At 38.6% G+C, this 216,389-nt stretch overlaps 1 protein-coding gene across 5 annotated transcripts; it reads right to left on the bottom strand.

The window, feature by feature from the left end:
• Positions 1-13,716: 13,716 nt before the first annotated feature.
• On the bottom strand, positions 13,717-203,720 carry COL21A1 (collagen type XXI alpha 1 chain). 5 transcript variants are annotated; one of them, XM_080389898.1, is made up of 30 exons: positions 159,700-203,720; positions 136,618-136,750; positions 129,794-129,913; positions 127,315-127,866; positions 123,128-123,296; positions 122,752-122,968; positions 120,496-120,669; positions 117,789-117,866; positions 113,976-114,059; positions 111,580-111,642; positions 101,250-101,303; positions 100,284-100,337; positions 97,635-97,688; positions 96,752-96,805; positions 95,117-95,170; positions 94,985-95,038; positions 91,203-91,256; positions 72,692-72,736; positions 72,257-72,310; positions 63,706-63,759; positions 62,379-62,432; positions 61,790-61,861; positions 56,903-56,938; positions 56,160-56,204; positions 54,026-54,058; positions 50,253-50,399; positions 50,101-50,155; positions 49,582-49,782; positions 48,006-48,083; positions 13,717-47,301 (listed from the first exon to the last, which is right to left on the bottom strand). In XM_080389898.1, the coding sequence occupies exons 3-30, from the start codon at positions 129,879-129,881 to the stop codon at positions 47,114-47,116; spliced, it is 2,865 nt and encodes a 954-aa protein (XP_080246024.1). In that variant the 5' UTR covers positions 129,882-129,913; positions 136,618-136,750; positions 159,700-203,720; the 3' UTR covers positions 13,717-47,113. The 5 variants fall into 5 exon arrangements, with proteins under 5 accessions (XP_080246024.1, XP_080246023.1, XP_080246021.1 ...); XM_080389897.1 differs by having other exon boundaries at positions 129,794-136,750; positions 159,700-183,235; positions 184,212-203,720; XM_080389895.1 differs by having other exon boundaries at positions 129,794-136,750.
• Between the last annotated feature and the right edge of the window lie 12,669 nt (positions 203,721-216,389).

Genomic DNA, 216,389 nt, shown 5'->3' with positions numbered 1-216,389 from the left:
TTCCCATAGTCAATCAATAAAGGAAATTACAGCTTAAATCCACAACTGTGGCACAGAGAAAGGCCAACAAACACTAGATTCAGGAGCCCTCAATTCAGCAGAGAAGAGGTCGTTCTGATCTGCATCAGAATATGAAAAAAAACCCACAGTTCAGGCCTATCCAAACCAGACATTTTACCCTCAAGCCACCAACTAGGTAGGCGTTACTTCTCTGAAAGCCCTCACTGACATCCGAAGTGGGCCAGATCCTGGCCACAAGGACTCACCTTCAGGATCAAGGTGTAACGTACCCTGGTGTCACAGTAACAGCCATGAGGAAGGGGTTTGTGTGGTGGGTTGGCCCAGCTGTCAGCTAAGCTCTCACACAGCCACTTGCTCATTCTCTTCTCACCAGTGGGACCAGGGAGAAAACGGGATAAATGGGAGAGAGAAAGTTCATGGGTTGAGATGAAAATGGGGAGATCACTTAACAGGCACTGTCACGGGCAAAACAGATTCAACCTGAAGAACTTGATATATTATCAATTAAAATCAACACTTCTCCACCCCCACATGTGGTCTCTACTTCTCTCCTTGCCTCCAGTCACTTCCCTCCTTGCTTTTGCCACAGATCATGCTCAGCCCACTTGGTGAGGTGACAGGTGGCACAGGGGACGGGCGTCAGTGCATAGTGGTTCCTCTCTGCTGCTCCTTCCTTCTCTCGCTTTTCCTGTGCTCCAGCTTGTGTCCTCCATGGGCTGCAGCCCCTCTGGGGGTGTGCCTGCTCTGCCATGGGGCACCTCCTATTTCTCTGACCTTGATGTTCCCTCTGTTGTTCCTTTCTTGGCTCACTCTGCCTCCTCCTCTCCCACTATGTGTCCCCCAGTGGTTTTGCCCTTTCTTACAGAGGCTTTCCCTGAAGCCCCACCACGGCCCTGGGGCTGGTCATGCCCTGTGGGGGTGGGCTGGAGACGGCTGGAACTGGCTGGAACCGGCCCGGGGCAGCCCCGGCCGCCCCTCACAGGGCCCTGCAGCCCCCGCCAGCACAGGGTGCCTGCACCCCGTACAGCTTGGAGGCCAGAGTAGCTGATTAACATTAATCTAGGTTTTAATGAGTTGTTTTTTATAATATTGGAAGCAACAGTAAAGGAAATCTTACATCCTGCACTGGAAGATTATTTACAATAGTAGAACTAAAATTCATACTAGAGTAAGGTTAATCACACATGTGTTTGTTGCATTATTTGTTTTTCCTCCACGGGAACCCTAGTAACTAAAAGCAACAGAGAAATATTTATTTACTGTTGCTGCCTGGCTCAAACCCACCTTTTATCAAGTGACACAATGGTCTAAACATTTACACTAAATCTAGCAAACAAATGTAAAAAACAACAAAATCAAATATGCTCATTGAAGTGGGTGATAAAATATCTGTCTTGAGTGTGAAAGCAGTATCCAGCCCTCGCCCCCATGGCCATCTTGAGAACTCTCTAATCCTGAAACATCACAAGAAAAACTCCTGAAACTCCCATTTCTGAACTTCTGTCTTTACATTCCTGTCTATGCCACAGATGCTCCAGGAGCAATCCTGTTTCAGGTGGCCAGGTAGGGCTGGGGGGCAAGCGGATTCACGGGATGCACACAGAAGATGGCTTTGGTTAGCATCAAAAGCTAGCAGTTAACATTCGGATGAGGATTAGTCAACTGCCCCGCATGCCAAATGGAAAGAAGAGAGCTCTATATTCACATCTGAACTTCACATCATATATTTCTATTAACAGAAAATGAGCAGGAGAAAAAGGAAGGGGCGGCCAAAGTTGCATTAGCTTAGGTCTCCAAGCTGCTGTCCTCTCAAGTCACACAGGAAGGTATGCTTTCCACTAAGGAGCTTCTCAAGCAATTTACAGTTACTGTCATTTACAGATGTAACATTATAGAAAACACCCAATTTGTTAGTGGAGCTCAAACCTACAGACTTGTTCAGAGCATACTTGCAGCCAAAGGTCAGCGCAGAAATCTGGGAGATTCTTCTGGTGTGTGAATACCTGCTACAGCTGGTACAGCTCATGCTTGATTTAGAGCAGAGACTCAATTGCCAATCTTCCACAACCTCAGTGAGTGTTTACTATTATTTGCTATTTTTCACTGGCTGAAAAAAAAAACCCTAGAAATTAGCTACCTAAGCAGCTGGCCTGAATTAGGATTTTAGCTCCAGAAGAAGAAATATAGATGAGGAGAGATCTAGGTCTGGCACAAGCACAGCTGATTAGGACAGCACTGCAATATTAAAGTTCTTTAAAAACATAGACCAAGATGAGTTTACAGCTAACTCTACTAGCAAAACACAAAAGGGAATCCAATTTTAGCATTAAGTCTGCAGAAAAAAACCATATTATTTTCTTTTAATATTATCTGACTCAGATTCTTTTGTTTGGATGAAAATCCAAACACAAATAAACTGAACTACTTTGCCATTCAAGGCTGATTGTGAAACTTTGACAGAGAAGCAGAAATAGCCATTATTCACAGGTAACGTAATGATGTGGGTAGATTAAAAACATTTTCCCCCTTGAAACTATGTAGGAGCAAAGTAATTACCAAAAAAAAAAAAAAAAAAAAAAAGTCTGAAAAGAATAAAACCAACTAGTTTATTCCAAGATCTGGAATTTTTTTCGATTTATGCAACCAAATTCTGGATGGACGCGTGACTTCAATTTTCTGCTGAGGCCATTGTTCTATATAAGTGTTGCAATCATGTCTGATACACTGTGAAACTTCATAATATAAATTATAAATGTATAACATAAATTTTAAGATTTATTACAATTGACCAACCGGAAAAGGGTAGAAACAGAAAGCAAGACTTCATGGCTTCCAGCCCTAGCCTCTGCCACAGATGAAAAGGCAGTTCAGTGCGAAAACAAAATGCATCGGTTTATCCCTTGATTAACTTGCTATGATTGCATGGATATATTGGAAAAACACAGATTACTGTCTTGTTTAAAAATTATAATGTGATCACAGAATTAGAGATAATGTTGCAAATCATCCTGATGAGGAAGCAGGAATAAAGGTCTACACTTGATCTTGAAGCTGACTTTGGTTTTTTTTGATTGTTTTGCCTAATCAGACAGCTTTAGCATGTTCTTACTTACATTTATAATTAAACAACCCTAGAATTTGTAGCATGTTTTGGGTTTTTTTTTTTCCTTATTTTTCTGACTCACGATCAATCAGGTGCAAAGCATAGTTTAATAGGGATAAGATAAAGCTGTCACAGTGAGATGGGGATCTAGGAATTTTTTCTTCTTTCATTACGAGGCATGAATGTTCACTGTCTTCCCACACTTGTGCAACCATATCTCTATATTCTCATAGACAGCAGGCAATAGCTTCCCTTGAAGTATTCATTATTCCAAAACAGAATGTAGAAAAATCAAAGTGACTCTAGCTTTCTGCAGCTTGTACCAAAATGTTTCTCTGTGATGAAAATTACTGTCTTTTTTAAGGGTCAGCTTTCTACTGTGAGTTTCAACCTGACTGCAGCAAAAAACTTCAGGACAAAAAATGGGAGGGGTTTTAAAATGCAATTCACTAGAAGTTTACTTTAGACAACAATTTTTTTTGTAAAGGGATTGCAATAACTATTTAGTAGGTTTTTTTTATTTGTGCAGTGCTTACTCTAGCATACATGTAATAAATAGTAATAACTACTATAAGCAATAGCATAGACCGGCCTTTAAGCTCCACAAGTCATACTGAACAAGAGCTGGTCACAACTGTATTTTTAATTACATTCTCTTTTTAATTACCATTTAATCAAACAAATGTCTTTTATAATACTGCCCACATCCTCTTAAGCAATCAGTGCATTTTTTTATATATATACAACCTTACCAAAAAGGTCACAACAAAAGTAAGCCATTAAGTTATCACAGATAAGCCTGGAAGTAATTATGTAAAGCCAAACAAATCCTGACAGATGAATTAAACAAATCAAAGTTCATTGTTAGAAGGACTAGAGCTTGACCCAGTAACCTCATGTGTTTGTTCCTCAGATTCCATGAGAAGAGAAAAAGAGTTTCTCAGAAACCCAAGATAAGAAAGATTAGTATTTAACATGTTTATTAGCATGGCAGTCCTTCGTGACCAAGGCGACTTAGATCCCATTGTACTAGACATTGTAGAGGCACAGAGCAGCAAGTATACTGCCATTGCCAGAAAGTCACTCTACTAGTTTACCTAAAATTTACCCAAACTAGAAATCCTCTATTAAAAAAAAAAAAAAGGCAACTTTGAAAAACTTAATTAGAATAATTTCAAAAATTCTTTACACAGAAGTTCAGAACCAAAATTAAATTTGAAATAAGGACTGCTCCATTTCTCATCAGACTGAATGTAATTGGGGGTAGGGTGTAGACTGGGTTGCAGGCAGCGGTGTGGCTTTTTGTTTGCTTTTAAGACACTTTAGTTTTTTGTTTACACTTCAGAAAAATGTATGCATTTAGCAAGCCATCTTTTCCCCCCCCTAGGTTGCCTGTATTTTTAGCAGGAAAATCGTTGTATGATGCCTACCACATGACAAATGTAGTATTTGAGGAGCCAGTTTTACAGGCTTTCATAATACCATGATCACCGTTGATCAACCCTTACAAAAGGGCCAAAGACCTATTCTAAAGAGCTAATACAAACACAGAGTTGCTATGCCTGTCGTACTAATATAAGCACAATTTATTTTTGTAGCATTACATTCACTTTCCTCTCTTAGCTTAGAGATAAAATGAGATATTTGTCACACAGTGAACCAATAGCCCCTAAATGTAAGTAGTCCCTGTAACAGTTTAGATTTATTATTTCCATTGTGTGAACTCACAAATGTTCAGAAAACCTTTACAACACACTTGCATTGAAAGGTACAGTAGGTTTTAGTTCATTGGGGTCAATAGGTTGATTCCTGGCAGTTACTGTCACATGATGGGAGATTTTCTGCTCAAGATCGTTAGACTTGAAATAGTAAAGACAGAGATTCAAAATTTTGTACACCAGATGGCAATATATTCCTAAAAATGGCTGAATTAACTGTTTCATGGAGATCATTGCTGTTTATTTCAGAGTACTGTACTGATGAACCTGTCACTGGAAATGAGACCAACTGATCTCATTTCCAACGAGAAGATACTGATCCAACTGCTCTGATGAACCAATCTGGCTCTCCACCTGAAACTCTGAAAGACCTTCTTTTCAACAGGGTAGGATTTCAACTTCCATTTTTAAAGGTCAATTTTCAGTATTATATACTCCCATTGCTTATGTAAAATTTCAGATTTATGTGAGTAGTTGTGTTGTGGGCACTTTTTTCAGACTCTCTAAAACAGTCTAATGAAAAGGATGGTCAGAACAAAAAAATGTAGTAAAAAAGCAAGTTCAGCTGCAAGTCAGCAAGTCTACATCGGTTCATCCAATAACAGTCAACCCTGTAATCTCTAAAAAGTCAAAGAAAGGAGCCTAGCAACATTCAACAGAAGAATTAGTCAAGGCACATGTGAAACCCTAAAAATCTTCTTCTATGTAAAAAAAAGAAAAAGTCTTGAATGTATTTCTTCAACTTTTCTTCTCAGCAGTAACAGAGCTAACAGCTAAACCACACTGACATAAACTTTGTGTGGTGATCGTGTGTTTTACAATCCTAGAAATAGAAACTTAAGCCTAAAAATAATCTAAGTGTTTATAATACCTCCAATATAACTAAAACTGTTTCTCACAGAAATTCCTTTCTTCATCTCAATGCAGCCTTGTTTTAGCCTTGTTCTTCCAGTGCAGAAGAAAAGTGAAACGCATCTTCAATCATAGTAATGAGAACTACACTGTTCCCCATGGAGACAAATCCAAACAAATGTTTGTTCCAGCAGCTGAAGTTTCACCATCTCCAGACACAGACATTCCCTTACAGTTCATGTGATCTTTGTCTCTCAGTAGCAGGGATATATGTGTCATCACATATTCAGCATGGATCCAAACTTTCTTCCAGGGTTTTGATCAGATCTCAGCTTTCTACAGTGATAGCTGGGAAGTTTCCTAACGTCTCCTCCAAAGGCTCCATCTTAGTCACACAGCTGGAAGCCAGTAAAAATTCTGCTTATCACAACAGCTCTCAGTGCTATTGCAGGTTCCTGTCTGCCACCTTTTATCAGCTCCAAACAGAGCTAGACTGTAGCCCCACTTGCCACAGATTTGAAACCTGCCCCATATCAGAGTCCCATTCCAGAAGAAAACAGAATTTCTGCTTTTTCCTTAGGGGATCACTGCTCAGTGCATCTTGTGTCCCAAGTGTCATCCTGAGTCATAGCACATTCCACGCTTTCATTGAAGAAATGCAGGTCTTATTTTCTTCCTAATTTATACACAAGTAGTACTGGTTTTACTTCTACATCTGCTTCCTGCAGGATGCATTGCTCTCTGGTTATTTCAAGTCCACCTAAAAATACACCTTTTCTACAAAGAAAGCCTTTGCAGGACACAGTGTCCGAAAATTCTTTATCTACTTAAGAATGCAATAGAAAACAGTAGGCCACATTTATTTGTCTTAACTTTTGAAACCAAAATCATGAGTGTGTGCTTGAATTTAGGAGCAGAGTATCTCTGTACTCTATGGAACAAGATAGGAAAGGCCTCCTGAAGCTCTCTGAAGATTTTACGTGATACGAATTTCCTTCTGAAACTGCTTCACTTGTAATCGGTGTCTCTTACTTATCTAAGAGTGTATACTTACCTCTTTTACAAAACCCCCAAGAAATATGTAGAACCCAAAAGTAAATAGTCATGGCTATAGAGAGGAAAAAATAAATAAATCAGGTAGTTAAATCCATTGCAGAGAACTGTGAACCTTTCACTCACTTGGAAGAACATATAATGAAAAACCACCTCTAGCACCACAAAAAGTCCAGAAAATTAAAATCTCACCAGCAACTGAAGTGCCTAGCTATTTACAGTTAGTTTGAAAGTGTCTAAATATAGAAAAGACAAGCTATATGAGTGATGGTTTTGATTCAGTGGCTGATCTCCTTCCCAAAGCAGTACATACACGGAGCTGTACACCACCTGTTTTGGTTAACTGCCTATTTTGTTTCAGGGTGCCCGCACAGTTTACAAGCTGTCTTGCTCCTGACATGCCTTTAGGTGCTGCTGAACCAAACCCCCTTACTCCTCAGGAGCCTTTTGGCAGAGTACAAGTCAGTCGAGGGATGCTGCAACAGGTTGCAAGGGTGGGATCTCAGCAGTTCTTTCTCTCTACGTGAAATAGTTCTAGGTCACGTTAAACTACAGCAAATAAAATAACGGCAAAAAAAATCTGCTAAGAATGAAAAGTACCTTTCAGAATGCATCAGGTACCCTTCAAATGTAAGTATTTTGAGACTAAACTAAGGCAGTATTGATTATGTCTGTAAACTCATGTTCCTTTCAAAAATAGCCCATTCCAAGGGTCCATTCCATACCAGGAACTACTGTTAAGGTCATGATGAACTTATCTTAGGTCATGACGCATTTGTAGGAGCAACAATTTACAAAAAACCAAACCAAACCAAACAAAAGAAACCCACAAAACAACACACATACCTTTAAAATTAAAAGCTATACACAAATATATTCACTATTTAAAAACAAAACAAAAAAAACCCAAACCCCCAAACAAAATCTTATATTTTCAAAAGCATGTTCTTTTTCCTCAATTTTTAACATATATTAACAAATATTATATTTGTTTTTTTCTTAATTTTTCTCTCTCAAAATATCATCTTGGGTTTCATTGATATGAGAAATTATATCTTGCAATTATTGGCCTAAAAATGCATTTATAAAATAAGTCCTATGCACCTGGACAGTGGAAACTAGATACTGTTTGCAGCTAATATATACATAGTTGTTGATATGGCTAGAAGTTTTAAGCCCATCCTGAACACTTACAAATATTTTCCAAGAACCCCCCTGTGTTATTCACCCTCTCTACTCTTCTTCATACTGGGATTTCTTGGTTTTTATTTAAAAGCTAAATATTTTTAAGTTGTTAGCTGTACATACCCTTCCTTCTATGCTGCAAAATTTTTAAGAGATTTTGGATACATTACAGGTTTTAGATGTGCAATCAGAAATCTACCAAGTCTTAAGGTAAGTGCAGCTTCTGTTTTCACAAATTAACAAGTTAAAATGTTCATAGATTTGATTTTAATGGGACAATATGCATTGTAGTATTTATTTATCATCATTTATTTATTTATCTTTAACCCAGCTCTAACTCCTATGCCCTTATATACTGGTAGCAGTCCAAAATAACATTTGATCACTTACATAAAAGAGCCAGAGCCCAAACCAATGATGTTTTCCTCTAATTCTGCAACATTTCTGACCTGATAATTTTTTTGATATAGCCTGGGGGTCCTCAAACTTTGTAAGCAGGGGGCCGACGTGTGGATGATGTGGCAGGCAGTCATCTGCGGCTGCTTGGTTTCCCCCCCAACCCACGGTGGGGGCGGCGGGGGGACGGCGGGGGCGGGGGGGTTCTGTAAATATCGGGGGACGGATTGAGGACCCTGGGGGGCTGTATCTGGCCCACAGGCCATAGTTTGAGGACCCCTGATCTAGCCCTAACAGGTATAGCCAATGCTACAAGTATATTGACATGAAAATAATGCATAGCATGCAGTATATTTTGATTACGCCTATCTTTTGCAGCTGTTGGTAGGGCATTCCTGAGTCTTAATCTAACCCACTGACATACTTGTAACGGTCTGACCATGAAGGGAGAGAGCTTAACTTCAACAGCAAAACCTGCCTGGGAACCTGCTTTAAAATGCTGGCAGCTGATTAAAATGCTCAGCTGTGCCTGCATAGATAGGGTCACATTTTAATCGCATGAGGATTTTTAATAGTTTGACCATCTCTTTTGAAGTACTGAGGAATAACTGAAGAAATTGCTGAATGAAATTCAGAAAGCTAAGATTGACAGGTTTATACTTGCTGTAACATTATTCCTTTTTGAATTTCACTTTTTACCCTCAGGCTTCCCCCATTTAACTCTTCTCAGTGAGTAGGCTTTTTCAAAAATAGCAAAATACTCTGGCAAATAAACTTGTGGGTTGCCATTATTACAGTGGCTCATGGCTCAGGTAAACTCTGTGAATAACCAATGCATAGAATCATAAAGTAACCTGATTTTCAGAAATTTTGGGCAGTTACCCACTCCTCCCACTGCAAGTTGATCCTTTTAAGGATCTGAAACCAGTTATGAAATGTTATTAGTCACTCTTGAGAATATGGGCCTTTTTTACCAGGTCCTCCCAAATGGCAACTCTGTAGAACAGGTAGAACCAGCCCATATCTTCATTTTATAATAGATGGTAATCGGGTAACTATTTTGTACCAAAGAAATCACCATCATCTGCAATTTACTGCAGCTTATAGTAATCAGATACAGTCTGAAAAAAAAAAAAACACTGTTTATTAAAATACATTATTTTAATACTAGAGTGAAATTTTTTACCACGAGGTAAATGAACAGACCTCTGCATGCAGTGACAATTCTGGAAAATGGCACTCAGCAATTTCCATTTAGATCAAACAATGTAACATTTCCTAATCAAGTAACAAGGTTTTATTTATTTCAGAAATCAGATATTCAAGAAAAATGATGTTATATATTTAACACTAAAAAAGCCTTTTACTTTCCCAGTAAATTTTAGAAAATTATTTGAAGACTACACTGTACCACACCATGAGCTGTAGCTCATCTATCCTTATTCCTCTGGCCACTGTGTTTTAAAGGAGATTTGTAAACACAATTCTAGAGCCCCTGGTATAAGCCAGGCTGTAAACAACTGACTTTATTGTTGAATGTTTTACCAACAAGTAAATTGCTAGTCTCCTTTGAAGCAAAAGAAGAAAACATTTCACTGGAAATGATTTTGCATGTGGAATTTAAGTTAAATGGTACTGACTGAAGTTATTGCACTCTGACCTCCTAAGTTTGCATAAATCACAGCAATAGGTTCAGGTGCTTGAAAAACATCTAGAAGGAAGTGAAATTCCTCATTAACTGAATCCCACAATCCGTGTGAATGCTGTAATTTCCCTCCCTTTTATTTCTATGCTATTCTGAGTTCCCTTAGCACCTGCAAAAGAGTTCACAACACTCCCCTGAAGTGAGACTTGCAGGGAGGAAATTCACATTACCAAACTTCAAGCAAATAGCTTTGTTTTGCTAACATATGTATACAGCCAACAGAGAGAAACAGGAACCTCCAAAGGGTAATTCTGAATAGAAAAAAATGGATTACCTCCTATAATAAGTGTCTCCCTTTGGCATAGGAGTCAAATTTAAGCTTCTCTTTGAATATTTTTTTCTCTTATGGTTTCCTATATGTGGGAATACAGAGACTGACCCCTGCCTTAGGGATATGCTTACAATTTGACATCACAGAATGAGCCATATGTCCCCCCTCAAAACATATGCTAGTAATAGAGACTATATTGCATTTTCATGACTTCGGCTCAAGATATTTTCACTGGTTAGCAATCACAGTCTTCTTCACCACCATGTAAAGCAATATCTCATTTTCCTTTACAAGTAAGAAAAGTGACCCTCATCTACTGCCACAATAACATTAGGTTTTGAATCTTTCTCTTAAATATGTGTAGAATTGCTCTGCAAATGTAAGCTTAAACAACAAAAAAACTTGTTATCATCCAATTATCTCAAGGTGGTACAGGAAAAAAACCCACTGAAAAACTGTATTTGTCCTAATTTGGGGGGGATATTGCTGACATGAGTAAGAGGATCTAGCTGGTCACATTTTTTCCTACATTTCAGGCACTGATTTGTTTATTAATGTTGGGTTACATTTCCCTATATCCTTATATTGCTGCATAAGTAAAAAGTCTAAGTTCTAAGCAATCAGCAATTCCAATTAGATGAGCTTATCTGGGAAAAGTTTTATTACAAAAAAAACCATTGTTAGTAACAGAAGTATTGATCCTGATGCCTGGGGGTATGGTTTGACAATGACATCCCAAGATACAGCTGCTAGTTCTGAGCTCTTGGCCAGAAAAAAAAATGACCCTGAAGTCTGTGACACATTAAGTACACCATGTGGGTTGTTTCTGTGTTGCAAACACAAGTGTTTAGTGCATAATATATTAACTGTACATTGTTAAACAGAGCAATGGAAACTTGCATCTAACCATGTATGGTAAATTAGAGTTTATGTTTCGGTGCCTTTGCAAAGTAAGGGAAGAGGAAGAGCCTACAATAAACACTTGTCCACTTTGTTAAACATCATCAATAAATGACCCAACAGTGCAGTTCCGATTTAAGGGTATAATGTTCTTACATATAGTCTCACGACAGAACAAAGTCAAATAAACTAGGGGCCACTACACACTTCTCTTGTCTCCTGTCACTCTTGTCACTGATGTCCACATATAACCACATTGGCCTACTGCTGGGAACACCTATTGTCCAGGGTGTGATTGCTTCCCAGTGCAGTGAAGAAATCAGTGTTATCACTCAGCAGAGAATGTACTTTGCCCATAACAAGTATTTAAGAACCAACCAAAGGAAGTACTTTTTCACACAACACGTAATTACATTTTGGAACTCATTGCCACAGGATGTTGTAAAGGCCAAAAGCATAAATGGAGTTAAAGAAGAGATTAGACAAATTCATGAAGAAAGAGTCCACCAGTGGCTATTAAAATATGATGGTCCAGATGCTGCATCTAGCTCAGGAAATCCCTAAGCCATTGATTGCCAAAAACTGAAGAGAAAGGAAGGGACATATAACAGCAAGATAAGGCTCAGTACTGTGTTATTCTTTTGTCTGGATATATTTTTGAGGGGAGAAGTCAATCTTCTATGATATACTGGCAGTCCTACCCACAAACGTTTGATCTCAAGGTGACCAAAAGTTAACGAAATTTGACAAAGAACTCATGAAGTTGGTGGAAATAGGCAGGTCAACAAAAGACAGATTTTTTTTAAATGCCTCAAAGCTGCAGCACCAGCTCAGCTTTTATTAAATATCTACCCAAGACACAAATATATGGGAGATCCAATTGCATTAAAACTCTGTTTGCAAAGCTATGTGCTATTATAATTCATAAATACTGTATAACCTATTAAAAAAATTGCAACTGAATGAAAGCTGTAACGAAGCATGTAATGAATACTTAACAGTCAACACAGATTTAAGGTCATATAACCCTAAATAATCCAAAACCCAGAGTCAATCCAGCTGCTGCGATGCAATCAATACATGCCATGAAATAAAGCAAGAAGAAAAAACACCCTTAAAAACAATAAGAAACAAAATTGTTTACATTTGATAGTCAAAATGTACATTTTGTGTTACTATATTGTGTTACTATTCATTTGCAGTCACATGCCATAAAGTCACATCTGCCCCAAATGTTCTACTCCCTCTCTTTGAACTCCTTGGGAATATTTTCTTGTTCTTTTTAAAAGAGTGTAAAAATGGACTCAGACAACTAATTCAAGATTTGTGTTGTTTCTTGCCAAGATTTCCTTCCAGATTATTAAAAGGGACTCAAAATTTAACTAAACAAAATAATAATGTTGGAAAAAAAATTAGTGATTAATTTGAAAAAAACTTGCTTCTTGGCAAAAAGGAAAGAAAACTAATAGGAGACAATGGCCATAACTGAAGTACTTTCTTATAGAAATAAGCATGTATGAATGTCAACACTGATTCCTTATAGTCAGCACACATGATATAAAATTGTATTAACCCTTTGTGTGTTACACAGTATATATGGCAGACCACTACAGACAAAACCATTTGAAAAAGTCAACACTGGTTCATGACTTAACCTTTTATCCAGAAAACATCTTCGTGGCATTCCTGAGAGAGCTAGGAAGTCTATAAAAGATAGAATAAAAATCTGTCTTGTTAGGAGTTATTGCCCATTGGGGAAACTCTAAACCCGAACACAAAACTTCAGTACAAAAAGCCTACAATGCTTGGCTGGGAAACAAGCATGCCTATAGGATTGCTTTTTGGATTGACTCTGACTTCAGTTTATTTATTTTCTGAATCCGAAAATTTCTAGCCAGTAATAGTCCAAAACCACAATTTCATCTTTTAATACTACATCAGAGGTGTTTTATATACCACCCAACTTACAGTACCTTATAAACAGAAATAAATCAATGAGAAAGCCCTGAAGACAAAACTTACTACAAATTTTTCAATCCTAAAGCTTTTGCTTGTAGTCTCACTGAGTTCAATAAGGGAGTTTATATGTTTAATTGCGAAGGCTCAGAACACCCTGGGGAAAATGAAGAGTGTATAATTGTTTATCACATACCATTTACATGTTGTGAGGTATTCCCAGCTGGCCACAAGGAAGTCTGCACTAGTTCATGGCTTCAGACACAGAGAGGTGAGGAGTCTGGATACAAACCTGACATTCAGGGAATACAGAATGCTAAAACTTGCTTGAGATGATAACTGGGGTGGGGTGGGGGTGGGGTGGGTGGGGAGTTGGTGGTTTGGTTTTGGTTGTTGTTTTTTGAGTTTTTTTGCAAAGTAAACGATTACATCTGCAGTTGTCTATGTCAGACAATCAACTTGTCAATACAAAGGAAACACTTTTCGTGAAAATGCAATGCTAAATCTATTTTAGGAAAATAACCCTTCCAGTGCCTGGAGGTCTCAGTGAGTGCACAAAGCAGACAGCTGCGATCTCATGCAAGTACCAGCTTCCCTGCACTTTTACACTGCAAAACTTACATCCCTGCCAGACTCAGAAGGAAATATTTGATTAAACCTCAAGTGTATTCACTCTTTAATATTCAGCAATGATAGGGCTTAGAGGAAACCACACATATGTCACAAAGATGAGTATCTGCAAAGACACTCCCCTATCACTTTATATTCATTTCAAAAGAATTTTTACTTAAAGTAAAAGCCCATCAATTTCCAGTTCTCCAGCAATCATATAACAGCCTGATGTAAGCCCATTGGAGTCTACTGGAGTCTTTCCAGCTGCTTTAATATGCCTGGGGATGAAATATATCAACTGAACTGCCTAGGTAGTAACACTAGGGCAGATTGCCTAGGACTCTAGATGAGCTTCCCATCAGTTTCCCACAGCTTTTCTCCCCAAGAAACTTCCTGATTAGGAAACAGCAGATTAGAAAATAGCAACAACTGTACTCTGCTGACTTTGGATGAGGCAATAAGGCTGTGACTACTGTGTGTACACTGTGAGCTGAAGGCTTCCTTTTGATAAGTCTTTGAAGGATAGCAGCTATAATTATTTTCCAGGGGCTTATGCTAAGACTGTAGATGAAGACATGGGAATAAAATATTTCAGTCAAAAAAAATATGGGGTTTAATCACATTTTATGGGATTCTTTTCCTCAAATAAGGCATATCTCTAAAATAAAGCAAAACATTTTCATTCATTTCACTAATAGAAATCGTTCAATTCACTTGTCCTCACATAGTCACCTAGTGCCATTTAGGATATGCTAAAGTCATTGTATGGTCTTGGAAACAGAGAGACTACTCTTCCTTTTGGAATAAATAATGCATTTAAAGAATTCTGAATTACAAAGAACAAATGTCAAGTAAAGTTTAAGTAAGTAACATTATCATAAATAGGTAATCTTATCATAAGTACCATTCATTTAATACTGACATTGCTGAGACACATGCTGGAGAAAAACTGGAACACTAGCCACCTGTACTTTCCAGCATATTAGTGCTGAACCTGAAAGATAATTTCAGCAGAGCTGATTTTGTAAACTATGTTCTAGAGAAGAGAAAACTTCTGTCATTGCTGGGTTTACCTAGCCACATATTAAATTTTACCCAAGTAGTCTCTATGCTCACATAAAACAGCAGTAATGCCTTCAATGATTACAGTACATTTTAGTTGCACCCTGAAGAAATCTTCCGGTAATTACTGAGGGCCCAGTTAAGGAAAAGGTATCTAATGTACAGTTTGGGTGTCAATATGTGAATAGAAGGTAAAGTCGTCACTACTAATGGGGAAAAAATGTAAATTACAAAATTTTTCAGCCTGATGGGATGCCATAGAAATATTCAAGTCTGTATGTGCCCCTGTGTGCACCTGTAAACCTCTTTCAAAATTTGCCTTAATAAGTTTAAATGCTATTGAATTTTAGGCTTCTAAAAGTTTATGTCCCTTTTATAAGGAAATCATTATTTAAAAATATTGTAATAGTTCATTTAAACTGTGCTTGAATTATCTTTTTTTTAGCTTTCATCTCAAAAATTGACTTTAAATAAATATTATAGAATATCGATTGAAATGATTTATTAATTATAATCCCAAAGCCTCAAAATCCAATTATATAACATATTTTCAAAGAAACAGACCTGTGATTATCTGTTTAAAATAAAGCTGCTGTTAGTATCACACGCTGTAATGCAGGGGTCCTCGAACTACAGCCCACAGGCTGGATATGGCCCCCCAGGGTCCTCAATCCGACCCCCGGTATGTACAGACCCCCCCACCCCCCCCGCCGGGGGTTGGGGGGGGGAAACCAAGCAGCCGCAGATGACTGCCTGCCACTTCATCTGCGCGCCGGCCCCCTGCTTAAAAGGTTTGAGGACCCCTGCTGTAATGATTCTTGCAAAAGCCACTGATCAACATCAATTTTACAATATCACTAAATAAATATTGCATCTACATCTCAGAAAACAACGCTTTTGCAGGCAACTTACAAAGCCAACTGAGAGATAAAGTTTGCATAAAAAAAATTCTTGAGACATTCCCATTGTCTTAGGTCTGTTTCCTAATTAAACTGTGCTGTCTTTTTGATCTTTGCAAACTGACTTAAACTGGCAGACAAGAATCGAGTTATCACTTACATCTATACTATCTTCATGATTCTTCATGTGTCCTTTGGACCAGCTGATGTCTTCTCTTTACACTAGCAGCACCCTTTAGTGTGTGCTGGCCCCAGCTCCAAAGGTCCCAGTGCCTGCTCACATCCAAGCCCCTCCATCTCACACAAGGCACATCACAGACTTTTACACAGACTACATTTCAGACTTCTGGGGTCTGTTTGTTATTTCAGAAAACTGTTTTCAGGACAAGCTGAAAACCTCCAGTGCAAAGTCACCCAGCAACATACTCATAGGTGACAATATTGCAAACTTCTGCAACTGCAGACCCTTGCTCAGATATAGGCCTTCAGTCAAACTCTCTTTTGCTGGTCTATGTGACCTCTCTCTGAGGGCGAAACATTTTAACATGCAAGAGGTAAACCATTCCAAATGTTGTGTGTGAGAGAACTACATGTTCCACTCCAAAATAGATCTCAGATGTTTTCTAGCATCTGTGCTACATTATTTCTAGATAATGTAGGAGGATCATGGAGCGATTCATACTGACAGGGTAGGTGTACAATACATATGTTTGCCCCTATAGACACAGAACAATTTAAGATCACAGTGTGATCTTATTAGGACATCAGTTCATCTCAGTTTGCCAGAAAACAGTTATACTGCAATGGATCCGTGAACCTTGTTAATTTTACAATGTAGAATGGAAGCAAATTACTCATTTCACTCTTTGCTTCATGGAAATAGGCAAAACCAGCTAGTACTTTTACTTAACCTAAGATTCTTTTTCTTTTTTTTTTTCCCCATAAGCATATGCATTTATCAGCTTCAGATTCCAGTTACATAGATCCATTCAAATAGGATATAAAACTAGAAAAACACAGAAATCCACCAGATTTTGGCTGACTCAAAATAAGTCTTAAATAAACATCGTCCCAAACTATAAATTATTCTAAGGTTTGAACCAAATCCAGTTTCCAGAGTACTTAAAACTTGGCCCCAGCTTGACGGAACAAGACCAAGAATCACCAAAAGATTGGCAAAACCTAGGGAACCTGGCCTGAGACTGTAACAAAAGCCAAAGCCCAGAGACGTTCACATTGACAAGTTGTCAGTGTGTTTTAATGCCACCGAGACAGTGACTGCCCCCGCACCATACTTGCTTTCTATAACCGACTGTAACTTGTATACAACTGGAAAATATTAATGGAAAAGGATTGCTGAATGTTATCATAAAATGTATTGTTTATTCAAAACAGAGTAAAAGCGTTCACATGATAAAAATAGGGTTTGTTGCAGTTGTGATTATTTTGGTTACAATTGAAAGTACCATTTTTGGAATGACAAGAAAACACAGCACATCTGGAATCTGAGTTAATTCTCTGTGTACAGCACTTTTAATAGAAGTTCTGGTTCTGTCAGTTCCCACAACTACTTCTGCACATGCCTCTGAGTGACAGCAAAGCCCAAAGCAGCTGCCTGCTGCAAATCAGGTGACTTGGACATGGAAATCTCGTCTTATGTAGGTGTGAATTGTGTTAATCAGGTGCTTGCATTACTAACCTATTAAGCAGGTCATGAAGACATAGTGTAGCTTTAGTAGTGACTGGGTCAGATGGTGTCTAGAGTATCTGGCAATTAAACGGCATTTTTTAATTCTTAGATTAGAAAGGAATCATAGATGAGCACACAGATTTTAGATGGATGAGAGAAAAGTAAAAATGACAGAGTAATTCCAGAGTGGAAATCTAACCAGAATCTCTGAAGTTAAAGTCATGCACTAATGGAAATGCCCTGGGTGGGGATATTTTGAGAAAAGTATATATATGTAAGCAGAGATTCACTTTAAAACAGCCCAGTAGTCAGAAGACTGGCTGGCCAAAAGTCCCACTAATTTAGAAAAGGGGTGGAGTCACAGTCATTTAGCATGAGTTATTATCATAAAGGGCATCATCATCTTCACCGTCCCATCATGACATGTTGCACAGCTTTGAACAAAGACAGGAAGTCAGTTTAACGCAAGAAGGGATGACATAGTGTCTTCAGTTTGCACAGAGATAAAAAAAAGGGAGATGTGCTAGAGGTCTATAAAAATATGAAATATGTGGAGAAACTGAATAGAGTTCACTGTTTTCCTTACTATAATAATCAGCGAGTACCCAATTTATTTGGCAGGCAGAAAGTTTAAAACAAACAAAGGAAGTCACTTTTCACACAGAATTAAATCTCATGCAAAATTAAATTGAGAACTCATTATCACAGGATGTTGTAGAGGTCAGAAGTCCAAAAGGTTCCAAAAGGCATTACAAAATTATCATGGAGAATAGATCCATCAGAGACTACATAGCATGACAGTCCAGATGAGAACCCACAGTTCAGAAAATGTTTATAATTGCTGATTGTCATAAACGAAGAACTCATTCCAGGGAAGTGAACAGGTAAAGCATACTCTGTTTCTTTTAGATTTGTATTAAGTGTTTGCTACTGGTCTCTGCAAGGCACAAAATAGCAGGCATGATGGGCAAATTATCTGATTCAGTATGGCATTACTTATGTTCTTGTCGGCTTGTTATTTAAATGAATGAAAAGTAAAAACTGCGTGATTGCCATTTTGACTTGGTAATGTTAAACATAAATTGAATTAGATAAAAGACAATACAAGATGTATAGTAATGATCAAGTGTTCCCTGGAGCACCATGACTAGAATAGTGAAGAGTTCCAGTTTTCCTCTTAGTTCCAGTTTTCCTGTTAGTTCAGCATTCAAATGGAAAAAGCTATGTTCCTTTAATGCTCCTCAAAAGCAGTAATGACCTTTGTACTTCTCTGCCTAATTCCACATAATCAGCTTCCAAAAGTATTGTCTGTATTTTTCTCTCTGGTAGTAAGGATCTGACAAGTTATCTATATCATTATGGATTGCATCATCCAAATAATTTTCTTTAAAAGCAAGTTTTACTCAAAGATGACATTTATGAAATACTGACACATTAGAGACCACCAAAAAAATCAAAGAAACAGACTTTGCTGTGTATTGCTAGTATTTCAACTACTATATTTATGTTTAGTATATTTATAATTACATGTTTAAAAAAGACAGTGTATGTGAACTTAGAGCACATCATGTCAAAATACAGCCCAAGGTTATAATTATGTGCCTTAGTAAGGAAATTTCCAGTTCTCCTTACCATGTTTACAGAAAGAAGTGTTACGCTTTAACATTAGGCAGAAAAGTAAGTTTCCATAGGCGATGACCGTAGCAAGTAACAAGATGCATTTTGGTAGCCAGCACATGTGGTCGTTCTATTAGCTTAGAGTTTTCAAGTACAGATCCCCAAAGATCAGCTGTGCACAGGAGCTGCTTAATTTTGTGTCAGCTACATGTACTTTTTTCCAACTCAGCAAACTACAAATAATTTGGCTAGAAATTAGACAGTTCCTGGCAATTCTAAGTGCTTGGAAGAACATATGCTAAGCAACTTTCTAGTTTGTTTTGCCCTCAACTTATTTGAACAAGAAAAAAAAAAAAAAGAGGAAAAGTAGGAAAGATTAGAATATGACAATAAAATAATCTTCAATGTGATAGCTAATAAACCAATTCTGATGAGTAAGGTTATTTACAAGTTTTGAGGACTTGGATGAATATAATGGTGTTCTGAGATCTCCTTTTAATTTTCATAGACTTATGACATTGCCTTGTTCCTTCATGGTTCATTTGGAATTTCCAAGATGGAACTACACTACAATGTAAATTCTTGCAAAATAGTTAGGATTCACTTTGGTTAATAATTAAAGGTATCAAAAGAAACCCAAAAATGTTTGCTGTCATGTCACCAGGAAATAGTTTTACTATTAGGAAACTAGCTATTGGTTTGGACAACGGTAGCTATTAGTTTCAGAAGTAAAGCTGAGTATCCACTATATTTTCATGTATTTCATGTCCTGATCTGACAACAACAAAGCTAAGGTAGAGGGGAACTAACTGTACAGAATTCAATGCAACCAAAAGCATAACTGGATCAACCAGCATCAAACATGAACATGCTCCAAATGAGTTTGTACAAGCTTACAAATTGTACATTTCTGGTGGATTGCATACCCCAAGGCTGTTTTGATGCACATTTTGTCCAGGAATGTGTGGTGTGTATGGAATCATTCTAGTTTATTTACTACTTGCCCAGGGCTAGGTTCCGTCTAGCCCTTCCTATTATCCTCTTCTCTCCCCTGCCTCAAGAATACCACAGCTAGGAAATTAGATTTGTATGAAGGAAGTGCACCCTGTAACAATGCAAAATGTCAATAAAGGGAACCTTTTCCAATCTGTCTCCATGACTTCTGCCTTGATTGGTGCACTGGTGATGAGTGGTTTTATAACAATAACTCAGCTTTTCTGTTCCTGCTCTTGTCTGTTGCTCCTGGGCATCTTCTCTGCTTTGGTTTCTCGTCCCTTCTACATCATGCCTTTAACATATCCAGTATTGCAGTCTCCATTAAATGACAGGAATCTGGATCTATAAAACATACATAAAAATATACCTTTTGGGTACAGAAGATTAATAGAAAGTAATAACTTCTGCCATCACATGAAATAGGAGGCATTGTCTGTAACTAGGCACTAATAAAAGTGCTGATCTTCTGGATTAGCAGCTTGATCTTTACTTCAAAGTTGGCCTTTCTTTGCCCTTTTTTGAGTAGAGAGAGCAGATGACTTCCAGAGGTCCTTTCTAATCTGAACTATTCTATATTTCTCTGTTCTGCAAAGAGATCCTAGCTACTAACATTCACTAAAACTCCAAAGGAGAGATCCTTTCATAACAACCTGTTATTTGTATGCATTTCCATAATCAGTGTCTTGTAGGAACATACTCTAGGCTCCAATGAGCATTTGCCTCTCTAAGCCACCTAAAGAACACCATGTTTTTTCCAAAGGAACGTGAAGAAGTAGCTGCAGAGGAGTTTCCTGGCAAAGTCACAGAACAGGAAAATGACAATCACAATAATATGCAAGGACAAAAATTATGCGTCCTCAATCTTTCATAGCAGGCATGTCCTTGACAGATCTTCCATTCCTTCTGTGAAAGCTGTGTGCAAACAGGGATTCAAATAATTATGAGCATGCACTGATCAGGATTTTTTTAAAGACTGGGTCTTAGATTCACTGAAAGTCAGGAAGGAAAAGAAAATGAAAAAGTCCATTACAAGAGCTGTTGTTAGCAGACACTCTCAAGAAGAGCAGGAACGTTTGAAAAGGAAGTGGGAAGGTTGAAACACGAGAAACAAATATTTCATGAAGAAGATGATCTAGAAGCATGAAAACTCAAAGTTACCTAGGGACTCTGAAGCTACTTCACCAAGAGAGAAAGAATGTGGCTGCTCCTTGGACAGGAGCTGCTTGCTTAGCCCCAGCAGCCAAGGCCAATAACAGATTGCTATATTGGTCCTAAATGTCCTAAGGACTCTGCTGCTTCTTTGTAGTGCTGCTCATACATTTCAAAGAGCAGCTCTTCTGGGACTCAGTGCTGAGGAAGCTGGAAGAATGGATCTGCTGACTTGCGAGTTATCAAAGTGCCACTGCAAAGGGCTCCAAACCCGCTACAGAAAAGCTGCCATGGTTCATCTGAATCACAGACTACACCACATTACTAACCCACATGTGCACGGATGGTTTCTTTGGGACTAAAAGTGAGCAGATCAGAAATGACTAGAGTCAGAGGCTCAGATGAGATTCTGCTCAATTCTTTCATGTGGATGAAAAAGCTAGACATGACTGACCTCTTTTGGATAGTACGATGTATACACATGCTTTCAGGATAGAAGGACAAAAGAAAAACAGCAAAGGAAACAGAAAATATACCCTGTTTATGTGCATACCTATTCTGGTAGCACTTTGTCTTCCTTTTCTATGCTGAAAAGAGACTGCTGCATAGAGATGGCATGACACCCAAAAAAGAAAGGAAAGAAACTTTTTGGATACAGTCATCTGAAAGTCATGAAGAAATTTGAGTCATTGAGGATTATCGTTTAAGGTGGCATGAGAACCAAGAAAAAAAAAAAAAAAAAGTGCTTTAACGAAAAACAGAAACACACATCGTGAGCCTGGACTTTGTGAAGCCCAGCCTGGACTTTATACCACACAGCACAAGGGGCTGCCTTCCCCATTAACAGCACCAGAGAGATTGAACATGTCTGAAGTATCAGAAAGTGCAAATCCTTGTCAAGAAGAAGATAAGCAACATGTGACTTTTAACCTCTCTAATATCCTGAGTGGACCACACGATCAGCAAAGACCTTTACACATTGCCTGGCCTCACAGGTGGGAACATGACAAAGATCCTGAAACTTTCTTTAAAGTCCTGCTGAAACTGAAAGACCTACCTTTTCACATGTCTGTCCTTGGAGAGGCTTTCATTGAAATTCCAGGTATCTTTTCAGAAGCCAAAAGAGTCACTTGTCAAGTTGCTAAACACCTTACATGGCTTCATCCTAAAGAAAAGTGTTAGCAAAACCTGTAAACCTTCGTATCATCAAAGTTATGACCTGATCTGAATAACAGATTTATTGGGTACAGCTTTCACAAAGATTTCACTGTTCAGAACTAAAATACAGTAAGGAGATGATTTAGATGTTACCTGTAAATCATGGCTATATGTAGGATTTAGGGTAGAGGGAAATAGTGGCCAGACTCTTGGTAAGGATAACAGTGGTTGTCCATAGACACCTAAAAGAGTAAGAAGTGGAAAAAAGCTTTTGTGAGGGCATTCAGTGTAAATATTCAAAGCACAAGAACTGGTACTAATGGGAACTCTAAAACAGAAAGGGGATATTAACACTGCTATACTAGTAAACTAATGATTTATTAACTTTTACAGTCAAACGAGTTAGCAAATTCCCCAGGCAGCAAGGTCAACCGGTATGGAGTTGGCTATCTGACAAAGTCGCTTGGCATCTAAACCATTGTGCCTACATCTTCAGGGCTTAGTGAGAAAGTCTTGAGTGTTTTCACTTCTGAACTGTACCTGGCAACTATTTGAGAGAAAATCAGTCATCATGTCAGGGAGTTTTCCAGAAATTCCCTGACACAAAATTATTCACTGGCAGAGCTTCTCTTTCTAGTACAGATTCAGCCAGAGAGAAGGATTCATCTCTCCTGTTTTTAATATACCTCCAATGTAGATGCTGTTCCCAACATAGTAACCCTTAGTATTCAGTAAATGAAAATAAACTTTTAGAAAGGATTTAATCAAGCCTAATTTGGACATTTACTTTAAAAAGAGAAAAAAATCACAGCCTATTTTTCTCTCCTGACCATGGATTACAAGTTCAGATAAAAATATCTGCAATGTTTATTTCTAGATATGGTCAGATGTATTTCACACAGAGGAGAATTGATTGAAGTGTAATGAGCAATTCTTGGATACAAAAAAGAATGATTGATCTCTTATATCAGATTCCTAAAACAGACAGAACCTCGGCAGAACCGAGTCAAGGATAAGAAGCTAGAAAGCAATTCTTGTTAGGGCAACCATGAAGTTACCAAGTCATCACTCGTGCTACTGTTTTCAGACTATTCTTGCAATTTAGCAATGCTAACGTGAATTGCAGTCATGTTTTCCTTAATCTGTGCCAGTTGGTTGCCTTCTGCAAACATCTTGTTTTCCTTCAGTGCCAAGTACAGGTCACACATGAAAATTTAGAAGGGCATTGTCCCCAGGGGAGGTTAGTTTCACCTCACCGACATGCCACCTTAAAATCCAGCTACCAGAAACATTTTGACTACAGGTCTTCGTACAGTTTTGTATCCACCCCAGAGCCAGCCATACTTCCTAATGCATACTTGTTCGTGACAAGTCCGCTGTGGGGCAGACCAAAATCCTACATAAGACAAGTTGCATCATAAATGCTGTTTCCTGCTTCCTGGAGTACTTGCTCTATCAAGGAAGGATATTGAAATTGTTTGAGAAGACGTTTTCTTGACAAGCAATGATTTGCATTTTAATCAATTTACTATTTTCTCAGAAAATAGGTCCCCCACAAAACTACTTTTCCTTCCATGTTAAATGTAATTTCTTTACCTTTTGCCATTTCTCAAGGGTTCCCTAGCCCTCCATGAGTTCCCCAAGAACAGGGCAATGATTCAGAAATGGCTTCACCTTGTTCCCTAAGTAAACTCTATAGTGTCATATCATGCTATAATAATTTATCTAAATATTCACTAGCCAACCTTTCTCCTTTCATGTCCCATATTCTTATTAACGTTCATGGTAATAAGAATCATAATAAAACATCTAGTTTTACTCGAACTTTCTATTAATCTAAGTTTTCTTTTTTGTCTCTGAATAATTTTAAATCTATTTGAATTGTCACCTTTCTGATTTTACACATGCACACTCATATCTCACACTTATGACCCTTTTTAGAGCATAGAAATACATCTTCTGCTGCTTTCAGTGGAATTTCTTCAACTTTGAAGTCATTGAAGAATACTTTATATTTCTTGTATCTTACTGTATTTCCCTTTTTCCCCTGCATCAGAATATTATTAGGCATATCTTCAAAGCCCAGAGAAAACTGCTTATATTTAGAGATAAAACTGACATGCCTTAAATATATTATTTAAGGTATTACATGCTGCACATTAAAATACAGAAGAAATATGAAAGGTTTATTGTTTAAAGATGTTCTCTGAGACGCAATGCATTTGACTTGGATGCTAACATTAATACTTTATTGTACATGTGGACTGTGTAACCCAGAAGTCTCAAAGTACTCCGAGGAGAAAATCTTGTTTACTATTTTCATGCTTTCAACAAGTTTCGAGGACTTAAAGCATGTTTTGGGGAGGAAATAGAAAAAATATGAAATTTCAAGCAAAACAAGTTACGACTATGTGACTGCCAAAATCAGAAAATCCATAAAAAATAACTGTGAAGTTTCCTGGGTAATTAACAGGGCAAAAATAAAAATGCAGCTACAGAAAAATGTAACAAGCACAATGTATATTCAGCATCCTTGTAGAATGGAAAAATCCCTCTCTTCTTCCCCCACACCTCCTTCCTTCTACTTTAACTTTCTTAAGGAGAACAATTAAACAGGAGGACTCATTAAAAAATATAAAATAAATGCTTAAAAAAAATTGCAGGTATGATGGAGACATTTGAAACACTAAGTTAGATCTTAGCAAAAGAAAAAACTATTTATAGAAAACTAGCAGAAAAAAATAAAAATACTTAAAGTAAGAGAACAGTTTAAATCATTAAATCAACATTCAACCAGATGGGAAAATATTAAAACTGTAAATATAACACCAGGGAAAGACAATCAAAAATTAATAAGAATGCAGATAAGGTTGATCATTAAATTGCCTGAAGATGAAAGCCACTATCCAGTAAGTGAAACACAATGTATGCGGGGAGGGGGAGGGGAGGGGAGGGGGAGGGGAGGAGGGGGGGGGGAGGGGGGGATTCTAAGCACAGATACAGGAAGGTGTGTGAATTTCTTACTTCTCAAAGACCTCAGAGTTATTTTGAATATATTTGTGAATATATTCAAAATATATTCACACTCAGCCACAGTCAAAAGTCAAATATAATTTGGAATTACTAAAATAAAAGAAGAAAATACATCAGAAAATGGTAAACATAATACAGAAAACATAAAACACTAGATCATGCCATGACATCATGCCTTTTGGGATGTCACACAAATAGGAAAAGCTCAGGGAGGAAGGCAAGAAGGATGATGTGGAAAGACTCCAGTACAAAAGACCATTAAGTAGATTAGTACCTGAAAAAGAGATCTCTGAGGAAGAACGTGGTAATGACCTACAAAATCATGAAGATTATGGAAAAGTTGAGCAATTTAACTCACAGAATTTAGAAAAGATAAGTTCAGTGAGGAATCCATATCCAGTCTGGAGGAGATCTGGAAGATGGATGAGGGAATGAAACAGCTGAGCAAGAAATCAGATACAAGTAAAACACTCTGCAGTTTCCATCATAGAAATTATGTGTTTCATTATTATATGTCTCCTGTTTTGCCAAAAAAAAAAAAGGGGGGGGGGGGGGGGGGGGAAGGGGGGGGGGGGAGTTGGAGGGAGAGAGAGAAAATAGCAACCCCATCCAACTACTAAACCCAACTGTTTTGTAGATTGATTTCATGTAGATTGTCTCATAATTAAATTATAAGTAATAATTAAGTATTTATCTATGTGATTTCTCGGCCAGTTTTTTGTGCTATCGTATTTAACAAAAATTTTTCCTGAAGCAGAAAATAAGTCTTTGGGCCTTCTAACTGCCTTTTTAAATATCTCCTGATTGAATACACATATGCATTTTATTTGTTTGATTGTAATGGGTTTATCTGCCTTGTTGGCTTTTTTCCTCCACCTTTTCTTTATCTTTTTTAAAAGCTTTGTTTGATTTTTCAGGAATGAAAAGACATACCAGGTTGTGAACCAGAGGAAACATAACAATTTAATAGTCCTTCAGAATGGAACCATAGGAGGAATTTTATAGCAGGACAGTTATAAACTTTGGGTGGAGGCTTTTGTCTTTTATATGTATAGTACTTCAGCTCATTGAGGCCCAGGCCCAGGGCTGGAACTGGCCAAACCCACAAAACTAATTGAATGTTTCAGCTGAAGCCCACAATCCTGAAATCCCCCTTAGCCAGCCCCTGCCTGCCGCAGGAGCAGCCCAGCCCCGGTGCTGCCGCACCTTCTCCCTTGAAGTGACCCAGGCATTCGGACAGTGGTGATACTGCTTCTTAAAAGCAGATGTGAAGCTGGTCTGCTGCTCAAGTTCAAGCCCTACCTTCACCGTCCTTGTGTGGGCATACCAAGAAGAAGGTTTTGACACAAAACTGCCTTGTTGGCCCTGCAGCAGCATCAGTGCCTGGCCCAGCTGCCTCCAAGCACCTCTGGTGCCCCTGTGAGAGCACATGCCCCCACAGCTCCCCACTCTGCCCCAGGATGGGGACAGAAACTCCCCGCCTTGACGACATGTGCTCTCAGGTCAGATTCTGGTTGTGTGTGGGGATAAGAAGGTAGCGTGCTCAGCCCAGAAGGACTCAGCAGGCTCCAGGGAGCAGGGCAGTAGCGGCAGAGGACATGTCAGGAGCCCTCTCGCACCAGCAAAGCAGAGAAACTCAGCAACTACTGCCATCAGGTCTTTTTTCAAAACCTGTTTCTGTACACAATGAACATTCAAACATGTGTAAACTTCTCTGGGAGCAAGAGTATGCTTTCCACTTTCCCACACACAACTCTGGGCAGCCCATAGCCTGGGCTGGACGGTAACGCTCTCCCTTCTGCTCCTTGCAACCCAATTGAACCCTTCAGTCTCAAGCAGGAACCATATTATCTCACCGATATTTTGGATGAATGATTTCAAAACTAGCCCACTTTACAGGAAAGGGAAATCACAATCATATTGGTATGCACGAAGAGAAAATCTTCACATGCCTAACTTCAGATGTGGCTAACAGGATGGATGCTTTGTTCCTCTCCTCAGCACTGAGTGAGATGCCTCCAGGGCAGAATCCAAGGCTGATGCCTTCCTAAACCTATCCTTCTCAGCTCACTCTCAACAGATATTTACTAGTTCAGGAAATTCAGGTACCTCACCCAGGGCTCTGAAGGCAGCTGTAGAGGCCACTGGCTATTTTGGATCTGGCTCAGTTCCCTTCCACCCCTTAAACCACTTCATGTCAGCTCCCTGAGCAATCATACGCGCTCTCAGAACGGCGTGGTGAGTGAGTCCAGAGAATTTTCAGTGCTGCTGTTCTCCTGAGTGCTCGGTATCATGATGAGAGGAAGTTCCAGCCTTGTCTTCAGTCAGTCTGGAAGAAGTCTGTCTCCAAAATTAAAGCCAACCCCTGCTTTGTTTTAGTTAAAGCATCTGATTCACTAATTGAGGACTGAGATTTGTACATTTGCTCTCAGCATGAAAAGATCAATTCTTATTCTAAAGAATTAGGAAATACATGGTTATTGATTTGTGCCCTCCCCTAATTTGAAGAAAAAAGTTAGAAAACCAGCACAACAGCTTCATCCAGAAAGGCAAGTATCCTTACAGACCTGAACTTACCCTTTCCTTAATGAACAGACACTTGTTCTAATTAGAAACACGGGAACTATGCCTGCAGTATTCCTCTAGCTGTAACTCTGGAAACACTTGGAGCTCTGCTGCTTCTGAATAGCTTTTAGCCTATGCTTTTCCTCTCCAGACTCTGGTTTATTTTTTAATATGAAAGGATACACTCAGACCTCCTAAACAACATGGAATGATAAATTGCTACTGTGTTTCAGCTCACATGATTTTGCGTGCATTGATTGGATCATCTTGTGTTAAAGAAGGCTTCAAATGAGAAAGATACTGCAGAGAGAACTGCCGAGAGAACTTGGTCATTCATACCAGCACTGAATATATACTTTTTAGATCTGAATGAACATTGCTGAACCGCTCAGAAATGTTTGCACTTTAAATTAATGAGCTGCATGTGGTTTCTCTCCTGAATGAAATGAACACCTAGATAAAGCACAAACACAAAATACTGTCTTTGACTTCTGTGCAGGACTGAACTTCGATTATCATAAAGAGTTTGAGAAGTAAATTTCACAGCAAAGCACATAGTTCACTGAATATTCACAAAAAGGTGAACTTTTAATAGAGTTGAAGCTGAGCTATTCGTTCACTACCTCGAGCACAGTAAAGAGGAGACAGACATGAGGTCCATCTTGTCAAATAACATTTTTAGGCACTGTGTACAAGTGCTCTTCATGGTACCAAAGTCTCTTGAATTAAATGTTTTCTGAACATACTGTAGAACAGAATATCATGTGTTAGATTATGAAGAAATTTCTCCCACAATCAGATTGTGAGCACTGTTGGGAGAAGGGGAAAGATCTCACCTCTGTCTTGCATGGAAAATGGCTCTTTAGAAAGTTGTTCCTAGCTTTATGTAGGAATGTCATCAAACAAATTTGCAGCTCCTTCAGACAACTAAATCACTAATCACACTTACTTAACCATCCCATTTTTTTTCTTTTGCTGTGACTATTGGTCTGCAACATTAAGGCTAAGGCAGAATGAGAAAGTAAAAAAAGATGGCATTAAAATGTAGTACTAATGGCTGCATTCGAATGTTTTCCTTTGTTTTAGAAATGTGGTAAAGCAAATTCAGTCCTTTAGTTTTGAGTAACTTGTCAAACACAATGTCAGCAGTTTATGAACAAAATTCTTCACAAAATCCCAAAACCAGTGCTTCCAGGCAGAAAATGTATTTCCAATTTTCTGTTTCTAAGTTCTTTTTTTTAATTATTTTTTTGATTCTTTAGTTCTATCATACAAGATGTTATTTTTCTTTAAAAGTTAGCACGTAAGTATGGTAAGAAGTAAAAGATGGTTAAAGGTGGAGGCATTCCCAAAATTGTTTGTTTCTTTTGTATTCCCCAATTCAATACTTGTTTCAGAAACCTTGTCTGGAACCCCACTGAGGTCTGATGAATTTGTAGTTCTTTACCATTGAAATCCTGTTATTAAGCATCATGTGGCTTGGTTCACTAGGAATATGACAGTGACTGCTTTTTCCTCATAAAAGTTTGACTAATTTTGTCCCAGTTGTTGTTTCAAAGCAAAATTTGGGGAAAAAAACCCAAACAAAACCAATAATAATAATAATAAAAAAAACAAAAACCAAACAAACCAGTAAAAGTTTACATTAACAGTTAACAAATGAGTATGAGATCAGCTCCTCATGTCCTAGGTCACAATTATTACCTCTGTAAAAGTTGGAAGCATTTGAAAATGTTTCATTTTCAGAATTATTTATTTTTCTGTTACTAATCTAAGTAACCTCCATATTGACCAGAAGTTCAGGATGTTAGGTTTGTTGGTTTTTCTTTCTTTCCCTTTAGAAAAGGACCTTGGACTGAGCTGCACTGTCTAAATTGATATTTTGAAAACAAATATCTTTTCATGCAAAATATGATATCTCAGCTATATCTGTAATTAAACATTTTTACATAAAGAAAGGCCTATATATGGGTAGGATATAATTTGTTAGTGAAGACTACATTAATTTTACCCCAGCACAGAAGTTTGTAAGTTTGACAAAGCTGTTATTAAACACTGCTTCCTATGTACAGCTCTTGGCAATATTTATTCTGCTACTTAGAAAGCCACAAATAAGTAAAGCACTTACGTCTAGTTTGAAGCCTACAAGTACTTCCAGGTCTAATAGTCCCTAGGAGTTTACTCATCTACTTGCCTGTACACATGTGGTTCACCAACTCAGTGGTCTGACTGGTAAGCAATAATGAAAATAAGGAAAGGGAGCTGTCCTGGTTTCAGCTGGGACAGAGTTAATTTTCCTCTTAGTAGCTGGTGCAGTGCTGTGGTTTGGATTTGGTGAGAGAGCAATGCTGGCAGCACACGGATGGTTTTGGGTGTTGCTGGGTGATGTTTATACTAAGTCAAGGACTTTTCAGTTTCTCAGGCCCTGCCAGCGAGAGGGCTGGAGGGGCACGGGAATGGGGAGAGGACACAGCCAGGACAGCTGACCTGAATGAGCCGAAGGGGTATGCCATATCAAATGATGTCACGCTGAGTATATAAGCTGGGGGAAAAAGAAGGAAGGGGGAAACATTCGAAGTGATGTCATTTGTCTTCCCCAGTAACCGCTACGTGTGCTGGAGCCCGGCTTTCCTGGGGATGGCTGAACACCTGCCTGCCAGTGGGAAGCAGTGAATGAATTCCCTGTTTTGCTTTGCTTGAGTGTGTGGCTTTTGCTTTACCTATTAAACTGTCTTTATTCCAACTCATGAGTTTTCTCACTTTTACTCTTCTGATCATCTCGGCTACCCCACTGTGGGGAGAGTGAGTGAGCAGCTGCATGGTGCTTAGACGCCAGCCAGGGTTAAACCACAACAGAAGTAACTTCTGTGGGCTCACATATCTGAAATATCTCAGTGACAGAAGACCTTATTCCAGCTTCTCGCACAAGCTGCACACTGGCCAAGATTCAGGTATCGGCACGCCAGCCATATACCACACCCATACAGGCATTGTATGTGGGTAAGTGAATTGAGCCTCAGGTGGGTCATGGTTTACATGGCTCTCTGAATCTAAATGGATGTGAAAGACATCCTGGAGGCCGGGCTGGTGCACTCCACACACACAAGAATTGCAAAACCGAAGTTAAGGCTGACAGAGAAGACAGATCCACCAACCCTACTTGTAATGCAGATGTGAAAGTAGAGAAATCCTTCATTTAACTTGGAATTTCTGCCACAGTCTTAAGGCAAGTGACTCCAGAAAGACCCTGAAGAACTGGGGCAGGGGGAAAGTGAAGGAAATATCCCCTTGCTATTATATGTACAAGGCAAATTAGCAGAAAAGGTTGTCTGAAATCAATATGCCAAAGTGCACAAGCACATGTCTGTCTTTTGATGATCCACAATGGCAAACGAGATTGCTACCATCACTGATATGCTGGTACACCTCCTATAACTATAAAATAATTCCCATTAGTATATTTGCTATAAAAATGAATTTCCACTTGCCAACACCTAGTGCCTAGGGCTCTCAGGGCACTTTACCAGATGAAAAATTGTTTAAACATTTGTTTTAAGCATTTAGATGGAGGAACATTTTGTTATGTATGTATAAAGTTCTGCAGAATCCAATTTTTTTACTGGAAATTAAAATTTTACTTCTTCCAAACACAGTGTTTCTTTACTTGGCTTATGGGTACACCAGATAGAGTAAATATAAGGAATTGCTGAGAAAATGTTCTTCTCAATTTTGAAGAGTTTGGAACTGATGTTAAGATTTTCCTGCTTGACTTCCTTAAGTCAATGGTTCGTAAATACCGCTAATGCATACATTGCGTAATCTTGCAAGAAATAGATGTTCATATCACCTCCATCGATGTTTAACAGAGCACTCTCCAGACAGAATGAAAGTTTCTCCTTCCGAGGCATTTCAGAATTAGAAAACTACTAAGCTTGACCTATAGAATTCTCTAACCTGGAATCTCCACTCAGGTTATCTATCATTCCCATGGTAATAACCTCTCCTTTTGAGGAGCTTGACACAGTGACTTTTTAATTTGAGGATAAGAAAAGGAACCACCACCCCACTGTCTCTTAGATAATCCATATTATATGCAAGGCATCTGCATAACCAGAAATAACAGCATTTTAGGATTACACTCCTAAAGATTTTTTTTAAAAGCAGCAGAACTTAAGAATAGAATTGTGTGGAAAATGTTTTTAATTTCACAGAGATGTAATATTTCAAAACCAAATCGTTTCATTTTCAGGTTGACATGTTCACAAGTTGAAAGCACCAACCTTTGTCTACTGCAGCCTCATCAGTGCTACAGGAACTGGCATGGAGAAGCAGAGAAGACCTTGCACCAGCTGAATATCACCAGCCATTTCAACAACTTAATGAGAACTCGGTTCCCACACAGCTGGGAGTTGCTGGCACTCACACACACGCAGAGGAACACCACCGCTCTTCATTCAACTGGTGAAGACCTTCCCATTCAGTTTCCATTTTGACAACAGATCTTATTTGAACAAACAAACAAAAAAATGTTTCACTCAAAAATATTTGCCTACCTCTGTTGGGTGTTCACTTTGGTACAGCTGGGTTAACAAATATTAGTAGAAGAAATTCTACACATACAGAAAAAATGTGCAAGTTCTGGAGAAAAGCAGTAGAAGTATTTGTATATGTAACCACAGGACTTATTCAAAGAGCTACAAGGAATTAGTAGGAACATGACATACAGTCCTGGGTTTGTTGCAGGCATTTGTGGATCCATAAGCAGTGTTATCACAAGAACAGTTGTATATGTGGAGCTGGTGGCTGCCTTAGGGTCTTCTGCCTCACAGATGAAAAGCTGTTGTCATTCTCCATTTACTTTCCATTGCAGTTACCTGTGGTCAGATTATACCCAACTGCTTGTATGGTAACGTTGCCCTTTGATGTAAATATTTTTTCCCCTCCCTATTGTTTACCCCATCATATTTATAGAGGGCAACTACAGCCCTTTGCACAATCTGTTTTGTTACACTAGATAGGCAAGTCAAAGTCTTTAGATGTGAAGGGATAAAGAGACGTTTTATACATCACAATCCATTAAATGGCACCTAGTTACATCTTTAGCCAACTCTAACTTGTTTAATAAAAGAAACAGCCTCAATTTTTAAGCAGTAAAGGAAGGGATACACAGTAAAGGTTTTGAGCTGCTTCTGTATGCACAATCTAGGAAGACAGGCAAGAATTTTATTCCTGAGAGTAACTATTTTTACTACGAGATTTTTCCAGCTCTGGTAACAGCTGCAAAGTGGAAAGGAGCAGTGCTCCCAGAAAGGTGATTTCCCCTGTCAATACCTCAGAGATCCTTCCCACCACACAGTTAAAGATCCCCTACAACACTGGACGTGTGAATCCTTCTTGCTAGCAGATAAGTTCAGCACCTGCCACCTCTTCCAAGTAGTCCTCTCCCTCTCACGCAACTCAGCAACCCGATGAGTCACAGGGAGAACGATCAGTAGCAGTAATGGTATATGCATGCAGATCTCAACAGCCATGCCACAGCCTGCGCATCTTCAAGTAACTCATTCATACCTCAAGGCCCAAGGAGATACTTGGCTGTTGTACCTCCTATTCACAGGAGCATTGCAAGCACAGCAGCAGACTGAAAGGGAAGGAAAACATGGGTAAAGACACAGACAATACACAGCTTAAAGAAAGTGAGATTAAAAAAACCTCATTTGCAGATATAGGAAAAAACCAGAACAAGTAGAAGTACCTATCACATTAATGAAAAAATACATTGTAGGGATCCCATGAATGGGCAAGTTATATGTGTGCCAAAGTAGATAGGCCATGGGTGTGACCTGGGGGAGGAGAACAGAAGCGAAGAGAGAGAAGGCTGATAAAAACAATGAAAATTCTATGGATTACGCTTTGCAGGAGATCACCATACAGATACCATCTGGTTTTTAAATTGTAAAAAGAAAAAAAAAAACCCAACCCCAAATGTAAACTGTATCTCCATTTTCTTAGACATCACACTGTAACAGTATTAACTGTATAAAATTTATAATTTAAGTGGAGTTTGCCTCTCATTTTAACATTGTCCCTACTGCCTTCTACTCTGCTTAAAAGCTGAGTTAATCTCTGAAAGAGATGATCTAGGTATCAGTTCTTTTTTATCACAATGTTTCTTCTCTAATCATATTCCTATGCCACATGTAACTAGGAGAGGAGAGGAGAGGAGAAGGCTTTGGTTATTTCCTTCTCCAGTTGATTCTGGTCAGCAGGACATACACAAGATATTTTTTCCTGGCTAGATGGCTGCACAGCACTCCCACAGATAGACAGCCTATACTGTTCCAGCTGCATGTATACATAAAATACTCTATACAAAGTCCACAGGCAGGCAGAAAGACAGCCACCATTTATTAGCTGTAAGGTCTAAATATGTATATTTATTACAGACCATTTATTAGTCTGTAAGGTCAAGTAGTTTTCTAACAACTCCAGTGAAAACTAACTCTTCCACAAAGAGAACACTTGTTGAAGACAAACCTGTCATAAGCCAAGTATGCATCAAAATTCTCCATGCGTAGCCTTGTCTCAGAGTCGTTCTTTGTTTTCATAAGCTTTTAACATCCTGAAATGCTTTGTTCTGACACCTATTTACCAGTTTACTGCTTTCTCCCTTTTTCCACCATAGCCGTGAACTTAGTTCAGCTGCATTACATTCGACAGCAACACCCCTCAATCTGCTGGGAACTGATCTCTCACGATTCTCACCATGTGCAGGCTCGGTAGGGGCTCCAGCTCATGACAGATAGGAGCTGGAGCCTCCCTCCCAGGAGTCACCAGAACATTTACAGACATTATTGCACTCCCTTACCAAGCACAGCTCCAAGTAACTTGTCAGCTGATTACCAAGTATACATTAAATATTTGCTTACTCACTCTTCATCCAGTTTTTAATAACAGAACAATGGTCAGGGCTATGCTATCAACTTCTCAACCGGTAAAACTTACTATGATGATTCACTAGCGAGTTACTATCAAGCTTTTGCCAGTATGTACACAATGCAAAGGCTTCCTTAAAGCAGTGATGTACTTGTGAGGAAATATATTCATCTAACTTCTATGTCAAGCGTTCTAAAATTCACCTTCTCATGGCAGACCCTGCCCAAGTTTATCCACCAAAAAAGTGAATTTTCCTAATAATTATCTACTACATCTACCTGTTACAGATCACTGATAGTAACTTTTAATAGCTGTTTACTTTTGCCAGTTGGTACTTTGCAGGCACCACCAGCAGCTGCCTACATATGAGCTCAGAGGTATATATGCCTGTTGGTATATAGCAGGCGCTTCCAGCAAACACTACTGTGCACAGAAGGTCTGATTCATAAACTAGCAGCAATCTGCTCACAGTGACTGCTGTCAATGAATGCTGACCTCTGTGTTTCTGTTAGCTTGCCTAAGAGTGAACTGCCTTTGAGAAAGCTGCTGGATTCCGGGGTGTAACAGACACTCTGGTGCAGGGGCAAAAAAGAAAGTATGGGGGATTTTATGAATGTCAGTTCAGCCTCTTCCTCATGAAAGTAAACTAGTCTAGCACTCGCACATGGCTTTGGCTGTTCAGTACAAGATTTCTGTGACTACAACACGCAAAGCCAGATTCTTTTTCCTCAGTTCCAGGTTTGTTTTTTCTTTTTTTCCTAAGCAGCATTGTAAAGGGACTCATTGTGTATATATAAAAAAAAAACCTCTTTAAACTTTTATAACACGAACACTGCTAAGTACTAGCATTTTCTTGCCAATTTCCAGAGCAGGAGCTAGATAATATCAGGGTGGGACAGCTGTTATAATATCTTGAGTTCTCATCCAGAACTTTGGTCCTGACTGCCAGAGATTTCTGGGTCTCAGCACTGGCGCATTAGTCTTGAGCTTTCACTTCTGGGAGGTCCGTCAAGTCATATCAAGAGGGTGTTATATCCACAGTGTACTTTCTCATTTTTTTTTTTTTTTTTTTTTTTTGAGGAGGACAAAGAGAAGCACAACGCATTCAAAACATATTATGTTAGAATGGGTGAATAAAGTGAATGACCTTTTCTTTCTCCTTCATTTGCTACTGTGCTGCTTAAGCCAGTTTTTTTCTTCAGGCTTTCTCTTGTCTACATAAAGGTAACATTCACTCCCACATCAATAAGAGCTTCACATACCTTGAAGAATCATGCCCTTGCCAGAAGAGAGTTTTTTTTTCCCCTTCATCTCTTAGGCAGCATTATATTTTTCAACAGTTCAATAAAGTCACTTCTGTGAAACACAGTTTCTAGTCGTTATCACCTTTTTTGCATGATATTTAATATGTGATTTCAATGTGTCACGAAGATATCATGATTTTTTTTCATGCTTTAGAAAACGAAAAGCTGAAAACAACAAATGGAACACTCTGGATTTTATGAGGTTCCAACATGAGAAAGATACTTTTTGCAGGCAGTATGAACATACGGTGCCATAACAGTCACATGGCTGAACCTCCTGCTGAATTCTCACCCACCTTTTCCTTAAGTTGAAGAATACTATGTACTTTCACCAGTGACTAGAGGAAAGTTGTCAAGAAGTGTCAGAATATCAATACAGAGCACTTAAATAGTTCTTTAAGCCTATGGCAGACAACCAAGGAGCCTCCAGCCTGCCAATATACCTTCTGGAGAGCTAGCTGAGTGGCCAAACACCACTTCTGGAAAAACACCTTCTAACATTTGCATCTTTTGCCAAGAAAGGAAAGAATAACACAGAAACATACAATATACTGGAACATCACCAAAATGTTTCTTTGTTACCAAAATGCTCTTTATGCAAATATAGTAAATAATGAGAGGGATAAGATGCTTGTAAAGGAAAACTCAGGAATCAAATTAGTAATGATTTCCCCATTGTTAAACCCAGACTTGGATTCTCCAGGATACACAGATGATGTCCCTCTATGAGAAGATTTTGCTTATCAACCCAGAAATATTTTTTACATTAATTCAAGTTGTAAACATTTCAACAGCGTCTCAGAAGGCAATAGCTCTTAAAATGGTTTACTGTCTCTGCTGAATATGGATTAATAAGATGTATTTTGAGTTATCATGTGTGTTTTCCCCCTACAAGAAAATATTAGTCTCTTTTCACAGGGGTTTGATTCAGTCTGTGTGAACTATAATGACAGATCCCGATAGCATGCACTGCCAGGACATTCAGATGCACTGATAAGAAATTTCATTTTAATGCACCTTGAATTTTCTGAGAAATTAGATACTCCAGTTCTGAAATATGCATAGCTAACAATTCTCAGCTCCTCCTCCAAAAGACCAACCAGCCTTGGACTATACTGGCTACACCTGAAGCTCACAATGATGCCTTGGCTCTGAAGCAGTAGCAGGACTGTGATAGTTCAGTTCTTACAAGAAGACTAGATTTTATTCCTTTACTTTGTCATTTATAATTGGAAAACTATGATAGCTTTCAGTTAAACAAATGAAGTACTTAGAACCATACATATACACATATATATGTATAAAATATATACATATAAATACACACACACCATATATACATATATATATATAAACTCACCAAATAAATCTACACATGTGGAAGCCATCTGTGACATCTGGTCTTTTATTACATTTATGTATATGTATATATAGGCACATCACTCCGTATGTATTTACTCCAATCTCCCCTAAGCAGATCATGATTCTCAGAGGTGCAAATTGCTGAGCTCCATGTACCACTAAGATTTCATCAAGAAATTCAGTTTCCACAGTAATACTCTGTAACTCTGCATCTTTATGTCCAAGTACGGGCCTCAGTATCTAAGAGGCAACAGCAATCCAGTTTCAATGACCATAGTAAGGTGGTAAATTTAAAATCCATTGTACACACAGAGAGATACAAGTTGAAGCCATATTAAAAATCTAGTATAGTGAATTGTTGTTCCTCTACTGACACCAACAGGCACTAGACCAACCAGGGAGGATATTTTTTAGCTCAAGCTCACACAGCAAGATTCTACTAAAAAAAGTCCAGAAAATCTTTTTGCATTTTACCCTTAAAAAAAAAATGCTTAAAATTTAGAATAAGATCCAGTTTTAAAGATTACCATCAGGACAGTAAGTAAATTTTAGTTAACAGTTTCTTGTACTGTTTCCAGACAATATCTGGTTGTTAGATGGTAACATGTTTGACAGTGATTTTTGTTAACAGCTTCTGATTGCAGTTCAACACCCACAAGAAACTCATATAGTTGGCATGAAAAGTAAACTTTTCCTGTGGATTGTTAATCTGATAATACTCCAGTTTATACCATTTTTTTAACCTCTTATTTTAGGATTAGCTGAAGATCTGAGAAAAACGTTCATATTCTCAGTTAAAGGATTCAATCAAGATATGATCTTGAACATACCTACATGTACGTATATTCCCACTATATCAAATGAAGCCAGCAAATTAAATGATTGTGAAGTCAGCTCAATTCTGGCTTGATAAAATCTTACACGAAGCAATAATCTAAATCACAGGTTCCTAGGCTATAATGTATGCATTTCAACGGGATGCAAGCCACTTGCTAATAGTTTCTGGCTATTTAATCATATAGAACTAGGTTTTCAAAGTGTTTGTCTTCATTTAAAGAAACTACACTCTTATTACCTTTCAGAGGGACCTGCACAGGTTAGGTCGTTAGCATTTCCTCTGGAAAATTCCAACTTGGGAAAACCACATCCTTTTTGTAGAAATGTGACAGGTTTACAGACTCAAATTCAGAGCAAAATACCAAAGATACAGCAGTACTGAAGCTCAAAGCATCCAAACAGCTCAGCAGTTAAGGCCATCAAATAGATTCAGCTTCAAACATCCTCCTCCTACAGATCGTTTGAAGTTTGTTTAAACTTCAAAGTAAACAGTAAAGCTTCTTAATTACTTAGTTTTCAGTCAGTCTTTCTTACTATCTTAATATACAAAATGAAATAGCTCCAACATGAGACTTTGCTTTAAAGCTGTAACAAAGACATGCAGTAGCTGAGATTGCTCTCTTTGAGCAGCACCATATAGAAATACTCATAGCAGGCCAGACAGAGCTACCTTTGATACCAGAAGGAGTAGAGGAAAAGTAAAAGTCTCTTTCTTACTTGCATAGACAAAAAAACCCAAACAAACAAACAACAAAAAAAGACCAATGTTCCCTAGTTGCCTCCCAAGATAAGAACCAGAAGACTAAGCACCTATGGTTGTGTAGGAATACCAATGCACGCAGCCTGGGGAACAAACAGGAGAAATGGGAGCTCCGCTTCACTCCAGAAAGTTATGTTTTCTGGATGCTTATGAGAGTAACTGCAACATGGTGGGACAACTCACATGTCTGGAGGATCACAATGGGTGGCTATAAGCTGTTTCATAAAGACAGGCAAAGAAGAAAAGGAGAAGGAGTTGTGTAAGTACTCTTTCTGAAATCTGTGCAGGCTTCTCCTGCTTGCTCCTGAGCCCTGGATGTGGAGATAAAGAAAAAGCTTTGTTCATTGTCTGGGTGCCAGGTTGCAGAACAATTATGCCCCAAAACGTGGTGAGGAAACAACCAGCACTAAAGTGGCTCTCTGAGCTCATCTGCAAATCTGTTCTGTGCTCACCTGTCTGCAATGAGGGGCTGCCCAAAGCCTCCCACACTGAAGTACTGGGGAAGAGGAGGTCTCCTCAGGTGAGCCTGGAGGGAGCAAACAGCTTGGTGGGGAGTGAACTGGCTCAAAGGTGCTTTGCTGCACCGAGGCATATTCCAGGGCAGAATTGGGTGGATAAGTGGTTGTGTATAACTAGCACTTATGCGTGCAATAAAGGATCTCACTTGGGGTCTGTGCTTTCATATGCCACAAATGGCACCTGAACAGAGGCTTGAGGAAAGGAGAAAAAAAAACAAAAACCCAAGCTGGCAGCATAGCCCAGCTGAACCAGAGATGATGGATACATGAAGGTGGATATGTGAGTGCTCTCATCACCACCACAGGATGATAGATGAGTGGCTGGAACCATGGGACAGCCATTAATGTGGGAATAGAAAAATAAGGACAGAAAAATCATAATAATGTTTTGGATTGAAACAGCTGCAATTGCTTCTACCCACAGATTCTGCATTTTTGGGCAAAACCAAAGGAGTTGTCACATTCTGGTGAGTTGTCTGGGATTATAGTCTTTGGAAACAATCATTTCCTTAGTAATCATGTTTATCTTCTTGCAACAGTAGGATATCATGTGCAGTAGAGGCTGCATAGATTTCATTTACGTATTTGCAGCAAGGAGCAAGAGAAAAACCTGATTTTTTTCTGTGCTGTTTTGCAACTGTGACTAGATTGTAGATTTAAATGGCACTATGCATATTTTTTTTTTGACAAAGCCCTGAAAAGAGACTTGAGCTGTAGCACTTGAGAAAGAGTCTATTACGGTGCAGAAAGGAGGCTGTGCAAAAGGGAGCCATGGAATTATTCAGTGCATTCCCTGTCTGATACCAGGTAACCAGCTGTGTGAGAACAACTCCTGTATGTTGCTGTAAAAGAACTCAGATGCTCAGTTAAAGATTTTTGGAATCGGATGGGCATTTACTGTGAACTTGTACGCTGCCATTGCAGAAGGATATGTAATGACCCTATATGACTGTGAAGTGCTGTGTTGTATGATGCTTACCTCTAGGCAGTATACAGGTTGATAACAGAGTACTAGGACCAAGTTACTGCGCAGACAATGTATAATTTAATGAACATGAAAAATATAGACCGAGGGCCTCAGTGGATTCCTGCTCGGCTGGTTCAACCAGCTGATCACAGACCTCCTACCAATGATGAGCCAGACAAGCCAGAATAATGTGGATCTTTCTGTTGCTTCTTTCCTTGCACTTAGCCAGAATAATGTGGATATTCCTGCTGTTTCTTTCCTTACACCTCATGTTGCCCCTGCACAATCTTTAACCACATTGAATAAGTTAGGATGGGATATGAAAAATATTGATGAGTGGGTTTGTTATATTGCTAGGGTTTTGGGCTGTTTATTGTGTTTGATGAACCTGATATGAGCCATGATACAGAGGGCTGTCCATCAAGCTATGATGGTTCAGGTTTGCACAACCTTCGCCTTATTCTACTTAACAAACTAAAGAGGGTGAATTGTAAGGGCTCTTTCTGAAATCTGTGCAGGCTTTTCCTGCTCACTCCCAAGCCCTGGATGTGGAGATAAAGAAAAAGCTTTGTTCATTGTCAGGGTGCCAGGTTGCAGACTATGCCTTAGAATGTGGTGAGGAAAAAACTAGCACTAAAGTGGCTCTCTGAGCTCACCTGCAAATCTGTTCTGTGCTCACCTGTCTGCAATGAGGGGCTGCCCAAAGCCTCCCACAGCTTAAATCCTGATGTGGGAAGAAAAGACCTCCTCAGATGAGCCTGGAGGGAGTAACCAGCTTGGTGGGGTGTGAACTGGCTCCAAAGGTGCTTTGCTGCACAGAGGCATATTCCAGGGCAGAATTGGGTGGATAAGTGATTGTGTATAACCTGCACTTACGTATACAATAAAGGATCTCACCTGGGGTCCATGCCTTCATATGCCACAGAGTTGCACTCTATGTTAAGGAGAACCCTGAATACATAGAAGTCAAGTATGGTGATTGTGGAAGCCCTATCAAATGCCTCTGGGTCAACATCACAGGGGTGATCTCCAAGGGGAATCATACAGTAGACATCTCCTACCAACCTCCAAACCAAGTCAATAAGGCCAACAAAGAAGTATTTGGGTCACTTAAGCAAGCTTTGTGTTGTGTCAACAGAACCTGGTTCTTATAGGTGACTTCAGCTACACAGACATTTGTTGAAAGTACAATACAGCAGCTCACATGTCATCCATCAAGTTTCTGGAATGCGTAGAGGACTGCTTCCACATACAAATGTTAAATGAGCCAACCAGGAATGAGGGATTGCTGGAACTGCTGCTCACAAAGCAAGAAAATCTGCTTTGTAGTATCTCAGCTAGCGTTAGCCTTGGCTGCAGCGATCACAATATCGTGGAGATTGGGATCCTGCTGAGCACACTGAAGGTTAGTACTAGGACAAAGGTTATAAAACTTAGAAAAGCAAACTCCAGCTTTCTCAGAGCTCAGTTGGGAGGGATTTGGTGGGAAGCTTCTATGGAGCATAAAGGAGCCAGCAAGTGCTGTGAGGTTTTTTCTAGAATGCCATCTGGGAAGCACAAAGCCAGTTCTTCCCCTTTAAAGGGAAGGGAAGCAGGTAGAGCAAGAGATCCCACTGGCTTAACTGCAAGTTTCTGAGCCTACTCAATACCAAAAGAAAAGAGTACCAGAGATGGAAAAGCAGATGAATACCCATTGAGAACTACAAGGGCATTGCCAGGGCATGCTGAAATCCAGTGAAAAAAGCAAAAGCTCAGCTTAAATGGAAATTGGCCAGAGATGTAAAAAACTACAATAAAGGGTTCTTTGGGTGTGTAAATAACAAGCAAAACCAGAAGGAACGTACTGGTCCTCTGTTAGACAGGAGAGGTGAATTAGTCACTAACAATACTGAAAAGGCAGAGGGTTCTCAACACTTTCTTCACCTCTGTCTTTACCACTACTGTTGAGCCCCAGGCCTTGGGAACAAAAACCCAGGTTGATGCAAACAAAGACCTGTCAGTGAAGGAGTAGTTAGTATGTGATCTGTTACAGGAGCTTGGCCCCTACAGATCAACGGGCCCTGACAATATCCTCAAAATGTGTTAAGAGAGCTGGTGACATCATTGCAAGGCTGCTCCCCATAGTCTTCGAAAAGCCGTGGTGATCAGGAAACACCTCAGAAGAATGGAATAAGGCTAATGGCACCCCCATTTACCAGAAGAGCTGAAAGGAGGGTCCAGAAAATTGTAGGCTGATCAATCTTACTTCAGTCTCTGGGAAAGTTATGGAATGAATCTTCCTGGGAGCTATCCAAGTCAAATGAAGCACATGATTGGGAAAAGCCACTATGGATTTACCATAGGCGAATTGTGCTTGATAAACACAACTACCTTCTAGGACAAATTAACCTGCTCCGTTGATGTGGGGCGAGCAGCGGACATTGTCTACCTGGATTTCTCCAAGGCTTTCAATATGGTTTCCCACAGCCTCCTCCTAGAGAAACTGATGTGCTACAGCCTGGACAAGAGCTCTGGCGATGGGTGGGGAACTGGCTGGCCGGCAGTGCCCAGAGGGGGGTGGTGAACAGCTCCTTTTCAAACTGGCAGCTTGTCACAACTGGGGTCCCCGGGGATCGGTAGTGGGCCTAACACCGTTAAATATCTGCATAAGTTATTGGGTGGTGGGATCAAGTGCACCCAAATGAAGTTTGCCAATGATACCTGAGTGGGGAAGTGAGAGCCACCCTGCAGGAAGACCTGCACAGGCTGGAGGAGGGAGCTAACAAGAACCTTAAGAAGTTCAACAAAGACAGATGTAAGGTCTTGCACCTGGGAAAACATAATCCAGGAGTGCAGTGCAGGCTGGGGTCTACCTGACTGGCGAGCAGCTCTGTGGAAAGGGACCTGGGAGTCCTGGGGGACAACAAGCTCCATATGAGTGAACAGTGTGCTGCCGGGGCAAAGAGAGCAACAGGATGGTGGGTTGTGTCAACAAGGGCATCACCAGCAGAGATAAAGAAGTCAGTATCCCACCCTGCTCAGCACTTGCCAGGCCACACCTGGAATACCACGTTCAGTTTTGGTCCCTGCCATACAAAAAAGATGTGGACAGGCTGGAGAGGGTCCAGAGAAGGGGCCACAGAGATGATCCAAGGACTGGGAAGCCTGCCGCATGAGGAAAGGCTGAGGGAAATGGGTTTGTTGAACCTTGATAAAAGAAGGCTTAGGGGAGACCTTATCACCATGTTCAGTTTTTAAAGTGTGGCTGCAAAGAAGGTGGAAACTCCCTTTTTACAAGGAGTCACATGGAAGAGATGAGGGGTAATGGGTACAAGTTACTCCTGGGGAGACTCTGATTGGACACAAGAATAAATTTTTTCTCAATGGAAATACACATTTCCAATTAAGGGAACAATAAAATTAATATGAAAATAAGGTGGATAAGAGGTATTAAAATGAAAATATTGGCATAGGCAACTGGCTTTTGGATTAACAACACTGTTTTCTGTAGTAACCATGACAAAAAAAGCAGGAGCATGCTAATGAAGACTGGCTCAAAAAACCACAGAATCAGAGCAGAAGAATTTGTTTGAAGCTCATACAATAAAGAACTAAGAAGCACAGCTACTTAAAGTTGAGGTCCTCTCCACTCTGATTTGCCCTATCCTACAGGAGCTCATCAGCTACATGATTGGAAAAAGCCACTATGGAGTTACCATGGGTAAAAAATAGAAGAAGGAATATATCTGGATAATACTAATTCATCAGAGAAGACCTACATGACTAGTGCATAACTTACCCAAGAATTAAGAAGATGAGAAGCTGAACAGAGCTACACGCTTTGAATAAGTATCAGCACTACCAAGGTATGACTGAGGTTCCTTACCTAGAATTATGGACATATTTCTAGAATCCCCCTCAAAAAAGTGAAGCAGAGAACTGTAAGGATGAAGAGGGAGTGGAGAGCCTTTCAAAGAGGTGGAAAACAACAGGTTTGCTTGTCTAACCTTGCAGATGAAAGGCTGCCAGGGAACACTGGTTTTCTAAAAAACGCCAAAAGAAAAGGAGTACACAAGCCAAAGACAATGTTAGCATAAGAACAAAAGTATATAAAATGGCTATTAATAGATGCAAAGTGGAAATTACATATAGATCCTCAGAGTTATTCAGAAATGACCCTTTAGTAGGACTAATGGGGTGACAAAACCACCACTACTTTTAAAATTGAAGCTTGTGTGGATTTGATCAAATGAAATCATAACCTAAGCTACCAATCAGACTGGCTGATAAAGCAAGACTTTTTTCCTGTCAAATGCACTACATCAAAATTTTTCTTCCTTTTGATAAAACTGAAATGTTTGGCTGTAGGAGAAAATGTTTTGCCTAAATGAATGCAAAAAAAAAAAAAAAAAAAAAAGAGTGGAATATTAAAAGTGTCCAACTTTTCCACCATGCTTCTGGTATGAAAGAATATATGTGTCTTATTTTAAATTATAAAGTAAACAAATACTGGGTTTTTCTACAAGTAAGGAATGTTTGTTTGTATTTGCTGCAGCTCTTTTTTTTGTTTCTTTTTGCTTCCTGTGAGGCTTGCAGTCACACCATCATGTATCTTACTGAGAAAGAGGTCTTAAATGTGGATTTAAATTGGCATGCAATGTGGACAGCTCGGAAAGGTTCTGCAAACATGCTGGGATCCTGATTCCTTCCTGATCTAGCGCCATATTTCACTTCCAGCTCTCAAAAAATAAAAGTGTGAGACTGAATGCAACAAAATAAGAGGTTTCTAGATTCTTTCTTCCACATATTCTATCAATGCTTGTTCACATGAGCGAAGTCCTACAGTGTGTAGTGAAGAACACTCCTCTGGGGAGAAAACTTCATGCCTAGCTTCATTTCTCAGGTCCATGTCAGTTATCTTTCAAGAATTGTCTTGGAGGTTTTTAGACTAGGTTTTATGAGATGCTAATGATTGCAGTCCGCTATAACCAAGGCTGGGGTTTGGCTGAACTACTCAGTGCAAGCACCCTTCCGCAGGCCTCCGTGCTGGGTGGGCAGCAGCCACTGCACACAGTGCAGCTGGCTGCTCCAGCACACCCTGCCCCGCAGGCGGCGGGAGCCCAGTGGGAAAGTGCTGCTCCCAGGGATGGTGCTTTCTCCAGGAGAAATGGAAGGACATTGGGGGGAAAAAAGCACAGATGTAAGGTGGAACTATCCCTCCAGGTATTACAGGCATCACTCTTTTCTGCAACGCAAGACACAGGCGACTCTTGAGATCACTCATTAAACTACCACTAGTTCTTTACAAAATTTTATTATACCTTGAATGTCAAGCATATTACCCATCTCTGATAGTAGGACAACAGAAAACCAACACATTAGAAAAAGCCACTTATAAAGCATTGGTTAAGTTCAATACAAGACTCTGCCTTAATTTAAGAAACAGGTTTTAAGTTCTTATGGGAACTGTGCCTTTCTTCCTTATGCAAAAACAAGCAATACACTTCATTAGCAAAGCATACAATGAAAATTACACATAGCTTGCTTAAAATGAAAAAAGAAACAGCATAACAAACATTGCAGCTAGTCAGCCAGCAGTTAGACCTTTCTCCTTGTAAACCTGCTTCTTCAGTTTGACAACTGCAGTCCTTGGGGAGAAACAGCAAAGGGTATATAACTTAATTACACAGAACTGTTACAATGGGGTTGTGTAAACATTTTTTAATTTTTATTTTTGTCAGATCATAGCTGCAAGCCAGCTATACAAGTTTTTTCTTATTTTTTAAATGCTATTTTCATATAAGCTGAATTGCCCACATGGAACCTTTTGACCTTCTGTAGCTGACAGTACAACCTGCAATAAAACCTTGGCTCTTCTTGAACCAGTAGTCCTACCCTTGCATTTCACCTTGGTTTTAAGCAAAGAATCACAAGGCAAAAGAGGTCATATTATTTCCAGATTTTTCTCTTAATTTTATAGAAATCTGATATATGCTTTTGCTCACAGAACACTTGGAGCTATGACATATGAAATGTACACAAGCCAATGAGATTCACACACACGTGAAGTCAAAGCCAGCCACATTCTTTCAAAATCAAATATGGTATGTGTTGGCTGCATGTGAAAAATTTCACAGTAATTTATACCTGACCAATACCATTTAAGGCCTAATCCTGCTTCCAGTGGCATCTCCAGCAATTTTGCAGAAGACTTCAGTGGTAACAGGAGTATGATAGGACACTTAAATACTGAATGTTGTATATTACAGTTAATCTTATTCCTATTAAAACTGATGATCTCTAAAATCACTTCAGGTTCAATCGATGCAAGTTATAAAAAAATTATTGGAGTTTCTTTTCTAAAGGAATGTGTAACCTTTGGGATCGTTATTCATAATATCAGAGGTACTTGTGTTCCTGCTTATGGGATTATTGCTGGTCACCTTCCTGAGACTTGAAAGACCACAAAAGACAGGCACCATACCTATTCCTCTAAAGTACTGTATCACAAATTAGTAATTTGGTCCCTTTCTAAATGGATCTCTCCCCACAATTACACTAAAACATAGTGATGGGTCACAAATTCCAGGGGGTCCAACCGGTCCTGGCATTCCTGGACTGCCACGATCTCCATCTTTACCAGGCTGCCCACGCTCTCCAGGACGTCCTTCCTTACTCATACCAGGTGGACCTTCAGGACCTTAATGGCACACAAGCAATAAACAAATACATTACAGAGTGTTCTTAATGAAATGAAAACAAGAGCAAGTAAGGACACACAAACTCCCTGCTCTTTGGTGAAGTATGCAGATAAAACTTCATTTTCTGAAAAAGACACTTCTTGTCTCATACTGCGTGCATATTTATATAAACCACATGGTACCTTATTAAGATTAAAAGGAAATATAAAAAATCTACTTTAGTATATTGTTTTACTTTATCACATAAACAGGAACCACCATGGCATGAATCAGAGTCCTCCTCTTTCTATTCACTTCTCTTGCTTTGGATCAAGCCCTAATAGCTCTTCCAAAAGCCCAGCTTTGCGTTTTGCATGAATACGCTGCTGTTCAGAAAAATATTTTCCTTCACTAAGCAAGGCTTAAAAGTCACATGATTATATTAGGGCTCAGTTTTCAGTTAATGGTTGACTTGAAGATCTATCTATCAAGAAACAGCAGTCTCAGGTACCAATCTCTACAAGACCTGTCTTATAAAACAATGTATTATATGACATTTTACAAGGCATGCAAGAGACAGGCATTAGCCAGAAGACATACATGGTAATTAAGATGTGTAAAAACTATCTACATTTTTCCAAATTATATCAATATTCTTCCTAAACCACAGTTTTTTAGAAATTATTAGAATGTACTGAATCTGCATAGCTGAACCATCCCTCACCTGGAGGTCCTGGGGGGCCTTGGATGCCAGGAACCCCAATTCCTTGATTGCCTTTTGCACCATTTTTTCCTGGAAGTCCTGTGAATTAGCAAACATAAGTATATCTTTGCACACTAAGAAAAGAATATTTTCATCCAATGAATTAGGAATTCTACATCTGATAATATTTATTGAATAAAAAAATGTAATACTTCAAAAGCAAATAATGGCATGTAAAAGAAGCATTTCCTTGTAACCTGCACAGAGTAGCAGGATTCTAAATTATCCCCATTTTTACTGAATTAAGAGCTGATGTAGCACCTGTTAAGCAGACAGCTACTATGATTTGTGGGAATAGATGATGGACAATTAAGAAATTTACTGTCATTACCTTTCCATTGGCAAAGTTTTTAAGAAGTTCTATGAAGGAAGTGTAAGTATTCACCACAGTCCCCATTTAATACAGAATAATAGACAATCTTCCGCAACATATGGCAGAACTACATCTCTACCAAAGAAATACTGAGAGGGGCAAAGTATGTGCTCTCTTACACTAGTAAAACCCAATAAATTCAGTTTCTTCATAGAAACAAGTATCTATTTTTCCAGCTCTTACAGAATAGCTGGAACGGTTAATGTCCTCTCCAGAGTAAAATTGCACATTCTTCTATTGGAGATGAAATTATAAAAGCACTATAGACGAATCATCATTACATCCAGAACAGATTTGATGTGCTAGGTCACAGTCAGTAAGTCACAAAGAAAATAAATATTTACCAATCGTTTGCCTACCTACCTACCCCTGGCACATTACCAGTTACCTATATTTCATACAGCTTTCCTGATTATTTTGATGCTATAGTTAACGGGCACTGCTGGAAGTAATTACCAAATTGTGGACTTCACCCAGTCTCTTGGTCTAGTTCCAGACCATATATACATACTTAGGTGTGCAAATACATCACAGAAATCAGTTGGAATGCTTAGGTGGATGAGTTACCTGAAAGCATAAATCTTAGCTTGCCTAGAATGAAACCAGAATGTTTAAGAAAAGCATAAAAAAAGAAGCAAAAATCCTTACGAGATAAAAACAAAAGGAGAAAACCCTAGGAAATCAGAGGGAGTATAGAGGTTATCGCATGCCAAAAATAAGCCTAGAGGGTGGTAGATTGTAAATAGCCAGGGAATAAATACTGTTCTTCAAAAAAGCAGAAACAAAGTTTGGAAGAAAAGAAACCACAAAACATATAAATACATTGAAATCCAGGCCTAAGCATATTTGATCTAAAAAAAATAAATAATAAAATGCAGTTAAAAACATTTACATGAGACTAAGAACTCTCTAAAAAGATCAAACTGAAGTTTGACTACAGTAGAACTGAACACTAGCTGTCTTGCCGTGCTCCTGTATTTTCTCTTCTTCTGACATGGCTTCCTCATAAGCAGGGAAATATTCACATTGCACCGTGTCCCCAGTTACACTCTGAGATACAAACTCAGCGATTCCCTCACTCCACCTGCACTGATCCCATTCAAAACTGGAAGCAGAAAACGAAGCCATAAAAGCCATTAGCACCGTGACAAACGCACGCAGTACCTCTTGTCCCACGAGCCCCAGGGCGACCCGGGATGCCTGTCAGCCCCGGAATGCCATCATTTCCTGGTAAACCAGGAAACCCTCTTGGGCCTTCAGGGCCTCTTGGACCTGGTGGTCCTGGAAGTCCTGGGGAAGCGCTTTGGGATTGACAGTGGTTACAGTTTTGTAGCCTTCCACTCTGGAGGATGGCAGGCAACTGGGCTGGGAGAATTCAAACAAAAAATTGTTTAGAGTGTTATAACAATAAAATAGAAAAATATTGCCCCCTAGCCACTAATACAAAAACTAACAAAAAAAATATTATTTAGAGAATATTATAACCTTTAGGAAAGAAGTTGGTAAAGTATGGAACCTTTTTGATGAAAGAAATAAATAAACATGGAAATACATTTCCACACCTGTAGGTGATAAATCAGCAATATCAATCTCGCTTTCAAGAAAGCATCTTTATAACTATCAAGAAACTTCTTTAGCACTTTAAACAAGGAAAGAACAGTCTAAAGAGGCTTTCAAACTTACTTCTCAGTACATCTGAACACACCTGTCGAATAAATTCTTCTGAAAATTCTCGAGCCTGAATTGAACAGAGAACAATTAAAAGAACAGAGAACATGCATTTGTTTGGGGGTTTTAAAGTACCCAAAATGACAAGTTTGAGGTCCTATACATACAGGTTTTCCATCTGATCCAGGTGGTCCCGGGGGTCCTCTATCTCCTGGCTGACCTCTGAGACCAGGAGGTCCAACCAAACCCTGGATACCGGATTCTCCTTTTTGCCCACTGATGCCTCGAATGCCCGGATCTCCTTTCTCACCTTTCTGGAATGAAAACCAATGAAAAGCCAATTGTTTCTTCACAGCCAGTTTGGAAGCTGGGTAGCACCAAGTAAACATGTTCTGAGAAAATCTTCACTGATGATTTTCATAAAATGAATAGAAGTTGTCACTGAAAATTAACTTGATACTAATGAGGCCTATTTTACTAAAATATCCTGGAATTTTCAGGATTTCTTCTTTAGTAACTGTTTCCAGATACAATTATTTACCAAATATAATTAGAAATAAATTAGCTTTTTTTTTCTCTTTTAAACTTTAAGGACCCATTTTACTCATAATTAATAAAAAACAAAATAACCTTCCTTATTAAAATATGGAAGGAAAGGCTTTATTCACTTTTTTCAGGAGAATTTAATGATCTGTTACAGTACATTAAAACCCTTAGAAGGCTGGAAAAATTAGAAGTGAAATCCTGTCATCACTGAGGTTCGTAGCAAGCTTCTTATAATAATCAAGGCTTTTACCCTGTGTCTGTAGTGTAGAACACAAAGGAAAAAAATAGTTTGATTTCAGTTAAGATTTTTTTTTTTGGGGGGGGGGGATGGGGGGGGTCGTATGATTGATAAGAAGTGTATTCCATTTGTTTTACTGGAAATGGTTAAAACAATACTGGAAAATACTTTGACATATCTTCATCAAAGCAATGGTTCTTCTATGTATGGAATTATCTACTCCATTAGTTCATGTGGAACTTTTCCTATGCTGGAGCCAACAAAACATCACTACAATGTAATTTGGTGCGTGCCCAGGATTGAAGTATACTGTTTGCACCCTGATGAGCCTTTCCTTCCATTTTTGCACAGCTTCTGGATAATTTCACCAGTTGCTTCAAAATTTTCTTTCACTCTTTCCAACCGTTTTAGATGGAATTATGAAAACAGCAGAATTACTATATATGACAAAACTTACTGGAGAAAATAATGCAAGTTTAGGAAGCACTCAGGCATACAGTCTTCATAGACTTACACTGAATTTTAAAGTATGGTTATTTATATTACTTTTTATCATTTTATATACTACTTACCAAAACTCTTTACAGCAAAAAAATTCAAAGCTGTCTGGCTTGGTCTGAAGCAGTAACACTGCCCAGAGTTCTCCACATGAATTATTAGAGTAGCAACCTTCAAATTCAGTATTGGATTACTCAGTTTGATGCAGGGATTACTTGGTTGTATGCAGAGCGCCAGACACTAAAATGAGGCAGGTAGTTTTTCCTCTTTAAAAAGCCAGAGGAATTAGACAAAATGTGACAGATGTCTGTCAGGTGCCTAAGAGTACTGCTGGAAAGATGGTCCACCAGTAAGATGTCATGCGTGAACTGAACAGCAGTCCATACCCTCTTCCCACTTGAAAAGTTATACACTAATTCAGAACTGACTTTTTCCAAGGTTGTAATTGTATTTTATTTTCCCGATACTGTCAACTTGAATGTTGTAGACACTGAGAACTGATACTTAGTTACACCAGGTAGGCTTGTACTTGTTAATTTCTATTACATAATTACAAAAGTGGGGTTTTGTTTTTTTCATTTAATAGGGTCAGCAAAGCTCAGAGATAAATATACGGAGCGTGTGTAGCTGCCTGTGGCTATACTAGCAGCTCTGTGTGCTGGGATCTGAGAATCATGCTGTTTGTTCTCATAGCTAGAAGTTATTTGTTTCAGTTTTAATTACTTTTGCAGCTATGGGCTGTGTTTACTTGTGAGTTGATTTATTTGGACTAGATATTAAAGGGGCTAGAAAGCATTAAGAACCAGTGAAATATTGGGAAAATGGCATCTACTGTAGGAAAACATTACAGGCAAGAAGCCAGTATGAAAACACCAGGACAAAACTATGGAAGCATCAGCACAACTGCCTGCAGAACATGCCAAAAAGCAAATGAAACTGCTGAGGGAACATTTTCTGCTGTATATCTTGGTTTTGTAATGCTTAGCCACATCCCATGTGTGGCCTTGTTTGTAGACACTTGCTGTTGGAAAAGAAAATAATAAAAAAAAAAAAAAAAAGGAAGAGAGCTTAATAAGTGCTGAGAATTACAGACTGAAAGGATTTTTTCTTGAGGACATAGTCTAACAAAAGACAACATATTTTATAAAAATAGAAAATAAACTAATTTTATAGGTCTGATAAGTGAACACAATAACATCACTATATCTTAGCATATAACAAAAATATTATTAAAAGGATTTTCCAGAAGAAATATATGATGTCCATGATGTACAATATTTAAAAAGGCCAGTTCAATAGTGTATAAGGAAGCTTTTGCCAATTTTGGCAATGATTTAGCAAAACATCTATAAGCCAAACTGTAGATTTAAGTATTTCATAGAACCACAGCAGCATATAGGGTGATTTATATGCATAAATATGTAAAGTTATTTAATTATCAGAATTGAGCTTCCAACTAATATGTCCAGTTACTGATATGCAACAATACTTTCATGAAAAAGGGTTGAACAAAGAAATCTCTAGATAAAGTTGAAATATGTTAATGGGATGGTGTATACCCTGATTTAACAAAATATTGGGATAAAAAAATAGCTGACAAAGTTAATCTTTTAAATACCAATTTTTAAACTACATGCAACACAAAAATTAAAAGGTTTGGCCATAAAGGTATCTACGTTTGCCAAACACAGGGGAAAAAAAAAAAAAAAAAAAGACGGGACTTCTAAAAATATCAGAGTAACAAATGTGCAGCTTCTGACAGACCATAAGCAGTCCAAGCAGGCTTCCCTTTATGCCCAAGTTTCAGGCTGAGTTGAATTATTTCTGTATAAACTTAGTAGTAGAAAGAATTCTGCCTTGCATTTTCTGAGTCAGTCTCAAAGACAGAATTGTCTAACATTTTTTTTTTTTTTATAAAGGCTTCACTACATTCCTCTTCATTAGCTTTGAACTAAAGGCACACAAAGAAATCTTACTGGTGAATGTTAAAACACACAACAGTTCAGCTGTGGAAGTCCTTCCTACAAACTTTTATGGAAGCTGAAAGTACAGTGTATCAGCACAGTTCAAAAGGAATTAGGCAAATTCAAGATTGACATTAAATGTGAGGGTCTTGATCTCCAGCTTAAATGCCCCTTATTTCTTGACTGCCAAAAAAAGCGAAGGATTACAAGATCAAGGATCTTTTTTGTATATCCTGTTACATTTGTATCCTACCCTGCTATTACTGGCTGCTGCTGAACAACACAAAATTTTCTTATCAAGTATTCTGTATCTTTTCATTAATATATTTTTACTTTTCAATGAACTTAGAACCTCTAGATTTTCTTTATTTGCTCTCCAACCAGTTCCTTCCTTTGTTTTTTTTTTCTTTACTTTGGTTTGTTGTTTTTTTAAATTCTCTTAAAGTATATACTTGGCTTTAATCTTTTTTTTTTTTAATCTTTCATTTCATGAAATATATATTTTCCTATGTCCCTAACTAAAACCAATACTTCTTTCTCTTTTCTGATATTTCTTAAGTAACTTCTTTTCTGTTTCTTATAGAGATATGCGTAGAGAAATAAGACTATAAATACACATTTTACAGATCACATAATTTGCAGAAGCAGATGGAATAATTTTGTAATACTATACTTGCCATTACAAATTACTTACCTCTCCTCGTTCTCCACTCAATCCTTCTACTCCCTTCAGAAATTAATATGAAAAAAAAATTAAAAAAGCAAGTTGAGCCAAATTACTTGGAATCAAAAGTCAATATTTTTGACCTTTGTTTCCAATAATTAATTACAAATGTAAATATTTAAATATTCTCTGATTGCTAATTGTACAAAAAACCAAACTGCATATAAGGATGAAAATTGTGTATCACGGAGAATTAACACTTTAATAATACTTTTAATATATACTGAAAGGGTAAGTTGGGAATATATAATGAATATTAGAAACCTTAAATTTATTATAGACATATACACAAAACTGTATTCACTCTGCAAAAGACAAAAGACATAAAATTTTATGTTCTAGCAAAAGGAAACTCCTGATTCTACCTGTTTAATACTGTCTTACTAGACAGAAATCAAGTTCAGAACCTTTGAAATACAAATTCAGTTTGTAAGCCAGACCTTGCATGTTGGCAAATGGTTTCAGTTTCATTTCTGCCAAATGGTTCAATGGTTTTATAATGATTAAGTTCCATGGCAAGATGGCAGTTCAATGCTGCCTTTTTCGCTTTTTTGATGAACTTTTATGGGGTAGGAAATCTGTATTGTATCTTGAGAAGTCCTGGAGGCTTTAGAAACCTTGGAATGATTTAGTGCTGTCTACCATAAGTATCTGAATGACTGTTTTTTTGGTTGCTGACCAAACTAGATAAGCATAGCAAACAATTTTAGACCAAGCCTGTATTATTTCTTCAGCTTTCTCAAAAAAAAAAAAAAAAAAAAGCAACTGCAATTCAGTTGCATCATCCTATCTGAAAAAGAAGTATTTTCTTTCACTATCACTTTATTTTATTGTATGATTAAAATAATAAATATATGAAAATTTGTCCATTATTTGAAAAACAAACAAACAGAAAACATCAAAAAAACCAAAACAAAACCAAATCATAAAGTTTAATTCGTAAAATGTTAGAGTAAGGCATAACATTTGGTTAAAACCAATGACTGGCCTTCTAGTTTAAATTATTTCTTTTCAAAAATATCTGCTCAGCTCTACTACCAGACCCCTGCATGCCCCTGAGAGTGATAAAACTAGGCTAACATACAACCTAGATCTCCCGCCCGTGCTCCACTGGAATCAGCTCCTTCTGGCTAGACAGGCAGCTGTATTGGTGTCGTAATTCTGAAAAAAGCAACTGTGAGCTCCTTCCAAGTCTACTTTTAGATATGTACCTCTAACAAATACTTCTCTGTTTAGACACAACATAGATTATGACTTAACAAGTATTTATAAATACTAACAGTTATTTTCTGTGGTATAACAAGATAGCCAACTATGACACAATCGGAATACACTGGCCCAGAGTTAAAGAGAAACAACTGGATCTCACTGATTTGCAGCTGAAACAGGAAACATCTGTAATTTATGAGCACAGAATATGTCAATAAAGACCCCCAGTACAGTTTAGGAGGTAATGAACTACACGAAAGTGAAGCATGGTACATGCACAATCTTAACATCTCAAGTACCATTCTTATAACCTTTACAAAAAAGCCACTTTGTGCTGTTATCTGCATTTTATATTATGTATAATTGTTTCATGAAAATTTTCCATAATTAAGGATTTAATAAAACAATCCACAAAAACGTACTTCTGTACCGTTTCTCAATATATAGTATCCCAGAACCACAGAAACATGTAGGTTGGAAGGGACCTCCACAGGTTAAACTTCCTTTTCAGAACAGATCCAGCTAGAGCAGGCTGCTCAGTGCCCTGTCATGATCTCTGTGAGCAGCCTGCTCCAGTGTTTGATCACCCTAAGCGCAAAATGCTTTTCCCATATATCAGGTTGGGATTTTCTGCATTCAAATTTGTGTCCATTTCCTCTCATCCTTCCACTGTGCACAGCTGAGAAAAGTGTGGCTCCATCTTCTCTATATGTGTTGTATTTCTTATTTTAAAAATACTAAGGTTCTTTAAGAGGTACTTTATATAACTATATAATCATGTTATACATAAATATATTTCACCTGATGCAAATAACTATCCATGTTGATGGAAGTAATCTTAAGAAACAGATATGAATCATGGCTCTCTTGAACTAGGATCACTTTATAAAAGTACCTGTAAGCCTGGATTTCCTTGTCTTCCTTTTTCTCCTTTCAGTCCCTTCAAAAAAGCACATTTTCTTAAAATATACATTTATCTGGGAGATGTAATTAAGCTACTGAAAATAACACAAAGAGATAAACCCTAAAATCTCATCCCAAACCAGGCCAAATCAATCTGAAAAGTTATTCTACGAGAGTTCAGAGCAGAAACTGTGCAGAAGGATATAATTCCTACTCTGAACACAGGGGAATCAAGCTAGGATTTGAGTAGTGACATGATACTCCTCTTTTTCTTGTAAGTGTTACCATGACTTTTTGATAACAAGGAGGAAAATCCCACTTGTTATAATCTAGTAAGTAGGCAGAGGCCAGGTGGCATTACTTTGACTATGAGCATTTATGTGATCCCACAGTGCCTGGTGCAGGCAGGGACAGAAGCCATCCCTGGAAAGTGCTGGGTCATGTCCCAGTCCCCTAGGGCAGCAGCACAACCTACATCCCTGAGACCACGCCATTGCTAGGACCACACAGCTCTGCACCAAATGACAACAGCCTGCTCAGCCCCAGAAACACAGCCACAACTACGTCCTGGGCATACTGGGCAGTTTTCCTTGAAGAAGAGTTAGGGTGCACTGCTGCTAATTTTCAAGCAAACCTTCTGCGGAGCCCAGTCTTAAAAAAATCTCCTGAATTAACACCTAAGACTTGCATTAATAGTGTTGCCAGATGATCTCATTAGAAACAAAGTTGATATACCTGGATGCCACTTTCACCTTGGTTTCCTTTGTCCCCCTGTAAAAGAATTAAAGTCTCCATTGTAACATGATTAATCTCAAAGACATTTAGTCTGTCTTTTAATTCAACTCAGGAAATACAAGAGAAGGACCTTAATAGCTTTTATTTATACTGAATGAAAACAAATCACTTTATCTTCATGTACACAATCATTGAGAAAAGTACAGAAAGTTACATTAAGAAGTGAATCTGTCACAGAAAGAACTATCAAAAAGAAAAGCGGATACTTATCCAGCAAGTTAAAATTTAAAAAATGCAACATAATGAGATGGCAAATCCAGCAGGATTTTATCTACTCAGTGTATGGGAGTGGAGAAGATGTAGGTAGGTACTGGGGTATTTCTGATGAGTTAAAATTCTTCTGAATGCTAAGTATGCTTGCCTTCACCCACAGGGAACAGAGTATAATTTCTGTAACACTATAAACCCATTGAATGTAAATAAACATCTGTGGAGTGACTGGTAAATGGTACTTAAAAGACAAGTATCTAAATTTATCAAGTTGTTTGAACACCACCTAACTGACACTGAAGAAAAACAAGCAGCTCTTGAAAATGATTCAAGCACATTAATGACAGGGGTATAAAATATGTACTCCCAGAATGTGCCTATCTCTCTTTCTTGACTGAAAAGGAAACTTAAAGTTATAGGAGATGGCTCCTGCCCTAACTTTGACCTCTTAAATCAGTGTGACTGTTTAAATAGAAATGAATCAAAGTGTTGGGCCAAGAACATAGCAACTCATTAAACAAAAGACAGATCTGTGGGGGGTTGTGCAAGTCTGCATTTAATAAAGAGAAGAAAAAGGATGGATTTTTTTTTTATCTGTTTTGCCAGTTTTCTTGTAGGAGCCAAACGTGTGTGTTTGGTCATTTTTCAAAAAAGAGAATGTTTAATTAAATGCTAAACAGTAGTAAAGACGAGATTTTGACCATGGCAACTATTTGCCTGATAGAAAAACCCAGAACATAAAAGGTTATTTATGCCAGCTGTATTTGGTTATATTGTACTTGAATGTAAAATACACCGTTTGGTGTCAAGTTTTAAAATAAGTTATAGCTGAAAGGCTTCACTTTTACTGTTAGTTGCCCAAACTGCACTTTTTTTCCTGAATAGTTCAAAAATTTGTCGTACTTATAATTCCAGTTAACCAGCAATATATGTTCTGACTTGCATCTTCATATAAAATGAATAATGACAAAGCTTCTTCAGTTTAAAATTTAGAGAGGTTGCACACATTTTAACAAAATCTTCCTTCTTAAAATCAGTAGTCTCAGTACATGTACCTTACATGACCCATAGATATTGAAACAATATATGGTGATAATTAAACTAATTAAACTATTGTTATGACACTGATTCAACTCAAGTCACTCTTCCATTTGGCTTCAATACATTCTGAAAGCCTTAAGCCAGGAAATCTTTGTCCTTATGCTCTCTGGGAATCACTGTTTTGAAACTGGTCAGAAGACTGATTTTTCTACATCTTGTCTTGGAAAATGGAACTCAGGTTCCATCATCTCATTTAGCTAAGAGAATCTCATCTAAATTTGGATCATTCTCTAGCCTCCATCGACAGGGACTTGCTTCAGTTGTCTAAACATAGACCATTTAAGATGCTGTAGGCAACACAAGGCATCCCCATACATGTCTACTGACATCTGAAATACTCTAGCGTACCTAAGCCATCCATACATGGCTGGCATATATGACACTGGACATACAGGAAACCGGTGCCCTTCTGGAGCAGAAGGTGAAGTTTAGTAGAATTCCTCTCCATGGGGTTTTAATAAAACTTTAAATATACCACCACCCTTCTAACTTACTGCTTCTTTACCCTTCAACCTTTCTTTCCATAGTGAAGTACCTGATTCAACTCTATTTCTGTAATGTCGTTATTGGGTCTGGCTGAGATGGAGTTAACATTCCCCACGGCAGCCCCCACAGCGCTGTGCTTGTATCGGTAGCTAGAAAGGTGTTGGTAACACACCAGTGTTGTGGCTGCTGCTGAGCAGCGCTCGCACAGCACCAAGGCTGTTTCTCCAACATTCCCCCCCTCACCACCAGCAGGGTGGTGGTGGGCAAGATCCTGGGAGGGAACATAGCCAGGACAGCTGGCCCAAAGTGACCAAACAGATATTCCATACCATATGGTATCTGCTCAGCAATAAAAGGTAAGAGAAAGGAGAGGGGGGTTGCACTTAGTATTAAAACATTTGTCTTCCAGATCAACCGCTACGTATATTGAAGCCCTACTTCCCAGAAAGTGGTTAGACATCACCTGTTAATAGGAAGTAGAGAATAAATCTGTTGTTTTCCTTTGTTTCTGTGCATGGCTTTTGCTTTATTAAACTACCTTTTAATATTAACTCACAATTCTTTTTACCCATTTTCTCCCCTCTCTGTCCTGCTGAGGAGGCACTTGGTGGGCACCTGGTGTCAAGCCAAGGTCAGTTCCCACAGACTCCTTTAGATGAAGGGCTTCATCCTTCAGTGATCCTCTACATGGCTGGTAACACTGCACAGATGAATTTTGAGTTTTTACTGACTGTTTATTTCTATCTGACACCCTACCTGAGCTTCCTTTGCTTTTACAAGATTTCCTGTTTATTCTGAAATCTGTAATTTGAATATGTAATGGAGGAATTTTTGCCCTAGTTGGGACTTTAGTATTTCCCAGGAAACACTGCTAGATTTTCAACAGAAGTGTCAGATACATTACCTAAACACACTTAATTTATTTTTACATAATTTTTGCTATACATTTAAATTTTAAATTATTATTGAATCAGTTTAAATAAGATTTTAAATTTGATTTAACTTCATAATTTGTGTTAATTTAATTAAAGTAACACTACACTTTTAAACTTAAAATTTAAATTTAAATATTGAATTTGGGCTGATAGCAAATATAGCAACATTTTTAGTCTTGACAACTTGCTCCTTGACTAAATACCTAGTTTGAACAGTTGCAAGTAAAGCTTGTTAGTTATAATAAACTATATCCTAAGGAAACAAGTCTATCTGTTACATGACATCAGATCACATATATTGCTCCAAGGAAACAGTATAACAATTAAATAAGCTTTATACTTGTATATGCCAATGAAGAAACTCACTGCAAAAAAAAATATCGTCATGTTTTCCCATAAAAATACAATTAAAAACCGAAACATTATCTTACAAAGCAATGAAACATTTAAATTTTCAGGATGCACATATCATTGCTTTAAAAGTGCCCAGAATAAAGAAATCTTAATTAAAATTTAGACTAAAAATGTAATGGATACAAATCAGAGCTTTAATTATAATTAGAATTCTTTGATTTACAGCAATGGAAATAATTTTACTTTAACCACTTTCGAACCATGACAGCTGATAAGTGTTCAACCCTGAAATTCTCCTCAAATCATGTTATTGACGATTACAGTAAATGGTTTCTCCCCAGCTGTTTCAAATAAACATGTAGCATTTCCTTCACATAAATTTAACTAATAGCATATGTAAAATATAAATTCTTGGTCTTGCTCTGTTTCTTCATTAAGTTACACAGAAGAAAGGGGCTTGCTGTCCTGAAAAAACATCATCTAGAATACACAACTCTGTTAAGTCCTTTGCAGATACCCACAGGTTACAAAGAGTAATGATTTTCAGGTTCTCAAATCCCATTCTGTATTCAAACCATAGCTTATTTTTCCACAACAGACTCAGTTCACTCCAATGAATTCTGTGAGTTGTAGCAAGATAAAAATAAGTCAATATTTTAAAACAAGAAATATTCTAGGGGCTTTCCAGTTTCCAGTCAAATAAGAAGTTCTGTCTTATGGGCTGAGACAAAGCTGAGAGGTTTCAACCACACAGGAGACTTTTAGTAGAATGCTGTCATCTTATAGAAGAAAATCTCTAGGAAAGCATTTAATATAATGTTAGTTACAGCTTTAAGTTATGCAAAAAGCTGCGTTCTTCTATTTCAAAACATATCAAAGAACAATATTGCCTATAATCTTTTCAATCTGGGACTCCTTAAAGTCATGTGACTGTCAGAAAATCCTACATACCTTCACTTTAAAAATAAGGATGACTACCCTGGTAAGTCAAACACCAATATGAAATTTTACAGTGTGTTCACAAACAGTTCTTCAGCAACCACGTCTATAGCAGTGTTTGATAAACGTGAGCCTGCACTAAGAGATGCTGAGATCCTTGAAAGCAAGATCTTTATGAGAACTCAGTTTGCAAGAGGAATAAACATGGGTTCACCTGAAAGGAAGAAATAATTTTCAACCGGTACAGTAGAAGTAGGATCCATCTAACCTGACTTTTGCCATCTAAAATGTCAACGTTTAATTTAGCTGCCTAGGCTTCACTTACAGTCAAAGAAAGGTGTAGAGATGTGAATTAATGACTCCCCAGAATGCTCAGACTCTCTCAGCTAAATATGGAGAGAACCTGGACAGCTTGGTTAGATCAGGTAACTCTTAATGGCTGAGGCCAACTGAGCTGAATCTGTCCCCGCTGCCTAGGGTCAACTGCTCCACAAAAGACTTTGTACAACAGACTTTATAGATGCAGCACTTGCTATAAGATATAAGAGTAAGTAAATATAGAATCATGGATCATATCATTACACACTGCAATTCATAATGGAAATTTCATTAACACTTTTGTCTCAGTATTTTATGTTAAGTTTCTCCTTTTTGGCCATTCTCTCCTCCCTATGGAAAATGATTGTTTTTCTAAAGAATGGGCATTCCAAAATATACCAACTATTCTCTAATAATAATGATCACTTATGGGAAAAGCCCTTTTAAAAGATGCAATTAATGTAAAACTGGGGAAAATACTTACCTTTATACCCTGGGTACCAGGAATGCCTGGGTAGCCTGGTTCACCTGGAGCACCTGGTACTCCTAGTTCTCCCTGAGTAATACAATAGCTCTGTGTCAGTGATGTGCTGAAAAAACATATACTGCATTTTTCTCAAGGTCACATGATATGCTTTGGCTACGGCATTTTGAAATTTTATAACTGAGCATGACTGAAAAGCCTGGAGAATCTGTTAAGAGGTGTTAAACACAGAGAACACACAAAAGGAACTCCTAATTCTTAATCTCATTTTTCCAGTATCCATCTTCTTTAATTGCCCTTTAATACAGATGACGCTGATTTTTCAAAATTACACAAATAAAACTGTCTGAAGTAATGGCAATGTTTGCAGTTTTGAACTTCATGAACAGTTGATTTACACTGCTTAAAATCTGGTATAAAATTAGTAAAAATAAGCTATCAAATGGATTCTGATGCAATTTTATGTTAACTACCACTTTATTTTGAAACTGTCTTGTGACTAATCATGGAAAATCATGGAAAATCAGCAAATCATGGAAAAGTAAAGCAGTCCCTTCTTTAACTAGAATACCTCCAGATTCATATTTACCTTGGCTCCTGATGATCCTGGTTTCCCCTGTATTCCAGGTTCACCTTTATCACCCTATATAACAATATAAAAGTGTGACTGACATATCAGTATCTTTTGTCAGATGTTGTTTGACTAGCAAATGTAAACATACACCGCTGGGAAATCGGTCCTTATGGGAAACCTGAAGTTTCAATTTCTCTAAGGAAAGAATAGATACTGATGACAAAGTGTGATTTGCCAGCCTCTGCTCACTTGTCCCTTCCCCACTTGCCAAATATCCCTTGCCCAGTCACACCATGTTTGTGTGTACTGATTTCATATTTCCACCATCTTACTTAATAAAACTCTGAGACTCCTTCAACCCGTCTGAGCCAATATATTTATTTATGGTTTGTTTTTTATTGTAGCCTATGGAATTAGGCATATATTCAGCATGAGGATTTTCATTAAAATTTAAGAATTATTATTTCATGGTGCTCTTCTGTAGGAATGAGCTTATTAAGAATGATTCTGTAAGAATCAACTTATATTCAGAATGACAGATAAATATACAAAACAACAGCACTTTTCACAAAGGAAAATAAAGCTAATTAATTTTAAGTCATTTCATAGGTATTCAATCTTCTTGACCATAGCAAACATCAACACGTTAAAAAATGTTACCTTCAGCATACAATTTTAAATCAATAGATACGTAATTTTGAATATAAAATAATGTATGGGTGGAAAAGCAGTTAAATGTAAATACAAAGCTTGGGAAATGAATAAAATATTCCTAAATATTCTCTAGGACATACCATTGAGTGCTCACCGGCCAAAATTCCTCTTGGATTAAATTAAAAGGTTACACTAACAGATCTGGATTTTTAGTATCTATTTTAGTTTCTGAGAGCATGGGTCAAATTAATTCTTGCTGTAGCTGCAGTGTAATCAATAAAGTCACATCTGAAATATATTTGGCTCCTCGGGTGGAAAAAGCAGCACGTAACATTATTTAACACAATTAAAATATAAATAAATATAACATGGGCAGAAAGTTCTGATGTATACTAAGAATTATCTGGCTCCCAGCACTGCAGAACATTTTCCAGAACTGCAAAGCTGAAACAAAGTCTCATGACTATTTCTGCAATTGTTCCAAACCTCATGGGATGACAGGCACCATTTCCGGAGCTATATTACGCTCTATTAAGGCTGAACTATCATATAAGGTAATATAGGGAAAATGATACATCTACTCACCAATGTTCAATATATCAAAAAAATAGGTGCAAAATCCTGGCATTTTTTAATCCATAAAGCAGTCATTTAGCAAAACCACAAGGAAATAAACACAAACACTTACCTTAGGCCCAGGAGCTCCAGGCAGGCCAAATGAGCCTTCTGGTCCCATCAAACCCTATGTATTTGTGAAAAAGGCAGAGATATTTTTGTACTAAGCTAGAGAAATAATGGCTTCAGTATAGTGTATTAGCATTATTAGTATTATTAGTATCATATTTCTACAGTGAAATAAATAAGATAGGAAATATAATGTCTTCCATCACATTACTATACAGGCTGTAACTCTGATACAGCACAGTGGGTTATTTAGATCTTCTATGGCCAAAGGAAGGGCTACTGTGCAGTAGGAAAAAAAAGATGCAGGAAAAAAGCACAATGCTGACATGAAATGCTCCTGAGAGAAAAAAATCTGCAACTCAAAACCCCATCTGTGTGATCTAATCTTAAACTTATCTTTAATGTGTCCTTAGCTATAATTGAAAGTGACACAAGAGTTTCTCAGTTTCCATTTAGGTTTTCCAAAACCAGCAAAAGTATATGTGGCATTTCATAATTCTCTTCCTTCTTTCTGACTGTGTGTCCCTCAAAGGTTTCCATGCTTTGACTCCTTTTGCAAACTTTGTGGAGATTTATGGGGAGCGGTTAACTTTGAGGCCACATCTTTGCACCTTCTGCATAATCTTGAGGATCAAACTGTTCATTCAAGAATTCAATAGCTTCTGCCATTTCAGACCATGACACTTCAGCACATGTACAAAGCCAGATCACACAATTGCCAAAACAGTCCCTTGGTTTCCTCTCATGGAAATGTCTTGATAAAGGCATGTTTAGTTGTCTTTGTTCCACATCTTAAATAAGAGCTAAAGGCTGTTAAACCATCAAATGGCTGCTTTTCTTAATTTCTGTTTAAAGCTACTCTCAAGTATACATCAGAAAAAGATCTTTTTTCAAAAGTATACTTTCCAGGAAGGAATTCCCATTTATAGTATTTTCCACATCTGTTGTTAATATATGTCTTTCTCACCACTTCATCTCATTTCTCTTTGACTGTAGAACTGCATGCATCAATAAAAACAATATATAATTTTTGTTTTATTTGGACTTGCATATATACTCTGAAATCAGATCTGCTACAAGAATGTACTGAAGACAGAGCATAAAATAAAAGCATAATAATACAGAAAGTCAAACAACGAAATAAGGCCTGGAAATCTAACTTGTCAGAGATTAAGTTTTATCAATGATTCTAACTGGTAGTATTTTCAGAAACTACTGTCGTTGTTGTTATTTAATCTTTGCTTTCATATAGATAAAAATGACCACATTACATTTAGTACTAAATGTTAGGAACTATTCAGTTCCATGACGTTATCTCAGACCTCCTTCAAAAGTTTAATGTGATCAAAAATAAATGTATGTCTACTGTGATATTTTACACAGACTGTAATTCAGTTTTGCCAAAGAAAATTTATAACTTTCTTTTCTAAAACTAAAAGGATGGCTTTGTTTTTGCAAATACAAGAGAAAATTCAGAATATTTGGAACAAGAAGCAATTCTCTGTACCCAGGGTTTTCAGCATTTCACCAATTTTCTGGTATTTCACCTGTGTTTTACTGTTAACCAAGGCAAGCACAGATTAACAGGTTTCTTTCCTGCTGTGTTGTAAGAAACTACTGGTCACCAAAACTTTCCATCAATAAATGTAACAACTTGCTCTTTAAGCCACAGACGGAGGTCTATGAATACAAATACATGGTATCAGTCACAAAACTAAACCTTGAGTAACTTTGCTGCCAGTTTTCCTCAGCCTCAGACTTTTGCTGTTCAGTCAGTTGCACATGAAAATTCTTCTATTAAACTTCCATTTCTCTAAAATAGCTAATAATATCATATATTCTCTTTGCTGAACTTTGCTCTGCTTGTTGTTAGCTAGATAGAAAACCAGACAGCTTACCAAAGATGATGCAGTTAATCTGGTGTAATCTATTATTTGGTAAATAAAGGTTTACTGTACCCTATGACATTTTTTTCATAATTTTGGAACAGAAATTACTAATTCCTCTCCAGATGGAGTGGAGTTTCTGAGATCTGCTTCTACTCATAACGTAAGAGACAATGCATTCCCATTAACCATTTGCTTACGGCCTATGTTCAGCTTTGTTACAGCAAGAGTAAGAAAATATTAATTTGGTTTTGGAACCTAAACTTGGTTATATTAAGACTGTCTTAATTCACTTACACATCAGGTCTGCTTCTTCAATTTTTCTCTTTTTATTTACATAGCAAAATAAGGTTTTATTAATTTTCATTTAACTGTAATGCTTAATTCAATTTGGTTGGTTTAAATCAAATTTCATGTTATCTATTGACCTCCTCACTTCTGAAATACAACTCTCTTCATTATGTGATCTCTTTTGCATTCCTTGAGGGCTACCTTCCTTTTCCAAAAACAATTGTGAAATTATTTTCTTCTCCTTGGATTCTTGTTCTGTGCTCATTACTAGCACATTAATCAGTAGAGAAAAGTAAGCACAAGCTTTGGGAGGGATGGTGGGAAGGGATGAGAAATATGACTGGGGGATTTCTGGCTCCTTTCACATTGCCAGCTAAGCGTAGCCCTGTGTTTCAAGTCATGTAACATGCTGTGAGCCTACCCTCCACCAGCTCCACCCTAGATCCTTTCTAGTTTATGCCCACACCAGTCCTTGGATTGTAGAAGTGGTAATCATAAATCATCAGAAGTTCATCACAAATGTCCCTTATTCATTTTATCTTATACAAAGTGGAGATACTATGTGTACAGAAGAGCTTTTATTATTTTTTTTTAATCAGGTATGTGTACATATCCACATTGATATGCAAACATATACTAGAGAAGGCAAATCAGAACATAGGTTTAGTATAACTAAAGGTCAGGAATACATCTGCAGGAAAGGGAGAAATAAAATCCAGTTGTCCTGGCTTCCTTTCTTGCACTTTCATTATTAGTCCATATTTAACATATTTCATTTAAAAATTACAGGAAGATGACTACAAGAAAGGTGTACACTGCAAGAAGAAAACTTTCAGATGCAATATAGGAAAAGCTTGAGAACATAATCTGAAAACTATGGCATGTAAAATTAAAAGTAAAAGAACAATTCAAAGACAAAATGTAGCATTCCTCTCTCATTTTCCAGAGCTAACACTATTTACGTGGCAGATAAATTATAATAGATTACTGTTGTTGGCAATGTAATAGGGATAGTTATTACTGAAGAAGAACTTGTTACTAAGGAATTTTCCCAAGGTATTAATAGACTATCCACCAGCTTTCCATCTGTTTTTTCTGGAACAAACATATTCAGTGTGACTAATACAAGGAAAATCCCACTATCTTTTCTGGTTGAAATTCCCTAGTGCCATATAACGCATTCAAATATTCCATGCATCAATTTCCTACTTATTTTATCAGGTGACAAAAGATACATTAAATGAGTTGACAGGAAACATGAATAAATTATTTTCAAGTGTATCAAGTACCAGATGTTATTTATCTAAATATAATTTGAAGAAAACATGGTAGGTGAGTTACTGCAATAAATACGTACACTTTGGAATCCCACATGGCTTTATTATAGCTGACGTTACAGCTTTCCTGCCAGCATTTTGTTCAATTTTGCTCAGAAAGAAATGGAGAAAAAAAATTTCCATCAACAGGCACTAAAAATGATTAGAGGCACAGGTGAGAGACCAAATGTGCATGCATTACCTAGGAATAGGCACATCTGAACTTCCAGTTCAGGCAACGTTTCATCCAAATATGATCTAAACAACTGCAGTAACTGGCTGTCAAGGAAATTTATTCTTTCCAGAGAAGATCTTTAGGTGGCTGAAAAAGTCCTTTAAGATCATGAAAAGAAAACCAACCAGTGTACTTATTTTATACAAAAGGGCTTCTGGCAGGTGTAATGTAGTGGTCATGCCTGTGGTAGAGTCAGGCAAGGAAGAGCTGCTGGCTGGATGCAGGGTAGCTGCACATTGTGCAGGAAATTCTCAATGTATTGGGTGACAGAGTAGCCCAGAATTTGTAAAACCCAAAACCTGGTTTCAATCTTTCTCTCCAGGACCGCATTGATTTTAATTGATCATATATTTTGTTAAGGAACTATAAACATGGAAAAAGATGTAAGGTCTTAAATACATTTATAGACATTCATATGCCTATATATAATCTTTATTATCTGGAAACCAGAGTCAAGGTATTTTAAACCTAACTTTATTCAGAAAGCAAGACAGACACATAGCAAGCCTTGACTTACAGGGTATGTGATCATTCCTCCCTTTGGAGGTCTAAACAAATTGATTGGAGGTCTAAACTGACTGATTACAAATGAAGTCTAGCACCTGATTTAAGTGCAATTCAGATGCAAGAATAAATAGAAAGTTGGGAGTGGTCTGCAACAGATAAGTAAAGTTAGTCTACTATTCAGCCTTAAGCATTTGAAGTTCATCTACCTTCTGACTGGAGAGAAAAGGCAACCTTCACAGAAAAACTGAGAACAAATGGCCAGTGAAACCCAAGTCTTCCCACAATGGACATAACATTCTATTAAATCAGATTATCTCACCAAATAATCAACCAAAAAATCCCATACAAAATGACAAAATCCCAATAAATTTGGGGTAGAAAAAAATACAGACATACTTTCAGGGAGAGGATGGTGGGAAGTACAGAAACTGAAAGGATTTTAACTGAACTGATGCACATAATCAAAACTTCAACACTAAGACATAATAAAAACTAGCAAGGATAGAGAGGACTCATATTTAGATATGCCTTAGGCAAAGTCCAGGCTCCATTTAGCCAGGTAGGCTCATATTGTTCTTATTACCAGGAGAAACCGGAGAAGAACAGGCTCTTTCTAGAAATAAAGAGCCATCCAGCATTCACATGTGTTGTAACTGGAGCACACAGTCTTCTCTAAATCCTTTTTTGTCAGGTCTGCTGGGTGTGAGAAAAGCATGGGACTCCTAATCACCAACCTCAGAAAATCCATAAACCAAAACTGTCTCAGCTGGCCAGATGTAGGCAAAATCTGGTAAACTACATCTGACTTTGTCTTTTGGTGGTCCTCATATAGCCATGGAAAAGACATAAAGCATTACCTCTCTGTGACTTCAACGCAAATGTGTAGAACTCTAAAGGAGAGCAGACTGTATTTCCAGTTGAAAGAAAAAGAGATATAATTTTGGAACCCCATTCACTAAAATGACAACATGAACAAATTTTCCAGTCCTGATTCGATATTCTGAAGTGACTGAGAATGTCTGACATCATGTTCAAGACTCATATGTGACTCAGATATCTGACAATAACTGCTCTGTCTTCCATGAAAAGAAGAAAAACCCTTTCATTACTTTGCTTGGGGATGAAAACGATCATGTTTTCAGTCACTATTTGCCTATAGTGAGCTCTTAACCTGGGTTCCCCATAAATATACTCCTCCTAAATCTCTGAAATCCAATATGTCAATGTGTATTTTCTTTTTCTCTGGAGAAATAAAAGACTTCTGCTTTTGGGTACCCTTTCTGTCTTAGGAGGGAAACATGCACCAGTAACAATCTGGACAGAGAAGTGCCATACCCTGAGGAACATTCCATTCCAGCACTAGTATATGAATAACCCTTCGGATAGTAGTTATCTTCATACTCAGAAAGTTAATTTGGCATGCAGGAACATGTAGTTACACCAGACTGCATGAATCAAGACGTTCAGACATACCTGTTGCTAACCTCCATCTAAACAAGGATTGTCTTTAGAATGGGGAATGATACAGCGGGATGTAAGCCCCAAATAATTTTTATGCCACGTTCACCCTTATGTACTCTAGAAGATGTTAACCTTAACTAGGATTTTAGAGATATTCAGCAAGAAAGACAGAGGATCAAAGGGTCCACACGGAGATCCTTGGCATGCTCTTTCTTCCAAGGTTCCTGCCACCCACCAAAATGAGGCACAAGCTACCACAACAGCCTGGGTAAACGCCACTGGAGTCACTGAGAGCAGAAAAGAAAGGTCCCTTAAAAGACTATTCCTGTCCTGCAATGAGAGGTTGATACTGACAGTAAAATGGCCTTAGTGATGTGACAGTAGGCATCCTGATGACTGAGGAATGAACATCAAGCCCATTCTAGAGAGCTACTGCCTACTCTGTATTTGGCCTTGCAGATGTAAGTATGGATTTCTTTAAGTTCAGAATGAGTCATCTCCTTTTCTTCCACTTTTAACACTACAAAGTGGCATTCGAAACCCCTTTGTCTTTTGGAATGGATGAAATCCAGCCTAATGGCTGGATATCAAGAGGAAGTTCACTACTGATGAAGCATTTTCATAGGGAAAGATCCTGAAAAGAGATGGGGTAGATAAATTGAGAGAGACAATTTATGAAACTGAACAATACAATCTGTTAACAATTGCCAAAATCCAAGAACCTACAGCAACGTTCTCTCACCTGCTGTCAAAATAACAAGCTTAACACAATGGCAAGGGCAGCAGAGAAAACAGTTCACAGCTTTCATCCACAATTTGCACTCCTCAAATATGTCACTGGGCTGAAAACTTACATTTGCCATAGCCTCGTCTTTTGCTGCTGATAGGAGAAATATCACAACTTCTAACCATAGCTTCCCTATTTAGGAATAAAATGGTCAGCTCCAATTGTACCTACAATGCAGGCATCACTATCTAAGCTTCTCAGTCTCTTCTTCCATGTCATGAATGCCATCTGCTTATTTCTAATGATTTTTCTGAAGCTCTATCCAGACCATTTCCTTCTTGCTGCTACTCCAATCCCTCAGCTTTGTCCCAATAATTTCATCTACTACTTCCTTTTATTCTCCCATTTCAGGCAGAATTAATTAGAAAGGGAATTATTGCTCTGAGATTATTTTTTTTAAAAAAGTGTTTTTATGTTAGTCTCTTATTTATCAAAGCAATGCTATTAAAGCATTTGTAAGAATCTGATACTTGTTTCAAATCTTAGAAAACTCATCCCTGTTATCAAAATCAAACTAACAGACAGAGCTGGACTCAGTGAATATTTATCTTCAAAAATGGAGCAGTATCTTACAGTTCCCCATGTAATCATATTTATCCCAGTAGTAACGCTACAGAAATGCTGAAATTTCCCAATATTTTCACTGAACTCCTTTTTGGCTTCCTGAGAAACTGAAGTTCCTTCTGTTTGGACTGGGCATGGACAAGACTGTTACACGCACAATATATAGCGAATCTCAAGATGAGGCAACAAGGCAAGAAAAAAGCATGTGATCATCTTCCCATTGTTGTCACACATTAAAAAATTTGCAAATGCCATTTAGCTACAAATCAAGAAATATTATCTAATTTTTTCCCTAGCAAGTGTTACTAATTCTGTAGCCTGAATACAACTGCATAAAATCTCTTATACTACCATATGGCTGTATACACTAAGAATAAACAACAAATTTTTTAGAAGGTTAAAACTTTTTGGTCATGTAGCGCTCCACTGTGCATAGAGATAATAGCATCAGTCTTCATTCTGTACTTAATTCTCTACAGTATTTATTTTAATCTAGTAGTAATAGTATATATTGATCTGCTTGAGGTCAAATACAGGGTGCAACAGAAGTTCTTTAACTAAATGAAAAATCAGTGTAAACAGCTTATTTATGAATGCTAAGCCAATGTGTTTCTCAGGAAAGTCAGAAGCATTTTAGTGAAGAAGATAAAATATCTCATGCATTAAATGAAAATTGCAAAAAGGCATATTAACAGTGAGGATGATTAATAATGAGACCATCTAAACATTGCTGAACTTTTCAAAAGAAAAATAATATTTTTTTAAGGCAGCATTATACATCAATGTGAATATATATACACATACCTGATGAAATTCCTATTAATTAATGAAAGCTCTCTAGTTTTAAACAGCTGTCCATTTGCCTTTAAAATTTCTGGGTTTTAAAAGTCTATATATACTTGCGCCAACTTACAGAACAATTATTTTACTACTGTGATTTCTAAGGGATTATAAACAACACAGAAACCACCCTACTCGCACAGCCACAAAGATGTGGTAAGGTGGAGTGTCCAAAAAGAATCAATTATTTTTAGTTTTCTATATTCCAAAATAAAAATCTCTCTTTAAGTAGTTTGGGAATTCAGTAACCTCAGCTATTCTCAGAGTGTTTGTCAAAAGAGCACCACCACAAAAACAACCTGAAATTCATCTTCAGAAATCCATTGCATAGTGTGACAATATTTATGTCAGTCTTAGCTTTCAAAATAAATTTACATGAGTACTTTCAAAATTAATTCACAGTTAATTAATTCAGAGAGTAAATTCAGACTAACATATTTCCTGGATTTGTTCATCAAACATGCAGTCAGAAAATGATCAATTTTAAAAGAAAAGTGGGTATATAATATTTCAGGGGGAAATCAGAGATTAGATTCAGTCTGATCATCTTCGCCAGTCTGAAAATACTAGGTTGCTATTGTATTTGCCATTGCTTGTTTGCTTTTGAGAAGCAGAGAATGACAGTATCAGAATTATTTGTTCAAAATAACACCATTTTGCAAACTTACAGTATCCCCTGGTGACCCTTTTGCTCCTGGTTGACCCGGTGGTCCAATTTCACCCTATTTTTTACATAAAGAGAAGATTTCTGTGATTAATGTATGTGTAGTTAACAATTTAAATATTCTTTATTTTTATGTTGTTCAATATCTTAAATTAAGCAGATTTATTTATTTAGGATTATTTCTCAAAGTATTATGAAGTTAACTTTGTTACTTTTAAATTATTAATTCCTTCTGGAATATTGAAATTAAACCTAATGAGAGATTTTTGAACATGACTCAAAGAATTTGGAGCATGTCTCCATTCATTTGCAGCGTTATTTGATGTCCTGAATCCCCACTGTGAAAACTCTTCTCTGAGCACAGACTGAACCCTTACTTTGGAATGGGTGTATATATATACGTACAGGTTTTAACTGTGGTTTGAACTGTTAATAATACCTTTTGTCCTTTTGCTCCTTGATTTCCAGGGATTCCAGGAATTCCCTGAGGGGGGAAAAGAAAACCTTTTAAATACATGGAATAGTTTCTCCAGAAAATAATATATAACACACACACCCCCCCTTCATGTTCTCATAAATTTAGCATTTGCCATATGATTTGTGTTCAGAAATGGTCAGGAAATAGAAAATTAAAAAAAAAAAAAAAAAAAAAACCACAAGGAAACAAGAACTATTCGATCTGGGGATACAGTGAAACACTAATGTTCACTCACTCCCCAGTGCTTTCACGCCAGGAGTCCATGTCTGCTGCTGGGTAGGCTTACATACTCCCAGGTGCCCACCAAGGGCTTCAGTGCTTTACTGAAAACCCTGACACAGGGAAAGAAACCACTTTTCATTATCCGTAAGAATTTCCACATAAGTGAGAGCAAAAGTCCCGGTCAATAGAACTATGAGTATGACAAATTCTGTTTTCCTAAAATACAGCAACTGGAACAACACAAGAGAGAACTACAATTGTATTTGATGTATGCTAGCTTCCACCTCCATAAATACTTGAAGACCTCTTGTCATTTCCTCAGCATCATTGCACATTTAACTCTACAGTCTCCTCGGTTTTCATACAGTGATCAGTTAATTTAACACCATTCTATTTTAAAACAGAACTCCACATATACTTGAAACTGTAGTCTACATTCAGTTAATCTACTTTTTTCTCTCAAGTAAAACTACTCAAATTTATTGGACAGACACTGTTCTTGTACCCTGATTAATCTGCAGCAAGATTGTGGCTTACAGACTTTGCGTTTTCATCTAATATTGAAATAAATATGCTGCAGTGGAAACCAGAGCACTGTTCTAGACACCACCAAAACAAATGCATTCTGTGGGAAAAAAATTTAACATGAATATAACAACCAGGAATAACCTGATAGTTTCCATATGGATTACATCTGTGCAATGCTGGCTTGGAAAAGATAGTTCCATTGTTTTGCACTTTACACCCAGCTTCTAGTTAATAATGAGCCCATCAAGCAGAAACAGTTCATTGGCCAATGGCACATGAGTTAACAATTACATCTTGAGCATTTTACAGATCATCAAAATTCCAATGTACCTATCATTAAAAGAAGAGATCAAAGAATATAACAAAAAAAAACCTGGAACACAATGCTTCACTCTGAGACTTCTACTCACATTGTATAGCATAACTCTTCTTGCTAAACTTATGTCCAAAACCACCTTAGATCTTTTGCACAAAGAGATGGGAAACAGGGATATTTATTTATCATCACATTTAGGAAATTCCAGACCTGTCCATGAGTTCTCAGTATAATTATTTAACAGTTAATTTCTGTAGCAGTAAAATATAAAACTGAATTATAAAGACCTGTATCTGTAATACAAAACAGGATTTCACACATGCTGAAAAACCTCCCACTAGGCAGCAACCCTCTTGTACTGAAGGGAGATACCAAAGCCTTCCATGGTTACATTTCCATGCTATTTGCAGGGCTAAGAGAAGATGGTTTCACATAATTGTCCAACACAGCATTTACATCCAACACAACAATTCACCATTATATAAGCATGCCTAAATGAAGAAACAATATCCCACTGAGCTGTGTTGAACTTCCTTGGCTAAAAGAAATTGTCGATACATTTAACTTTACATCAGTGGCAAAGAAAGATAAAACTCAAACAATAATTGTAAAACTAAGTCATATTTCCTTTTTTTCAAATCTGTCTTTTCTTCTGATTAACTCTGCACTACTGAAGTACATGGAACTTGGGCTCTTACTTCAGTGGAAGCTGGTCCAGACCCTTAACATCCTCTTAGAGCTCATTGACATTCACTCAGCTAAGAAAGAATCTATCACTTATGCTGATGTGAGTGATTCCCAGAGTGGAAGATTTTCAGTTATTCTCCACACGTCAGTTGGCACAAGAGGAGAAGAATGAAGTGGCTAATTTGGTCATAAAGAATGAGTTTTTCCCATGGGATTTATTTTTATGTATAGCTTCCATGGTTCAGAAATTACAAAACCTAATTTCTGTAGGATCAGCTCCAGGACACCTAAAAAAATTAAATTTGGCTTCCTTCTCATTATCTATTCCCAATCTATTATTTCCTTTTACATGGATGATCTCTGGTTATGCCAATTAGAATTATTTGCACTTTCCCAAAAGACAAGGTTAAAAAGTAGTATAAATATCCCAAGTTTCTTCCCTAAATTCTAGGTCAAAAGTCAAACCAAGCTTTGGAAATGTGTCGTGTTCCTAAACAGAGCTTTCACATGCAGTACAAATCATCAGAATCTGACCTGTTTGTCCACTACGAGTAATAAGGCACTTTTAATAGGAAGTTATATTTAATAGGGTAACATAAAAGTAAACTATCAAAGAAACCTTACTCTAATTGTCAAAATTATCAAAAATGTATTCTTACTTTAAAGCATGAGGTGAAGCAACTAGTTTTACTCCCATTTGTATGACAAAAATGTAACTTTTGTGAAGAGTATATTGCAACTAAAGTTATCACAAATGTCTGTGTTTAATCAAAATTAATATGAAACAGATTCATCATGCAATTTTCTACCACTAAGGGAAACACAATGTTTGGAACTACTACAGATGGGAAAACTGCCACCCACTGGGAGTAATAGAATCAATGCTATGGAATAATTCATGAGTCACTGGCCTGTGGAAAAAAATTTCCTTCGGGGATGTCCTTTGCAAAGCTATCAAGCAACATTTTGTTCATATTAAATAAGAAAAAAAAATGTAATTATAGATTTTCTTTGTCTTTCTAGAAACTTGTTTTAAATGGTTTGTATTTATCATATATGCAGTTATAATGCCAATGAAAAAGGATTACATTTCTAGCCAGAACAGCTAAAAATCAAAGTATCTACTGTGCTTTAGTCATTTCTGTCTTTACATGTTGGACCTTCTTACATTTCTGAATCAGTTAATTTGTTCTCCTTCTTTTATATCAAATTTCATGTAAGGTTTATTAATCATTTCTTCATATTTAAAAATGAAGTTTATTGCAAGCCTTACCATTGCCTTAGTTCTTTCAGCATCATCAGTCTGACTTTCTCAATTACCTTTATTTCATTCAAATGTCTTCCTCCTTTCACTGAAAACTTCCTTTAAACAGGAAGTTTTCCCTAACACCATAAAAGCCTGTGATACTATTTTTTTATCCTTAATCAGAAAATACTATAATCACATGAAATTTAAGGCCAGCAAGATAGCCTAGTAAACCTAATTCCTTGGTTGAAAATCATGTCTAATCTAAAGAGTCTCAACTGCAGTTTTATTACACACTGCTGCACTTGTGCCTAAAAACTAATGTGATCATGTATCAGTCCAGCAGCTAACCAAGATTTGTTACGTATTGAGTCCCTGCTGTCTTTGCACTTTATTCAGCCTCCTTTGCCTGTTTAATCCCTTCTCTTTCACCCTGTGTTACATATGTGTACCTAGAAGCCTGTCAGCTTTCCAAGCTCTTGCTACAGACCTGGGGAGGCTTTGCAGAGTACCCCCAAGATCTAAAGTGACACTTAAATGCCATGTAGGTAACTCAAATTGCCTCTGGCGCCACTGAAGGTGCTGTGGAATAGCTGATCTACCCTTTGAAAAAGATGGTGGTGTGCTCTAAGTACTGTGTTGTATGTGCCAGATGTTGCAGTTGCGCTCATACATCTCAAATGGCTCTTGGAGTCAATGCTTAGGCAACCAAATCCCACGTCTCATTCTCTGGAGCAAAACTTATCTCTTTTTCTTTGCTTTTCTTGTTAGTATATGCCTGGTGTGATAGACCTCTATAGGCTCATATAGCAAAAGCTTCTGACGAAGTCTTCACATTGGCTAGGAATCACAAGACGTATAGGTGTGAATTAGGATATCCAAAGGTAAAGGGAGCTATGGCTATGCTTTTCTTGCAAGAAATAGCAATGCTCAGCCATGGGTCTCACCACTTCATCACAGAATGAAGCTCATCTGGGTATGTAATTAAATCCCCTGCTGCAGTCTTCCTCAGCTGCAGCCCCCACAGCTGGGACTCCAGAACACCCAAAAGCACGAATTTGTTTCTATTGTGATGATGAGCTTCAATGATGACACTTAGAAAATTCTGTATAACTATTCTTCTTTATCCCAGTTCTAGCAATTTAAATAAATCTTCCATTCTTTGATAATATCTGGCAGATATAATGGACTTAACTGTAAAAGGAACACGATTTCACAATCCCTGGAAAACCTTTCTTGTAGCTTTCATTAATCATAAAGTGTCTATTTTGTTTTGGATGATATTAAACAGCTGGATTTTTTTTCCATGCAGTTCCACAAAAAATCCATTAAGTAAATTGCCTGAGGCCTTATATACAGATCAACTAGGTGTAAGGATTTTTACTTCAGCCACAAGCTACATTTCTCAAAATATTTTTTCCCACTTTTCTAGCTAGTGTTACAGCTCATTTGTATCTCCCTCACATTTAACTTTACTCCTAAAATTAATATCTATTAGATTAATATATTCTTTATTTTCTGCTACTGTCTATAATATGCCCATCTCTTCGGTGCCTGGTAGGTCTTCGTTCTTCAGTACTGGCTGATAGCCCTAGTATGGAAAGTAGGAGTTTCTAGACTACAGATATAACAGATCAGAAAACTCTGCCTCTGGAAGATGCAAAATTATAGAGTATTTCCAAAAGCTTCTCTGTTATGAGCAAACACTATTGCAGTCAGTTTCCCAAGTAGATGGAGAGAACATGACTACAATTACCTTATTATCTTCTTTTCTTAGGGTAGGTATACAAAATTGCACTCTTTCAACATACTGCTTTAAACAGGCTCCTCACTGAATACAGTATATCTGGATTTTTTAACGTGTCAAACATTTGAGAAAAACTGTCTAGACAAATCACTACGGAAGAGTTTTTTCAAACTATCCACTCTTCTTTCAACATTAAGACAAAAATAATTGAAATAATATAACATTTTCCTCTAGTAAAAATTTTGATTTATAATAAAGCAATAAAGCAATAATTCCTGTTTAAAAAGTGAGACCTTCTGAAAAAATGAGAAAGTAGTAAAACATAAGATAAGCACAAACCCTTTAATTCAGAGGTCATCATCTGGGGGTGGGAAATCTACCAGCTTCTCTACTACTATTGTTGAATATTAGTAAATATTATAGTTTATTTTATGGCTTAAGATAGTATCTGCTTTTAGTTTATTTTTTTAATGAGGATGATCAGTGAGCATATTTTGCTGTGACTCCACCTTGTTTAAATTATATTAATTTAAAAAAACTCATCCATTGAGTAAGATTTAGACAGTTTTGTTAAGAGATGGTCACATTCTAGGCTGATGCACATTTACACAACAAAAATTCAAACTGTATCCCTAATGATTGCTTATAATTCAGGCAGTGACACAAGCCTCACAAAAGGCTCCCACCAAGGCACTGAGAAATTGTTATCAGAGTTTCAGTCTTAAAAAATCCATAGGCATTTTAAGAAGATTGCTAGAATGGTGCTAATTTTTACCCTACTCTTTCTTCAACAGGGTAACAGTTAATCAGGGTCAGCTGAAGGGTCGGGTTTAAAGCAGATAACTACAGACAAAAAGATGTTTTTTCTAGTATATAAGATTTTTCTGAATTATGTTTCAATCAAATGGCTCCTTCCACTCTGAAAAAACTGCAGTTCTGATTCTAGGAAGACACTAAAGGACATTACATGAATTACAGCAACAGAAGAAGATTCACAAAAGATATCTATCTACCCAGATGTTCCCATGATCCCTTTAAACACTCAAAAAAAATGACTGTTTATATATCCTTACTTGAAAAAGCATACTTGATGACACATGAGAGATTTACCAGAGGTATGTAAAAAGTACAAGTCAAGCCATAATTTGGATAAAAGTACAACAGTCAAGATACTTTTTAAAAGATTACAGCAAATCCTTGATAATCCTAATAGAATGAAAGATACAAACCAAATTTGGATAGTGGATAAAACTTTCTATTGGGGAAAATAGCAAAACATGTAAAAGAAATTCAATGAAGCTGCATCTGCCACTACAGAATAGTCGGAATTAATGACAAAGAAAAATACAAAGAAGCATTCCCACAGACATAATGAGCATCCACTTCACTAGAACAGCAACTTTAAATTAAATGCAAGACAAGATCTTTGTGGTTTTAAGACCAGAGTTTGCAAACTTTTTTTTTTTTTTTTTTTTTTTTTTGGCAAATGAGTTATTAAAAATAAAATACACATATGTTAAATGTGGAACACAGTGACCCCTGTTGCATTGCCAACAATACAGACATTGGAAAAGTGCAACTTGAAAGCTGGAAATACTAACAGGAAATGAAAACTGTGTATATCCTTCTACAGGCTGCAACTGGTGTCACTGTTTCTTGTAAATACCCTTCAAAATAATGCATCAGACTTGTCTGATCTTTGTGGATCCAAAGGTAGCCAGAGAAAGCTCGAGCCCCCAGCCCAGCAGGTGATACCATGATGCCTTTCCTCTGCCTGCCATGCCAGGCACCAGCCTTACAGACTGTGCAAACCAACATCTAATCTCTAAAGTCTAAAGAGTTTACACTGACTTCTAACAGCTGACAAACTGACCCATCTTTGACACACATAAACACACTGATATTTAAGCAGTTAAATGCTTTCAAAATGTTTTAATATTTATCCATTACTTAAATTACAGAGAAAAACTTGTGATGTGTCACACAATCTGAGTACCTTGCACATAAATAAGAGAGAGCAGGCTGAGGATGGCAGAGCTGCCTTGAAGGACACTGACAGCTGCTCTGCTCCTTGTACTCAACATGCCCAGCTGCCTGACGCTACAAAAATCGTAGTTCTGTTCACACAGGTCACATTGGTGTACAAGAATGCAATTTTCAGCCGTCCCCCTCTCCTGTAGTAAAAAGCCACTCAGTTAATTTAGCAGTGAGTAGGTTTAACAACAAATCATGCACTTTTTTCCATATGGTGCATACTGTGAAATTTGTTACAGGATGTAGCAAATGAAAACAGTAAAACTGTGTTCCAAAAAGGATTGTAAAATTGCTAGGGAATTAGTCCATTGCTGGCTATTAAGTAGGATAAACCAGCATTCATTTTTGGCTAAGGAAGTCCCAAAAGCTCTGACAGACAGAATTTGGCAGTAAATTACAGGCAAAAAAAATCATTTTCTACATACTCCTATCCATTGTCAGAGAAAAAGTTCTGTGATAACTCTTCTAGCCTGAGTCTGCTTGGCAATTCTTATCTGTTTAAGAAAAAGCTAAGAAATCTTGGTGCAGAGACTGGGATCAAGCCCTTCCAGAGTGAAAAGAAGGAAAATCACACCTTGACTCACAAAGCAATCACTTAGACTAAATTTAATTACTAAAACCAATTTACTAAAGCAAAAATTAATTTGCACAATAAGAGTCAAAGGTTGTTTCTTAAATGGTTTAATATTTCTGTAGTACCTTTCTTTATTCTTGGTCTTAGTGGATCTAATAACCTTGATTTTGCTGGTCCTGTAGTAATTTATTCCATATTGGTCCACTATGAGTAAAATGTGTCAAAATCCTAAAGTCAATCTTTTTTAACCTTGACCTAAGAACAGGATCCCATACACACTGCATTCCTTGTGCTTCATCAGCCCAGAGTACTATTGATTTGTGATACATAACTTTTTTAGAACAATGGCTAAGCACAAATATACAATATATTAACATTATCTATCTGAAAGATAAACAAATGCTGGTCATAACACACATAATAATGAAGACTTCCAATACAACATGATGTGGTACAAATGAAAAAATAAGTATTTTTGTCATATTCTTTTTTCATTTTGGGAAGGAGAGATCATGATATATTAATCTTAGCAGAAACATTAATTAAACCTTACAAATGGACTTAAATTCACTCTGATTAAATAGTTTCGGGTTTTGTTTCATTATGGATAGCAAGCCAGCTTGTATTCTGACAAGACTTTCCATATCTTCAATTCACTGTAATTTTAATACATAAAGATTATAAAAATGAAAACATTAATTGCTCCAAATTTCCCCAAATTTGGCAGCACTGTATCCACTTGAGTGCCTGAGCCTTGAGTATCAACTTCACAATTTCAGGCTTAAAGCTCTTTGTGGACAGGGACTGTCTTCATGGTTTTCTCAACAGAGATGAACCAACTACCTCAGTTACAAAACTATATCACAATATTGAGTATAAGCAATACTAACATGGTTTCTCTGATGAAAGAACCTTTAAGACTCATGAGTAGTGCAGGTCTCCCTTATTTAACTTTACTACATCTTTTCCTGTTTCTAAACTATGAAGTATGTGACAATCTATCTTAAGCAAAGAGCACGCTGTACAAGAATAACGCAGTGCTACTAATCATGAAGGACACATGGAAGAAGCACAACAAGAAACTAGTTACTCTGACAGTCCGGCTACCACCTGAACACAAAAATAACAAAGAAACCTCGCTTTGTTTGCTTGGTTTTTTCTTTCACATTTTGTGGAAGGTTTCAATTCAAATAACTTTAATTTAAAAATCTAAACTGTCTAAGCCAGTTAAAAGAAACAGGCAACTTCAGAAAAAAAACGACCCCTTCTGTTTGAGACAAGTATTTCATGATGGGATGAATAATCCTATGCAAATACTAATTTTGTATCAGAGAAGAACCATAACAGAGAGATAGACTAAATATGTCTACTTGACTATACAAGGTGAAAACCATTCTGGATAATTGTCAGAGTATAGACTGTAGATTAGATGCCCACATACAGTACTTGGTGCCCCAAAGGAGTTACAGCTAGGTTGCCTCATATCACTACCCTGACCACTGTTCTCAAGGAGGCTGTAACTCGGACCCTCTGAGGACACAGGTACAGCTCATCGTTTCTCTGGCTTGTCCCACATGTCGAAGAATGATGACTAGCAACAAAACTGGTTACCCTGGTACTACCCTGCTGAAGTTGGATCAGAAAGAGGAAAGGCAAATATCCTTTTGCTAGTCCTCTTTGTACTTGTGGTTAAGTAACTCGCCATAAACATGCTGAGAAGCACAGGATAGAACAGCAATATGTAAATGAAATAAACTGAAATAATAAATATTTATGGCTGCTACATTCTAAGTGTCTTCTCCATTGATAGCCTACTGCCTATATTTGGTTTCTAAGTATAGCAATCAGCTGAGGGAATCTGTTTGGTCTCCAGAGATAGTTACCTAAGCTGTAAATCAAAATGCAAATTTCTAGTGCTCATAGTGTATTAGAAAAGGAAGATAGAAATATAGGGGATGTGTTAAAGGCATTCAGATGTCTCTTCTTTTGATTATTCCCTGGTATGATCATTAACAGAGAAACAATTCATACCAAGAAGAGGGCACTTCCCCAGAAATCTGAAACACTATGTCCCTGTGTTCTGTAGAGCAACACTTTTTTGGTGTTTTTAGGAATTTGTCCTTGAGTCATACTACCAAGATTCAAATCTAATTTTATATTACTGTTGTATCGAAATGCAATGATACAAACCAGTGACAATCAATAACGTGTATGCCTAAAAATGAAATACGAAATTGCACACACAGTCAGCAATTGCATTGCGAACCATTAGCTCCCACAGCATTGCCCGTGACTACAGCAAATTACCAATGTACAGTTTAAAAAGCTTTGTCTGAATTTTGCATTTATACACCATAATTGTGGGGGGGTGTGGGGGGAACCTATAATTGCTCTGCTTTTATTCACAATAAATGATAATCTTAGAGCTAAAACTTTATTGTCTGACAAATATTTAAAGATTGAAAACATTTCCATTTTGCAGCACATGTTAAAACGATGCCAAAACATCCAGATCCATCTTGGTTTTCTGTAGCTGGCTTCTGAGATCAAACAAAATGAAAGACCATAGTAGTAGTGTTCACTGACTTGCCACTTAGGACAGGCATATTTTAATTACATATTCATGCATTTTGCAGTCAAACATAGTCTAACATACATGACACCGTGTGGTTGAAGACAGCTGCTGAGCAATAATCTTGAACACAAGTACTGTGAATTACAGATGAGAGCAATGCAAAAATTACATTCTTATTTATAATCCAGTAAACAAAATTAGTACGTTTTATGCCTTGTATTTTTTGCATAAAACCTACGGTCTAAATGACTGTTTATTGTTACAAAAAATATTTTTAATTCTATCAGCATAGATACTAGAAACTGAGGTATTTTATATACTACCTCTGCAATATGTGCGAGAGCAGAACATTAGCATAGACAAATACACAAATAATAAAGCTGGCATTGCTGCAAAATATTTGAACACAAAGAGAAAAGGGTATCTTGCCTATTATTTACTTGTAAATCCTCTGCCACAATCCACAAACGGGATCTTTACTCCAATGGCTGTCAAATATATTCTCCTTTACAAAAGAACTTTTTTCTTTTTTCTTTTTTTTCTCTTTTTTCCCAATAAACTGCAAAAATGCTACTTCAATGAATTCAAATACTTTCTCATATCGTACTTTGGTTAAAAGGTGATGCATATACAGCTAAATCAGGCCAAAATCATGTGATGATACTGCCACCCAATAGACACTGTTGGGTACTTTGGCCATCAGAAGTTCATCCAAATTTGGAAGTATTTCACTATGCATATATTTATTTTTCTGATCCTAGGCATAATGTTTTTGTTGAGGAATATACAAAATTAATTTTGTTAAAGATGTAATTTCTAACATGTTAGCTATATTACTGAAGGATTTGATGATGTCTTGCAGTGTTCCTTGAAAGCTGTGGGAGTTAAGAAGAAAACTGGGGGAAAAATAATGGACAAATGTTGCTGCTTCAAGATTAATCAGCACATGTGAAACGTTATTTACTGGAAGTATAAACACCAGCTTTCCTGGCACTAAAATGGCAGACGTCAGCCCAATACACAACATACACCAGTCCAACATTCTCTTCAAGCATTTTCTACTTCAGAAAATTTTTTCTTGGATGTATGAAACTAGCACACGAGTTCAGGAATGCCCTAAGTATTATTACTGACATCAGGTGGATCCAAAAGAATGCAAATGAGCCCTTTTTTAAGTATCACATGTCAAAGGGAGTGAATGTTAATCACTTAATGCATACCTATTTTATTCCAGTTCTATAGTAAAATTTTCAAGAACTTTAGTGGTTATTCTCAGCGGGGTGAATTAACCCGTTAAGCCTAGAAAGTATTAGATCAGATCAAATTACATTAAACACTCAAGGAAACACACACACACACACTATAGTTTTAATTCTTTAATCTTAGTCAGTTCAGCAACCAATCACATTTTTAACTGAGATGTGGGAGTAAAGAAACTTCTAATAAAGAATACAGGATCAATTTAAAGTTGTGTGGATTTGCCTGTTCAGGTCCTCAAAAATCTCCACCTCATTAAGTTCAGTAATTTTTTAGAATGTCTTTTTTTTTTTTCAGTCCAGGCAGTAACAAGTTAGCTAATATACTTTAATTGTATCTATATATCATTTGATCAAAATAACATAATACAACTCAAGGAAATGTTTCCGAATGATAATCAGTTACATTAAACTGACTTTTTCCCACTTAAAAATACATTAAAGGTCAAATTGTATAGCTATAATGGTCAAATACTGATAAACCATCTCTATAGAAAGGCCTACTGCAATATGAATACTAAGACAATCTAGTTTCTAGTAGTTATGTTTGTATGCGTGTGCATATTGCAGTCTCTGCTACTGATGTGAAGGTCTCCAGTCTCTGAAATGCATAAGCATTTAAATGGGCAAACATTTATATGTATTTTTGAGTACTATTACCATGAGACAGAATATCTGATGTGTATTGTATAAATCCATACTGCCAATTTGTTTCACTTAGTTTCATAGCAGATCTCTAGACTCCATCTTAGCCAAGCTTAGAACATGACAGCTGAAGGCTGAAGCTGCAGTATGAAGTGAATATGATCGTTCCCGCAGTGGGAAATACCACAAGTGGAACAATGTGTGTCACAGCTCTTACTCTACAGACAGTATAAGCTTATGCCAAAGCACTTCATCTGGGAATTAAAGCTCACTTTCAAGTACAGATAACTAAGAAGTATAATGCATAGAAGAAATTACACTCTTCACAAGAGTTTGTGGGTTTGTGTATAAACAGGACTAGTTCACTGGAATCACTTACAGAATACAACAAAATAAGCACTACCACTACAACTTCCTGCTTAAAAGATAGTTATGCAGTCTTTAACGAAGCTGCACCTTCAAGTGTTTGCTGCAGAACATTTATTTCAGAACCACACTGCTCTAACATATTTTTTAATTTATACAAGATGAACAAATTATTAAGAAACATTTTGACAAATTACAAGGATCTGGTTATTGTAATACAGCTCAGCAAGTCCACAGGGAGATTTCAAATTGCTCAGAGGTATTTCTATCACGATGTTTACAAACCAGATGCAGTGGAGGAGGAAGGCTGGTATGGAACTTCTATCACACATGAATTAGTAAGAAAAGTGCCAGCACAGCCGTAAAAAGGTCAATACAGCATACAAGCATAAAACAGACTACTACGAGTATTGTTTATAACTATTTATAGCAGATGCCAATCATGTCCATAGCAGGCTTACAACTACAGCTCCTTTCATAATTCCTTACATCTTTTAAGAAATTGCCTTTGTTAACATTGCATCTATAAAATAGTCTTAAATAAATAGCAGCAAGGTATGCCACCTATTCTCCACTTGATTTCCCAAAGTTATCTCATTGGAAATGGTAGTGACTGAAAAAATCCCAAAATAATACTTTTCTAAGTCTCTGTAGACAAAATAATAAAACAATATATACTATATAATTATAGAAAATTAATATAATTAATGTAATTGCATAGTGTGTGAAGACAGAAATAAAAAAAGTAGAAATCATGAGGGACAGACAGAAAGTGAGAATTAGATGGGAAAGAACTGTTAGTTTTACAACTTAGAAAAGCAGGAATTATTTTCCAAGTTCCATTAGGTCAGTGGGTCCAAGTTTATTACAGCATCCATTGTGGCCCCAGTCCAGACTGAATTCAATGGGAATCTTTCCATATGCTTTGGATCAGCCACTATGCTGTCATGCCTTATATCATTTTTGTCAACTGGGAATAACAGAGTAGTTCGTTCAGACTAGTCTGCCTGAAGTTCCAGAAGTCTTTAATTACCTGTTTATTTATAAGACCATTCTTATATTTATCTTCGTAACAGAAATTAACTCTGCTGAAAATGTAGTATGGAATGAATTTAGTTAACTTGTCAGTCAGAATGAAGAAGATAACGTAGGTTGCAAATAAAGTCTGTTAAAAATATATACACCTAAAGTGGACATAAAATTTGTAATTGACAGGAAAACCTGCATTCAGTCTAAAAAATATGGTTGAGCCTACAGCAAGCACTGTGTAATAAAGAATGATTATTGCAAGTCTTGTGCTGCCAAAGCTGTCATCTTCCTCTTCCTAAAGTGGGAACAAGACTAACAACATCTGTTATAGTAGCTACAGTAATCAGAAAGTCATCAGCAAGACTCTGCCCTTTCTACTCCAACAATTCAGAAATCAGAAGAAACAAAGAAACAATCACTAAAAAACTAATTCAACTAGCCAAACCTACTTGTAAAGAAATACGGATATATGGCATATGCCTACCAAAGTCTTACTGCATCAGCTGTTTTTGTCGAAAAAACCACCCCACCTGAATAACCATTTCACCTTATTCATAAATTTATTTACAGGCGAAAGCCAGAATTTTCAACAAATGAATCAGGCATTCTTTTGAGACCCACAAGACATGATTTGCAGACCAAATACTAGTCCTTACTTCTCTTATGACTGTATGGTGACACCTTTGAAAAGCAGGCCATCAGTATTCAGAGTTCAGCTGCTACTATCAAGGCATCTCAGATTAGTGGAAAAGAATTAATATTAGATTTGAAGCTAAGAGTTTTGATAAACTCACACCAACCAGTTTGCTGAGTCTCTTGATCACTTTTCTTTTAAAGAATGATGGGACTTAATTTGTTCTAAATATATTACTTAGAAAGAGAGTGTTATTTCATAGCAGTGCCTACTTTAAGGTAATATAAAACTTGAATGAGAATTTAGTACTCGGCAACATTTTCACAAGTATTAAACCCATACAACACACGATCTTTTGAGCACTGGAAATCCAACAGGATTTTTATGCTGAGAGATTAAAAATAGAAATACAACAATAATCAGACTAGGCGCGTTAAAAAATAAACTGAAAACCACACATTTTTCAGAGGATGCATTGATCTAGATCTGGCATTCCTGATGCAGTTATAAGAGATCAAAAGACAAACTGGAAGTGTATAACAGTGGGAATCAGGTCAGAAGCTGAAAGCCATGTTACGCTGTTATCACTGGCATAAATGAGGCCACATCTGAAGTCTTGTGATGTGACCTAAATATTAAGGACAACCTCTACCATTTTAAGTGTTTGCAGCTGTATTTCTGAAAAATGGGATTTCTGGAGAGTAAACATGAACAGTTGCAAACTTTTAGACATACTACCTGTGGCAGGACAGCATATGTTAGGCCTAGAAGAGTACTATAAGCATCCTGCCAGCTTCACCCACAAGCACTCACTTCAGAGTTCCCATCTGCATAACTGTAAACACAAGAAGTCGTCTAACACAGCTTCCACTGAAACCAAACTCTGACAAAATTCTACCTATGTTAAAAAGGACAGCCAGGTTGAAACTAAGCTCAAACAAATATTGATTTATTGTATCCTTGAGACAGTTACCCCCTCAAAAAACTGTATTTATCAAAACTGTCATCAGCAAGATAGATGACTAGTCATTAAACTGCTCAAGTGACAGCACGGCCTATTTTTGTCATCAGTAAAATGAGCCTGATTAGTGGCTTTATTAAATGCTATCTAAATTATTCTGTCCATACTGTCAAACTTTATTCTTACACAGAGTGGGTAGAATTGGATGGTCTGACTATTTAGGGAAGACAACCACATCAGTTGGAATTATTTACTTACCTTTATAACCTACTTTTTCCTGTTCATAAATTTGGGGATTAATAAGAGTAACAATATACCAGAAAGTATGTTGTCCAGAAAACAACCACACCTCCCAGAGGCTGGAGGCAAAGGGAGTTTAATTCAACTGGGCTCTTCATCCTAGACAGTTGCTGCTTCTTAGATGCTGTCTCAAGATGCATTCCTTTCGCAGCCATGCTCTCTTTATTTGCTAAAGCCAGAGGGATCATAAGATGGCTATTTCTAAAAAGACCAACCTACCAAATTAGGACATGCCTAATGCTATCGTGGCTGAATGGAAGAAATAAAGGATGTTTGCATGTATGTTTGTGTGGGTGGGGTATCCTTGCAACCTGCTGAGCAGTCCCAGGGCCACAGTTGCCTCTGGCTGGTTAATGATACAGTCACACAGTTTAAATAGTATTATCCAAGGCCTGTCTTGAGCTTAGCCAGCCTATTTGGTGATCACAGGGAGAGCACAGCAGAGTCCAGTCCCTCTCTTCCACATCACTGCCCTAACTACTAGGGTATCCCACCAGAGGAGATCACACTGAATTGCACAGAACAGGAGCAGAGAGGAGGTGTTTACACATTATACATCAAATACACATTGGAGGAACAACAGAAACAACAGAAGCAGTAAATTGCACAAGACATCCCTCACAGCCCCCACAATCCATCTCACTTTCCAGCAGATGGAAATCCAGTTACCCTCTACGTCAATAGGGGAGCCCACATATCCCATAGCTGAGGATAGCGTTCATTTTGCACAGCCGAAGTACGCTTTTACCACAAAGCTGCTGCACAGAAATGCCCTTTGCTCCTCCTCCAGGCTCTAAATAGATGGGAGCACCATGTCTGCACACACAGTCTGGTGCTACAACATTAATAGAGGTAGACAAGCAGGTATGACTAGGTGTTGTGGTTTCCAGCAACTAAGTACTACACAGCTATTCACTCACCCCCACCCCATCCCTGCCCAGTGGGGTGAAGAGGAGAATTAGAAAAAGGTAAAACCTGTCGAAAGAACAGTTTAATAATTGAAATAAAGTAAATAATAACAACAACAACAATCATTGTAATGAAGAGGAGAGGGAGAGACAGAAATAAAACCCAAGGGGAAAAAAAAGGTGATGCACAACACAATTGCTCACCATGCACTGACTGATATCCAGCTAGTCCCTGAGCAGTAATTGGCAGCTCCCAGCCAATTCCCCCCAGTCTATACACTGAGTGTAAGGTTCTAAGGTATGAAATATCCCTGTGGCTAGTTCAGATCAGCTGTCCTGGCTATGCTCCCTCCTGGCTTCTTGTGAACCTCCTCACAGGCAGAGCCCAGGAAACTGAAAAGTCCCTGACTTTGGGTATGCGCTACTTAGCAAAACTAGAACATCAGTGTGTTATCGACATTTTTCTCACACTAAATCCAAAACACAGCACTGTACCAGCTACTAAGAAGAAAAGTAATCCTATCCCAGCTGAACTCAGGACACTAGATGTCTGACACTTCCTACTGGTTACCTTGAGGCAATTTCCTGGTCAGCATGTAGACTTTCAGATCTTCAGAAGAATTTCCTCTGATTATAAACAAAGCATATAGTGCAGTCTGGTTTGCCCTTGTTAGGATTGTGTAAATCTTTTGTAGTTGTTTATATATTGGAAGTCTTCCTCTATATTATGTTGTGGTGATTTTAAAAGACTTAGTGATTTTAATGTCTTACATCTGCTACTTCATTTCTTTTTAAAGCAAAAGTATGGGACTTAAGTGATGGGTTTAAATTGCTGTTTAAGTTGTTATATTGTGAAGCATTTACATTAATTTTAAACAAAATTATATTTCTTTAGTAGGTACAGGTCAGACTTAACCAAAGCTATCAGATCAGAAAGACAGCTATTAAAGTATTAAATACTTAGTTTTCCCTAAGTCAGAAAGGCCCTCCCCTTGTTATTTTTTAGATTATTTTTTTAAGAAAATCACGACCAGCTAACATTTTTTCTAAAAATGAAAAGAGATAAAAAAAGGCTAGAGACAACAGAAGCAGTCTTTTTACTATCTCAACACATTTGTTATGGCATACTAATAATATACCAAAACCTTTTCACTTTTATTTTATGGTTTTTAATTAATATGCACTTTCAGCCTTTCTTACATATGAAGATACCATAGATCATAAAAGGTTAATACATCTCACAGTTATCTGCAGCAGAAAAAGAGGAAAAAATAAAGCCAAGTAAGGAATTATGTGCGTTCTTCACTTAAGCCAGCCAAGTAGGAAAAAAGTCTCTTGGGAGCGATTGTCCAGCTTTTTTCAGTCTAGTCACAAAGTTTTATGAGGTTTTGGTGAATATATAAAACACTTAAATGAAAAAGCTTGAGAACTTTTCAGCTGGGAGTGTTATTTCCATCTCCTAGATGTCAAAACTCTCTACCAAATTTCAGTACCACATAACACATACTGCCTCTCATTATATTCAATACCACAAAATTTTCAGAATTTATAAATCTGTACCTCCTTATCTTACAATTGAAAAGGTAATTCAAAATGTAATTCATCTGGAAGGCAGCATTCCACCAACTGAGCTCCATTTACTGATCTTGGCCTACAGAAGAATTACTGATGGTTTGAAGACAGCTGTCTCTCTCTCGGCACTCAAGGCTTTCAGCTGTTTCTACAGATATCTTGGCTCCTCTGCTTCAAGCAAAGTCTGGTGGCCTTCAAGAGCCAAACAAGGAAACAAGGAGGAGAAAGCCTAGCTATCACATATAAAAAGAAGGAAAAATCAGCTGCCCTGAGGAGTTGCCCAAACGTCAGTAGAGGAACAATGTCTTTGGGAACAGGCAAAGCAAAAATGCAGCAGCATGTACCCCAGCTAAGCAAGAAGAAGAGAGATACAGATAACATGGACAGTGTCACAAGATGCAAGGAATTAAAAGGCCAATAAAACTTGACAAAGGAGAGGGAGAGACAGTGAAAAATAAACCTTAAAAGCACAATTAACAAATATATGAAAAAACATATAACATTTGCAGAAATTAGAGTTAAAAACACCCAAAATCTTTCCTTATATAAGTAACTATCAATATTTAACCACACCATTCTAATAATAGGAAAGAAGTCAATAATAAGACCATTTTATAAAATATATACAAATTGGCATAGAACAGCAAAATAGTTAAGGTATCTTTGACTTTAAAGGCTTCTTTATTTCTTTTACTAAATCCAAATTTAAAGATGAACACCAGAAAATAAAAAAGCACTTTTTCAAAAATGTATGTATCAACCAATTCAAATCAACATGGATGAAACATGATGTACAGCATCTATTAACTAAAAAAACCCCACAAACCAAACAAATCAGTACATAAGGATATGTCAGCTATTTAATCACTTACGGGCTCTCCCCGATGTCCTTCTAGGCCTGGAGATCCAGGCTGTCCGGCTTCTCCCTTTAAAATAAAAAAGGCTGTTAAATACTTTATTATTAAAAAAAAAAATCTTCCTTAGGATAATAAAAATAATTATTACAAATAGTATATTATAAGTAAAATGTAAACCCAATAAAAATGATCAGGCTTCATCAACAAACATCTCTTAAAAACAGCCTCAAATACGTAAGTGTTGTCAATCTGATATTCCCTCATGCTGCATCCTACAGACAGCTGTCAGTTTGCAAAAGGAGAGACAATTGTCTTTTGAATCAGAATAGCAATTACTGGTTGAAAAAGCACATAAAACAGTAATAAATTGCTGTTGTCTAATTGTTAGTACAATAGTCTGAAAACTATTTCAAAGCACTTCAGAACACAGCAGTACCAGACGTGATCAAACCTTTATGTCCTTACTCAAAACATGTATGACAGTAAAAATATTGTGAAAAACTGAAAAATAATTCCAGAAATAAAAGCACATAAAACAAATTCAAAGATAATTGCATATATATATATATATATAAATAATATGGTAATAATTAACTTAAAATTACAAGAACTGGACTTGACATAACAATGGGTAGCATCTGGGTTTAAGCTATGCTTTTTTTCCACATTCTTTCCCAGAATGAATATTGTAAGAAAACAGGAAAGCTCCAGCAGAAATTTCCTTCAAAGACAGCCTGTTTGGTAAGGCTCTGAATTTGATTACAGACATAGAATAAAACATTGTTTTATAGCAAGCAGATGGTGACGTCAAGCTGACAAAATGTTTGAATGAAGACTATGGCTTCTGTTAACTACTATAACATAAAATTAATAAATCTAATGAGTATGTCATATTTCTGTACTATAATACTTAAGAAAATAGTCAAGAAAATGTCTTTCAGTTTAAATGTACACAGGTTCACACAACTAATATACCGAATTATCTGTATACTGTTTACAAGTATACAGATTACAAGTACAAAAAAAAAAAATACTCTCCAAATTCATGCTTTATTAACATAATACTTCACTTTAAAGGGCCACCAGTGACACTTAAAATTTTAAGTTAAACAACTGCAACTATTACTTGTCCATGTTATTAAATACCAGAGAGGAAAAAAATCTATTTTTTTTTTCTACTTTCTATAGCACCAGAAAAGGAATTTCTCCACCAACTCATCAGAGAGAGGGGAGGGGGGGTGGGGGTGGGGGAGGGGGGGGTGGGGGGGGTGGGGTGGGGGGGTGTGTGTGTTTTAATAAATTAATGTAGGCAACTAAGCTCCTATCACAGAAGTCAAGACAATTGATGGAGACTTGATTCAGCTGACCAGCCATCAGGAGCTCAATTTCATTGCCTACACACAGAGATTTGCTCATATTTCAGATACCCAAGGGTGTCTTGTTTGGATTCCTACTCCCACTCCAGAAAGGCATTTGCTTTCCATACAATCTATGACATATTTGTCAGCTCCCTTAGGATGCTTTGTACACTAATGCATCTCAAATGCACCAGACACTTTTATATACACAACTAAACTGGCGGTACCTACAAGTTTGCCTTGTTTGATCTGTACTACTCTCCAGGCTCCACTGGCATTACATTGACATTAATGGCAACATAAGTAGCTACTACATCCATAGACGCAAACTCAGCTGAGTGTTTTCAGAATGTCTGTTAAATTCTCTTTGCTTGATATATTGCAAATGTCAGTGATAAATGCTCTTGTAGATATATATTAATAATGACAATTTGTAGGCAGGTACCAATGAGATTTGAAGATCAAAATGGAATTAATCTAGCAGTAGTTAAAACTAAATCAAGTAACACATAAAGAATTCCTCCAGGATCATAAAAATAATCTGCTGACGGTTGCTGAAGGTAACTTCAGAAAAATGAGCAATAAGAAAATATTTTTTTCCATAATTAAGATTTACAACTTCTTTTGCTAACATATTTTAAGGGTGTAAACTTCAGGGCAGTTAAAAAAAAACAGTACACCAATTTGACATAAAATAAAGTTACACCATTACCTTTAAGCACAGTCTCATTTGGCCTTCCAAAGAGAACAAATAAACCAAGAAATATTCAGTTTACCTACATTAAAAGGTAAAATTTTATACATACTTTTAAAGGCTGTTATTTTAGATGAGTTTTCCTAATAAATTTTTCAATTGCTTAGTTATACATTGAAGTTGGGCAATTTTTAGAATAACAGTGCTGTAGTGTTGCATGTAAGTTTTAAGTTCCCCCTGTAATTTCAAATGAAGATACCTATGTGTGTTTTTCTACCTGAAGTTGTCTAGAGATATGTTAGGGATCTAAGATCCCATTACAGTGAACAGGGCCTTGATTCAGATACCTAATCACAAATGCCTGGTGCTGTCTGAGGTGCTCTAGGGCAGCCAAGGCTTTCACATTCAGCTGGCAGGTACCACCTACAGGAAACCTGTGTCCTTCTGAAATGGCACTTACAGGTCACCTGGGGTACCCAAAACCAGCAAATAGGACTGCAAACTTCTGAGTGATCTCGCAAAAGTTATAGCAGCTAACAGTCAGCAACTGAATTACTTTAGAGGCTCCATTTATTATATTTACTAAAAGCTTGATTCAGTTGTTGACACATGGATGTGTAGAGTTATTTGCTGCTGCAAATTAGGGTGAAAAATTCTTCACCATGAAGACAGTCAAGGATGGAACGAGCTGCCCAGTTGTGCAGCCTCCATCCTTGGAGGTTTCAAGACCCAGCTGAGCAACCTGGTATGGATTTAGTGCTGTCCTGTCTGTGAGATGCCCCAAAGTCCCCTCCAGCCTGAGTGAGGCTGGGATACTGCTGGATCCACCTTGTTGTCAGCTGCTGCCTGGAAGGGTTTAGGTCTCATAGGTCTTGTGTCATATCTCCTTGCTGCAGCAGGTGTTACAGATATGCCATGGTATCCCCAACTGCTCCAGACAAGCACAGTCACAAAATGGAAGACCCAGATCTCCAACAGCAGCAATAGGAATTCAGACAAATGCACTTAAAAGTACACTTGCATTTTTGGACACTGAAGCAACGTTAATCTTGAGCAGCCCTACAGAATTTATTATTATTGTTGTTGTTGTTAAAATATTATAGGAACAAAGCTGCTGTTAAAAAGCTTCTTTAGATCAATTCAACTGAACATTTATATCTCATATTAATATTTTTTTTTTCTGTGAACTTAAAACTCATACTGTTAAAGTCCATCTTTTCACAGATTAGAACAGTGCAAACATCTGGGTACACAAAAAATACCTGATCCTGTAGTCTTTTCTACAGTAGAAAGATACTTAGAACACTTGAAAAACTGTTCTAAATTAAATATAAAGGGCACTGCACCGTGAAGAGAAACATAAATATGAATGCAACACTGAAGATGTTTTCCCCTATCTTTCATCCAGCTCCCTTCAAAAGCAATAATAATAATTAGATTACTTTCTTCTTAACTTTCTGCAGCATATGCTTGTATATAAATCTCATTAACAGATTCACAGAGCTAAACACAAACAGGCTAAGGGACATGAAGTATAAACAATCTCTGATAATCACTAATACACTCTTAATAAAAGCTTTGCACCTATGCACAAACCAACAGAAGTCTGCCTATGGAGGGCAGTAAACTTTGGCGTTGCCCAGTAACACACATTATTTTAACCTCACAGAATAAAGTGGGTATATTTAGACCAATAGAAATGCTATTGAAGATTTTGCCAAGATATGAATATACATTGTACATACCTTGAAACCAGGACTTCCCGGTAATCCATCTTTCCCACTTCTGCCAGGGTCTCCCTGTGGGAACAGTTAACAGTCATCAGTAGGTGAATTAACAAGCAAAAGTTAAAGCTAAATTGTCTTTGCAAAACTTACGGATCGCCCAGGCATTCCTGGAAACCCCGTATCACCTTTCTCTCCTTTTGAACCCTGAGAAATACAGCAAACAAAAACTAAGTAGTGCTGCAAATTCAGTGTATTTAACCTATTAATCATGTATATTATTTCTTATTTTGAAAATGTATGGAAGATCTGTTTCTTTTTCAAATCAGGCAGTGGTCAATTAATAACTACACCCTGTTACAGAAACGTAAATGTGCTCTAAAATTACAGAAATGTGAAGACAGACCCTCTACCAAATTGCTTAAAACTCTAGACCAATAAATAGATGAAGAAAACATAAGGATACGTGAAAACTGTTAACATTGGATGACCAAAATATGCTCTCTGAAACACAAACATTTACATACAAGCACACCCTGCTTTATATAAATTACAGGTTAAAACAACATCTCTCTTCCAGGCCACTATCTGTCTCAATCCATTCGTGTGCTCCTCTCCTCACTCCCCGTACTTCTCTCCCTCTTCCCCTTTGGTTAAGTGGTTCATGTACATTTCTACGTATTAAAAAGCACAGGCTTCTTTTCAATATAAGTATTACATATACCCCATATTAAAAGCACAGACACATTTGCAAATAATATACGCATTTTGTATTCTGTTAAAATGAATTACATCGATCCATCAACAGAAGGATGAACAGAGTTCTCAGAATATCCAAATAAGCAGAGCATGAGATGAATGTTACTAGACATAAGTATATCCAGCAAACTTCAGTGGAAATTTTTCAGAGTTAGGACTGCAGAATTAAGCTCTTTGTGAATACACGTATTAAAAAAATATAAATAATATTGTACGAGGTGCAGGCACCCTGCACTGGCGGGGGCTGCAGGGCCCTGTGAGGGGTGGCCAGGGCTGCCCCGGGCCAGGCACAACCGGTTCCAGCCGGCTCCAACCAGCCCCCGCAGGGCTGGGTGGTGGCGCCTCGAGGGGAATGTATTTAAGAAAGGGCAAAACCATGACACAGGCAAAGTAAGGAGTGAGGGAAAAAGTGAGAAACACAGCCCTGCAGCCCCCCAGGTCAGTGCAGAAGGACAGGAGGAGGTGCCCCAGGTGCTGGAGCAGAGATTCTCCTGCAGCCCGTGGGGAGAACCATGGTGGAGCTGTGGTATCCGAGCTGCAGCCCTCAGGGGCCCACGCAGGAGCATGTTTATCCTGAAGGACTGCAGCCTGCGGGAAGGACCCATGCTGGAGCAGGGGAGAAGTGCGAGGAGGAAGGAGAGCAGAGAGGAACTGTTACGGGCTGGCCATCCCACCTTGCTGCCTGTTCCCCACCCCATGAAGGAGTGAAGTTGAGCCTGGGAAAAAGCAGGGTGGAGGGGAAGGTGTTTTAGTCTTTGTCCTTTGTTTCTCACTATCCAAACCTATTTTAGTTGGCAATAAATTTAACTTTTCCCCAAGTCAAGTCTGTTTTGCCTAAGACTGTAATCTGTAGGTGATCTCCCTGTCCTTATCTGGACCCACAAGCTTTTCCATCTTATTTTCTCCCCCATACTGTGGACGAGGGGGAATGAGAGAGTGGCTGGGAGGGCATGAGCTGGCCAGCCAAGGTCACTGCACAACAGATACCAATAATATTTTGCTTTATTTTATGATTATAAATTGACTTGCCTTTTTGCCATATATCCCTGGCACTCCTTGATCTCCTTTAGGACCCCTTTCTCCCTAGACAAAATGTGTGTGAATAAATTAATTTTTAAAATAGAAGTCGTTACGTACAGATATGTATACAAAGTGTACACGTATAGCAGACACCAAATGAGGAAGGCAAAGAGCTCCATCTGATATAAAAAAATATGCTCAAGACAGTAAATGCAAATCTTGAATATTCCAATCTCTCCTAGGGGAGAAGCCCAGAATGTCCAACACTGCTGATGAGACAATCCACACTTTGCAGGCTTAATGCTTCTATTTTCAATGGAGAAGGCACTTTCTTATCGCGTCAATATAGGTATGTACCTACATGAAAATTCAGCTCTTTCAAAAGTGCTGCACTCTTCTGAAGACCTTATTTGAAAAGTTTAAAACACAAATTTGGAAAAACTAAGAAGTAAATTCAGTTGTGTACTAACACAGAAGAGCAAAAGATATTGTTAATATTTTAGGAAACATACAAGTGGAATAAACTCATTGGGTTAGACCAGAACTATCCATCAAGATACTGTCACTTGAATGGCTTCAAGAAAATTATATATTTTTTGACATATTATTTGCCATGAAGAGGATTCTAAGTAGTAGTAAAATCAAAGTTCAAAGTTAATATAGAATCCCATAGAACAGAACAAAAACGTAAAAACCAGGCAGCTTCCATTGCTTAATATGTATGTAATGAAGTCCCATGGCCTATATCTTCCTTCAATTTCAGCATCACATCTATTCATTTTATGTAGTTTATCAAATGCACTGGCATAATATTGCATATAAACTTCTTTTCCCTCTAAACTATAGAGCAAGCTGAAACACGTGAGTATTGTAAGAAATATTTAATTGGAACCTTTGGTGCTGGCATCCCATGTAATCCAGGAAAACCAGGTAGTCCACGGTCACCCTAGAAGAGCAAACATATTTTAATTCCTTATATCTAAAACAGTAGTAATATACTATAATAAAACTCATATTTTCAATGATCAACAAATACTTGAAAGACATTTATACACCAACATATCAGCTACCTAACATCAGCATGCTGACTGATGAGTTTGTTGATCTTTAAAAAAGATTCAACATATAAAAGCAAAAAAATACACAATCACTAAATTTTTTAGAATACATTTTACTGTAATCTCTCAATAAGGCTTTATGGAGGTTCAAAAGTTGCAATTTAGCTCTGACAAGAGGAAAAAAAAACTTTGAAAGGAGCTTTTAAAATCTCTGTAGGACCTGTAATAATTCTACCATCCATTCCTAATTCCCAAAGAATAAGGAAATTCCCTAAATCTGCGAAGGCTTTGCTCCTACCTTTTACTGAAAAGATCAAAGACCTGCTGACCTTGTCAAATTTCTCACCAGCTTACTTTGGATGAGTGAAGTACTGAAAAATAAGGTATTAAGTACTTTTTCTAAACAAACAAAGTTAAACCAAAACACACTGATAAAACAACTCTGGCACTTTGACAAATGAGTTCTTATTTCAGTGGAAGAAAGAATCCACATCGGTAAAAGCAGTTAGCAATTAAAAGCAAAAGCCAAAACATCAGTTCTTTTTATTTTCCTCAGAGGTGTCAGATACCAGGAATTCAAAAACTTTTGCTATTGATACTCAAGTAATTTGTCTGACAATTTGTCTGCAAGCTCCCTTGAGCAACTACAACAAAAGGCTAAATTATAATTTTGTACTATCTGATTTGAAACAATAAAATCAAGATTGAGTTATTGTTTCAGTAGACGAGATCTACTTCACTCATGACAAAAAGCCTACCACCAAACACTTTTTGGACCATCATAGTATTTTCTCTCTGTCGATATCTAACTTTATATTGAGCAATATATTTCCATTTGTTTAATAAATTATATAATAAGTAATAAGTAATAAGTAATTCCTTTATATCAGTATTATTTAATAAGTAATATATTCTTTTTAAGTAAATTATGCTCAGGAAGTTAGGTCTTGGTACTCTCCAAGACAAAGGGTAAAAAAAACATGTCTCAGTTGTATTTATCAAAACCATTCATCTCTAATCAGATTTGGAGAGGTCTGTCACATATTCACAGAAGACAGGAACATGACCACAGTAATGACAGCTTGTGGGTTAATGCTATAAAAATATCTCTCAACAAATAAGTATTCAAAACAGGCAATGGAATGGGGTTCAAAAAATCAGCAAAACTTGTAAAATAAATTCATACATCCATCGCTCCTTGATGAAAAAAAATGCAGCCTCAATTTCTGCTCGTAAGCAGTGATTCAATTATTGGATACCCTAAAACATTTGGCAATGGAAACAGTTTTAAATTAGTTGCTACAGAAACATTACAAGTAATGGGATGAAATTAAGAGATGAAAATTTGGGCTGAATCATCAGGAAAATAATTCTAATTGCAAGACCTATTTTACAATGGAAGAAGTTTTAGAAAATGGTGGTGGAAGCCCTATTTTTTGGCACATTTTAAACAAGGCTGGACTGAGCATTAGGAAATATTCTGTCTGTCACAACCCTGCACTGCCAGGAGAATAGTTTTTCATCATCAGTATCTCACTTTCTGCACATGATCCAATATTGACTGATCAATTAGATTAACATCTAAGATCTATTAGATTAAGATGCCTAAAGCACAGAACACATAAGCACATTTTTGAGCTCTAATCATGTATTTGAGAATTCTGCTGAATAGTGATGAATTTAAGGACCTGCTTTTAATATTGGGAACTTGAAAAGAAGGAAATTCTACAGTAAAATCTATTTGTAAAACAAGTGTTTGTTTTACAGGAAAGGCTTTGAAGTTTTAATAACCCAAAACCAAAACACTTTTTTGTCACAATAAACTTAGAACTTTTCTAAACACAGGGCAAAGTTATGACAGAAGGGTGGACACAGATGTTTACAGATCAACTGGATCTGCCAACAGCCAATGGCTAGTTTATTCACTGTATGTATAGGAGATCCAGATTCAAGATTACCCTGATTACCAAAAGGGAATTATATACAAGCTTCCACATTTGTCTGGAGCTCCAAGCTACTAGCTACAACTCGGACAGAATTTTTCCACAAAAATCTTTGGTTTCAATTAGTCAGTGTTTTCTGATAAAAACTGCCATCCAAAAATTCCTACCTAGCTCATCCGGTTGCTCACTAAAGGGAAAAAGGTTGAAGAGACAGAAAGAAATCATTCTGGCAGGTGTCTGTATTATGCTTTCAGGTATGTATATTTAGATATGCTTTCCAAATATAAATTATTCAGTGCAATAAAGTTGTTACTGGCAGTGGTAAAGCATATATAAACTTTATTAAATAAAGCAGACCAGATTCAGAAATGAAGTAACATGCTAAATTTAGGATTCCTATTCTTCCTTTATTACCTTTTTAGTAAACAATTCTCACAGAAGCTTCATGTGAAAATATTGATACTATTAACTGTACAACCAAAAATGAGAAATGCTAAGAGTAAAATCTTCTTATCTATGACATTTATTATTTTTTTTTACCTTAGCCCCATTTTTCCCTGGCTCTCCCTTGATACCTGGTAAGCCACGTGGTCCCTAAGAGAGAAAAAATGAAAACCAGCTTAAATAGTAATACAATCTGATACAGAATGAGACATAGAAATGTAATACAATGTGACCTGGGGACTGATGAGTCAGCTGGCTGACCATAACATTTTAGTAACTGGATAGAAAACCAGAACCAAGCATAAAATATATTAACATGTACAAATAAGGCACACTACCATAACCCATGACTGGGAACAACAAAACAATTCTTTGCTTTAACCAAGGACCACCCCAGGAAAAAAGGACATCACACAGCCTGTACTAGTCCAGAGATATCCCCTTCCTTTCAAATGTCCATCAGACAAGCCTTCACATATGCCATGTTGCAGGCTCACTCTTCACCCCAGCATGCTCTCAGATATTTAATTCAACAAATTACTAAGTCCTCAACTATCCAGCCAGACTGGATAAAGCAAAATACAGCACTGGTTTCCAGTAACTGTCCCAGCAAGGGCTACTAAATTAATAAAGTGAAGACAGAAAAATAATTCTCCTCCATCAGTCTGGGATTTATCTGAAACCTACTTTTGGATGTGTGAATTGTAGGTAATCAATCACCATGACAAGATCACTGTTACTAATACATAGAAAAATGGAAGAAACTACTGTTTGGCTTCTGGATCAGGATGAAAATGTCTAAGCCCCAGGTGAATTCTGCTCCTACAGGCCTTACCTAGGAATGATTAGGTTTGGGAGTCTAATTGTCAGCCGAACTGCAAACCTCAAAGCCACGTGAGTTCCAAAGACATTCACCCAAGCATGGCCCCTGACTTCATGCCATCCACTAAGCCCTTTTCATTCCCCAGATCTCAACTCTCAGTGACAAACAATGGATATTGGGAGAGAGTTGGTGGGATTTGTCTCAGATTTTAAAATTCTAGGAATGAAACAGAAACTTACTTGAACCCCCGGAGTTCCTGGAATACCTGGAGTTCCTGCTGATCCCTGATATCCCTAAGGAAAAGAAACTAAGACTTGTGACTTTTCCTAAGTTACATTTACAAATTTCCAAACAGCTATTTAAGGAAAAAACAATCTTCCTGGTTACTAGAAAACTGTTGTCACATCTCTGTCATTTTAGGTAACAAATTTTAGTAACTGCTGTAAAAATCACACATTTGAGATTTAGATAGCAGCTTTCAGAAGCTTTCACCTCTGCATGTGAAGTTTGTGGCCACCAGACTTTATGCTAAAATCTGTTATTTTAGAATTGTTACATGAGAATGTAACAAATATATTGTTTTGTTCCCCACTGGGGAAAAAAAAAAACAAAACACAACAACAAATGAACCCATATACATAGACATTTTCTCTCTCTCTAAAGAAAAATAGCTCAAAGATGCCAGGACTTTTAAAGGCTTATTTCCAGTTACAGGAATAAGCTTTAACAAACAAGGCATGTTCTAATACATTATGCAGCTAGTTTTATAATATCTCTAAATAATAAAAATTCCATTCTCAATACTAAGCACTCCACTGTGAGCTCCAAGGTATATAACAGGCTATGCAAGTAAAAAAATAATTTGAATGACTGGAACTACGAAAAGAAATACTAAATAATTCATGAGTTGAAAAGAGAATTTCAGGAATGCTTTACTAGAAATCAACATTGGCAGAACAAGAGAACCTTTGCAGAACCCCAAATATATGCCTGAGGTGTTTTGGTAGATTGGATTCAATGAGTACAGCAAAGTTAGCCATTTTTAATGCAAAATTAAAAAGTGCTTTAGAGGAATCCTGTAACAGAGGCAAGTAACTGAAGAATAGGACTTTTACTTAGCTCCATTAAACCCAAGTCATTCCAATGGACAAAATGAGTTACAAAGAAGTTTGGGGTTGGTTTTTTTGAAAACATACAAAACAAGAAGAGAAACTGTCCTATAAAACTGTGAGGCTATTTGGCTCAGACCTTTTAACAGGCATCCCAAATTAAACTTGATAAATCCTATAAAATGGGCTATCCAATTTCAAATACCCAGAATTTGATCTTGATTTGAACTGAAAGGACTAATAATCCTATTTCTAAATGAGTTTCAGTCTTAAAAACTTAGGGCAAAATTTAATGAGGGGATTTTGACACTGGTAAAAAGGAGCTAATAAAACCTTTTCAATACAAGGAAGGCAATGTGTATATCTGATTTCTCCTTTCAATCAGTGAGAATTTCCTAACAGAGCTAAAATTATTTGCTGGGTTAGATACAAGAGAGTACTTGCTGTGCCCTCTTCTCAAAAGACATTTGAGCAGATGCCCGACGAGCCAGCTGGTAATGTTTAGTGTAGAAGTAAACAGAATTCTAGGTCTCTGTCATACATGGATCCTTTATCAAGCATTTCACTTTTAGTGCTCAAGGCAGTTCTAGCAATATCAGCTTTAACTGTAAATGGTGTAGCATTCCCAGATTGCTTATAGGCCTCCTGGGCAGCTGAAACAATTCACCAAGTCAAAAAATGCCTTTAAAAGTTTATCATTTTAGTTCTTCCCCATAAAAAGCAAAGTTTGTATGACTTCCTGCAGGATGTAATTCTATATCAATAAAACTTACTTTCATATTTTAGATGTCTGAAATGCAATTTCCCTTCCTTCTCCTTCTAACTGAGTAGGGGAAGCATTAGAGGAGGACAATTTCCTGGATGAACTGAATTTCAAAATTCACGAGATGAGTTCAGGATGACAAAAATATTTTCAGCTCACAAAACTGTATTTAGCTCAGAGCTAGATCCTGTAATGTGATTTCGAAGCAAATCAAATGCATTGACGTGTTTTTTTAATGGAAAGACAGAACACAGAAGATTCAAAAGGAAATTCACAGAAAGTCAGAAAAATGAGAATCACTGCCTGGTACAAATAACATAGCAATTGTTTGAACAAGTTTAAAACACCTTCTATAAATTATGAAAAACAGCCTTCATAAAAACTGAGCATGTATTTGTATCATTACTCCTTCTGCAGTATGGATCATCAATCTGCATCACATAATCATAGAATCATAGAATGGTTGGGGTTGGAAGGGACCTTAAAGGTTTTCTAGTTCTAACCCCCTGCCAGGGGCAGGGACACTTTCCACCAGACCAGGCTGCTCAGAGCCCCATCCAGCCTGGCCTTGAACACTTCCAGGGATGGGGCATCCACAGCTTCTCTGAGCAACCTGTGCCAGTGTCTCAGCATCCTCACAGTAAAGAATTTCTTCCTAATATCTAACCTAAATCTACCCTCTTTCAGCTTAAAATAATTCCCCCTTGTCCTATCACTACATGGCCTAGTAAAAAGTCCCTCTCCAGCTTTCTTGCAGGCCTCCTTTAGGTACTGTATGCTACCTCTATATACATAGTACCCTTATATCTATATTTATATATAATATTGTGTGTATATATATACAGTACCTTTAGGTATTATATGCAAACATATACAATTTTTTTTTGCACTAAAGTCAGCACAAGCCCTCTTTTCCTAACCTCAAAGCCCTCAATAAGAGTAGGTATGTGACATACATACATACACTCCAAGAACTGCTGTTGCAATAGCTGACATCTTATGTAAAAGGGACAGAAGAGAAAATTCCCTTTTCAATTGACACAGACAAGTTCAGGACTGACGGTTCACTTTCAAATAAGGTGAAAACGCTAATTTTGCCACCAAAAAGAATTTCTCACAAACTTTACAGAAGACACACAAATCCTGTAGAAAGTATTCTAGCTAACCCTGAGTTTGATACTGTTTTGAATCCAGTTGCCTAAACATAGGCAGCTCCTGCCTTTTGACATTTCCTAGATACCCACCCAGTGTATAGAAGGTAGCGCACAAAAATTTGGGAGGCATTCATCCTTTTGAAGCAGCAGCATGGGCTAGACAAAATACCTTACAGCATAGGAATCCTATACCTCTTGAAGTATATTAGTTCAATATCTGTTGACTAATATGGAAATTTAGACATCCAGTGTCTCTGTACACATGTAAGCACTAAATGTAGGTGTCTTAAACCCCACCTATAATGTTTCATGAATGTTGTCCATCAGCACTCCTCCACAGCGCTTTGTTTATATTCTCATTCATTATTTTACATCAGTGCAACTGAAATCAGGATTGTACAAAATCTCTCTCTCAATTTGTTGTGGGTGGGAACAGTACTGATAAATTTATAGTGCCTGAAAAATCTGTAAAGGCAAAGTGATAAGCAGAAAGATACTGAGATGCTTAGTTTTGTACCGGATAGCTGGGTATTTACAATAATCACAGATAAACTGTAACTTTGGAATTTAAGGAAAACAGCAATAATTTACAAATAATTCTAAGGGAAAATGTTGAACAGACTTCTCAGGCCAAATGACTTACATAAAGGACACAGACAAATTAGCTATACTGTCATTATCAGTGAATTAAGAGCCTTGCTGGAAAATGAATGTTAGTTTACCTGTAAGGAAAAAAAAATGTGCAAGAAGGACTTATGACAAGCATTAATTCCAAAGAACTTTTAGATGCAATAGCAGAGTAAACCTCAGAAGTATATCTTCAATGCACTTGCATGCCTAAAGGACAAAAGTTCAGACAGCATTCATAGGTGTATCACATCAGACAAACATAAAATAAAAATAAAAGTAAATAAAAGTACATACTGATAAGGCAATGACAACTGCAGTGCATGCTTCCTCATTGAAAAACTTTTGGAGTGACTGAACAACATAAATGTCAAAAGCACGACAACAGGACTACTTCGGAAAGACAAGGGAGAAGTAAACAAGCTCAATTTGGCTGAGAAATACGCAAGTATCAACAGTAATGGTCTAAAGATATTTAAGGACTGTAAACACTAAGTAAACAGAACTATTTAGAGTGATGTAGCTAACCATAATGGAATTCAACTGCAAAATAAGAATTTGACTTGGTGTTAAGAAAACCTCCTGACAGAGAGGTCTGCAGACCTCTTGTGGAAGTCTCTTGCAAGAATCTTTAGTACACCTAAAGCACAAACATCTAAAGCATTACAAGAGAAGTTTTCAAAACCTTTTCATAAAATATATTACATCTTAAAGGACAGAAATTCTCATAGCTATTCAGACATGTATCCACACCAACACTCAAATTCGCAGTAATGCTACGACCTCCCTCACCGTCAGTATCAGTAACTAAAAACCTGCAAGGTAACAGAAATGTTAGAAAGTACTTGAGGTTTTTGAATTCAGTGGTTTAGTCTTTCTCTGAGAAGTTGTTTATCACCTAATGTTTTTGCCTCAGGTCCTTCTTCCTCCTTTTCTTAAGATGCTTTTTTTCCCATCCCACTCCCACCTAACCTTCTCTAACACCTCACTATGCATGTACTCATCTCCCCCTGCTTTTCTTTTTCCTGCCCCTTTGGACATGTCCTCTCCAGCAGGTTTGTGTATAGCCTGTGCCTTACACCTTTCTCTGGAACTTTCTTGAGCAGTGGTAACTCCAGAGCTAGAACAAGTGTAATCTCCTCTCTCCTCCCTCTGTTAAATAGCAAGGCCCTGCAGAAGGACTTTTCATGACATCTGTTTCTGCAGGCTACCAAACTGTCTGCAGTGAAGCCCCTGCGTCTACACATACGAAAACATGAAAATGAAGGGCAGATACAGCATTAGATCACAAAGGTAACTAAATGCAGCTTTTACCCTCCAACATAGACTTGGGGATGACCCCTGATCAAAGATTTGTAATCACATGAGCATTATTATGGGAGAAGTACAGAAAAGAGTTTTTGTTGCCTGGTCTGTTGCCTTTTTTTTGCTTTGTTTTGTTTGGCTTGTTTAAGCCTTTCTCCATTTTTTTAACACTTCCTTCCACTGGCTACTCCATCATCTTCCAAGGCTTTCATAGCTCAGAGCCCCTAGCAATATATTTTAACAGAGCATGATGTTCTGGGCTCAAATACCACAGAGGGGAAAAAAAAATATCCATCAAGATTATTAAATACAAGGTCATGAATCCAGCTTTAAAAGTTCCAGAACCTCAGACTTCTGGGATACAGGATGATGTACCAAGGGAGTACAACTTCCTGCTTTCTGGTTAGATGGTCGTCCTTATCATCTGCCCTTAGCCACTGCTGAAGATAGTCATATGGTCTTCTGTCTAAAATGTTCAGCTGTATTCAACACAAGTCAGCATCAGGCATCGCCCTGATATCAAAGTAGGAGGTCTCACTGAAGCTATTACATGACTCCATTAGTCAGAACGGAGCAAACATACTTCCTCTAAGAATAACAAGGTCACAGTGTTTTTTTCTGGAATTGAGAGCAGCATTTTACAGCTGAATTATGAACTATGTCTTTGAAAGTTTCCTGAGAAAATTATCTGCAAAGTTCATATGAACTTAAGCCCCCAGGCAAACCACCCGATAGCACAGGTAATCCTATGTATACATGAAACTATTATCCATTTTTATTCCAAAAGTACTGTTGAAATAGCTGGCCATTGCCATTATACGAAGTTCATCATAAAAGATTCAGCCTTAAGTCGGTCACAAATTATTATTATACTCTAGGTAATATTACAGCTGTAATAACATTCTGTAGGGTTGGTTTTTTTAAGTAAATATTGGAATGATCAGAAATTACTTATTATGTGAGGTTTTTGATACCTTATGAACTCTGTATCTGGGTATATCAATAGAGACAGTCCCATCAGATTATTTTTAAACTGCTTATTTCTTGTGGACACTGTAAAGACAAGGCAAATGGTTCCAAACTTCCATGAATGAAACTAGATGGAATACTGGAAAATTGTCCAAATTTTCCAGCTGTGTGGTTCAAGGTTCAAAATTGACAAATAATTGTATTTTTAAATTTCTTTCAGCAGACCAATAACTTAACACCTCTGTTAGCCACAAGTGATCACCACACGGAGTCCGTTCATTTATTTTTCCTCTGAATTTGAGTTTTTCCCCAGTATGTGTAAAATGTCCTCTGGAATAAAAAATGGCTTTGTGATTGCACAGTCAGGCCAATGAGCATTCTCAGGGCCAGGAACCACTCCAGCTGCTTCGTTCTGATGACTAATGCCCAATAAAATGAGTTCCAGTTGAGATTCAAATACTATTTTTACCCTTGTACTTATTTACCAGTGCTATTTCTCCTGACAAGACAATTAAATCTTTTCAGGTCCCAAATGACATTTTTTATTGAAAAAAATGTTGGGTTTTTTTATTTTTCTTTATTATTATGCTTCTTTTGTGCTTTTCTTCAGTTACTTCACTTGCTTCTTTCTGTATGTAGCAGAGTATGGAAAATAAACAGAGGTGTCAATTAAAGGGAAAAAACAAAGAACCTATAAAGAAAGCTGTTTTTTAAAAAAAACAACAAAGGAATGATTGAAAATGAGTCATGTTTATATTCCCTTCCCCAAATATTACAGCAAACAATTTTACTGGGCAACACCAGATTAACAATTATTTTTGAGTAATACTGAAGATATTCATGGGAATTGTTTTGAATTTTTCTGCAATAAAAATAACTTTGCGTATTACAACAGTCCAGCTAGCCCACAACTAATAAACTAAACTTTCTTCAATGTTTTACTTTAAAAATCAGTTACACATATTAATATAAATGCATGCCTAAAACCTTTCTCAGAGGAAGAAACATTTTGTTGATCAGTTGTACTGTTCAAAGAAAATGAATACCAGATAGGCAAATTGGAATAACTTTAGAGAAGAACATAAAAATGTGTTTGGGAACAGAAAAGACTGACTTTCCAGGAAAAGCTTTTCATGCAAAATCCATTTGATTAAACACTGACTGCACAACTACCTGTAAGCCTATTGTGCTGCTTGAATTAAGAGCTTGCTTTTCAGAGTTCCCCACGGTATACAGCTAAAAGATTCATATGAGCAAAGTTATCTCAAATAAGGAAAACCACTGACAGCACAGAAAATATGCAAGTTTTGTTAGCAAATAAATAAATAAAATGAAAAGAAAAAGACAGAGACAGGAATCTGTTTCATGCATAGTGTATGTAAAGGGTCTCCAATTTTTTGTGGCTAAAAGCTAGCCTGGAAAGCACTCAATAATCCACTGTAAGGAACAATAATGTACTGGCCAGAGCTGCAGATGATCTAATAGGTTTGCAATTATATCCTTACAAAGAACAAGTGCAAAAAGCTACAGCTGATATTTAAAAAAAATTAGTCAGTTAATAAAGCTATAGGATTTAACTGTAAGCACTTCCAAGAACACATGAACTTCAATTCAGCAAAATGGTAAAATTTCTCCTTTAGCAAGGCTTTTCGATTCTTTTTGGATTGTCTGAGATACTTTTATTAATCTTTTTTGTGTTCAGACAATGCCCATCTACTATCTATGTATGTTATGACTCACTCTCAGGAAAAAACTGTTGCAGAAACAAAGTCTCAGGAACGAAGTTGCAGAAAGACTACAGTACCAATTTATTTTTCCTTCATGATTCACACTGTTACAAATTTCAGTACTGGAAAGATACATAACACTGAAGTAGAAATCTGTTAATAAAAGTATGAAAAAGTCATAACAAATTGTTTCTAAAACAATACTGTTGAAATTGACTGGACACTTTAGAAATAGTGTCTTAATCTATTTTCTAAAAGAGAGAATGGAAACTGACAGTTCCCTACCAATTTCCAGTCCATTCTGGCTTCTCTAAAGCTTACACAATATCACTTTATTTTTCAAAATATCAGAGTTATCTGGATTAAAGACAGCTCTGCTATGTTTATCCATACTGCAAGTCTACTTCTAGCAATTGGCATGGTCAAACTGTGATGGACAACTCCGGGTTGAGACAGTTTGTGTACCTTTGTATAGAACGGGCCTGCCCTTCAGAAGCTTAAGCACCATCAAAAATTAACTGAAAACTTATTCTGACTCGATCACACTTCCCTAGCTCAGAATCCACCTATTCCTATTTTAAAACTCTTATTTCCACCATTGTCTGGAACCAAAATCTATTTTATAGCACTGAATTTCCATTCAGATTGTTTTCTCTATTCCTAGTTCAAAAAAACTCCAAAGATAATAGCTATCAAGAGCTGCTTAAGACAAAAGCAAAAGGATAAAATTTTTTCTTATATCACAAAAGAAATGAGGATCTTTGCTTTTGGAACTAATGAAAAATTCCTGTACTCAGTGCTCTGCTGGGTCATCAGGGCTACCACGGCCAGGTCTTAATATCCCAAGTCCCACATTTTAAAGCTGCCATTTTCAATTGTTAGAAACAATTGCTTTTCTTGTTTTCAGTGCCAATTTTTCTTCTATCAAAGTAAATCTGCTTCCAAAAGGAATCACCACAGTTGATGCACACAAATGAATCATATGCTATCCCTACGAAAAGGCCAACGCACAACTAAGCAACATTTTGTAATGTGTGTAGCACAGAGCTTTCTCTTCGTAACCGGTAGTATTTATTACTGTTACAACACACGAACTTCCAAGTAAGTATCAATCTCACTGTTTCCATCTTTAGCTGACATAGAAATGAAATGTATTACTAGTATTAAAAATTATTAACAAAAATTGAACATTAGGTGTTTTTATAAAGCTATCCTTACTAGGATGCGTCTCTTCAGTAGGAGTAAGATTCTAGAGGTACTAAACTTAATAAGCAAGAGCAGATTTGGGAAAGACCTTTGATAAGTCACAATATCCTCATGAATCTTTCCATAGGACAGTAGATTACTAAAAAGGTGAAGTTGAAAGGTCCAGTCCAGCCCTTCTCTTAAGTCTCTCTAGTACGTCAAGTGTGGAACAAAGTGGTCCAAAATAACTTAATATCCTTCTAAGTCTTAACCAAACCCATATATTATTAGTTCCACAGTCCATAATCCAATGTTTCTTTCATAAACCATTTTGTCTTCTCTGCACTCATCCACCTGTATTTTCAAAAGTTTTGGGACACGTTCTTATATTTTTATTCTCAATAGTATTTGGGACTCCTCCCTAATTGTATTTCCTGTGATTTCAAGACATGATGCTTACCTCCTCTTCTGCTTCACCACGGAGACTTCAAAATAACACTACAACCTAGGTACTCAACCATAAAACTCAGTCCTCACAATAAGAATGAAAAACTACAATGAATTAATTTCCAGTATGTGCATGCACTTTATTTTCCTGCTTTTGGTATCCAAGCAGAGAAATAATCTTCTTTTCAGAAGCAGATTATTTGTAATGCTCCCAGCTGCCTTTTAACTTTTTTTTTCTTATTTTATTTTTAAATATAAATAAAACAGCTTCTAGTGAATAGTAAGAAACATCAGAGGCCACGTTCTTAGAAAGGAAACATGGGTGGTCGAGTCTCCCAGCTTTTGGCCTGCTCTCTCTTAACACAAGAGGCACAGGAACACCACCACTTTGGTGATACAGAGACTGCAGGCTGTTAACAAAACCTTGCTCAACAGATAAGCTTGGCCGTCAATATCTTAGAAGCTTCTAATTACATTCAAATTTGTAATATATTTTTTCAATGAAACCTTAAACTATTTTTATATATTTATTTGCTTTCATTACAATAAAAAATGTTAACCATGAAGGCCAGACAAGACATTGCCAAACCCGTCATTTTTATTTTAGGGATGTATATTATTAATATACTTTCTTTCAGTCTTTACCATCCATACTAATGAAATGCCAGATTAAAAAGTAAAATGTAGAGTAAGAGAAAAATGCAGGTATTTTTTATGATGTAATGATTAGGACTGCACAATATTTGTATATTTAACATTCTATACACATATCTACTTGTATATCTGTGTATATGTATATGTATTTTCTAGAACTATATATGCATATCTACTATTTGGTGGACTACTTGAGGCATCCTAAAAAGAAATTAAATTAACTGAGCTTAAACATGAGAAGCAATCCCTAAAACAAAATAGACAGAATTTTAGCTCCCTAAAGTGCTTTCTAATGCAAAAAGTTCTTAAGCAGTAAAGACTGAAGGTCAGAAGGTGGTAACTGATGCAAACTGATGCAAAGACCAACAGGAGCAGTCATAGCCTGCTTATTATTATTATATACATATAATAGTGCCTAACTCATGCTATCATATATACAATATTTTAGCTTGAAACAAAAATACTATGATTAACATATATGAACATTCAGATAGCACTTAAAGTGACATTCACATTTTCAAAGAATGGAGACAAAATCATCTAAATTTGAAAATCTGATCTCAGTAGTATGTGTTTTTTCTCCTGTTAGTTTTGCATTTACAATATATGACTAAGTTTTCAGTACTCACAGGCTTACCATCTGGACCAGGCTGACCAGGATAACCATGATTCCCAGGCTGCCCAGGGTCACCCTATAGAGAAGCAACATGTTAACACACAAAAGATATGAAAGAGCATTTTAATATTAGCACAGAGCAACCTTAAGCCTAAATACATTCCGTGAAACAGTGGCTGCAAGCCCAGCTACCTGCTATTGAGGAATAATTCCTATAACAAAAAAGAAATTATCTTGTAACTCCCTCCCCAGGAAAATTCTCCCCAACTTCTTGTGCAGAACTTGGAGAAGTGAGCCCACACTCAGTTACAGCACAAGTTTAACCCATCATCTCAAAAGCTTTCAAGCTTTTCAATACCTTAATCACAGAAAAAAAAAAAAAAAACAAAAAAAAAACAAAACAAACCTTTCTTTTCATCAAATAGATGAATAAAAACCTTTATGAAAACCTTCTTAACCTAGTAGTACTACTCTGAAGAAAACTCTCACCTGCTTTGGCTGAGTCTCCTTCTTAAAACAAAAGCACCAAAAAGGCAGGAGCCAGGATTAAAACCTACTAAATACTAAACTCCTCTCCACACACTTACTGCTGTTTAAAGAAGATATTATTTTAGATTTCTTCTTATAAGGCCTTTGCAATTATTCTGACAATTTCTGTTACAACTATAACATTGAAGGGAAAATTGGTTCCCTGGGCTTCATGTTTATGGTAAGAAAGCAGGAAATTAACTTCCTAATCAATATATCCTTACTACTGGATTTGATTTGAGCCCAGCAAAATCCTGTAAGACTTGATCTATAAAATCGTTTTACTTTTACAAGACCTTTAAGCAGGTACCACTTTCTTCAGCCTGAACCATCAACAGACCTGTGGGTCAGTTACAACTGCAGAATTGTTAATAAACTGGGAGGACATTAGGAGGGAAATAGGAAAATAGCTTTCAATGTGACTTTAAAAAAACATCTTTTCATATATCAACCATAGAAATGTGATGCTGAACTAAATGGGAAAAGATATAGGATAATATCTCTAGAAAAGCATAACTGTTATAATTTGCTAAATTAATAATAGGTTTATCCAGAATTATTATTGTCCAAATTAAGAAGTCCAGGTTTGAGATCTGAGTAAAAATAAATTTGTTTTCAAATATGCTATCTAAACAATGAAATTTTACACCTTTAACTTGAAAAGGCTAAAACATGTTACCTCTATTTTTAAATTGGTTTAATTTAATTAATTTTATTGTACTCCATTAATATCATAAACACACAAATTACATTTAAATTTATATGGTTCCGAAGCCAAATATTCAAAAATTAAGTAATACCATAACTAAGATAACCTATACAATCTTAACTTGGCTTCCTTTTCACTCTTTCTGCAATCTTTTGTGTTAGGCATCATCTTGTTACCTGTATTATTCAATTACCCCCAAACAAATATTATACTGCAATATAATGGAAAGACTGCACATGAAGCCAGGATCTAAATAAAATCCTGTAAGTCACCCTAATTCTGACATTTCATACTCTTTCATACTTTACAGGATATGGCTTTCCATTTTTACAAATTATAAATACTTTCTTCTCTTTTTTTTTTTCCTAATATGCTAAAGAGAAAAAAAAAAAGTAAAAAACCAGAAAAATTCTATTACATGAAATAATAATGATCTCCTACTTGTGGATTCCAATTCCCTGATTAGAAACCTTTACCATAGTAGCAAAAATGCCCTTTGACTTGAGGTAGCTGCAGCAGGCTGTTAACCCCTTATATGATGACAGTAGAGTTTTTTTAATCATCTGCTTAAAGAAAGACAAAAGGTTTGGGCTTTTCTTGTCTACCCTTATAAGGCAAGCTAGTAACTAGAAGCACTGCTCAGCACAATTACTGAGAAAGGTACTACGGCAAAACATTAGGGATTTGAGTCTGCCATATTTAGACATCTGAGACTCAAGTCTGCTTCTCATATTAATCTTTCACCAACACTGGGTGGAGGCCATCGGAACAGCTAAGGTGGAACTCTCCCCGTAAGCATCTTGTCCATTCTTTAACAAAAAAAAATAAAAAATTCTCCATTAAAAGACTTCCATTATCAAAGCAATTCACTCTCAAAAAATTAACAGTGCGAGATCATTTGCTGAAGAGTAGCAAGGAAACATAGTTTTATATCCATGAGCATTTTTCTCAAAAAAATAAAAGCTATTTTAGTGTCATTAGGAGTTGTGGCACCAAAATCTGGCCTTGAAGATCCTATCACTGTATTAATGCATCAGAAACCAGAACTAGGAAAACTTGTCTCCTACTTTTTTAATCTGCTTGACTATGACTGGACAACATAAGATCTGCAAAAAAAAGAAAAATGAAAAAAGGAAGTCGTACACACTCAATAAGACAGAATGGAAACTTACTTTGGGGCCTGGAGGTCCTTGCTTTCCTGGTGGGCAAATGCAGGGGGCAGGTGTTGAGCCAACATCACTAGGACCATTCATGCACTACCAAGAGTAAAACCAGCCATCAATGCACATGCCAAAAGCATTCAACAAACATCTCATAGCATTATATGAATCGGATTTTCCTTAGATTGCATAGGTCCTGGATTTCACACTCTTGTTGAGCTGGAACTTCTGCTTACCTGAATATTGCCCTCCAGCTACTTTGCATGCATGAGTTCATCATTTTACCCAGAAGAAAAATAAATAAAAAATTAAATACCAATACTGGGCTGATACATGAAACTATTTGCTTTTCCACAAATATTTTGTCATATAGTTTGATAATTTAAAATAATTTTAATATCATTTTAAATAATTTCAAATCTGGCAATATGCAAAACTCTTCTTAAAAACTAAATGATATTCACTATTTGAAGTGTGATCAATTATCAAATATAACTATTTAATTGAAGTTTGTGAAAAGAATGTAATAAATATTATGTTTAGTATAATAACCACAACTCATGGGCATGCTATCACGTGTAGCAAGCCTGAAAAGAACATAAAGCCCAAGCCTCCTACCTCCTGGGCATGTGTCCCAACTACGAAGCTACTTGAGGAAAGATGGGGCATGGCTGCTACCACCGACTCCTACAAGTCACTAGTCCTGACCCCCAGGGTGCCCATCCTGGAAAACCATCAGGTGTCATCTTCCAACCTGTGCTCTCTATACAAAGAGCTGTAAATACTAAATCTTGGCAGTCCACATCACCCTCTAGAGATATTTGGGTTTTTTCAGAGGCATTTACTTCTCACCATTGAGAACATATGAAAACCCAGCAATTTCTTAGAGCTATGGAAAAGGCCAAAACTTAAGAATCCAAGATACAAAAAAGCAGAATTTGTATTTATTATCTAAAACACTTTCTATAACATTTTATACATATTTCCTAAAATAATGCAGACTTTTTACAATGTTCTCCGAATGTAATTCTTTCTCAGGGTCAAATGACTGATCAAAACACAAATCCACATTTCCTTTGCAATGGTACCAAGTGGAGTTACAAGGATGGTTAGGGAAGCTATCGTATTAAGCCTTCAAACAAGCTCCTCCTTAGGGAGCTCCCATTAGCATGACGCAGGTAACAGGCACGTGACTGTGCATATCCCCATCCACTTTGCAACAGCAGCCAACCCTGCAAATAATAGTAATTGAATTGAAACGGGGGGTGGGGGTGGGGGTGGGTGGCGGAATCAGGCCTTTTATTCCAATAAATACGGGTTTTTCAGAAAACTGATTTTTAATTCGTCTATTGACTAGAGTTCAATTAATGGAAATCCAGCACTTTTACACTTAGCAAACCTCTGTCCACTTTTCAAAACAAAGTGTATACTCCCTAGAGTAATAAGAAATGTATATAAAGTCAAATACTACCTTAAACTGAGTTTGAGCAGTTTAGGATTGAGCCTACCTCTCCATTCTGAAACAAGATGAAACACAATTTAAGAATACAGCAATATTTGTAATAAGCAAAATCCATTCATTTGTAAATGTTTCACAAAAACCAATCATAAATTTAGGGCTGTAACTGTCAAGGAACTGTAATGAAAAACTTTTATTTTTTCTCAGACTTATGTGCAGCTGCTATCGATGAAGATGAATTTTTTGTTCATTTCTTTAAAGGTCTTTCAACAGCAGCTAGCAGTAGCAATTTTTAAAAGGCAATGACAAAACTAGAATTAATACTGAACAATCTAAATATTTACACACTAATGCTTAGATTTGTGTCAAACCTTTTGCCAGGAGTACTTCTCATAAAAAAAAATTCTCTGCTTACTCATTCATGTCAGAGAATGTACCAAAATATTTCTAAAATCTCTGATCCCCGCCTGAATCCAGCATCTGGGAAAACATACAGCAGCACAGAGGGAAGGCTGGCTTTTCTCACTTTCCTGTATGACTGCATTAGACTCTGCTGTCAATTCACTTGAGTTTTCCAGTATCTGCAACACCACAGAACAATCCATCCCCAAATATTTCAGCATACTAACGGTGAAATTGTCTGTCTTAATGGTTTAGTAGCCGCCATTAGCTAAGCACCATGTACAAGTTTTCTAACATACAGAGTCACCACAGACTTTGTACACAGTCTGTGGAGAGAGGCAGCTTCCTCTGTATTGAATTTCCATCTTAGGCAACCTCTAGAGGAGGTTGTCCTTCTCTATGGACCATAGAGGGAGCTTAAAATTACCATGCAGATAATTATCTCAGGAAAGGGGACTAATTCAGGCTGTAATTAGTACATATAGCACCTGCTTAGTGCAGGAGCTCTGACACAACCACACTCTTGACACAATACAACCACAAATCACATATTCCTACTTGGAGATCATCCAACGTTTTTATTTTCTGACAGAGTCCAGAATCACATGTGTAACATCCAAATTTAATTTATAACAGCAAGTGAAACTAAACTAGCAAAAAGCAATCTTTTTGCTAGGACTTCTTGCCAAATTGCAGACAACACAAGATACGATGGACTTTTTAGTGCTTGCTTTCTTTAAGCAATTTTTTTTTCATTTGTTTACTTTTCATATCCTCCTTCCAATTTGTAAAAAGCAAAAAGGTACGTGCTGCAGTTAAATAGCCAAATACTACATTTACTTCAGGCTTTAAAGCTAACTTTAAAAAGGTGTTCCTGACCCCATTAGTTCTTGACACACACAGTTAGATTTCAGAACAGCTAACAATCCAGCCACCTACTCATTGCTTAAATGAAAGCTGTGAGTTCTGAAAAAGCCTAATAAGGGTGCTGTCTGTAATGAACACGTTGGCCCCAAATAAACAGCAGAAAAACAGACTAGCTGGGCCTCTGTGCAAGTCTGATAAAAAATAAAATATCTGGATGTTGAAAATTCACAGGTTCTATTATCAAACTGGCAAAATGGTCCTAACACTAAAGCAAATCACAACATGAAGAATATGGCTTCACATAGTAAAGACGCTGTTGTCTGATTATCTTTAGCTCAGTTTGTTTCAGACACCAAAGGAGGATATTTTGAAGGAAACTGTATGTATAAAACAATCTCTTGCTTATATTTTGAGATGGGAGCTGAATGCTTTTAAAATCTGGCTCCAGCTGTGTGTCATGAATTGTTTCCAAATCTGTTTGCATGTGATTTACATTTCATTGCATAATTAACTGTAAGTAAGAGGGCAAAGAGAGGGTCAAAGGATCCCCATAAGCTTCCTAAATCATAAAATCCTGAACGGGATTATATTTTTGTCTTATCCGTAATATACTTAATGAAAACTTAGCAACATTTCAGTTAACAGGGCATTTAACACAGACATCGATATAGCTATATCTGATAGGAAAAGGCAATTTTAAAATATAGGGTTATGAATAAAAATTCCAGAGATTAAATGACCTGACATGTAGCAAGAAGTGTATCAGATAAGTTAAAAAGTAATATTTAAAGTATTTTACACAATTGTAACCTAGTAGTTTCATTAAATTGTAACAGAAGATCCTGAGATTCTTCTAGACCGCTGTCAAATTTCCACCATCAAATATCTAAACTAAAGCCAACTTTCAAAATATGTTAGTGCAAAAGTAAGGCTGATAACAGACAAGTTCTTGTAACTTGATACTGTACAGATAACAGCACTTGTTTGCACTAGCTGAATCAATGTACCATTAACTTATTTTAAGAGTTAAGTCAGCTTTAAACAGTCATTTGTAAAAAATGCCAAGTAGTCCTCAAAAGTTCATCTATCATACTCACAAATCCTGGGATCTCACAGACTGTTTCTCGATTATTTTGCTCCGGGTCACAGTAGATTCGCAGTTTTTGTATATCAAACTACAATTCAAAACATAAAATACTTTTTTTAGAGAAAGTGTTATTAGCCTGACATTGTTAATTTTAACTATACACTTCTTAAATTGCATCATCCACAAGTTCAAAAAAAAATGAACAAAACATTAAAAAGTGAGAGAAACTGGAAGCTCTGTGTGTCCACGATGGTTAACAACCAATTCTAGATGTAGAAATATTTTTAGTCAGGCTAATCATGATGATTAATATGTGCAACTAATTCAATTTAAAGAATCCAAGGTTTTCTTTTCTAAAATAAAAGAAATCACCACCCTTAATCCTTGACAACAAATCAAAACATGCACAGCACAAATTACACTGGCTGCCATTATCATTGGGAAACAAGTTACAACCGCACAGGCAAAACCAACCTTTTCCTTTTTACCTTAACAAAGTAAACTTCCTGCAAAGAAGTTTCTACACTGGCCTGTCGCTACTAGATGTAAGATTTGTAAGTTTTGGTGAAGCATTAGAAGGCATCCCCAACACTTGAAATAATTTGGTTTAGAGTTTAGCTGTATAACATAAAGCTTTAAGAAGCAACCAATGAAAACACTGGCACCAGGTAAGCAAAAGTTTGTGCCATTCTGCTCTGTTGTGATACTCTATAAAAATAAGACCACTGAAGTCAGTTTTTCTAGCATAAACTATCATGACTGCAAAGAGAAAAAAGGCCTGTAACACTTATTTGAAATCACAGACTATAAGTTGGACTAGTGGACTAGTTGGACTATATATAGTCAATACTATGCCTAGTAATACAAGCTTTCAAATTCAAAATGTCTACAATTCACAATTATGTGTGTACAGAATTTATCATCACTATACTGGAAAGCACTTCAGTCAGCAAGATCCTAATTAATTCAAGAACCCTTGCAAAATATCACCAGAAAACATCTGAATCAGAGCACAAAAAGATAATGAAAATTCACCAAAGAATCTCTGAAGAAGATTCTTGTATCATACTTTGTATCCAGCTCCAACTGATTTCTTTTAAGGATTTCACAATACCTTTTCACTGAAAGGCAGTATGCAATTTCATCAAAATATTTCTCTATAATCATAGTTTAAAGAGAAATGTCCTGGCAAAGTTTGACTCAGTGCTTTGCAGAATGCATCACCATCTGACTAAGTGGAGAAAGGCAACACTTTTCTTAGATTACAGAAATCATCTGGAAATATAAAATTGCAACCTGTGGCAGATTTTCTACTTTTGTTCTAGTCCACTATCAGAATAGAATCTTGTACAATCTGACATTCCTTAAATGTTTTCATCTCTATTTTAGACAACATGTCTTGCTACTAACATGGTTTAACTCAGAAACTGAATTACTGGGAACCTATAAATGTCCCATTTCTGCAGTGACTTAAGAGAAAAAACAAGGCACAACAACAATAAGCAAGCAACCCTCTAATCCTAGAATGCACAAAACTATAAAAATAGGATAATCCTGCACAGAGAAAATGCATGAGACGATTACAATTCTGCAATCTCTAGTTTCATTGCAGTAAGTGCTTGAAATACTATCAGAAATCTGTGGGAAACATTCAGTAGATTTTGCAAAGGGGCACTTCAGTATACAGACCATGTTGCAACCAGAAATGCTGAGTCACACACACACTGCCTCATCCAAGTTTCCATGTACACTTTTAGAATACGGTAATAGAACTGAAGCCTGGCTATAAATAGAATTCAGGAGTAACTAAGTAAAGACAACCGAAGAGAGTTAGCAAAGATGATGCAAAACACATTAATGTATTTTAGTAGGAGCAGTAAGAATAGTGAAATTAGAGTACAAAAAAAATATAGCTTTCAAAATAACTAAAAAGAATGTCTACTTATGTCATTCAGTATTTCTCAGTATTGTTGCCATTACTATCAGTTTAATTAGTAATGTCATTACCACATTGCTATAAAGATAAGGAAATAATCTATTCAGCCAACATCTGGAACAGTCAACATAATAGTCTTCACCACTGGTCTACTCAGCCTTTACCTGTACAGCCTGAGTTATAACCAGCTTTTTGGTGTCTGCAAAGAGCTGAATGCAGGACTTTAACATTCCTCAGAACAGAGAACCTTGGCACAGGGTTCTCAAGTGGGGGGGTTCCAGCACAGAAGAATCAAACTGTGGCAGTCTTGACTATGAAATATTTGCAGTACAACAGAAACAGAGTTGATACACCTTGCACTTTTCATGACAGCTAGTGATTAGAAAGAAACATTTTGTTCTCTCCCTCTTTTACCCCCATAACCGATACACAGATGGAAGGAAAGGAAATCATATGCAAGTCTCCAGCACGTAGGAAAACCCCTGCTTTGAGACAGTTTCCCAGATTTGGGTGACCACATTGCATCAGATTTGTGTTTCAGCAAAAATGAATGCCCCTTGAAATCAGTGACACCAATTAAGCATCCATCACACAGGATATATCAGTTGTGCTGTGTCCTCCTGAATACTTATGTTCCCTCAATTATTACAAAACTTTACACATATTAAAAATTAAAAACCTACAAATATTAAATGTTAGGGTAGTGTAAATTAAAAGATTAAGTTCAAGAAAACAGAAAGCACCAATGCAATGTTATCCTGCAGTATCAGCATATGCTTACCTGTACAGTTTCCTCCTTTCCAGAATACTTTCCTATTTGGGTTAGGCCACTGATGTAAATACCTAAAACAGGATGTAATGGCTTCGTTTCAATTTCTTGGTCATCTATATACAAAGTTACAAAGTCTTCAGTTACTAAGAGACGAATTTGATGCCAGCCTTCATCAAACAATGTCTAAGAAAATGGAAGAAAATATAATTGTTTAAAATAAATTGTCTTCAATTTAAATAACAATAAGACTAATTTCAACATTTAAACTGCTGTTAATGGCTGAGATGATCCAGGTCCCAGATTCTGTCATACAGAAAATTGTGAACTGTATAGGTAAAAAAGTATTTGCCAAGCAATATTAGAATTAAGAACATGGTATCTGGTAATAATTAATGCCTATTTCAGAATTATTTCATAACTCACACAGATTTTTTTCAGTCTATGATCTGCAACATGCTCAAACCTGTATTTGTTGAAAACATGAAGCCAGAGGCCTTTTTTTTAGCAGTGGTATGTCTCAAACACTTCAGATATTAAATCAAGGTGAAAAGAAATAGATACTTGAAAAGTCCTTCTACTTATTCTCTTACAAAAAAAAAATCTTAAAGACAACATGATACTGGCAGAAATAGTCACACTATTGCAATGAATAAAGCAAATATTACATTCATCATCTCACAAAACCTCAGGTTTCTAAAGCTTAAGATTTAGTTTCAACAAATGGCATAGTGCTACTAGTAATAGAAAATGAGAGATACCTTTAAAGAAGTATTGATCTCACCTACCTTAGAAATTAAATTCAACATGGGAAGAAATACCTTCTTCTTGAGCCTACCCATTAATTTCAAAAAAAATTCAGCTCTTTAGCCTAGACTAGACTAGATGCTTATCTTTTATACAGCTAAATCCCATACTAAATTAAATCGTTAAGGTTAATTAAATGAAAAAATTAATTAAAAGCAGTAGCATTTATAGTGTGTTTAGAGACATACAGATCTAAAAAGGTCATAAACCCTTGTAGTCCATAATAGCAATACAAGCATGAGAAACACAAAAGTAAAAAAAAGCAAAAGTCTTCTTTTCAAAGTGAAGTTCATGGATATCTGGGACTGCAGGAATAAGACTGATTCGCCACTATAGCTACCAGAAACAATTAAATACAAATTTTCAGATTTACTTGAAACTGAATTTTCTAGCTGCCTTTTTAAAAAGAAAAAAAATATTATTTCACCTTCAAATAAATATAAAAGTGCAGAGGAAATTTGGAAAGAAAAAGAAAAATTCTCTATCCAATAACAGAAGAATGAAAAACCTCTTTCTAGCAAAAGCTTAGTAGTTAAGACCTTCTTTCAGATAGGAGTCCTTCCTTCTCTGAGGATTTATATTTCAAATACCTTCAGCCTGATTTGGAGTAAGGTTTTGAATGCAGGCCACCACTTCCCAGAAAAGTTGAACCCACTTGGCCATTAAGTGCTCCAGCAATAAATCTTTCCCACTCTTTGTCTGCTGAAGCATCCCTCTTTGTTCACTTAAATAATACTGCAGTAGGTATGGGAATCTCTGGGCTGCATACTCCTATACTGCCCCAACTGCAAAAGTAGAGGCATTCAGCCTCCTTCCATCTGTCTCGCCTGCAACCGAGACAATCTCTCTTAGAAGAGCTGAATACTTCACTGGAAATTACTGAAGAAAGATTGAAAGGAAACCTTCAGGTTACACTAGAAGAAAATAAAAACGGTTTGCACAAAGAGGGGAATGCCTTCAATGAGAAAAATAAGTAGCTGAAAGGAATTTTTATTCAACAGAGAACTAGACAAATCCAAACTGAACTCTCAATTTCTAAGCTGCTATTTACTGTTCTGGAGAAGAAAGTAACTTCTTTCATTATGTATTTTCAAGGAATTTAGACACTTAACAAAAACTCTCTCTAAAAATGAACTGTTTTCATTCAAATTTTCCAGTCTCCATATCAAAGGCAGAAAATACTTTCCAGCACATATTAAGTCAAGATCTGTGTGAAAAAATGCCTCTGTGATCTTCACAATTACCTGCCAGAAACTACTGAGTAGAAAGCACCTGCAAAGCATTTACAGCAATGATCACTGTGGCCCTCTGGAAACATGGGTAAAGTACCCCCCCCCCATCTATTTTTAAATGCCTAAGTGGGCAAAAATAATATCATGAATTCTTAAAAAAAACACAAAGGACAAAGGAATAATGTGTACTTAAATGAGTATTCCAGCGTGATGATGACTTATTCCTTACCTTTACACGAGGTACAGCAAAAGTAATAACTTGTGTGCCATTTATTAAACTTGTTGTAGTGAATGATAATGTTTTCTCTTCTCCATTAATAGTGACTGCTATCTGTGGTCTCTTATCCAGACTTAGAATTCTCCACAAATCCCATGTCTTTTTTACTTTAAATCTTTGAGTGGAAACAAACACATAGGATGGAGGCAGACCTTCTGGAAACACATTCCTAAATAAGGGGAAAGAGGGGAAAATAAGGACTGTACTTGAACATTCATAAATCATACAAATCTTAAAATCTTAATATAAATCTTAAATAAGTCTCTCTCACTTTAAGCAAACAAAATAATCTTACTAAACTTACAAGTGTATTTATAAATTTAAATACCTTGTCAATTCCGACAGGTCAACACGTGAGGTTACTTCATAAGCTTTTGCATTGGTGGTTGGTATTTGAATTCTCTTTTTGACCTTTTTCTTCACACCTAATCCTACAAGAATGTCAAATCCTTTCTCATCTCGAGCTGCCACTGGAATTCTTGTTGGACAAACAGATTCTGCAAAGTAATAAATGCAAGCATAGTTCAAAATATGACTTAAAACTTTCAAAAAGTAACTTCTCACCTTCCTAATTTTTTGAAGCTGCCTTTCAAGAAATAATAGAATTGAGAACAGGCAGCTAAGTATAACAAGAGAAGTGACACGCAGAATCCTCAGACATGAAGCAAGAATACGGAGATGTATTTTACTGCAATTACATTCACAAACTATTTTGAATTGTCACTAACTGTAGTTAAAAGGTATTACAATATCTGAATAATAAAATATTTAATTTAATTTCTAAAATGATATGGTTTCGAAATGCTACAAAATTATAGAAGTTAATTTCCAAAGTGCCTTAACAATTTGGATTAATCCAGCATCCCTCCCAACTAGAAAATCGGGTTGAAAATGGACAAAGTAGAATTATCTACAATTTTTTCATCTTCTTTTGCTCAAAATGGACTCCGATCTATTTTGTGTTACACTGAAATCTGTTTGAACCTATTCTCACTGGACAAATATTGTGTGATATATTTTCTGTGGAAACTAAAGTTAGCTGAATGCTATCTCTGTTTAATGCTCTTTACACAAAACCAATACTAGGCAGTGGACCTAAATTGTCTCAAAAAAAAAAAAAAAAAGAAAAGAAAAAGAGATAGTAGAGTGAAATTTAACGCTAAAGCCAACATTGTAGTAGAGTAATAAATCAATGAAAAGAGAGCAAACAATTTTTTAGTTATTAAAATTATGGTAAATTATTTACAATAAATATATTTTCATCATTCATTTCCCATTGTTTCTTCAGAAAAGCATCAGTTCATAGAAAAGGAAGAGGTTAGCAATACCTTTCAAAGAAGAGATGGAGAGTTTGGGGTTGGAAAACTCGTGTTTCAGTGCCAGGGAATTACCAGTTCAAACATATAGACTGGCTTCTCTTTATAATATGAGCAATGCTGCACAGCTGGTCTTTCTAACTAACCCAAGGGGTCAGAAGCTACCCTGTTCTGGTGAGGGAGGTAGGATATAAAAACTCTAAGAAAATTCAGTTAAGTGCATGCACAAACTGTCTATGGTGGAAAAGGGCAATGCATCCTAAAGGGACATGCCACAGGTACTTGGAGCAGCAGCAAGAAGAAACATACATTCTTCTTAGTTTTCTTTTCCTCGCCACAGCAAAATGTCACCTGACTCCCAAATTTAAAATGTATTAAAAGTTATCCATCTGGTTCTACAAGAAAGAATTGCAAAAACTCTCTGTGTACATTTTGGAAACAAAAATGTCTACCTTCTGAATGCTCACCCCAAAAAAAACCACCAAAAAAGGAAATATAAAGTCCAACACAGCTTTCCTTCTCACTCATCTCAAAACACAGATGAAGAATTTAAGTCAACATACTTATGATATTAAGTAAGAGTAATAATTTTTTTTCAGGTTTCTTCACTGTTTTTTTATCATGGAAACATTTCTAAACTCATTTATTTCAAGGCTGAATAATGGTCATAATGCCATTAATACAGATTACAAGTAGTCATATACACTGACAAGAAAATGAATGCAAGAATCTCTGACCAGTTACAGTATTAGAAATTTGGTGTAAAATCAAAAGAAATAGTATTACTTTATGTGAGAGGGCCATTATTCTGGATCAATGCCAAAGTAACCATGCCAAACCAATATAATACAAATTAAGCATGCATAAAATTATGTATTAAGAAAATATTTTTTATTTCCAATGGCACATCACAGAATTACATAAAGACATTCCCAGTAAGGTAGTTCTTTTTTGGGCCTTCTGGATCATCTTCTTGCAGGACTATTTTGATAACTAACTAAGCCATTATACAGGATGCAGAAGTCAGTGGCAAAATTAAGAACTGTCTTCCATGGGAAATGGCGTTGTGTTTCCAGCCCATAGTACCAGTCACAGAAACTCTCTCGCCCTCTAGCCCATACCGAAAACTCGTTCCCTTTCAGTTTTTTAATATAGTTTTCAGATGGGCTTTTTTTTCTGTCCTGAAGCATGAAATAGCTTTTTGATTTTAAATGTCATTATCTAGCACAAAGGAACTTTTCTCAGCATCCTCCAGACATACTTTGAGGTCTGCGTTGAGTATTGTTTTTAAATGCATTCCTGACACACAATCTTCTCTGTATTTTTGCTAGAGAAAACGAATACTACAGGAACGTTCAGCTTCCAGAATAAATATTAAATATTCCTTAAATATTTGCAGATTCTTTTAGACACATTGTTCTTTCTGGATGACAGGCTCAGCAGGTTTTTTCACCTTGCCATACTCTGAAACAAACACTAGAGTTGCCAAACGGCACATGAGAGCCCTCCATCTGCAAGGCTGTAATAGCACTACTTGCTACACGAACCACCAAACCTCCGCCTACTTCTTCCAGAAAAGAAATACTGTCCCTATGCTTTTATATCTATGTTCATATAATAACATAGTTTAAAATGTTATATAGTTTATATCCATAAAGACAGGATAGCTTTCTTCTAGACATTAAAACTAAGACAGCCAAGAGAGAACTGCAAAATTTTCAGGCAATTTCACATGGTTGACCACAGCCAAATCATTACTGCTTTGCCCTCATGGAACTTCCTCCCCTGCAGTCAATGAATCTTAACAATATGTATAAATTAATCCACCACTCAGATCTAAAATTTCCAGTTTACTAGCCTTTCACTTCACCTGCTAAAGACATTGTGGCTAGAAATAAAGCTGCCAACTGGGTCTGATTGCTCTTTGAGAGAGGCATCTCAACACTAACACAAGAGAAGAGTGCATCGTAAGAGAGTGGAACCAAAGGGTCACTAAAATAAAGCAGTAAGTACACTTTTGTATACATAGGCAACATTTGCAGATTACTGCTATAAAAGTCATGTCAAATGTCACAGTTGAATTTTAAAGGATACTAGTTAATTCTGAAAGCAGAAAATCCATCTTGATGAAATATGATGTCACTTCTAAACTGTATTTAAAGAAAACATTGTATTTATTTGGGGAAATTTCTCCCTGTGTGAAGTTTTATTAAAGAATTTAGCTGCACTTAGCTGATTTAATTTTTGGACTGATCACCTTACTACATCAGGATTTATTATGATTTTCATAAGTGTATCAAGAAATACACACCATTATCTTCAACATAAGTATCACCATATTATTTCAATGGAGTCCATAGTCAAAGTGAGTGCAAATGAAAATTATTTTTCATTCTTACTAAGGGCAGAAATATGGTACAACTGAAATAGGACTTACATCAATTCCTGATAATAAAACATGTACAAAATAGCACTGAAAAACATTCACTGTATAATACAGTCCTTTTGAGTAATACGTTTTAGAAGCATTTTGCTATCTTTTGTATATATATGGGAAAGCCATTGCATTACAAAGTTATCGGAAAACTCAATGCAGTACTGCTGCTAGCACTGTAAAGATAAAAAGTCATTTTACAATGTTGGTCTTGGCTAACTCTTCTATAAAATCCTTCTAAAAAAGATTGTAACAAGATTGTCACAATTCCAGGCACTTTTGCCAAGAGTCTTTCTTCTGTGATTTTCAACACATAGTAGCGGAAGAACTCCTGTTTGTCATGACAGGCTGTCCTCTCAACTGTCATGAAGAAATGCTAGATTGTGGATGAGTAGCAGCCACACCTAGGAAAAGGATAAAGCAAACCCTAAATTCTCAGCGCCATGAGAATTGCTCAGCTATTTTAGGGTTTCTAAACTTCACCAACACACAAAAATTGGGGCTTACAGAAAAATAGTACATACAGAAATTAAACACACATTGTGTTAAAGCATCATACTTTTCCCAAATATACCTCTTTGTTTAACAGAGAAAATAACATTTTGGGAGTGATTTCCACAAAGAAGATGAAAATGAAAGAAGATCGGAGTGAAGATTATCTGATGCCTTAGGTTACATTATTCGTGCATTCTGCTTCTGAAATAAAGAAATTGGGTACTGAACTACATTTTGCACACCTGAAATATTTTATAATTAATTACTTACCTTCACAGAGTTTCTGCTTTATAACTTCTTTAATTCTTGATATTGCAATATAATCTTCAACATAAAATACATAAGTTGATGAAGGCTTGTTGGCAATAGCTTTAAGTTCATCCTCCTCAATTTCTGAGCCAACACCAATAGCAAACAAAGTGATTTTATTTTTTCTTGCTTCTGCTGCTACATCTTTGACTTCATCTTGAGACTTTCCATCAGTGAGAACAACTGCTATTTTTGTTAAAAATCTTGAAGATTTTGCAAAAAGATGGTCAAAGGCAAACTGAATAGCTCTTCCTGTTCTTGTATTTCCCCCCAAGTAGTGTATGGACTCCATTTCCCTGATGAGATTCTCAGTGGATTCATGAGTTCCAAGAGGTATTTCAAGTACAGGGTAATCGCTGTACTGGACAACTCCAACTTGAATAAATTTTGGCCCTATGTCAAAATTTCTTGTAATATTGACAAGCCAGCTTTTGATTATTTCGAAGTTTTCTGGGCCAACACTGTAAGAGCCATCTAAGATAAAAACTAAATCTGCTGGAGCAGTTCTGCAACCTAACAAAAAAAAAAAAAACAAAAGTCAAACAAATATTTTAATGAACCCTTCTACCTTTTTTCTTCCACCGGAAATAGTTTTCATATCAATTACTGTTAGCATTAGAATCTATACTGACAAATATATTTCATTTTTTAAAAAAATCGGCTGAGTTTTCCAGACAACACAAGATTGTGTTTGTAAGCCACACGATCCAACTTGGTATCTGAAAACGATACCACTTTCTGTTTTATACATTATTACCAGAAATTACTATTAAAAAATCTGGAATTCAGTTCCTTAGCTGGCAATCGCATTTCATACAATCAGCAAAGAGGAATATATTTTGGGTTTTTTTCCATATCTCTTTGTCTGCAAAAATGATAAACATAAAACCTCATTTTTGCTAGCAAAGCAAGTGCATTGCAGACAAAGGTTATAGTCTCGACACTCCAGAATTCAGCAGTAATAGCCAATCCTTTTGCAAATACATTTTGATTGACTTCTGACACTGCTGTATGGTACTTACAGAACAAGTTACTATAAAATCAATTGAATGTTGCTGGTACCATATTCTGATTTTAATAGAATCAAAATATTCAGTGAATTATCTCAACCTCCAGAATATAAGATCACGTAAGCATGCAACACATACAACGTAACTGCATAAGGACTTAGGTATGGATTCAGCTCTACTAGCTATAGTCACTTATAAATGGAGCTTTTAGACTAAATTCCCAACTACAGGCCATGGACTGACACAAGCATTTCTATAGGACAGTCCTATTAACCTTATATGCACATCCTCATATGGAGAGCATAACCCTCTAGAGGAGAGAATCACCTTCCATCGACTGTGAAAGGATCTCAGTTAGATAACTGACACATGAGATGGCCAAAACCAGCAAAGATTATTCTGATCCCACGGCACACAGGGTCATGGGGGTTGCTGCGTATTACTGTGCTTCCTGTTCTGTGGAAGGCTGCAGCTCCGCCACAGGAAGGAGGGCTCTACCTTGTCCTGCTATCTGCCTATGGACACTTCTGGTCAGGTCAGCATTTTTCCTTCCTTGAAAGCAAGTGCCCACAGTCTGTCTACTGGAGAGATGCTTTTGCAATGGTGGTGGTGGGGAAGAGAAAAGATAATTGGGAGAAGGAGCATGGAGCGAGCAAAGTGTGTCACTCTGTGGTCCACAGATATGAATCACGGAGTAATTTCGGTTGCAGGGGACTTTGAACATCATTGGACTCTGCTGAAAGCAGGTTCAGCTTACAGCAGGTAGACTGGAAAAAATATATCTTTCTAGAGACCAAAAAGAATTTTATGGAGTTTGTTGTTACATACTGAAAATTGCTAGATTGAGAGCAAAACTGGAGCGAAAAGACCTACCCTGAAAGTTATCATTGTGGCCAGGGGAAATTTTTCCACACACTTTTTATTCAGCCACTTTACCATTCAAAAAGGCACCCTGCTTTAACTTTTTCTTTACCATAAACCAGATTTAGAGTATAAAACTTGGTTTGATGGAGTTCGAGATGCTGTTTTGAAGAATATGCAAGAAGGTCTGCCCAAAACCTGGGGTTATCTCAGCTTCCTCTCATAGAACCTCTATTTTTCTTATTTAGTTTCTCACATAACATTAAGCTATTCAAAATATGACTTAGGAAGAAATGAAAATATAAATACGCAAGACACAAGTTTAAAGCTTTACAGTTCTATCTGCCCCCCTTGGGTATTTACAAGACACAAAAAGAAATTAAGTATTCCTTTCCTTAACGAGAAAAAAGATATTTAAGTTACTTATAATTTCCTGCATTTTCACCAGGAAAATTATACTGGAAAAAAATCACCATCAACAGAAGTGCATGTGGCCTGAAATTGGATACAATAAACTCAAGGCATGCTTTGAAGTTGCCCTTATCTGAAATATAAAAATTAAGACTTACTTGCTCTTGTTTCCCCATCTTCAGCTGAGATGTAATCATGAAGTAGCAGAATTAATAGCGTCTGAAAAAATTTTACAATCTGTGCCATGTGTATTCTATTTTCAAAGTCTTGAGATTAAACTAGATGGGGAAGAAATGAAAATACAGTGTTATATTACAAAACAAACCCAAGCTTCTGTGTTTTAAAACCTGTGCATGATGAACTTTGAATCAAATCTGCAAGCCCAGATGCGAGGCCAGCCTGCAATGGACCACAGACCCAAAAAATGTCAGTCAGGCACATAAGCTCAAAATTGAGATTCTAAACTCAGCAGCACCCACCACCTTTTCTATGGAAGCTCAGTTTTCAGTGAAGTATATTTATACATCGCTCCTGCTAAGTACATACATAAGTAGGTTGTATTCCCCATCCCAGTCACACTTGTCCAACCGCTATTCCACTCTGCAGCCATTATCCAAATACTTGACAGCTACTGTTCCAAAATATGGCAAGTGATTATGTATAAGATACTGGTGGGGAGACTCTGCTTCAGTCTCAACTCACGCACCTGTCTACTTCAGGGAGTCTGGGACACTTCCCACTCCTCTGTCCCAGGGCTGAGACTGTCACCAAGGGTCAGGGTCTCAGCGAGCCCCAGACCTCTCCCAGAAAAGCCAAGCCCTGCAGATTACATAATTATATGCATTTTCAATTTCTGATTTTTAACTCCGTTTGTCTCCTTTATTATCATGGTCTCTGAATTATGTCCCCTAAAGGGTCCTGAACCAAGTTTGCTTTGGTATCATGTTGGTGTCATAAATATTATTTACAAATTTACTTAAATTAAGCCATATTTATTACTTATGTTTATTGCAAAAAAAAAAGCATTATAATGGGACAAGATACATTTTTGGAGTACTGTATTAGAGATCCATTAATTTCAAGACTCTGAAAAAGAAAAAAACTATACTGAATCTCTTTTGTATTCTGTCTTCTTATCCTCCAGTGCAAAATGCAAATTTTCTAACTACATTTTATTCTCCATTACAAAACATGAACACCCTGACAGAAAAAGGGAGAATTAACTGCTGGTTTGAGTAAGTGCATGCACTGGTGACTGAGAACTGGCACAGGTTTCCCAGGGAGACTGTGGAGCCTCCATCCCTGGAGATACGCAGAAGCCTTGTGGACATAGACCTTGGCAACTGGCTTTAGGATTTGGACCAGATGACCTCCAGAGGTCCCTTTCAACCTCAACCATTTTGTGATCCTTTGACTTCTACTAAACTATGTGAAGTGGTACTTGTTCATCTAAGCAGAGGTTTCCTCAATCAAATGTAATGAATGTAACAGAGGACAAAATTTTACAATAATTTATATCTATCTTTGCATATTTTAACAGAAACTTTTTTCCCAATTGAGATATTTGGTTTGCATTCAGATCAACATTGTGTTTGTGCTGCCTAGTAACCGGCCAACCAACCTATTGCTTTTAAATTTTCCCATATTTATGGGAAGATCTGTAACCCATAAAAAAAAGCTAAATTCAGGACAAATTTTCAGTAGCAGTTCAGGGTCAATTCATTGCACTACCCTTCAACGTCACTGAATTAAGTATTTTACATCTAGCTACAAGACTAATTATTCGTCTTTACAGGCTTTGCTTTGTCAGTCATGTTAGTCTTTATCTATTACACGTTAGTTTATCTCTAACAGTCTTGCTGCTTTTTTCAGCCCATTTCCTGGAATTGAAATGCCTTCCTTGAATAAGGCCAAGACTCCTTTCCTTTTCATGTTTTTTTCTTCTAGTCATAAACCTTTACTTATGCCCACACCAAAACAGTCTACACACACAAAGGTCAAATATAAATGAAAATATTTATTACACAACAAAATTAAAATTTAATATATGGGGGTGGGTGGGTGAAAACTATGTGTATTTTTCCTTTTTATATTGCTAATCTTTAATTCTGAACTCTTCAGGGTAGACAAGGTGTCCACCATGCTACCACTAATAAGGTATTGGCACATGTTCTGAAACTTCTGTAGTGCTGGAAAATACTGTTCTCCAAAAATAACAGCAAAACACAATTCAGTATGCCTATTGCAAGTGTCTCTTAGGAGAATAAATAAGTAAATGGAAATAAGTAACCATTTCCTTTACCAAGACTAGTCAAGGGAGCAAACCAAAGAGATTGCCATTTAATCACTACAACATACTGAGCAGCAATCAAGCAGCCAGTAAACTGTTTATCTGCAACAAAATTCTACAGTAATTAAACACAGATCTTACTCTCAAAAGATGTATATACCTAGCGTAATGTGTTTAGGAAAAATGACGCGGGAAAAAGGGATTACAGAGTTGTGGGGTCAAGACAGTAACTAGAGAGGTAGCAATTTCAATGTCAGGTTTCTTTCTGGTAGATTCATTATCTGTATTTGCCAGACAGAAGATGTGCCACAAAATCAGTAACCTGATTCACCCTGGCTTTTCAGTCAGCTGCTTTGCTTTTTCCGCTGCTTATAAAGCACTCATTCCATTAAGACAAAAAAAAAACACAACCAAAAATATCTCCACAACCTCAAGAAATGCACAACAGTAAATTTCCAGGAAATGATACTCCTACCTAATATAATCTCTCAAATTTAATAGTGCAAAAATATAATTACATTATTAAATATCACTTCCAGATTACAAGTAATTGCAAGGTAACACCATACTTTATTATTATACTACCTTGTGTCAGAATGGGTGAGAAACGACATGAAGCACTTTGGAGTCTATGGGATAGGACGTAAGATGCACTGTTCCAATGATCCTACACAAATACTGGGATGTCAACTTCATTTAAATAGATTAAGTGGCAGTTTCTTGTCCCAGCCTTTTGAAAAAGGATCTGTTTAAACTATGAAATTAAGTGTGTAAGTAATAAGCACGTAATATCTGAAAAAATCTTACCATAGTAGAAGTGGATAATTTACACTGATTATTTCAGACTTGATGGTTTGCAAGATTCATCATTTCAGCCTTTTCCATGGCAAATGTTTACTGAAGGGTAAAACACATCTCTCACAAGGCCAAATTGAGCAATACCAAAAAAGAACATATGAAATTAAATCTATGTGGGAATTTAAATAGCAGGTAATTAAAGAAGGACAACGGCATTCTTTGAGAATATCAGAAGAATGTCAGCCTGTAACTGGAAAAGAAGACAGAGTACTGTACAGAGAGCTGACACACATCAGAAAACCACAATTCTGGCCCCAACAAACTATGAATTCCTATAGACTCCTCTCACCAACAGCCCCAAAAGAGAAAGGTTGAAAAAATTGATAAGGAATGGTTGTGAAAAAGACAACTGAGGAAAATATCACAACAGTACATTAACTAATTTTTGGTGTTTGTTATTGCTGTGGTTGTCTAAACGGTTATTTCTGTAAAATCCACAGAATTTATGTAAAAGGAAAATAAAACCCAAGCAACTTAGTGACTTCACTGTATCAGTCTTCACTAACAAGATTACAGGGACTGCTACCATTAACATCACACCTTTTTTTTTGAAAACAAAACAGCAGACTAAATCTACAAAATTATACTAACAACACTCTCCCTGCACAAAACTTGTATGTGCTGTATGCCGTAAGCACAGGCATTTCAGGTCAGGCAGGGACACAGGGATCCCGCTCTCTGGTGCAGCTCTCCTTTCACCAACCCCTGCAGAAACCATTACAGTCTTCCTTAAACTGCACCACCCCCTTTCACCTCTGCTCACCCTTCTGCTAACATTTATCCACTGGTACCTCCGGGGATGAGCTCCCCAGATCAGTAGGAATGACAGAAGCTACAGGGAAGAGGAAGATGCTGAGAGCTGGCTGGGTGGGAAGGGGAGAGCAGGATGCTGCAAGGAAGCCATGTGCCTCCAAGGAAGGAGGGGCTCAACAGAAACACTACCGACTTCACTGACTTCACCGTTGGAGAGGTACATGTGACAGCACTTACTGGCTGTCCTGCAGAGAGTGCAAGGAGCCTGGTTTAGGAGCCGAAGCAAAAGGTCGTCTCAAAACCACAGCAAAGAGGAGATGAGGGGTATTACAGGGGAACTATTAGTGAGGAAAGGAAAACTCACAGGATCATAGAATCATTTGGGTTGGAAGAGACCCTAAAGATCAACTAGTTCCAACTCCCCTGCCATGGGCAGGGACACCTTCCACTAGACCAGGTTGCTCACAGTCCCATCCATTCCCTGGGCAACCTGTTCCAGTGCCTTACCACACCCCTCACAGTAAAGAAATCATAGGGATATGCTATGCTGTCTGCACTCATACACCCAGCAGGGATGCGCTGTCCTCTGCATTTTTCAGTTTTGTGTTCTCCTATCATTAATTTGCATTCATCTCATCTATGCATATATTTTAAACAATGGCATACCCCTCACATGACCCCACTGATCAGCTGGCATCAAGCTGTCTTAAACCTCTGCAAAACAGGAGTCCAAACAGAAAAAAGGTAGAACAAGAAAGAAACATTTGCAAGTTCCTCCTGGCCCCAGCCCCACTGACCCAACCCGAGAGAACTGCCATTCACCATGCAGCCCTGGCCTCGCAGGAGGCGCATATCTAAATCCACTCTCACTCCACCAGTAAAAGAAATAATACTGGAAATACTGTCACAAGCTATCAGGCATCAGTGTGTGGGGGCACAGGAGGGAATTACAGGACAAGAATCATACATATCTCATTTCCATTCTTTACTACTGAATGCTACAGCAGTCTTCAGTGTACATCTTTAATCTTGAAAGACATTAAAGTAACAAAACTCACGTCAGAGCAAGATTTCTTTTGGTGAAAACCATGCTCCAACTTATATTTTTTAAAAAGAATCAGTAAAATAATTGGCAAAACAAGCTTATCTGATTTGCAGTATCAAATTGTATTCCCTCAATGGACCAATTTTTCCATATATTTATGAGTCCTTCTGCATTTCATTTACAGCAAAGCCTGAAAAATATGAGATACAGAACTTGAGAACTTCATTATAACAATAAAGCCAAATAACTATTTAGTAGTCCAAAATGGACTTATTAATAGAAACCAAAATTAAAAGGATAAACCCAAGACTTAAGCAACCATCCAATGAGGATTTCAGGAATTATGCAGTGTTCAATTTATCTGAAAGAAAATAATAATATAGCACTGGACTTTTAACAGTCAAAAGAGATGCCAAACCAACAACTCCAAAGACCAAACTGCTCAGTCTTGACGATATAGTAATTATAGCACAGGCAACAGAAATGTACTTGAAATTACAGAAAATATTTGCCCAAGTGCCTTGTTGCTACCATGGAGAGACCACTGTTAATATCAGCCCAGGACCTCCCCGTTGTCATCACCAAAAGCCAAAATTCATCACTGCTGATCATGTCCTTTCTATCTCCAGTTTTTTTAAGAGAAACAGAGAAAGCTGTCTCTGTAAGTTCTCACTGCTTTCTTCTCTGCCCTTGAGAGCTCTGCTGGCGTCTACAAGAAGTCAGGGTCCTTGTGCCAAACTTCTGCTGCTGGAGCTGCAGGATCTGGGTCTGATTGTGCAGGGAAGCACTAAGGGATAGTAAATCTGTCCCAGCACCACACAGGCAGAGGGACACGGGATTTATGCTGGCTCCTAATGACTGCATCTGCAAACAGTAGCCAGGGCTCAATGATCCTTATGGGTTGGGTCCCTTTTAACTTGAGATATTCTATAAATCTATGACATTATGTTAAGCTATGTGAAAAGTAAAATAAATAAAAACCCCAGAAAATAATATTTTAAATAAAACTTTTACACCCTGTATTTTTGCAAGTTAATTGTTGTGAGTAGTTTGTGGTTTTACCAGATGTAACCAGGAAAATAAATTTATCAAACTGCCTTCCCATCTCTCAGTTAAACCAAAACACTTTTAGTATACGGAAGGTCATTGAAGATAAATCCATACAGGGTTACTAAATAAATACACAGATGTTGCATCCAGCTTAAGTAAAGGGCTGCAGACTGACGGAGTATTAGTGGAGAAATAGCGTATGTGATACTGTATTTTTCAAGGCATTCCCCATGGCTATTTCATTTTTCCACCTTAAATGGGACAGTTCACTTCATGCACAGGCTTTGCAATTCTGGTGATGCACAGGGTGGCAGGAGCAAGGTTTTGGCTATCTCCCAACTCCACAAAACTGTTTAAATTAAAACTGCAAAAGCCTATCAGACATTAACTGATACAGGATACTGGGCTGGGTGGACCTTTAGTGTGACTCATTATGGCCATTCTTCTGCTTTTCGGTGTATGCTTTTTATCTTGTTCTTTTACATGTTACTGATAGCAAAGGGGATGTTTAGAATGAATGGAAACAGTCCCCTGGGGTAAAATGATCTATCTTGCACAGAGGGCTCCCAAACAGCTTACAAAAAGACCTCTACTCTGAGCGCCTAAGATGAAGAGTTGTAGAGTACACCACATACATTTTAGCACTTTTGAGACTTGTATCAAGACTCAGACAAGCTTCTGTGCATCTCACAGTAAATGAAAGGTAAAACCATAGCATGCTGCTAAGCATCAGCCCCTGAAACATGACCCACAGGGCAGCAGCGTAACACCCTGTTCTCCACCAAAGCAGAGTTATCAGAGTATTATTTCTTCACCAAAGGCAGGAGAGAAAGCAGGTACAATAAACCTTGGCTGCATCAGCCCATGCCCTATGTGTGCATGGTCAGAGACAGCTAAATCACAGTCTCTCCAATGCACATTCAGTTTTTGTGACATATAGGAAGAAAACTCAGCGAAGTTTGGAAATTGGTGACATAGTGACTCACCTTCATGCTGTATAATTTTAGGCAGCTTTATCCAATTGCACAGTTCCTGCAACATATTTCTTGCTTTCTTCTGGGTGCTGCAATTTTGCTGTGCAGCAGCATTTGCATGGACAGGGCCACTGAAAACCTCCGACTGTGATGGAAATTGAACAGTGGACATGTGGTACAGCCATTACTGAAACCAACAGCCTCTACTCCATTTTTGAATGAATTCAAGGCTGCCAGTGTGTTAGAGATGGCAAAGGCATGCAACTCCCAGAAGAGCTCTGCTACACAGAAGTGCACATAGGTTCAAATGACAGCACTTCTTATATGCATGCACAGCAGAAGAATTTCACATCAAAATTAAGTTTCCAGTACTTAGGAAACGTAGGTGCTTAAGCAGTTTGAGCAGTATTTCTACTTTGCATATAAGATGCCTAAAAGCATCACCTTCTATATCTCAAAGGTGGTTTACTGATGCTGCCTTTCTACATCCAGCTTTCAAGTGCCTAGATAAGTAGATAACTTTACTTTTCCCAGGAATACTGTCTGAAGAAACTTTCCATTTAGAGCAATTTGGAATCTTCCAGAATCAAAAATAGTTGCTCTGCAGTGCAGTTTTTTCACTATTCAAGCTGGGGAATGGAGAGAGAGGGAGAGAGATTTTCCTCTCTCTGAAAATCCTGGCTTCTTCGCTGCATGAAGATTTCTTGCTGAAGAACTACACTAAAGACATATACTGAAAGGAGGAATTCCTTCCTTCACTTCTTCCCATTCCAGTTACAGCCTAAGAAGGAAGCCGGGAAGGGTATGATCTTAACCTTTTCCAGCATTCCAAGAAAATAACGAGACTAAAAGTTACATATCTACTATCTTGCCTTCCAAGTATAAATTAACACTTCTCTCATATTACCTCACTGTATAAACATCTCTTAATTCAACTATAGATCATTAGGTTTGACCTACAAAGGAACAAATATTAAAACATTACAAAAATAATGATTGAAAGGACATAATGGAGAATCTTTGTATTTCCAAAACTTACGCAACACTACAGAAACTGTACAGCAAGAGAAAAGCAACCCTGAAAATCCTGATTTATTTGCATTAAATAATGTGGAAAAGTAATGCAATATTACATCACCTTTTTATATTTGTTCTCTCTGTTCTCAAAATTAATGGGTTTTGCAAATAAAATGTTAGGACAATTTATCCCTAACTCTACCTTATACTACCAGTTCTAAGCATCCAAAAAGTCTGTAAGGTTACTCCAAGTCAGTTACTTTTATTAAGTAATACAACTGAATCTGTATTTATTTCCACTTGGATTTCAGTACCATTCTGCATTCATGTTTTCCCCATATTGTTCCTCCTCATTTATTTTTCTTGGTGGGCCCAACTGATGAGGTGGTTATGCTTGCAAACATTTAAAAGAATAACAGCATTTCCTAGGAAGGGTGAGGCTGTGAACACATCATTAATTTAGTCTCAGTTTACACATACATGTACGTACATAAATGCAAGTTTGTATATAGATAGATAAAATCTCCTACAGCGATGAATACAATACTATTCCACATACTATTTCTATTTCTACATTGGAATGAACCATTTTGGCACAATCACCAGTATAATTACATTCATACCAGAAGTGTTCTACAACATTAAATGTATGATTACAGAGTAGTTCAGATGAGTTTTTATTAAGAGGGGTCAAGAAAGAAAATCATGTGTTTAAGTTACACATATTGCAAATTTCTTTTTTTACTTTTTTTTTATAGTTACTCCTAGTGCAACAAGAATGAAAAGTAGCTGTAAAATGGTTCCATTCTGGCTAAGCAGTATCTGTACCCAGCCTGTCTAAGAATACATGGCTAGACAAAGTACACAGTTTGAGACAGTTTATATCCTAACCCTGAAATCGAGCAGAAACATGGCCTGGACTCCCTAAAAAGAAAAGGCTAATGGGGCTTTTGCTTGGGCCCTCCTCCCCTCTGCTGTCTTTCTTTTTACAACAGTGGCAAGGGTAAGAGGCACAGCTTTGTTTCTCCTCCCTCTAAAAGTCTAAAAGCCTACCTGATAGGCAGACTGAAAAACAGATCTCCAGACAGAGCTGGAGAAACACATGAAAGAAGTGAGGAGAGATGCAGGCAAAGACCTATTGCAGTTGAATAAGAAGTATATCAAGTCCACAGCTGCAACAATGGGAGCTGTGCAGTGTCAACAGCAAAGTGACCTGGGTTAGCTGAAGGTGAATGTCCAAGCGCCTACAGAAAATAAATGAACATTGGAGACCTCAGAGAAACAGTAGCATCACATCTTGCTGGCACTTTCAGAAATAATCTCACCTGTCTCTGCATAGGTATCTGTGGTCCCTCAAGTATACACCAGCATGGTCTGTTCCTGCCACTCAAACTCCCCAAAATGGTTTTCTCTCCCAAAGCTCAGCGAAGGCATTAACAACTAACTACTTCGTTTATGTTTGATACTTCATTCCTTTGTGCCACAGCCACAGTTTAAATCCCTCATTAAAAATGTTTGACTTTACAAGTCAAAAAAAGCATTTCCCAAACAACTGACAAAGCAAACCATTTCAATGTTCACTCCAAGAGAGATTTCAGGGATGGGTAAGAAAAAAAAAAGATAAATGGACCAGTAGTTTAAATGAAACTATTCTGCAACGTGATTACAATTTGAATTGTAATATGAATATATTATATTCAATATAAGCAAAATAAGACCACGGGGATTAGGACTACATGGTAAGATTATACTCCATATTTACAGCTCTCATATATGTACTGTTCAAAGTATTATGCAGATTATATAAAGGAGCATAGTATTAAAGACATTATTACATTTTCAGCAGATTTCAAAAAGAAGGTTTTCTATCAACTGTATAAAGGCTTTATACTAACTCCAATGCTGTACTTCGAAAACCAAAGCAAGCAGTTGATATATAGTATAACCCAAGCAAGAAGATAAATGTTTCTGAAAGCAAAGAATCCTCTTAAGTGGGATGGGCTGACTGTTTATTTTTCATATGGTTCAGTGAAGCACAGCAAACCCACAGACTCCTCCAGTCTACGGCAGAAAAAGTTTGTATTCATGCTCCAATCTCTGAAGTCACAGAAGGCTTGTATTTTTAAATCCAATTTATTCTGGAACTTTGCACTTTGTTGGATTTATTCCCACTCCAAGAGGATGCTGTGCCAGGTGCCAGCAATTAGTTATTACAGATTAAAGAAAAAGAAGGCTTACCACAGCACTTGAGCTGCTGGACTGATACATGACTGATTGGAAAACAATATAGGATGGGCAACTTATGTAAGCAACCACAGTTGGCAGCTCAGCGTTCTGGCTGCAACAAATGAATCTGAGGTCTCCCTGGAAACCATGATTTCATCCCGTCTGTGAAAAGCCCATGCTGTAATTTCTCTCTTTATCAAGCAACTTGAGATTCCACAGAATTTTCTCTCCTTGGACAGACCCAAGGAAAACAAAACAGCTAATCAATGGGATAAAATCTGACACTTAAATTGTACAGTTGAAATTAGGTAATAGGATTCTGCATAAGAAACGTTTGAACCTATTCCCACAGGATATCCAAAAGTTCAAGTTTTGAGTGTGCACACATATATGTATCTACGTTACCAAACAGGGCAACAGAAAACAATTTAATACAAATGAATGCCTGGAGTAATAGTTTGGGAGATCCTTTTGTCTGAGCTAAAGAATGTAGACTTCAGTTGGGCTAGTGATAATTGTTGGTAAACAGAAGGAAAACAGTCACTGGGGCACATAATGCAATAACTAGAAATTATATACAATTATTATGCATAATTACATATAATTATATTTAATTTAGCAATGAAACCACTATAGAAATCGGCTCAAGTCTGAGAGAAAGGTACAACAATCTCTAACAATGAACATTGATATAAAGAGGCATAAAGGCAACAAGCCAAGTATGAACTTCTAATGCAATTTAAAGACTCTGTTAGGATCATGCCTAGCTGACAAGAGAGACGCAAGAACTGCTCATCCATTACTGCTGTGGTCTCAGTGTCCTCAGAAAAGCAAACCAGCTGAGGATTCAGAAACATTGCCAGTCCTACCAAATTCAGCTAAGTGCTGATATCTCACCTACACATTTCTGCCAGTACCTCCTCACTCCTTTCTTTTCCCCTAACATCTATTTTCTTTCCATCTTTTTATTTTTGTTCTCCACCTAGAAAAAGGGAGAGTAGGGCTGGCTTAGACAAGATGATATTTGCAATGCCATGACTGCAACATTTGCTGTGAAAACAAAAGAGAAGCAGTAAGAAATACACAACAAGTGATTTAAAGCAAGTTTGGTATCTGGAGCAAAGAGCAAGCCCATGGGCTCTGTCTGCCTCCTGCAATTATGGGCCATCATCAGAAACAGAAGTTATATTTTCTGTCTTGCTAATTTCTTCTTCTATTCATTTGTCTTGTATAGCCCTAAGACAGGTTTGGATTCCAGCATCAAGCACAACAGATCAAGCCCACTTGTGTTATTCACTGACTTCTTCCACAAATGTACTTAATGTTATTCTCATTGTTAATTTAAGTACCATCAAATGCTGGAGGGAATAAGAATGACAGCACAGACCGCTGCTTTAGCTGAAGGTTTCAAAACTTTGTTTGAAAGCTTTGTCCTTCAAAATTCTTTACCTGTCCTCCCTCTTCTTCCTTCATTTCCAGAAACATCCAATGAAAGGCAAAACAGATTTTTTTTTTTTTTTTTAAATAGCAATCCATAGCCATGGGAAAAACTGGTTAAAATCTCTGTTGAAGATTCAAAACCTGATTTTTTTACACTATAGAATGAAAGGACATTTATTCCATTTAACTTAGTACAACAGCCTTCAGACTACATATAAAGGTATCATGAAGTAGACTGACCTTTAAATATGTGATTATATGTTAGCATTTTAACAATGATATATCACAGGGGTCCTCAAACTTTCTAACCAGGGGCCGGCGCGCAGATGAAGTGGCAGGCCGTCATCTGCAGCTGCTTGGTTTGCACCCCCAACCCCCGGCGGGGGGGGTCTGTAAATACCGGGGGCCAGATTGAGGACCCTGGGGGGCTATATCTGGCCCGCGGGCCTTAGTTTGAGGACCCCTGATATATAAACTCACTGACATCAAACAAAGAGTAGTATCAGATAAACAGACAAAAAACATTTCTAGGTTTTCCAAATTATGTTTTTTTAAATGATAAGATTTTTTTTTTTACTTATTTGTAAAATAAGTAAGTTTTTACTAAAATATTGACAAATCATTCAAAGGAGGCTGTGATTGCTGAAGGAATGGAAACAGAAGTTCTAGAGGAATTTAGAACCTGAACTAGTGAAAACTTTGAAAGAACCCCAGTTGTCTTCAGTGGAGACAAATCAGACCCTTAGTATTTTAAACAGGCCTTTAAAGGAAGAAAACAGAAATTTAGCACATTTGTGCTCAAAGAGGAAAACACAAATATTTGCTGTTTCAATTATATCCAAAATGTATCCAATTTATATATCCAAATTCTCATACTTTGAGAAACACTTGCAGTTCCAGATATGATATGATCCCAAGCTGAATTTAAAACCATGCAAAATTTACAGACTTAGCTGCTTTTCTCCCGCAAGACTAAAGATATTCCAGCAAGTATTCAAGCTCACTTTCTTTACAATGTGATGACTCTTACAGCCTGTTATATGAAGACAATTACTTTTACTACATTCATAAAGTATAAAATTTGTTCCTGGTCCCTATCGTATATTTTCCCTTCAGTCCACCAAGCAACTAAGGACACAGTAGTGGCAGAGTAGAGTAACTAATGAACAGACACATCACACCAAGAAGGTTTTGCAAAGATGCAGCATGGGGAGAAGGCCAGGATTGTCCAGCACTACACAACCCATGTCTCTAGGTATTCCCTCCCAAAAAACTTCCTGTGTATTCCTCTGCTTTCAGCTTTGTTTCACACAGGTAAACACAATTAAGAAAAAATATGAAGTAAGCCAGCAGATACCATACAAACCTCACCCTGGATGTTATAAATCACCTGCTGACATAGGAAAAACATCAGTATTTCCCAATCCCCCAGATGGGTGTCTGAACAAGGAGCTGGTTTAAGTTGTACATGGAAGAGAAATGCCATTTCAACATCCATACAGTTGTCTCTGCCACTCCTTCATCCTCAGGAGGAGGACTCCTCACACTCCTCCCCTGCTCCAGCGTGGGGTCCCTCCCACAGCAGACAGTCCTCCATGAACTTCTACAACGTGAGCACTTCCCACAGACTACAGTTCTTCACGAACCGCTCCAGCGTGGGTCCCTTCCACAGGGTGCAGCCCTTCAGGCACAGGCTGCTCCAGTGTGGGTCCCCACGGGGTCACAAGTGCTGCCAGCAAACCTGCTCCAGCCTGGGCTCCTCTCTCCATGGGGTCACAGGTCCCACCAGGAGCCTGCTCCAGCACAGGCTTCCCACTGGGTCACAGCCTCCTTCAGGCATCCACCTGCTCCAGTGCGGGGTCCTCCGTAAGTGCCACCGTTAACCTCCACGGCTGCAGGGCACAGCCTGCCTCACCGTGGGTCTTTACCACGGGCTGCAGGGGAATCTCTGCTCCGGCACCTGCAGCCCCTCCTGCCCCTCCTTCTGCACCAACCTGGGGGGCTGCAGGGCTGCTCCTCTCACATAGTCTCACTCCTCTCTCCAGATGCAGTTGCCATTGTGCAGTTTCTTTCCCTGTCTTACTTACGTTATCCCAGAGGCACCACCACTCTCCCTGATAAGCTCGGTCTTGGCCAGCGGTGGGTCCATCCTGGAGCCCTCTGGGCATGGGCTCTATTAGACACAGGAGAAGCTTCTGGCAGCTTCTCACAGAAGCCACCCCTAGCCTCCCCACTACCAAAACCTGGCCGCGCAAACCCAGTACAGCTTCACACATCCAAACACACTGGTCTGTTTTGTCCCAGCCCTGGAGCAACAGCACATATTGAGGTGATTACCTACTGAATAGTGACACCAAAAGAAACCAACATCTCTGAAGTAACCTACAAAGAACAAACTGATGACTGATTATTCAGGATGATTCCAGAAGCACTGCTGTTTTAAGGTATCCCTCAGTGTCTGCTAATGAACCTGTTTCTAATTTTTTAAAGAATGGTCTTTACTGAAGCAATTCAGCTCCTTGCCAGGCGTGCATTGCTACAAGTCACTAACTGAGAACCAAGAGGAAGGTCAGATGTCTTGGAGGACTTCTGGAGTGTGGGAAGCAAGGATGGGGAAACTACATGCAGTCCTGGCCAACATTGTTCTGAGGCTGTGGGATTCTAGTAGGAGACAGGAATAAAATCAATAAAATAGGAGTCTCTTCCTCTCTCCCCCATACCCAGCCTCCCTACCTAAAAGCAGAGAAAGCTGCAGGGAGATCTCAGTGCAGTCCACAACTACCTGGAGGGAAGGTGTAGAGGAGACGGAAGCAGACACTCCCCACAGCCGTAGGGGAAATGGGCCCACGTGGGAACAGAGGAAATGCCACCTCAATGCAAGGGAAACACTTTCTACCAGCAAGATGGCCAGACACTAGAAGAGATAGCGAAGTCTCCATCTTCGCAGTTATTCGAATCTGATCTGAACAAGACCCTAGCCAGCCTAAGCTAACTGGGTCTGCTTTGAGCAAAAGCCAGACCAGATGATCCCAGGAGGTCCCTTCCAACCTCCATGTTTCTGTATCTCTGCAGTTCTTTTCCAGCATCCCTCCTTCTCACTCTTCAGAGTACAATTTCCAGGGCACTTGCCCTCAAGGTGTACAGCCTCCATCCTGCAGGTGTATCACCCTCTTCCAAGCTGCTTTTCTGAGCTATTCTGTTGCAGAACAGGGCCTATAAAGGTAAGAGGAAGAGCAGACAGGAGGAAGAGGTGGGATAGGGTGAGGAGAGGAAGCCCGGACATCCCTGCCCTCCTGCTGCCCCGGAGAGCAGAATGGGGCTTCAGAAGCAGCCGGTGCCACCCCTTGTATCTTGACCTCTCCTCTTGGCAGCAAGACCAGCAGGCATCTGGGTAACCAGGAGACAAAGTTTAGGTATTCAGAGTACACCCCACACTGTGGGTATTCAGAGTAAACCCAGCAGCTACTCTGTATCTCCCCCATCACAGGCACAGAATACACAGCCATATTCCTTCACGCGAGATGTCTACCCAACAACTTCCAGTTTCAAGTCAGCAATGACAAACCAGTATTTTTTGATGATGATGATGATGATGATGATGATGATGATACCTCAGAGGTCCTTAGGAAGGAATTCATCTTGTGGGCAGAGGCAATAGGAACCTTTGTAGGTGACATTCACCAGCTCTTCAGCTTTCAACTTTCAAAGTGGCCTTGTACTGCCTGTGATTCTTTAACAAGTAGTGGTGGCTTTCCTCCTTTCATGAGTAACTCCAGCTCTTCTCTTTTGTTGCTTAGGGGTCAACATTTGTATTAACATGTTAAAAATGTTCCCTACGGGTGTCTGTGCACTTGAATTTTCACACATGGTACTTCATCATTGGATACATAGCTCCATATCTGTATCATAACTGCCTAGCTACCACATTCTTGGTTTATGATGAGCCATACCCTTGGTAATGCTGGGAAGTGATTCTCCCTCTATCCCTCTACTAAGCTTGCAGAAGTACTCTCTCATCTCTGCCTATGAAAACGTCCCTGAATCCTGTAATACCACTATAACCATTTACTTCCAGTATCTTTGCCTCTTCTTTTCCCTCACTCCAAACAACATGTGATATCAGCCACTATTTTAATCTTCAGACATTCACTGATCAGGATTTAATACTACGACAGGATTACAACTCCAAATCTGCACGATACCATGAGAAGTACCCCTCTCCGTTCTGAGAGGTGTTTGCTTTTCCAGTTAGAACAGTTGGGGCCATGCAGGTTTGCTATGCATTTGGAAATTCTCAGAAATCTCCATGTTCGAAACTGCAGAAAATTATTCCTCAGCCATTGCAGACAATTCCCCGCAAGCTGGCACTGCAAGGATGGAGTGGGGGTGGAAGGCAGTGCAGCATCCTGTTCCATCTTGCCAGGTTACAGCACATGGAAAGAAGGCAAATTCTTTCCTCCCACTCTATGTCTATGAAGAAATCTTCAGTATATGGGTCAGAGAGTCATCTGGGCCCCAGGGATGAGATTTGCTACTATACTCATCAGTGATCCCGAACAGTCATAAGCACTCGTCACCCACACACCTCTTAGGTTTTCACCAGGAAACCAGAAGAAATAAGGCACTTCTTTTTTCCCCTCTTTTGAGCAATAATTAAATATTATTTAGCATAAAAAGCATACTACCTCAGACTACTCTGACATTATACCTTTTACAATATTATAGTCCATACAGTAAATAGCTGAAGACTTCCTCATTCTGCCTCCTTTGTGCCATTCCACTTGCAACTTTTCTGTCCAACTTCTGCCCTTTGCTCCTTTTCGACATTATGGGGCCTAGAATTTGTTAATAATTCAGGACTATCACATTTCTGAATCAGACAACTCGATTTAAATTAGCAATAGGTGAATTAAATGGCCATTAGAAGTTACAGCAGTTTAGGCAACATTTTTTCTTTCAAAAGCACAGATCAACTTTTCCAAAGCAGTTCCCATATCTCAAAACACACAAAACATTTGTAACTTATTTTCCATATAATCCATTAAGAAGTATCTACTGTCACCAAGGTAGGCTGCAAAAGAAAGAATAAAACAACATGGTGCACTTGCTAGGACCTATGACAAGTTGCTTATGCTGTATATTGATGGTATCAGAAAGGTCATGCTTTCTTGCATAAACAGGTATATAACCTACCTTTCAGAGGAATCCCACAAATTAAAAAAGCCGATTTTATAACGCCATAAATCTTAATTCATGGTGTTTAAAAACAAAAAAGTGAAAGAAATACAATATGTTATTATTCATGCCAGAAATTTGACATTTCTAAAGATGCCAGATGCATTTTCAGACATATTCCAGAGTTATTCAAGTTGAGATGTTTGGGGTTTTTTAAATGTCAAACCGGTGCCCTTAGAAAAATGGGTAAACTTGGGGTTCAATTGTTTGTTTTAAAAAGCTGAATTTATATACAAAAGAGAATTCTAACATACTCTGTGTTCCCAAGAACACTAAATCTTGAGCATCACTTACACTATTTCAGAGCAAACACAGTGTTTCCAGGGTTTAGTCTGGCACTTAAAGCTAAGGATTATACAGCTGGACACAAGCAGCACGCATGAAGTCTTAGTGACTTCATATAAAGAAGGCTTGTGGAGATAAATTAATCTGTTAAATGTCAGTTCCAATTTGTATTTCTTACAGTAAATGAAAAGCCACGGTCAAAAAGTATTAATAGCACAGATTTTTAAGACCATGGTGTTCTGCAGCCTCCCTTTTGGAAGCGATCCTTTTTAATTATATCCAATCCTTAACCTTCTGCAAGCACTCCTAAGAGTTTGACCATTTATCACCAGAACACTGAAGATGCTGGAGGTAATATCAGGTTTTTACATTTTTTGTTCCAGTTAATTTTTAAATATTTGATGCAAAGTAGGTACTTATAAAATGAGGTGGTGCTAGTGCTTGCCGCAATACAAACCAAAACCTTCAGATTAATCTGAGTTCAATGCCTGCATTTATGCTGTGGAGCACCAACATAAAATTATATTTTTATATTTGCTCTCCACGATGCATAAGACTTGTGTTCATTTCTATAGAGTTATTGGAAAATATCTATTAGCTTTTAAATTGTGGGATTCATAAACAGTCAAAAATATAGTAAGCCAGCAGCATGAACAACCATTAAACAAATACAGAACAAGATAAAGTGAAAAAGTTTTATACCCAAATTATCCAACATATAGCAATAAACAATGTATGTTAGACAACATACACAAAAAGAGATCAAAATGGATCCAGGTGAAGAGTTTCCAAACATAGTCCCTTTTATATGATGTTCCCTATCTATGAGGTTTGTTTCTGAGACAAAGTTTTAGTAGACTTAATTAACATGAATTTAAAAAGACAGGTTCAAAAATGCATTAAAGCTTGAATTCTATATTTCAGTCCTCTACTAAGTAAGAGGTAAGAACATGGTATGACTCACAGGGGTTAAAACCTCTGTACCAGAAGGCAACCTCCTGGTGGTGAAGGATAGTCTGGAGTCAGGCACAGCCTTTGCTGAGTAAGTCTTGTCTCTCAGTGCTACAGAGCATTGCTGAGGGGCAGAGAAACACTCCTTCAGTTCTGCTCAGAGTCATCTTGAATAGGAAAACCCTGAAGAAGCTATTGAGTGTGCTACTGCTCAAAGCAGTATGAACAATGAATTTGAGTGCTTTAGTCTTGCAGCTTTCTTTCTAATACAGCAACACACACACACAATGTTTGCCATTACCCTTGACTGAATAAATCAGACTTTTCACGCAGCTTTCCTCTTCATCAAGTAAGAAGCCTAATCTCCACCATAGCTGACACATACGTATCTCACTTCAGTTCACTGTAAACAACAAATGTTTCCTGAGTGATGTGGCTTGCTTTTAGAGACCTAACACCCAAAACAAATCAGAGATCTCTAGCGTTGATGAACATCAGTTAAGCCGCAAGGATCACTTTAGAAACTGAAAATGTGATACCTACCTGAAGGCTCTTTGCAGTGCTGGCAAAAAAGGGCTTGAAACACATAATACCACCCATAGTTACACCATACCTCATACTTCTTCCCTCTCCTCTATCTAGAAGCTTACTGTTTAAACATTTACTAGAAATGTAAGGTAAATGGTTCAAACTGCTTCAGATTGAGGAAGGAACTAAACCTTGGTCTTCTTTTCTGACTAATGTTCTAACCACATGATATAAAGAGTAAAACATACTGCTTTTCATGGAGCTTGTTCAAAAAACATGTCTTAAAAATTCCTGCTGGATCAGGATCCACAGACAAGAGAAGAATTTCTACTCTGTAAATCCTTCTAGGAATCAGGCTTGTGCTAGGTACCTACTGGGAGACACGGTTCTAGACATGCCTAGCATCAGACATACAGGTGTGTAGGAACTTTTACTGACAGAAACGCAGGCATAATGACTTCCATTACCCCTGGGGTTGAGTGGAAGCAAGAGTCTCTATGGCATTTAAGTGTCAGACTTAGGCATCTAAAGTAAAAGTTACAGACTAAAGTCCTTAGGCCTTTGAGGAATGATACGGTCAAGACTCATTTCTTTATCAGAGAGCAGCCCTAAAGAAGCCAGAATGTACTAGTAATGCAGAACGCAGATGCTCTGCAGTAGATTCTGTGCTTTGAAACAGAGATGCAAAATTTAACTTAGGTGCTGTTTGCTGAAAGCTGCATTCACAGAAACCAGTGGTCTCTGCTTCTCAGTTTCATTCTTCCCATTTTTCTGTGTTCCCATGTGTCCCATGGAAGCCTGAAAATCAAGTTTCTTTATTGTGACTTGGAAATATCACTCATTTAACTTCAGCTGCATCACTGTGCTCTTTACTGTCTGCCCACAGGTAAGACCAAAGAAATTTGTCACCACTCACCCAAAGCACTTCACTGGTTTCAGTTCCACACAGATTTTGATGGTCCATTCATTAACAGTTCACTTGTTAGCACAAGCCAATAGCAATATTACCTGATCAGAACCAAAGTACATAGAAAATTTTGTACAGAATTTAATACTAAGGGAGATCGACAATTTTGTTTTCAGTAAAGTTCAATATATTTTTCTATAGTAAAATATATTACAGCCTACGTTCTATGCTGAAGTATAAAAAATATGTAAACTATAAAATAAAAATGTAAAATAAATACAGTATTTACCTGCAAGATGTAAAACAAGCACCTATGGGTTTAGACAAAACCAATCATTGTACAGGTACAGTGTCACTCCTTCAACTTAAAATGACTAGGTGGACTTCTGTTTCCACTCAAAAAAAGGCTCAAATAAATTAATAGCCATCTGAACTTTCACAAAATTTGCACCTGGACTGTAATCAGCTGCATTCAGGCCTAAATAAACACTGCATGTTCTGTAGGACTGGGCCTCCAAATAAAACAAGTCAGGATGTCATCAAAATAAATAAGCATACATGTTACATTGTAACTTTAAGTAACAGCTGTTCTATTTCCAGTTACAGAATTATATGCTGTGCTCTAACCACCACTTAACATTGCTTTTCACATAAAAGAAACAACCACAGTTCAAAAAGTATTCTTTGAAATTCTAGTCCCTTAATTTTGATACTTTATTCACCAAATACTAAACTACTGAAATACTGAACAAAATGTTAATATGTTCAGACACATTTTATAGAAGCTACATTTGCCAGTGCAACAGCCGTGGTATTTGCAGGTCCTTTAAGACCACAATAGTTATGTAAGTAATCTGTGAAATCTAGACACTCCACACAATGAAATAATTAATTTCATACATTTACTTACCATGTTAGAAAGATTTTGTATAAAAATGTAATCTCCTTAAACAAAAAGGTCTAATCGGAGGAATCTCTGGGATGTAGCATCAACATCCAAAGATGGTGTGCATAATATCATATATTGTTCTCTTACATCTATAAGATATTGATCCACTGTTTAACTAAAACAGATTTTCTTGGTTCTAAGCCTTATTCCAAAATGTGTGATTATATTCTCTGTTCTTATACAGGCTGTACAATTAATCAGAATTCACAATCAATTTGCAAGTAACAGAATTTAACTATCATTTAGCCATAATAACTAGCAACTATTTCATAATCCACAAGCATTGCTTTATAGTTTAGATCCTTAAAATCAAATGCTGTCATGTGTATTTTGGATCGACCTTGTTAAAGATGAACTCTGTACCTAGACACAAGATTATTGGTTGTCAGATACTAAAAGGTGAAAAGAGCATATATACAAACACAGAAAGTCAATTACTTTTCAGCCATATTGTAAAATACGCTTTCATAACAATGAAACTAAGTTTAAAATATCAACCAGTGGCAATATATAAGCAAACAAGACTAGAAAATGATCACTTTGGGGAAAAGGTGGCAAAATGTCTATGTCACAAAAAATGTAATAGGATTATTTCATAATAATTGTCATAATACTTATGAGTATTTTCCATAGTATCAAAATACTCTCTCCATCTTGGCCTAATCGTTTTCAGGAGAGAAAAGCTGCCTACTGTTTATTCAAACAAGTAAACAGGCTAATGATTTAAAGTGATTATATAGTTACTTCAGGTGTCAATCATCTGTGCTTGAGTTCTATTTCGGTGTTAGTGTAGTGTAGTTTTCAGGATGAAATCACCATATAATGAAATTTTCATATCACTTTGATTTCTGAACTGGATTTCATTCCCTGCATTTGCCCAGCTCTCCAAAGGCATCCTACAAATAATTCTGCCGGAGCAGAAGACATACGTTACCCCAGCTCTACTTAAAAATCCAAAACTGCATGTAGTCAAGTGCTGAGAGGCAGAGAGAATCAGGTCCTCTGCAAAGCACCAAAACTTTTGTCAAAACAAAATGCTCTGTATTGGACAGCTCCAGGACAGTTTTGTTGAATGACTTTTTCTTGCTATTATCAGGCACCATCAAACCACGAACTACTGATTACCTATAGTGAGTACTTCACATAAGTAGGCACACTTATGCATACACAAAGAAGAAAGTCTCCTTTGATAGAAACACCTCTTCTCAGGGCAGATGCCTCATTTAAACCCATACTGGAAAAGAAAATAAGAGACAAAATAAATGGAATTACTTTACTCTTTAGGAACTAAAAATTAAGCTTTTTTTCTTGGTACTGCTTGGCTTCCTCGAAGACAACTATGCGCTTCTGAAAATTAGGTGCAGCTGTCCTCTCTTTAGAGCTCCTTAATGGAATCCTCTGCATCCTGGCTTCCTTCTCCCTTTTGGCAAAAGTTGTTAATGATGGTTTCAGCTGAGTCATTGAGCATGCCATGACCATTCGGGCCTCTTTGCACAGCAAATGGACTTAATCACAGGGGCATACAATTACATTCCTTTCTCCTCATTGCAAATTCATCAGGGAATAACAAACATAAAACTCCATTGTCTGGGTCTTCAAGAAAACAAAACCACTGTTACTCCTATTCAGCAAATCTTCCCCCCGTTCCCCACCCCTCATTCTTTTCCATGGTGGTAAAAAGGCAAAAAACTCCTTTATCACTTTATCATCTATTATACTGCAACAGTACATTTTTCACAGTTTAATATATTGCCAGCATTTAGATACATTTTATCTTCGGTGATTTCTCATGATTTGTGCAATTCTACATAGGACCTGAAGGACTCTCAATTTTGCTTTTCAGGAACAGAAAGAATCTCCTCCAGGTGCCTTACTTGCCATTGTTTTCCCTTTTTTTTTTTTCTCTCAACTTGCAGCCACAGCTATTAAAAAAGCCATTTAATTAATTTGGTTGGTTTGCTTGGGGTTGACATTTGATTCTCACTTTCTCTGCAAGTGACAAGGAGTTCCTGAAAGACAAAGATGACTTCTTTTCAGCAGGTGAGGGTTTCAGTTTCCCTTAAGTAAGATAATTAGGGGGGTCGTCTCTGAAAATTCCCCTCGACATGTTAACACCTTTTATTTTTGCATTTCCACCTAAAGCTTCCTTTGTTTTAAGTTGCTATGAAGGGCTCCAGTTTTTACATAGTCCCAATGTTCTTGGCTGTGCTTTTCCACATGGTTCTATCTCATGGAGTATCTCAAAAATTGTCTCACTTCTGCCCACCCAGTTCTGCTCCCTCCTAATGGAAACCTCTTGAACAAAATGTGGTAGCTACACAGATACCATTCCACTTGGGAAAGGAGGGCACACAGTTCCTCACCAAGACACTGACATTCAGGTCAGTGATATCCTGCCAGGAGTCATCTACTTTATCTTTCAGTCCTGTGCTATCAAGGCTAAGATTTTAAGAGCTGCAGACTCCCATGTCCACTTCCCATAAGCAATCAATCCTCCAATTGTATGGAAAGTCAGCATTATATAAATTCCCCTGGGTTTTTGATTTGGGCATAAAGCCTAATCTCAGAGAGCTATTTCCCACAGAGTGGCTTTTTGTTTGGAAACATTTCCCACAGCTCAGAAAGGAATGAATTCATGACCTGAACAGTCCAGCAATGGTCCAGTCCTTCTTCTTCCATCTTCAAGTCATATTCTACATAACTCACCCACCCTCTGAGTTTTTGCACAGATATGCCTGCCTCCTCCACATAGGACACTGCAGCTACACTTTTAGTGTTTATTTTCTCCTCTGCCTTTTTATTTAACTGTTAATATTATTCTAACTTCTCTACTTGCAATAAGGAAAGGGGAAATAGAAAATCAGGGTCAGGCCCCATGTGCAAGTAAGTAGGAACAGGCTGATCTGGTCAAAGAGAGCCGCAATTAAAGGAAGAGACGTTTATTTAAACAGCCTTGCTTGGATCTCTAATGGAGTCTGTCTGGGCCAGAGCTCCAAGAGAGCCACCCAGGAGATCCCAGGTGGTTAAAAGACTAAGAAAAAGAAATTATCACATCTGAGGACACTGAAGGCAGTAGGTACTTTTCTAATTGCACCTCTAATTTGAACCTTTTTAAGCGTCTGATATGAAGAAAAGAATTAAAGTGCTGCTTCATACATCTTCCCTCAAGTGTACACATTACACGGATAGTCTAGAAAGCTCATCATGGGACTGTGTGGTCCCTGGCAGCTCCCCTGCTAGTCTGGCAAAAGTTCACACAATTTTGCACACTTTAGTGAAGATAGGGTTATACCACAAGATTTTAAACTGAGCTCAATAATCTGGTATGTTAATAAATTGTACTGTTGATACAACTATGTAATGTTATCTCAAGCTCTCCGCATAAGATACTGCAAGCTGTTGTGGAATTAGGGAACTCATAAGGGGACAAAGCTTGGAATTACCTATCGAGACCAAAAGAAGCACAAGGTACTCTTGACAACAAAGGCTTCCCAAGTGTCTGTTAAAGGCTGAGCCTAGACATACTCCTGCTGTTATACCAACTACAGTACTCTTATGTGTCTTCAAATCACCTTAATCGGTCTCATTTTTATATGCTGCAACAGTTTTGTCTAAAAAGAAAACTTTTGGAAATCATTAACTCTGCTTAATGAAGAAAGTACAGATTGTTATAAAACATTTTGGAAAATGCAAGCTGGCATGCTTTAAAAATTGTTGGATTAATCTCAAACTAGAGCTCCGGGGGTTTTTTTCCACTTCCTGTTGATGTAGGATATAAATGAGTTCAGGCAAGTTATAACATGTTTTATCATCACCATGGCTCTGAAGATTTACAGAAAAGAAAGAGGATAAGAACTGACAGTTTGGATAATGCAAATCAATACTGTACATTTGAAAAGTTGGACAAAATATTAAAAATATAGAAAGCTTTGGGTAGAGTAAATGGTTTTTAAAATATACAAAAATGTTCTGAGCTACCAGTTATCAGTGTTAATGTACACTCCAACCACAGAAGTTGGGACACTCTTCATTTCAACAGCTCATTTTCTCCCTTTCAACAACAGCTTGGATAAAGATGCTTTTCTAGTATATTCCAAACGTAAAACCTTTACAAAAATCCTGCAAGTTTTGTCACATCAGCAAATATACAGTGTGCTACAGCTGCTTCAGATGTGGATATGCCATGTCCAGACCAACAATTTTAGAGCCATCCCAGATAATCTTAACTTCCCAACTAAAACATACGAAACCCAACAATCACTTCTTTGTTCAAGGTCTTTTACACCCAACAAACCTGCACACTTGTAAGCAAGTAGTCCACTTCTACCAGCAGATTTTACCTATGCAAAAGAAGACAGGGATGACAGACCTACATCCCAAACCATTGATTAGCACCTCCTAATGTATACAGTACTTCAAGAGGAGTGTAAATGAGGCAGCAGCAGGATCTGCTGTACATCTCTCTCATGTCACACAGGTCAGCAGGAGAAGCAAACCTTGCTCTTCAAGGTCACTGGGGTGGTGTCTTCACCTCTGCACAGTCCCCTCATTTCTCTTCATATAGCCCTTTATCACCTTCCCAACAGCCAGGACAAATGATACTGAGACCCCAGCTCTTTTCCCAAACCTGAGAGGGGGAGGAGAGTTGGCAGTGGCCAATGAAGAGGGAAAGGAAAACTGTTAGCTTGAGAAAAAATGGACGGCCACAAAGGTGACAAGAGGCACCCACAACATGGGACAGTGGAGAAGACAATGAGGAGACAGGGTTTGGGTGGAAAGCGTGAAGGAATAAGAGAGATCTTGCTGCCACAAACCTCCTCATACCTTCCCTGTCCTAAAAATACCCTGAGCCTTCCTCATACCTCTGTCCCCATGTCTATTCCCAGCAGACCCCCGCCCCTAGTGCCACAGCCAAAGGCAGATGGTCCTTACATCTCAAACCCCTCCTGCCCCAGAAGAGTTGCAATTGATCCCAACCCCTCGTCTTCCCCCTGCGATCTGCAGAACCCGCTCATTTTGCCACAAAGCTATTTATTTCTGTCTACACTGCTAAGAAGCCTCCAGCCACTCTTTGTTATTAGCTCAGTGTCTCATGCCTCAAACCAGAGCTTCAGAGCAAGCTACTGGAACTAATCATGGGAAAGAGAAAAATCTTGGAATATAGAAGTCTGAATTATGAAGAGGCCTTAAAGTACCAATATATGAGACAGAAATTTAGATTTCCTATGTGCTAATGCGGCACTCTTAACAGGCTTACTTTGAACTGACAGAGAATTCAAGGAAGAATGTAAATCTTTCACTGGCTTGAACAATAGTTTTATTTTTCACCACATCAAGTTCAAACAAACTTCCCTGCAATTTTTGCATGTTCTTGGTTATAGAGAATGTGTCTCATTCCAGTGCCTGTGTGTTTTACTTATAGCAGCTATTAACTTCTCACTATTTAGATCCAGTTTTATTACAGCATAAAACACACCAATAAAAAGATCAATTACTCAATCCAACACTGAAACGATATAAATCACACAAAATTCCAAAAGGTTGACATGTATTTACTTTGTACTCTTATTTCCATTCATAACATTATTCAGTATGATCAACATTGCTCATCTCCCTGGTTTCTATCTGCTGTTAATCACGAATAGCGTGCCCGACATCTACCCTAGAAGGCTAAATCAATCAGCGCTGCTTTAAAACAATGTCTGTGCACATTAGTGGTAACTTAGAAAAGTTTATTTTGTAAGTTTCACAGTACCCCAGTACCACAGAAACTAGAAAGAGGCAAAAAATCTCTCAAGCCATTTTGCCTATGCCCCCACAGGTCTTAAGTTTTCTTCTACCATATACTGCTTTTTTCCACAGCCAGTCCAGTTCTAAATGAAGGAACACAGAAACCTTGCAGGGCTCAGCCTGTTTTTCATGGGCAAAAGCAGGGAAGAAATGCCAAACCCCAATTATATTTTTTATTTAACAAAGCAGGATGTATTGCTATGGTGCAGCAACCTCCTGAACAATTTGCTGCTTACCCCAGAATTTTACTTTGGACTAGTGGAGTTGGCTATTTACAGGCAGCCCCTGGCTGACGGAGCCATCTCCAATGCATAGATCTGTGCATGGTGGCTGCACTGGATCCTCCAGGCAGAGGGTGCCCTGGGGGCATCAAAGCCTGCGCCACTACATGCTCCAGCGCAGCCAAGCCAAGGACCTGCTGCAGGACAGGGTGCTGAACCACACACACCTCTAAAACACTCTTCTAGAGACCTTGCTGTTTTGAGTATCTGGGGGAGCTAAACTCTCTGGCAATCTCCTTGTGTCCTGTCAGCCTGGGATACATGGCTAAGTTTGCCTTCTAGTCTCTGCAGGCTCATGCTTCCCAAAACCCACATCTTTGGATACTTCAGATACCCTCCACTGTGCTAATGGGTAATTGCACACATTTTCAACAAAAAGTTTGGATCAGTGAAGCTTTGAAATGTGTCAGAGCCCTCACAGCACTAACAGGCCTTTACTGGTCCCTTCCCACGTCCCAGGCCCCATGTCAGCCCCCAGGGCCGCCAGGCCCTGCCCCAGTGACACCACAGCAGGGCCGCTCTCCAGCTCCCCACAGCCCAGCCACCGGCCCTGGCGAGGGTTCACGGCCTGGGTGGCCGCAGCCTGTGCCCAGGGAGGTGCCCGATGCCCTGGGCTGCGGCTGCCCCTGTGCCCCCTGCGCTCCATTGCTGGCCGCGGTGGTGGGACGGGCCCTGCCCTGCCGCCCCGCCATGGGCAGCCCCCACTGCTGTGCCCTGACAAAACGCATCCTTTCAGATGATTCAGGGAAACTCTGAGGGCGTACAGGGCAACAAACCCACATCAGAAAAACCGAATGCAAGACGGTGCATTTCATAAGGTGCATTTTTGTCTCCTCAAGCACTCCAGACTGCTGTGCCACCGCGAGCATGCTGGGAAGCAAGGGAAGCAGCTGAGGAGGAAGCAGCAGAAGATGCCTCAGGAACAGCGCGTTTTTGGCAGGGTTACTGGGCTCAGCTCTGGTCATGTCAGCTCAAGGAAGAGAAAAAAGGCAGAAACAAAGACATCTTAATAATAGAGATGACTAAGAGCATTAAAAAAGCCTGTCCTATAAAGAGACACTGGAAAGACTGAATCAGCTTTATTCAATGCCTTTCTAAAGTAGTAAGGGCAGAACACAGGGACACGAAATAATAACAAATAACCTAGAGAGGTTAGGCCTTGTCTGTTCCCACTCTTATAAAACAGGGATGTTCAAAAAACTTAAGTGATCCTATTTTGGACTGTAAGATAATTTCACAACCACTCACTGGAAGCGAAGAATGTGGTAGAATTTTTTAAATAAATAATATGTGAATTGATAATAATAACGCAAAGAATAACATAATAAAAGAATAAAACTTGAGCTAAAGAGTAAAAGCTTCTAGGTAACGGAGGCAAGGGAAGAAAAGCACCAAGTCTCATTCCAGGCCTAATAACTGGAGTGTACAAAACCCATGTTTAATGCAGTAGGACAAACTACACTTTTCAAAATATGATTAAAAACTGAATTATAATCAAAGTAATTTCAAAGATGATGATCACAGCCAAGATAGCTATAAATTAAACTGAAGCAGTTTTGCCTCAGGGACTGCCTGAGACACACCTGTAATACGGAGGACCTGAAGGGAGCAGTGTGATACAGCTCACAGAACTGCACTTTGAAACTAAGCTCAAATCTCCTAACCTTTACCCGTAAGCTGATTCACTGGTTGTGATGGTGCAAAACCAAGGTGTGATGTTCTTCAGCAGATCATCCACTGCGGCTCTTAGAACAACTGTAAATGCAGTCTGAGCAGAAGGAAGAAGAATCACAAGATCTAGCATAAAAGTCAGGCTGTGAGTTAAATATAACTAGATTACTGAGCTGTGTTTACCTTACAAACCTGCTTCTTTGATATGCATTATCATCACCAAGAATGTGAGTTCACAGGCTGGTGTCCTGGTAGGCTCTGGCACCCCAGGAGCCTGTAAGGGACCTGGAGAGGTCATGTAGTGGCTCTCACTGTTAACAGAAAGGCAGGGTCACCTTTGCCCTAAGCATTTCTAGTAAATGTTTGTTAGATCTGATCTTAAAAAGCTCCAGCAAAGGAGATTCCACACCCTACCTGGTCAACCCAATGCTCAATTACCTGTACAGTCAGACAGGACTTTCCCTACCATTTAACCTAACGCCTCCTGCTGCAGTTCAGCATGCTGGTGCTTGTTACATCTCCACTGGATGTGGAGAACAGCTTGGTTCCCGCCACTCTGCAGCAACCACTTACACAGTTGAAGATTATTATCACATCTCTCATCAGTCTTTGCTTCCTAGACTGTAACATTCCAGTCCATTCACTATTTTCTCATAGGTTATGTTTTCTAGATCTCTGATCACCTCTGATTACCTTTGCTACTCATCTCCTGCCTAACTGGTAAGACTCTGCTGGAACCATAATGTCCAAAATCCCAGACAGTACCGATACCTGACAGAGACCCCAAAGTCACAGCTACCAAAAGATGCCATCACACATCTGCAACACTCCTGTTATGCAACCCAGAATGACGTTTGCCTTAATTTTGTGCATCTTTAATACACTGTATCCTATCAAAGTCTTCATGATGAAAACTGAATTTCCTAAGGAAAATACTTATCATAGCTCTTCAAATAAATGTTTTATGCCCGTTATTTACTTCAGTATTATGTATCTGTATAAATATTTGAGATATATACAATAAGCACCCCCACAATCAATAAGGTTTGGAGAAAATTTCCAACTAAGTCTGCTAAGTCTAATAAACCCACAAGGCTTTCTCAGGTGCCTGAAAGCCAGAAAACTTTCAGAATCAACCAGTGGACTGGTTTCCCAGCTGGTAAAACCCTTGAATGGAAGACCAGACCCCTTCAGCACAGTAAATCCCCCGTGCACACCTAAGCATTACCCAGCTGAAGAGTATCATCACAAGTGGCCCACAGAGCAAATTTTTCTTCCCAGGTATGGAAACAAGTATAACTGCAGTTATTACAAACTCTTCTACTTTATTTACTAAGCGTAAATTCCCATGCCAGAAACTATCAAAGACGTTAATACACGAAGTCAGTAGCTCACTTCAGCCGTGGTCCGAGAACGCAGCGGATCTCTGTACAGTGCTGAAGGGCATGCCGTGCCATAAAGGATTTCACCCCGTGCCAACAAACTAAGCGAGGATTCCAAGCCAGTACAACCGGCCGGCACGCACCGCAATCGCATTGCAAAAAACCCCGCATCGGCGACAGCTCCCTGCTCAAAAGGGGGGCACAACCCTCGGCACCTCAGACCCACGGCTTTCCGGCGCCTACCGCCCCCACGCCCGGGCTCCCGCGGAGGCAGCCGAGGCCGCCCCGGTGCCGCACCTGCCCGCTGCCCCCGCTCCCCCGCCCCGGCCGCCCCCCGGCCGCGCCCCCTCGAGCGACGGGAGCCCCGCAGGGGTGACGCGCCCCCGGGGAGCCCGCATCTCCCCCCGCTCGCCCCGCGGAGCCCCCGCTGACCTGCAGGCGGCCGCACGCCCTCCCGCCGCCAGCCGCCGCGCCCCACCTGCCGCAGGGCTCTGCTCGCTGCGGCGCGGCTCTGCCCCACGCCAGCGCGGCGGCGGCGGCCCCGGCCCCGCGCCCGCCAGCGGGAGCCCGCCCCGCCGGCAGCACCGCCCCCCGCCCGCCTCTCCGCCGGCTGCCCCCCGCCCGGCCCCGCGTCCTGCCACGGCCCTGCCGCTGCCGGGGCCGCCGCGTTGCCGCTGCCCTGCTGCCCCGCGAGGTGCGCGTCCCCGCCACCCCCCGCTCCCCGGCAAGGGGTCGGGCAGGCGCGCCTTCCCCCGTCTGGAAGGGCATCCCTGCGCCGGGCTGCATCTGCGGTTGACCGGTTGTTTCCTGCAAGAGGGGCGGACCCGTGGTTCGAAGTAACTTGGTGACAGGCACCTTCATCTCAGAAGTGCTTGGTTTGGGGCGCTTACTGCAAGAGTAGCGATTATTTGGCCACACACCTCAGCACTCCTGTTGCTCGTGTGGTTTCACACTTTCTGTAGCGAGGCTGTCCCGCAAACCTCCAGCAATCACAGCATGTCCCCCGCAGCCGTGTCCGCAGTACCACCAGAGCTCGGATGCAGAAGCCCTTCAGCTGTCCATGCAAAACTACCGGCACTTGCTGCCCAAATGCCTCCCTCCCACTCACCCCTCTGGACAACACACGCTGCAAGGTGTTGTGACGGATTGATCAAATAGTGCAAAAGCAATGCCCGGATGGACACCTGGAAAAAATTCCTGCCCATCTTCCAGCAGTTCTTTTTCCAGGTGAAGGGACAGGATGACTTCTGCAAGCCCTGGCCACAGTGACTGCTGTGTCCAGGAGACAAGCTGGTGGGAACACTCTCTGCCTTTGGGAATTGGATCACCAGCCAGTGAGCACATGACTTTCTTATGTGGAGAGGTGTTACCAAAGCCAGGAGCTGGTGTCCTTCACTCTAGCTTCAAGAACCCCCACACTTGAGAGAGGTGTGGCAAGCCTGGCACAGGGAAAGCAGTATCAAAGACCTCTGGGGCCATTCCCTAATTGCTCTTTATTCACAGGTTGTACCTAGATAATGCTCCTCATATCTCCCCCTGCGTGTCCATGAAGGTCCTGGAGAAACCTGAGAGCTGTGCCACATGGGCCCTGTCCTCCTGTGAAGGAATGCATAGCATATGGAGAAAAACATCAATTAAATAACATAGAAGTGGCAGCTTTCATCAGACTAGATGCCTGGCTAACACAGGTCCAAGGCTGGCAGGTAGGAAGCGGAATGCAGTTTCACTGATTCTCTGTGAATAATATACATGTTCTTCCAAATATAACAGACACCTACGTTAGAAAGCAGTATGAGTTACGGATGCCAGCAGTCCCAAACAGCAGCTCCTTGCTTTCAAGCTGAAGGTCTTCACCCCCCACCCCCCACTGCCATTGCCAGGATCTGAGGCTGTCTTGTCTTCCTGATGCTAGATGTGCTTTTCACAGCAGTACCCATGACCAGTTCATCTATTTTGTAATCAGGGTGCACACTGCTAAGAGACCTCAGCTTCTCTCCTCCCACAGACCTTTCCAGCTTGCCTTACACCCATGCCTGTGTCAAACCTTGTGTTTGCATAGTTGATCCAGCCAGGAGGCAAATCTGGATTCAAACACAACCCCAATATGCGTTAACATGTAGCCTCTTTTGGGGATCACTGAACAGCAGCAGATTTTTGTGAAGGAGCAAGGCAGTAAGTGCGTGCATTGCACTCTCATACACAGAGGCAAAGTTCAGGCAAACACCTCCACACTTGACACTTGCAAATAAGAAAGAAAGAAACTAAAATAATAATAATAATAATAATAATAATAATAATAATAATAATAATAAAAAATCCTAATCCTGCCATCTGCCTATCCAAACGCGGCAAAGGATCAAAAGATGCTTTTCATTCTACATCCTATCCCAGAAAGGTAGTATTTGGGAACATCTGAAAGGAACATCTCTGATAGCAATTCCTTGTTTCCCACCCTTGCTCTGACCACGCATTTGGAAAACTGAGCAGCTCAGCAATGAAGTAATGTGTATCTCAGTTTCTGATGATGCAGTTTGATTGCAGTCAATGAATTCATCCACATATATGTGTGTTTATATATATATATACACCTAAAGGCATAAACATATGTATATATTTTTTTTCCTGTATAAGACCCTCTAGAAAATAGGTGTTTAAGGGATTCTGCTATGAACTGTCATAGAGTAGACAATACCTATTTTAGCTTAAGAAGTTCAATAAGGAAAAAAATATTAATAACTTCTAACTATACCATGAACAGAGAACATAATAGCAAATGCCAGCTCTAAAGAGGGCTTAAATCTAAAAGAATCAATACTTTTTAATGTGTAGCATCTCTGAGCTATTTTTTATATGAAGATAATATTTCTATTAACAGAATGAACAATTTCCCACCATTCAGGGCCAATGTATTGTGGCTTCTTGAACATGAATCATTTGCAACTTTTGATGATGCTCTGTTTAATAAATCTGTTTCTTGAGAATCAATTTAGGAACATTAATTATGTATATATAAGCTTTACCTTTAACAGTATCTACAATTAAGTCTGAAAAATTACAGTAGTAAAGCAGTGGTCTTAATCACAACTAGCTATCATGTGACTTAAATCCACCAGTGATCACCCAGGCTTCACTAATAATTTTTTTGTTTGACTTACACAAAAAATAGGATAGGAAAGTAAGTCTTGTTAGCCCTTAGGCTGGTCATGTTAGAAGAAGAGATATACAAAAGTAGACGTGAACACAGACCCCGATCCCAATAGATCATTGTTTTGACATTATGGTGTTTATTCACTCATCAAGACCCTTCCTACATCAATACTACCATTAAATTATGAAAATGGTGAATTTTTAGCTGATTACCTATCCATAATGCTTGATATTTTTTCCTAGATGGTGAGACTGAAGAGGAGGAAAAAGTAATATTCTTATGTAAAGCATTAAAAAAAAAAGGTATGGTGCCCAGCGGGGCCATGTAAAAGAGAAATGAAATGAAAACACAGACTAAAATCTAGGCATGAATTGTGTCCAAATTAGTCATTTTGAAGTCTCTGCTACAGTCCCATCTTGCTCCAGGCAATCAGAAATTGTGTCATCCTCCTCCCACACTGTGAAAGCTCTCGATGTCTTTCTTTGTCTCAGGATTCTGTGGTTTCAAATGAAATTTCTGGTTATTCTACATCAAGTTGCATTAGCCAAGTCTATGTAGAGAGAAAACTGTTTCCCAGTGGAAACTCTCAGGAATTACACTGAGCTAAATCCATATTACATTCATATGTTAAAGAATAGATTGTTACTGACTGAGATTAAAAAAAGTACCTTTCAAAACCTATTCTTCTATGTCTATTTTTCTCCTTCTCAAACAGGAATCACATTCTGCAGCCCTTATTCTTCCTTGCTCAGGAAAAATTTTAATTTTGCCATTTTTTCTTCAGTGAAGTTTTAAGGAACAGAATAAACAGGAACATAGCTTTGCCGTCTTAACTGAAGAGAAACATTTGGAAAAAATAAAATGTACATTAAAGAACAGTTCTTTATTACACAGGTCTGTTTCTGTAATGACTTGCACACTAATAGCTTTGCTCAAAAGAATTACATGGTGTACATACTGGTGTGCATATTAGTATTTGCAGGGCATAGTCCTGAGGATGTGAGTCATGGAGGTAGCATGACTCATCATTGTCGAAATCATATGAAGGTCAATTCTCCCAAGACCCATTTCACCAGTCACAAATTTCCCTTCTTCTTCCCTTGCAGCACCAACACAGGGCCCTCTCCCATGCCCTTTGGTGTGGGACAAACAGGGTGGATGAAGTGGCAGGGCATGAAAGACTGGTCACGAAACAGCATCTTTAAATTCATAAACTGTTCTACACATCGTTAAGAAAATACATACATTTAGATCATTTCTAATGTAATACAGTGTTCAGGTCATGTAATCTGAGTTATGTACATCAATTTCTGTATTTGTTACCAGTGATCACATGTAAAATAGTGACATTTCAATGTATTGTAGAAGGCTAGGCTGATATTACTTATACAGTCAAGCTTAAGAATATTTTCTGCTAGCTTCAAACATAATTTCTAGTCTTCAGATTTGGCTGGCCTGAAATCCTGTGCCTATGATTACTTTTGGACACCCCTACAACTAGCCAATAAATAGTAGGACGCCAGCCAGGAACCAGTAAGCTCAGAGGTAACTGCTGATGCTGAACCAGCTCAATTTACACCTGTGTATGATAGATAATTTTCATGGGACCAGTCCCACTCCTGGTAAATAACAATACTTCTTTTCACCTCAGCAGATGCCAAATAAATAAAGTGTAATTACACCTCTGATAAACATATGCTTCCCTGTGAATAGCAATGTTTAATAAGTGTTTAGGCTATGTTTAGGACACCAGATCACACCTCACACCCTAATGAGGGTGCGTTTTAGAGAACTTTAAGCTGTATATGATGTCCTAAGAAATACAGGAGCTATAGTAATCACACTACTTAGAATTTACACTGTAGAAATCTAGCAATGCAAGACATTTACTTAATTCTGCTGTCAGCAACCACAGCACATTCTTAAATCATCTCTGCAAGATCAGGTTGTTTTTTAAGGGAGAGAAGTTCAACAACCTCATTGCATACCAACGTTTTTGTATTTTGCATCACTTCTCTAATAAATAAACTTTGGTTTACCATATTGGCATAGCCAAGATTTTGAAATGAATTCTGCATTATCATGATGAGAGTTGGGAAAAGAAAAACTAGAGCTAATGCATGAGAAATAAACAACTGGAAAATAATAGCTGGAGCCCAGGATTTGCAAAACAGAAGTTTCCACAATCCCTGTCATTTAAGCCATTGCTTTAAAAAAACCTTCATGTTTGGAAAGTTGTATTTCCATAGTTAAAGTGATAGCTCTTCATAGTTTAATGATGATAATGTAGGCACTCTGGTCAATAGATACAAACACCTAAGTTAAGTGTCCACTTTAGGAGCCCTGTGTCTTTACATAAACACTGAAAAGAGAGAGACTGCTCAAAGATACACATAAGAATATTCAGACTATGTCTTTATCCTCCATTAATAATATGAATCTGGAATGAAGTTACATGATGTGAATAGCCTGCATGGATGAAATAGGTCTTTCAAAAATGTATTTAAAATGCACAGAAACTTCAGAACGTGGAAAAACATTAACTCCTTGGTCTTGCAAGATTTTAGAGATGTCTTATAGATTTCTATTCACACAAAAAAAGTAATTAAGACGTAGGCTCCCCTCTTTTTGCTGCATAGTCTTATACCAATTCAGTAGGCTCATCTACACCTTTAGACCTTTTCATAATATCACACCCAGCATGACCCAGGATACAGAATCTGGTCCCACATACATAATTTTCATACAGTTGGGTCATACAGAAAGTTTTGCCAGATAAAATCATTCTGATTTGCCGTGTGCAAAAAGAAGAAAAGAACAAAAGTAGGATTTATCCAGATAGAAGGCTGCATGTAGCAGACTCTGGTACCCTAGTGCATGGGATGGGGAACTTCCAGATTCAACAGCTGTCCTGTAACTCAGGCATCTTGTAAACCAGACCATGAACTATTTTCTTCTCTTGTGAATTAATATAAACCATGTTGATCAGCTGAAGCTCAGAACTGAATTTAGATGTGCTTTAGGCAAAAATTGTTTCCAATGTATTTGCACTGGCTAATACTCAAGAATGTTTCTGTGATGTGATCATTAACTTACAGCAGCTTGATAACATGAAGGTCCCAAAATCTAATTTTGACCTTGCAAGTTATATAAAAATCATTCTAGGAAGCACCTCCATGGAGAAGTGCTTCATTTTAACAGTGATTTCACTGTTGCTGCTTTAGATATAAAGAGAGTAAAAGGAAAGTTCAGTCCTGCCTCAAAATGCTGCCCGGACATTCACAACAGTTATGGCTGGTGACTTCCGCACAAAAAGGAAACAAACAAGTCAGATAAGCCTCGGATTTCTGATCTAGCCCATTCAAGAAGAACTGAAACAAAAAGCAGCATTCAGAAAGTACTGTATACAAGTAGTACGTTTAAATATTAGTCCTTCTAACCTTAATTTACAGATGCTTCTCAATATGGAAAGGCTGTACCTTTAATGAATGTCATCGTTACAGCAAGCAGAAAACGGGATGCACAGGAAGGCAGCTGGTTGATTGGGCAATTCCTCTAACAGTCTGCTCAAGAGATGGACTCTCAAGACTGAGCAAGAAGTCATTTTGTAAATAGCTTCTGGTGAAGAGAGAACACAGTGCATAAAGCAATGATAAAGCAATGAGCAGAAACTGTTGTGGAAACTTCGTGGAAGCAATTTTCTTTCCAGAGGTGACACATACTGATTGTCAATGTAATTGGAAAATACTGAAGGACTTCAAGGTGCAGAAATCTGACAAAAAGGTCACTGGGCAGATGAGTGAGAAAATTCTTTTCTTAGCTGGCTCCAGTTCACATTTACAAGGAGCAGTAAACTTAAGAGGCATCATATAGTAGAACAGCCACCTTACAGGAGAAAGAAGATCTGCAGGGATGGCAGCAGTTTTTGGAAGGATGTGGGCAATGCCAGAGCTTCTGGGTTTCCTCTAACACTTTTCTACAGATATCCATGGCTCAGAAGTAGCAGAGCTGTTGGACTGGTAACTGATCTGCACATAAGAAGCAGTGCTCAGGTGGAGGGGCTGAAGAAATTGTGCTTAATACTAATCCTCTGCCACTGCAGACAAGAAGCGCAGTCTACTTTGTGTGCTTTCTTTTGCAGTAAATTTTTTTGTGCTGTTACAGTGTTAACATTTCTAATCAAGGTGTTTTGGTAAGGGATTTGATCCAAGTCATGGGAATCCCCAGGGTGCTAATAGAAAACGTGGTTTCTGGATAATATTTGCATGCTCAGTGTCATTGGGAATGGCCTTGTATGCAGGGTGACAAGGAGGATGTTCTCTCGTTACTCTCATTCTGAGCAAGGGCTCATAACAGAGTTAGAAAGATAATAAATCATCATGCAAACACATCTGTAAGGCTAAGAACCGCTCTTTGAACCTGGAACTGTTGTTCTGCAGAACTTTGTTTCAAGATAGATGAAGGAATGAGCTCTGAGGGAAAGGAATGACTAGGGGCAAGTGCAGGTAAAGAAGCAGCCAGTCATGGGGAGAGTGTGCAATGGGGCTGGTAGTTCAGAGCTTCTTACAAAGACAAAACTCAAAAGCAGTGGAGCAACATAAGAATCAAAAGATCTGGGAACAGACCCAACAGAAATGTCCATAGAAAGCAGTGAAAGGAAGTGAAAAGAGCAATTATTTTGTACTTTGTGTTCTCCAAGTATAATGAAGAGCCGGGCACATATGATGAGGAGCAGCAGTGAAACATAATTCATGGAATATTCCTGGGATGCAGCAGCCCTGCTCCTACTGGGTTTCTTAGCATATCACATAGTACTTTAAAAGAAATTAAGTTTCATGCTAGAGGATGTCTTGAAGCAATAATCAGCATGATCTTCCACACTTGTATTTGTATCAAACATCTGATAGAAACAGGAAGGGACACAACTATTTCTGTTTAGAAAAATCTTCATTCTCAGAAAGGCCAAGATCATCCACCTTACTATACAAGAGACACTTTGCAGAAAAGGTAAGGAACAGAATATATTCACGGTTTTAATTCTTTCAGCACGTGGATATCCTTCAAGTTGAGTTGTCATTCAGAGATGGAGGGGAGAATAAAAACAGCTGTTATGATAACCTATGGATTGCTTCAGTGGTGCAGAATTCCTTTTAGACTCTTGAATGCACCAAGGACATTTCAGATGTTTGTGAAGAGTATAACCCAAGTTCTGAGGATCAAAAATCATCCTCACATCCTTAAATGACTTCATCTGTTCCCATAAAACATGGGTGGAACATCTGGTAGAAGTGGAAAGTACTCCAAAACTTTTTAAGAGCCAGGGTTTAAATTTGTAAGAAATAATGCTCATTTACAAAGGATCACACAATTTTCCTGGGACAAAAAGTCAGTGATGGTGGGCCGGAGCCTTGTGTCCAAAAACATGGAGAGTAAAATCATGGAAAGTTGGAAAGTTCCTACATATAGGAGGAGGGCACAGTGACTTCTACAGCAGCTTTGTACAAAATTTTTACAGAGCAGAAAATGCAAGCTACTCTTCTGGACTGAGAAATAGTCAAAAAATTAATCCTGAAGGAAGCAGGGACTTACAAATTTTGCTGTGCCTGAATCATCCCAACTACTTGCCATACACCTGTGATAAGTCAAAGTTTTCTGTTAAATTTATACTTTGAAAAAAATTAAAAAAGGGTCAAGTTCAACAGGCACAGAACAAAAATTGTTGAAGGCCAAAACTTACAGAACTACAAAAGTTCATTTACTTAATTACTATGGAGGTCCTCCATCTTTGTCACAGTTTTACTTACTGGATATAGAATTCACAGGTACACAGACCACAGACTGAAGTAACTCCAAGGATGTTTCTGAGTTCACAAGCTGCCTAAACATGAATTCAAATAGCACCACAATGCTGGAAAGTGAAAAGTGGTTATTTACTCAGATTCAACTACAGACCTAGTGAGAGTAACTTCATCCCTAACTCGGGATGACTTCTAAGAAAGACAATTACTTTGTAAAGTGTTTTTTCAGCAGCACTGGAGAAAGCTTTCAAGCTGACCAAGTCATTTGTGCTACCTGAGCAGCTGTACTGTCTCCTCTAAAGAAAAGTCCACTAAACAAATAGAAATATTCAAAGAATTTCAAGTTAGATCACATCAGTCTCAGTCCAACTACAGGCTAAACCTATAACCAAATGCTGAACCTGACTGGGCAGATGAGTGTGGCTGCACGTGCCAGATGGCAGACAATGTAGATTCCTAAGGATTTCATGAAGAAAACAGTTTGAAAAATAAATTTCTGCTAATTATTAAAATGATTAGTGAAAGTCAATTAAAAAGTCGTCTGTCACTCTTAATTCCTGAAAAAGATAGCTTAGGGCAAGCTGAAGGCACAGAAGTCAGTGAATTATAAACCAAGGGAGGGGGGGAAGAAAAAAAGACGCTGTCATGAGTCTCAAGAAATCATAGTCCCTGACATAAATTATTTCCACGAAGTATTTGCCTAATTTGCTCTTAAAGATGTCCAGCAACACAGAATTCCCACTTTACACAAGCAGTCTCTTATGAACTGTATTTACCACTATTGTTAAAAGCTTTCTTCTTTATCTAACCTTATTTTTTGTGTATTGCATGTTATGCCCACTACTATTATCTTATTATTTTTTTACTTCAAGAGCAGATTATCTTTATTTTTTTTTTCAGCTTCCCAATTTTAAGACCAATAAAATAGCTCCATTTGCTATGTACCTTTGCAAATATCAAATAAAAAATACTGGTCTGCATTTTAAGAGAAACATTTTTTTGTGTGTTAATTAAGAATCAATAACATTTACGTTCTTATCATTCACCAATGTGCCACTGTCTTAAAGCTGCAGCAGCCGAAGTAAGTAAAGACAAAGTCAGACTTTGAAAAATACTACATCTGTGCTATAACCTGGTCAATACTAGGAGTTTATTCCTGATGTAGAGAAAGAATTTATATGGATGAGATCTGGCCCTCTTGAAAATCAGTGACAAAACTGCCATAGGTTTCCTTAGGGCTAGGATTTCAGGAAGAGGAATGTACTTCCCTGCCAATGACTTGATTTAAACAAAAGGTCATCTTCCACATTTTTTCCTCCCTCTTTGTCACATGGTGGTGTTTTGTGGTTGTTTTTTTTTTTATTTAGAAGGACCTTTTTTTTCTCTGTATATTATTTTTCTTCTTATGCCTTTCTTCAGGTTTTTCAAATATCTGCAAGTTGTAAGCAAGTGAGAAAATAACGTTAAGCATTACATTGCTACCTAACTAAACTGTTTAGTTCATGTTCTAGTCTTCCATATAAAAGGTTTACAATTACTAATGGATAATAGAAGTTTGTGAAAAGTACTCCCATCATATTGTACAATCCATCAGATTAAGATATTATATATTTACTTTCCACTGAAAAATTCATATATATCTGCAATTTTATATCAAATAAAGTACAACTCATGATTTCCAGTACAATAGATAATAGTGCTGGGAATTATACAAGTTTTGCATTGTTTTCCAGTAGATTTTATAACTGAAACAGGCTTTTTATTCTCATTCCATTATACTAATACTACATATTTAAGCACCGAGTTTTTATTAGGCTCCTCTTGCCAGCTCCAAGAAACAGCCACTGTAAGTTAATTCTATACTGAATGCTTCTACTCTTAACAATTTTTTAACTGATCACTTAACATAATTTTATAACATAAAGACAGCTGTCAAAGTACAATAAACAGCAGAATAACTATATTACAAAAATTAGATAATTGAGATTTTTTGCCAAAGGATGTTATAAATTTAACTTAATCAGAAATGTTCAAGGTAAGTCTAAAATTCAGTGTATATTATTAACAGAAATACCTGGAACAACTCCATGATATCAGATTTGTGGCATCTCCAGAAATGGCTATTTTCCCCCCTCATTCTGCCTAACACACACAAATTCCCACTAAGTAAATTAATTATTCCCTCGTCTCTTTCAAGAGCTAAAATGTGAACACAGAGCCAGTAAAACACAGAAAGCATGGTGGGAAGGTAGGAAAAAAGCCAGGAAATGGTACATAAAATCAAATTGCATTTGAGGAAATACAGACTCCTGAAACGACACACTGACTCAGTGCCGTAAGGCTTGCCTGGCTCCCCAATGGCTCGCTGCGATGTCTTGATGAATTTCTGACTCCTTTTCGAGTCTGCTGGGTAGTCCAGAGAACAGACATGGATTTTCTTTCCAGTACTGTAGTTTCAAGGGCTACTGCTGAACGTATAATCAAGTCCATCCTGCTATTAACACAAGGTTCAGCAATAAACCGGTGCAATCAAATTGTGACTCTAGCACAAAATCTGATCCCAGTGTCTTTGGGAAGTTGACTTCTGGAAATTTAGGAAGTGAAGCAACAATAATACTTTCCTTCAAGATTAACAGATATTAATATTCTTGTTATCATCACAGGTTACTGCCCTTTGGTATACAAGAAAAAGATGATAGATTCTGTTTTGTGTGACACTGAGCTGTTTTTCCTTGGCAGTACAAGCATCATGGCAAACTGGCATCAAATAATTAAAAGAATGGTAGTTGAGAAGCCAAAACTCCACTGAAACTTCAAAAAAATGTGTTGAAAATGAACCTCAAAGAAGAACAGGAGTGAGAATGAGCTCCTTTTTGAAAGGGTGTAAATTTACATTGCAATACACTAAATTCTACCTTAACCCAAGGAAAGGGAAGGGATGGTTTTGCATAGGAGCTGAAAAAAAAAAAAACCAAACCAAACCACCGAAATGCTGTAATGAATGAGCCAAATGAAGGTGACCGCCATTGCAACCTCTCAGCAGCCCCAAAGGGAGAGAGGGCAGGAAAGGTGCTGAGGAGGGACCTCAGGGTGAGTCATCCCAGGGTTCATTTACTGAAAGGTCAGTGGGGAACGGGACAGGGACCAACCAGCATTACTCAGTTGCTCTGTGACTTAACATTTCCCACACCCCAGCTTTCTTCTCTGGTTCCAGCATGTCCTTCCACTCAACAATTTTTATTTGGAAAATCTGGACTACTACCTTGGAAAATGTATATGCTCAAGTTACTAGAAGCAGTTTTGTAAACCACCGAACCTCCAAAGCCCATGTAGCATCGTACAATTCATTAAGACCATAACTTCTCCTGGGCTAAAGCTATTAGTACTCTACAGTTTCTGTATAAATTAATGACATTCCAATTTGGCTAAACTTTGTCTTCAGTTTATGATGTTTCTTTGAATAGTGAAGGGGAAAAAAAAGAAAAATAGCACAGAGGATAATAAAGATAATTCTGTGTGTTCCACAAATAAAAAATATTTCCATCCCAATAACTGAGTGTAGTGTGTCTTAAATTCAGATTTTCAATAAACATATTTGACCAGGTGATATTTAAATACTGTAGGGCACTCCAGGTATCCCGAGCTATAAGTTTAGAGTTAAAAAAAAGAACAAAGTGACCAAACTACAATACCAGAGTTCCATTCTTGCATATTTAATACCTTCGGGGTTTTTTCTTTTTTTTTAAGTGTTAAACTGGCACGCTCCTTTTACTTCAAGCAAATTTTGTGATGAACATTTTACACATCCTCAAAATTAAATATTGACAAGATCTGCTTGGAGATAATTTTCTGAGGTAGTTTAATAATATTCCAATTTCCATTCAGATTTTAAACCTAAGCATTTTCTAAGTGATATCCAAGAAATATGGTGACCTGATAAATGAACTTAGCATTGATGTATAGACATAAAATATTAAAGTTATATCTAAAACTATTCAATATATCTAGTCAGATATGCATGAATATTTTGAGGTTTTATTTCTTTTGAGCAGTGCTATAGCCTTGCTGTGCCACAACTCCCAGGACTGGAACTGGCTGGGAGAGCTTACTCCTGCCAGTAAATCTGGACCTGAATTAATGTGCAAGTCTTCAGTGAGAGTGCCCAGCAGACACCTTTCCTATTTTACATCTGGCATAAAAATATACAGCAAATTGGAAAACCTCCTTCTTCCCCCCACTGCTCTTGCCTCTTTGTACCAAGATTATTACTATTCAGTAAAAAAACTCAACAAACACATTATTTGCAGATATCACATCTGTTTGAAGAGTGCTTACTTTTATTTAGAAACATCTTACTGATCTTCAAATATGGATAAAGCATGTTGTGTATATTTATAAAGCACGGAATTCTATGTATTTCACCATGCATGTTCAGTGGTATCATATCTTCAGATTTTAACTCCAAGATTAGATAAAAATTAGCTGCAAGCAGTTTTGTCTAAAAATCTGTACCATGCAGCTCAGAAAAAACAAGTAAACTTTCATAGTGTTGAGCACATCTAGCAGTGGTATTCAAAGTGAAGTAATACTGCCATAATAAGTTTAAAAAAGGGAGTAAGATCATGCCAGATTCAACAGTTTGCTTCTTTCATCCAATTCATTGCAGAGATTTCAAAGTGTGCTGTCGAATAACTTGGGCTTGATATAGCTGACCTCATTTTTGTTATTATGACTTGGCATGCATTGTCCTCTAGAGAAAGAACACTAGAAATGTGCTGTTGGGAGCTACCTTTGCAAAAGCATTCCAGATCAATCACCCCATACACAGTTAGACATAATCCTCCAGATGCTGAGCTCAACCTGTTCCACCACATGCTCTGCCCACCTGCTAGATGGTGCATCTTTCAAAGAGCCACAGTCCTCACAGCCTCAGAATAATAAAACAGATAATAAAGACGTTCTTGGACATTGAGTTTAACAGCACAAAATCATTCGTGGAGACTAACCATACTGGTTACTGCATGTTTCCCTTGCCCAGGCAGTGGAAGAAACCAGGAGCGCCAGAAAGAGTAGAGAAGGGGAACTAGAGGAAGTTTTGAAGCAGGGCTGTTTGGAGGGCAGAGAAACAGGTGGATGCAAAGAACAAATCTGGCAACAGGCCAAATCCCCTATTAAAAAAAACAAACAAACACCCAAGCAGTGACAACACTAGTTACATTTCTTTCTCACACATATTGCAGAGAGGACATTTACAAAAAAAGAACAAAAACCAACAAAACAAAACCGGAGGTGAACCAAAACAGTTCCCTTAGGATCTCTTGGGTCGGTCTTAGGATTTGAGGGCTTTACAGTGGACAGATTATTTATGCCAAATTATTTTCCAAAGAGGAATGATGTTCAGTTATTGTTAACGGGATGAGCGCACAGACGGGAAGCATACTGGATCACAATCTTAACTTAGGCTGGTCTGCTTCTGACAGAATTACATGTACAAAAGTAAACACATAAACTGTGATTTAAATTTACTTTTATCATGAACCTTTCAAGAAGAAAACCTACCTCTTTGTTGCCTTCAAAGCCAACACGGCCACAACCTCTGCCCCCTTTACCTCCATTTTCACCATGCTCACCTAAAACATGTGAGGCACTAACCATGCTGGGGTAGGGCGTGTTAATCACTATTAATTTACCAGCTCTGCTCTGTGTCTCTTAACTAGTCCCCCACCACTTTACAACTGGTCCAACTCCTCCCTAAAGCTGGCAAATCTGCCTTGAGTTACAAACCCAGGCAAGACAAAGAGACTTGAGCTACTGGTAAAAGAGTGATCAGCTCAAGGACCTGGATCACCTGGGAATACGTACCTTGGTAAGGAATCTTCATATCCTCAATGCTAATAATTTCTTTCAGCTATGGTAACACTGGAGTAGGCGAAGGTTTAAAATACCTCCTCATGTCATTTTTCTGAAGCAGTGAGTTCTGCTCAAGGATGGAAAGGAGGAGCAAAGCCTCCACCTTCAGCAGCAGCACCCTCCACCAAAAGGGGTAGGAAGAAAAGGATGAGAAGGCAGGGCAGCCCAGGCCCCTTTCCCCTCTGAAAATGTTCTCCTGTAGTTCCTGAGGGAAAAAAAAAAAAAAAGAAGGGATGAAAATGCGGGCATGCAGAAATCGACTTCTGCTTACACACAGAAAGGGGAAAAAGAATTTAAAAATCCTTTGCAATATATTAACTCATGAGATATGTGATTTTCAAATACACCCCAGCTCAGGTGGAAGATTCATATAGTGTTGTTACAAAATAGTTTAAATGGTGGCTAGACGTAGGTGTCCTCTTCTTTGTTTAAGTTTTTTCTGATCCACTTCTGCCACCCAGTGGATAACTCAGATGAAAACTCCCCTTAGGGTTTATTTTAAAATATAACCTAGAAAAGGTCCCTGTCTGGTGATTCTGAGCAGGTAGCAAATAGCAAGGTCTCAGTGAGCAGACACCAAGCATGAGCTTCCTAGTGCGAGTATCACATCAAAGGTCTGATCGGCAGAACAGGGAGAATGGGTTGTATAAAGCCAAGTACTCTGGAACACAAATTTCAGAAGCTTTGGTGTGGTTTTTAATGCCACAGCAGTAGCTATTTTTTCCCATCATGGTCCTTTTATTCCTCATTTTCACATCTCTGAAAGACAGATGTAAATATTTCTTTGCAGTACAATGTGTTGTCAAATAAACTCTCTGAAACAGAGAATACACTCCAGTAACAGCTGCCTGGTAAAAGCCCTTCAGAAACGAAATGATTTCTTATCTAACAGCAGCTGAAATATCATGAAATAAGAACACTTAAAGCCACATACTGAAGGCAACAAAAGATATAAACACTGTTTCTAAGGCAGCATTACCTATTCTGTGTTTTGAGTGATTAATTGGAAGAAAGTTGTATTATAATAAATAAATCCCACTTGAATTGGGCTTTTCCTAACATTGGAAAATTTTACCTTACCAACTTGGCAAATACTTTTATGAAGAACACTTTGCATTAAAATAGAAATTAAATCCATCTTCCATCTAAAAGTCTTCTTAAAACTTACTAAAACTTATATAAATCAGTGGAACAATCCTAGCTGGTACTTTCTATTCCACCACAAATATAAGATTTAAAAAAAGAAGGCACTACAAAAGACTCTGAACAAGGTCAGGCTCTGAAATCGTCACCTAGCTCAGAAAATCTTTATGTGTGACAAGTCATAATGGTTGTTGTGTGAACAATTTAGTGTTTACAGGATTAGTACCCACAAGCAAGCCTATTGTAAGTCATATATCCACTCATTACACATTCAGACTGAAGCCAGTCTAGGCTGAATTTTCTTCACTAAGATGGGAAAAATGGAGATGTTAAGGTGACTATTAAATGGAAGTTTAAATAGAAATCTTTCTTACTCCCATTCTCCCAAATGAATAAGAGAGGACAGCCCTTTTTAGGAGAAATAATTAATAAAGCTCAGGTCACGTTACATATACTTCATTTTGTTTATATTCATACCTATTCCTACAAAAGCTGAATCACTGAATGCAGCTTTATTTTCACTAGCTGTTTACTATCAGTCAGTTAAACAGGTTGTGATAGTTTTGCAGAAGACCATGGTTACACTGCACACCTTCAGGGTGTGCGGTGCATCCAGGTTAACAGGTAATTTTTTGTGTTATTTTCTTCGGCCAACCATCACATCAGTCAGTTTGACTCATTTGTAACTCAGCGGAAGGAATTGCTCCTGCAGCGTTGCTGAGGTGAGGTTAAGGGAATGAAATACATTATTCCTGGAATAAATGGCACTCACTTATGAGCAGTGCTAGCACACACACAGCAGTTCAGAGCAGACTATGCTTTTCTTAGTTCCTTCTCTGACTTCTGCTTGATCCAGAAATACAAACCTCCAAAACAGGTAACTTTGAAAAAAATCTTAAATATCCTTACCAGCCTTGTTAAAGCAACTTTAAAACCCCTGCGCTCCCCAAAAGCCCATCCCCTCCTGTACCTTCCTGAACCAGCCGATTCTTCCTTCCCATTTGCTCCTAACGCCCATAACTCAAGTCTCACATCACTTCCAGTCACGTGTCTCTGGTTTGCCTTGCATCCCCAAGGGGAAAGTTTGGGAATGGTTGTTATTCCCAGCTTCCTTTCTCCCTTGATAGTCTCACTGAGGAGAGCGATGCTAAGATGGCCAGAACAGAAGCAGTTAAAAGGATTAAATCCCCATTTCCCTTTGTCCAGTAGCTTCAAGTTCATGGTTCATCAGGGAAAAACTTAACTCAAGCTGGAAGATAGACTTTAAAAGTGTGGTAACTTGGCTATACCACAAGCAACAGGTCTGGCAGCCAAAACAGTGAATAAAGTAGCCTCTCGGCTGCATGAACTTAACCCTTCCTGAAGCCCATGGCCTTGTTTCTCCAGATCTCATAGACCATGTCACAAGCATGCACTGTCTTGTTCTGCTGCGATGTAGCAGGAGATGTTGGGGAGAGTGGAGGGAGTTTGCTGCACTTTGCAGCCAAATTGACCTTTTCTTTTGTGTTTGCTGGTGTTTTACACCAGAATCACAGCAACTGGGCTGTGCAGGATTTCAAACACCAACAGGAAGAGCAGCTTTGATATTCTCTCTGTGATAAACAGTAAGGAAAGGAAAGAAGGAAAGTCAGAAATTACTAATTCAAATAAGACAGAATTCCAGCTGAGGAATACAAAGAGATAGATTGGTCCTTCTGGACAAACAAGGATATTACATTGAATACGTACATATTCTCCTGTATCTAAGTACTTCCCTTACAGCTGTAACAGAGATTAAAAAGGTTATTTTGTGGAAGAGTTTGGGGAGAGCAACCATCTGCACTTTTATATTCTACCTCCTGTGAAGATCCACAGGAACGTATCATATAAACTTCATCTTACAGACAAGTAAAGGGAGGCCAAGAACTGGTAATAACTTACCTAAAGCCATAATCTGTGGGACTGTATCTGGTAAATGATAATCAGGAATGTTAAATTTTCTGCTTTCCAGACCCATGTTCTAGAGTATAAATCTTTCTCAAAATACCTCCCTTCCTGCCCTGATACATTATGGGTTTCTTTCCCATCTACCCACCCCCAGGAAGGGATGCTGGGGTCAGGGTCCTGTGAACAGCTATGCAGACATGACCTTTCCAAGGACTTGCAGCAGGAGTGCTATGGAGAACTGAGAACTGAAGAAAGCTGACAACATTTAACCACTTTGAGGATGCAAGTGTACAAAACCTGCACTGCATAAGCACAGGAATTAGCTTTCCACATATATATGCTTATTTAAAATGCTCCAACCCAGTGCACAAGCTATTTATTTGGCTGTTACTGCAATGTATCAGAGAGAAAATATATTTGTAAAGGAAATATATGATCCAGCAGACAAATGCAACCAACCTTGTGGGATGACATTGCAGTAAATGTTAGGGCATGCCTGTTGCAGAGCTGCCTCCTGGAGTACTCTCTGGGCCACGCGTAGAGCACAGCAGGCAGCATAAGCGATGTAGTCCCATGAAAATAAAGCCTACAAGTAAGAAAGAAGATCTCTGTCCTAGGGTTTCATGAAATAAATATCACAGTCACCCAAACAGTTGATTTCGCTGTTGATTCCTCCCTGGTATCCAGGAAAAGAATTACAAAGCATGTAATGTGGGAAGCTCATAACAAAGAATGCCAAGGCAAATACATTCAGCACGGCCTCTTCACATTTATTATTCTTAATGGAAGTCCTGTGCTAGGGCTTAACTAGGAGCAAAAAATCTCTGGGATTTTTTTTTTAAGGAAGCAGGCTTTTCTGGTGGGGAAATAAAAAAAAAGAAAAAAAGGAAAAAAAAAAAAGGAAAAAAAAAGGAAAAAAGGAAAACAAAAAAGGCATCTTTCCCACAAAAAAAAACGGCAAGAGGACACAAAAAATTTTGATCAAAAAATGCATGAGAAAAATAGGGACATGCTTGAGGTGGATCTCAGAGAACTCCAGTTTCACTGTAAACTAAATAAATCTTGTGGCATCAGTAATAGAACATGCTGGGTTTGGCTGGGGTAGAGTTAATATTCTTCACAGTAGCTGGTTACAAGACTGTGTTTTGGATTTGTGCTGGAAACAGTGTTGATAATGCAGACACGTTTCATTACTGCTGACCAGCGCTTACACAGAGCCAGAGCCTTTAACGCTTCTCACCGCACCCCAGCAGCGAGGAGACTGGGGGTGCACAAGGAGTTGGGAGGGGACACAGCCGGGACAGCTGACCCCAGCCGGCCAAAGGGATATTCCACACCGTATGACGTCACGCTGAGCATATAAAGCTGGTGGAAGAAGAAGGAAGGGTTGAACATTTGGTGCTATGGTGTTTGTCTTCCCGAGTAACCGTTATGCATGTAGAGCCCGGCTTTCCTGGGGATGGCTGAACACCTGCCTGCCCCTGGGAAGTGGTGAATAAATTCCTTGTTTTGCTTTACCTGTTGAACTGTCTTTATCTTAACCCACCAGTCTGCTCACTTTCACTCTTTCAATTCTCTCCCCCATCCCACCAAGAGGAGAATGAGCAAGCAGCAGTGTGGTGCTTAGTCGCCAGCTGAGGTTAAACCACACCACAGACCATCATACAAGGCTCTCCTTAGTACATGTATGTATACTAAGAATACCTGTATGTATGTATTCTAATATTATTTTCACATCTATCATCTTAGACACTGTTTTGCAAAACAGACAGAATTTCTTATTATAGAAGACTGTTTGTTTCCTCAACCATTAAAATTTCAAGAACAAATCTTACCTCTTGGGCCTTGGTTGCCTTCATAAACTTTGAACTTGAAATTCACTCAACAAAAGACAATATAAAAAAATGTCTTTCAATATATTCCCCATTTCAGTCTGTTATCCAAGATCACCAAATTCACCATAAAATCATTATTCCCCATACTCCCTATTAATTCCTTTCAACCCAGGTTTGCCCTGTAAAATACTTAATGTTGCTACCAATCCATGGTTTCAGTTTATATTAATTCTTCCTGGTTTAATTCCAATCTGTAACACAAAGAAAATAATTATGAGCAATAGTGAAAGTGAGTCAAAATTTTCTATGCAGAAAAAACAAACCAACAATCTGATTATGACTAGAGATACAGTTTGTCTTTTTTAATGAATTAGACTCTTTGAAAATGCTCTTTTCTTTACACAGAAGGCACAGAAAAAAACACCTGAAGAACAACCACAGAGACCTGTAGAACTTTATAGGTGAACTTCCTAGTATCATTAGGAAGACAGAGCCAAGGATGTTTCTTCTAGAGAGCAGTCATGTGAGAATAAAGGCCAAAGCATCTACAGATGCTTGCTTTATTAGGAATAGTGCTTAAACTGTGACAGCTGAGATCTGGTGGCATGGACCTGATCATGGGTTATTCTGTTGTGGACAAGGAGAGGTCCCACAGTCAGCAGTGCTGTCACCTCCCAGTATGATTCTGTGTCAGCATGATTGCTAACTGTTTCATATCTGGGCAAAGATAATGTGAAGACATTAGGGAGGTTGAGTGAGGAATGATTGTTCTGCTTACACATAGATTTAAAAAGTGAGATGCAGAAGGGGTGGAGATACAGGGAGAGGCATCTTCCTCTGGGGGAATAAAGCAGGGAGCCCACAGCAGCAGGCGGAGAGGGAACACTAAAACCAGTTCAGGGGGGGAAAAAAAAAAAAGGTAGTAAGTACACAAAACCTGTTTAGAGGAAAGAAATTATAACATAAAGTAACTCAAAGTTTGTTTGAAAGGACAAAAACAATAAAATCCAACAAACAATAACAAAACCCCAGACATTTAACTACATGGCAAGAAAACTGAGATGACCTTGTGCACTTTCAGTTTGGCACTGTTGTCTGTATGTGCTGATATGTGCGTTGGGGGGAGTCAGAGCAAGGAGAGGAGAAGAAGAGTTAAAGGCATATGGGTAGTTTTGGTCTGGTTAAGTTACTTGTAATATAGTTAGATTATCAATATGTTATGTCTCTATGAGGTGTTAACCTCAAATTCAAAAATTGAAACAAGGTTATTTCTGCCTGTTTTCCAAACCCGGCACACAGTCTCTTACCATTTCATTCCACTCTGAAAAGCGCATTTTGTCTATCTTTGGAAAGCATCACTAAAAATACCTCATTACCATGGTATTTAACTCTAGATTTAGAAAATAAATTTTACCTGTTTACAGTTCATGACACTGTAGGAAATGGTCAACAACAGAGTAGCAAAGATATATGAAGAACATGTATGAAGATATATGAAGGCAAAAAGAAAATAGCCCAGATATTTTTGCTAATAACTTTTTAAACCTCCCTGCTTCTTTTAGACCATAGGGTTTTGGCTGCAGCACAGTAATGAACACAACTCCCATAAAAGATTTGCTTTAGAATTTACTCTTCTGTGGTATTCTTTGCTGTAGGTACTAGAAAATACTAACCAACAATATATAATGAAATTACGATCCTGCAAAGATCCCTCAGGAAACGGAAAGGTAAATTATGGTCCCTCAAGACCTTTTAGATCAGTGGGAGATGAATACTCTGGCTATGAGTCACAGTTTGCTTTCAGAGTTGTTGAAAATAGGGATACAAATAAGCTTTTAAAACTGTTGCGTATCATTCAAGAGTAGGTTTTTTAGAAGAAGTTCATTAAATTACTACTTAGCTTGTAATAGCATTAAGATGGATTTACCTAATCTTTTACCATAACTTCACTGTACGTTTCTCTAGGCTAAAGTTAATGTAGCAATGTTCTCAAGTACTTGCTTTGGGCATTTTATTTTGTTCTGCAGACTTCTAATTTATTCCATAGCTATTCTGTTGCGGTGGGCTGACCCTGGCTGGATGTCAGGTGCCCACCAAAGTTGCTCTATTACTCCCTTCCTCATCTGGGCAGGGGTGAGAAAAATATAATGAAAGGCTGGTGGGTCAAGGTAAGGAGAGGGAGAGATCACTCCCCAGTTACCATAATGGGCAAAACAGACTTGACTTGGGGAAATTAGTTTAATTTGTTACTAATCAAATCAGAGTAGAGTAATGAGAAAATAAAACAAATCTTAAAAGCACTTCCCCCCCACACCTCCCTTCTTCCTGGGCTCAGCTCCATTCCCCATTTTCTCTCCCTCCTCCCTGCCAGTGCCAACAGGGGGATGGGCAATGGGGGCTGCTGTCAGTCCACCACGCACTGTCTCTGCCGCTTGCTCCTCATCAGGGGAAGCTTCTCACACTCCTCCCCTGCTCCAGCGAGGGGTCCCTCCCACAGCAGACAGTCCTCCATGAACTTCTACAACGTGAGCACTTCCCACAGACTACAGTTCTTCACGAGCTGCTCCAGCGTGGGTCCCTTCCACAGGGTGCAGCCCTTCAGGCACAGGCTGCTCCAGTGTGGGTCCCCCACGGGGTCACAAGTGCTGCCAGCAAACCTGCTCCAGCCTGGGCTCCTCTCTCCATGGGGTCACAGGTCCCACCAGGACCCCGCTCCAGCACGGGTTTCCCACAGGTCACAGCCTCCTTCAGGCATCCACCTGCTCCAGCGTGGGGTCCTCCATGGCTGCAGGTGGAGATCTGCTCCAGCGTTAACCTCCACGGCTGCAGGGCACAGCCTGCCTCACCGGGGTCTTCACCACGGGCTGCAGGGGAATCTCTGCTCCGGCACCTGCAGCCCCTCCTGCCCCTCCTCCTGCACCGACCTGGGGGGCTGCAGGGCTGCTCCTCTCACATAGTCTCACTGCTCTCTCTGGCTAAAGATGCTGTTGTGCACCAGCTTTTTCTCCTTTTTTAAATGTTACCCCAGAGGCGCTGCCACTGTCACTGATGGGCTCGGCCTTGGCCAGCGGTGGATCTGTCTTGGAACTGGCTGGCACGGGCTCTGTCGGACATAAGGGCAGCTTCTCACAGAGGCCACCCCTATAGCCCCCGCCTCAAAACCTGGCCATGCAAACCCAATACATCTGTGTTTGTTTTCCCTGCAGGAAAACAAATACCCCTGGTTCCTGTTGAAGGAAAAGGAAAAGTCACTTCTTTAGTTCAGTGAGAAAAAAATCAATTACATTACACCAAAGAAAGTCTTTCCTGTTCCTTATACTTCATGTTCCATGTCACTGAGCACTTCAGAGACATTTACAATTGTGAAATGGGCCTATTTTTTTTCTCCCACTACATTTAGCTCTTGTCCCAGGTATCCAGGAATATCCCTAATTGGATGGAGAAACCATCGGCATGTCTTTGTAGAAGGAGCAGCTGCTGGCACATTTCTTCCTCATGCTGTCTGCAGAAGTTGAATTTTGCTCTAATTTTCACACGCTTCTAATTACATGAGTTTCTGGAAAAGGCAGACCTTGTAGTTAGAGAGCTTTAGAAACATTAGGAAAATAAAGTAGAAACAGTTCCATCAGAAAAACCCACCAAAATGGCTCCTAAATTTCCTGAAATTATCTGGTTAACATTATTTGGCTGTACTGCTCTCTTCTCGTATCCAGCAAGGGCTGAAATGATGTTTATAGTCCAAATATTCAGGTGTGATTATTTTTAAACATGACTTTTATAAAAATAAGGAAAAAATTTACAAGGAAATGTCTGTGATCTTATCGGTTTGGATTAATATCCTTGTAAAGTTAAATTCAGATTCAGTGAGCCAGAAATCTTCCCTAATGAATTTTCACTGGCCGAAAGAATAACTTTTCACCAGTTTTATTCCCATTCTGATTCTTCTGACGTGTTTGTTATAATGATTTCCTGCTGTGTCGGCTCAATTTCATATATCTTCTCCTCACCCTAACTGTTTGGTACCTTTTATGTATTTTAGCTCAAAAAAGAACAGCAAGTCCCACGAGTGGTCCCATGGATGGAGTGGTGCCAGGCAGACTGCTGGCTCCAGGAGCACCTTTGTCCCTGGGGTGGCCTTGGCATCCAGTCTTCCCTGTTCTGCTTCATCCGTAGTACCTTCAAGCTTGTGCAGTCCTTTGTCTCCTTTCCTAAACAAATAACTCACTTTTAGTAGCACTTTGTAAATTATGGCTTGCCATAGCACCATTGGAACAGTTATTTAGCTCTTCCTGGCTTTATTCAATTGTTTTTGCAAGGAGTTCGGGTTAGATGAATGCAACAGGAGTGGGGAGAAAGGAACAAATGGATCAAATCCATTTACTTACAGTTCCTTCAATGCCATTCTCTCCCTTTAAAATAAAACATAACTGTTGATATTGCATCTAATTTCAAAGCCCAATTACTTCCCACTGGTTTACATACCAGCTTTTAGTATATGTAATTAGTATTTTACAGTTTATTAGCATCTTCATTGAGATCCAAGCAACCTATACATTACCCATCATGATGATGAAGGTAGTGGAAGATCACTGATATTTTATTCAGAATTCTTGGCTGTACAAGATTAAAAATATAATAAATACATGTGGTTGACAAAAAAAACCACAGGAGAACAGAAAGTCTGAAAAGCTAGTAAAAATTATAAGCATGAAACAGTTAAAAATATTTTGAGTTTAATTTCTTTACAAGCATGTATAGCAAACTACCTTTTCAACTCTTAACATATAGACCTGGAAAACCAAATTGTCCTAACAGCTAGAAGCTTGCATAGGAAACATTTCAAAGCCTCCATAACTGCTCATCTTTTTAATTTTTTAGAAATCTTAATTATTGTAGTCGTTTCAAATTCAAATAATGCATGTTTTTTCTCTTTGATATTGATTCCAATAGCAATCCTAATGGCTTTTATTCACTAAAATTTTTGAAAACAATAAATTTTATTTAACATCTTAATAAACTAACTATCTAGCTTTTAATTGGCAAGTTTAATTTGTAAATGTCATAACATTTTAACATGTACTATCTATATTTATTCCTATTTCTTGATATATCCACATACATTTGATACATCTATTCCTGTTATACATACAGGAAAACCAAATCACAAAATGTATTGTGACTTACCCATATCTATTCTTAATTCATAGTTGAGCGGCAGAGACTAAGAATTCTTCAGTTCTTGTCCCTAGTTGTTAGGCTATGACATTTCAAAGAACAGATGCTGAGGACGGGCATTGGTGGACTACAAATCAAACTAAACAGACTGTTAGATACTCAAAACCAAGAGGTACCATTCGGCCTCAGACAAAAGATTTACACCCTAAATGATGGTGTTAGAGTTGTGTCTACATCACCAATTCAAGCAAAATAATCCTCTCCACAACTCTTTTGACACCAGTTTTCAAGTTGCACTTTGAGCCTGGCCTTAGTGCCCTGGCACGAACACCAGGAGCCTGCTGCCTGCTCGTGTGCGCACGCTGACGGCATCGCACAGGGCGTCAGTGCCAACACCACGTTACTCGTGCCATTACCAGGTTATCTGGAGATAGGAGAAAAAAACACCAACCCAGACATTTTCAAAGCACAGAGAACTGAAGCTCTCTGAACCTCGGTCCACTTCTCATCATTGTAAGGCAAATAATAAAAAGAGCTTCCCAGGGATTTACAGCCAGGTTCTGCTTGATTCCTACATATATCTGTCCAGCCGTGAGAGGAGTGAGGTTTCCTCTCAACTGTGGGGAGGAAAAAACAGCCAGGAACAAATCACAGCCCTGGTGCATGTGTACCATTTCTGCTCCACAGAAGCATTTAACACCCTGACAGACGTGGAAATCACTTATGGGTGTAGGAGCTCTGTGGGACCTCAGACCCAGCCAGCAGTGCTGACCTGCTGTTTGCCTGACACCATTAAGAGGACTGGCAGTGAGTGCATCCAGCTTTTCCATGCTTCAGGGAGCCCTCTGCTTGGCAGCAGAATATATGCCACAGCACACGTGTTGTGGTATGGGTTGTTCATCAACAGTACCAAGTAATCACAGCAGCACTGAAGGATTTCTCCCTAAGGGAGAATTAAAGGGAAAAAAAATCTTCAGTCTTGTCTTCTGTATTTTATGGGTGTTTTTTTTCCTACAGCCACACACATTTACACTTAGGAGTTGGACATGTTTCCAACTACCTGCTAATTTGTTTTCCATATCCATTTTTCTCTGAAATATATTTCCTCTTAACTTTAACCTTAATTGCCCTGTGCTGGCTATACAATAATAAAAACATCAAAGTGTCTAATCCTTAATTAAAGGAAAGCCTCATGAGAAATTATCTCTCTCAGTACCTTCTGTCCATGGTGTTCTGGTAGTCCTGCATAACCCTGCAGAAAGCAGCAAATTAAAATTATGCTAGTTACATTTCTTAGCTGTTTGATGGCTATCCATGTTAAGCTAAATCCCAAGTCACACATCCATGCATGTTGACTGCAAAACTGACTGACTTGATTGCACATAATTAGTTGCAATTTAAACTCAGAACTGCTCAAAGGAGACTTGTGGAATTGTTACCATTCTTTTTGGACCAGCTGCTGTGTGTTCAGATTCATATTTGGGGTTGTGTCACTTCTGTGACCAAAGGCTACCAAAGGAGGAAATAAAGTTTCGCTGAAGTATCTTTTGTTGAGTATTTGTTTCAGTGGCTTTGGTGGTCCATATCACAGTGCCAGCCCACAAAGAACAGTTAGCATTTTCTTCACTTAACTCTTCATCTTTTCTAGAGCACATTCAGCTCCAAGAAAAGCTGTCCCCATGAGCTCTTTCAGAAGCCAGTGGCCACCTCCCCACCTAGAGTATGCTGTTAGCCAGATCCACAAACATCCCAGCCAGAAAACTAGTTATTCTCTATCTGTTAGCACATATACACATATGCTAAGATCCACTGAAAACTCAAATCTAGATTAAAAAAAAAAAAAAAAAGAAAGAAATCATACAGCAGTGCATGCCTTCTGTGAAATAAACCAGACTTTCAGAAGGCAAAATCCCAAACATATCACAGAACAAAATGTGTCCAAGTTATGTCTGTCACCTTTGTCTTGTTTAAAAACCCTAAACCATCTGGTCAAGAAAAATGAGCAACAAACAGGTGACAAGTGAAAATTAGTTCTTCCTCAAGATGCCACAGGAGCAGAATCTATTTGGAACATTTGCAGATCTGCAACCCTCTGCCGTTAGCAACAAGAAAGGGCTCCTCAGTGTAATGTACAGTGGCAAATTTCAGCTTTTAAAGACTAGGGCAAAAGTAACCAGAACTTACTTGATAATAAGAAGGATGCATAGCTTGTCTATGATCCTGTTTATGATCTTGAAAAGCTGGGTAGAAGTAAAGATGCAGTCAGTCCTAGATTATCCATCAGTATGAATCAGAGCTTCACTGGGAAGAACTGTTGTTGGTCTTCTGTCATTGAGTTTGTAGACCCAAAGATAAAATGAAGACATGTTTTGGATCGCTTTCCAATTTACATTAACAAGAAAGAACACTTTGGCTCCTTTTCCTGCTCTTTCAAAACTGTCAAAATAAGTTTTGTTTAAGAGAACTATTTTGTCTATAATCAAATAAGAAAAAGTTGGCTCTGAGAGAAAAGCCTCAAAGACTGTGCAAAGCTAGGTTTAGTCACTGAAAAAAATATTTTTCCAGGCTTCTTTAGCGTTTGCACATCCTTAGCATGGATGTACATCCTTTCCTAGTCACCTAGAGCTCTGTGGGTGCATACCAATTTTTATTCCCATTATTTTATAAGTAACTTTCAGCCATAGAGAAGATGCTGTCAGTAGGGCAGTGAAGCCTTCCTTCTTTATGTCTTTCTGTTTATGACAGGCAAGAAATCCTCTTCCCGCCAGCACAGTTCCAGCCTCAGCCATAGAACATGGTGCAGTTCTGTTGCCCTCCAGAAAAGACAAACAGCAGCAAAGCTCTTGTAGTATTTTTGTGCTTTGGATGCCCACATGAAATGGCAGTGCCACAGAACCCATAGGAGGGTTTAACTTCTGCAACTGTGACAGTCAGATCCCTGTTTTCAAATTCTTACCTTCCCTGCTCTCCTCTCAGCCTTTCCCAGTCCCGCTGTCCTTTGGAAGAAGCCAGCTTTGTGTCATATTTGCATAAAGTGTTAAAAATGTCGATGCTCTATAGATATAAACAGAGTTAGCGAGTAAACAAAGACAGCTTTGGTTGCTAAGCTGTGTACAGAATTTGGTGGGGCTGTGTTGTATTCTATTTTGATAGAATACAAAAATTTAAATCAAAATCAAGAATTCAGATTTTGATTCTAAAAATTTTCCTCAAGGGAGCACTCAGCAAAGTTGCAAACAGGTGACTGACCACGCAATACATTACTTAATCTTAACAGCTACATTATTTACTTTAGGATCTACTAACACCAAGTTTTAAACAGTGAGCACTTCCTAACTCTGTAAAATCTGTGAAATGCATACATATTTGGAAAGAAGAGAGGGGAATATGCTGCAATACCAAAAGGCAGCTTTGTGATCATACATTGGGACCTGCTGCCACTGACCACTCAAGTTTCTGCAACAAGTCCTGACCAACTTATTCCACCTGATTTGGTAAACACAAAACGTGTCATTTAAAAAACTTTTAAAAGTGAAGGAAGGACTACTGCATTCTTTCTGAAGCTTTTTCTTTAGCAGCAAAGATAACTAATAATTGGAAAAACAAAACAAAGAAGGTAGTGTTATTCTGTGCTTTAATCACCGTTACTGTAAGTACTCCTTAGCATGGTAAAACAACAAGCCCCATTTAAACCTTCATTAGACATCACACACTCATCAAATACAGTAATTTAAATTTTAATTGGATACTCAGCACATGAGGCTATAACAGAAGTAGAAAACGGTCATCAGCATTTCACATGTACTGCATATGGACACTGCTAGGAGCAATGTCTCAGAGAAGAGAAGCACTCGGGCCCTGGCCTTTAACTCCCCACCCCACCAAGAGCATCATAGCCCATTGCAATGGAGAACCACACAGTTTTGGGGAAGACACTCTTGAACAAGCATAGGTGCAAGCTGGTAAATCCACTTGGCACAGTGTTGCGCTGTACAGATTTAACACTGCAGGTCCACAGCAGGCAACTGGAGTCATACAGTGCTGCCTCCGAGCTAACATGCTTTTCCCCACAAAACCAACCAGCTTGCATACAGCCAACTCACCTGTCACTCCTGATTTCAGAATTAACTTGAAGGAACTTCAGGTATCTCTGTTCTGCTCTGTAGCTGTACCCACATTCTGCGCTTCCTCAGTGCTGTAACTCTGACATTTTGCTTCTACTGTTAAAAACAGTTGGCTTATGTAGTCAGCTAGAATTAGGTTGGTTGATAGCACACCGGATTTTGAGCTGCCCTATTTCTAGCTAGGATTTTCCTGACAGAAACACACATGCATGTGTATATATGTATACATCTGTATGTGTGCATATATTTATGCACATACAAATATATATGTATGAGATACACATGCATGTATGGGTAAACCCAGCACTTCTGGGCAGCACAAACCTGCTGGTGCAGAGAGACTCTGATAAGTGCATAATCTATTCCTGAAGTCCAAGTCAGATGCTTTTCTCATCCAACATATGCACAATGCAAAGTGACCTGAGCTCACACCAGCAGAGATACAAGATACAAGACTCTGCAGGAGTCTTGACTGGGTTGCAGATGTCAAGAAGTCCCAGAAAAATGTTTTTTAAAAGTCTTTTAATTCTGACTACATTAAATGTAGCATTGGAAAAGGAGGATATGGCTGGATGAACTTGGGTATTATTTGCTCTAATTAGGAGTTATTCTTTGTGTACGGATTTAACGATACCTACGTTACATGTTAAAACACTTAGAGTATCACCGGAAGGATGTCATCAAATTTTAGTATACATTATTGCTTTGTAGTGAACTTTATACATTTTGCTATAAACTTTTGGACTTTATAGCTTGGAATCCCCAAACTCCCATAAACTCAATTCCTCCTTGATCTCCCTAACAGATTGAATAACAGCTATCGATATTAGACACAGATGTGTTACCTTTTCCCAGGAATCTACACCAGCAATGTAGCACACAGTTGTAAAGGCTTCAATGCAATTTATGTGTCTTTATCTTCCTATCACACTTTATGTAAACTTCTCTGGAGTTTTCAGATTCACACACACACACACAAAATGCAGCCATGGCTGGATTAAACCAGCAATACACTACAACAGTTTTTGGGAAAGAATTAAAAATGCTTCTGTATTTAAAGACAGAGAAAATTTTAGTCTCTCTTTTTCTGGGACAGAAAAGCAGAAGATAATTCAAAACCCATGAGTAACCACAAACAAGTTTCATGAAAGTCATCAGGAAAAGGGCATCACCAGAAAGTTGTCATTCTATAAAATCCTGCACCACCAGCGATTCAGTACTAACTCAGCAAGAAGAGAGCTGTCTTCTGAGCCATTGATAGCACCACTTGCATACCAAGGTTTTTCTCACCATAGGACTAGTACTTTCAAATTTGTTTCTCAGTTTTGAAACCATAATTAGTGAACCCTGCAGTGGCAGGGAGGCTTGATGCAAAACAAGTGAAGGGTGTTGTGTTATGTTTTGCGACCTCTGATCCTTACATATCCTCACCATAATAAACTATGCAGCCCTTACTTTCCTTCCATATCTCTACCAACATTCACATAGGTCAGTGTATTGGGAAAAGCAGCACGAGCTGCAGCTGGTCCAGACCTCTGATGGGGTCTAGTGGGCATTTGCTGCCCGACCAGCCTGCCACTGCCAGGAAGAAGAGAGGATGAATTGTTTGTCTTGCCCAAAACAGGGGGTGCGAACCCCAGCCCCTCTCAGTATTTAGTCATCCCACGCTCACTGTCCCCTCACCCAGAGGGATGGGGAGGAGAATTGGAAAGGAATGTAAAACTCGGGGGCTGAGATAAGAACAATTTAAAAGGTAAAGCAAAAGCCACACACGCAAGCAAAGCAAAACAAGGAATTCATTCAGCACGCTCCATGGGCAGGCAGGCTTTCAGCCAGCCCCAGGAAAACAGGGCTCCAGCACACGTAACGGTGACTTGGGAAGACAAATGACATTACTCTGAATGTTCACCCCTTCCTTCTTCTTCCCCTAGTTTATGTCCTCAGCATGACGTCACATGATATGGAATATCATTTTGGCTCATTCAGGTCAGCTGTCCTGGCTGTGTCCCCTCCCCATTTCCCGTGCCCCTCCAGACCTCTGGCTGGCAGGGCCCAAGAAACCAAAAAGCTCTTGACTTCGTATAACCATCACCCAGCAAGAACCAAAACCATCCGTGTGTTATCAACGTTGTTCTCACACCAAATCCAAAACACAGCACTGCACCAGCTACTAAGAAGAAACCTACTTCTATCCCAGCTGAAACCAGGACACTCGTGAGACCTTGTTTACTCTAAGATGAGTCACATTTTGTTGGAATTAGCCAATGGGACATGGCTTATGACAGTAGGAGTGATGCAAAAGCTTCATGTAGGAGACACATCATAAAATCAACATTCTCTCCTTTTGCTCTGGGTTGTCCTCGGTTTCCAAGTCTTCCAGATACTCCCTAAAGAGGAAAAAGTAATTCGTACTAACAGCTGCTTTCAGTGATAACGATTTTATGGCTGCGTTGTAACTGAAGATGAAGACATTATGTTATATGTATTTCAACTCTAGACACTAATAATACACTTAAACTACAGGAGACACACAAAGGTGTTGCTGGGAGAATTTACAACAGTCAAAGACCTGTCCCCCCTTTAAAACAGCAACTCATTCATAACACAGTATAAATACTGCAGCATTAATCAGCCTGTCAACCAAATTAGTGTTTTTTATTTTACTGATTTAATCTAATTTACCAAGCATTACTAACTTCAAGCCATAAGGAAATCATACAGACTGACTTTCTTAGCCTAAGGTGTATTGTACAGTTCTCTGGATTTTAAAGGAGTTATGCAAAGGAAGCATTTAAGGATGTAGCTTTATATTATTGGTAAAAGTTAATTATCCTCCCTCATGCTTTTATATTTACCATTTATGCATAAATTATCCAGATAAAGATTTTGATGAAAAAGTGATATAGCTCCTTGTCACGGTAAGAACATTTAGCTTGCTTGGATTTCCCGTTTGTCAGACTATTAAAAGCATACAGAACAGAAATGAAAATTATTCCACCCAGTGTGTAATCTTCTCAGACCTTTCTCACCTTAAACCACCACTACTGCCTGAAGAAAAAATTGTCTTTATTAAGGAAATCAAAAGAAAAAATAATTGGAAACCTATGAAAATAAAAATCTACTAAAATTGTATAATTGTGCCTGAAGTGTGACAATTCCATATTCTCCTGGTTTAGCTAGAAACCTGCTGACAAGAAATAAGTGTGTTGTTTCATGCCAAGTGAATTTATTATTGTTGACTATTTCTAAATGACTGCTCTGAAATGCAGCACTTGCCATTCACCTTCCACTCACACTCTGAAGCAGAAGGTTCTGCAGTTTTACCCTGTTGCTCAGTGCGGTCCTGGAGGACATGGATATACGCACAAGGAGGAGAAGATGCTGCAATTACTAACCTCAGTACTGGTTCCCACCAGAGCCTATATCCAATGCTCAGGGGTGAGAAACCAGCATTTCTAGCAAAGGCTACAGCATCTCTCTGACAAACGTGCCAGCCCAGCATGAGAAATCTTCACATCACGCATGTACAAAATGTGACAGCACAGCGCAAATCAGGTCACCTCTTGGGGCAGAGCCTACCATGACAGCGATGATGAAAACCCCTCAGCTTCCTCCATGCACTTTTAGGTTTGGCTGCTAGGATGACAGCTCACTCAGAGTGACATCAGAAAGCCTCAGCCTGGGAATTCCATCCCCCCGCCTCCCCAAGAGTGTATGTTGATGTCTTAACAAATGGTTAAAATCTGAAATCCCAGCAGCTGAGTGAGGACAGCAGCAAGTCCTCAACAGGCCATGGCCATTGCTTCCTCCCTGCTGAGGGGAGCCAAACAAGTCCTACACAAGGCCAAGTGTCTAGAGCCCAGGTGCTTTTCAACAGGCGGAGAGGTGTGGGAAGCTGTTTATTGTGGGACCACAGTGTGCAGGCAATCCAAGAACTGGGCTGACCGCCAGATTTTCACTCCTAAAGGGTGCAGCAAAGCCACACTGGTACCGGAGCCCAGCAACAGATGGAGGAAAACACCTGCACCCCAGCATTGCTGCTCTGCTTCCTACCCTACTCATCTCTAAACTGGCTTGGTAACAGAAGGATGACACCTTGTTTTAATATCAAAACTGAAGTGTATGGCTACTATTTTTGTAACTCTCAGACTGTCCTTTTTGCCCTTGGTAGCTGTATTAAGAGAAACACAGGGTATGGAGGGGAATCAGCAGCACTTCCAATGTGGACATGAAAATCTCCTCATGGACAGCAAGTTGTGTTTAAAGGTTACCTGGTGGCCTGGTGCTCCACATCCTTGCAGACTGCTGCTGGCACGCTGGCATGGCAAGTGCCCAGTGACACCGAGGTCAGCACTCCCTCTGTGCTGGCAAGAAAGGCGCATTATTTATTTTCTGAGTCCTGATTTCCACCCAAAGGCAAATTTGCTGGCAAAAGAGTTTCAGTGGCTCTACAGGCAGAGGAGGGATAAGCAGTGGAGACCTGGCAGGGCTTTTCTTCCCCTGCATCTGGGAAGAAGATTTCCAGGACGAAGCCTGGGCAGACAGGCAGGAGGCAGAGGGAGGGAAGAGAAAAGCAGCCCCCGGCTGTGCCAAGTGCAGGCAGCCAGCTGGAATTTCAACAAGCAGCTCTATGGAATGGGACTCAGTCCTGGCTTTGGTTTTCATTTCTCTGTGTGAGGAACTGCAAAGCTGCTGCTCCTCAAAGTGCATTAATAAAGCTGTAAAGTCCTATGGCAGGGCTGCCTGTTGGCAGATGCTGTGAGCTGCAATCGCATAAATGTTATGGGGCTCCTGTAGTTTCCACATCAAGTGGCACCTCCACGGTTACCACTGGCTGGGCACCCCGCACACCCCTCCGGAGGTCACCTACACAGCACCAGGCTGGCTCGCAGGTGCAGCAGCTTCGGTCCATCCCCAGCTGATGATCCCCTTCTGAACCCCCGCCACAGGCAGCACACGTTATGACCATCAGCCTCTTCGTCTGACAAAAACCAAATGCTCTCACTTCATGTGCCGAGTGAGTGGAACCTAAACCTTTCTCCTTCTGCCTATAATTTCATTTCATCTGTGCAGCTGATAAAGAAGCTGTGTGTTCTCAGGAAACACAGCGAATTAGGGGGAACTGGAGAGCTAATATTAAGTAACCATCAGCACAAGCAATCATGAGAAGAAGCACTCAGTGCTGGGAAGAGAGCACAGCCTGGCTGTATCAGGGAGCTCCCGACATTCTTCCAAGCAGGCTTTATCTGCATTACATTGTATTTCAAGTTGCTTTAAGACTACATGAGAGACATATAAAAGAATTGCTTTTAATTATGCACATAATGACACTAATTAGTAAACATATACACCAGTCAAGCAAACCTGACAAAAAAACAGCCAAACCCCTAACTCTGTTCTGCTCCCGGGCATGGTGTATGGCAGCCGCCACATCCATCAGCCCAGTAAAGCCTCTGTTTCCACACAGTCTCAGACACTGCTCTGATGGTTTCCCTCATCCCTCCATTTTATCTAGTAGCTACACACACACGGACACACACACACAAGATTTCAGGTCCTATGGAGAAGCTGCAGAGTCTTCTAATCAAATACTAACTAGGAAGCAATTGCATCTCTGCTGATTTCATTTTTTCTTCACCAAAAAATTAATTTTATTTTCCAATTGAAATTTTTAGGTCAAATACTACCTGCAGCTTTATCAGGAGTAACACTGTATTAAAAGCATACCACCTGCTTTTCATCTAACTGGTTCTTCCCCCTTTTAATTTCTTCCATTTAGGATCTACAAAAAAATATTAAAATTAATACAGTAAACTCTTTCACAAATGCTAGGCTTGGTTAATAATCACAACGCTGCATTTACATGCAGAAAAGATGCCGTTACTACACAGAATTTTGTGGCTTGTCAGTGTCAAGCGCAGGAGCATGAAAGCTTCCCTCATTTTTGAGCCCTATGGTCACCACTGGAGGGAGGTGTTGGATATATAATAATGTTTAATTCCATTTGCAAGAAAAACACTGACAAGTTGTAAACAGCTCTTAAGAGAGATAACTACATAATAAGAAAGAAGAAAAACGAGTTTGCCACAATTACGAGCCCAATTCTTCTGCCTCTAAAAATTGGGGGTGGGGTGGTGGGGTGTCTACTTATTTATGTAAGATCAATAAATAAGGGGGAGAAAAAAGAATATGCCTGAAGAGTGTTAAGAATTATCAATAAAAGAGAAAAGTGTAAATGCAAAGTCTGCTTTTGGCAGACTTCAAAACAAACAAAAAAACAAACCAAAACAAAAAAAGGATACTGATTGTAATGAAAAAAAGGCATGCCTTAAGAGATTACACCAGGAGCAGTTCACATCAGGGATGACAGAAAAGTGTACACTTGTAAAAAGCTTATTTAGTAAAAAACGTGGATGAACTCTCAGTAAAATAACCCACTAGTGATTCCCACCAGTAAGGCTCACTGGTCAGGCCAGTCAGCACCGGGTCCCATTGGGTATCAGGAGGAAGCAAAGAGTGTCCCACCTGGCTGAGCCACTCGCCAAACCAGAAGACTCATCAGCTGATGGTTTCAGTTGTAAAATACATTCATTTCTGCAAGCGTCACTCTCCTCATTTATTGGCATAGAACTGACCTTCTGTCAACCAAGGAATAATTTTGCATTAATTTCCTTTCTTGCTCAGCACTATCTTGTGCCAAGAACCATCAAAAGCTTTCCTTGCATTCAAGGACAGTCAAGTCCTGAGCATGAGCACGTAATCTGGCACGGTATAGAAGAGACCCAGAGATTGCCTGTCTGCCAGCACATGAATGCCAACATGGTCTTCGCTGTCAGAATTGCTGACTTGCCATAAATCCCACCTAAGCTGTGGAGTGCCTTTTACAACCTCGAAGGCTGCAGTGAAGCCATTTGGGTAAGCCACACTGCAAGAAAAAACACATGTAAGGCCTGTTGCAGTCTGCCTGCTGACAAATACTGAAAAGATCCATTCAGTAAATCACATTTCTAACGGTTCTCACATGGCTATTTTAATGGCCCTGTAATGCAGCAGAGATACCCACATGAAGAGATGTTGATTATTTTAAGATCAGTATTTAAAGGATTTGGCTGCATGAGGCTTCCTGATACTAATTAACCATGCGTTTGGGGACTTCAAAGAAGAAAAGGTCGCTAGTTGAATTTTTATCTCGGGTAAACTTCTGCTGAGGGCACCAGGGCCACTTTTCCTGTGGGTCTGTGCAGCATCCAGCACTGCTCCGCTGGCTGTGCAACAGAGGCTGAGACTACCGAGAGCAGGTTGTCCCTTTACCTGGTCCTTTGGGGTGGGTTGCCTTCCAGCACACCCAGAGTGAGTGATCTCAAGGTGCTTTTGTGTCTATTGATTGCCATTAGCACAATGATTTGTTTGTTTAGTAATGCCCCGTTTCCTAAAAAAAAAAAAACACAAACACAGAGAGCTTAATTTATAGGTTACGTAGAGATTTTCCTGCGCTGTGTGGTAGGACTTCTGTGGTGGGCTACAGTTCCCATGAGCTGGATTCTTCGGCTATGCTTATCTTACTTGCTTCAGACAATCTGAATCCCTGAAGAAGCTCAAACACTGCAATTTGGAAATATTCTTATTACCTCCATTTTTTGGACCAGGGATCCACATAAATTAGCACTTGGTAGAAATTTCTGCCCGTCTGTTTGACTTCAGTGGCGGAGTTGCTCTTTAGAGGTAGTTGCTCATCTAGAAACACTAGCCTTATGAATGCTGCCATAGAAAATGTAATTCTTGTGGTTATTTCCCGGCCTATATTTTAAAATTGTCGGGTTTGGCAACTCAAAGGAGTGAAGATACTGCCCTTGTTTCAGAGAAGATCTGTATGCCAAGTGCATGCACAGCCCTGGTGCTAGCAATTCCCAGAGGCTTTTTTGGCTGCCCTGGAGGAAGTCAAAGACAAAAATGAGGACCTGCTTCCTCATTGCCTACTAAAACGGGAAGTTTGTGATGGTTTGCGCTGGAGAACACACAATCCCAACTCCCCACAACTTCTGAATCTGCACCTAAATCGATCATTTGATTTCTCCTTTAAGAAAGCTCAATGTGATTTTTATCAATTTCTTTGGGTTTGCTATCTGGTGCATTCTACAGTGAAAGCACTTTCAAACCAACAAGCTGGTTGGAAGGTATGAGACATTTCCTTCCCCAGTTCTAACAATGACTTCTTGCCCTGGGAAAAAAAAAACCTGCTCTTCACAATTGTGTATTTCAAAGGTAATTAGAAATGCAAAGGGAGTGTTTTGTCAGGAAATGTGTTTCTTATCCAGCTACATGAAACACAATTGCATCCACTTGCTTGATTTATGTGTAGGCTTCAGTTTTGTAAGCTTAGCTGCAGTGCCTCACTGCTGGTAGCTTGCAAGACTCCAGACTGTGACAGCACTAGATCAGCTGTAGGAATCTTGAAGCCAAGCACAGAAACTCAGTGTGAGTGTTTCCATACCGATACCCAACATGTTATACCAACTATTTACAATTTCAGAATACATTGAAAGACCCACTCATAGATGTAGAAACAAATTTGGTGGGTTACTTTATAAAATAGAATAATCTTTGGATGGAGAACACTTTTCATCTGTTCATTTTCACAAGACAGAAAACCATTTTAAAGCTAAAAAGTTAAATTGCATCCTAAATGAAGGTGCAGTTCAGGTGGTCTTCTAATTCTGTGTATACGCAAATGAAATTAATACACATAAGTATGTATGCATCTTAAAAGAAATAAAGGGGGAGGGGGGACATATTCTAACAGAAGAGGTAATTATTCCATGAGCTGTAAGGTCATTTATTTCAAAAAACAAACAAAAAACCTACCCAAAAAATGTCTTGTCCTTTAATAATATTAATAGAATTTGTTGGACTATTTCCCCTTTTAAAACATCATGGATAAATTATGAAGGAAAAGCATGGTTACTTCTTTTTTTTTTCTTCATCATAGCATGTTTGTGTAACAAAGAGCAGTATTTTCAAGCAGCTCCAAATTAGAATTTATCAGCTATGAGGAGAAGAGGATAAGAGAGAGGACTTTTATTTGCATACTTGTAGCTTTGATTAAATACAGGCATAATGAAGTACTGAAGAGTATCCCCAGAACTGAAACAACCTGAAATTGCATTGTATGCATTGCATGTTATATTATATATGTATCAGTGAATGAAAAATTTACTAGTCAATTCTGATCACTAGTAATTATAGTCTACTACCAACAATCTCTTAAGCATTAGGTTTGCAGTGCTTTTATACAAAAAATACATCTACGAACTTAAAAAAAATATTTGATACCTTATAGGTGTTCTTATTAAATGTGCTCTGAAACTCTCTCTAAAGAGGTTCTACCTCTACCCTGAACAAAAATTGTGTAAGTGCTAGGGAGGTAAATATCCCTTCACTATATAAATTCATGGCCCAGAAATACACACTGAAATTCTTCTGAAAATTAGATTGAAGAATCATCCACAATAAGAAAGCAGCAAGTAGCATCTTCCATAGCTACTTTATTAATATAACAACTCCTCACATTTGCTGGAAAACTAATGGAATATCAGCTAACGTGTATTAATGACATTCTAGGTGTAGTACCCAGAAGTAGTACAACTGAACCTTCTTTTACCCAGAAGTGAAATATTGAATCTGTGACTTTTGGAGTTTACCATGAAAGTCTGCTCTAAGAATTCAGCTTTCTGCTTTTCTACAGACTCTTACTAGATGATTAATGTATCTTTTTTTTTTTTTTTTCAGATGGTTTTGATGGATTTTCTTTCCTGTTCCCTGAATTTAATTAGCCAGGTTGGATCATGTTTTCTACATGGAAAGGTATGCTATTAAACAGGTTTACTTCTTATCGTTCTCACCGTAACATCCAGCCCTAAAGCTACTGATGCCAGGAGGAGTTTTGCTCTTAACTTCATTTTAAAGATAAGGTTCAAAATTACTTATGGCAAAACAAATCTCAATTTGCTCAATTACTGCCCGCAAAGCAAACTTCTGCTTCCTTTAGGACTTCGGGGAGGTAGGGAGCAGACCCCTGGTGAGAACATGTAAATGTCAGTGAGTTTCCCAGTGATGAAACTATTCTTATTCCTTCTGGTTCTGATCACCATTAATGATCATCTGCAGCTAACCATCAACAGACTCACTGTCTTGTGTTTGCAGTGGTGAGATCCTCACCATAGAGGAGTGTGTATATATACACACATGTACGTAATGTTTGTTTGTATATGTCTTGGACAGAAAAAGAATGACTGATCAATGAGATCTAGGAACACCCTTCAAAGCCTCCCTGGAGACAACACAGAGACAGAACTTCCTCCTGATACTGAGGCATTTGGGAATGCTTCCAGCTGGGTAACTCAAGCTCTGCATTTGCTGTACCCTGCTCAGCATCAAGCCTGCAGTTGCTGGGGTTTACAGCAGCTGACCTGGATTATCTTTTTTCCCATCAGCCTCTCTCTGGCCATAAAGAGAAAAAAGGCAGAGGAATAAAGAGATATGCATGTATTGTCATACGCAGATGCTTATCAAAACAAGGATAACAGCATCAATATGCTATTAGAATGTTGCAGCAGCAATAACAATATGCTGGTATTCAAACACATAACACATAGAAATCACTTCCTAAAATAAAGATCAAAGGAATTCTCAAATGCCATCTTTCAAAACTTTGCTTAAAATGTTCTATTAGTATACCCAGTTACTTTTATATCTCTGTATATTTAATATAGGGAAATGTTTATTATATCACTTCCTAGCTATTAAAAAGCCATCTTTGCTGAAGTATGTGTATGTTTACCTTAAAAGACAGCCTGCACATTTCATACTTGATACCTTGGGGGAAAAAATGCTTTTAACATTCCTATAATATAACATTAAAAAAATTCTTGCATGAACTGCAGTTTAACCAGTTGATCTTTCTCGTATTCCAATTATTCTGAATAAAATCACACATTGTTATAAAGAAAAGGGAGATAAATCAAATGTGAAAAATACTCCTCTAACAAAGTTAACAATATGGTGCATTTTCGTGGCAGCCAGGAAGAACAGCCGTCTGGGTTGGATACCCTATGATGGGTAAAACTTGCAATATAAGAAAGAAACATTACAAATTCAAGCAAGAAAAAGCAGATCTTTGACAGGCAAGAAGCAAAGCTGCTGTGGGAATTTAAAAAAAAGTCTATGAGCACACATGGCACACAAAGGCAAGCAGAAGGAAATACATAAAAGCTACAGATGAAAACAGACCCACAAGGATGCTCCCACCAAATGCATTTTTCAGACCCCCATTACCTTTGGGCAACTTCTTGCTTCCCATTGCTGCACCCATAAAATCTACCTCCTTGTAGTAGCATGGGATTCCTAGGCCTTTGCTTCTCTTGGAGTGAACCCAAGATAAGTCATTTGTGTCCTTTTGTGATGTCCCAGCCACCCCACCAAATTATCCTTGGAAAAATATATGAAAACAAAAGAGCTGCCAGCAATCCAAAACATGAGTTTTGAGCATTCCCTGGGTTATATTGTGTCTGGCTGTGTAACAAGAAGCAGCACCAGGCAACCAGGAGGTACTCTTGCTGGTACCTACATGTATCTCCGTACTCAGAACTGCAAGTCCCAGGGAATACATGTGATAGCAGTTATTGTCCTCTTCCATCAAGACTTAAAATGCTGAAAAATTCCTTTTAATTCATACCTTGCCTTCCTGATAGGCCAGATACTTCAGCATGTGATGACCAAGCATGTGAGGACCAAGCCTGTGCTTTCTGGAACAGCTGCACACTCCTTCCATATGAAGCAAAAGCATTTGACCATATAATTCATAAGGAGCTCCCCACTCTCATCCAGAGCAGAAATTTCCCTCCTACCCTAAGCAAGTATAGTGTTAATGAACTTCTATGCTATACCAACTACATCAAAACATAAAATTGTGAGAGGAAACAGAAAATTATGAGGTTTCAAAACATTAATGTCACACTGAGACTCCTGATTTACAAACCTGAATGGAACACTTGCCTGCGTATCATACCCTTGGCACTTGTGCAACTGCAATGACACTCATTAATTTTTTTTACTTAAAACACTACAACAACAGTATTATTTTCATGGTAGTGTATTCATCCATAGGCTTGAGGACTGTTATTTCAACTTCTGTCACTCTTTAGTGGCAAAATAGAGATCTCTTCTATTCCTCTTAAAATTATCAGAAAAGAGTTCAGCTTCAGTCTGCATGTCTAAGCTTGCTTTAGATTTCATGAAACCTTTATTGCAGCGTGTTTTCAATAGATTTCTTGGTATCTGAGGGAGAACTTGCAAAAAATTACCAATAACAAAAGATAGCATTTGGGGAAGTAGTGAAGTAAAACTTGAATCAGGAGAGTAGCGGCATGCCTATCAACTGGGATAAAATAAATCCATCATGGTAGCCATTAAGTAGCCTTCAGTCTAAGACTTCAGCTGAAACCTGTACTGTAGTAATCCTTCCAGCTATAATACTCAGACAGCAACTGCAAATCACATAAACATTTGAAAAAAACGTGGGCCATCCACACACAAACAGCTACCACCAAGTTTTGGGCTCCTCAGGCTTTGATTATCATCTAGTTTGTATTTATTGTCTGATAAGAATCATGCCTAGTCTCTTGGACTGAAAACAGGTTAATGTTTCTCATTCTTGCTTCCACTTCCTCTGTTTCATACTGAAATATCACAACAAAATCGGTGGTGAAAACATCCACAGCCAAACCCAACAACTGTCCCTTGCAGCAGTGGCTCAGCTGTATCTAAGCTGTGCATTTAAGGACAGAAAACTGATGAGCTCCAAAGGAAGCCCTCTGCACCATCATGAATCAACCCTATGGTCATCAAAAGTCTCCCTTACACAGGAAAATTCCCAGCCATAGGCACACAGTGAATATCTCTTCCAGCCACCTTAGCAACCCTCACAAATTCTGATCCCAGCGTCCCTGCTAGTGTGCTGCTTCTTTCATTCCTGTGCAAATACCCATCCCTTCGACAGCTGTCCTTTTTTTCCCCTTTAGCCCCAGTGACTGCTTCAGTCTCCTGTTTTGATAAATCAGTTCTCCAAGGCTATCATCTCAAACATTATTCAGACTAGAAAATATTTTAATAGTAAACGTTTCTGTGTAAAATACTGATATTAGTTCTCTACCAAGAACTACAACTGGTACAAAGTTGCTAATGAGTAAATGGCAAGGTCAACATGTCATCATTGGTATAAAACCGCAGAAGTTATATACAGTAACTAAGCAAAAGATCCACCCACAAGCACAGATTATTGCAGATTCCTCATATTCATAGATAAAAGTGTTACAAGAGCAGAGCAAGGAGAAAATCTTTCCTATTTCCAGGTATCTATTTATTAAATCCCACTTCTGTATTACTCTTCTCTTTGTGGTAAAAAGAGTAAATCCCTCTATAACCTGAACATGTAACAACTCCAGGTCTGCACCTTCCCAGGTAGCACATGGATCACTGGTCTACCTGGCAAAGCTTTAACATTTTCAGTTTAAAATCAAAACGATCTAACTTTCACTTCAGGTAGAACACAGTGCCTCAGTTACGTTGCAAGTAAAAGGGTCTCAGTGGCACCCATGCTAGCAGGGGATGCTCTCTTGCTGGTCCAGTGGAGGGCAGCAAAATATTTACAAAAAAGATTCCTCTTTTCATATCATCATTGAGTTGTCTCAACAAATGACTTTGTAAAAACCCTTCTGAGTCCAGTACTTCTTTGTTTGGCTTACAAAACCTTATGTATTTGTTTATTTTAGTTATTAATAAGGTTTTAGAATATATGAGACTTTTTTTCACAGCAGAGATCATGCCTTATAACAAACAATGCTTCCTGTATAAATAACTCTGTGGTGCTCCCGTTCTTTCCAGATCTAATGACAACCTTAACAAGGGGAGGAGGGTAGTAATGCTCTGTCTCGAAGCCAGCTAGTTCATTCTCTGGAAAGCTTGCCTAAATTTACCAGTGGTTTAAATCCAACTGCATATCTCCTGCACAGCTGTATTGGCATACTGATCATCTTGCATCATTCATTTGCTATGAGCACACGTTATCTCAGCTTTTAGTTTAATATAAGGGGAAATCAGCAGTACTAATGGAATAGTTTGGAGACTGTGTCCTAAGCTGGAAGCCAAATTTAAAAAAGAAAATATTGTAATGCATCTGTTAATGGATTTTGTACAATCTCTGAATATCAAATATATTAATTTTACATTGATTTTTCATGAAAAATTACTAATAACCTTCCACATAGGGATGGGCTGACTGCAGAAAGACTGATGAGAATAAAATACAGCATGTCTAAAAGTCTTCACTCTAAACCATAGAAGCTCTAGAAGGTCTTTAACTAAGGAGTGCGCATGTGTTTTATAGCCTGCAAAAAAACTCTCTTCATTAAATGATTGGGGCATCCTCCTGGAAATGAGCTTTCCTACTGATTTTTCTAAGGGCAACAAAGCAGAAGGCAGTACAAAGAGGCACCACAGAATGGTTTGGAGTCAGGAAGGCAGCAGAGGCTGCTGGTTATGCCTCTGGCATCTGCTCACGCTTTACTCCAAGCTGGCAATACCTGTGCCTCAGAGCAGCTGCCACACTGGAGTTTACCCTGGCAGGAGAGGGGAACAGATACCAGCATCCCAAGAGTGACAACTGGTTTGCTTCTGGCTTTGGCTTTAAGCAGTTCAGTTCAGTGGCTCAGGATGAAATATTGAGGAGGATGCACTGGGAATGATGCCCACATTATGGACACAAATTTGAATCATGCAGGTGATTTTTTCCTGGCAAATACTAGCAAAATCCAGTGTTTAAAACTGTAACAGAAGCAAAGAGCTATTAGGTAGCTGATTGCAGGTATGTATCAATGAGTGCTTAGAAAATGTAGTAAGGGCACTGGAGAACCCTTCCTACCCCACAAAATGGACTGTAGGGAAAACACAATGAAATTGCTCCCAAGTACACCCACGAAAATTTAGGACAGAGTAACCTATGTAGCAGTTCTCAGAAACAGAGAGGGTTTAATTGTGTTTTATTCACAAAGATACTGGCAGCTGCTGGTACTGTGGATACTTGAAAGCAGACTGGGAATGCAGAAAACCATCATGCAACAGAGCTGCCAAACTGCAAGGAGCAGGGCCTCCAGCTGAGGGATGCAGCAAGCTCCCGGGGCTTCCCTGTAGGACTGCAATGCATCCAGCTGCAGAGTATTTGCAGCTGATTCTTCAGAGAAGGTAAAATTCTTGATAGCTCCAGGAAAATACACAAGAGACAGGAGATGTCTTAGCGAAAGGTGGAATTCCAACCAGGAAAGGGGAAAGCGTAGATTGGGGGGGGGGGCAAAGCAGAATTTTTATGCAGCGTTATTCTGAAATTCATAAATTCCTGAACTAGGATACACCAGCATAAAACAAATTACCAGCTTCCTCTTGGAGCCAAATGAACTATCGATAAGAAATATTTATCTAGGTAGGATGTCACTATAAATAAGACAACTTGACTAGTTAAAATGCACAAAGTACCTCTACATTCATATAAATTTTACATTACTCTCGCAGTTGGCTCTGACAAATTATTTTCACTGGCACATGCTGTAGTAAATGGAATTACAGAAAACACGGTGCTCACAGAGCAAGCGTCAGCACCAGAATGGAAATCACGCAAAAGAAAACTGCTCTGCTTTACAGTGTGCAAGGATTGACTGAGTAACTGTCCTGTATTGTGCAACATTCATAAGGTCACAAGAGCCTGGTGAAGAACAGGAGGGCAATCCGTGCAAATTTCATCCAGTGCAGTTGTTCTCATCTGGAAAACATTGATATTATTTGTAAAGCATATGGAGCTGTATCAAGTGGTTGTTTACAGTAGTATTAATTGTTATGGAGCCTGATCAGATGGAGATGTTGAAAGGAACAAAGCCGGAAAAGTGAAACAATAGCAGAGAGGAGGAGTGGCTCAGTACACACATTAACCAGGTTCACATCTGCTAAAAAACATCTCACGGCTCGGCTCCCTGGGACTGAACTGTCTCATCAGGGTTGTCCGAGAGACACCCATACAAACACTTGACCCGGTCTTTCCTTTCCAGGTTTGCTGGCTTTCCGTTGGGGCTGGGGGAAACAGCGCTGGGGCTGTCCTGCTCCCAGTGCATTCCTTCCAGCTTTTGCTGCGAGGCTCCCCTTAGCTTCCACTGGCCCATCTCTGCCTGCTTAACTCTGACCCTCTCATTGCACCAAGCGCCACTAAAGGGTCAGGAGTTCATTCTCACCCTTGACAAAACACATAACATTTATTAACACCAGGACGAGAGTCAACACAAAGTTTTTTCGCAGCTGGAAGCCTGGCTATTGCCTACCGAGGTGTCCCTTGCCTTGGCTATTGCCTGGCCTGGCTCCCTCATATCTTCCCTGCCTTAAACCACTAGATTACCTCCACCTTATGCAAAAAACATGGATAAAAGAGAGAATGTCTTTTACTCTTCTCCCAGCTCCTTGCCCCCACCTCTGCAACTGACTCATTGCTTTCCTCTTATATTTCTCATTTTTAGTTCAATATTTTTGCCAGGGCAGCATGCAGCTCACTTCGAGCAACAGCTGTGACCTGGGATGTAGCCAATTGACTGTGTACGTGATCCGAAGTTCACCTGGGAGCACAGCAAGTCTGGTACACCCAGAACACATAAAGCAAAGTCTAAATGCATTAGCTGCTATATACGATGGCCCTGACATTGCAGACTTACCTATATTTCTACCTGGGATTTTCCAGGCACAAACACAGAACATCTGCTATGAGTCTCTCAGTTGTGACTATCCCTGTAACTGTGGCTGTAGAAAACAAAACAAGAAGGGTGGTTTATACTCTTTTCCTGCAGAGATTAAGCCCATGGGAAAAAATTACGGTAGGTACAACTGTATCCTAATAAACACTTGTGGAGAGCCAAGAAACAAGCAGTAAATAAGGCAGAAATAAGACAGATCTTGCACTTGTTGGATGCTTGAGCAGCATAGCATGGTTCTGTTCAGAAAAATGGAGTTTGCCTGTACAGCAAGGGGGGATCCAGCTGGGCCAAGAGCGGTGAAGGAGGCAGCCAGGGCTCCTGCCCTGGTACAGCAGCACCTTCCTGCCCTGGGCTCGATTTCCTGAACTATATGCAGCAGTGGCAAAAGCTGCAGCTGGGAACAGAAAAGCGGCTTGCCAAGCCAAGGCAGTGAATGATGGCTGGGAGGGAGGCACCTTGCAGCTGGGTCAAATAACGTGGGTATGTGCAGGAAACCGAGAAGCCAGAGGCCCCGCAGAAGAGCGAGGGGAGAAGCAAGACACAATGCCAGCTCCGTGGGGTCTCCCGTGCTGAATGATCGCCCGGGTCTCCAGGAGGGAGGGAGGCAGAGATGCCTATCGAGTACGGGCTGGAAGGCTGAACTGCAGAATGGCCCCTTTGTCTCGGCCCCTTGCTGGGGCTAAAAGCCATGAGGCTGCGGCCAGACGGCCCGGGCAGGCTCTGAGGACCCTGAGGGTGGAAAAGAAGGAAAGCATCATTCCTTAAGTTTCTACTGATCCCTGAGGCTTAGAGAACAAAACTCCAGGGAGCACATGCAACCTCAGGGGGGTGATTTACAGACTGAGGTTCTCAGCCAGCTAGAAGGCACTTGGGAAGGAAGGGAGCTGAGCATGCACCTGCCTTATGTGACATACAGCCTTAGCTGCTTAGACCTGCTTGGCAAGACACGTATGATTTCAAAGTGCAGCTGGTGAATGGGATCTCCGTTTGCTTGCCATGCCACAGGCACACCAGGAACAAATCTGGGTTTACAAGAAAGTCCCATAACCTTGTGTCCCGCTGAGAGCAATCACTCAGAGAGCTTCCCGAAATAGAAACTGCATACTGGGTGCCAGAGGCACCGAGGCAGCATAACTAAGAAAATGGATGAAAAACAAGTGCTGAGCAACGGAGAGGTATTTTTGTATTAACCCTGCCAAATGGATTATTTATACCCTAATCTGCTGCTGGTATGACTGAGCTTTTTGAAGGAAAGTTGCAGCCAGCTTCTCCTGGTTATTTAATGAGGCAGATAAGCTCACACCTTAAAGCAGTTCCACCACCCTCTGGCTGGCATCCCATGCATATGGATTTCAGCGTAATTCTGCCTTAAGGCAGGCAGAAAGTGGCAGTTTACAAGGAGGTATTCCGGGGGCAATGGGGCATCAGCGCTGCCCAGACTCTAAACAGACCTTAAGTAGCAAAACTGCATTGAGCACTGAAAGTGTGTAGCTTCAAGAGAAACATCCATGGCATGAAATGCTGATTAGAGGACCTGGAGTCTGGAAAGGAGTGGAGAAGGCCCAAGTGGTCTTTGCTGCCCAAGCAACGTCAGTGAAAGCTGAGGCAGGCAGGCAAACACACATAAGCAGGACAGGGTGCTCCAGTTCATGGGAGCCAGATGTCCCGGCATGAGCACACAGAGAACAGAAGAAAAGAGAAAGAAGCTGGACTCCAGAAATCACCTTGAAAGCTTCAAGGCAAGGTCATTTCTACCTTGAACAGCAGCACCTGATGAGCAGCAGCAATAGCTGTTGCCTACATGTGGCCCAATGCCTGTCTTCAGGTGCTTCCTTTTGCAAAGCCCTAGAGCCCCTCTTCTGCATTGCCAAAATCCATGTGTTGCTCCTTGGGTGACTGAAACTACCTACATGGGACAAGCAACAGCTTCTGCCTTTTCTTGATTAGCTCTGTTCATGTCATGGTGGAAGAATGGTCACCCTCAAGTGTCCATAAGAAACTATGCAGCTCACCGCAGCTCACCACATCTCACCACTGAATGAAACCCTTTCAGTTAAACTTTGGATATTTATATACATAGTTTGTATGTATAGACATTTATTTATCAGAATTCTAATAATAGGCTCCTACCATCTCCCACTTCTCCTTTCAAGAACCTCCAGTGCTTGGCTATCTTTACTACTAGAACAGTTTATCTTTTCTTAAAGTTTAACAGAAATCTCCCTTACTGCTATTTAAAACTATCACTTCTTGCACTTTGCCCACTGGAACAAATAATTTATTCCTTTTCTCCTTGGAGCATCCTTTAAAATATTTTAACAAACACTGTTATCATGCCTGCCCTCAGTCTTCTTTTCTCTAGACTAAACAACCACTGTGCCTTCAACTCATAGGGCATGACTTTTTTAAACCTCTGTCATGCTTTTTGTTTGCTTCTGGACTCTGTCCAACTGGTCCACATCTTTCCTGAAAGTGCAGTATCCACAGAATCATGTCTGAAACTTCATCAATACATTAAATACTAAAATAGTTACTTCAGAGATCTCATTATACAGTACTCCTGACATCACATCTCAGTGCTGGACTTGTAGTTTTTAACTTTTTTTTTTTCCCCTTCAGGCTTTCACCGGGGAAAAATACAACTTGGGATGTTACCAAGACAGTTGGACAGTGTAGCATGGATTCCCAAGGCAGGAATCTGATGATTCTGTCTAGGAAACAAGGCCAGATGCCAGGGTAGACTTGAGAGAAGAGGTGTTACCTCTTACTAGATGATACAGACTTGATAGTGTATTTAAGATGACTCATAATGATGTGCAAAATGCTCTAGCACAACTATTTCAATACATCATGAGTGGCAAATGAGAGCTTTTCTGTTGCTATTACAGAACTTTTGGGGTTGTGGCGTTGGGTTTTTTTTAAACTAAAATTATTCTTGACCATTACATTACATCTTGATCCATTGTTAAAAATTATACCAATAGAAAAACTAAGGAGGAAGAAGTAAAATAAAATTAGTATACACACAAAAGTGTACTCTGGGACAGATGTATGAAGTTCCTGATTTTGTGAGGAAAGACTTAAGTTTATGAAATGACTGAGAGGGGAAAACATGACAGTTTCCTCATGACAGAGAGGAATACAGTATAATGCATGGCTTAGGACTGACCTTCAATTATTTGCTCTGTCTAATTATCTAGTGGACTCTGTGGCAGGATCCACAAAAACACTTCACTGATTGACATTTTAGTTACCTTTCTTCAGTACTGACATCTGCTAAATTCCTCCACAGCTTCCTGTTCTTCTATTTCTTCCTGTTTGGCATGAAAATTAGCATCTAATTGTGATTTTTAACTTTGACTTATGATTGCCTACCAAACTTTTCCTTTGGACAGTATCCGACTTGTACAATCTGGCATCATCATCTCCCCAGGACTGCATGTTTGTGTCAACCAGCTCAGCTCTGTAATAAAATTTTTTAACGTTTTTCTTGGGTTTTCTTCTTCTCCTGACCCATCTCCAAAATTTCCTTCTTTCTGGGGATGTAAGAGTGTGCAGAATCTGCTCAGCAATACCTAATAACCGACCTGCTCTTCTTCATAATATGTATACCATTAAAGATATTACCTGCTACTAATTCTGCAACACGCAGAAAATTACCTATGTTTCACATCTCAAATTATCTTCATTTGCCTTTATGAAAAGGCATTTCTCTCACTTGAAGTATTTCTACCCGTTAGCCAACAAAACCCACACCACCAAACACTTAAACTTCTCCATTTTCTCATTCACCATGTGTCTCTCTTCTACCTGGTCTCTTCAATATCTGTGCCGCTTTCTTTCTGGTCTTGTCCTCATTTATAGTCTTTCAGGTCTTGGTCACATTTCTAAGTGAAGATTAATGAAGAGCCTGAGTCAGTGTTTAGAATTGGCAAACAGGTGGGTTAACAGACACCGAGGGAAGATTTTTGTGGGAGGAAGAAGAGGTACCTGCATTAGTCACACCACTGACATCAACACTCTACAAACAACTTGTTTGTACCAGACTACTGCAAGCGCAGGTTAGATTTCTGGTTTTAAATGGTTGCATACCTTTGCACTCCGGATTTAGAAACCATCTCAGCTGCAAGCTTTACAATATTTTCTTCTAGTATTAGCTGTTTCTTCCACGTTCTAGAGAAATAACGTGAAGTTCACCAAAACATGCGGAGTTCTGAAATCAGAAGCTGTGGAGAGCACTGACGTGAGAAACTCACCCAGGTCTTGCACCTAACTCAGGAGGTTCACATCATCTGGAGGCTGACACAAAGACTGGTGCTTTAAATTCTCAATGGAACCCAATAGAGTCTAGTGAGCAATAAAATTAACAAAAGAAAACAAAACTGAGAAAGCAAAGGAAATAAAAAGAATAAATGTTTTTTTCCTTCAAATCTAATTTAGGGTGCTTACCACGCAAGAGAGGCAGGTATCTGTGTTGAACAGGCTGGGGATTAAACTTTGTGCAGTCAGCATATAGCATCAAGTCTCCTCTGTGATTTTATATAGTTAAAATAAATTTCATCCAAGGAAATGGGGGACTGCCTAGAAGAATGAAAAGCCTAGATAGTGTCTGTCTGGGCAGAAGGGAGAGGGAAAAGGAATGTGTTGCACAGAGACCAAAGCGGCTTGTGGAGCTGGCAGGGCTCAGCACAGCCAGCACCGAGCTGCAGCAGGCTCCTCCAGCAGCACCTACCTGTGTGTGGCCCACCCAGGTCTGGCAGTGCCCCCAGCCCAATACACCCAGGGCGCTAGAAGTGTGTTACTGAACAATCCCTGCCTCTCCAGGCAGCAGCCGAGGTGTGGACAGGGCGCTCGGTGCTGCCAGCTGAGGAGAGGGCTTGGTGCGTACCTCAACGGGCTTTCAGCCATCCTCCCCCGGGGATGAGAAGCAGCGCCCGGGACGCTCTGGCCTGCAGCCCGCTTAGGGGTTGTTATCTTGTGCAGGCACAACACGCAGATAGCTGAACCACTTCTGCACCAAAGGAGATCCCAATAGCTGCCAGTGGTGCCGCCTTACATGTGCTAACAAGCTGCTTCAAAGGCAGTAAGTGTATCAATAGCAAAAATTGAAACCACCCACAACCACAGAACTTCCTAGATAACCAAGGGTGCCAACAGCACCATTGGGTGCACAGTCAGGCCATTCCCCAGCCTGTAATTCAACATTTCTACCCAGATCCTAGACGGCAGGGCAGCCAGCATAAGCGCTGCTTCCCAGGAGCATTCAGTGGTTTAGCACAGAGCAGCATTGCTCTCAATCCTGTCATCCAAGTTCTTCATTGTTCTTGGAAAACACACCAGCATACCATGGGAGCCGCTGGTCTAATTGCTTCCTTTCATTACCATCTATGGATGCTTCTGTCAAGCTAACCTCCTTTACTGACTGGGCTTCTTTACAGCTCTTGACCTTCAGCCTCATGAGAGGGTTTGAGACACCAGCTACATTGTCCACTTCCCCCACAGTCTATTTTTTAACCACTCTCTGCCCTTCACGGTCATTCATAGCAGTTACTCTTTTCCACAACTCACCCTGCTGCATAGCCTGAATTGAAGTTTTTCTGAGGAACTGCTCCGAACAGGCTAGTGGCCATTCTTTGTGTTTGTTTTTGTGGGTTTTTTTTAAAGCCTTCCAGGTATTTTCTTGCTTGACAGCCTGGTTTCATGTAACTTACTTTTAAATTCCTACAGGGAAGAATTCTTCTTTGGTGTGAGGTAGGTATGGCAAAGAAATCTCCAAAGTCCTGTGAGCATCTCACCTCCTTCCCCATTCCCAATACTGTGCATTGCTTTTACCAGCAATCAGTATCTAAATAATGTTTATCAGTGTCTAAATAATGTTTCTACCTGTGGTAGAAAATCACTCCCCATGCAATATTATGAGAAAGAGCAGTAGATTCACTGCAGGAAGGGTACAGCATTAGGTCATTTACTGAACACAGAGTAGAGTTAAACAGATACTGTTTTTCTAGACTTTACAGTGGCCAGTAATTAATAATCAGCCGTTGAAATCTGTACAGCACAAGTTTTACTTCTCTTGAGCTCTGTTTTTCTATTTTAATACCAAGAGTACACTTGCCTCAGATCCTCAGGCCAACACCACCATGATCTGATTCCAGCAGAGGGGATAGAGCAAACCCCTCAGCCAGTGGTGGTGACCCTTCACCATCACAAAAATGGTGCAGCATCCCTCAGTCTTCGCAATTTTCTCTCGGTCCTTTGGATGCCAAGAGAGAAGGGCCAAAGCCTGTCAAGGATGCAGATTTCTCAGGTTTGTCTGTACGACCAGTGAATTTGTGCTTAGAAGATGCTTCTGACAGGAAGGTTGAATTGCCCTCCAGCTACGACATCCACGTAAGCTAACCAACACTTTGTTGGAAACTGCATGGAACAACTACGGTGTACCTAGGCAGGACAGGATTCCCTTTAGGGTCTTTGAACAGAGACAACATAAATAACAGAAGATAATCACAACCATTTTGGACCCCTTGAGGACTAGTTAGAGGACTTGCATCTCCACTTAGCACCTGAAAGCTATAGCAATTAATCTTTGTAATGCTGGTGCTTTTTCCACTTAGACAGGAATCACACCAGAACAAGGCGAGTTGATACAGAGCGAAGGCATGAACTTCAAAAAGAGCTATAAGAGAAACAATAAAGGAATTCAATCTACATTTGTGAAGAAACATCCAAACCAGAAATACAGTGTGTTAGTGATCCCATAAAACTCTCTAGCTTCACATTTTTCACATATTCAGCTAGACAGCAGGTTGCAAACAAATGGAGAATTCCTCTTGTGAGGCTAAGCAGAAAAATGAACCAAAGGGTAGAAGTTGAATTTGAATCAAAAGCCAACAACCCCCAAAAGCAAAAACATAAGCTTCCTCCAGACAAGTATTTTCACTGCTTAGCTTGTGGAAAATTGCTTTATAATTAGAAAAGGAATGCACTGACTTTTTACTATTTATGTAGTAATACATATTTTTTGCTGATAAGGACGTTTAGTAAACCTAAAAGTTTTTTGTCTTTATTAATAGATTTACATAGTGAAGTAGACTGACCTACAAAAAGGTGTTATAAAACTAGGGGATTTTAAAATACTAAAAATATGCACTAAGTTGCAAAGCCAGTTCTTCTTGCAGTTTACGCTCTAGCTGACAGCTTGAGGTGAGAGATGAATTGAGAGATCCATGAACAGGACTCTAAGGGCACAACGCAAACTATTCCTGAGGGCACAAAAAAATGAAATTGGACAATTTTCAATAAACGTCATCCTGAAATAGTTTGTATTATAGCAGTACCCAGAGAGTTTCTTACAGTCAGTTGTGTAATATACTGTGTGGTGGTTTTTTTTCCATAGATTTGAAGTTTACAGTCATATATGTACTGCACAGTAGATTGTCATTTTAGCAACATCAGCTAGATGGTCTGGGTATAAACATCATTAGCCAAAGCATCTGCTGTTGGCTGGTGTCAGAGACAGGACATGAAAACAGAGAGGCTTTTGATTTTATATTGCAAGGCCAACAGGCTGCACAGAGATACTAGTTCAGGTCTCAGTGGCCGTTCAATGCTGCCGGCTCAAGTAAATTAATTTTCCTTTTGGGCTGTAGAGGCTGGCCAGGCACAGCCAGCGGCACAGCACTGCTCTGCTGGCGTATCTCCCTGGAGTTTAAATCTCACTAACCTTAGCAAACGGGCTGGGCAGACACGCGCAGTCTGCAGAGGTCTGGAAAGGCAGCAGCTGCTCTCTCTTGTATGAACGCTGCTAGAGACACCCTTGTAGGAAGCGGGTAGGAGCTCACTTGCTGTGTGACTGTGCTGAGGGCACCGCAAGGAAAAAAACGTGGAGGAAGAACAAAAGAAAGCATCAGTGTGTCTCTAAAGACTTCTGTCTACTTTAAATGCATGAAAATCTGGTGAAACTAAGGATTCTTACCATGAAATAAAGGGTCTTTAAAACATTACGGAAGATTTAAATCAGTGGGTGCCATGAAATAATAACACCATGAAGGTGAGTAGCACTTACGGTCAGAAAAATGAACAACACTCAAAAGACAGGAGCGCTACTGAAGGACCTGATCTGTGATCACTGTGCACAGGCACTGCCTGAGGATGGGAGCACTCATCCCAGCGCGGCAGGGCACAGCCAAGAGCTCTGTGATGGGACCAAGCAAAAGGGGAGAAACAAATTTTAAAATTTAAAAAGAAAAAACTCAGACTGAAGAGACCAACTCGCAAATCCAAACCACGTGTGGCCTCCAGCTGAGAAGGGCATGCATGCAGCCGGCGCTGCCAGAGGAGCACAGGGCACCTTATATGGGACAAGAGATACTGTGCCGATAAGCCACGCGCAGATGGGCACTGTCTTGTGACAGGTTTTCGGGAGAAATCAGCACATGGAGATGGAAGAAAACTGCCGCGGGTCTCCAGAGGGAATATAAATAAGGCTGCGCAAATAAACTAAAGCTCACTCAGCTGTTCACAGGAGATGTCCTGGGACCTTCTGAGATGTTCTTCTGAAGGAATACTGGTAAACAGGTAAAACCCTTCACCCAAGGGCATTTGTAGACAGGTACCTAGCAGAGTGCCCAGCACAGCACACTGAGCAATGTGGTTATAGCTGTACACCGACCAGAACGGGGACCATTACCCAGCACTCAGGCTGTATGCCATGGAGCAACTCACACCCCTACCATGAAATCTGTTCTCCAAAACAGGGGTCTGCATGCAAAGTAGCACAGGATGAAGACTGCTCCCAACTCCCAAACTTTGCCCAGAATTGTTTATGAGGGTGAAAGTTGGTTCAGGCCAAAACCATACCAGAGACCTTTCCAACAGCTTAATCCTACAGATGGGACTGCGTATCAGTACTCAGGTACTGCATAATTCACTGCCATAAACACAGCTAGTGACTCTCAGCATGTCTAATTCCTGCCATGTATACTCTACAGTTCACCTACATACTAAGCTATATGCAAAGACAACATAAATCTTTATTGGGAGATGATATACAGAGACTAAAACTGCTCCTTGGTAGCAATACCCAGCTGCAGCTACTGTTATAAAACAGTGACAGTAGCAGAAAAATGTGAAGCGGAAAATTCAGAGTTAAAAATATATATATAAAAAAAAATAATTAAGAGCTCTGTGTGACTTGAAGAGTTACTAACCAATAAATTTAACCTCCGGACTTGAGAAACTGGTAGAAAGTATAGCAAGAAATAGAAGCAGCAGACACTGCCCAACATGATAGCCTGTGGAGGAGCGTTCCTAGAAAACAGGTAAGTCACATCTCGGCAAACTGCCAGAGTCACTGCAAGGGTGATATACTCAAAATAGGGTGTTTTTTTATTTCCAAAAAGTTTTGGATTAGGTCCTTCCCAAAGATCCCTAATAAACTAAGGATGGTATTAAGGAAAAAGGGAGGTCTTCTATTAAATGATGTTTCGAAGGGCAGGAAGGGAAAAGGTAGAAATAAAGAACAGCTTTCACAGTGGAGGCTATGTTCCTGTAGGGAGCTGTGCCTTTCAATGTACTCATAAATGGTATAGAAAAAAAGAGGCATCTTACCACAAAAGAAAGCAAAGAGTTGTGATGGTATCACATAACTCAGTGACGGGGCAGCGCAGTGAAAGATGAGGTTCAACGTTGAAGAGCCAGGGGATGTCAGGGGGGACAATTTCCCATGAGGCAAAAAGCTTACAATCAGCAAGGAATGTTAAGCAGTATAATGAGGCTGGTAAAAGGGCCAGATAAGTTCTCTTCTTGTTTCTACCATTCTTGAGGGTACAACAGAAGAAAGCAACAGTGGCAGAGCAGATCATAGCCATGCTTTCAGATCAACGACACTTTTCTGGGTAACTCTAAGAATACAGCTGGAAAAAATAAAACAGTTATAGATCTGGCAACATAACTGATTTTATTTTTAGGCTGTTGTCAAAATACAGCACTTAAAAACATCAGTGGTAATGGAAATTTCTTTTTGAGACCCACCTCTGCCCTTATTCATTAGCTGTGTCAGTGGCAGGAATAAAATCATTTTTCACGGTTTTATGGTATTAAATTGACTTGGATAGCATGATCTTAATCTCTACTCTTCCCTGGTAACATCTATGACACATCACATGGTCATACCTCCTTATCTTCCATTATGCTTTTGATCCTACTCTTCCAAACATCGGTGTCGTTTCCCCAGCCTCTGTTTTCTGCAGCAATAATCATTAGTGTTCCTTCTGTAACATCAATACGAGAAGGGAAGGATTTTGTGTTAGCAGGAAATACAGCTTCCTCATGGAAAACGGTTTTCCCAGACGTGCTTAGGAAACTGAGGTGCAGCACCCCGTCAGGCAAAATATGTTCTCTTCCGTTTTAAATGATCTTCAGGCTAAGCGGATCCACAAAAGTACTAAACATAGGCTCCAAACACAGAACCTCAGTTCTGTTTCTGAACTCCGTTGAAATTCAGAACTTCATTGCCTTAAATTAGCATTGCTCACATTTTAACAGCAGAATTGGAGCAGCCCAAGTCTGGGATGATTTGCAGCTGGATCCTCTCATTTTTACAAACAGCTGGATCCTTGGTACCTCTGGAACTTCAGAGGCTTAAAATACATCCAAGAAACATGCTTAATATGAAGACTGCAGAACCTGGCAGAGATGTAAAATTCCACCTGCAGCATTTACCCAGTTTACTTGCTTTAATCCCATATTACTTGGTGCAAGGAGAGATGTGTTAGTTACTGGAATTCATTCTGGTATCGCAAACCACCGGAGTGTACATAAGTCACACTGGAGTGGGAAAAAAAAGAACATTTTCCATTAGCAAATATGAAAACAAGTGCATCTTTTGTTTTCTGTTGGAACAGGATCCAGATCAGGCTGGTTGGTTACATTCCTGGAGGGAGCACACTGTTGCAGCATGTCATCTATCAGATCTAGGCCTGAACCGCTGAAAACTAACGCTTGCCACAGGTGTTAGAAACTCTTCATTTTCTGTGTTCCAAGGGATTTTTTTTTTCTAGTTTGCTGATAAATATTATCTGACAATGCCTGAAATCTAAAATCCTTCGCTCGCAGAGGAACAACAGCAAGGCCTCAGCAAGGTGAGGACCTCCTCCCCTCCAGAAGGGATGCTGTGCCTGGCTCGCTCCGGTCTCAGCAGCGGCCCAGGCTGCCAAGCACCACTA

This window comes from Falco punctatus (assembly GCF_963210335.1).
Source record: "Falco punctatus genome assembly, chromosome: 5".
NCBI classification, from domain to species: Eukaryota; Metazoa; Chordata; class Aves; order Falconiformes; family Falconidae; genus Falco; species Falco punctatus.
Note: the sequence above shows the minus strand (reverse complement) of the source record. Positions and strands in the feature narration are given on the sequence as shown.

Coding starts and splice junctions, on each gene's coding strand:
- COL21A1 (XM_080389895.1), bottom strand. CDS start 129,881: ATGGCACAGATTGTAAAATTTTTTCAGACGCTATTAATTCTGCTACTT. Junction 72,311..72,691: donor AAGGAGCAAAAGGACAAAAG/GTATTATTAACA, acceptor TGTAAAAAATAG/GGTGAAATTGGACCACCGGG. Junction 63,760..72,256: donor AAGGGTCACCAGGGGATACT/GTAAGTTTGCAA, acceptor ACAAATACATAG/GGTTTGATGGGACCAGAAGG.